Below are 288,358 nucleotides of genomic sequence, written 5' to 3'. Positions count from 1 at the left end.
CCTCCCCCTTGTAAAAACTTCCCCCTGAGGGCTGGGTGGTGGGGCACGAGCTTGCTATCCTTTTAACAGAATGGAAAAATTGTCTGAACCAAAACGGCGGCTAATTGTCACAGCACAAAGGCCTAAGGAATTGACAATGGGTAGTCTGAGATAGAGGGCAGTCACAGACTTCAGAACATTCTTTGGTCGAACTCAGGGGAGCCAGATGATCCCGCAAGCACAAGCCTCACCAACCACAAAGCTGCCCACTTCCATGCACCTTGAAGACCTAAGGCACCCCCTGCTACTCAACGATTTATGTTCCTCACGCGCCTCCTCTCCTCATGTGCCCAAAGGTTATTCTATGGTTGTATTCCCTCTCGGATTGCACAGGTCAGATCTTGAATTGCTGATATTACCGCTGCTTTACCTCTACCTCTCCACACCCTCCTTCGCGTGCTGCTTTTGGGTTGGTATATACATCCCGCTCATCGTTACTTTTGACAAAGACCACGGTTTTACTGGCCCCCAGGCCTCTTGACCTCCTAGTGGGCCTAGGGGCCGTGGGCGAAAGACAGCGAGCTCAGAAGTCTCTAGGCTGATCTGAATTAACCTCTGCTCCACAGCTCCCCAACTCTGCAGCTTTCACCGCAGGCTTTCACAGCCTTCACGGCTTCACTGTCCATTAAGGGTCATGTTCCCTAGGTGAGTGTAAAAGTTATCAAATAGCATCCTTGCGGCCAGAGAAGGGTGGTAAGCACGGCTTTCTGGAATGTAAGGTTCTAATTCCTCTTTAAAGAAGGGATCTATTGCATAGGTGGGTGTCATTCAGTTGGTTCCTCTGATAAGTAAAAAGCTCTCTAATGTAGCAGCTTCAGGTTTCCTGGGGCTGGCAAAGACACTTCATGTTATATACACTGTTATAGGGGAGGAAGAAAATTAGGTTACAGACACGTGAGGTGTATGGTTACTTTTTTATTCTAAAGAGAAGGGTAGTGTGGGAGCGTCAGATAACCCATTTATCACATAATACAACATTCAAAGTCCTCTGAATGGACTCTCAAACAGTTCACTATAATTTATTTCTGGCTATGCACAATATTGTGAACAAATCCAAAAGAAAATAGGTCAAGTGCTGGATAGCTGAGGCCTGATCTCACAGACAAAGTAGCAGAGACTCCAGCACAGAAAATGTTCAAGGTGCTTATTTAGCATAGTGAGGAAACGATCATAAGAAGCGGCTTGATGAGGCCCTAGGAATATGTCAAAAAATACAATAGGACATGTTGTGAGCCCAGAAACAAAATGTAAGAGAGAACCGAGGAAGTTCTTATTTCTGGCTTTTATAAATTGTACCATGTGCCACATCTGGATCAGAACGTCAGGTAACTTGCTCTGTAGTACCAACATGACTTTGCCATGTGAATGTAGCAGGCCTTTGAAAACGAGAATTGATTCAAAGATTCTGACAATGACTGATGTTTGACCTGTGTCTAAACATTTTTGGCCCTGGACAAGCGCCCCCAAATTAAAAAAAGGATTTGTCCTGGGCCAGCATACATTGAGCTCACTCATCTGGTCAAGCACCCGGAAGTCCTTCGGGCATGTGCAGTATTCAGCAATGGAGCACATCATTCACCTTTTGGTGGTGAAGAAGCCAGGTTTAGTTTAATCCATAATGAAAAGAGATATGCCAGTGAAGATCTTGTCCACACATACAATATGTTTTTGGCCCTTTGATCTTTGTTATCTGAACAAAATGGGCATCAAACCCATCCTTTCCTCTTCTACTGTGGCTGATTCAGACTATTCAGGCTACAGAATATATTCTTATTCTCAACCAGTTGAGTTGGTTCATCCTCGTTTATTGATATCCTCGGTGTCAGGTATCCTTTTGCCAAGAGTTTGTTTTCAAAGGGGCATTTGAACAGAACATGATGTCAATGCAATGTTATCTTGTCAATTTGTTTTTGCTCAGGTATAAGGAGAAAGATTTTACTATAGTATTCCGCTTCAAGCCGTTAAATAATTTGGTGTCTTACAGACGGTATAAGATAGAGGGAGCCCATCGTCTTGGTGAGTCTCTCCTTCTGGCAGGTTTGATGATGAAGGTGGATCTCACTGTACCTATCAGTCACTGTACTCATTTATGTTTCGAGAAGCTAGGCACCAGAAGAAATCAAAGGCTTAGCTTACTGTATCATTGGGAACCTTTGGCAGTCAGTCAACCTGCTACAGTGCTGTCACTTTGTTCACAGTAGAAATCCCACAGACATTTAGAGTGGGCATCTGTCATGCATTTTTCATGCAAGGTCTCCTTCAGTGATAGGTGGGTTTATTTATTTAAATCAATTATTTAAATCAATATATCCAACATACAAAACATTTAACAAAGAATATATACTTATCTATTATTGTAATGTAGTATGTCTTCTGTCAATGTTTTTGAAGGGGCATAGTTTCTCTAGATCCCTCATTCAGAAGACCTCAAGCTTATTTTCAGGCTTGCCAATTTGTATTTGTACATTTGTGCAATAAAGTATTTCCTTCGTTTCTCTTGATTTGGCAGAATAGGGGGATCTGACTCTGGCCGGATAAAATAACAAGATTTCTCCTTTTGTGTTATACAGAGGAATGGAATGTCCACAATAATTTATTGTTTCTTAGTTCATTTTGTAATTATGCTCTCAACCGGGTCACGTGAAGCATGCTTGCTTCAGCTTGGATGTTGTAATCCACCGCTTGGCCATTGTACCATCCGAAGCCTTTGGGCATAGAGATTCAGAAAGGGCTGCACACTTCCTATTTCATTCTCATTGAAACCTCTTCATGCTGCACCTGACCATCTACATCCAACAAAAGTGACACTTGGAATTAATCGGCGATGATGCAGGCTTGAAAAGAGGTCAGGTGGAACTCTGTGTTTCGTTAGAGGAGACTCGAGGACCTGTAAGTGAAGATTGCAGTCCTGTATGCTTGTTCCATGTGGGCTGCTCGAGCTCGTGCCAATTCCTAGGAGCGTCCCAGTGTGAGGATATCTTTCATCAGCATGTTGGGTTGCTGGAGAATGCGTTCTCGGAGTTTCGTCGAGGAGCACCCTTGTATGAACTGTGCTCGGACTTCATCCATCTTCGTCGGGCAGGGTGCAGGTGCTGGCTAGGTCTTTTAACCTGGTATAGAAGACATTGACAGACTCATCCGTGGTTTGGCGGGTTTGGCGCAATAGGAACCTTTCGTAGTCACCGTTGGTGTATGGTTCAAAATCCGCTGTAATTGCACCTTTTAGAGTTTCATATGTGCGTGGCCGTGCTTCCGTGACCGATTTAAATACTCTGTGGATGTCTGCACCCCCAATGTGGAGAAGGAGGGGTCTGCGCCGTTCCGGTTTTATTTCTAGGGCTTTGAAATACGTCTCCAGGTGTTCTATCCAGAATCTCCATCTTGCGGCTTGGGTGGGGGGGGGCACCTGTGATGGTGAAAGGCTCTAACGGTGGTACACCTGCCATGGCGGCCAGCGTTTGGGGTTGTGAGGCAATAAATGTTCCTGTAATGAAAGGGCCTGCTGTCTTCGCCTCTCTGATGGGTCAGGTAGGTTGTTGTGCCTTGCTGCAGCCTTTTTTTTTTTTTCAAGGAGTCTGTGTGTCCTCAGGGAGGGTGAGGCGCCCCTTGGTGCTCTTTCCCTTTGAGCCTGTGTTGCTGAGCCCTTCTTGTATCGTGCAGTCTTTGTGGGTGGGGTGGGGCACTTTCCTGTTAATTGCTGCCTTTGTGTTGGGCAGCGCGTTCGTTTTTGGGGCCTCCGAGAGGGGCGGGGCACCACCTCCGGTGTGTGCCGGCTCTGCGCTGGTTAGCACGCTTGCTTGGAGGCCTACAAAAGGGGCGGTGTGTCCTCCTGGCATGTGCGGCCCTTTTGCCAGGCAGCGCGTGTCTCTGGAGGACCTCCGGGAGGAGGGGGCACTCTCACGGGGCTTGCAGCCATCGCACCGAGCAGCGCTTGTTCCGGGTGAAACGGTCGGGTACCTGAAGTGTGGCAGCGCGCCGGCTGCTCCGCTCCAGAGACGCGTGCCTGGAGAGGCTGAATCTCCACGGATGCGTCTCCCTCTGCGTCGCATCGGACCTGGGGTGCTGTCCCGAACCGCCTCCGTTGCGGGGTCCGTCGAGTTCCTCTCTCCCCGCAGGTAGGTGAGGCTTCGTGTGGTGGTTTAGCCATTTTTTTTTTTCGCTCGAGGGATGGGGGGGGGGGTCGTTGGTGGTGATGCTACCGCTGGTGGTAGGCCCACCTTGTCGCCAATTGTTGTGTCGCGTGTCAGCACCAATGAACACGCGGAGATCAATGTGATTAGGCTAATACTCTTCATTTCGATCTCACATCCTATCTAAAGCTCACGCCCTTTTTCCCTCTATTTATCCCCTCCTCCTTGTCCTGGTGCAGTCCATTCTACCCGGAGGGTAGGGGTAACATTGTACTCACCACTTCCGTCTTCGCGTGGTGGTGTCGTCCAGCACCGGTGACGACACTAATGATCAGGGAAACGAATAACGAATTGGATCTAGGTTTTCCATCTTCAATCAGATCGAAAATGCCATGACGCCTGTAAAATCATAGGCCCATATTTATACTTTTTGACGCACAACTGCGCCAACGCAGTTGTGCGTCAAAAATGTTAACGCCGGCTAACGCCATTCCAAAGCACCATGCGGGCGCCTTATTTATTGAATGACGTTAGCCAGCGCTGCGGACTGGTGTGCGTCAAAAAAAATGACTCACACCAGGCAGCGCCGGCGTAGGGGAAAATGGAGCTTGGGCGTCAAAAAATGGGGCAAGTCAGGTCTGAGGCAAAATTTTGGCCTCAACTGGATTTGCGCCATTTTTTTTGATGCCCAACCCCCATTGAAATGACTCCTGTCTTAGCAAAGACAGGAGTCACGCCCCTTTGCCCAATGGCCATGCCCAGGGGACTTATGGGGGTTATTCTAACTTTGGAGGAGTGTTAATCCGTCCCAAAAGTGACGGTAAAGTGACGGATATACCACCAGCCGTATTACGAGTTCCATAGGATATAATGGACTCGTAATACGGCTGGTGGTAAATCCGTCACTTTTCCGTCACTTTTGGGACGGATTAACACCTCCTCCAAAGTTAGAATAACCCCCTATGTCCCCTGGGCATGGTCATTGGGCATAGTGGCATGTAGGGGGGCACAAATCAGGCCCCCCTATGCCACAAAAAAAATACAAAAAAAAATACTTACCTGAACTTACCTTAACTTCCCTGGGATGGGTCCCTCCATCCTTGGGTGTCCTCCTGGGGTGGGCAAGGGTGGCAGGGGGTGTCCCTGGGGGCATGGGAGGGCACCTCTGGGCTCCTTCTGAGCCCACAGGTCCCTTAACGCCTGCCCTGACCCAGGCGTTAAAAAACGGCACCCATCAGGCTGGGCGCCGTTTTTTAAGGCCTGCCCCCTCCTGTGCGTCAAAATTACATCACAGTATAAATATGGGGCACAGGCCTTAAAGTCATTTTTTGGAAGGGAACGCCTACCTTGCATATAATTAACGCAAGGCTGGTTCCCCCTTCTAAAAAATGACGCACATGGTGGAACTTTGACGCCCGCGGTGTCGGACGTCAAAGTATAAATATGGGGCAGTGTTTGCGCCGAATGTGCGTCCAAAATTTTGGCGCACATTCGGCGCAAACAGAGTATAAATATGCCCCATATTTTGAATTGCATGCCTTATCATATTTTTGAAAAAAGGAAGACGACGGTTTTGTAGTTGTATCTTTTCATTGCTCCAACGCAAGACATTCCTACACTTGAAAAGTCTTGCAGAATGCTGCTACGTGTATCTTGGATTTGCTTTCTCCTGACAATATAGAAGATCATGCTCTATTCCCATAGCTATTTTTTGTGCCTAAAGTGAGCCAATTTTATAAACGCATTCGAAAATTGACTCGAAAAACCTCGGAGCTAATGACTTGTGATGAGAAATCTTCCATCTAACCAGTAAACGCTCGAGCGCTTGCTTCTTTCAGATGTGAATATTTGTATGCAGCCTCAATTACTATTTCGGCGACACAATGCAGATTCCATAGTGTAGGCTTTCCCCTTTTCAGAGTGTCAGTTCTGACTCCTATGTAGAATTGAAGACTTTCGGATCCCCTGCACCCGGAGGAGATAAAAGCACAGCCTGAAAGAGCTCGGCAGAAAAGATGCTCCCATCATGTCATTCATTCCGCCATACAGGAAGGAGAGCCGCTTAAGATTTATGACCTTTTGCTACGGTTATAAAGCTTGGTAGCTGTTTCATTGTATTTTGTTAATCCTATTTAGCACTCCTTTCCTTCCCTACCTGTTCTGTTTCCTCGTCTGTCTACTGCACTTCATACTGCACAGGTATGAAATTTCGTCGGCGGGACTTGCATTATTCATCTTCACTGCCTTAAGGCATTTTCTTTTGCTTCTCATGGATTTAACATTGGAGGAATAGTCTGAGCTGTGACAATGACAGGGTCAGAGGGAGAACATTTCACTGGAATTTTACACACTCGACGATACCTTTGTTAAATAGACTATTGCAGTGCTTCAAGGATCACCACGGAGGTGCAGCGTTCATATGTAGGACGAACGCTGCGGAAAGCCTTTTGGTTGAGCAATGTGTTATTTTTGTAAACCCTGTACGAAAAATACAAAAACGTACACAGTTTTTTTGGAGAATGTAATGGGTAAAGGATTCGGCACGCCACCTCAGAATGATGCCCTATAATTGGCAGTGTGGTGAGCAAATGCCTGCCAAGCCAAGCAGTGCATGGGAAGCGACCATTTCACGACTCAATTCTGTGTACTTGGACGACAGAGAAGAGGGTCTGCGGGTTTCCTTTTCACATCTGCAGTGCGTGCATTAACTGTAACACCCTCGGCGTGAGTTCACATGCTGCTGACATGCTGCTCACAAACACCAAGAGGGAATTACTGCCTCGTATTTCCCAGCTCCACATTGTATAGCCTAAGCAATAAGGCCCATATTTATACCTTTTTAGCGCCCCATTTGAGTAATTTTTTGACGCAAAAGCGGCGCACACTTACAAAATACAATTGTATTTTGCAAGTTTGCGCCACATTTACGTAAAAAGCAGCGCAAATAGGGTTCTAAAAAAGTATAAATATAGTCCTAAATCGGACATTATTAGGGGCATATTCACAAGCTCCTTGTGCCACCTGAGCGTCACTTTTTTGCTTCACTATATGTACAAGAGGGTGCTAAGCCACTTTTTGTGGATTAACACGGCCATGTAAATATGCCCCCCTGAAGCAGTTTTCTACAGCAAAGGGGTGTGAAATGGTTGTTGCTGTGGGTGTACTCACATAACACCCATTGCTTTTTGGCACTGCCCCAGATTTACAAGGATTTGTAAACCTGAAGCAGCGCAAACAACTAATGCCACCCCTAGGGTGGTGTTAGCATGGCGCAATGAGGAGAGATACTTTCATTTCTCCTTGTTTTTGCTTTTTCTATGTGCGGCACACATAGAACTAACTAATCACCATTAGTGATTGTTTATGTGCAGGTAGGGACATAGGGACATAGGCCCCCAAAAGGCATAATCCTGAACTGGTAGTGCCCATCTGGGGTGGAAAATGCTGACCTCTCCTTTGCCCCATCAGTTAGGGCAATCTGCCAGTACCCGGACGTTAAATCAAACGTGCTGAGAAACTTGGCAGTTCCCAACCGATTAATGAGCTCATCAGCTCTGGGGATGAGGTGCTTGTGAGTCTTCGTGGGGGTGTTGACTCCACAGTAGTCTACACAGAACCTGGGTTCTGGGTGGCACCGGGGGCAGCAACCTTTCGAACCAAGGCCACTGGGCTGGCCCAAGGACTGCTGGAGAAGTCAATAAACCCTAACGCTAAAATCTTGGAAACTTCATCCTTGGTGCTATCCCTGACCTTGTCACTCTACTTGTAAATCTTGTGTTTTACGGGTGAAATCTCCCCAGTGTCCCCATCATGTGTACACAGATCAGTGAGCCCTGGGATCAAGGAGAGCAAGGAGGCAAACTGCCCCAACAACTGGCGACAGTCCCTCGGTTGCTCTGGGGTCAGTGTGGGGGAGAGGTTCATACCCTCCACAGATCCATATTTCTCCTGGGCAGACAGGAGGTCAGCAGGAGGCTCCCTCTCCTCCTACACCCCATCATCTGTCACCAAGAGCATTGTTAAAACAGAACTCTCAAAGTGAGGTTGGAGGAATGTTCACATGCAGGTCCCTTAAAGGGTTACTAGGAGTCCTCAAGTTCACCATGTAGGTGACATCACTCTTGTTCTCCACCACCTCAAAAGTCCCAGACTACTTATCTTGGAGAGCACAAAGCTCTACGGGGGCCATCAACCACATTTTCTAGCATTCTGGTCATACCAGCTTTTCATGACTTCCTGGCTTGCTTCTAGGTTTTCCTGAGCGAGCTTCCTGAAGCGGGCTGTCTGGTTTCCAAAGGCTAGCATGTAACTAAACACATTCTGGAGGGGCTTACTGGAGGTCTTCTCCAAGCCCTGCCTTCACCATACCCAGAGGTCCCCTCACAGCATTGCCATTGTCTTTTCTGTGCTACCTCCCTGTAGGCAAACAGAAGGCATGGCAAGATCACGTACCACTTACGCCTCATGGGTCCTGACAGACCCATATTCATGCCCTTCTTGATTCAGTTGAATCTCTCAACCAAACCATTTCCTTGGGGGGTGATAAGGTGATGAGCTTGTAGGTCACCCCACAGAAACTTCATGTAAGTTGATATGAAGTTGGTACCCCTATCAGATATCACCTTCCTGGGGAACTCCATGCGGGTAAAAATCCCCATTAATGGTCAGCCCAACACAGGGGCTGTCATTGATCTCAGAGGGATGGCTTCTGTGTACCAGGTGGCATGGTCCACCAAGACCAGGATAAACCTGTTGCCCATGGCTGTTTTGGGATCTAGAGGACCCACAATGTCAATGCCCACCTGTTCAAAGGATGTGCTGACCACGGGGAAGGGTCGAAGGGGAGCCTTGCATTTCTCCCCACTCTTGCCACTTGCTTGACATGTTTGGCCAGACCTGCAATATGCATCAGAGTGCCGCACATTTAGGGCCAGTAAAAGTGGGTGACAATCCTTTGAAAAGTTTTGTCCTGCCCCAAATGTCCTGCCAAAGGCCCATCATGAGCCAAACCCAGTAGGAAGGCTATGAAGCACTGGGGTACCACCAGCACACAGGCGCACAAGCTGCCCCAGGCTCAGCAATCTTAGGCTTACTTTACAGAAGGCCATCCTCCCAATGGATACAGTGTAATTCAGACTCCTCACCAGATGCGTGGTCTGCAGCCTGTGCCCACAGACCTTCCAGAGTAGGGCATGTCCTCTGTGCCTCACAGAATTTTTCTCTGGTGGAACCCCCTTCCTGCTACCAATAGGTCAGCTTGTGCACCTTCCCCAGTTCAGCCACTTGTTCCCCTTGTAGGCTCGGGGGCATCACCCTCAGGTTCAGCTTCTTCCCATGCCATTGGAACTTCTGGGGCATGTGTCCCATGCCCCTTGCCCTTCCTCTTTTTGGCAGGCACCTGGGCCACTATTTCAGGCTCCAGGGCCTCGGGGTCACCCTGATGGGCTACCATTGACTGGGTGATCACACATTCCCAATCAGGCAGACCCAACATCTCCAAGTTTGACCGGCATTCCACCTCACTCCAAGGAGAATCATCCAGGTCATTGCCTAGCAGACAACCAACATGCATGGTTGGACCCACAGCTACTCTCAAGAAACCTGAGACCCCCCACTCAAAGGGAACCAGTGCCACTTTGCACAGGAACTCTGAGTTGTCTACTGCAACTACTTGGTGAAGTACATGGGGAACTACGTGCTCTTCAGGCATCAGGTGACACCTCACTGTAGTCAGACTGGCTCCTGTGTCTCTCAGAGCCTCCACCCTCTGTCCATTGATGGTCACCCACTGCCTGTACTTCTTAGTGTTCTCAGGCACAAGGGTCCTCTGGACCATCTTAGTGTCCCCTAGTGAGACAAGGGTCATTTCAGTTGGCTCCTACTCTTCTCTTGGAACCAACTCCTCTCCAAGCGCTACATTGGACAAACCATGTGACTGAGCACCAGTGGGTGCCTGTGTCCACTTGGGACATTTGGGGTCCGTTCTCATCTGACCACATGCATAACACTTGCAGAGACCCTTCTTGCAGGTTTCCCTGTAGAGACCCATGGTTTCTTCTCACTGGGGGGCTAGAAATCCTTACCCTGGTAAATAGGTTTGGGCCCTTTACATAACTCTACCTGTTTACCCTTACCCCTCTTCTTCTGATGGGGACCCTGCAGATCCTTCAAGGAGTCTCTCCCTTACCTCTTTTGGACCCTTGTGCTCTCCCACCGGTCCGCTTCCTGAGAAAGCTTCCTGGGGTCAGTCATCTTGCTGCCAAAAAGATGCTAGTGCAGCTCCGGAAAACAAAGACTATACAAGTGCTCCCATGCAATCAAGTTGTACAGCCCCTCATAAGTTGTCACCTTACTGCCCATCACCCAACCATCCAGTGGCCTGCAGAAAGAATCTATACATTCCAACCAAGTTTGGAATTCCTTGTTCTTGTATGATCTAAACTTCTCTTTGAACTGCTCAGGAGTAAGACCATATCTGGTGAGTAGGGTGACCTTCATGATAGAGTAAGTGAGTCCCTGAGGATCCCCTAAGAATGTCTCAAAGTGCTTCCACAGACCCGTCCCCAATGTGCTTGAGGGACCGTGTTCTTGTGGAGAGCTGACTCATACCCCTTAAACCATACATAGATGTCATCCTCCCTCTTGTACTCCTTTACTAAGTACTTTGGAATGTGTGCCCTCCTTTAAGGCTGCACTGAGGTACTCCTGCCACCATTACTGCAGGATTGGCTCCTTTGGTCCAGCTCCCTAAAACTTAACTCAAGAACCAAAAGTTAATTTTTCTCCTCTATGGCCAATCCTCGCTCTCCCATCTACATTTTAAGTTTCTCTAATTCCAATTGGTGCACCCTCTCTGCTTGTCTGTACTGCAACTCCTCAGGGGTCAGCCCTTTGGAAGAAACACTACTCCCTGCCCTGGAGACCCTCCCCTAGGCAGAACAGGTTTACCCAGCACAGTATCACAAATACTCTGCACCTCCTCACCCCATCCTCCTCCTCTGTATACCCACAGCCTCTTTTAGCTGCCATCCAGGCCCTCAGTGCGGTTTGCACCTTCTCCTTCCTAGCAGAGTTCTTGATTGAGCGGGTAAGGTCTTTGCAAAATTGATTAAGTTGAGCCACTGTATATCCCTCCAGTTTCTCAAACTCAAACACTTTTATAGCCACAGCTGGTGCATCCCCAGATTGAGACATGCTTGTGGGTGAAGTTCAATAAAGATGTAAGAGTTCCAAAAAGGCAGAGAGATCCCCAAAAAAACAAAAAATGAAGCAGAAAAAAAACAAAAAGAGAAAAAACAAAAACATGTAGTATGTGGTCAAGTTATGGTCTGCACTGAAAATAGTAGTGTACACTTAATCATTGTATGTCAATCACAATTACAAGTTCTAATCCTCACCGCTGATCACCAATGTTGGAAATGGTTTCTCTGGTTGGCAGCCAGTTTTCTCTCAGTCCAAGCTGGGACCCTCACTCTAGTCAGGGTAAGGTAGATACACACCTAAGATAAACTCTGCTCAGCCCCTTGGTAGCTTGGCAAAGCAGTAAGGATTCTCTCAGAGGGCATGTGTAAAGTATTTGTACCAACACACACAGTAATACAGTGAAAACGCAACAAAATGAACACCACACCAGTTTAGAAAAATAGCCAAAATGTATCTAAATCAAACAAAAACCAAAACAACAAAAATCCAACATACACAAGTAAAGTTATGAATTTATTTTAAAATTAAAAAGTGTCTTACCGCATAGAAAACAATGGATGTGTTGATGATACACAAAGTACCTGGTTTGTGTCAAAAATTGAGCTGCACTGGAGAGTATGCATCGGAAGAGTCAGTGCATCAATTCCTTACTCACAAGTGAGGCAGTGTGTTGTTTCTTCTTCGGTCAGGTAGGCGATGCATTGTTTTTCCTCCTGCAAGAAAGCAATGTGTTGATTTCCACATGGTCACCTCAGATCTGGCCAGGTTCACTTTGATTTTGACACCAAGTGATGCTGCATGTGAAATCCGGCTGCTTAGTGATGAGGAACTGCGCTGTGTAAAGGTGCATCAGTTTTAGTAGTCAAAGTGGTTGTTGGATTGTTTCTCCAGCCACGATGCAAGTGATGAGTCAATTTCCCAGCTGTGAGGCAGGTGGTGCGTCGATTTCTCAGCAGTGATGCAGGTGGTTCATTGTTTTTACAGCCGCATTGCAGGTGGTGTGTAAATATTTTCCCCGTCGGCTCCTCTGCATGGATTTCAGCCCAGGTTCCACCAGCTTCATCAATCAAGGGACCAGGGACTGGAGTGGGCACCACTTGGCAGGGTAGGAGTCTCAGCAGAGAGTCCAGGTGCTGGCAGAGAAAGTCTTTGGTGGCCTTGAGACTTCAAAACAGGAAGCAAGCTTAGCCCAAGCCCTTGGAGACACTTCAGAAGTAGCAGGATACCACAAAGTCCAGTCTTTGTCTTCTTTCAGGCAGAAGCAGCAACTGTAGGCCAGTCACAGGCAAAGGGGAAGTACTCCTCCTCCAACTCTTCACCTCCTCTCCTTGGAAAAAGTTCCTCTTCCTTACTGAAGTAATCTATACATCTGGGGTTTTGAGTCCACTACTGATACTCTTTTATGCCTTTGAAGTAGGCAAACTTCAAAGGAAAGTCTCTGCTGTTCACAAGATCCTGCCTTGCCCATGCCTGCCTCCGACACACACCAGGGGTTGAAGACTCCCCCCGAAACACTCCAGGGGTTGAAGACTGCATTGTGTGAGGACAGGCACAACCCTTTCAGGTGTAAGTGTCAGCTCCTCCCTCCCCACTGTAGGCCAGGAGACTCATCAGGATATGCAGAATATGCAGGCTACACCCTAGCTTCCCTTGTGTCACTATCTAGAGGGAATTCACAACAGCCCAACTGTCAGTCCGACAAAGACGTGGAGTAAACAAGCAGGCAGAGGCACAGAATGGTTAAGCAAGGAAATTCCCACTGTTGATATTTTCAAACTGATAATCAATCAACCAATTTTACCAAAAGATGTATTTTTAAATTGTGATTTCAGAGACCCCAAACTCCATATCTCTATCTCTATATCTCTATCTACTCCCAATGGGAAACTGCATTTAAAAGATATTTAAAGGCAGCCCCTAAGTTAACCTATGATAGGTCTTGCAACAGTGAAAACCGTATTTGGCAGTATTTCACTGTCACAGCATATAAAAAACATTAGTACATGTCCTACCTTTAACATACACTGCACCATGCCCATGGAGCTACCTAGGGGTGCCTTACATGTACATAAAGGGAAGGTTTGGGCCTGGCAAGTGGGTACACTTTCTTGGTAAAATTGGCAGATTAAAACTACACACACAGACGCTGAAGTGGCAGGTCTGAGCCATCTTTAGAGGGCTGGCTACTCGTGGGTGGCACAATCAGTGCTGCAGATCCACTAGTAGCATTTGATTTATAGGCCGTGGGCACCTCTGGTGCACTTTACTAGGGACTTACTAGTAAATCAAATATGCCAGTCAGGTATAACCCAATTATACATACAGTTTACACAGAGAGCACTTCACTTTAGCACTGGTCAGCAGTGGTAAAGAGCACAGAGTACCAAAACCAGCAAAAACAAAGTCCAGCACACAGTCAAGAACACAGTAAGCAGAGGCAAAAAGACAGGAGAAACCACACCAATGATGCCAAGTCTAACAAGGATTATTATTATGATTATTATTATTATTATTATTATTATTATTATTATTATTATTATTATTATTATTATTATTATTATTATTATTATTATCATCATTATTATTATTATTATATTATTATTGTTGTTATTATTCATTATCGATATGCTTGATCTTGGGACAATGAGGCATCACCAACATTAAAAGGACATTATAAATATTAACAGTATCGTTAAGCAATTCATTAATCTGACATAATCAAAAAATATATTGAACGTCATTGTTCCTTATCCAAAGGATGCTTAGTAAAGCAAATAATGCCTTCAGAAAGAGTTTTCACCTTGCAGTTTGAATTCTTTTATCCTTCCTAGTGTAGAAGATAATGATAGAAACCTAGACATTGACTGTCACATCAACCCAGTTTCAAACAGACAATTAATTATACACTCTATTACATTTCTTCTTAACTCTCTAATCATCATCCATGTAAAATGCTTTTCCGTAAAAATATCAATTAAAAGCATGATTAACAATCTTATAGATTCTCACTTAAACGTTAGCATGGCATATGAGCCATTGTGAACATAGTATGCTCTGTATCACTAAATTGTTTATAGCCAAAAGCAATATTAAAGTGTTTACTGATAGGGCAGAACCGGACTCAATCAACCTTGGCTATGTGCACCATGTATCTATTATTCATAACTACTATTCTGTCTATATCGACAGTTCTGTTCTTTCATAACAATGTCCAGAAATTTACCCAGGCTGTTACATAGTTTCACGCTTTCACATTTTCTCTAAAATATTATTAATTCTTGTAATTGGCATATCAGTAGTTCTCTTTGAACAGGGAGTAACAGTTTCATTTATCAAGGCCAAACCACGTGCAAAATTCAATCAAGTTGGAAAGTGTCAGCGTGTTAAACCTGTGAAAACGACAAATAACCATCCCCGAACTCTATATTCCTAAGCTAAAATTGTCCTTCTTTCAGTTTATAAAAGCAGGAACATAAACTAGCCGTAGTTTTAACATCCCTCTTCTTATATTAATAGGTTTAATATCCTGCAAGTCATTGCCTAATTTGAGCCGGTGGTTGCCGGTGGGGGCACCAGCACTTATAATTGAGTGCCGGCACTTATTTTTTTTTGCATCAGGCAGTTACTGCGAGCAAATGGCACATAGGGGAAAGACTGAGGAAGCAAAAGATGGAAATGCATTGGAAAGGAAAAAAGCAAAACACTGTGTGAGGGGGCAGGGTGAGGCTGTAAATAGATTAAAGAGGCCTGATATGCCTTTAGGATTACGCTTCCTCAGTATTGTGTGCTTGCACATTTAAATGCAGCTGCCACATGTTTCAGAGGAGAGCTTTGGACACCAGCACATTTTTTATTCATAAATTAACCACTGCTTCAAGGAGCTGGTGAATTTCCTTTTCTGTAATTATCTTTGTCACTTTTCTGTGCTGACTCCTTAACTAGGCATTTTATTACTTTTTCTATGGAATACTGGGCTTTCTGTTGGATACAACTAGCTAGAGACTCCTCACCTTTTGACTATCCCAGGTGCATGACTGAATCCGTAAAGTTTTTTCCAATAGACGCCAGTTCCTTTTTTCTGTTCCATCATTGCATTCTGGACAGATAAAAAGGGAATCATAACTTTGACAGTTTCTCTGTCCTTATTCACATTTAGTTGCAGGTCTGATCGAAATGTCTCGCTCAAGGTGATCCAGATTCAAACCATTAAGATACTCTGAGGGTCAAATGGTGCCCAGGTTCAGACCATGATGTTGACAAGTATGGATCTTGTCAGAAAATCAATATGAAAAATTAAGTTGCAGAATGTTGCATCTTCGGCGAAGAACACCTTCTTGTCTTGCTTCAAAATCTTCACGCGTAGAGCAGAAAAGTAAGCCTTTGACTTCATCTCATCCAGAATCAGATGTTGAACAACCACAACAAGAAGATAGCCTGGCACCAAAGCCAACCGACTCAGTGCGTGTGGCTCAGATGAGCCAGATGCCAGCCTCCGCTCCTGTTCTGCCTGTTGAGCCATTACCAATGTCCTAGACACAAAGTCAAAACACTGAATTCTTAATTCTGTGAACAGATTCACCAGTCTTTCTGAAGGCTATGTTTAGGAGGTTTAATAGGACCATTATACCTGCTAGTGCGCCTAATGTCCCCATAGGTTCTCTGAACTATAACATAGAAGTAATGCCAAACCTTTTTTAACCAACACCTTTGACTCTACCCAATGCCAGGACAAATCCTCTCCCGCCATCAGCATCTGCAGGATTAGTGCTGAGGATAACATTTCCCCCTCTCTTGGCACTCATTCCAACTCCATGGGTGCCAAAATCAAATGTCTTTCTAGCACTGTAATCAAAAAATCAGGACGCTCCACCAACTCCACTTCCATTGAGGGTAGCAGACACACAACCTGTCTCCTCCACTTCTACCTTTCTCGCTACCTCCTTTAAAGCTTCTAATAGAAAGGTTTCACAATAGGTTCCATTGAGCTAGGAGGCACAGAGGCTTTTAGAGGAAGAACGATTTGCCATGAGCGAGACTAATCCTCAAGGTGATAAAATATGATGTTGATAATGAGCAGTCAAACCTAGATCTACAAGATAAGAGGCTAAGAGATGCAACTGTCCTGCACACCTCTCTAGAATGGGAACTCCTTTCCCTCAGGCATTCCTCCTGAAAAAGTTACATTCTACCATAGAGTGGTGAGTTCAGCTGCATGCTTCTTGCACCAACAACAGAAATGAAACTTAACATCCTAACAGAGGTCCTTCATTCCACTGCTCATATATCTGAGCCACTCACTGTGCCTGTTATGGCTGTCTAGGAGAAACCAACCACCTCTACAGCAGTCTGTAGCTCAGATGCAGGAAGAGATAAGTTAGCACCAGGAGATCCTACCTTTCTATCAGCCCATCCATCTTGTGAACGGTTAGAGGTTCAGGCCTCCTACACATCAAAAATGATCCCAGGATCAGTCCTGTCTATACAAGCAGATAAGGAATAAAAAAGGTGGAGCAATTTGCAAAGAAAATCTTCTCATGAAGCAGCATGGCATTAAAATCTCTCAATGCCAAATGCTTCCTAGAAAGATCTATTCATACTTTATTAGACACCGCACAAGTGGTCACTCCTAATCTCTGAGAAGAATTTAGAGGACATTTTTCAGAGTTTGTTACAAACAGATAATCTGCAGCCATGCAAATCATCCAATCAGGTCTGGATAAAGCTGATTCAGTAGCCAGAGCTATGGATTCATTGGTCTCCCTACATCAACATGCTTGGCTCAGGAAGTATGGATTCTCCCACAATGCCCATTCTACTTTACCGGACCTTCCCTTTGATGCCCCCCCCACACTTTTGGTGCTAAGGCTGGCTCTGCTCTTAAAAGATTAAAAACAGTAACACAACATCTAGATTCTTAAGACTTCAAACTTAACTGAAAGGTTACAGACAATTCAGAAAATGTCAGGGCTTTAGCCATGGATTCTACTTTTGACACAGCAATACAATCTGCAACAACAACAGTCTAATCCATTCCACATGCAGCAAAGTTGGTGAAGTCATGGAATAAAGTAAACTCTTACTCTCCCTCCTCCTCTTCAACCTCGATCCCAGCACAACTGGGACGCAGCCCTAGTTCCATAATACCAGGACATACTCTCCCAGTGGAAGGATGAGTGTCTTCCTTTTTACAAACCTAAACGTCCATCACTTCAGACTTTCGGGTTTTACAAATTGCAGGGTACTCCCTACCCATCCAAAAATCAATGACCTCCTGGACTTCCCCACTTGGAGTCCCTCCAGCAAAACCATTTGAAAATGTTTCAGCAAAAAGGTGATCCCTCCTGCTCAAGGACGCAGTGAAATTGGTTCCAGTGCTGGAGAAGAGGCAGGGATGGCACTACAGATATTTCCTAATCCCTAAAAAGGTTAGTGGTCTACATCTGATCCTAGAACTCCGGATTTTAAACTGGTTCCACAAAAAGGAAAAATTTAAACTTCTGTCCCTAGCTCAGGTTCTGCTTGAGCTGAGCACGAAAGATTGGATTATGTTTTTAGTCAGCATGATGCCTGTTTCCACATCCCTATCCTGCTGTCACACAGGAAGTATGTCCATTTTATGGTTGGATTCGACCACTGTGAACTCATAGTCTTAATGTTTGGGCTCACTTCTGCAAAGTGCGTCTTCGCAAAAGTAATGGCAGTGGTAACAGTTTACCTCAGAAAGATAGGAATTTCTGTAATCCTTACATAGACAACTGGTTACTCACAGCCACTACTACTGAATTGGTGTCTTACTACTTATCGGAAACAACCCAGTTGTTGTACAATCTTGGCTTTTTGATCAACAAGCCAAAGTCTTATCTGGTGCCCTCTCAGGGCATACGGTTTATAGGGGCAGTAGTGGATATCACTCTGAAACAAGCCTGCAGTCCTTCTCAGAGGATGCAAGCCATTCAGGCTTGAATTGTGATGTTTCTGAATGGAGTGAGCATTCCACTCTTAAAGGTTTTAAGCTTGCTAGACTCGTGCATTCTGTTTGTCACACATGTATGCTGGAACAAGGGATCTCCAGTGCTGACTTCTCAGTCAGTGGTTCCCACACCATGGAGATTTGCATGCATGTCTCAGAATCTCAAAGGACCCTACAGTGGATCTACGATGGTGGACTGTGAGCTGCATTCTCTCTCAAGGAAGACTCTTTCACCCTCCTCCACCTGTGGCTACAGTTATCACTGATGCCTCTGTCCTAGTTTGGGAGATCGTCCCAAGGATCTGGAGATCAATGTTCTCTGGTCTCTAAAGAATGTATATTACAGATCAATCTGTTGAAATTATCAGTGAAACATCTGGCTCTCAAGGCATTCCTTCCCTTCATGATTTAGCTGTCCAGATCTTAATGAGCAACACAACTGCATTGTGGCACTTCAATACCATGGAGGAGTGGGATAGTTTCTTCTCTGCAGAGATGCTCTATAATTCTGCTCCTGGGCCCGGGACAATCAGATATATGTGGTAACAAATCACCTGTTCGGAGTGCTCAATGCACAAGTGGACAGTTTCAGCCAGTGTCATCTGGCTGACCACAAGTGGTGCCTTCACCCTGAGGAGGTTCAGGACATCTTTCAACTATGGGGAAACCCTCACCTGGAAATATTTGGCACGCACAAGAATGCTCACTGCCTGAAATTGTGTGCCCTCCAGTTTCTGATGTGAGGAGAATTGGGAGATGTGTTTTAGCTCAAGTAGACTGCTCCATTCCTGTAAGCTTTTTCTCCTACTCCCTTAATTCCTCTAGTGCTGAGGAAGATTCACCTATTCTAGGTTCAAGTAATTCTAATAGCCCAGGACTGGCCGAGAAGGGTGTGCTATGCAGACCTTGTTCACCTATCCCTGTGGAAGGGCTAGACCTCCTATCTCAGTCACAAAGGCAGGTTCTACACCCTAACTTCCCGAACCTCCACCTACATGCCTGGAGGTTGATCAGGGCAACCTAAATCCATTCTCTATCCACCCAGAAGTGGTGAATATCATCTCTCCTCTAGAATCCCTTCCCCCAAAATGATTTCCTCCAGCAGATGGCCTATATTTGTCAAATTGTGTGCTAAGAAATCCCTAGATCCATTCAAGACCCAATTATTGATATCTTCAGCTTTGCTAACTATTTAGCTCAACAGAGCTGCTCCATTGCCACAAGTAAATGTTAATTTTCAGTTTTGATGTTTTTTTTTACATTTACCTGCTCAGCCATCTCTGTTACACCCCCCATTGTTTTGTGATACCTAAAGGGTCTTAAAAATAGATACCCTCCTACTCTCTTTATCATGTCTCAAAAGTATCTTAATTTAGTTCTTATTTTCTCATTGTGTTTTCTATTTGAACCCCTTCATAGTTGTCCTTTAGGATTATTGTCCATCCAGACGATTTTCCTGATTGCCACCATATCACCAACAAGTTTTAGTGAAGAACTAGAGGCTCCAAATGTAAAACCGTCCTTCATGACTTTCTTTCCAGATACGATGTTGTGGTAGATGAAGGCTTCTTTCCTTCCTTGTGGTTACTCCCTTCCACTTTGGTCAGCTCATAACTCTTTCCACCTTCTATCCTCCTCCTCACCCTACAATAGAGGAATAAAGACTATCTGACTTGACCCCGAAATAACGGTCAGCTTCCCAAATTGACAGAACCTGTGAGATCAGACCTGATGCCCAACTATTTGCAGTGTACAGTGGAAAATTAAAGGAAAGTCTATTGACAAATGAACACTATCCAGATGGATCTTTTGGTGCATCACAATATGCTACTCAGTTGCACAGAAAGACAAGCCTGAATGTATTCGAGCTAATTCTACAAGAGTCACATCCTCTACTTCCTCCCCAGATAAAGGTGTTCCTTTAGCAGGTGTATGCCAAGAAGTCACTTGGTCCTCCATTCACACGTTTGCAAAGCAGTACTGTTTGGATTCTATAATCACTTCTTCTGCTCAGTTTTTCAGGACAGCTTTGTTCATTAAGCCATTCTCCCACCTCCAGTGTGGTACCTTTTGGGGAAGTTATTCACCAGGTGAGATATGTGCAGGTAGATGTATCCATCACAAGAAGTTGGTATTTACCTTCAGTAATGCTTTTTCTAGTGAATGCAATATTGTGGGAAAACAGGGCTGATTGCAGAGGCCCCCTAACTTTTTGCCCCCATTTTCCACTTTATGCTGGTGTTTTCCTGACTCTGATGGTGCCCTGGGTACTGCTAACCAGTCCCAGGGCCTGTGCTCTGTGTAAAATGGATATGCAAATTAGGCTAATTATAATTGGCTAAGTTAACCTACCTATAAGTCCCTAGTATATGGTAGGGCATGTAGGTTTAGGGACCACAGCATAGGTGGTGCACACCTAGTTGCACTGCTGAGGTGCCCAGTGTCATTTTAAAAGCAAGCCTGCCTTGCTGGCTGCTTTTAAATTAAAGTTATATGCAAATTCGACTTTGGAATTAAAGGTACTTCCAAAGTCTTAAACTACCTTATTTTTACATATAAGTCACCCCTAAGGTGTGCCCTATGTGCCCCTAGGGCTGGGTGCCATGTAACTATAAGCAGGGACTTTATAAAAATAGATTTATAAGCCCTGGTGAGGTAAAAACAGCCAAATTCGTTTTTCCCTCATTGAAGTAAATGGCCTTCATAGGCTAGAATGGGCAGACTTTATTTTAAATTTTAAAGTCTCCTTAAATGTTACATACCAAGAATTTGGTATCAAATTGATTGTTGTAATAAATCCCACAACTTCCAGTTGTTGGATTTAATATAACTTGTCCAGGTAAAAAGTTTAGACTTTACCTAAAAAGTTGCCAATTTCAGCTCTGCATTGTTTTTGCTGCTGTGCTCTGATTGGCCAGCCTGCAGCAGCTTCTGCCAGGCTACCTTGATGAGGTGTGAAGTGGCCTGACTTCACACAAAGGAATGTGCTTGGGGGAGAGAATCTCCCCTCAGCAGATGGTGAGGCAGGAAGGGGGAGGGCTGCCAAACTGGTCTTCAAAGGCAGAGAAGGACATTTGCAGCACCCAGCAACACCCCCACATCCTGCAACCCCAGACAATTAGGTGCCCCCTTGATTAGATTAGGAGAGGGCAGGAGAGGGGTGTGTTTATGATTTTTAGCCACACCAGTGGGTGGGCTCAGCCAGATGTAACCTCCAAAAATCAGATTCATCCATGTTGGATTTTTAGAGACTGTTGCCTTCTGGGATGGATTTTTGCCACACTTCCCAGGAAGTGGTCATCACAGGGGGACGACCCTGTCCCTGATTGGAGAACCAGGGCCCCCCTGCTTTTCACCCAGGAGCAAGGATAAAACTGGCAGACCTGCACCCACGCCTCAGATCCCCTCCAGAATTCAACAAGAAAGGAACTAAAGAAGAAGAAGGACTGCCCTGCTGGACCCCTGGCCTGCACCTGGACCCTGCACTCAGAAGGACTGCACCAGCTGCACACTTGGGCTTCACCACAAGAAGGACTTTGCCTGGCTTCAACTGGTTCAAGGAGGGACTCCCTGTTTGCTACAGGTGAAAAATTGCTAACCAGAGTCCCCTGCACCAACTCCTGAAGAAAGCGACCAGCTGACCACTGTCCAGTGGCCAAAAAGGAGTTTGCGCCAGGTGCATTCTGGGAGTAGAAGTCCGCACCCCCCAAGGACCATCACAGAACTTCTGGACCCTTGGGGTGAGCTGTGGACGCCAAAAGAACCTTTAAAGAACATCTGGGTGAAGCCCCAGAAGTTTGGAAAAGATTTGAGAATTTTTGGAAAAAAGCTCCAGAGAGGGACCGACCCGCCGCGGAAATTCTAGCCGGCTTGCCTCAACCGCGACCCGGCCTGACTTCGTGGTTCGTCCCGGTAAAGAAAAACATCCAAAAAAGAGACTAAGTCCGAACGTAAAAAGTTGACCAGGACCTCCCAGCCATCGTATCCGAGAAGGGCTCCATGGACGTCGGATCAAGATCCAGGTTTACCCCGGTCGAAGGATTTTCATCTCGAAAAAATGACTAAGTCCGAAGGTAAAAGTCTCCACCGAGGAAACCCACATCGCGTATCCGGACAAGGGCTCCAGGAGGTCGGATTCAACTGGCAGGTTCGTCCCGGTGAAGAAAAACTTCAAAATAAAGACTAAGTCAGAAGGTAACTTTTTAACCGAGGCCTCCCGCGACCTGTAGCCGAGCAGGGCTCCATCGCGGTCGGCCTGAAAGTTTGACTTTGCCCCGGTAGAGCCAAATGCAGATGACCCGATTGGCGCTTTTTGTTTCTAAGCGCTAGAAAAGTAATAATTCTTTAAAAATTCATATCTCCGGTTCCCCTGAACCGATTTTAATCGTTTTTGTGTCATTTTAAAGATAAAAATATAAACTATTTTTATAAATTGGTTTTGGATTTTTAAACTGTTTCCTGTGTTTTATTTAATTACTGTTTCGTGATATTTGAATGCTTTACACTTTGTCTCCTAAGTTAAGCCTTGACGCTCGTTGCCAAGCTACCAAGGGTTGAGCTGGGATTAATTTACTGAGACCTAACTGTACCTATGTGGAGGTTAGTGGCTTGTTGCTAGGTGTAGGTACCTACCTGCCCTACCAATAACCCATTTTCCAACATAATTGGTGGCAGTGGTGGGATCCTGTACTTGTGTTCAATATCACGTTACAGTTTTAGGTAAAACAAATTAAAAATCCTTTAAATTGTCCTAGTGCAAAAATTGTTTGTCATTTTTAATTTGGATTAATTTCAATTATTGAATTTTTGTAATTTTTCTAAATTCTTGTTTCCAATTTTTGCAAAAAGTTTTTGTTGACACAAAACTAGGGAACCATGGAGCTTGATCTGGCTAGCCTACCCACACTGACAGTAGTCCAGCTTAGGGGGTTGTGTATTGAAAGAGGGTTGCCTGCAACCACTGATCTCAGGAAGCAAATCCTGATCACATCCCTGACAGCATGGGCTGAGGCCCAAGAGGTAGAGTCAGAAGAAGCTCCAGAGGAGGGAGAAAGAAGGGAGGATGCAAGCTCTAACCACTCAGGGGAGGGAAGGCATCTGACCCTAAGTGAGGACGAGGAAGAACGGTCCTCAGTAAATACAGTCACTAGGGGCAGATCCAAAGCTAGTGGTGGGAAGGGGGTCCTTTCAGGAGGAGAGAACCCATCCATCAGAGAAAGAGAGCTGGAGGCCCAGCTAGCATACATAGCTTTGGAAGCAGAGAAGCTGGCCCTAGAAAAGAAAAAGTGGGCATACAAAGAGAAAAGAGATGGAAGCAGCAATAAAGAAGCTGAGGTGTCCATGGGTGGGGGAGTTTGCCCCAGATTACCCAAGGGGGTAGTTCCTGCTTATGTAGAGGGGGATGACATAGATAAGTGGCTAGGGGCCTTTGAGAGGGCACTCCAAATGAGAAGGGTTAGGCCTCAATACTGGGGTTTCCTTTTGTGGGAGTTGGTCCCCAACTCAGGGAGGGATAGGCTTCTGACCTTAAGGGGGGAGGAGGCAGATTCATACCCTAGTATGAAGAGGTGCTTAGCCAAGAAGTTTGGTCTGACCCCAGAGCAATATAGAATGAAGTTCAGGGACACCCAGAAGGTCAGTACCCAGTCTTGGGTTGACTTTGTGGACATTTCACTAAAGGCACTAGAGGGCTGGATTATTGGTAACAAAGTAGATAGTTATGAGGGGTTATACAATCTGATCATGAGAGAGCACATCTTGACCAATTGTACCCAAGAAAGGTTACGCCAGCATCTAGTGGACTCTAAGCAGACCAACCCTAGAGAGCTAGGGGAGGCAGCTGATGAGTGGTTGAGAACCAGGGTGGTTGTCAAGTCCCAGGGGGGAGACTCCAAGAAGGGGGGGACAGGTCCCCAAAAACCTAAGGAGGGAGGTGGTAAGCCCACCACAGAGACTCCCTCTGTACCCCAGAACCCTAAGAAGGAGGAGAGTAAATCCCACTCTGACCAGCAGAGACAGTTAGACCCAGGGTTAAAAAAGCTCTTGGACAGTAGGGCTTGCTTTGACTGTCAGCAGACAGGTCACTTCAGAGGAGATACAGCCTGTCCAAAGAAGGTGGTTAGCACTGGGCTGTCCAGTGTAGCCATAGAGGAGGATTCCTCAGATGATGAAGTACTCCTAGCATTGAGCTGGGAGACAGGACCAGATGGTAAGCTGGTGATCCCTAAGGGTGGGAGTAGGCACTTCCACCACATTCAAGTGAATGGGATCCCTACCACTGGCCTGAGAGACACCTGTGCCAGTCACACTATAGTGAGTGACCGGTTAGTGACCCCAGACATGTATGTCCCAGGAAAGACAAAGAAAGTCAGGATAGCCACAGGGGAGGTCACCTCCAAACCTGTAGCCATAGTGCCCCTAGAGAGGGAGGGTATCCTTGACTGGATTAGGGTGGTAGTCAGTGCTGACCTTCCCCTAGATTGTATCCTGGGAAATGACCTCCCAGAGGTGAGTCTGGTCACAGATGGGGTGGTCGCCCAGGGCGCCCCCCCCACCCAAAGTCCTGGGGAGTCAGTCCCTACAGTTAGGAGACAGGGGTCCCCAAGAAAAGGAAAGAAGAAAAGGAAGGGTAGGCCACTCTTAAAGAGAGTTCCAGGGAGCCAAAGGCCTTCTGCCCCAGTAGGGGGGGAGCCCAGAGTTGGCACTGGTGAGGCCTCCCCTGACCCCAAGGAAGTCCTGAGTAGTCAGGCAGCTGTCCAGATGCAGGGTGTTGCCCCTGCACTGACAGAAGGGAGAGTGGAAGGAGGGTGTCTGCCACAGGAAGTGGTAGCCCCCCACTCTAGACAGCAAGAGGGGTGCCAGGACCTCACAATTGCCCCTAAAGCAGCTCAGCCACCTGTTAGTGGAGAGCTTAGGGTGTGGTTCTGGGTACTGACAGCTGTCAGTAGCCTCTGCTGGGTGCTAGCCTTCCTGGCAGCACTGTACTTGACCTGGGAGGCAGACCCCAGGGCCAATAGCAAAGTAGGCCCCCTGACCCTATTGGTCATGGTGGGGTTGCTCAAGTGTTGGGTGACCTCTTTGGGTAAGCTAGGTGTTGCCCTAGCAAAGTTAGGAGTAGGGGAGGTGGGCACCTCACTACCCAAGTAGGCAGAGAGAGAGGAGGAAGACCCCCCTAGAGGGAAGTTTCAGTTTGAATTGGGTCCTTTTACTGTTGGGATGGCTTCACTACCCAGAGGGAGTGACCCTGACAGGAGGATGTAAGGCAGAGTTGGCCCTGCAAAGGGACAGCCAGTTTTCTTCACTGTCTTCCTCGCCTAACAAGCCAGGAAGACTCTCCCAGGGTTGGTCTGAGTCTCCTGGGCGTGTGGGCTGGGGGGGGGGGTTGTGTGGGAAAACAGGGCTGATTGCAGAGGCCCCCTAACTTTTTGCCCCCATTTTCCACTTTATGCTGGTGTTTTCCTGACTCTGATGGTGCCCTGGGTACTGCTAACCAGTCCCAGGGCCTGTGCTCTGTGTAAAATGGATATGCAAATTAGGCTAATTATAATTGGCTAAGTTAACCTACCTATAAGTCCCTAGTATATGGTAGGGCATGTAGGTTTAGGGACCACAGCATAGGTGGTGCACACCTAGGTGCACTGCTGAGGTGCCCAGTGTCATTTTAAAAGCAAGCCTGCCTTGCTGGCTGCTTTTAAATTAAAGTTATATGCAAATTCGACTTTGGAATTAAAGGTACTTCCAAAGTCTTAAACTACCTTATTTTACATATAAGTCACCCCTAAGGTGTGCCCTATGTGCCCCTAGGGCTGGGTGCCATGTAACTATAAGCAGGGACTTTATAAAAATAGATTTATAAGCCCTGGTGAGGTAAAAACAGCCAAATTCGTTTTTCCCTCATTGAAGTAAATGGCCTTCATAGGCTAGAATGGGCAGACTTTATTTTAAATTTTAAAGTCTCCTTAAATGTTACATACCAAGAATTTGGTATCAAATTGATTGTTGTAATAAATCCCACAACTTCCAGTTGTTGGATTTAATATAACTTGTCCAGGTAAAAAGTTTAGACTTTACCTAAAAAGTTGCCAATTTCAGCTCTGCATTGTTTTTGCTGCTGTGCTCTGATTGGCCAGCCTGCAGCAGCTTCTGCCAGGCTACCTTGATGAGGTGTGAAGTGGCCTGACTTCACACAAAGGAATGTGCTTGGGGGAGAGAATCTCCCCTCAGCAGATGGTGAGGCAGGAAGGGGGAGGGCTGCCAAACTGGTCTTCAAAGGCAGAGAAGGACATTTGCAGCACCCAGCAACACCCCCACATCCTGCAACCCCAGACAATTAGGTGCCCCCTTGATTAGATTAGGAGAGGGCAGGAGAGGGGAGTGTTTATGATTTTTAGCCACACCAGTGGGTGGGCTCAGCCAGATGTAACCTCCAAAAATCAGATTCATCCATGTTGGATTTTTAGAGACTGTTGCCTTCTGGGATGGATTTTTGCCACACTTCCCAGGAAGTGGTCATCACAGGGGGACGACCCTGTCCCTGATTGGAGAACCAGGGCCCCCCTGCTTTTCACCCAGGAGCAAGGATAAAACTGGCAGACCTGCACCCACGCCTCAGATCCCCTCCAGAATTCAACAAGAAAGGAACTAAAGAAGAAGAAGGACTGCCCTGCTTGACCGCTGGCCTGCACCTGGACCCTGCACTCAGAAGGACTGCACCAGCTGCACACTTGGGCTTCACCACAAGAAGGACTTTGCCTGGCTTCAACTGGTTCAAGGAGGGACTCCCTGTTTGCTACGGGTGAAAAATTGCTAACCAGAGTCCCCTGCACCAACTCCTGAAGAAAGCGACCAGCTGACCACTGTCCAGTGGCCAAAAAGGAGTTTGCGCCAGGTGCATTCTGGGAGTTGAAGTCCGCACCCCCCAAGGACCATCACAGAACTTCTGGACCCTTGGGGTGAGCTGTGGACCCCAAAAGAACCTTAAAAGAACATCTGGGTGAAGCCCCAGAAGTTTGGAAACGATTTGAGAATTTTTGGAAAAAAGCTCCAGAGAGGGACCGACCCGCCGCGGAAATTCTAGCCGGCTTGCCTCAACCGCGACCCGGCCTGACTTCGTGGTTCGTCCCGGTAAAGAAAAACATCCAAAAAAGAGACTAAGTCCGAACGTAAAAAGTTGACCGGGACCTCCCAGCCATCGTATCCGAGAAGGGCTCCATGGACGTCGGATCAAGATCCAGGTTTACCCCGGTCGAAGGATTTTCATCTCGAAAAAACGACTAAGTCCGAAGGTAAAAGTCTCCACCGAGGAAACCCACATCGTGTATCCGGACAAGGGCTCCAGGAGGTCGGATTCAACTGGCAGGTTCGTCCCGGTGGAGAAAAACTTCAAAATAAAGACTAAGTCAGAAGGTAACTTTTTAACCGAGGCCTCCCGCGACCTGTAGCCGAGCAGGGCTCCATCGCGGTCGGCCTGAAAGTTTGACTTTGCCCCGGTCGAGGTGCAACCAGATGACCCGATTGGCGCTTTTTGTTTCTAAGCGCTAGAAAAGTAATAATTCTTTAAAAATTCATATCTCCGGTTCCCCGGAACCGATTTTAATCGTTTTTGTGTCATTTTAAAGATAAAAATATAAACTATTTTCATAAATTGGTTTTGGATTTTTAAACTGTTTCCTGTGTTTTATTTAATTACTGTTTTGTGATATTTGAATGCTTTACACTTTGTCTCCTAAGTTAAGCCTTGACGCTCGTTGCCAAGCTACCAAGGGTTGAGCTGGGATTAATTTACTGAGACCTAACTGTACCTATGTGGAGGTTAGTGGCTTGTTGCTAGGTGTAGGTACCTACCTGCCCTACCAATAACCCATTTTCCAACAAATATCTACCTGCAGATTGCTCACCAGTTCATCATTCTCTCCATTACGTGGATTTGCTGTGCTGAGAATTCTCTTTCTTTCTGTGCTTATACATATTAAAAATGGGCCTAACCAGTTCTTCTAGTTAATAATTTCTTGATTCTAAAGCTTTTTTTTTTCTCAATCAGTATCTCACAACGTTACAACAGATTTTCGGATTATAGGTCTTCTTCAGGACTTCCACAGACTTATAACTTAGTGCCATGTCCAATTTTTTTAGGCCCCTGCAACTGCATTTGATCTCTGAGTGAAGGAGAGCATGGCTACAAAATGGACATAGAGATGATGCAGGGCCATGAGATAGATAAGGCTAACATAAGGATGTGTCCAAAGAAACCAAAGAAGAGGAGAGAGAAACAGAAAGCTAAATATGTGTAAGAGTTTGTAAATGAATCAATTTAATCTGAAGAAAAAATGTGTACATCATGACATTATGATTTGTTGATAATCCCGATACAATGGTCAGAATTGAATATGTGTAGTTTTGTCTGTTTTATGTGCACAACAACTCCAGTTGTACGACATGCATGTGCTTGTGCATCTTGATTCTCCATTTGCAGAACATGTGTGTGCTAAACTAAATAATGAGGTGGGAAGAAAAGGGAAAGCTTTTGCAATGGGAGTGTTTAAGATGGAGACAAGCAATGAAATGGATAGGCAATGAGCGGCACAGTGAAGAAAGGATGGTGGATGAATTGCAAACTTGTGACCAGTCCAACAAAGCAAAGGAACAGATTCAAAGTATGCTGGTAGATGTCCAAAGGGATGTATCACAGGGCTGATTCACCTCCCTTTCTCTCCACCTCCCACTTCCCCCTTCTCCACCATCTTTTCGTGTACAGATGGGCATATTGTAAACAGGAATATTTTAGGAATGTGAATTGGATTCCATTTTTGGTATTGCTAACCTTCTCACAGGGTATGACAATTTAGGGATGCATGTCTTTTTCGAGGAATGAGATTACCATGGACAGAGGATAAGATGAGATAATGTCTCTCCCCTTCTCAGAATGGGTGTGTTTCTTCAAGTTGGGGACATGCGGAACTACGAGGATTGCCTTAATCAGGGTTTAAAGGAATGGTGTTTAACTGTGCAAATAAATTGCAGATTTATTGAGGAGTTAAATAAAATGTTGTGCCCCCCCTTACTCTATAGCATTTGGCACAGGCCAATACAATTTGCTAATGAAGGAAGTTGGACTCCAGTCCGGCAGGGTCAGCAAACTGTTCTCCATGGTCACTATATTGAATCTGCAATGTGACCTCTTCTCACTAAAACCTATCCATGGTCACAGCATTATCCTTCTTAAACAAGCAGTGTCTGATGATCTTACAGAAGAGAATTCGATAAGGGACAAACCACGAAGGAAAACACACTCATGGCCATCAAACACATTTTCTGGTGATTTAACCCCTTTCAGTGCCTGAGGACAGTTGTTCTCAGGCTTGCCCCTTGTCAGACCTGACAGCCTTAGGGTGGTCACCCCTAACTTTCTGCCTGCCTCCCTCCACTTTTTGGATACTGGTTTTGCTGGTTTTTAGACTCTGCACACTTTACCAATGCTAACCAGTGCTAAAGTGCATATGCTCTCTCCCTTTAAACATGATGACATTGGATCATACCCAACTGGATTATTTAATTTACTGATAAGTCCCAAGTAAAGTGCACTATAAGTGCCCAGGGCCTATAGATTAAATGCTACCAGTGGGCCTGCAGCAATGATTGTGCCACCCACTTAAGTAGCCCCTTAACCATGCCTCAGGCCTGCAGTTGCAAGATCTTTCTGTGCAGTTTCACTGCCAATTCGACTTGGCATTTAAAAGTACCTGCCAAGCCTAAAACTCACCTTTTTCTACATATAAGTCACCCCTAAGGTAGGCCCTAGGTAACCCATAGGGTCAGGGTAAGTCACACACGATCCAAATTATCCTGTGCCCACCCTCTGGTAGCTTGGCACGAGCAGTCAGGCTTAACTTAGAAGGCCATGTGTAAAGCATGTGTGCAATAAATCATACAATAACATAATATAGCAGCACAGAAATACACCACACAGTGTTTAGAAAAATATATCATATTTATCTGGGTATTTTCAGGTCAAAACGATCAAAGATGCAATATGAATTTGTAAAGATATCACTAAAAAGTGATATGAAGGGGCATATTTATACTCTGTTTGCACCGGAATTGCATCGGTTTTTTTTACGCAAATCCGACGCAAAGCTAACTCCATATTTATACTTTGGCGTTAGACCCGTCTAGCGCCAAAGATCTTGGAGTTTGCGTCATTTTTTAGCGTGGACACCTACCTTGCGTTAATGATATGCAAGGTAGGCGTTCCCGTCTAAAAAATGACTCCAAGGCATGTGTGCCTTATTTAAACTCCCGTGCAAAAATGACGCACGGGAGTGGGCGGGTCAAAAAAAATGACGTCCAGCCGCTTTTGCGTAATTTTTTAATGCCTGGTCAGGGCAGGCGTTAAGGGACCTGTGGGCTCGGAAGGAGCCCAGAGGTGCCCTCCCATGCCCCCAGGGACACCCCCTGCCACCCTTGCCCACCCCAGGAGAATGCCCAAGGATGGAGGGACCCATCCCAGGGAACTTAAGGTAAGTTCAGGTAAGTATTTTTATTTTATTTTTTTGTGGCATAGGGGGGCCTGATTTGTGCCCCCCTACATGCCACTATGCCCAATGACCATGCCCAGGGGACATAAGTCCCCTGGGCATGGCCATTGGGCAAGGGGGCATGACTCCTATCTGTGCTAAGACAGGAGTCATTTCAATGGGGGTTGGGAGTAAATAAAAATGGCGCAAATCGGGTTGAGGCCAATATTTTGCCTCAGACCTGACTTGCCCCATTTTTTGACGCCCAAGCTCCATTTTCCCCTACGCCGGCGCAGCCTGGTTTGGGTCATTTTTTTTACGCACACCAGTCAGCTGCGCCGGCTAACGTCATTCCATAAATAAGGCGCCCGCATGGCGCTTTGGAATGGCGTTAGCCGGCGTTATAATTTTTTGACGCACAACTGCGTTGGCGCAGTTGTGCGTCAAAAAGTATAAATATGGCCCGAAATGTCTTAAGTCTTTAAAAAGTAAGCAAAGTCTCTTTCAAGCACAAAGTACCTGGTTTGGAGTGGAAAATCTCCACAGAGGGCCGCAGAAGAGGAGATGTGTGGAAAAATGTTGTGTGCGTCGGCTACGCCCCTTCACACACGGACTTGCGTCGTTATTTTTTCACGCAGGGAGACGTGCGTCGTTCTACGGGAGGAAAAATGGTGTGTGCGTCGCTTGTGCCCCTTCACACGCGGACTTGCGTTGTTATTTTTCACTCGATGAAGACGTGAGTCATTTTCCGGCACGCAGAACATCTCCTTCTATGGATCACGGGATTACCAGATGTCCCAGGGTCGGTGCATGGATTCCTCGGCTTCGTCTCCGGGGCATCTGAAAACCCCGCAACCCGAAAAGGATCCACGACCGAGTGCCGGAAATCGACGCACAGCTGTCCCTGTGTGGAAAATAAACAACGCATCGCCATGTGCGGCCTGAGAAATCGATGCAGACCTCCCTGTTTTCCATGCATCTCCTCCTCTGCGGTTCTTTGCGGAGATTTTGAACGTAAACCAGGTACTTTGTGCTTGCAAGAGACATGTATTGCTTTTAAGAGACTAAACACACTTTATATAATTTTTAAAGTGATATTACAAAATATACTAATGCATTTAATCATTTTGACCTGCATTTATCCAGATAAATATTATAGATTTTTCTAAACACTGTGTGGTGTATTTTTGTGGTGCTATACGGTGTTATTGCATGATTTATTGCACAAATACTTTACACATTGCCTTCTAAGTTAAGCCTGACTGCTCAGTGCCAAGCTACCAGATGGTAGGCACAGGATAATTTGAATTGTGTGTGACTTACCCTGACTGGAGTGAGGGTCCTTGCTTGGACAGGGGATAACCTGACTGCCAACCAAATACCCCATTTCTAACACCCCTTTATTGATAAAATGTGATTTATTTGTATATCTTCCTGCATTTGAAATATACGTGCCCAAAAAAGCATGCTGATACTCTAGGTACAATTGCATAAGCATATTCCCTGAACAGAATATATTGAAATGGAACGTTTTCTATTAAGAAATAAGAAAAGTTATTTGTTTTACAAAGTACACAACAAGAAAAAAGCCATGACTTGTAGCTATAAGAAAAAAACACAAGGAAATTGGGAAACACCAATTGCACAATAGGCTCAGTGGCATTTTACAAACCTCACTGTTCAGGTAAAAAAAAAACGCCTTGCATTGCCTGAGGGCAGGCAATTGGTTGATGACTTTCACTGAAATAATGTATGTATCTTTTTAATCTCCTTCAGCATTTGCAATGGACATCCCCTAAAAGGAGGTTGATATTCAGTGTGCAATTTTAGAAGCAAATTGCTGTACCGATTATATTGAAATAACAAAATGAAACCTTTTGCTCTTAAATACAATGTTCTATGCTTTATAGATTAAGCAAAAAACACAATTAGAAGATGTAATAAAGAATGTGTTGGCAGGTCCACCGGGATTGTGCTGCAGGGGAAATCCAAATTATGTGGCAGGAATGGGTAAAATATGCAGCAGGCAAAATAAAATTAGGCAATGTAATGCCGCACATCTTTTGATTGTATTAAGTCATCGCTTTTTCAATTTTACACTTATAAACACTGTCTGGGCACCTCATTAGTTCCAATTCAGCACTGAAATACAGCGATAAGCTACAGAAACGTTTGCAGGACCACAGAACCTTTGCAAAGGACCATCCACTGTGCGAAAACACGTCACTGTGTTTTTAGTAACAATTGATTGGTGTGCGCTAAAAACTATTTTTGGGGTAAAACTTGCAGATTGCTCAGCAGATATGAATTATGTTGCAGACTTGGCAAACCAATAATTATGTGCAAAATGCTGCAGCTGTAAAATCACAGAGTTCGTGTGGCCCTGGGTATAAGAAAATGTGAAAGACCACTTAGCCCTTAGAGTCAGTGGCATTTTACAAACTTCGTCGTTAAGATCATGTTCCACATTGCTGCTTTGTAGAGTTTGGTGTACAGAATCCATGCTCTGGTGAGAGATAGCAATCTCTTTTCAGGAATGGCAATCTTTCTGACACCTTACCCTTGAGAGTCTCATCCTTTCCTTAGAGACAGCAGACTCACATACGGTCTACTTTGTGGATTTGGGATGCATGCATTGAATTTGGGCTGAAACTTTCGTACCTTCTCAAGTAAGTTGGTGAGTTTCTTTTAATCACAACATAAAAATGTTTATTCAGACAATTAAATGCTCACAAAAACAAGCAGTTGCATACAAAACAGCAGTTATAATCATAGGTTATCCAGCTTGAAATCATTGTGTGAATTTAATACATTTTAGAAAGTGATTGAGGGGCAACATTGATGTTTGCTGGAACCAATCAATCCTGCTGATGGTGAATAAAAGGGAGACAGACCAGTGATTGGTTCTCTGAATGAGAGCTTTCCTGTTTTGAGCCTAGATCTGCTATTCAGGGTCCTGTCATATAACTCGAGGGTTTGCCATCTCCTCTGAACAGAGGAGGAGAAAAAGAAAGTGAATGAGAGCATGGAGGGTAAAATTAACACAGACGATGTAGATAAGGGATATAGAGAAGGCTGAAGTATTGGTCTGACAAAGACATTTGAATAGAGTTATTGTAAATGGAAGACGAGGAACAAGAGAATGTGAGAGATGGAGAAAGACGGCATATGTTCGTTTAATTCGAAATATTATTTAGGGTGTCATGAGCTGATTGTCACTTAGTTAAAGGAACTGAATAAGGATTTTGTTTTCTTTTATGGATGTTTTTTTTTATTTTTATTTTATCAAATGTGTTGTTGTTTCTTATGTGCACATTGATGCTGTAGTTGCCGGGCTTGCACATATTATGATAAATACCATTGAAAGGAGAAGAAGGAAATGTATTGTAATGGAACACTTTGAGCGAGGTCGACAAGAAGCAAAACAGGGAGGACAATGAGAGTGCAAGCATAAATAAGATGTGTGAATTAGTAACCTCTGAATAATCGGAAAAGGAAATAAACTGTTTAACTCACTGGCATATATCAGAAGAAATAGGATAAGACTGTTTCATGTCACATATCTGCCTCTTCCTCCATCCCATATATTTCATTTTATAGAACAACGTTTTATAAAAGGGGATATTGGTAGAGCATAGTTTTCCATTTCTATTTTATTAACACAAATTTTATGGCAAGACCAGAGGCTCTTATTATGCTTATCGATCTTGCTTTATTTTAAATAGCAGCAGTCAAGAAAACTACATTTCCCATGGGGCTAGAGGAACAGACAGCCAATGGGAAAAGAAAACGTATCGGCATGACCACCAATAATAACACCGAACATACTATAAACACTATACTTGACTGCGACCAGCCCTCTTTCTTGCTGCTCGCAGTCAAGATAAGTGTTCTAAGTTCTTTCGTATTTATTATATGTGCGCGTTTCTCATTACAATTACTATTTAGCCTTTGCATTTATTATCTGTTGTACGCCGCTTTACTCGTGCACGGCCGTGTTTTTTCCTTCACATTCATCTTAGCGCTCCCCACGTATTTTCCCCCTTTCCCCGGCCTTCTGAGGATGTGCAAATGTTCCAAAGGCCGTTTTTATCGGCGCAGCGCTTCACCGTGGCTCCGTCTCTCACCTCAGACGGACGCGCTCGGTGAAAACAACAGCTTCTATGCTCTACAACCGGGTCGCTCCAGCTTCTGCTCTATCTCTTCGAGCTCAGCATATTCAACCCGCCTCTTCGCACCGGTAACGCTCCCGAGGGCGTGTTCTCCCCGTTTCTGTCTCCACTGGCTATTTTTAACCCTTTTCCTCCCAAATTACATTCAACATGACTGATAATTCCAATAACGATGACGATGTCTTTAACCAAGACCTTGACAATTTTATTAATGATTCAGTGGCAAAAGCCATTAATAATTCAATGGGAAAAATTACAAAAAACCTTCAATCCTCCATACAGGATATGGTTTCCAAAACCTTACTGGCCCATTCGGCGGGGGAATGCTGAAAAATAAAAATAAAGGATCTGCCTGCCCAAAAAGCCCTCAATACAGTCACTCCTGATGGCGCTAGCTCGACTGGTGAAACTTCTTCACCCCATATTGAGGACAAGTCTCCTCCAAGGCCTCCTTCTAAGGAGGGCAAATCCAAACTTAAATGTTCAGAAAAGACCAAACATGTTTTAGCTGCGCCACAAAAGATTATTGTATCTCACATCTCTGACATAGACGATGACATTGGTGACTTAGATGATCAGATGATGACACAGATATATGGGGCTCCCAATCTCAATCCTCCCCTCCCCCCAAGAAAACAAAATTCGATTTGACTACTAACCCATTTACAGCCAAACAAATTCTGGACCCAGACGGCAATCCCATGTTTAACCCTTCTTTCCTCCACCACCCCAACTCTACCGATTGGTTACCCTCCTCTCACGTAGCCGACTATATCTCCTCCAGACTAAGACTTCCTCTAGACAAACCCACAAGGGCCAAACTAAGATCTGAATGTCCCAGACCTTCCCTTTCTTTTAATATTACCTCTACCCCCTCTATCGACCAATCCCTTCTTACCTTTTTCTCTAAATTCGGTAAAGTCCCCCACAAGGGCATCGATAAAGCCTGGTGCAACTGCCAGGACAAACTTTTAGATCTGGTGGGTCCGTTGGCCACAATTTTTGATATGGCTGAATCAGCCAAAACAGAAAATATAGACATCGATCCTTCGGAACTGTCTTTGTGGATCCGAAGAGCCTTTTGCCTCCTCGGCAACGCCAATTCAGCCATCATACATGAGAGACGGAAAGGTCTCCCACTTAAATTAGATCCTAAATTGGCCAATCTAGCTTTCATCGACCCCGGCATAAAGGCAGACTGACTCCTCTTTGGGGATTCATTCATAAAAGACTTAGGGAAATTTGTCTCCACTTTCACCTTTATAGACAAGGTACAACAATCAATTAAAAAAGTGTTCCACCAACGGGTTTTTGGAAAGGCCGGTACAGGCAGGAGCCGCTTTACCGCCGTTCCTTCCGATCACAAGGATCTAGAGGCTCCTACAATTCCAACTACGACTCACAATCCTACAAACCTCAGTTCTACCTTCAGCGTGGCAGAGGCACCCATGGTCGTGAACAACGTGGCTCCAGATTCAGTTACCAACAAGGTAAGCCCCAATTATTGTCTTCCTCCTGTAGGGGGCCGTCTTCGCCATTTCATAAAAAAATTGAAAAGTATTACTTCGGATCCATGGGTACTCAACACAGTTCAAGGTTACACCATAGAACTTTATTCAGTTCCACATCAACGATCCCTTCCTCACCCCCTCTTTTTCTCTTCAGAAATGGCGTCCCTAATCTCAACAGAAATCCAGTCACTTCTTCTCAAACAAGCCATACAGATTTCCCATCCGGATCCTTCCGGTTTTCTCAGTACCTCTTTTTAGTCCAAAAGAAGAACAAAAAACCAAGACCAGTCATCAACTTAAGAAATTTCAATTGCTTTGTCGTATACAGACATTTAAAAATGGAAACCATTATTTACTTAAGAGATATTCTTCTCCCTCACAATTACATGGTTCGTTTGAACCTTCAAGACGCATACTTATCCGTACCCATACACATATCTCACAGAAAATTCCTCCAATTCCAATGGCAAGGACAAACATACCATTTTTCCTCCCTTCCGTTCGGCCTTTCTTCAGCACCCTGGTGCTTCACAAAGAAAATGAAACCGGTTACGGCTCACCTCAGGTCCCTGGGAGTCAGATTGCTCATTTACCTAGACGATATCCTGCTAATGCACCAGGACTGTCGCTCCCTTCAACACCACCTCCAAATTACCTGTTCTCTCTTATCCCAATTGGGTTTTCATATCAACAAAGAAAAATGTGTCTCTACTCCGTCAAAAAGGATAGAATTTTTAGGATTCATAATCAATTCTTCGACAGCTATCCTTCAGCTTCCGCAACAAAAGGTAAGATCCACGAAATCAGAGATTCTGAAACTGCTTCGGAGCTCTCAAATCTCTCTCAGATCCCTAGCCAGAGTTGTGGGTCTCCTCGCCTCCTCAATTCAAGCCATCTTTCCCGGCCCACTTCATTATCGGGCCCTTCAAAGATTAAAAATCCGACACCTCAGAAGAGGACTTTCCTACTCAGAGACCAACAATCTCGACCAAGAGTCCCGTTTAGAACTCCAATGGTGGATAGACCATTTAGATGCCTGGAACGACAAGACTATCTTTCCGTCAGCCCCAGATCTTGTGTTAGAATCAGATGCAAGTCTGACGGGCTGGGGCGTCCGATGTGGCGCAATCTCGACTGGAGGTTTCTGGTCTTCAGAGGAGTCCAAATTGCATATCAATTATTTAGAGATGCTTGCGAGCTCCTTTGCAATCAAAAGTCTCTCAAAAAACAGAGTCCAGTGTACCATCCTCCTCCACATGGACAATGTGTCAGCTGTCCGCTACATAAACCATTTAGGGGGCACCAGATCAAAACTCCTAGCAGATCTGGCAAAAAGCCTTTGGGAATATTGCCTTCACAACAAAATTTCCCTGTTGGCAGAATATCTTCCCGGTTCCCTCAACGATGTCGCAGACTGGCATTCTCGTTATCTCAGAGATTCCAGCGATTGGAAACTTCACCCCTCAGTCTTCCAAACTCTCTTTCACAAATGGGGTCCCTTCAAAATAGACCTATTTGCGTCTGGCCTAAGTACCCAACTCCATCTATTTTTCAGTTGGCGCCCGGATCCTTCGGCTCTGGCTTCCGACGATTTCCTTCAAGACTTGTCATCCACACTCAATTACGCCTTTCCTCCATTCCTAATGATTACCAGAGTACTCGCCCAAATCAGGCGCCAAAAAGCTTCTTTAATTCTGATATTTCCATTTTGGCAATCTCAAGTGTGATTCCCCCACCTCCTCGAATTAACTATCGACTCTCCAGTTCTCCTTCCAATTTTATCTTCCCTTCTTTGGAATCTTATCGGCTCTCCTCATCCTCTCATCCTCAACAGTACTCTCACTCTATTGGCCTGGAAGGTTTCAGGCATCCCCAACCTCCCATCCCAATTTCAACAGAAGCTTCAGACTTCATTAATAATGCCTGGGCTCCCGGCACAAGAAAGGCATACAATTCCGCATTGTCTCTTTGGTGAAGCTGGTGTATGGGAAGGGATATCGATCCCTTTTCAACCGATTTAAATTACATTATAAATTTCCTTGCTGCTCAGGCCAGTACAGGTAAGTCTTACAGGACAATCAACCTTTATAGGTCAGCTATTTCCCTACAGCACGCCCACATTAACGGAAAACCGATCGGGGAACACCCTTTGATCTGCCGCCTTCTTAAGGGAGTAAAGATTTCTTTCCCACTGTTACCCAAATATTCTAAACTATGGGATGTCAATGTTGTCTTAAACTTATTTATTTCCTGGCAGGACAATACAGACCTTTCTCTAAAAATGCTTTCAGCCAAACTAACAATGTTACTATGTTTAGTCTCTATTAAACGTCTATCAGATGTCAAAGCACTAGATATTTCATCTTGCCAATTTTCCCCTACAGGTGTTTTGCTTACTATTAACAGACATACCAAAACAAATATACGTTCAGTGTTTTACCCTTATTTTCCTAATCAACCCAGATTATGTGTAGGACAATGTCTCAAAGTCTACAAAGACCGCACAGCCAACCTCAGAACGTCCTCATCCCAACTCCTCCTTTCTTTCCGCAAACCCCATAAACCTGTATCATCTGCTACTCTAGCCAGATGGGTACGCTGGGTCATGACCTTAGCAGGTATAGACACGTCAGTGTTTGGTGCTCACTCTTCCAGAGGTGCCCTGGCTTCCAAAGCATTTTGGGTAGGTTCCAGACTCAAGGACATTCTGAGATCGGCTGACTGGTCTAATGATTATGTTTTCAGAACTTTTTATTGTAAACCAATTCATACAGCAACCTCAATAATAATTAACATGCTTTAAAAAAGCATAATAAGAGCCTCCGGTCTTGCCATAAAATGTAGATTTTCCTAGTAATTTATGACCGAAAGTCTTAATTTTATTAAAGACACAGAGGCGAGTATTATCCCACCTCAGATTCTCTAATCTTTGTCGATTCTTCTTCCCTCCTACAGCAACAACCAACCAATCTCAGAACTCTTCCTGATCACCGGATGATGACTCCAACATCGTCAAGTTTGAACACCCATCTGCCTAATGTTCATCACAAGCTGCACTCATCTGCCTGGGTTTTCCCGCTCCTCAACTCATGGATGAACTTTTGCCAAGAACTTTGTTCTCTAATTTTGGTGGTTGCCATTTTCGTTTCTATTATTCCGTTATTTTCTCACACAGACTAGCCTCCTCGCATCAAGAAAGAGGGCTGGTTGCAGTCAAGTATAGTGTTTATAGTATGTTCGGGGTTATTATTGGTGGTCATGCCGATACGTTTTCTTTTACCATTGGATGTCTGTTCCTCTAGCCTCATGGGAAATGTAGTTTTCTTGACTGCTGCTATTTAAAATAAAGCAAGATCGAGAAGCATAATACTCGCCTCCATGTCTTTAATAAAATTAAGACTTTCTGTCATAAATTACTTGGAAAATCTACATTTTCCCAGATACGCATGACTTTTTTGGCTTACGGTATCTTTTCAGACAAAAAGGAATTAACATACAGCCCCTCTGAGATTGGGGCTGCTTGGAAGAAGGAATATCGGAAGTCTAAATTGTTCCCTTAATCAGAATCAAAAGGAATTATCTTCTAATGTTGAGCACACAGGTTGCAGATTTATTAAGTTTTATAAAGCATTCCATGCTGCCTTTCAGTTACTTCACAGTGCATTACTGAGGAGAATACAATTTACTGATTAGAGGAGTCTGGAGTCCAAACAGACAGAGCCAGTGAACCATTCCCATCTAGCATTATATTAAATCTGCAAGATTCCCCTTTCTCAACCTAAGACATTCATGGCCTTGAAGAGACGATCACACTGAGAGTCTCTGTTAATTGTTTATTTTTGGAAGAAGAAGATATCTTCCATGACAAAAGGCGCACATAGAATAACTGACCACGACACATGGAACACCATGACATCATAAACACATGATGCCATGGAGTTCCATGTGACTTCCATGAATATTACCAAGCAACAGCCCAACAATTCTCCCCTCCCTAAAACAAGACAATACATCGAACAAACAAAACAATGCATTGTACATTAAATAATGAAATTGACAACATAAACAATTTCTATGCTAAATGAAAAATTCATCCAAAAAACCCAATTACAACTCCTTATAAGAAATACTAAGGTCACACACTAAAGGATAAAACTAAACACATACATATTTACAACATGACTATGGGCCTCATTATGACATTGGCGGAAAATCCTGCTTACCGCCACGCTGACTGCCGCCAACCTACCGCCGCTGCAGCGGACATCCGCTCACCATATTCTGACACACATACACCAATCCGTCACTATTCAGCCACAGACACAAGTCCGCCACACCAAAGGTCAGTGATAAACTGGCGATATCAAAACCCACACTGTTACGCCAACAGAACTACGCCCATCAAATTATGACCCACGAATCACCAAGCGGACATTCAACGGTGGTAAACCATTAGCGGTATACACTGCTGCGTTCAAAATACACACACACACATACAAAACAACATCACATTGGACAATTCAAATGACACACACCTGACACACATACACACACCACACCCACACCACTATAAAACACACACCCGCATTACTTATAACCCCTCATGAATACAAATCATTGCCAACAGACTGACATCACAACTACAGACAAGACCAGACCCACACACCACCATCACCTATACACCACCCATGCACCTGACATCACACACCTCAACACATCATCCTACACACCCTCACCCACAGTACTCACACAACACCCATGGCACCACAAAGACACCCCCGATTCTCAGCGGAGGACCTAAGGGTCATTGTGGAGGAAATCATCCGGGTAGAGCCACAGCTATTTGGAGCACAGGTGCAGTACATATCCATTACTAGGAAGATGGAGCTATGGTGGAGGATCGTGGACAGGGTCAACGCCGTGGGACAGCACCCAAGAACGAGGGATGACATCAGGAAGAGGTGGAACGACCTACGGGGGAAGGTACGTTCTATTGCAGCAAGACACCAACTCGCTGTACAGAGGACTGGTGGTGGACCCCCACCTACTCCCCCCCAAACTAACAACATGGGAGGAGCAAGTCTTGGCAATCATTCATCCTGAGGGCCTGGCCGGCGTAGCAGGAGGACTGGACTCTGGAAATTCAACCCTGTACTACTACTACCCCCTACCTGCATGCCAACACGTACCCCCACCCTCACCCTCACTCCCAACACTCCACCACTTCCCACACACCCCACCATCACATCTCACTCATCCCAATGCCAAGCCCTGCATGCTCTACCAATGCATGGACACCACTCACAGACCTGCATGGACACCTATCACTAAAACATGCACACTAGAGAGAACTAATCATCGCTCCATACACCAAAGTACACAAGTGAAAGCTGGCAGGGCGAATACAACCAAAGAGGGTAGCCCACCGAGGCACAATATGTCACACACAGAAACAATAACACTTCATTTACATCCCCACAGGTACCCCAGTCAATGTAACTGGAGAAAAGGTGCCAACAATATCCAGTCCTCCCAAGGAAGAGGCCCACAGTGATGACAGCAACTCTGGATGCCTGGATCTGGATGACCAACCTGGCCCAACAGGGACATCTGTACAGTCTGTAACCCAGTCACACACCACCACAGAGCCTCCCCCCTCAGGAAACACCACCACAGCACCCACCCAGCGTACCCATACCTCTGTCCCCAGGACACGTCAGTCAGCAGTGTGTCCACTACTACAGGGACCCCACTGCACAACTCACCCACAAGCCAATCAGGGACCTGGGGTCAGTGGCAGTGGGCACACGGTTCAGGGGGCAGAGGCATAGGACAACAGGGACACTGGGGGGACTGCTGTGTTCCAGGGGGAGGACATGCCGAGGGAACCGACTCTCCAGGAGGCACTCACCGAGATCCTGGGAGCATTCCAACATTCCCAGGATACGTTGGGCCAGATCCTGGCCAACGTGCAGGAGAACAGGCGGCTGCAGGAGGGATAGTACCAGGGGATCAGGGAGGACTTGCAGGCCATTAACACCACCCTGTCTCCATTCCAGAGGTGCTGGCAGACATGGCCAACATTATGAAAGAGGCAGCCTCACGACAGCGGGCCACTGCCACTAGCCAGACTTCTGAACTGCCTTCCACCTCCGCTGCCACTAGTGGACAGGAGGCCCGCCACAGGAGTCACAGGCCACCAGCACCTTTCCCCCTGCAGAGGGAATACCACCCCAAAAACGTTCCCTGCGATCAAGGCAGAAGCCAGAGACTATTGCCAAGACCCAACAGGAAATGAGCCTCTCCTGATTGTCACCCTTGTGTACCACTCAGTCACCCTGTCCACCTTGAACTGCCATTGCTCCCCTTCCTATGTCCCTATGGACAATGCACCTGTGCACCAAATAGACTGGTACCATTCCCTGGACCTTCCTCCATCATCAACCCAGCCCAATGCACTTGCCCCTCTACTCCTTAGCACCTAAATAAACACCCTTGAAAAAAATACGTATCAGTATGGAGTATGTCAAATGATTTAAGTATATATTTGTTTAACCAGGTTCAAATATTGCATTTCAAATGTACAGTAATGTTCACATTGGAAGACCTGTAGTTGGCTGCAGTGATCACACCAGGAGCGATAGTGGGGCAACAAACATCTGCAAAATGAGTTACCAAACGATACAGGGAGTGGGCATAGAAGTGGGAAAAACAGCATGAAAAGTGACAAAGATAAGAAAGAAAATGTCAATGAAAGATGAAATAACACTGTCCTACCTGTATGTCATTGGAGGTATTGTCTGATCACTGCAGTTCTTTTGTCCTCATCTTTACCTTCTACTTCCTCATCCTCACTATCCACAGGATCCACTGCTGCCACACGGCCATCTCCAGCCTCCTCTTGCAGAAAAGGCACATGGTGTCGCAAGGCAAGGTTGTGCAACATACAGCATGCCACGATGATCTGGAAGACCATCTTGGATGAGAAGCACAGGGATCTACCTGTTAGTAGGAGGCACCGAAAACTGGCCTTCAGGAGGCCAAAGGTATGTTCTATTATCCTTCTTGTATGCCCATGTGCCTCACTGAAACGTTTTTCTGCCCTTGCCCTGGAATTCCTCACAGGGGTCAGTAGCCATGATAGGTTGGGGTAACCTGAGTCACCTGCAAATATGGAGGGGCAATATTTAGCCACACACCATCCCATATGGCCTATACCATACCCATAGCCCAACATCTACTGGGTTGGAACCAGGGCTCACCTATTAGCCACACCCTGTGCTTCTGTTGTTGGGACACCACATTTGGGATGCTGCTATTCCTCAGGATAAATGCACCATTCACAGATCCAGGATACTTAGCATTGACATGGGAGATGTACTGGTCCTCCGGGCACACGATCTGGACATTCATGGAATGATTACTTTCGATTTCGGAATACCTGTTAATTTTGCTGGGGGGTACAAATGCAATATATGTTCCATCAACTGCCCCAATTATGTTGGGAATATGTCCCATTGCATAGAAGTCTGCCTTCACTGTGGCCAAATCCTCCACCTGGGGGAATACAATGTAGCCGCACATGTGTTTTATCAGGGCAGACAACACTCTGATCAGCACTACTGAGAACATTGGCTGTGACATTCCTGCTGCCAAGCCCACTGCCACTTGGAAATAACCAGTTGCCAGGAAATGGAGCACTGATGGAAATTGCACAAGAGGGGGTATCCCATTGGGGTGATGGATATTAGATATGAGGTCAGGCTCCAGTTGGGCACACAGCTCCATGATTGTGGCCCTGTCAAGTCTGTAGGTGAGGATAATGTGCCTGTCCTTCATTGCTGCCAAGTCCACCAGGTGTCTGTACATGGGGGTATGTCTCCACCTCCTATTTATCCGCAGCGGTTGCAGTCTAAGGGAAAAAAGAATGAGGAGCCGGTCACAAACTGAACATTGTAGCCACAACAGTACAATACATGATGTTTATTTGAAATGTATGAGTGGCATTTGTCCTGTGTGTCCAATTGTGAACTGTGACGTAGTTATAATCCAAGGCCTGCCCCACCCTGAAATGGCATCTGCCTGTCCTGTGTGGAGGAACAGGTGGAAGTGACGTAATTCCACTGACGTTGTGCACCGTTGTGGGAGGCGCTTGGGAACCGCTGTGAAACTCCTCATTGGAATATAGTGGCCCCTATGGTGATACAGTGGCCAATGGTGATGTACGCCGGCGGTGACTGTATGTGCTGCCGTGGACGTCACCGCCATTTTCTATCTGTTCTCTCACTTGCTACCTGACCTTCAACAGGAGAGGACCTACACTACATGTGCTGCTGTGACCTGTGTCTGGACCTACCATGTCACATGTGACTGGGGAAAGGACCCCTACCTTCACCTCGGAGGAGTTGTAGCGACTGATGGATGGGTTCCTACCCCAGTACGGACTGCTGTATGGGCCTCCAGACCAACAGGAGAGTGCACTATGAGCATGATGCATGGGGCATGGATGCACTGCAGTGGTGTGTGAAGGCCTTGTGTAGGGGGGTGGTGGATGTCCCATTGGCGGCGTACAGCTTGTGTGCTGGGCCCTGTGTGTGCAAATGGCGATGTGAAGGGGTATGGTGGGCCATGAGTGTAACAGGCAGGACGGTCTGACTAATAGCTTTCCCTGTGTGTATTTCTCTGCAGGTCAGCACTCATCAAAAGAAGGGTGTATGGCGTGCCATTGCCAAGGATATGCGGACCCTGGGGGTGTATGGCAGGCGGAGCACCCACTGTCAGAAACAGGGGGAGGACCTGAGATGCTGGGCATGGATGATGGCTGAGGCCCAGATGGGGATAGCCTCCCAACAAGGAAGGGGTGCCCGTCAAACCCTGTCCCCCCGATGGCCCACATAGTGGCGGTGGCCTATCCTGAGCTGGATGGGTGCTGGAGGGCATCACAGCAGCCACAAGGGGGTGGGTACAGTGCCCATCATTACCACTGGGGGGTGGTATCCTGGTGGTGAATGTGTGTCTGTGGGTGTCCCTAGGCCAGGCCTGATATTGCAGAGTAGGTCCCATGTTGGACAGGGTTCTGATGTGATATTCCTCCTATCTACCTTGTAGGCATCCTCTACTGGGCAATGCTGTGTGGGTCCCAGGTATGCTGCAATTGGCGGTGTGTGTCCCTCCCCATACCCTGGTGGCTAGCATTGATACTGGTAGTGAATTGCTTAGTGCGTAGGCCTGTTCCCTCTGTGTGAGGGTGGTATGTACGCCAACGGTGGTGTTGGTGCAGCCATTGACCAGGTATATCCTTTGTCTCTTCCCCCCTTTTTGTTTTGGCATCCTTTCCTGATGTGCATTAGCATCATCTGGTGAAGGAGCACAGGCACTGGCGACGGCGGGAGCTGCATTCCACAGGACTCAGGAGGCAGAGTCCACCGACGGTGAGGGCACCAGTGGGATGGAGGGCGAGGGGAGCCCCACGACAGAGACTGGAGGGGACAATTCTCACACAGATACCTCCTCTGATGGAAGCTCCCTGGTGGTGGTGGACACTTCTTTGACCACCACAGCTACAGGTACAGCCCCCACCCTGTACCAGCACTGCCCTCCCAGCAGCCCCTCATTGAGTTGCCCGTGCTCGCTCACCCAGGAGGGTGGGCATCTCCTTTGCCCCAGGCACTTCAGGACCTGCCCCAGTGAGCCCTGCTGCCCTGAGTGAGGAGGCTATGGACCTTCTGAGATCCATCTCTGTTGGGCAGTCAACCATTGTGAATGCCATCCTGGGGCTGGCAGCACAGATGCAACAGACTAATGCATTTCTGGAGGGCATTCACACTGGCCTGGCGGCCCAACAAAGATCAATCCAGGCTCTTGCCTCCCCTCTTATGGTAGCCATTGTCCCTGTTCCCACCCTCCCCCCTCCAACTTCCTCTTCCCAATTCAATTCCCCTTAACCCCAACCTATCCCAAGCACACAGGTAGACAAGCATGCACACAGGACAACACACAAGAGTGGCACTGGCAAACACAGGCACCAAACATCATCCCACAGGCACTCACACAAACACCATCCAGATGCAGACATACCAACATCCACAATTTCCACTGTGTCCCCCTCCACCTCCTCCTCCACCTCCCTCCCAGTTGCATCTACACTCATACATGCATGCACTACATCCTCACCCACTACCACCATCACCACTACACCTAGCAGAACACAGACCTCACTGGCAGACACTTCCACAACAGCCATGCACAGGTCCCCTGTGTCCTCTCCTACTGTGTCTGTCCCACCTCCCAAGGTACACAAACGTAAGCACTCAGACAACCAACAGCCATCCACCTCACAACAGCATCTAGCCCATGCACCTGCACCCAAACACAGCAGACAGACACCTCTTACAACCACTCCCTCTTCCTCCACTCCCAAACCTTTTCCTTCTTACCACCCCAGTATCCCTAAGAAGCTTTTCCTCTCCACCATTGACCTCTTCCCTACCCCTCCCCCTGTCCTTCACATCTGGCCAGGGTGGCAAAAACCCAGGCAAGCACCTCAGACACCCAGTCCACGGGCCCAGTAGTATCCACACCCACTCATGGTGGTAAAGAATCCAGGGCACCAAGCAGGCTCAAGGAAGGGGTGCCATCCCCAAGTGCTGCCCAGCAGGGCAAGGATCCTGCCCAAAGTGCTGCAAAGAAGAGCAAGATGCAATCCTCAGCTGCTGCCAGGAAGGGCAAGGAGCCTGCCCCAAGAGCTGCAAAGAAGTGCAAGGAGCAATCTCTAGCTGCTGCCAGGAAGGGCAAGGGGCCTGCACCAGCAGGCAGGAAGGACAAGGGGCCTTGTGCTCGGACTCAGTCAGAGCCCCCACCATCAACCATGGTTGTGCAGGCATCTGAGGCTGCAGGGGATTGGCAGGAGCTTCCCCCCACAACCGCCACCAGCAGCAGCTCCACCACCACCAGCAGCAGTGGGCAGCTGTCTGAGGCTGCAGGGGATGGGCAGGAACTCCCCCCCACAACCACCACCAGCAGCATCACCACCACCAGCAGCAGTGGGCAGCAGTACGAGGCTGCAGGGGATGGGCAGGAGCTTCCCCCTGCAACTGCCACCAGCAGCAACACCACTTCCACCACTGAGCAGCCGTCACCACCAGCGGATGGTCTGTAGACCTGCCTCCATGGGCTGTTGTGCGGGCTGCCCCCTGCAAATCCTGTGGGTATGACACCCAGCTGAGAGACTGTGACCTTGCACTTCCCAGGATCAGAAGCACAGCGCATGTTGCCCCCTCCAGAACCAGTGGTTCTGACACCCACTTACCCCATCCTCACCCGGCTCTGAAACACAGGGCACAATTGTCAACACCAATGCCGTGCCATTGCCAAGGATATGCGGACCCTGGGGGTGTATGGCAGGCGGAGCACCCACTGTCGGAAACAGTGGGAGGACCTGAGATGCTGGGCATGGAAGATGGCTGAGGGCCAGATGGGGATAGCCTCCCAACAAGGAAGGGGTGCCCGTCAAACCCTGTCCCCCCGATGGCCCACATAGTGGCGGTGGCCTATCCTGAGCTGGATGGGTGCTGGAGGGCATCACAGCAGCCACAAGGGGGTGGGTACAGTGCCCATCATTACCACTGGGGGGTGGTATCCGGGTGGTGAATGTGTGTCTGTGGGTGTCCCTAGGCCATGCCTGATATTGCAGAGTAGGTCCCATGTTGGACAGGGTTCTGATGTGATATTCCTCCTATCTACCTTGTAGGCATCCTCTACTGGGCAATGCAGTGTGGGTCCCAGGTATGCTGCAATTGGCGGTGTGTGTCCCTCCCCATACCCTGGTGGCTAGCATTGATACTGGTAGTGAATTGCTTAGTGCGTAGGCCTGTTCCCTCTGTGTGAGGGTGGTATGTACGCCAACGGTGGTGTTGGTGCAGCCATTGACCAGGTATATCCTTTGTCTCTTCCGCCCTTTTTGTTTTGGCATCCTTTCCTGATGTGCATTAGCATCATCTGGTGGAGGAGCACAGGCACTGGCGATGGCGGGAGCTGCATTCCACAGGACCCAGGAGGCAGAGTCCACCGACGGTGAGGGCACCAGTGGGATGGAGGGCGAGGGGAGCCCCACGACAGAGACTGGAGGGGACAATTCTCACACAGATACCTCCTCTGATGGAAGCTCCCTGGTGGTGGTGGACACTTCTGTGACCACCACAGCTACAGGTACAGCCCCCACCCTGTACCAGCACTGCCCTCCCAGCAGCCCCTCATTGAGTTGCCCGTGCTCGCTCACCCAGGAGGGTGGGCATCTCCTTTGCCCCAGGCACTTCAGGACCTGCCCCAGTGAGCCCTGCTGCCCTGAGTGAGGAGGCTATGCACCTTCTGAGATCCATCTCTGTTGGGCAGTCAACCATTGTGAATGCCATCCTGGGGCTGGCAGCACAGATGCAACAGACTAATGCATTTCTGGAGGGCATTCACACTGGCCTGGCGGCCCAACAAATATCAATCCAGGCTCTTGCCTCCCCTCTGATGGTAGCCATTGTCCCTGTTCCCACCCTCCCCCCTCCAACTTCCTCTTCCCAATTCAATTCCCCTCAACCCCAACCTATCCCAAGCACACAGGTAGACAAGCATGCACACAGGACAACACACAAGAGTGGCACTGGCAAACACAGGCACCAAACATCATCCAACAGGCACTCACACAAACACCATCCAGATGCAGACATACCAACATCCACAATTTCCACTGTGTCCCCCTCCACCTCCTCCTCCACCTCCCTCCCAGTTGCATCTACACTCATACATGCATGCACTACATCCTCATCCACTACCACCATCACCACTACACCTAGCAGAACACAGACCTCACTGGCAGACACCTCCACAACAGCCATGCACAGGTCCCCTGTGTCCTCTCCTACTGTGTCTGTCCCACCTCCCAAGGTACACAAACGTAAGCACTCAGACAACCAACACCCATCCACCTCACAACAGCATCTAGCCCATGCACCTGCACCCAAACACAGCAGACAGACACCTCTTACAACCACTCCCTCTTCCTCCACTCCCAAACCTTTTCCCTCTTCCCACCCCAGTATCCCTAAGAAGCTTTTCCTGTCCACCATTGACCTCTTCCCTACCTCTCCCCCTGTCCTTCACATCTGGCCAGGGTGGCAAAAACCCAGGCAAGCACCTCAGCCACCCAGTCCACGGGCCCAGTAGTATCCACACCCACTCATGGTGGTAAAGGATCCAGGGCACCAAGCAGGCTCAAGGAAGGGGTGCCATCCCCAAGTGCTGCCCAGCAGGGCAAGGAGCCTGCCCAAAGTGCTGCAAAGAAGAGCAAGATGCAATCCTCAGCTGCTGTCAGGAAGGGCAAGGAGCCTGCCCCAAGAGCTGCAAAGAAGTGCAAGGAGCAATCTCTAGCTGCTGCCAGGAAGGGCAAGGGGCCTGCACCAGCAGGAAGGAAGGACAAGGGGCCTTGTGCTCGGACTCAGTCAGAGCCCTCACCATAAACCATGGTTGTGCAGGCATCTGAGGCTGCAGGGGATTGGCAGGAGCTTCCCCCCACAACCGCCACCAGCAGCAGCTCCACCACCACCAGCAGCAGTGGGCAGCTGTCTGAGGCTGCAGGGGATGGGCAGGAACTCCTCCCCACAACCACCACCAGCAGCATCACCACCACCAGCAGCAGTGGGCAGCAGTACGAGGCTGCAGGGGATGGGCAGGAGCTTCCCCCTGCAACTGCCACCAGCAGCAACACCACTTCCACCACTGAGCAGCCGTCACCACCAGCGGATGGTCTGTAGACCTGCCTCCATGGGCTGTTGTGCGGGCTGCCCCCTGCAAATCCTGTGGGTATGACACCCAGCTGAGAGACTGTGACCTTGCACTTCCCAGGATCAGAAGCACAGCGCATGTTGCCCCCTCCAGAACCAGTGGGTCTGGCACCCACTTACCCCATCCTCACCCGGCTCTGAAACACAGGGCACAATTGTCAACACCAGGGCAGTGCGCGCTCTATGGGCGACTACAATGCAAAAACCCAGCACTCTCAAAACAACGTAATTTATGCATTGTGCTGATATGTTGTTGTTTAACCTTTTGCATTGCAGAGTTCAATACTGAAGACTTATTTTTAATGTGCTTACAAATGCTGCTCATTTGCAAAGTATTACTGCAGGCTTTCAGAGTGTGTTAGGGTGTGGTCCCTTTCCAGGGCCTTCTAGAGACTTTCCCTGCAAATGCCTGGGTGTGGTTGTGGGCTGGGCCAAGACTCTATAAAAAGGAGCCAGCCCAGCTCCAAGTGCTCACTATTCAGAGTTCCCGGTGCAGAGCAGCAGCTATTTCCTGAGCTCCTGTCCCGGTGGCCTATTTGATCTTCCAGACATCTGACTTTCATTCTTCATTTGGAGATCCTTGTTCTGGGTGGTAAGACGGTGGTTGGGCTGGCCTCCTGACGCCGTTATCGAGAACTCTCATGTTTTTGGGCCTAATTCTTTTATAATTTGACAGAGTACTTTGCACGTGTGAAATATGCGCTTGAGTGTTTGTGACATTTGCAGGGTGACTTGCGAATCGGCAAGACGCGCGATTCGTTTTATGGTGTTTTAACTTTGTTGTTCATTGCGTGCTACCATTTCTTGAAATTTACATGGTGGCTTAAGAATCGGCAAAAGACGCGTGATTCGTTTCATTGTACTTTGATCTTGTTATTCATTGTGAGCTGTTATTTCTTGGCATTTACATGGTGGTTTACGAATCCGCAAGACGCGCGATTCGTTTAATGATGATTTGACTTTGATATTCATTGCGTACTAACATTTCTTGGCATTTTACATGGTGACACTCGAATTGGCAAGACGCACGATTCTCTCCTTGAGTTTAATTCATGTTGTTTATTGTATGCAACTATTCTAAGATATTTATCATGTAATAATCAAGTTGACAGGTTATGTGATTTGTTTTCCTGAATCCATATTGTGTTATTCATGGTGCACAATCCTTGTATGGTGTTTACTATATATATATATATATATATATATATATGTATATATATATATATATATATATATATATATAAATCTACAATATGCGCAATTTGTGTTGAAACTTTTTAAGAGTACACAGAAGATCAGAGTTTCTAGATGCAATATTGTATGGTCCTAGTATGCATTCTCAAAAAAGGATTTATATGACTGGTTTAAAATTTAGTCAGAATGTTTTTTCTGATTCTCATGTAAAGGAAAGTACTTGAATAAGAAAGTTTTCATTTAATCCATCTTGATTCCTTTACAGGTATCCGGCCATCTTGAAACTTAGTCATTTTAAACTTAATTCTTAGATTGTTCATGTTTTCAGAATGACTATGCTTAGAATCATAGTCTAGTATTGATTTCAGGAGATATAATTTTCATATTGTGTGTTCTAACCTTTTTCTTACTACAGGTCTCATTCCCAGCTGTTTCCCTTCCTAATCCCCTCTTCCCCTCTTGAACTCTCTTAGCCTCTGTGATTTATCTATCAGAGTCTTGGAGCTGTTCAGTGGTGGACGTGTTGGGAACGTGCGCAGACCCCGAGGATCTGGTGACTCTGACAACAATGCTCCCTCTAGAAACAGTGGGTATGACACCTACTCACTCCATCCTCCCCAGAATCTGAAGCACAGGGCACGATGCCCACTCCAGAGCCAGTGGGCAACCCACCCAGTTGAGAGACTGTGGCCTTGCACTCCTCAGGACCAAGAGCACAGGGCATGTTGCCCCCTCCAGAGCCAGTCAGCAAGTCACCCACTTGAGACACTGTGGCCTTGCACTCCCTAGGACCAAGCACAGGGCATGTTCCCCCCTGCAGAACCACTGGATTTGTTCCATCTGCTGGCTGAGGTGCCCCTTGTTCCCCATCCCCCTGAGGTGCCTGCCTATTTTCCAACTGATGCCCCTGCAGTATTCTCTCCGTGTTGGTGCAGGAGACAGGTGGGGCCTTGGACTTTGTCATGTGGCCCTGTGGCCCACTCACATTGAGGACTGGGCAGTGTCCCTTGAACTGTACATATGTATATACTTTTAGATTGAATGTTCGTATTTTTACTGTACTTATTATATTACACTCACTTTCATCTATTCATGTTGTCCCTGCACTATAACTGAGGGGTATGGGGTAGATATGTTTTTTTACTGCATCTGATTGTGTGAATGGTGTTGGGGGTGGGGGGTGTGTTGTGCGTGTGTGTCACTCTCTTTTTCCTCCCCCCCTTGTGTGCTAGGTGGCTGTACTCATTGTGGTTGTCTTCGCCGTCGTTGGTGTTCGTGGTGGAGCAGGAAGTAAAATATAATGGGAAAGATTTCACAAATTTGCTGAGAATCCTTGAACTTTAATAAGCCTTTTCAAACCAACACAGAATTCTTTACTCTCATCCAATCATCCACCGGCAACCTTCCACCTAACACCACTAAGCTTCCGCTTGCCACATTATTAGAATTGTTTTCTGCCACTTGCCAAATTTCTTTTAGATAACACCCTTCATGAAATAATTTAATCATCCAAAAAATATATAACTCAGTTGAGGCTATTCTTCCTCTCATGAGTTCAAAAGGACTTTTGCCTGTAGCCACATGTGTGATGTGGTTTGATAAGACCAAATAAGTTCTTTGATAGCTCCGTCCACAGACATATTATTTCTGTCCGTGTCTTGAATGCAATCCACTAGCACATGATTAAATCGTTCCACTATCCTATTGCTTTGTGGATGATAAAGAGGTGTTCTAATATGTTTGATACCACATTTGCCCCAAAATTAAAGCATTTCCGCTGAAACAAATTGTACCCCATTGTCGGTTAATATCTGTTCCGGGAACCCTTTACAGATGAAAATCCTGTTCAAACAATCAATTGCACTTTGAGTAGTTGGAAATCTTACAGTTTCTACCTCAACCGATCTCGACAAATGATCAATGATCACTATAAAATATCTCATGTTAGGTGGTAATATATTGTATGGACCAAGAAAATCAAGACCAATTTTTTGCCAATCTCTAGCTGGTGATGGCACAAACGATTCTGTGACACCCTCAGTGACCAACACTTTATCCTTCCTACTGCATCTTGTGCAACTCTTGACATAATCATCAATTTTTTTGTCCATTCTAGACCACCAAAAATCGGATCTCAACTTTCTTTTGGTAATAGTGGCACCCAAATGACCAGAATGAGCCTTAACATTTAAATCTCTCCTGAAACACTCTGGAGGAATAAGCTTATTACCTCTAACTAATTTATCTCCTTCAATGGATAACTCATCGGATACTTTACAAAATGATTGCAACTCTGATGACAAATTCTTCTCTTTGGGCCAACCAGACTTAACAAAATACATGATTTCACATAGTTTGTCTTTTTGTACTGAATCAATCCATTCCTTTTCATCCAAAAACATGTCACTCTCTGCAATACAAGCCACAAAACATTCTTCAATCTCTGTTTCCCATTCTTGTTCTTCATTACCTTCAATGGGCAATCTAGATTAACAATCTGCTCTACAGTTTTTCCCACCAGGAATGTACTCAACTGAGAAATTGAATTCCAAAGGCTTAGCTGACAATCTTGCAATATGAGCCGTTGAACGTTTTATCTTCTTTTCTGATAAAATTTCCACAAGAGGTCAATGATCAGTTTTCAAAACAAAATGTCTACCCCATAGATATTGTTTAAACTTTTCTACACTCCACACGAAAGCTAAAAGTTATTTCTCAATCACAGAATATTTACATTCAACCTGTCATAAAGTTCTTGAAGCAAACCCAATAGTGCTCTCACTTCCTATATCCGACAGTTGTGATAACACAGCACGTAAACCATACCCGCATGCATCCACTGTCACAAAGGTGCTCTTCCGCTCTGAGAAGGACTGTAAAGCTGGAGCTTTGACAATTTCTCATTTAATTTGTTCAAACATCTTATTCCACTCTTCTGACCATAAAAATGTTTTTTTTATATTTTATTTAGTTGTGAAACATTCAGTATTCTTTGCAAAGTCTTTTTAAATTTTGCCATAGAACACACAAACCAAGAAAGTACAATAATTGATCTCTAGTTTTTGGAGCGGAAGCTTCAAAAATGTTATTTACCAAACCTGGTTTCAGTTTAATACCCTGTTTTGATAAATGTGCTCCAACGCCTTCAAACATATTACCTCTCTTGAGCCTCCCCTACCAATGCTAAACCAGTCTGTGCCAGACACTTCAAACATCCATGCGGGCAACCCTGCCCCAAGCCCTAAGTACAAGTTTCACAAACATGTTGAGCAAATTTGAAAAGACCCAGTGAATGCATTGTTTTCCCACAGCAAAGACATACAAGGCCTACACTCACCTATTCAACCTCATCTTCCACCCTCAGTTGATTCACCACTGTAAGAAGCCTGTGATAGTCATTGCATGCAAAAAACCCTCAGCATCTAAGAGACAAGTTGCCATCTGCTGGGAGGAATGGGTGAAAAAGGGTCTGGCAGCGAGTGACAAGAGGCAACTTAGAGCAATAGGCATTTTGGAAGTGGGCACCAGCTCCATTGCAGGGGTCATCTTGGTCCCCAATTCTCCATTAGTCAGCATGTTTAACTTCAAGGGGCATCAGTTCAAGTTGTCGCTGACTCCAAGGGCCCCAGCAGCTCGCTCAACAAAGCGAAACTACCCAAAGAAATGAAAACCCTAGTTGTTACAGTTGAGATTCATCTACCCACAACCTATGCCCTAGTCTGCTCTACTCCAGACAACCGGGGGGATGTTGAATATCTTCTAGTAAAATCTCCTTGATTCATGGCCACGTCATCAACCTATAAGCCAGTGGAGCATAATCAGCTAGGAAATAGAACTTCCTCCTTTGAAAGATCAGCTCCCCGGCTTTTGAATCTCCCCCGACTTCAAGCCATGTACCTGGCAGCTTCAGGCTCCAAGACTCTAACAGTGTGCAAACACTAATAACCCACTCCTGATTTTGACGAGCCTAGCCCCGCCCAAACACAAGCCAAATGCTGGGACAAAAAGATGGCTCAAGTAACACATGGGAAGTTCTGTTCCATTCATTCCAAGCATTGCAAACACCTTAACATATTACACAATATGTATTCGTACACGTGAACAAATTAATTTAAAATACGTACAGTAGAAATAAGTTGCTCAGATCTTAATATTGTATCCAAATTAGTAACATTTCCTGAATCCAAACATCACAAAAATCCAAATAACATACAGTAAACCAAAATCACAACAATCCTAATAATGTCCTCCTAATAATAAAGTTTCAAGTTCTGTAGTCCAAATTCCAAGCAGGTATGATTATGGTAACTCTGGATGTGGTGGCACTGTACACCAGTATACAACACAAATATGGGATGAAAGCGATTGAGCATATTTTGAATAAAAGATCAGCAAGCCTGTTAGAACACACGCGGATGATATTGAGTATGATTGACTTTATACTTAATAACAACTTTTTCCTATTCAAAAGTGATTGGTACAAACAGAAACAGGGTGTGGCAATGGGCTCAAAATGTTCCCCCTCATACGCAAACTTGTTTATGGGGTGGTTTGAGGAAATCTGGATTTGGGGCCCGGGTGCAGCGAGGTGGCACACTCTTATTCTTTATTGGGGGCGATACATCGATGACTGTTTTATGCTATGGGCAGGAGATGAACTAACATTGGAAGAATTTTGCAAGTATCTCAATGAGAATGATGTGAACATTAAATTCACACACAAATTTAGTGAGACTCACTTAGAATTTCTTGATGTGGAACTGTTTGTTGAGGATAACAAAATAGAGAGTAGACTATATCGCAAGCCGACCTCTTGTAACACTATATTGCACGCTACCAGTGCTCATCCGCAGCATCAGATAGAGGCTACACCACTAGGAGAAATGATTAGAGCAAGGAGAAACTGCAGCAAGAACAGTGACTTTTATGAGGTGATTGATGACATGGGACAGAGTTTCTTAGCTAGGGGCTACCCAGAGACAATTGTACGAAAATCTCAACGGAAAGTGTGGAATATACCTCGTACACAGACATTAGGCTCAGGTGCACGTAAATATGATATAGGTAAAAAAAACTGTGACCATAAGATTAGGATCGTTCTAGATTATACGGACAAGTCTCAGAAACTAATAAAGATCATGAGTAAACATTGGTCTATACTAACTCTGGATGAATTACTAAAGAAGTATATTGGTAATAGACCAGAGGTTTTATTCAGAAGGGGTAATACCCTTAATAATATTCTAAGTCCTAGCTATCCATTGGATAAAACCAAATCTGACTGGCTCAGTAAGCGCAATTTGTTTTTTTTTAAATGTGGATCCTGTGCAGTATGTAAATGGGCGTGGCAGCCTAAGAAGGAATTCTATGATATGAGTGGCAACAAAGTGCTCATAAAATCGCACATAGATTGCAATACTAAGTTTGTGATATATATGCTTGTTTGTAAATGCGAAAAAATATACGTAGGCAGAACAATACGCCCGTTAAAAGTAAGAATCTCAGAACATTGGATGGCAATTAGTCAAGAAGATGAACGTTATCCCATAGCTTCTCATATGAGGAATTGTAGTGCACAGGGTGTTCACAAGGCATTTTCATTTTTTTTTTTGATTATTGTGAAATGAATTCATGGGGTGGTAATAGAGAATTAACTCTAAGGAGAAGGGAATCCAATTGGATTTTGAGATTAGGAGCTGTTGAGCCAGGTCTCAGTACAGACTATGAGATGGAGTATTTCTTGGGAGATAAGTAGTCAGTGTAAAGATTAGGTATTTGGGGACAGGAAATTGATTTGAGTGAGGGGTGTCTTTGATATCGTAGTAAGGAGGGAGTAATAGATATTGAAGATCTACATGGACTAAGTTTACAATATATAGGTGGGCAATTTTACATAGTTTGATTCATAGATGTATGATAGAGCTCAGTATAATAGGTATGGGTATACTTAGAGTCAGGGATGAGTTTACCAATTTGGATAGATTGGCAATGACTATGGTCATAATTTTTGATTATTTAGCAGAGAGGGCTTTTATCTATTGCTCCTTCACTAGTATATACTACAGAGCGATATACGCGAAACATGGAAGATGGGATCTTCCATGTTTGCACCTATCGAAGATATTTGCTAGTGCACTTAATTTGCTCATAGTAAGAATTGTGGCCGGGGCTCCTGGTAAAGATGGCAATGTGGAGCCTCGGCGGGTATAACAGCAACAGACAAATACAGTCCACTTTCTATCTTTATGGGCTTGAGAATACGGACGCGAGTGTGTTTAGTCCGTTTTTTATTTTGTTTGATAGAGAGACGCTTAAATATGTTACAGCCGCAGAGCTTCGGCTTTAATAATCAAGAGCGTACTCGCTCCGTATATGCGACCGGGATCAGCTGGTGAGTTAGGATTTAGATATTGGATTTCTAATACTTAGTTTCTAGCAATACGTTGGAGTTTGAGGATTTTGATAATACATAGAGAATGGTTAACTTGGTATTTCTGTATGTTTATTATAGGAGACATTGATTACGAAAATTTACCCTAAACAAGTTAAAGGAACGGATTAGTGGTGAGTCAAATGGCAGAGATACTGGTGCACAATACTCTGAATTAAGATATTGGGGAATTTGACATTTGAATATTTATTTCTATTTCAGTTGAGTCTATTGAAAGGCCTTGGAAGTATAGGGAGACACAATAATAATATAGACAACGTGATCCATTTTGGAAGGTATAGTGTATCTTACCTATTCTATTTCACATTTAGGTCATTTATGGAGAATGCTTATGGTTGTTAGGGAAGTATCACAGGTGTGGTGATATGTTTCTGAATGTGCATGCTTACAGACACAGCATTAAATAATTACACATTAGTTTTTGTTTTATTCACTTTGATCACTAATAAGGTGTATTGTATGAACGTTGTTATTACTTAATTATCATTAAGAAATATGGTTTGGTTTGGTTCCCATTGTACATAAGGGTAATATAGAATATATTAATATGATTAATATCAGGAATGTAATTTTTAAGTTGCATATTAAAGTAGCATTTATGGTAATATTATTTTAGGGGGTCCTGAGGAAATCCAGGGGCATTGTTGACGGACAAATTAATAAGTGGCAACTTTTGGATGGACTGGATCATTTCTGGACTCTTAGAATAAGTTCGGATCTTCATTTGGAACTTTAAGCTGATATGATCATTTTGGAATTTGGACTACAGAACTTGAAACTTTATTATTAGGAGGACATTATTAGGATTGCTGTGATTTTGGTTTACTGTATGTTATTTGGATTTTTGTGATGTTTGGATTCAGGAAATGTTGCTAATTTGGATACAATATTAAGATCTGAGCAACTTATTTCTACTGTACGTATTTTAATTTAATTTGTTCACGTGTGCGAATACATATTGTGAAATATTTGGTAACAATTTGTTATCGTGTTGGGGGATTTGGAGGGTGTAACCCCAGTATTTTGCACCGTGCATTACATGACAAATATAAGTTATTTGGTATGAGGGTAGGAGCGCCTTTCACTCATTAACCACCCCCCACTAAGATATCACCTTAACATATTATTCAAATGAATTAGACCTGCAGGTCAATCTTTCCATTAATCTGGCAATTTACGTTATCTATCCAGATCACCAAGCCCCGGTGAGGCAGCCAGCTCAGTGGCACTTGAACCCAATGAGCAAGGACCTCAAGCTGGACAAACAATCCGACTTTCACTCACCACGGTTCTCATCGGGCATAACAACCAACTCAGTGCTGAACAGAGAGAACCTCTGCCATCTAACCTGCCGTCTAACTGGCTGTCCAACCAGCCAGTTAACTTACCCCCGCAAGGCTTCTCACCTATATAAAAAACTGATATTAGGCCCAACTCTCTGGCCTCCTTGAAGCTTCAATCTCCAAGAGTCATCAGTACACCTACCAGCAGGAATTTAGTCATGAAGACCGGTATTGCCTCTAAAAGCCCCTGCAAGCTAACTTTTACTCCAAATTATAAATCGCGGGGCAATTTGATATCATCAACAGAGGCACAACACTTCGGATGGCTCAAGTCAATGGATATACACTCAGTCATGGAGGAGTCAACTGCTATTATTTGGGCAAGCCTGCTGCTGTCTGAGCAGGTGTGGGCAGAAAAATACGCTTACACCCAGTGGAGTATTGAGATGACTCACCATGAGGCTGAGGCTTATCTGCTATTTTTAACTCATTTTATTTCTGACCATGGATATCTCCCCATGACCCAGTCGAGACACGGGGGCAAGCAAGAAACATCTGCTCATTCCAACAAGCAAACCCAGCCTACGCCAGTTCTTAAAAAGGCCCAGAGCCACACAACGTGGACTCCAGTTCGCTCTGACTTTTACTCAAATAGCCAAACACAACATGCCTCTTCTGAATGGGCATAGTTACCTGGTGTTCTGCAATTAAACATCAATAGGCTTAAGAATCCTTGATAAAATGGATCCACCACCAATGATAAAGCTGATGATGCAGATCAACCAGGATTACTCAACCATAGTAAACCAGCAGTTAAAACACATATAGTAGGCCGACCTGCTAGGGGTCTCACCATCTATGTCTCAGTGGAAATAAACATTTACACTGAACTGATCTTTATTGACCACCCAAATCTGCAAGCTGTTAAACTGTCTGGTTGTTCCCCAGCCAGCCCACAACTTCTGCTGACCACTAAGGTCTATATTCATCCTGTGTCTGCCAAGAAGCAAGAACTAGCTTTCACCTCTGTCCAAACATCTTTAAACCCTACTCCACTTATCTGGATGACAGGTGCTTTTAACATGAATCTGCTGCAGTTAGTAACACACAACCACATTTTGGAAATTGAAGATTAGATCTGGCATGTTCCCTTGTTTCAGCTGTTTACATTGAGGAAGGATAGTTGGGGTCAAGCCTTAGTCAATGAGGTCAAGCATCTTGGTCTGAGATCCTTAAAAGGTCACATCCATCTCAATATTCCAGCGCAACCTTCATTCCATTCGGCAACAGCAAACTCTATTGTTGATTACATATTTGTGTCCCTTGTCTTGTTTCCTAAGGTCAACCTCTATGAAATAGGGACTAGCCTGGAAAGCGACCACCAATCGTAGCAGTTTTTGCTAAACCTGCTCTGACCAATTTACCATCAGGTGCAGTAAACCAGTGGTACAGTTTCTACAACAAACTACAGGAGGCCGCACTGGTCAATACGAACCATTGCACACATTGAGGCTAATGATAGGAGCAAGTAGGAGCTCCAATATTGGGCCAAGCCACTATGCTCCTTGTACAACTATGTCTTTCTTAAGCAATTTGTTCCTGACAGCTGGCGGTAGTCAATTGTACCCAATTTACAAAACTGGTTTGAAATCGGTAATATTGTCTGATTGCTCTCCTAGATGGGGAGGCAAAATATTTAGTCAAGCTTCTGCTGGTCAACCTAACAGCATGGGCTGAGGCTAGCACATTGATTCCATTGAATCAGACAGGGTTCATCAAGAACACAGGCACTATAACTAACATTTTAATGCTCACTCCGTTAGGAGACAGTGCCAAACATTGATCTATGAATTTACATTTGTGTTTTGTGAACTTCTGTTCCGTGTTTGACACAGTCAAGTGGAACATCTTGTGGGTCAAACTACTAAATTTGGGAGTTTCACCAATACACCTCAGCTGCAATCAACTACTATATAGTAACATATGGAGTAGGCTTAGGTTGGGTTAAGGTGTATCAGTTTCAAGGAAAATCATCATGTGCAATGGCCTCAAACAAGGATGCATCTTAGCATTGTTCTAAACTGTCTGAGTTTAGAGCCTCTCATATGTTGTACACCGATGACGTCCTCCTGATCAGTCACACAAAGGTTGGCCTGCAACACCTTATCAGTGCAACAGCCACATATGCAGCTAAGAATGGGGTCAAAGTCAATCTCAGTAAAACTAAGACCATGCCGGTCAACTCAAGAAGACCTTCGCCATCCACATTTTACCTGTACGGCCAAGTCTTGGAACATGTGACATAATACAAGTACTTAGGTGTAATCTTTGATTCAAGCAACGCTTTTAACACGCAGTGCAGCTCAATACAAAGGAAAAACAACTCCTTTTCATCTGACTTCTGCTCCTTAAGGAACTCCCTACAAGGCTGGTCACTTCAGCCACTTATACAAGTTATAGGTGCCAAACATGTTCCTTCTGTTGCAAATGGTGCAAATGCTCTCAAAGAGAGACCGGCTAAAACTATAGATAATGCCATAATTGGCACTAATTGGTGGATGTTCAACCTCTCACATCATGCCTCTCCATCTCAAACATGTTTGGCCTTCAGAGGTAGGAAGCAAATAGCCTTAGAGCATTCTTAAAACATTGTTACAAGCTGAAAAATGAGCTGAGATCCACACAGTTGCATCATGTGGAATGCACTCTCTGACCCAAGAAACACTTGGGCACAAGACTATCTAAATTGAGTGTTAACATTGTGCCAGGCTCAGGCTCTTTGTTATTTAACTCTTACCCAGACTACTTTTACTAGAGCTATAAATTCAACAATGAAAAATCTCTCCGCTCTTGACAACAAGGCACAATTGCCAAAAAGGTCACATGTCTGGATGGTCATAGGCTCTTATGGTCTTTTAAAGCCTCAACTGGACCGTGCGGAATTGTTTGGTTTGAGGGCTAAACTCAGTCTGTTGAACTAACTAACGGTTAAGCTGCTTCCTCAGACTTTGCAACCTTCTAACATGGGGAAGAGGAGAGGGCTGTTGAAGCAGCACTGTAAGGGTCAGATCCCGCACATGCAGGAAGGCAATTGTAGCCTGTTTACAAGGAAAGGATTTAATGCTCTGAGAAAAATACCTGAAATGTATGGCACTTGCTGAATCAGAATTGACTGTGCTGGCCTAACAGAGTATTGATGCATAATGATTGTTCACTGTTGCTGCATCACACCCACAATATGGTTGAGGGATATTTACGTGAAGTGATTCAGGTTCTTTTTTCTTTCATACTTTTTCATGTGCTTTTGCCCTCTTTGAGGCTTATTTTACGATCTGCCGTCCATTAGTCCCTGGCTCACCCCTTCCTCATGTGTTCTAATGCATGCACACTGTACTTTCTTCCAGTGGTATGCCCTTGTTTCCACTCTTATTGCAACATGTGCTTTTCACTTAGCACGTTACTCATGACTGAGCATTGAGTCAGAAATGACACTAATCAATCTGCATTGCTTTTAAATGAGGACACAATGTTGGTCTCATGAGCTTAACTTGAGATTGAATGCTTTTTAAACGTGTTTTTATTGTAACCGTTGTGTTTTTAATCTGTAAATTTTAATTATCTGAACAAGAAAGATTCATTCATTTATTCATTCTTTTGTGATTTGTAACTGGGGAAAGGTCCACTTTGTGGAATGTTGAATACTTGCTTCTAATTTAGGGTATTTGCTTGGAAGTCTAAAAGCCCAACATCACTTTTTCACACAGGTAAGTAAAAATTTGTTTCTTTAAAAAATAAATATGAATTTAGATAAACAAATGACCACACAACACACAATTACATTTGTGTCTTATCCACATAAAAACCATTGGCAGAATATTATGCATTCTAATATTTGAATTTTAGCTACCTGTTTTCAATTTGGGTTCCTTTATATAATGAAAACTGACTATTGATGCCTTTCACACAAGGTATTTGATGAAGTTGCATGCTTCGGTTTCCTAATGTTATCATTTCTTTAATAAACCATTGGAGTTCAAGGTAGCAGGGCTATGGGTGGAGGCGAAAGAGGCTGAATTGATATTTTTCTGTAACTGGAACCATCTTTCCTGCTTTTGAAAGAAAGTAATTAATTCGCTCATTGAGGGCTCCATCTTTTTAAACTTTAGACTCTTCAGTTCAGGATAATGTAACAACTTTACAACTTTTTCCCATTTCCAATGAAGGACGTGTGTTGTACTTTAAGGTACAAGATGATAAAAACACAACAACACAGATTGCTAAAGTGACAAATTGCAGAAGTGTAGAGAGACAGTATGTTGAAAAGGAGACGGAGCGAGTGAGTCAACAACACAGATGAATGAGGGGAGGGATAGAGAAGGGTAAAAAAGCGTATGACAATGAAACTTAATGAGGCTTACACTAAATGGAAGAAGAGAGCCAGAGCAAAAAATCAAGCCATAAGGAAAGAAGGGATATATCAATATAATGTGAAAGACTATGTTATATTATGAAGTGACACTCTTGTAGTTAAATAAGTTAAATTAGAGTTATTTTATTTCAGGAATGATAATTTTTCTTTAATAAAATAGATTGCTGTCTCCTGTGTGCACTTTCAGCACTTTCAAGATCTACTTGAAGACCGTATAAATAGTACAACTAAATAACAGGTGAGGAAGAAACGAAAAAGGAATCACAATTGAAGACTGTGAGCACGAGAGACAGCAGGGGAAACTTAGGGGAAAATTAGAGCCAAGGTGTTCAAAGGAAGATGACTGAATGAATAACTTTTGACCAGTCCAAAATGTTCAAAACATGCAGACAGATGTCTGAAGAAATAAACAGGATATGGCTGTTTCAGCCCGAATCCTCCCTGCCTCTCCCATCACCACCACCATCTTATCATTTACATTTACAGAAGGGCATAGACTAAAAAAGAACATTTTTAAAATGTGAGTGTCAATTTCTATTTTTATGATTCTAATTTTCTCATAGGACTGTGGGCTTTTAGAGATGTGGTGCATTGTTGAAGGGAGGGAATTAACAGGCATGGAGGATACGATGAGATAATGTCCATCTCTCTCTCTGAATGGAAGGGACCTCTTTGAGGAGAGTACACTCAGAGTCCGCATAATGGCATTAATCAGAATTTAAAGGAATTGTACCTAACTGGGCAAAGACATTATAGATTTATTGCAAAGTTATATAAACAACTGTGTGCCACCTTTTGGCTACTTCAGAGCGTTTGGCACAGACAGATACAATTTGCTAATGAGATTGGATTCGAGTATGACAGGTCTTGTGTTGATGTTGCTTAAGGTTGTGAGTTAGAGCTGTGATCAGACATTTGCCACATAGAGTTGAAGGAGGTTGTACACTCTCACTCTGCAGTGTTTTGGTATGGAACAAATGTATATTCAAATGCAACCTTGTGTCTTTATAATGTGGCGACGAGATTAGTGAGGAAATATCACAAGGACCTATGTGTTACTACAGAGGAATCTACTTGATTCACTTAGAAGAATTTTTAGAATATTTCGTATTCAACTGAGATTACATATTATTGGAATTAAGTGATCAGGCAATTGGTGAGGCCTAACTCAAGCTGCTTAAGTTTGCATGTTTCAGTTTACTAAGCCTTTGTAAATATGTGGCTTTCTGCAAGGTTGGACTTTTACCTGCACTACAGAAGGAATACTACAGTGAGATCTACATTTATTTTATAGCACATATATTGGTTTTGACTTTGTCAACATGAGTGTGCAAAATTTCTCTTTATCCTCTCCTCAAGCATATTGGCCTGGAGAGGGTAATCCATGTAATCCTACATTCCTACAATTGTTGAAGAGGGGAAGATGTCAGCTGAGCAGAAAAAGAGGACATTTTTACATTCTGTGGGTTCAGAAGACTTAAAAGCATAGCAGCACATGGATAAGGATATTGGAGGATTTAGTGATTTGAATGTCTTTTACAAAACGATTAGTTATTTTGACCATTATTTTACCCCAAATGTATGCATGTGCATCATAAGATATACGTGTTTCCAAGAGAAGCAAAAACTTAATGGATGAATTGATGAATATGTGGCAGCCCTTAAAAGTTATCTTTAGATTGCAAATTTTGGAATTTACAGGTGAATTAATAAGGGACCAAGGGCCACATGTACGTAGGTTCTGATTTGCGACTCAACACCATTTGCTATTCGCAAGGGGGTTGCAAATACCCACCTCATGAATATTCATGAGGTAGGTCGCAATTTGCGACCCCCTTGGGAATGGCGGCCCTCACAGGGATGGTGGCCTGCTGGAGACAGCAGACCATCATATCTTTGACTGCTTCTCAATAAAGCAGTTTTTTTTTGTAATGCAGCCCATTTTCCTTAAAGGAAAACGAGATGCATTACAAAAACAGAAAATGAAACGTTTTTGTTTAATTTTTACTGAGCAGGCAGTGGTCCGTAGGACCACTGTCTGCTCTGAAAAAATGTTTCCAGTGACATTCACAACGGGGAAGAGGTCCCATGGGGACCCCTTCCCTTTTGCAAATGGGTTAGCACCCATTTGAAATGGGTGCAACTGCGATTGTTTTGCGACCACGTTCGCGGTCACAAAACAATCCTACATTGCACTGCGAGTCGCAATTAGGAAGGGAACACCCCTTCCTAATTGCGAGTCGCAAACCCATTTTCTGATTCGGTAACCAGATTACTGAATCTCAAACCTTGGTTGGTGCATCGTGATGTGCTTTTTGCATGTCGCAAACAGTCAAATTCGCTGTTTGCGAGGTGCAAAAAGCTACCTACATGTGGCCCCAAGTTGGCTTGCATGTTAGAGACCGTACTATACAAGAATGATTGTGGATACATGGTGATGCAGAGTTGAAGGACATTGTGGCCATAGTCAGGAAAGCGAGACTGTCAAGTAGGAGTGTAAAAGCAGTTAATACATTTGTTCTTGATAAAATTGAAGAAATGGTTGGAAGATTGAAGCGTAAAGTGAATTCAAAGAGTCCCAGTGCCCTGGGAGACAATTTGAAGTCTACTGGATAGAATAGAGATTGAATGAGGTGATATCACTGGGATAGCATTTTGCATTTGGCTTCTCGTAAAATGTGTGCTGCGTTATGACAGAAATGCTCCACATGTGATATTGTGGGCCATTTTTCAAAAGTTGGCAAGAAAAAGAAAAACTTGAAAGTGAAGTGTGTGGATGGTGCCAAGTCAAGTGAGTAGGAGTCTATGGGGGTCATTCCGAGTTTCGCCCGCCAAACTTCCCCCGTCGAAAGACCGCTCCGCGGTCAAAAGACCGCCGGTGCCATTTCAACTTTCCCGCTGGGCCGGCGGGCGACCGCCAAAAGAGCGCCCGCTGGCCCAGTGGGAAAGGCCCTGCAACATGGAAGCCGGCTCCAAATGGAGCCGGCGGTGTTGCAGGTGTGCGACAGGTGCAGTTGCACCCATCGCGATTTTCACTGTCTGCAAAGCAGACAGTGAAAATCCTGCTGGGGGCCTGTTAGGGGGGCCCTGCACTGCCCATGTCAGTGGCATGGGCAGTGCAGGGGCCCCCAGGGGCCCCACGACACCCGTTCCTGCCATCCTGTTTCTGGCGGTGAAAACCGCCAGAAACAGGCTGGCGGGAAGGGGGTCGGAATCCCCATGGCGGACCTGCAAGCAGCACCGCCATGGAGGATTCTCCCAGCCGGGGGAAATCCGGCGGGAAACCGCCGGACCCGGCTGGGCGACCGCGGCTTTACAGCCGCGGTCGGAATAGCAAAGGAAGCACCGCCAGCCTGTTGGCGGTGCTTCCGTGGTCGTCCGCCAGGGTCAGAATGACCCCCTATGTCTATAGGGCCTGCACAAATCAATGAGAATTAGGGCTTGGGGTCTTTTGTGATAAATGTTTATGGCCAAACATTATGGAATGAACAATTTGTAATATGTCTCTAGGAGGTGTTAGTATGCAAATTTATGAAGACTCAGATCCTCCTTATACAATCATAAATGAAAATATTTGGGACAAAAATGTGTGAACAGATTAAGCCCCAGGTTATACAAACCTGATAATAATCTGCAGGGATACTCAGACACAAGAATTGATTTATTGGGGTTTAGAACTGAAGTATATAGTTTAGTTTCAAAATCCGCATGACTGTAGGAAAGTTATATGTGGCAAAGAAAAGACCGTCAGTGTTGGTGTGGCATGATTAAGGAAATTTGCATATAACTTTGAAACCTAACAGGCTGGAAACAGTCATGATAATTGATGAGAGAGAACGTCTTGCAAAAGGTATATTAGAGACATTTCCCTGTTTGTTCAGTGACAGGATTCATAATTTGAAAGATTTTAAATGAAATATCATAATTAAACCTAATGCGTGCTCCAAGATACATACAGTAAAAAATATTTGTATATTGCTTACAGGTGAGGTAGAGAAGGAGTTGGAGAAATTGGTAGAACCAGGGATCATAGAAACAGTGAAACATCTGAAGGGATTTCTCCCATTGTAATAGCAGGATACACCAATGGCAAAATTATATTGTGTGTAGACTTATGTCATTTGAATAATAATTAACTTATTGATATGTTTTTGTTGCCCAAACTCTCACAAATACTAGGTTTAGTCAAAAATGCCAAGTGTTTTTCAACAATTAATCTATCAACCGCATATCTTCAGATTTCCTTGCATGATGATAGTAAGAAGCTCACACCATTTATTACCCTTCTAGGTTGTTTCCAATACATGAGAATGCCATTTTGATTGGCTTGGACAGCTGACATTTTTCAGTGGTTGATGCACAATTTATTTGGTAAAATGTCCCATGTGAAATGTTTCCAGGAACACATATTCATTTACAGCGAGGATAATAATGAACTTAATGAGGTGTTGGAAACAAAACCTGAGTGTATTACTGTTAAAGGGTTAACAGTGGAGTATTCCAAAACTGAATATATAGTAGAGTCAGTATCTTATCTAGGTCATGTTCTGCGTGTGGAAAGAATTACCCCTAAGCCTACCCTGGTTGAAGCAATCTGGATACGGAAACAAGTACGGATAACATGAGGTCTGTGATTAGCTGAATACTACGCACAGTAAGTAAAATATTGCTTGTAAAGCATTTAATATTCACCAGTTATTAAAAAGCAAGTGTGAATGAGTTTGGAGTAGTGACTGCCAAAAAGAGTTTGAGGAGACAAAAGAAGTGATTACTAATGCTTCCACGTTGAAAGGTTTTGATCTTAACTTGTTAAGCATAGTATTGACTGGTGCAAGTTGTAAAGGTCTTGATGCAGTATTGTCGCAGGAAATGACAAAGAAAAGATAATTGCATATGCATCTAGACCATTATCCCATCAAAAGAAAGATATCCAATGATAGATAAAGAGACCCTTGCTCACGTGTGGGTGTTGGAGTACTACAAATCATTTGTGTGGGTGGAACATTGTATGCTAAGGAGTGATCATAAGCAGTTGTTCAAATTACTTACAACTAAGGAGATGTATGATGCCTCTTCATGCATTACTTATATGCTTATGAGCTTGCAGGTTTATGTACAAACTTGTTTATGTTCCAGGAAGGAGGAATATAATTGCTGATTTTCTCTCAAGAATGCCTTTGTCAACAATGGAGGATGTGACTGATGAATAGGCAGATTGGCATGAAGTTTTAGTTCATGTTCAAGGGATTCAGGCTGTTGATTGAAGAGTGTGGATGGAAAAGTATGAAAAGGGCAGTGTCTTACAGAAGGTTTATGCTACATAATGGCGTGGGTGGCCTTTGAAAAGTTGACTCAATTTGGAGTTGAGAAGTTTTTAAGTTTTTGGGAGGTCAGGAATGAGTTAACATAAAGTAAAAGAAGACTCAAGGGAAGGAACGGAATTATTCCTCCCATTTCCTCGAGACAAATTATTTTCAAACAATGTCATGAAGGCCATGGTTGCATAGTGAAAATGAAGCAGGTGGTAAAGAGATGGTAATGGTGACCAGGCAAAGAGGTTTGTGTTGAAAAAATAGTTAGAACTTGTGTAAGCTGTGACAATGCTGATAAAACACTGAAAAACATGAGACATAAAATATATGATACAATAGATCCCAGGAAACTAATGGAAACAGTGGCAGTTGACATAATGGCTTCCATTGGTATGGAACATAAATTTGTGATTGCACTGATTAATGCATTTTCAGGAAGGCCAGTTGTTAAGGTGGTGAACAGAGTAAATATGTATATTCTTTTTGATTTTTTGAACAAAGGGGCATATTTACTTAAAGTGGCACAGCCTCAAAGCCCACTCTATTCCAAAACCTCTCAAGAACAGAAAAAGCCTTTGCCAGGGGCTCAATTTAACTATCACACGGCCTCCCCGCAGTGGAAGGAACCACCGCCAGGCTGGAGATCATAGAAAAAAGTTGAGTGACCATTGGACATCAAGGCTTCCTTACCCCCAAATCTTGCCTTTAGGATCTTACTCTCAAACAGTCTAAATATACCTCTTTAATCACCACTCTCTCCTACCAGGGGGGCCTAAGAACTCTCTTATTTCTTCCTAGAGCCTCCTACCATCAAATCTGTTTTTGAGGAATGAAAAAAAGCATTAAGTCAATCTACATGTGTCAGGGGTGGCCAGGACATCCATCGCCTACAGATTTCTCTACTAGCCAGTACAACAGTATTGAACAAGAGGTTTCTCCTACTGCTTCCATCTCTACTCCTCAATTCAAATTCCTGTGGTTGGCCAACAATTATCAAGGACAGGGATACTGAGATTTCTTGCCCTAATATTCCTGAAATAGTCATACATACTTCTTCCCAAAAAACATAGATGCCCAGACACTTTAAAAACATATGGACATCTGTTGCCCTTTCTGCACTACATTTGGGACATTTTACTACCTCTCCTTTTTTAGTTTAGAAAGCTTATCAGGTGAAATTTAAGCTCTATTTATGGAGAAGCAGTGTTTTTTACTTAATGGAGCAGGTTTTACTACTTCAAACAAAATGGGCAGTGATGTTCCCTACCATCTCCCTTGATATGAGATCTCCCCAAAGATCTGTTGGCAGATTAAAGTCTCCATTCAATCCTTCTATGATTCCCCAATACCAGACCGCTAGCTTTTTTGGAGTGGATGAACACACAGGTAGACTATCTTCCAAAACATTTACTGAACCCAAGTGCCCCTTTACTCTCTGTGACCATTCATTTATCTGCAGATACTTCAGCCTGGACAGGGACCCTGCATGGTACCTCTTGTGATCCTAAAAGATTCAGTGAGATTCCCATTTACTAATACTCTTGCCAAAAAGGCCTTATAAATCTGATCAATGGCCCTGAAAAATTTATCTCCCAGATCACAACGTCTCAGAACCACTTTCAAATAATTCCAATTGACTCAGTAGAAAGCTTTCATTGCTTCTACTGTAATAACCACCAAAGGGGTTTCAAAAGATGTAGCCAAATCTATTGCCCCAATCAAATAAAAGTAAATTCATGTAAAAATCTTCTCCTAGAAAAACCTTTCTGATCAGGATGTATCAGGCTATTCATTACCCCAATTAATCTATCCGCTAATATTTTTACAAATAATTTATAATCACTGTTCAGTAATGATATGGGTCTATATGATGCACATATTGACGGATTTTTATCTGCTTTTAAGATAAATATAATAGTGTAGGCATTATTACAGGGGGAAGCAACATTGATTGGTATATTTATTTTGGTATTTGTTTTGATTTTATATAATTTTCATAGTATTTAATTTATGTTTATTCAGTAGGTTATAAAGGTCAAGGGGAGGAGAGACTTTTTGTAATGACTTTGGCTATTGATTTAAATAAACTTCGTCATTATTCAGCAATTGCTGGGAGTGCCTTCATTGCTACTATTCAATTTGTGACATTTATATATGGGTCCTGCGCCCATAATGGTGCACCAGCTCCGGTAGGCCAGCACCAGAATAACAGCAGGAGCAGTTTGAATATATATATATATATATATATATAATTATCAATCACAAAACAAACCGGAGCACTCTCAGGATTACGTGGTTACATTTACAAATGAGAACAGCTTCTGGCCTTTTGAAATTGACTAAATGAAAGGAAATGGCTTACCTTCACTCGATATTTAACATTGATAAAGACATTTTTTGCTGAAACACAATTGCTGAATAAACAAAGAGCATGTAATCCAGAGAGTGCTCTGGTTTGTTTTGTGATGTGTAAGTGAGAGAAACCCTCACTATTTGGAGGCACCCATCCATGTATCCGACACAGCCAGGTGGAACTGTGTTGGAATATGAGTAAAACATCTATACTTATCTATAGATACATACCTTCTCACTATTCTGGTTACTGTCCATTTTCTTGCATTTATATTATGGTAACACAGGATTAGTAACTTAATGTTATCTGAGATGAATGTGTTGTTCCATAGGTAAGTCAACACAACACTGGTGTTTCAACTAAAGGTCTGACACAACAAACTAGCTGCTGAATTATCAACTAAACTTTGTAAGAATGGGTACTTAAAGAAAATAATTGGCAACAAAAGGAAGAGGGCATGGAATAACACTAGAGGATCACTGTTAAACTTTTACCAAATCACTAACAAATTGGATAACATGCGTGACCTTCTTCACTCCATAATCTAATGATATTAAGAAGATCATGAATGAGAAATGGTACTTTCTGAACACAGGTCAAATGAACACACCAAAACCATTATATGCATTTAAAAGATCTATGAATCTAAGGGACCAGTTGGTACCTACACGACCATGAAAATCTACACTCAACCAACCGTGCACGCTAATATGGGGACTTCCAAAGGTTAAGGGACATTAACCTTGTGGAGATTGTAACATTTGCAACCTGACAGAAGTGACAAAAGAGATTGAGTTGGGTGTATTCCACAAATAGGAAATACGTGAGCACATGAATTGTAACATGAACAACAGTGTTTATTCAACTCAATGTCTGTGTAAACGATTCTATATAGGTATGACAACAAAATCATTGAAAAGAAGGATTAATGAACATCGTCGCACAAACATGTCAACGAATTTCAACAAAACTCAGCAATCATATCTCCAAACAAACACTCTAAACGACATGTAGTGGATCGTTTTAGAAAAATTACAAGATGCACCTAATATTCATCACAGACTCTTGCTCCGAGGACAATGTTAGGTTTTCGATACTCCATACAGATATCTGTGGTCTGAACGATGAAATACCTTGGATGACTCTTGCAAAGAATTGATCTTTGTAAGTAAACATCAGTGGGTACCTCAGAGCAGCTTTTCTATGCATCGTGGCAGACCAGAGAGGGGTAATTCACCTCACATGCACAACTCTCTGAGAAGTATGCAATAGTGAATTCAACCTCGCTTAACTATAGACATACCTTGGCCAAAAATCTCCTGTCCTTATGGACAGCCTATAATCTTGTGACCTTAGGTGACAGCCTGTAATATCAACCCCTGTCCCGGATTGTGAAATACTGTAGATTGTTTGGTGTCCCAAGTGAAATAAATTAGTTTCTTATTGAGGGATCAAAAAATGCTATCTACTCCTCCTGTTTCTCATGGTCAAAAATTGTTCTGAGGATATTTTTCCTGTGTCTGTGTTTTGCTACTTTTGTAAACACAAAAAGTGTCCCTTTTGCTTCTCTTTTTTTGATACCCTCATGATGGTGCCTACTGGTTTACTTGGCCATGTGGCATTCGTAATCCTGTATACCATGCCAGGGGGCTTGCTGGCACTTCAGTAGGAATGAAAGCTTTTATTGAGAACTAAGGTAAATGTTACCCACCCAGCTTTTGTTTTCATAATTACAATGTGCACATACAAACTGTCATGAGGCTACATTTTACATGTTTTGCTACATTTGCAATACAAAGCATCTTTTTTCTCCTTGTTTGATACTCTCAATAATGCGTCAGCCAGCACCACTGTGCAAGAGCTTATTTGGCCATCTGAAGCCCTCACCATGTTAGACAATGAAGATAATGTCTCCCATATTAAAAAATGGATACCAACATTTATGGCTAGAAATAGAGGAAGTGCCTCAGCTGGCATGGTCTGGAATAGGCTAAAACTGGGCAGAAGGGGGAGACCCTTTGTTTTAGCCTTAATCAGCAAAGTGCTCCCAGTTTCTGAGAGATAAATGCAGTGATCTTTCCGCTGTAGAGACCCAAGTGATTATGGCTTCTACTGAAGGGGTGAACTTCAAGAGATTTTGCATACAATATCTGTAATTAAATCGCTGATCAAAGCCATAATGGCCAGTAAGGCTGCTAAAAAAACTGGCTTATAAAAAGAGTGCTTCAAGTACAGTGAAAGAGTAGGTTGATTGCAGGAACTTCGGACTAGACAAAAACAATCTGTAGCTAATTAGAGATAAGCACAGACAGTTTAGTTCACACCTCTGAGGTAATTCTTGTAGTATTCAAGGAATTCTACGGAGTTATATTTGGCTGAAGGGGGGACGGACGAGCAGGGCACTTTTCTATCTTTGGATTCCAATGTGGGCAATTAAGTTAATCCAGATGACCAGGTTTCTCTAAATGCCCATTTTTCCCTCTGTAAACAGCCTTGCCACCTCACTTGCAATACTACATTACCTACAACTCGTCACTCCACCACGCACTGCGTTCTCAGAAATAATGTAATTAGAAATATCATAGGTGTTGTTATGAATGCTATAATTTCACATAGTTTAACTCAGAATATGCAAAGGCTATAACTAGTGCATGGAGAAAGTGAAAGTTATAGTTGATGTAGTGTGGCAAGTAAGGTGGCGATTGTGTGTGGACATGCGCAAGTCATAGTAAATTGAATTTCTAATGTTTGTATGGTTTAAGTTGGGTTTACATAGAAACATTAGATAAGTTTTTCCTAGCTATGACATCCTTAGCCTTTGTATTTTTCAAATTATTTAAATGTTTTTTATTTTTTAATAAAATTGTGTTTTAAATTGTAGTGTTGTTTCAATCACTTCAGTGGAGTATCGTACAGTATAGTGGTGGACAGAGCTGTACAGTCTACTGTCATATGTTGTAGTGTTGTAAAGCAGAGTGGAGTGGTGTAGCATGCAGTGGGTTAAAGTGTTCTACAGTGGAGTGGCATGTCATGGAGTGGAGTATCATAGAGTGTATTGGCACAGTGTGTCATACAGTGGAGTGGAGTCTCAGAGTGTATTGGTCTGGTGTATCGTGTAGTGAAATGGAGTGTCATAGAGTTGAGTGGTGTGTTGTACAGTGGAGTGGTGTATTGTACAGGGGAGTGGTGTGTAGAAGAGTACAGCTGAGTGTCGTACAGTGGAGTGTCGTTGACTGCAGTCGTGGAGTCGAGTATTGTGGAGTGTCAGCGAGTAAAGTGTTGTACAATGACATACAGGACTGGAGTAAAGTGTCATAGACTATAGTGGTGGAGAGTCTCAAACAGTGTAGTCTCATACAGTGGAGTATCGTAAAGTGGCTTGTCATACAGGGGACTGTGGTATAGTGTTGTACAGTAAAGGAGTATGTTGTAGAGTGGAGTGCCGTGTCATAAGGTGGAGTAGTGTGTCTAAGGAGGAGTGAAGTAGTGTGTTCTACAGTGTCATACTGTGTGGTACAGTGGCATAAACTGGATGGGCACAGAGTGGAGTAGAGTGGAATCAAGTGTAGTAGAGTCTTGTAGAGTAGAGTTGCATAGAGTACAGTAGGGTGTCATACAGTGAAGCAGCATACAGTTGATTGTTGTACAGTGGCATGGAGTGAGGTACGGTGTCACACAGTAGAATAGACTGCAATGGAGTTGAGTGGAGTGGTATTATGTAGTGTTAAGTAAAGTATAAAGGAGTGGATTTGCATGTCAAGCAGTAGAGGTGCATGGAATAGACTGAAATAGTGTACCATAGAGTTGAGTAAATTGTGATAAGTTGGAGTGGCGGCTCATACAGTAAAGTTGAGTGCTGTATCATAGAGTTCTGGAAAGTCTTGTAGAGTGGAGTAGAGTGTGATACCATGAAACGTACTGGCACAGAGTACCACACAGAGTTGTACAGTTGAGTGTACAAGGATAGAGTGTAGTAGAGTGTTGTTAAGTGGCATAGTTTGTAGTAGAGTTTTGTAGAGTGAAGGTACAGAGAATGGAAGAAAGTGTCATGAAGTTGAGCAGCATAAACTATAGTGTCAAACACATAGAGTGGGGTAATGTATCGTACAGTGGAGTAGAATGGAGTGGCATTGAGTGGAGTAAGGTAGGATAGATCGGAGTAAAGTTTAATAGAGGGGAGATTTATGTTATAGGGTATAGTGGTGTGAAGTGGAGTGTCTTGGCGTATCATACAGTGGAGTAAAGTGTCAAAGAGTGAAGTGCTGTATCGCACAGTGGAGTGGACTGGCATGTCATAGAATGTTGGAATGTGCTGTTGAGTGGAATAGAGTTGAGGGTCAGAGTTGATTAGAGTGATATACAGTGAGTGTCATGGAATACTGTAGAGGATTGTACAGTGTGGTAGAGTGGGGTGGCATAGAGTCTTGTAGAGTTGAGTGGTAAAAAGTAGCATAGAGTACAGTAATCTAGATTGAAGTTGTGGAAGTAATTACAGTAGAGTGGAGTAATGTATCATAAAGTGCAGTAAAGTGGGGTGGAATACTATTGAGGGAGCTGTGTAGAGTGTAGTATAGCGTCACAGAGTGGCATAAAGGTATCTATAGAGTGGTGTGCACTCAGGTAGTCTGGAGTACATTGTTGTACAGTGGAGTGAAGTGCTATAGATGGGCTATTGTTTTGTTGAGTGGAGGGGTGTAGAGTGTCACTGAGTGGAGTATGGTGTCTTAGTAGAGTGGAGTGGCATGGATAGCACAGAGTGAAGAGGCTTAGATTGGAGTGGCATAGAGTTCAGTGCCATATAGTGGAGTGACATGTAGCTACAGGGAGGGGTGTACAGTGAAGTGTTAAGCAAATCCTGGGAATCAAGTTGGACTGTGTATCTGGTCAACTTAAAAGTCGGTGTATAGTGGCCCAGTCCTATACGTATACCATATACTATCAGGAAATATTGACATGCTTCCTAGCTAGCTCACAGTGCCCCATCTAAACCCGTGAGCATACCAGGGTACCAGATGGAATCTGAAACCTGAACATGACTTCTCAGATTCCCAGGGAAATCATGGAGGCAGATCTACCCTTTCGTTGTAACTCTGCCGTCCCAAAAAGAGGCAAAAGAAAGATGTAAAAATATATTTTCAAGCATTTATTGCAACAATCATGTTTTAGCATAAAAACATGAGCTGCAATTATTAGCCAAATGAGGCAAAGCATGGTAACCAGCATTATGAAAATGGTGAAAAAGATAAACAGTTGAACCATGGTAATGTTTCTGTGTTTGTTCACCACCATCTGTTACAACCTACACTATCGAGAGCATAGTGTGAGTACTCTCTGCCAGATCAATTGGGATGGGCTAACTCCATACCTGGGTAAAATGTACTGGGGAGCTAGGAAGCCATTCTGTTGTAGTAAAGGCTATTGTCCCTTGCTTGGAGGAAGTCAGAGTCAACAAGGCTGTATCTCTGCCACAGCACACCGTGTTCCAGGATAATCCTAGCACAAGTGCTCCTCTGTTGAATGTAGCACATACAATCACCATTTGTATTGCACTGTGTCAGAGGTGCACAGTCGACGCAATGATAGTCTGCAATCGAGGAGTTGTCTCCACGGACAATCATAATACAGAGAACATCGAGTGCTGTGTGCCTAGTTGTGGACGGAGTGTACAGATGGAATAGCAGCAACACTTTCAAGAAACATGCTGCATGCATAGTGAGTTCTCAGTACATTATTGCATGAGCGAAATGCTGAATAAAAAGGTCACCATCAAAAAGAAAGGCTAAGTTAAAATGTCCAATCTAAAATGGATGCTCTATGCGGGCCCTGTCATGCTTTACCACATAACCACTTGGGGAGTTGTACAGCATTGGAAAGTGTCATAGAGTGGAGTACAGTGGAGTGGCATAGAGTGGAGTAGACTGTTGGAGAGTGGAGTTGTGCACAGTACAGTGTTGTATAGTGTGGTTGAGTGTAGTACATAGTATGTTGTAGAATCGAGCGGCACTGAACAAGGTGGAGCAGCCTGCATTGGAGTAGTGGAGCACAATGTAGTGGTCTGTTATAGAGTAGAGTGGAGTAAAGTCAGGTGAAGTGGCATAGTGGGAGTTGTGTAGTATGTCTTCGAGAGTAGTGGAATATTATAGAGTGGCATAGAGTTGAGTTGTGTGTCATACAGTGACATAGAGTGGAGTGTTATAAAGTGGGCTTGTATAGAGTAGAGTGTTGTCGAGTGGAGCTGCCGAGAGTGAAGAGAAATACAGTGCAGTTGAGGGGCTGTAGCAAGGAGTGGAGTAGCAGAGCAGAGTGGTGTAAATTGTAGTGGTATGGCATAGAGTGCTGTACAGTGGAGTAGAGTGTGGTAGAATGTGGCAGAGTGAAACAGAGTGGATTATAGTATTTTACAGTGACATAGACTAGAGTACAGCGCAGTAGCATGAAGTGGAGCAGAGTTTGATAAAGTGGAGGGAGTGCAGTAGAGGGTTGTAGATCAGAGTAGACTGAAGTGGCATAGACTGGAGTGGTATATAGGCCCTCATTATGACATTGGTGGTAAATCCCACTTACTGCCACGCTGACTGCCGCCAACATAATGCTGCAGCAGCAGATATCCTTTTACCATATTATGACACACACACACCAATCCATCACTGTTCAGCCACAGACACAAATCCGCCACACCAAAAGTCAGTGATAAACTGGCAGTATCAAAACCCGCAATGTTAAGCCAACAGAACTACGCCCACCACATTATGACCCACAAATCACCACAGTGGACATTCAGTGGTGGTAAACCATTGGCAGTACATTCCGCCGCGCTCAAAATACACACACTCAAACAAAAGAGCACCACATTGGACAAACCAAACGACACACACCTGATACCCATACAAACCACACCCACATACCCACACCACTATAAACAACACACCCACATTACCCACAACCCTTTACGACTACAATTGCCACTAGCTGTTGGAGCACAGGTGCAGCAGATATCCTTTGCAAGGAAGATGGAGCTATGGTGGAGGATTGTGGACAGGGTCAATGCTGTGGGACAGCACCTAAGAACTAGGGATGACATCAGGAAGAGGTGGAATGACCTACAGGGGAAAGTATGTTCCATTGGAGCAAGACACCAACTCGCTGTACAGATGACTGGCAGTCGAACCCCACCTCCTCCCCCACAACTAACAGCATGGGAGGATCAGGTCTTGGCAATCATGCATCCTGAGGGTCTGGCTGAAATGGAAGGAGGACTGGACTCTGGTAAGTCAACTCTTTACTACTATCACCCCCCTACCTGCATGCCATCACAAACCCCCACTCTCACCCTCACCCTCACTCACATCACTCCAACACGTCCCACACCCCCACCATCACATCTAACTCATCCCAATGCCAAGCCCTGCATGCCATACCAGTGCATGGACACCACACACAGCTCTGCATGGACATCTATCACTAAAGCATGCACACTAGAGAGAATCAGCTAGCCCATCCCATACCAACTTATACAAGTGGAAGCTGCCAGTGCATATACAACCAAAGAGGGCAAGCCACCAATGCACAATATGTCACCCTCAGAAAAATTAACACATCATTGACATCCCCACAGATATCCTAGCCAATGTCACCAGAGAGGAGGTGCCAGCAATATCAAGTCCCACCGTGAAGAGGCCCACAGTGATGACAGCAACTCTGGTAGTTGGATCTGGATGACCAACCTGGCCTATCAGGGACTTCTGGACAGTCAGTTACCCAAATCCGGTCACAGACAACCACAGAGCCTCCCCCATCTCGAAACACCACTACAGCACCCACCCAGTGTACCCACCCCTCTGTCCCCAGGACACATCAATCAGCAGTGTGTCCACCTCAACAGGGACCCCAGGGCACACCTCATACCCATGACAATCAGGGACCTGGGGTCAGTGCAGTGGGCACACGGTTCAGGGGACAGAGGCACAGGACAACAGGGAAACTGGGAGGAGTGCTATGCTCCAGGGGGAAGACAGGCCCAGGGAACCGACTCTCCAGGAGGCACTTGCAGAGATCTTGGGAGCATACCAACATTTCCAGGACACGATGGGCCAGATCCTGGAAAATGTGCAGGAGAATAGGTGGCTGCAGGAGGGACAGTACCAGGGGATCAGAGAGGACTTACAGGCCTCAACACCACCCTCTTCTCCATAGCAGGGGTGCTGGCAGACATGGCATATATAATGAGGGAGGCAGTCTCACAACAGCAGCCCCCTGCCACTAGCCAGACATCTGAACTGCCTTCCATCTCTGCTGCTGCTAGTGGACAGGAGGTCCCGCCACAGGAGTCACAGGCCACCATCACACCTCCTCCTGCAGAGGGAGAACCAACCTGCAAACGTTCCCTGTGATCCAGGCAGAAGTCAGAGACTATTGCCAAGACCCCGCCAGGAAATGAGACTCCTGAATGTCAACCTTGTGTCCCACTCTTTCACCCTGTCCACCTTTAACTGCCATTGCTCCCCTTTCTATGTCCCCATGGACAATGCAACTGCGCTACAGACTGGAACTGTACCCTGGAATTTCCTCCATCATAACCCTGCCCCATACTGGCATGCCAGTGACAAAGATTTACAAAATAATGGCAATAGAACGTGAAGTAACACTGTCTTACATGTGTGTCATTGGAAGTACTGTCTGATGACTGCTGTTCTGTTGTCCTCTTCCTCATCCGCTGCCTCCTCATCCTCACTGTCTACAGGGTCCACTGTGGCAACACGGCCATCTCCAGCCCCATCCTCCTGCAGAAAAGGCACATGGCGTCTCAGGGCAAGGTTGTGCAACATGCAGCATGCCACTATTATCTGGCAGACCTTCTTGGATGAGTAGCACAGGGATCCACCTGATAGATGGAGGCACCTAAACCTGGCCTTCAGGAGGCCAAAAGATCTTTCTATGATCCTTCTGGTTCGCCCATGTGCCTCATTATAACATTCTTCTGTCCTTGTACTGGCATTCCACACAGGGGTCAGTAGCCATGATAGGTTGGGTAAACAGAGTCACCTGCAAATATTGAGGGACAACATTTAGACACACATTATCCCATATTGCCCACACCATACCCATTCACCAACATATACTGGGTGGGGACCACGGCTCACCTATTAGCCACACCCTGTGCCTCTGTAGTTGGGCCTTCACATTTGGGATGCTGCTATTCCTCAGGACAAAGGCATCATTCACCGACCAGTGACACTTAGCATTGACATGGAAGATGTACTGGTCCACCAAGCACACCATATGTATACTCATAGAGTGGAAAATCTCCTGATTTCTGTACACCTGTTCATTTTGATGGGGGTGACAAAAGCAATATGTGTTCCATCAATCGCACCAATTATGTTGGGGATACGTCCCATTGCATAGAAGTCAGCCTTCACTGTGACCAAATCTTCCACCTGGGGAAATACAATGTAGCTGCACATGTGTTTTATCAGGGCAGACAACACTGTGGTCAGCACTATTGAGAACATTGGCTGTGACATTCCTGCTGCCAAGCCCACTGTCACTTGGAAAGTACCAGTTGCCAGGACATGGAGCACTGATAAAACTTGCACAAAAGGGGGATCCCAGTGGGGTGACAGACATCAGATATCAGGTCAGGCTACAATTGGGCTCCCAGCTCTGTGATTGTGGCCCTGTCCAGTCTATAGGTGAGGATAATGTTCCTGTCCTTCAGTGTAGCCAAGTCCAGCAGGGGTCTGTACACAGGGGTATGTCTCCATCTCCCATTCATCCGCAGTGGTAGCAATCGAAGGGACAAAAGATTGAGGAGCCGGTCAGAAACTGAACAATGGGTCAACAACAGTACGATGCAAGCTGACAAATTGTAATGGGTCAGTGAGAATTGTCCTGTAGGTCCAATTTTAAACAGTGATGCAGTTATATAGCAGGGCCAGCCCCCCCGAAATGGCGTCTGTCTGTTCTGTTCGGAGGGACAGGTAGAAGTGAGGGAATTCTGTTGATGTTGTGCGCCGTTGTGGGAGATGGTCGAGAACCGCTGTGCAACTCCTCATTAGTTAACATTGGGCCCTATCGGGTACTGTGGCCAGTGGTGATCTACGCCGGCGTTGACGGTAGCACTGCTGCGGACGTAACCGCCATTTTCTATATGATTCCTCACATGCTACTTGACCTTCAACAGGAGAGGACCTACACTGCACGTGCTGCTGTGACCTCTGTCTAGAACCTACCATGGCTCGTGTGACTGGTAAAAGGGCCCCTGCCTTCACTTCGGCGGAGTTGGAGAAACTGGTGGATTGGGTCCTACCCCAGTACGGACTGCTGTATGGGCCTCCATACTGACAGGTGTGTACACTGTGGGAACAATGCATGTGGCATGAATGCATGGAGTGGTGTGGGAAGGCCTTGTGTGGGGGGGTGGGTAGATGTCCCCTGGGTGGCATACAGGTTGTGTGCTGGGCCATGTGTGTGTAAACGTGTAGTGCTTTCCTCTTATCTAGTTTTTAAGCACTAACATAACACAACAGAAATGCACTTCTGAGGTCAAAGAAGACTTTTATTGTTGTTAATTCTTCCCCAACCCCAATTTTTATGTATGACGAATTAGTAGCTTTCAAGTCCGCGTTAATCAAACAAAATATATCAGTTTGCAATATACACAGCAGGTTATATTTATAAGATATTGAATGCAAAGCAAAACAAATACTTCACCGTGTGGGAACTATCTACAGCTTCATCTTTCTAAGGTCTGCAAGCTGATGACCCCTGTCAGCCGCGAGAAAGAGATTCATCTACCCACACGGGATTGCTGGCAGCTGGCGCCAAGCTCCAGCACGAGGTCCGGCAGATTCGAATCTGACTCTCTGCAGCCTGTTACATTCGTTACAAAGGTGTGCCCCCTCCTCTCAGACCTGGGAAACTGAGCAAGCCTTTTGGAGACTGGCCAGGTCTCCAAGACTACTCCTGTTCCCAAGCTCAAGCAGAGAGAACAACACCATGTACCCTCTCTTATCATGTCTAGTCTACTGTGAGAAAAACATCTTGGTTCTCTGGTGCAAAAACACAGCTTGGAAAAATACAGCTTGGATTCTCAACTGCAATGTCTAACTCCATGTTAAAGGCAATAGGCAGCTAACCTAAATATCAAATGCAATGTCATGTTAAAGGCAATAGGCAGCTAACCTAAATATCAAATGCAATGTCTAGTGTCATGTCAAAGCCAATAAGCATCTAAGCTGAATACAAAATGCAATGTCTTATATCATGTCAAAGCCCATAGGCAGCTGAGCTGAATACAAAATGCAATGTATAATATCATGTCAAAGCCAATAGGCAGCTGAGCTGAATATAAAATGCAATGTATAATATCATGTCAAAGCCAATAGGCAGCGGAGCTGAATACAAAGTGTAATGTATAATATCATGTCAAAGCCAATAGGCAGTTAAGCTGAATACAAAATGTAATATATCATATCATGTCAAAGCCAATAGGCAGCGGAGCTGAATACAAAATGTAATATATGATATCATGTCAAAGCCAATAGGCAGAATATCTAATAGCATGTCAAAGTCAATAGGCAGCTAAACTGAATACATCATGTCAAAGCCAATAGGAATGCAATGTCAAAGCCAATAGGCGGCTAGACTGGATACAGCATGTCAAAGCCAATAGGCAGAATACAGAATGCAATGACTAATGCAATGTCAAAGCCCATAGGCGGCTAAACTGAATACAGAAAGCAATGGCTAATGCCATGTCAAAGCCCATAGGCGGCTAAACTGAACAAAACATACCATGTGCTACTGGTGAACATTGAGAAACTAATATGCGCAGTGGTGAAACACAAAGTCATTGGTCAAAACAAACTCCATCAAATGGCAGTACATTCCGCCCTTTGACCAATGAATTTTTGTTTCACATATCTCCTGTTTCAAACAAAAACAAAAAAAAACATCAGCACAAAAAAAACATTATCAGCAAGTCACATTTAAATGATCAAAGCAATCCCTGTAAAGCAATAGAAGTGGATTAACACATTGATTTCATAACCTTTCACATCAGATACATCTACATAGAAAAGACTGGGCAATTTTTATACTCTGAATGAGTCTCTAATTCAACAGTGTTAGCAATTTGATGTGGCATGAGTTCTACTCATGTAAAGGGGCACGGTCCACCTGAAAGGTTTGCTGGAAGATAAGCAAAAGTCAGAGTTCCATACGAGAGGGAAAAAAAAAAAAAAACACAGCTTAGTTCCAGTGGAAGAATGCAATCAAACAAGTTGAACTTGAACTGAAGGCGCAGTTTGCGCAAAATGGATCCATGGTGCTGGCACTTTACTCAGCCAGGTTCAGGTTGGGGATTCGGTCCCTTCCCCGACCCCACACGCACACACCGGAAGGGGGACCACACAGCACACTCGGGAACAGTGGCGAAACGTGGTAGGATCTGCAAAAGAAACAAGTATGACTTTTCTTGCAAATAACATTTTTCATTTAAACTGCACCCTTCCTCTTTCTTTCCCTGTTTTATAATCAGCAGGACGTTTTTGGGGCCCTTTGTTATATTTTCTGCAGGTTCTGGAGGATCACTTAGGGCTTCAGCCCACACATCAGCACTGAGGTTTTTATCTGCTGCACCACAGCTTCCCTTTTCTTGCACTGTCAGAAGGGCTGGGGCAGACTCCTTCTTTACCAAACCTCCATTCACTGCACTTTTGCCAATTTGGGCCATTCTGTCTCCAATTTGTTTGAATTAATCAGATTCTTTTCTAGGTATCAGCATAATTTCGATTTTTCCTTGGTAATCTGCAGCAATCACTCTCCCTAAAACCTGATCAATTTGCCATTTCTGTTCTGGTAACTTTCCTCTCCCCAACTGCTCTGTGACTGCTTGCATGACAGATTGCTTTTGTGTGTGCTGCACAGTTTTTATCAAATCTAGGGGAATGTGCATCTCTCTCATCTCTGCCCACCTGTAAGTGGCTTTTTCTCTCAGCTGTTCACATTTCTGGGGCACCCACTTAGCCATCCCCACTAAGGCAGAATTCTGGGTGAACACTTCTCTCTCTGAATTTTTCTCATTAACATCTGCAAGGTAATTGAACCAGTTAGGTGCTAAAACATTAGCAATGGACCAAAAATCAGCGTAAAAATGACACATCTCACGTAGCTCTTGCTTTAAAATCTGACACACATTATACAACTCTGTTCCTTCTACTGTGTCAGAAAACAACATTTCAGTCAATGAATCATTAGTAAAACAAACATGCTTTTTATCTTCAGTGGACACGAATTCAAATGGTGCACACAATTTCACCGGTAATTCTTTTACCTGTGGTACTCTAGCCCTGTCTTGCAAGTACCAGATCCAGTGTATGATCCTAGCTGGGGCACTATTTTCTTTCCTTGTTCTTGATTTAAATGTACATAAGCATTTCCTTCTTGCACTGCGCAGAAACCTAAAGTCTGCATTATTTCATTTGCCAAATCACAAGCGCGCAACTGCATATAATTTTTCACAGTGACCATATACAAACGTGCTAGGATTTCACTCAAATGAGGGCTATTCTTTTTCCAAAAATCAAACAAGCTAATGAAACTCGGGGTGTCTTGCTCTAAAATCCTTCGTTTTACTTGTGCATTTTGCAACGGTAACTCGTAAATCACATTCTGGTCTCTCTCGTCCGTGTTATCAGTTAAGGAATGCATTTTGTCTGCCAAAAACCCTGGCTCACACGAAAACTCAAAGCAGCTCGGAGCTGTCTTAACCCCCTCATTACTGGAATGGGACAAGAAAGATTCTTCATTTTTATAACTTTCAGCATTATTTTGAATTATTGTATCCTGGCTAATTTGCTCACGTAAATTCCTATTTTCATGTTCCAACTTCCTACATTTCTCCTTCATTTCTCTGTAAGCAGATAAAGGTATCCAGACCTTTCTGTCATCATTACTTCCAAAAGACACTTTTTCTACATATGTACAACAGGAATTATTTCTCAAAACACCATCAGGCATTTTAGCTACACATGCATTTTCTTCTGTAATTCCCCAAACAGAAAACAATTCACAGTTTTTCGTAGCACCATCAGGCAGTTTACCAATACATGCATTCCCAGACATGGTCTGCCGTGCTACTGTGATTCTCCAAAAAAAACAATTTCTGTAATTCTCCAAACAACAAAAACAATTACACTTTTAAAGTATGCACTTAGAAATCTACCAACTCGTCAACACCCTCTTAATCACCTCTTAATGACCGACCCCACTTCTCGTACCAATTGTAGTGCTTTCCTCTTATCTAGTTTTTAAGCACTAACATAACACAACAGAAATGCACTTCTGAGGTCAAAGAAGACTTTTATTGTTGTTAATTCTTCCCCAACCCCAATTTTTATGTATAACGAATTAGTAGCTTTCAAGTCCGCGTTAATCAAACAAAATATATCGGTTTGAAATATACACAGCAGGTTATATTTATAAGATATTGAATGCAAAGCAAAACAAATACTTCACCGTGTGGGAACTATCTACAGCTTCATCTTTCTAAGGTCTGCAAGCTGATGACCCCTGTCAGCCGCGAGAAAGAGATTCATCTACCCACACGGGATTGCTGGCAGCTGGCGCCAAGCTCCAGCACGAGGTCCGGCAGATTCGAATCTGACTCTCTGCAGCCTGTTACATTCGTTACAAAGGTGTGCCCCCTCCTCTCAGACCTAAGAAACTGAGCAAGCCTTTTGGAGACTGGCCAGGTCTCCAAGACTACTCCTGTTCCCAAGCTCAAGCAGAGAGAACAACACCATGTACCCTCTCTTATCATGTCTAGTCTACTGTGAGAAAAACATCTTGGTTCTCTGGTGCAAAAACACAGCTTGGAAAAATACAGCTTGGATTCTCAACTGCAATGTCTAACTCCACGTTAAAGGCAATAGGCAGCTAACCTAAATATCAAATGCAATGTCATGTTAAAGGCAATAGGCAGCTAACCTAAATATCAAATGCAATGTCTAGTGTCATGTCAAAGCCAATAAGCATCTAAGCTGAATACAAAATGCAATGTCTTATATCATTTCAAAGCCCATAGGCAGCTGAGCTGAATACAAAATGCAATGTATAATATCATGTCAAAGCCAATAGGCAGCTGAGCTGAATATAAAATGCAATGTATAATATCATGTCAAAGCCAATAGGCAGCGGAGCTGAATACAAAGTGTAATGTATAATATCATGTCAAAGCCAATAGGCAGTTAAGCTGAATACAAAATGTAATATATGATATCATGTCAAAGCCAATAGGCAGCGGAGCTGAATACAAAATGTAATATATGATATCATGTCAAAGCCAATAGGCAGAATATCTAATAGCATGTCAAAGTCAATAGGCAGCTAAACTGAATACATCATGTCAAAGCCAATAGGAATGCAATGTCAAAGCCAATAGGCGGCTAGACTGGATACAGCATGTCAAAGCCAATAGGCAGAATACAGAATGTAATGACTAATGCAATGTCAAAGCCCATAGGCGGCTAAACTGAATACAGAAATCAATGGCTAATGCCATGTCAAAGCCCATAGGCGGCTAAACTGAACAAAACATACCATGTGCTACTGGTGAACATTGAGCAACTAATATGCGCAGTGGTGAAACACAAAGTCATTGGTCAAAACAAACTCCATCAAATGGCAGTACAAAACGGTGATGTGAAGGGGTATGGTGGGCCATAAGTGTAACAGACAGGACTGTTTGACTAATTCCATTTTCCTGTGTGTATTTCCTCTGCAGGTCAGCGCCCATCAAAAGAAGGGTATATGGCGTGCCATTGCCAAGGACGTGAAGACCCTGGGGGTCTACGGCAGGCGGAGCACCCACTGTCAGAAATGGTGGGAGGACCTGAGAAGCTGGGCACAGAAGACAGCAGAGGCCCTCCCAATGAGGAAGGGGTGCCCGTCGAACCCTGAGCCTCCTGATGGCCCACATACTGGCGGTGGCCTATCCTAAGCTGTATGGGTGCCTGAGTGCATCACAGCAGCCACAAGGGGTGAGTACAGTACCCATCATTACAACCTACGCATAGTCGGGTGCTATCCAGGTGGAGGATGTGGATCAGTGGGTGCCCCTAGGCCAGGCCGGGCATTGCATCATAGGTCCCTTGGTGGCAAGGGTCCAGAAGGGATAATCCTGATACCTAGCTCGTAGGCATCTACTACTGGTCAAGGCTGCGTGTATCCCATTCTGGATTTGCCAGTGTGTGCCCCTCCCCATGCCTTGGTTGCTACCAATATCACTGGTAGGGCAATGTATAGGGCATAGGCCTGTACCCTGTGTGTGAGTGTGCTGTGTATGCCAACGGTAGTGTTGGTGCAGACATTGTCCAGGTGTATCCTTTGTCTATTCCTCCCCCTTTTTGATATGTCACCCTGTCCTTATGTGCATTAGCATCATCTAGTGGAGGAGCAGAGGCACCGGTGATGGAGAGAGCTGCATCCCACATGATTCAGGAGGCAGAGTCCACTGATGGTGAGGGCACCAGTGGGACGGAGGGCAAGGGGAGCACCACAGCGGAGACTGGCGGGGACAGTTCGGACACAGATACCTTCCCCGATGAAAGCTCCCTGGTGGTGGCGGACACCTCTGTGACTATCCCAGCTACAGGGACAGCCACCACCCCCTGTACCAGCACCACCCTCCAAGCAGCCTCTCATCGAGTTGCCTGTGCCCGCTCACCCAGGAGGGTGGGCATCTCCTTCGCCCCAGGCACCTCAGGCCCTGCCCCAGTGAACCCTGCTGCCCTGAGTGAGGAGGGTATTGACCTCCTGAGATCCATCTCGGTAGGGCAGTCAACCATTGTGAATGCTATCCAGGGGCTGGCAGCCCAAATGCAACCGACTAATGCATTCCTGGAGGGCATTCACACTGGCTTGGTCGCTTAACAGGGATCAATCCAGGCTCTGGACTCCTCTCTAATGGCAGCCATTGTCCCTGTTTCCACCCTACCCCCTCCAACCTCCTCTTCCCAATCCCATTTCCCCTCAACCCCAACCTATCCCAAGCACACAGGCAGACAAGCATGCACACAAGACAACACACAAGAGTTGCACAGGCAAACACAAGCAATACACATCACAAGCACAGGGCATGTTGCCCTCTTCAGAGCATGTGGGCAAGTCACCCACTTGAAAGACTGAGGCCTTGTACTGCCCAGGATCATGCACAGGGCATGTTGCCCTCTACAGAGCATGTAGGCAAGTCATCCACTTGAGAGACTGTGACACTCAGCCCACCCTCTTCAACGTCTACATGAGCCCCCTCGCAGCCATCGCACGCCAACACAACCTCAACATCATCTCCTACGCCGACGACACCCAGCTGATCCTCTCCCTCACCAACGACCCAGCCACCGCCAGAACCAACCTGCACGAAGGGATGAAAGACGTAGCCGAGTGGATGATGAAACTGAACTCAGACAAGACGGAAGTCCTCATCCTTGGATCATCACCCTCTGCCTGGGACGACTCCTGGTGGCCCCCTGCCCTGGGCAGCGCACCCAAACCAACGAACCACGCACGCAACCTGGGCTTCATCCTGGACTCCTCCCTCTCGATGATCAGACAAGTCAACGCCGTCTCATCATCATGCTTCAACATCCTACACATGCTCCGAAAGATCTTCCGATGGATCCCCACCGAAACCAGGAAGACGGTCACCCAGGCACTCGTCACCAGCCGACTGGACTACGGTAACACCCTCTACACCGGAACCACGGCCAAACTACAGAAAAGACTCCAACGCATCCAGAACGCCTCCACACGCCTAATCCTTGACATCCCCCGTCACAGCCACATCTCCGGACACCTGAGAGACTAGCACTGGCTCCCCGTCAGCAAGAGAATCACGTTCCGTCTCCTCACCCACGCACACAAGGCCCTCCACGACCTGGGCCCCAGGTACCTCAACAACCGCCTGACCTTCTACACTCCAACCCGCCAGCTACGATCGACCAGCCATGCCCTCGCCGCCATGCCACGCATTAGAAAAGCAACCATGGGAGGAAGATCCTTTTCCTACCTGGCAGCAAAGACTTGGAACTCCCTCCCCATCCACCTCCGCCTGACCCAAGACCACCTCTCCTTCAGGAAGCAACTCAAGACCTGGCTGTTCGAGCAGTAGCGGTCCCCCCTCCACCAGCGCCTTGAGACCCTCCGGGTGAGTAGCGCGCTATACAAATTTCTTGATTGATTGATACAAATTTCTTGATTGATTGCACTCTCCAGGATCAAGCACAGGGCATGTTGCCCTCTCCGGAGCATGTGTGCAAGTCACCCACTTGAGAGACTGTAGACTTGCACTCCCCAGGACCAAGCACAGGGCATGTTGTCCTCTCCGGAGCATGTGGGCAAGCCACCCACTTGAGATACTGTGGCCTTGCACTCCCCAGGACCAAGCACAGGGCATGTTGCCCCTCCAGAACCAGTGGTCTTGTTTCATCTCCCAGCTGAGGAGCCCCCCATCCCCCTGAGGTGCCTGCCTTTTTACCAACTGATACCCCTGCAGTGTACTCTCCGTGTTGATGCAAGTAACGAGTGGGGCATTGGACTTTGACCTGTGCCATGTGGCCCATGCAAACTGAGGACTGGGCAGTGTCTCTTGAGCTGTACAATTGTAATTATCTGTTACATTGGCTAAACTTTATGTATACTGTGTTGTTCTTATTACACTCACTTTAGTGAATTTATTGTGTTGTTGCATTATTCATCCGAGTTACTGGGTAAAATGTTTTAGTAATGCAGCTGATCATGTGTATGGTGTTGTGGGGGGGTGTTGTGCGTGTGTGTGTCACTCTCTTTTTCCTCCCCCCTCTCTTGTGGGCTAGACAGCTGTTCTCACCGTCGTCATCATCGCCGTCGTTGGTGTTCGTGGTGGAGCAGCATTTAGAAGACATGCAGCTCAGGCTTCATGGTGGCGTGATTGTTCCCTGTGTCTCCTATGGTGAGTCCTTTCACTTCTATGCAGTGTTTCTGCCATGCTTTTGATGTCGTTGGTACCGCCCCAGAAAAGGTGGTTGCTTCCTGTGTCTTATTTTGGTGGGTGGAACTTTGACTTCCGCCTGGCTGTAGGCAGCTACTGCTGTGGTGGCTGTTGTTTCCGCCCTGGCGGTCGGTGTGGTAAGTAGCTGTCTATCTGAGATGTATCCGCCATTATCATAATTTGGCGGTAAGCCTGTTGGCGGTATTACCGCCACTTTTACACCAACTGCCAGGGTTGTAATGAGGGCCATAGTGTTGTACTATATGGTATCATGGAATAGAGTGTCATGGCATAGAGTGTTTTGGCGTAGAGTGAAGTGGATTAGAGTGGAATAGCATGGAGCGGCATACAATGGAATAGTGTATAATGGTTTGGCGTACTGTAGAGCAGAGTACGGTGTACTTGCATAAAGTGGAATGGAGTGGAGTGGCATGGAGTTGTACCCAACTGAATAGCGCAGCATGGAGTGGTGTGGCGTAGAGTAGAGGTAATCTGGTGGATGCATGTTAGAAATGGGGTCTCTGGTTGGCAGTCAGTTTGTACTCTGTCCAAGCAGGGACCTTCATTCTAGTCAGGGCAATGGAGATACACACTTAAGATAACCTCTGCTCACCTCCTTGGTGGCTTGGCTTTGCCTTTGAGATCAGGCCTATCTCAATGGCAAAGTGTAAAGTATTTGCACCAACATACACAGTAATGCAGTGAAAAAACTACAAAATGGACACCACACCATTTTAGAAAAATAGCCAATATTTATCTAAATCAAACAAAAACCAAAACAACAAAAATCCAACATACACAAGTTAAGATTTGAATTTTTAAAGTAAAAAGAGTCTTACTCAATAGAAAAAAAAGGAAACATTGTTGTTACACAAAGTACCTGTTTGCGTCAAAAATAAAGCAGCACGGACAAGCATGCATCAAAAAAGTCAGTTTGCTCACTCGCAAGTGAGGCCGTGCATTGTTTTCTAGACGGAGCACCTGGGTGCTGCACAGGTTTGCGTTGATTTTGACGCCAAGCAATGATGATTCAGAAATATGACCGCAAGGTAATGGAAATGCTGCTCCAGCCAGGATGCAGATGATGTGTTGAACCTAGCCGCGATGCAGGTGGTGTGTCAATTTCAACCTCAAGGTGGGTGGTGCATTGTTTTTGCAGCTGTGTTGCAGGTAGTGCATCAAAATGTTCTCCACATGGCTTCCTGTGTGTGGATTTCAGTCCTTGTTCTACCAGTTTCACCTTTCAAGGGCCCAGGGACTGGATAGGGTACCACTTGGCAGGGCAGGAGTCTCAACAGAGAGTCCAGGTGCTGGCAGAGGAAGTCTTTTATGGCCCTGAGACTTCAAAACAGGAGGCAAGCTCAATCCAAGCCCTTGGAGATTCTTCACAAGCAGAAATATACCAGAAAGTCCAGTCTTTGTCCTCTCTCAGGCAGAAGCAACTGCAGGCCAACTGAACAAAGCACAGTCACAGGAAAAGGGGAAGTATCCCTCCTCCAGCTCTTGAGCTCTTCTCCTTGGCAGAGGTTCCTCTTGGATCCAGAAGTAATCTGAAAATATAGATTTTTGGGTCTACTGCTTATTCCCCTTTTTGCCTTTGAAGAAGGCAAACTTCAAAGGAAAGCCTCTGTTGTTCCCAAGATCCTGCCTTGCCCAAACCTGGCTCGAGGGCATTGGACACTGCAATGTGTGAGGGCAAGCACAGCCCATTCAGGTGTAAGTGACCATTTCTCCCTCTACTCTAGCCCAGATGGTCCATCAGGATATGCAGGCTACACCCCAGCTCCCCTTGTGTCACTGTGTAAAGGGGATTCACAAACAGCCCCACTGTCAGTCTGACCCAGACAGGGAATACACAAGCATGCAGAGTCACAGAATGGTTAAAGCAAGAAAATGCTCACTTTCTAAGAGCGGCATTTTCAAACTGTCAATTTAAAACCGACTTTACCAACAGATGTATTTTTAAATTGTGAGTTCAGAGACACCAAACTACACATTTCCATCTGCTCCCAAAGGGAAAGTGCACGTAAAAGTTATTTAAAGGCAGCCCCCATGTTAACCTATGAGAGAGATAGGACTTGCAACAGTGAAAATATGGCAGTATTTCGCTGTTAGGACATGTAAAACACATCAGTACATGTCCCACCGTCAACATACACCACACTCTGCCCATGGGGCTACCTAGAGCCTACCTTAGGGTGCCCTACATGTATAAAAAGGGAAGGTTTGGGCCTGGCAAGTGGGTACACTTGCCAGGTTGAATTGGCAGGTTAAAACTGCACACACAGACACTGCAGTGGCAGGTATGAGCCATGTTTACAGGGCTACTTATGAGGGTGGCACAGCCTTGCCTAACAGTTCAGCTGGACTGTTCCCATGGGGAACAGGGTCCAGACTGATTTGCATATGGCTAGGTGCAAACTGGGGTGGTATAGTGAGCAAAATTATTGATGGATTAAATCCAGATCTGAGACTAGGGGTGAATGTTTGATTGATTCGGCATTCCGTCCATCATTTGTGTTTGTTTGCTTTTGTCACCATAGGTGCACTGGGTATGGCTACACATGGGTCCCGGGCTCACTATGCCACTGGATTCAAGCTAGCCTGGCTGATGAAGGTGACACCCTGAAACCGGTTCCTGGATGCTTGTTTCTGGTCCAGGGAGGACCAGGCCTGGCAGCTCGGGTTGCACTCTTCCCATGGGGAACAGGCGTAAGACTGATTTGCATATAGCTGGGTCCAATCTGGGGTGGCATGGTGAGCAAAATAATTGATGGATTAAACCCAGATATGTGACTGGGGTGAATGTTTGATTGATTCAGGATTCCGTCCATCAGTTGTGTTTGTTTGCAGATCCACTAGTAACATTTGATTTACAGGTCCTGGCACCTCTAGTGCCCTTTACTACAGACTTACTAGTAAGTCAAATGTGCCAATCATGGAAAAGCCAATTACACATACATTTTGCACAGGGTGCACTCACTTTAGCACTGGTCAGCAGTGGTAAAGTTCCCAGAGTACCAAAAACAGCAAACACAGAGTCCACACACAGTCAAAACATGAGAAGCAGAGGCAAAAAAGACAGGGGAGACCATGCCAAAGATGCCAGGTGTAACAGTGCGTGATCCAAATTTAGCAACATCCAAATAACCATGCTGTTACTGACACTGTCTTACATGGCTGTGTATTAATTGTTAGTAGCAATCATCTCCATGTTGCCCGTGAATAGTGAGTACTGGGTGGAGCGCTGCAATTTGGAATCATCAAAGATGGAAGGTATAGGAAACTCTTGCACCAACATCAGTACTGTAATTGTAAGTTGTATTAGTATAGCACTTAATACCCCTGATGAGGCATCAAAGTGCTTTTTGACGAGTAGCACACTTCTCCAGAACCCAAAAAGGATTAGTAGTGGATTAGTATAGTGAGCATATAAGTAAAAAGACATGTAAAGCACAAAAAAGGGAGGCCTAATATACTAAAGAGCATGCGAAGAGTAGAGTTTGGAGCTGCTTCCTAAATTGTTGTAATTCAAATTATGCTCTGAGCTTAAAGGGCAAAGAGTTCCACAGTTTGCAGGTGGCAAATAAAATTCTGGCACCCCAGCAGGCTTTGTTAAATGTGGAGATGACCATCATTTTGGCTGCAGTCTAACACAACGTGTGCTTGGGGGTATACGGTTGTAATGCTTTTTTAAAGAAATCAGGGCTGATGTGAATAGTCTTGTGTGCCAAGCACGGAGCCTTAAAGTTCATCTAGAAGCCAGTGAAGGTCAGTGATGCTTTGAGAGACCAAATCAAATGTAGAGATTTTTTATAAGTAAGTGGGCTGCATCACTCTGGAGAGTCTGAGCTTGCTTAACAGACATTTTTCAATTCCTGAATGAAAGGAAAAATCCTTCTTAGGATTCTTAGCCCGAAGAAGCAGGACAATGAGACCTGATTTATTTGATCACAGAATGATACTTTTTCATCAAAAGGGACACCTATGTTTTTAGACTTATTCACTGGAAAGGTGGGCGGTCCATATTTTATAGCCACCATAAAACAGTCCTAAAGAATGTGTCCTTCCTGAATAAAAGTTCCTCGGTCTTATCTGATTTCAATTTGAGGCAATTATCATTCCTCCAGGTGACACTCTGTGCCATGTAGTTGTTGAACTGTTTCGCCACCCCTTCAATATCACACAGGACTGAGACTGCAATCTGTGGAAAGGGAATGTTTCTTGAGTAGGAGAAGAACTGCTGCCTAATTCCAGGTTGCAGGAAAATGCCATAAGACCAAGATTACTTACTTAGCAAATCTAATAGATGAACTTCTACTGTCCCAGACAGGGACACCTGATTTTGTGACCTCAATCAAACTGGCAACTTTATCACTGGTGAAGTGGGAGAAGGCTGAAACAATATTGGGTATATTGTTCGGCCTATCACTTCTGGTCATAGTGGTTTTGCCATTCAAACTGGAGGTTAATTAATTAAAAGCTAAATTAACCTTTGACTGAAAAAATGTTATTACATTAGGATTGGTTAGCTTCTTTGGTCCTAATAGTATTGAAACTGGAAAGCTATTTTACTGTCTTAAATAACTCTTTAGAAGAGCTTTTGAAAGAGTTAATTTTGTCCATAAAATATCAATATTTTTCCATTATTACCATAGACTTATATTTGCAAATTAGTAATTTTTATTTATGCTTTTCAACTGGGCAGTAATTTAGTCTCCATGTTTGTTTTGGACATCTACATTTTTGTTTAAATGCTTTTAGTTCTTTGAATACCAAAGGGTAGAAGGTGTCTTTCTATGGGTTTTAGCCATCTTTACAGGGGTTAGCTGAGAGAATGCAGAGTCAGTCCAGTTTGTGAAATTAGTAGTGACTGTATCAATGTCATTTTCAAGTATTGGTTGGGAAATCAAAAGAGAGGTCTCCAATTTAGTGTTGTGAGTTTTTTATTCAAGGAGCAGAATCTAGTTAACGTGGACCCGATAGGGCTTTGACTGATATTGGTAGGGATATTGAGTGTGAGAATCAGTGCTTTGTGGTCAGGCCAAATAAGGGGCAGGATCTTCTCAATATTTATTTCACTATTGAGGGTGTGATTAAAGTTGCTCCATTATTTATTTGAGTGAGTTAAGGCTAAACAAGCTGTCAACTATGTTTTCCATGTCTTTTATATTCTGAGAACTCTAACTGAAAATTGAAGTCCCCAAGAATTGTAAAGTTAGGGCGGTCCATACACCATTCAGTGAACTTGATTCATGTTTGAGTAAATTTTGATGTAGGCCCGGGAAAGGGGGTGCAATAGATTGGAACACCATTAAAGGTGACCACATTGTTCATTTTAAAATTGAACATAAGGGTTTCACAATCAAGATGAATGATGGGCTGAAATAATCCTTTAAGATGGTCCTTATTAATTATAGCGAGCCCATAACTGCATTTAGCTAGACGGTCCAATCTGGAAATGTTGTGGCCTTCAGGAATGGCAATTCGTAAATCAAGGTCTGACGTGGGATTAACTTATGTTTCTGTAACGAAGAAACTATCCTGACTGTAACATTCTTCAAATTCTGAAAATTTGTATTTGTTTTTAATAGGAGACCGCATATCAAGGAGAACACATTAAAGGGAGTTTGCCAATGGTGTGGATTTTGGGGTTAGTAGTGGAGAATGCTGTAAACCTCAGTTTGGAAAGACATGTTTGTTGAACATGTAAAATGATATGTTTTACATTTAAGACCCTCCATATCAAGAGCTGGTATTAAAGGTTCACAGTGATAGATCCCACCTTGTTTGCTGAGTTCAAGTAGCTCTCCTTTGTGTAGTCTTGGATGGGGAAACTGCAAGGGTCCTAGCGCAAGGTGCCAGCAGCACACCCACTGTGCATCTGCTGCATGCTCCGCTTATATGAGCCCAAACGTGGGAAAGAGGAGGAGGGTTGCCGACTCTGCCCAACCACTAAAGCGCTCACTGGAAAAATGGATTCTTAGTGGTGGTGCAGATAAGAAGATAAATGGCAGCCCCTCCTACTGCAAATGCGCTATTAAATGTTCAGCGCAGCACAGCACTTAAAATGAATAGTTTTAAAATGTGAATTCCATGCCCACCAAAATTGCTAATGTTTCAAGCCCCAATAAATCTGCAATTTCAAGTATTTCTAAAAAATATCAGGGGATGCACAAACCGCTGCACTCGAATACCTGACTGCTCCTGGAGTTCATCCCCCAGGATTCTACTGACCAAGGGGGGGGCATCTCTGTTGTAATGCGCTATAAGCACTTAAAGCACCCCACAGCACAGAACCTATGTGGGATACGCATTGGTATGTAGCCGGGCAAAGATGGTGTCAGGAGTAGGCCTGTCTGCATCCATCCATGGATGATAGCGGCTCAGATGGGCTGTACCTCTTTGTTACTGATCACAGGATATGCTAGTGAGTATCCTCCCCTCCTCCCCCTTGTTTGTGTTAAAGCTGACTTTGACTGCTACTAAACCATCCCTACCTTGTGCATTGTGTAAACTGCAGGGTCCTTTATTGTGTCTCTCCCACTTCCAGTGACAGCCTTGGCTGTATGAGAGTTTTCCTTAGATTTAGTCTTTCTTCAAGGTATAGACTCCACACCAGCTTTAAGGATGGGGAGGAGAAAGCTGTGGTGGGCTAAGGATTTTGTTGGGCTCCAGATGGAACCTCTAAGCATGACCCTGGACTCCTTTCTGGCCAGAGCAGTAGGGGTGGTTTAAGAAATTGACTAGGTGGAGAAAAGGCTTTTTCTTGAGCTCAGTGAATGGCAAGGTTCCTCTGGCATATGCCCTCAGTTAATCTGGAATCTTGGGTCCCCATCTCCATGGAAGGTTCAGTGACAAATACCGGTCTGGCTTCTCAGGATCAGGATAGTTCCTTGCCAGGGGCTGAGCTAAATGATTCCATTAATCTGCCATCAAGTGAAGAAAGACTCCTGCCAAAAAGGAAGCTTCAATCTAAAAGTTGTTGTTATATTAAGAACAAGGGCGTACAAACCCTGGCAGTGCTAAAAGTAATGATGGCCCAGCTAAGTCTTCTCATGCAGACTTCTCATTTCTTAATAATAATGGGCCAAATATTATTCTGGATAACCTCTTGGAGCAATTCAAGGAACTGATTGAGATGTGTTTAACCCCTCTGAAAGAAAAGTTGACTTTCCTGGAGTCTATGGTCTCTAAGCTGGTAGGTCGACAAGAATTTGAGTCTGGCTAAGTGAGCATAATTTCTACTAATGATCAGCCCAGAGAGGTGAATAATCTCCTGGGAATAAGGCTAGCTATTATATCCCACCCATCAAACCCAGCAGACTCTGCTAATTTATCTAGGTCTAATTCTCCTGCACCCGAGAGGGCAATTCTATAATGTTGCAATATGTTAACGACAGAGTGTTAAAAATGCATGCATGCATTGTGCCACTTTGTAACCCCTGCCTCTACATTATGCCTGCACCAGGCATAATGTATGCAAAGGGGGCATTCCCTTGTGAGGGGGCCGAAACAATGGCACAAAGAAATCTAAGAGATTTCTATCCATCATTTCTTTGCCACTTTTAACGCCATTGTTACTGGCATCCTTATTGTGGTTTCCCCTACCTTTTTGCCCTCTGACCTATTGTTTTCTGAGTTCAGAGTTCATTTTGCTGGCTTTTAGGGTTCTGGGCACGTTACCACTGCTGACCAGTGATAAAGTGCAGGCACTCTGTACTGTCAACCATGGTAACATTGGCTTATCCACAATTGTCATATTTAATTTACTTATAAGTTCCTAGTAAAGTGCATTGTAGGTGCCTAGGGACTATAAATTAAATACTACTAGTGGACCTGGAACACTGATTGTGCCAACCACTACAGTAGCTTTGCAAACATATATTGGCCTTGCAACTCCAGAGCCTGTGTGTGCAGTTTTAAAATGTAAACTGCCATTTTGACCTTGCAAGTGTACCTACTTTCCGGGCCCAAACCTACCTTTTTATTACATATAAGACACCCCTAAGGTAGGCCCTAGGCAGCCCCAAGAGTGGGGTACAGCATCTTTAAAAAGTTGGACATGCATTTTTAAGTTTAATATGTCCAGGTGTTGAAAAACTGTTACATTTCTTTTCATTACTGCAAAGACTATCTCCCAATAGGTTAAAATTGTGGTTACTGTGAAGCATCCTTTAAGAGTAACTTCCAATTGGGAAAAAGATAGGAATATGGAGTTTGGTGTCTCTGGACTCACAATTTAAATTCACAACTTAAGGGGAAGCCAGATTTTAAATTGTAAGTCTGAAAATACAACTTTTGGAATGTTGGCATTTTCTTACTTCAGACATTCTGTGCCTCTACCTGCCTCTTACTACACATCTGGGGTAGACGACAGCTCGACTTTGTACATTCCCTCTAGACATTCACACACAAAGGGAATTTGGGTGTGACATTTACATTGTGATGGCCTATCACCTGGCTGATGGGTCTTCCTGGGCTCAGTGGAAGGGAGGAGCTGACACCTACACCTGATTCGGGCTTTGACTCTCCTCACACCGAGGGCTGCATACACCTCTGTAGAGTGTCTGGAGCCTGGGAAGGAAACTTGTGATCTTTAAAGGCCTCTTTTGAAGTCTCTCCCACTTCAAATCACATTTTAGTATAAGTACTGGACCCCAAAAACCTCCAAACCAGTTCACATTTGGGTCCTGAGGAGATTCTGGCAAGAAGAGAAGCTGTGCTGCAAGAAGGGCCTTCCACCTTGCTACTTGCATGGCTGTGTTGGCTTGCTGCCTGCCAGGAGGGACTACTACTCTGCCATTTGCTTTATTGTGTTGGCCTGCTGTCTGCTGATTGTTGTGCTGCCAGTAGGTTCTTCCACTCTTCAACTTGCTCTGCTGTGTTAGCCTGTTGCCTGCTAATTCTGGTAGTGAGGGAGAATTGAAACTACCCTCTACACCATTTTTTTTTCTACCTAAGAACTCCAAGCTTTACAAAGAGTCCAGCGTCTGCTGTTTGACTTTCAAATGCAATACCACCTACAATGACCTGCTCTTTGCACGTAATCACCCGGTCCGTGTGTGGACCCCAGTGTTGCAGTAACATCCAAGGATACATATAATATTATATATATATATATATATATATATATATATATATATATATATATATATATAGATATATATGTATAGATATATAGATATATATTTAGAGCCAGTAGGTAGCTATAGTTAAGATCATGTTTCCATATATTAAAAAAAGCGTTTTTTGACTTGCTTATAACTTTGGCGCCGTTTGACAAATCTTCACAAAAATTTCCCAAGATAGTGTGCAGGTAATCCTTGTTATGACTAGAAAGTTTCAATGTGATCCATCAAGCCGGGACTGAGTAAAAAGGTGGGCAAAGAAGTTCCATTTCTCATGTTTATTTCCCATAGATTCTTCAAACATGCATGCTGCCCGAGCCACTGGACAGCATTATACCAAATTTGGTAGAAAGGTATCTTTCAATTTGCAGAAGGCCCTTTTTGTTCTTTGGTGTAAATCCATTCAGTAGTTTATGAGAAATTAAGGAAAATATAAATTTTTATATCTTGGGTCACGAATAATTCCCATATTCTTGAAAATTCATGAATATTTGCTAATGCGCACGCAAATAGAAGTGCTGCAATTGGCTGGCTACAACCTGAAAATAAAGTTTCAGCCACCATTTTAAGGTGCCAGGACACGGGCCCTGGAACTGAAAAACAAAATGAAAAGTAGCATAAGGGGTCAGGGTGGAGGTACCCTGACGCCAGGGGTGTGATATAGGGGTGTTTGATGGTCAAATTATGGCCCTCATTCCAACCCTGGCGGTCATAGACCGCCAGGGTGGCTGTCCACGGAAGCACCGCCAACAGGCTGGCGGTGCTTCATGTGGTATTCCGACCGCGGCTGTAAAGCCGTGGTCGCCCAGCCGGGTCCGGCGGTTTTCCGCCGGATTAGCCCCGGCTAGGAGAATCCTCCATGACGGCGCTGCAAGCAGCGCCGCCATGGGGATTCCTACCCCCTTCCCGTCAGCCTGTTTCTGGCGGTTTTCACCGCCAGAAACAGGATGGCGGGAACGGGTGTCCTGGGGCACCTGGGGGCCCCTGCACTGCCCATGCCGCTGGCATGGGCAGTGCAGGGGCCCCCTAACAGGGCCCCAGCATGATTTTCACTGTCTGCATAGCAAACAGTGAAAATCGCAATGGGTGCAACTGTACCCGTCGCACCCCTGCAACACCGCCGGCTCATTCGGAGCCGGCTTCTGTGTTGCAGGGCCTTTCCCGCTGGGCCGGCGGGCGCTCTCTTGGCGGGCGCCCGCCGGCCCAGCGGGAAAGTCTGAATGGCCCCCGCGGTCTATTGACCGCGAAGCGGTCATTTGGCGGCGTAAGTTTGGCGGGCGGCGACCGCCGCCCGCCAAACTTAGAATGACCCCCTATGTGTTTAAAAAAGATTTTTCTTCACTGTGCATGATATTCAGGAATATTCAGGAATAAAAATTAAAAATAAAAAAAAAACATTCACAGACTCATTTATTCAGTAATTCATTCACTCATGCATGCACGCTGGGACTCATGCCCCCCCCCCACACACACACACCCACTCAGACACCAGGCACCCATTTACAGACACACATATCTACTTTCAGACACACTCAGACAGTCATGCACCCACTCACAGATCTACTGACAGAGACAGGTCCTGTGGTTGGGTGGTAATAAGGGCCACACTTAGACAGGTTATACAGGCCATGCCCTGTGGCCAACCCCTGCCGTGCATGGCCAAAGGCAGTGCACAGCAGTGGATGGTTTAACGTATAGTAATTAAAAAATTACTTTAAGTTATAAAACCATAGACATTCACTAAAAAAACACAAAGGTTACAGGGGCATTATAGTTATGTTCAGAATTCCTTCGTACAAAACCATAGAAATTCAGTAGTTAGAGTTATTTCAAGTAACTATAACTCGCGCCCTAAGATAACTATAACTCGCTCCTCCACCATGCACAGCTACTTACTCCGCATATTATAGCATTGATGACCCGTTGAATGGCATTTTGATATTATCACTGCAACATTTGCAATAAAATTATTGATGAGAAAACCGTGATTTTTTGTGAATATATATATATATATATATATATATATATATATATATGGGGGTTGGCGGTCCTCAGGGCAGTGGATATAAAAAAAAAATTGAAGCCAAGGGAAGGTAGTGGTTCCCCGGTCGCAGTGCGCTGAGGGCCCCTCCGCATACATGAAAATGGAGGCTCTGAGGAGGTGGTGATCCCTGGAGTTGTGGAGGGGCCAGGAGGTCCCCTAACACAAAATTAATAATGCACCGAGGGCCTATAAAGAAGAAGCGTGGGAGCCCGTGCTTTTTTTAAAACAAATTATCGCGAAACTGCGAATTTCATGTACTTGCGGCAAAAAAATAATTAAACACTTGTTTTTGGGCTCTGTGGTAGTCCCTTTGGGACCCCCCACACCAGTGTTAAGGGGTCAGGATATCTCTACACTGGCCCCTTTTCATTTTTTTAACTTTATTTCTGGGACTCGGCTGAAGCCAAGTCCTTCCTTCTTTTTCTTTTCTTTTCTTTTCACCCTTTCATCCTTTCATCCCCTTCTCTCATCTCTTCTTTCATTAAAAACCCCCCTTCTCGTCCGAACCCTACCAAACAAAAGCAGTCATCATCTCACCTTTGCTTTTCAATATCTACATTAAATCTTTACCAGAACTGATCAATGATTTCCATCTCACATGCTACAACTATGCAGATGACACACAAATACTACTTAAATTAGAATGCCCCAAAAACATTGAAAACTCACAAATCTTCAGTTGCCTCAGAGCCGTTGATCAGTGGATGATCTTGAGCCATCTCAAACTAAATACCTCCAAAACAGAAATACTCATATGTGGTGACTGGAAAAGTTATGACCCTCTGTGCATCTGTCCTGACGATCTCGGACCACCTCCTAAATTATTCAAGGAAGTTAAAAACCTAGGAATCACCATGGATTCCAAGTTAACTATGAATGCCCAAGCGGACAAATTAGCATGAACAAGCTTCATCACCTTGAAGACTTTACGACCATCTTCCCCCACCTTGGATTTCCACACAAGGTGCACGCTACTATCTCGCTTGTACTATCCAAACTGGATTATGCCAATGGCCTCTACCATGGATCATCTCTATCTGTTATGAAAAAACTACAACGTATCCAGATTTCCACAGCCAGGCTACTATTACATGTAAAGCCGCAAGCTCACATCTCCCCTGCCTTGAGAGCACTACACTGGTTACTCGTTGCCAGAAGATGCACTTTCAAGCTCCTTTGTATCACCCACAAAGCTATACATGGAACAGGACCGCTTTTTATCAGAAACAAAATAACCAAATACATCCAACAAAGAAACCTCCACTCAAGATTGGCACCCCGCCTCTCATCTTATGAAACTTATCTACCCATCGTCATATGTCATGTCTCTATCAAACTATCCTCCATTCTCACTCTGACTCATCCCAAATCCTTTCTACTACCTTCATCTCCTAAATAACTCTGCCTAAGCTCTTCCCTCCACTTCCACATCTAACTCACCAAACCTCACTCTACTACCATGACCTCCCACACAACCCTACTAAATTCTCCTGCATTTATCTCACCCTGCTACTATGCTCTCCCTAACCCTTCCACATAGTCTTCCCTCCTCCATCCCCCTTTACTCACCCCAAGCCTTTGGGTTGAGTAAATTAAGGATATACTCCCAATTTACACTTCTGGATTTCCTTCCTCCTCCACCCCTCCATTACTCCAGTCAATCTAACTAACAAACTCTCATATCCATGGCTCAAATTAACTCATAATAATACTAAAACTGTACTCATTATTTCCCGATACTAATCCATCACTAATTCTTGTTGGGTTCCAGAGTAGAGTGCTACTCACCGAAAAGCGCTTCAACGCCTCATCAGGGGTAGTAAGCGCTATATAAATACGATTACAATACAATACAATACAATACAATGTTGTCTTCCTCTTATTTTCTTATTTGTTTTTGAAGATTGCAAGTTTAATACTGAATTAAATGCTTATACTTCTTATGCGCTTCCTCTGAATCATACAGAGCAAATACGAATACATTTGTGCCCTTGGGTTTATTTTACTTTATTTTATTTAATGTTGGAATATTTCTCATTTTCTTTTTTCTTTTGTTAAACTTTCTCTTTTAGATAATTACAAAACTGATGTATCAGTGAAGGTCTGTTACATATGATATGAAAATGACAGGAGTAACATGGTCATGTTTGATCAACCATGACTTATAAATTAACCCATAGGGTGACCTGGATGAGCTGGTCTCGACCTCGGCCATGGTCACCTTGTGCCGAGGAGGAGACCAGCCCGTGCTGTACCACGGAGGAGCGCTAGCGTTTTCCCCTTTGGCCTCCCACCCAAACACCCATCAGGGATGGAAGGGGAATCACTTCCCCTTCCATCCTCGACCTCCCCCCTGGAAATCTGTTGACGTCAGCGCGCTCAGCACCGATGTCATCAAATAGTGGCGGGGACGCGCTGGAAGCCATTTGCTTCCAGCGCGTGGAGAGAGAAGACACACAAAAGGTGAGTCCTTCTATTTAAGGTTTTTTTTGGGGGGGGAAACAGACACAGAGGAAAAGGAAAGAGTTTTTCCTTTCCCCCTGTCCCTGTTTTCAATGGATTTCCTGTTCGACGATCGCGGGCGAGGGTTTCACTAAATACCAGGGATTATATTTATGATAATGTTATAGGGCAGAAACCCCTTAGGCAAGAATCGCTGCCCTGGGGGCAATATTTTTTTATATGTTTTGCCCCCCCCCCCCCCGGGGCTAGATCCGCCATGGTTTTGGCAGATCTCTCTCCCGGGGGGGGGGGGGGTGTCAAAACCCACTAACCCCAAGGCATTCTGTTGTGTGTGTGTTTCTGTGTTTTTTTGTGTCTTGGAGGGCACCCCTTGGCCAGCAGTTGCCCCCCAAAAGGGGCGCATTAGTGATGGCCATTTCTGCCCCCCTTAGGGGCAGAATGGCCTATTTTCTTTTAGGCCTATCTGGCCACAAGGGGGGGAGAAGCCACCAAGATGCCAGGGATTTTTTTCCTTTGTTTTTTTGTGTTGGTGGCCCACCTCTTATAGCAAGGGTCACCCCCCAGAGGAAGTACTGAACTGTTGGCAATTTCTGCCCCCCTTGGGAGCATATCGGTCTATCTTTTTAGGCCCATCTGCCCCCAAAGGGGACAGAATCCAATTAGGCACCAGGGATCTTGTGTTTGTGTGTGTGTGTGTGTGTGTTTGGTGTGGAGGGCACAGAACTGATGGCCATTTCTACCCCCCCTTGGGGACAGATCAGCCTATGTTTTGTAGGCCCATTTGCCCCAAGGGGGACAGAGTCCACTTAGGCACCAGGGAAAATTTCTAAATGCTTGGTGGTGGGGTGTTTGTCAACTGGTGAAGGTTTTGCATTTGTGATTATAACAGTTTATTTCTGGCTGGCAGTGTGAATGGTCTTGTGCATGTCATGTATGAAAGGTGTGTGAATGGATTGTAAAGCGGTTGGTGCCTTGTCGCAGCTTTACAGCTCACGAGCTGTGAGCCATTGGTTCCATTTTTGGCCTTTCAGCTATCAACAATACATTTATTTTTTGTGAAATCTCTTGTTAATAACATTTTATCTACTGAACAATCTCTCACCCACATGCCAAATCCAACCAGTATGTGTGGTAAAAATGACAAAACCTGCTCCGCTGTAATCAGGCGTTGCAGCACACTGTGACACTCTAGGTGACTTGGGTGGGACCCCGATGATGAAGCATGCCGCCAACTTGGTTGGTGGGTGACGGGTCTTTTTAACATAATCTTAGTGTGTTTCTTTTCAGAATTTTAGCGTTTGGTACATCACAGAAGTACATGGCCACATCAAAATGATCTATTACAATACTACCAATGTGTTTGGGAGGCACCTACGTTTTTGGTCCTGGGTACGGCCTTCATCTAGGGAAACCTACCAAACCCAGACATTTTCTAAAACTAGACACCCGGAATAGTCCAGGGAGGTGTGGTTTGCGTGGATCCCCCAACATTTTCTTACCCAGACTCCTCTGCAAACCTCAATATTTCCTTAAAAGAGCATATTTCCCTCACTTTTCTTTGTAGGATCACTGCTGTGGCACAAACTTCCTACCACCCAGCATTCCCCTCAGACTTCTAAGTAAAATGATAGCTCACTTGTGTGGGTCCCCTAAGCAGCGTCAGCCTAAAGATGTATAAAAGAAAACCGCAGTAAACCATTGGCGGTACACACCGCTGCGCTCAAAATACACACACACTTACAAAACTCCACCACATTGGACAATTCAAACTACACACACCTGACACACATACACACACCACACCCACACATCCACACCACTATAAAACACATACCCACATTACCCACAACCCTTTCAACAAAACAAACTTTAGCTAACAGAGAGAAAGAGAGACAAGCCAGGAACACCCACTCAATCTGAGCCACAGAACACTATACACCATCCACGCACCTCACAGCACACATCACAACACGTCCCCCCACACATCCTCACACATACCACTCACACCACATCCATGGCACCCCTAAGACACCCCAGGTTTTCAGAGGAGGAGCTAATGGTTATAGTGGCGGAAATCATTTGGGTAGAGCCACAGCTATTCGGATCACAGGTGCAGCAGACGTCCATTGCAAGGAAGACGGAGCTATGGCAGGGAGTCGTGGATAGGGTCAACGCCGTGGGACAGCACCCCAGAACAAGGGATGACATCAGGAAGAGGTGGAATGACCTACGGGGGAAGGTGTGTTCCATGGTTATAAGACACCAGGTAGCCGTACAGAGGTTTGGTGGTGGACCCCAATCTCCTCCCCCACAACTAACAACATGGGAGGAGCAAGTCTTGGTAATAATGCATCCTGAGGGCCTCGAAGGAGTAGCAGGAGGACTGGACTCTGGTAAGTCAAATCTTTACTACTATATCCCCCACCCTGCCTGCATGCCATCACAAACTCCTACCCCTACCCTCACCCCCATCACTCCACCACTTCACATATACCCCACTATCACACCCCACTCATCCCAATACCAAGCCCTGCATGCACCACCTATGCATGGACACCCATCACAGACCTGCATGGACCCCCATCACTAAAGCATGCCCATTTGGGAGAATCATCTAGCCCACAAGATTACCATGCACACAAGGTAAAGCTGACAGGACAATCACAACCAAACAGGGAAACACACCCATGCACAAGATGGCACAAACAGATACAATAAGCCTGCATTTATATCCCCACAGGACCCCCACTCAGTGTCACCGGAGAGGAGGTGCCACCAACATCCAGTTCCCCCATAGAAGAGGCCCACAGTGATGACAGCAGCTCTGCATGCCTGAATCACGATGACTAACTTGGCCGATCAGGGACCTCTGGACAGTCAGGTACCCCTGCCACTGTCCCATACCACCACAGACCCTCCCCTTTAAGGAAACACCAGCACAGCACCCACCAGCGGGCCCATACTACTGTCCCCAGGACACGGCAATCAGCAGTCCACCACTACAGGGACCCCAGGCAAACCCAAGACAATCAGGGACCTGGGGTCAGAGGCAGTGGGCACACGGTTCAGGGAACAGAGGCACAGGACAACAGGGAAGCTGTAAGGACTGCTGTGTGACAGGGGGAGGACATGCCCAGGGAACCCACTCTCCACGAGGCACTTGCAGGGATCATGGGAGCATACCACCATTCCCAGGAGACGATGGGCCAGATATTGGCCAAGTGGCAGGAGACCCAGCAGCTGCAAGAGGGACAGTACCTGGGGATCAGGGAGTACCTCAAACACATCCACACCATCCTGGTCACCATTGCAGGGGTGCTGGCTGACATGGCCAAAACCATGAGGGAGTCAGTGGAACACCAATGGGCCCCTGACACTAGCCACACTGAAGAACAGCCCTCCACCACCGCTAGTGGACAGGAGGCCCCGCCACTGGAACAGCAGGCCACCAGCACCCCACCCCCTGCAAAAGGAGAACCACCCCGCAAACGGTCCCAGCGATCCAGGCAGAAGCCAGAGAACATTGCCAAGACCCCCATCAGGAAATAAGACTCTCCTGATTGTCACCCTTGTGTCCCACTCTGTCACCCTGCTCACCTTCAACTGCCATTGCTCCCCTTCCTATGCCCCATTGGACAATGCACCTGTGATACAAAGAGACTGGACTCTAACTGGACATTCTTCCACCATCACCCAAGTCCATTGCACATCCCCCTCAACCTCTTAGCACTTAAATAAACACCCTTGGAAAAAATACAAGTCTGGAGTATGTCAATTGATTGAAATATGTATTAGTTCAACAATCTGTAAACATTGCAATTCATATGTACAGTTATACATACATTGGTATGCCCTATAGTGGGCAGCAGTAAACACACAAGGAGCCAGAGTGGGGAACAGAGATCTGAAAATAGAGATGTCAAAGGGTACAGTAAGTGGCCATAGACATAGGGAAATCATGCTGCCATGTCCAATGTCCAACACAAAACTGCAATGTAAATTGAAGTTACAGTGTCTTACCTATGTGTCACTGGAAGTACTGCTGTGTGGGAGAATGCCTGTTGTCTACATCTTCATCCTCTGCCTCCTCTTCCCCACTGTCCACAGGCTCCACCACTGCCACAAGACCATCTCCAGGCTCATCCTCCTGCAGAAAAGGCACCTGGTGTCTCAAGGTCAGGTTGTGCAACATGCAACGATGATCTGGCACAACTTCTTGAGTGAGTAGTACAGGGATCCACCAGTCAGATGGAGGCACCTGATCCTGGCCTTCAGGAGGCGAAGGTTCTTTCAATTATCCTCCTTGTTCACCCATGTGCCTCATTGTAACGTTCCTCTGCCTTTGTCCTGGCATTGTCACTGGGTCAGTAGCCTTGAGAGGTTGGGGTAACCAGAGTCACCTGCAAATATCGAGGGACACCTATTAGCCACACTCAGCATACCTGTATGTCACTGGAAGTACTGATTGATGAGCTCAGTCCTAGAGTCAGCTGCACCTTCCTCCTCTGCCTCCTCATCACTTGCCATATCAGCATTTCCAGTCACTGGTCCAGCTGCCTTATAATCATCAGCTAGAAATGCTATCTGATGTCTCAGGGTTAGATTGTGGAGCATGCAGCAGGCAACGATTCTCTGGCATACTTTTTGGGGTGAGTAGTGGTAGGAACATCCAGATAGGTCCAAGCACCTGAATCTTGCCTTAAGGAGGACAAAGATACGTTCGATAATCCTTCTTGTTCGCCCATGTTCCTCATTGTAACGTTCTTATGCCCTTGTCCTGGCATTCCTCACAGGGGTCAGTATCCATGATAGGTTGGGGTAACCTGAGTCACCTGCAAATATTGAGGGACAACATTTAGCCACACACTATCCTATATGGCCCACACCATACCCATACACCAATATCTACTGGGTGGGAACCAGGGCTCACCAATTAGTCACACCCGGTGCCTCTAGAGTTGATCCATCACATATGGGATGCTGTTATTCCTCAAGATAAAGGCGTCATGCACAGAGCCAGGATACTTGACATTCACATCGGAGATTTACTGGTCTGCCAAACACACCATCTGCACATTCAGAGAGTGATAGCTTTTTCTATTCCTGAACACTTGTTCATTTCTCTGGGGGGGGACAAATGCTAAATGGGTACCATCAGTGGCACCAATGATGTTGGGGATATGTCCCAGGGCATGAAAGTCAGCCTTCACTGTGGCCAAATCCTCCACCTGGGGGAATACGATGTAGCTGCACATGTGTTTCAGCAGGGCAAGCAACACTCTGGTCAACCTGTTGGAGAACATTGGCTGAGACATCCCTGATGCCATGGCCACTGTTGTTTGGAAGGAACCACTTGCCAGGAAATGGAGCCCTGACAGGACCTGCACTAGAGGGGAGATACCTGTGGGCTGGCGGATAGCTGAAATCAGGTCTGGCTACAATTGGGCACACAATTCTTGGATTGTGGCCCTATCAAGTCTGTAGGTTAGGATAAGGTGTCTGTCCTCCATTGTCGCCAGGTCCACTAGGGGTCTATACACTGGAGGATGTCTCCAAATCATATTCATCCACAGCAGTTGAAGTCTAGGGAGGAAAACGGTGAGCTGAGGGTCATATTCACACATCTATTGAAATAATGATGCATATCTTCATTTACAGAAACAGTATGTGAATCCGAGAGTCAGTTGATGTGCCAGTGTCTGCTGTGATGCAGTTAGGTGCCATGGCCTGTGCCCCCCTAAGAAGGTGGCTGCCTGACCTGTGAGGAGGGACAAGTGGAAATGAGGTCATTCCACTGGCATTGTGCGCTGTTGCGGTCGGCGGTTGATGACTGCCGCACAACTTCGCATTGGTTAACATTAAGCCCTGTGGGTTCCAGTAGCCAATGGTGATGTACGCCGGCAGTGACAGTACGCACCGCCGCAGAAGTGACCACCATTTTCTATTGGTTCACTCACTTGCTACCTGACCTTCAACAGGAGAGGACCTACACTGCAAGTGCTGCTGTGACCTGTGTGAGGAAGTGACAATGGCTCATGTGTCTGGGGAAAGGGGCCCTGCCTTCACTTCGGAGGAGTTGGAGAGACTGGTGGATGGGGTCCTACCCTGGTACACTTTACTCTATGGTCCTCCAGACAAACAGGTGAGTACACTGTGAGTATGATGAGTGGGCCATGAATGTATGGAGTGCTGTGTGTGTAAGCCACATGTATGGGGGGACTGAGGTGTTTTGGGCAGAGTGCTGCATGTATGGTGGTCAATGTATGTGCGTAAGGGGATGGGAGGGATATGGTGGGCCATGAGTATGACAGTCCGGACGGTATGACTAATCCCTTTTCTGCTGTATTTTTCCTGCAGGTCAGCGCCCATCACAAAAAGGGTGTTTGGCGTGCCATCACCAAGGAGGTGTGGACCCTGGGGGTCTTTGACAGGCGGAGCACCCACTGCCGCAAACGGTGGGAGGACCTGCGTTGCCGGGCAAGGAAGACGGCAGAGGCCCAGCTGGGGCTGGCCTCCAAACGAGGAAGGGGTGCCCGTCGTACCCTGACCTCCCTGATTTTCCGCATCATGGCCATGGCCTATCCGGAGTTGGATGGGAGCTTGAGGGCATCACAGCCACCACAAGGGGGTGAGTGCAAATTCGGAATCATGACTTTGCGTGCGTTAAGGTTTTACCTGGGTGGGGATGTGGACTGTGGGTGGCCCTAGGCCAGGGCGAACATGGCAGGGTAGGTCCCTTTTTGGGCAGGCTCTGAAGCACTCCAACACCTGTGGTGTTAGTGGGCATCTCCTACTGGTCAGGGCCCTGTTTGTTTCAGGTGTGCAGCTGATGGCGTTATGCTATGTACCCCATGGGCTGGTGACTATATTTGTAACTGGTAGTGCATGGCCTAGTGCATAGGGCTGCTCCCTGTGTTTTGTGTACACCGACGGTAGTGTTGTTGCTTGCATTGACCAAGTGCATCCTCTGTCTCTCCCCCTTTTTGTTTTGTCACCTTGTCCTTGTGTGCACTAGCATCATCTGATGGAGGAGCAGAGGCACCGGCGATGGAGGGAGCTGCATCCCACTGGGGCCTGGAGGCCTATTCCGCTGAGGGTGAGGGCACCAGTGGGACAGAGGGTGAGGGGAGCACCACCACGGAGACAGGAGGGGACACTATAGACAGTGACTCCTCCTCCGATGGAAGCTCCCTGGTGGTGGCGGACACCTCTGTTCCCAACCCAACAACATGTACAGCCGCCACCCCCCTACCAGCACTGCCCTCCCAGCAGCCCCTCACTGTGTTTCCCGTGCCCGCTCACCCAGGAGGGTGGGCATTTCCTTCGCCCCAGGCCCCTCAGGCCCTGCCCCAGTCATCCCTGCTGCCCTCAGTGAGGAGGCTATTGACCTCCTGAGATCCCTCACTGTTGGGCAGTCAACTATACTGAATGCCATTCAGAGTGTCGAGAGGTATTTGCAACAAACAAATGCATACCTGGAGGGCATTCACTCTGGTGTGGTGGCCCAACAGAGAGCATTTCAGGCTCTGGCCTCTGTACTGATGGGAGCCATTGTACCTGTATCCAGCCTCCCCCTCCACCTTCCTCTACCCATTCCCAATTCCCTTAACCCTAGCCTATCCCAAGCACACCTTCAGACCAGCATTCACCCAAATCAACACACAGAAGTGGCTCAGGCAAACACAAGCACCACACTTCATCTCTCAAGCACCGTCCCTACGAAGACAGACCACTGCCTCCACTGTGTCCCCCTCCTCCTCCTTGTCCACCTCCCTCCCAGTTGCGTCTCCACTCACACCTGCATGCACTATATCCTCATCCACTACCTCCATCACCAACATGCCCATCACTACACACCCCTCAGCAAGTGTGCCACCAACCCCTGCCAAGGCCAAGAACATTCAGCCACCTGGCAAGGTGAAGAAGGGGGCAGCATCCATCAAGGGGAAGGAGCCACAACCACCCAGCAAGGCCACCTCAAAGACTCCAGATGCCAGACCCAAGGTTACACCACCATCTGCCAATGGCCGGAAGGGGCACAAAACACCAACCAAGGCACATCAGCTGTCCGAGCCTGCAGGTGAAGGCCTGGTGGCTACCAGCACAACCACCAGCACCGCCACCTAACCACAGCGGGCAGCACCACCACCTGCACCACCACAAGTACCGCCGCAAGCATCACCGCAAGCTCCGCCACCTGCACTACCACCTGCACCACCAGAAGCACCACTACTGTCAGCAGCAGCAGCCCCAGTGGGCAGCTGTCCGAGGCTGAAAGAGAAGGGCTAGAGCCTCCCCCCACCACTGGCAGCACCATCACATGCACCGTGGCCAGCACCACCAACCGCACTGCTGCAAGCACTGCCACCTGCACCGCTGCCAGTAGCACCACTGCCAGCAGTAGCAGCCCATTGGGCAGCCATCTGAGGCTGCAGGGGAATGGCTGGAGCCTCCCCTCACCACTGGCAGCACCGGCACCTGCACTGTGGCGAGCACCGCCACCTGCACCACCGCAAGTACCGCCACCTGCACTGCTGACAGTAGCGTCACTGCCAGCAGCAGCAGCCCCAGTGGGCAGCCGTCTCAGGCTGCAGGTGAAGGGCTGAAGCCTCCCCCCATCACTGGCAGCACCACCACCAGAACTGGCACTCCCAACACTGTGCAGCCATAGCCGCTGGTGGATAGACTGTAGCCCTCCCTCCATGGACTATCATGCATCCTGGTCACTGCAAATCTCGTGACTCTGAAACCCAGGTGAGGGACTGTGACCTGGCATCCCCCATGTGCTGCATCACTGGGCACCAAGCCCCCTCCAGAACCAGTGGAGAAAGGCATCCATTACCCTATCCTTGGCAGGATGAAACACACTGGGCATCAAGCCCCCTCCAGAAGCAGTGGAGAAAGGCATCCACTCACCCTATCCTTGGCAGGTTGAAGCACACTGGGCACCAACTCCCCTCCAGAACCAGTGCAAAAGGCATCCACTCACCCTATCTTGGCAGGATGAAGCACACTGGGCACAAAGCCCCCTACAGAACCAGTGGAGAAAGGCATCCATTCACCCTATCCTTGGCAGGATGAAGCACACGGGGCAAAAAGCCCCTTCCAGAACCAGTGGAACATGTCACCCACTTGAGAGACTGTGGCTTTGCACTCCCCAGGACCAAGCAGTGGGCAAACCACCCATTTGGGAGACTTGAGAGACTGTGGCTTTGCACTCCCCAGGACCAAGCAGTGGGCAAACCACCCACTTGAGAGACTTGAGAGACTGTGGCTTTGCACTCCCCAGGACCAAGCAGTGGGCATGGAGCCCCCTCCAGGAGCAGTGGCGTAGTACCATCTTCCTGCTGAGGTGCCCCACCTTCCCCTTCCCCCTGAGGTGCCTGTGTGTTTTCGACCTAATGTCCCTGCAGTGTTCTCTCTGTTTTGAGGCAGGAGTCAAGTGTGGGCTTGGCCTATGTGTTTTGGGCCACAGACTATTTTTGTGTGGACATTGTCCCTCATTTTGTATATATTATGTATATTGTACATACTGTTTATTTATTTATGAACGTATTACTCTAAATGTCGAATATTACACTCATTTGACTCCATTCCTTTTGTCCTTGCGTTATTCCAGAGGGTTACGGGGTGTATATGTAATGTTGTTGCATGTATTTGTGTGTATGGTGTTGGGGATGAGAGTGGGGGTGTTGTGTGCTGCGTGTGTGTGTCACTCTCTTTTTCCTCCCCCCTACCCTGTGTACTAGGTGCAGTACTCACTGTGGTTGTTGTCGCCGGCGTTGGTACTCCTGGTATGTGAGAAGATACACCAGCATGGTAAGACCTGTAGTTCGGGCTCCATGGTGTCCTGGTTCTTCCTTGAGTGTCGAGATGTGAGTGGTTTCCCTTCAAAGTACTGTTTGAGCGGGTTGTAATGGGGTGGGGGTACATTGTCTTCCGCCTGTCTGTTGGCGGTTACCACCACGGTGTTTGTTGCTACCGCTGTGGCAGTCAGAGTGCTAAAGTAGCAGTATGTGTTGGCAGTTTCTGCTGTGGTCATGATTCCATTTTTGTTACTGCCGGCCTGTTGGTGGTATTACCGCCGCTTTAACACCAACCACCAGGGTTGTAATGAGGGTCTAAGTGTTATTGCTCCTTGCCTATTTTAAAAAATTTTCCTTCCAAATGTGGGACAGTGTGTAAAAATGGCCTGTGTTTGAGAAATGCCCTGTAATTCACATGCTAGTATGTGGACCCTGGAATTCAGAGATGTGCAAATAACCACTGCTTTTCAACACCTCATCGAGTGTCCAATACGGAAATACAAAGGTTTCCTTGATATCTATTTTTGACTCTTTATTTTTTACCAAATAAATTGCTGTATACCCGGTATACAATGGAAACCCATTGCAAGGTGCACCTCATTTATTGGCTGTGGGTACCTAAGGTTCTTGATGAACCTAGAAGCCCTATCTATTCCCGCAACCACAAGAGTCCAGCAGATGTAAAGGTATGCTGCTTTTGAAAATCTGAAATGGCAGGGAAAAGTTACATACTAAAGCGTGGAGAGAAATGCCAGTTTTTTTGTCTCAATTTCAACATCTTTGTATTTCAGCTGTTATTTTCTGTTGGAAAACCTTATAGGATCTTCACAAATGACCCCTTGCTAAAACCTGAATTTTTTCTACTTTTCAGAAATGTTTAGCTGTCCGGGATCCAGCACTGGTTTCACACCCATTTCTATAATGAACTGAAAGGAGACTAAAACCACAGAAAATAGTAAAAATAGTGTTTACATTTCTAATCATGCATATACCTGATTCAAAAGAATGTGGGAGATTATTGTTAGTGTGCCTGGTCCTTAGTAAGTACATTTACAAGGGGACGCGTATAGGTTGATGAACCTTTTGATTCGCTAACAGCAGTCACACTAATGATTAATACGTAATTCAATAAACATTAGTCATCAATATCAATAAATCAGAAACATAACACCCCATGACCCTCCGATCATAAATAACCACAACTCACTATACGTTTTAGTAGTTTTATTCCCTATTAGTTACAATACTAATTCATGAAAATTAATTCAACTTAATTCACATCAGCAAATCCATATTAATACATAGTAAAAACATAGTCTAATCAAAACTTGCATCAGAGTACATCCTAAAGCAGTAACATAGGTCAATAATTGAATCAGGAATGAATAAGTCAGCATGAATAGCAGAGTTCAGCAAAACAGTTTGTCAGTCATTTGTCTCTTTGTTTGTCAATGTCATAAGGTAGGAACCTCACCTAATCCAGATTAGCAGAGCATGTGGGACTTCATGTGGAAACAGCTTAGAACATGAATTTGGAAAACATCTAGCTAAGAGAAAAACTATTAAACAGTCCAGTTGGTACCTAGAAAGAAAAGGCGCAAAAGTTAATTCAGTCACTTTGTCATATCTACATATCCTCGTTATGGATCAGCAACAAGTCAGTCTTCATCCTCAGATTATCAATCGATCAGCATTACAACAGGCTCTCAAGAGCTTGAGCCCAATGACAGAATTTTGTATCACCTTGGCACCTCTCTCTATCCGTCTCATCTGAAGTCGCATCTCATCTCAAGTTTTTCCCCCTTTGTCACATCAAAGTCACCCAGATTATCCCCCAATTCCTAATTGGTCAATTAATCACCAGTTATGACTATGTCCAAGTGTATATTTACTCCAAATCTATAAATGTTAATATTATACAGTTCTCAGATTGCTGATTGGTTCACTTTGCGATGTCCTCATCATTCAGCTTGTCAGGTATCGAAAATGTTGCATCTTCTTCTCCAGTCAGTGTCTCTATTGTTCGAGTCCTGGGAAAGTACGCTCTAAGGGGCATATTTATACTCCGTTTGCGCCGAATTAGCGTCGTTTTATTCGACGCAAATTCGGCGCAAAACTAACGCCATATTTATACTTTGGCGTTAGACGCGTCTAGCGCCAAAGTATGGGCAAATAGCGTCATTTTTTTGCGTGAGCGCCTTCCTTGCGTTAATGAGATGCAAGGAAGGCGTTCCCGTCTAAAAAAATGACGGCGACGCAAATGCGTCGTATTTATACTCCCGGGCAAAAATCACGCCCGGGAGTGGTCGGGTCAAAAAACCCCGCATTTGCGCCACTTTTTAACGCCTGGGTCAGGGTAGGCGTTAAGGGGCCTGTGGGCTCAAAATGAGCCCACAGGTGCCCTCCCATGCCCCCAGGGACCCCGCCTGCCACCCTTGCCCACCCCAGGAGGACACCCAAGGATGGAGGGACCCATCCCAGGGACATTCAGGTAAGTTCAGGTAAGTATAAAACATTTTTTTTTTTTTTTTTTGGGTGACATAGGGGGGCCTTATTTGTGCCCCCCTACATGCCACTATGCCCAATGACCATGCCCAGGGGACATAAGTCCCCTGGGCATGGCCATTGGGCAAGGGGGCATGACTCCTGTCTTTACTAAGACAGGAGTCATGTAAATGGCGTCTGGGCGTCGTTAAAAATGGCGCAAATCGGGTTAAGACGATTTTTTAGCGTCAACCTGACTTGCGCCATTTTAAGACGCCCTAACACCATTTTTCCCAACGCCGGCTCTGCCTGGTGTACGTGGTTTTTTTCCACGCACACCAGGCAGCGACGGTCTGCTTGCGCCGGCTAACGCCATTCAATAAATACGGCGCCCGCACGGTGCTTCAGAATGGCGTTAGCCGGGGCAAAAATTTTTGACGCTAAACTGCGTTAGAGCAGTTTAGCGTCAAAAAGTATAAATACGGGCCTAGCCTAAGCGCTTTACACAGTAGTTGATACATTCTGGTTTCCATCATCTCATGTCTGCCGGTTCATGAGAAGGTTTCAGCTAGACAATTTTTATTAAACAATAAGCAGTTCATGGTTAGTCTGATTTGTCAGCATCTTTCATTGAGCGTTAATATTCAGCTTCTGCACGAGGCCTGGAAAAACTAGGCCACGACTTTGGCTAAGTTAAGCTCTGTAAAACACAAGTTATATCTCTCAATATGACATACTACTACGTTATTTCCATATGTTTTTCTATATTTTATATATGCTATTTATTTTATTAGTATATTCGTGAATCTTGGTGTTGCTCTCAGAGGGCACATTTTCAAACGTTAATCATTTTCTACATTTGTCATTATTAAAAATACATAAACATTCATTAATAATTTCTAATTAATACATTTTGTGTTAACGGTATATATGTGTTTTTTCTATGTCTGTTAAGTTTGTTTTATACATTTATGGTGGATTAGGCACAATTTATTCAGACTACGCCATGACGCATAGCCAAATAAATATTTTCATATAAGGATGCAGAGATGCTGTGTGCAGCCTTTTCGTTTGGTGTGACACACTGAAAGATTTTCTTGTTATTTATAAATGGGATCTACACCTGTTTTGCCTGCACCAGCCCCGTTTGGTGGATGAAGCAGGAAGAAAGTGGAACTGTCAGATATATATATATATATATGTATATATATATATATATATATATATATATATATATATATATATATACTGGCAGTCACCAGTAATTACTTATAGTTAGGACATACTTTCCATAAGAAGAGTGTCATTTTTTTTGCCAATAACTTTGGTGAATCTTCAGAAAGCTTCCAGAACGTATACTTCAGTCGGTTCAGCTGCTGTGTTAAAGGTTTTGGGGTGATTTGTCAAGCGGTGGACGAGAAAAAGGGGGGTCCCAAAGCACATTTTCCCCGTGCTTTTTGCCATAGGAATTTTGAACATGATTACAGTCTGAACCTCTGGTCGAATTACATCAAGTTTTGCAGAAAGCTAGCTCTTGGCCCAGAAAGCGTGCTTTTTGTGATTTGGTGTAAATCCGTTCAGTAGTTTTTTCATGGCCATCGCCATGCACATTTTTCTGAACAATAATTTTACTACAAATCTTACAGTGATATCATCAATGATGTCACAGAATATGTCATAAGAGATGTAATAGCTGGGGTAATTAGCAGTGCATGGTGATGATGCGAGGTGTAGTTACCTTAGGCCACAATTTCTTGAAATAACTCTAACCGTCGAATTTCTATGGTTTTGTGTGAGTAAATTTAGAAGCTAACAATAAAGTCCCTGTAACCTTTGGTTTTTAGTTGAGGTGAGGTGTTTTTTTTTATTCCATTTCCTAACTATAACGTCCCTGTAACCTTTTTTCAGTGAATTTAAATTTTATTTAAGGTAAAGTAATTTTCATTACTATATGTCACGGGGCCTGTCTTTCTAGCTGTGAGAATAGGTGTGAGAGAGTGTTTCAGGGTGTGAGAGTGGGTGTTAGAGTAGGTGTGAGAGATTATATGTGGGTGTGAGAGTGTCTCTCACAATGACAGTGGGTGTAATCGTGTCAGTGGGTGTGTGACTAGGTGTGTAAGAGTCTGAGTTGGTCTGTGAGTGGGTGCATGAGTGTCGGTGTGTCTGTGAGTGAGTATGTGAGTCTCTGTATGGGTCTGTGAGTGGCTGCTTGAGTCTGTGAGTGAGTGCATGAGTCTCTAAGTGGGTCTGTGAGTGTGTGAGTAAGTCTTTGAATGGGTCTGTGAGTGGGTGCTTGAGTCTCTGAGTGGGTCTCTGAGTTGGTGCCTGAGTATCTAAGTGGGCCTATGAGTGCGTGTGTGAGTGTTTGGGTGGGACTGTGAGTGAGTGCATGAGTCTCTGAGTGGGTCTAGGAGTGATTGTGTGAACCTCAGTGGGTCTGTAAGTGGTGGTATGAATGTCTCAGAGGCTCTTTGAGTGGGTGTATGAATGTCTGAGTGGATATGTGAGTGGGAGCATGAGTGTCTAAGTGAGTCTGTGAGTGGGTGTGTGATTGTCTGAGTGGGTCTGTGAGTGGGTGCATGAGTCTCTCAGTGGGTCTATGAGTGGGTGCATGAGTGTCTGAGTGAGTGACTGAGTGCATCTGTGAGTGGGTGTGAGTGGGTGTGTGAGTGGGTGTATGAGAGACTGATTGGGTCTGTGTCTGGGTGTGTTAATAGCTCTGTGAGTGACTCAGCCACAAGGGAACCACACCTGTCCTTTTATCAAACAAGAGTCCACAGCTTTGCAAAAAATATCTACTCAAGTGGAGTTCTTTCTGCCTAGTTAGGTAAATGTACAGTTTGTATTCTAAACCACAGCTGTGTAATGGAGCACAAGGAAATGTCACCAGTGACCTTATGTGCATTTGGGCAACATGATTGCTCCTGTTGCCTCTTTCGATAGAATTATGTGATAACATGAGTCCTCCAACAGAAAGGCCAGCAAGACTACAGAGACGCAAAAATCCACCAAACCTGGGCCCTTTCTCTTATCTATATGTAGTAAGTGCTTCTTTGTTTTGTGTAGATGTGCTCATATTCCTAAGTATGAAGAACGCACCACCAAAATCAGCATGAAACATATGGGGGCCTTTAATAAGCCATCCATCATCCTTGTAAAATGCAGGAAGAATCCATAGCATACTACTAAGGTGGATAGTGCGTGGACAAGCGGGCACAGCTCCCAGGTGACTGTCACATTTGCAAACTCATAGCAATTTAAAGGGAGAACCATGGACTCTAAGGGAGGAGACCACATGTCCCCTAGCTGTGCCAATTTTGGCCTCAGGCACTCCTGGGGCCTGACCATAAATAAATGGAAGAGTAGGGCCATGCGGCCCCACTCCCTGGGCCAACTTCATACCTCAGAATCCCTATACCCAGGCTCCAGCCATGTCTCCTGGGTGAACCCCAAGGAGCCCAGTGTGCAATAGGACCACGGGGAGACTCAAGGCCGCCTTAGTCCAAGCCAGCTCCATGCCTCCTGTGGAACTGTCATTGCTCTTGAACATAGTGAGATGCTACACATGCAGTTCTCTATGTGGAAGAGCAATCGTATCATCCTTTCCCTGCCTGCATCTCTGCAGGCAGAGAAAAGGAGGAAACCTCTGCTTCCAGCGGGCAAGAGCATTTTGAGAGCTCTTGGCTGCAGTAAGCAGAGTATTTGCCATGACTAGGAGGTAGCTATCAAAGGGCCATTATTGGATCCCTTGTAAGAGGCTGGCTCTCTACATAGTGTACGAGAAAGACATGCACTGTGCAACCCACTTTAGTATCCAGAAAAAAAGCAGACACCTAGGGGCATGTTTATACTCTGTTTGCACTGAATTAGCGTCATTTTTTTTTTTACTCTAATTCGGTGCAAAACTAACTCCACATTTATACTTTGGTGCTAGACCCGAAATAAAGTCATTTTTTGGACGTGGAGAACTACCTTGCCTCAATGAGATGCAAGGTAGGCGTTCCCGTGCAAAAAATTACTCTATGGCCTTAACGCCATATTTAGGGGCATATTTCTACTCTGGGGTATATTTCTACTCTGTTTGCACCAAATTAGTGCCATTTTTTTACTCTAATTCAGTGCAAAACTAACTCCATATTTATACTTTGGTGCTGGACACGTGTAGCACCAAGGCCCTGATTCATAAAATTTTTGTGCCACATTCCCATCACTTTTTTGATGCACAAGTGGTGCAAACATACAAAATATTGGCCCTTATTTATACTTTTTGGTGCAAAACTGCACTAACTCAGTTTTGCACCAAAAAGTTTAGCACAGGCTTGCACCATTTCTGTGCACCAGCCGGGCACCACATTTATGGAATGGTACAAGCCGGTGCAAAGGGTAGGCTAGAGTAAAAAAAAAAAAAAGGCTTTAATCGTGTGGGGCTGACGGTATAAAAGAAGGGGGTTTGGCACCAAAAAATGACATTGGGCAGGTTAGAGTAAAAATAAATGACTCTAACCGTGATTAGCATCATTTTATGTTGCTAAACCTACCATGCCACATGACTCCTGCCTTTTAAAAGGCAGGAGTCATGCCCACCACCCCAATGGCCAGCACAGAGGACAAGGGTCCCCTGGGCATGGCCATTGCACCCTGTGCCATGTATGGGGGCACATTTCAGGGCCCCTAATCTCACTTTCAAAAATAAAATACAATCTTTCCTGTACTTACCTGGGATGGGGTCCCCCATTCTCCGCAGTCCCTCTGGTGTGGGTGGGGGTGCCCCTGGGGAGGGCACCTGTGGACTTATTCCATGATGTTCCACCATAGAAATAAGCCCACAGGTCCCCAACGCCTGCCCTATCCAGGCTTTAAAAAATGAAGCAAAGCAAGCTTTGCACCATTTTTTGACCCCTCCTCCTTCCCCTGCACCATTTTTGCACTGGAGTATAAATATGGCGTTAAGGCCATAGAGTCATTTTTTGCACCGGAACGCCTACCTTGCATCTCATTAAGGCAAGGTAGGTTTCCACTTCAAAAAAATGACTTTAACTCCATAAATGTGGCGCTAGATGGGTCAAGTACTGTTGTATAGCCATTTTAGTTATAGCTCCATGCACATTAGTTTAACACACTACGCTGCTGTGCACTTTAACCTAGATATTTATGCTATTCGGCTTGGCATTGTTGTTTTTACAATAACCAGTTTTACGGTCTTGTTCTATTTTATCTATCTAACTGTTTTTGCTTAGTACAGCACTGTGTTCTCAAACAAGACATTCTTGATCACTCTGTGCTTTATTCAAGACTGCAGTTTGGTACATTGCCAGTGAACGTTGTAGAAGTTTAGTCTCCAATACTCGTAGAAAATACACATCCTGATGTAGGAACATTTTCTTAGAACATCAGCTGTGTTATTATAAAAACACTTCCTAGTCCCATTACACGTTAAGAGGGAGATTCCAGCCAGGGAACCACGACTGTATGCTGATTGCTGAATGCTTAGCTACAGATGGTAACGCAGACCACAGGCCTTTGCTCAGGTATGAGGTTGATGTCTTCCCGGGGGAACCTGAGAGGCACAATTAGAGCTTAACATGCTGTGCTCAGATTTTTACTTAGAAATAGTCTATCAATCCTAGTGACAATATGATAGCGTTATTCTTATGCTTCACACTCCTCGTCACCATTTTAATACAGTCATGTTGTGTCGTCCTGGTTATTGCAGTTCATGCTTTTCTATCTAAGATGCAGTTGTTTTACTAAACCAATTATTGAAACATATATTGCTTTTGTTTGTCATTTATATATGACCATTGTGAATAAGAGAACGGATGCGACCTGGGTGACCACGACTTCGCTGAGAAGCCTAATATTACAGGCGCTCGGCTGCCTAATCATCTCTATCCTCTGGTAGAGATGAGGAACTGCTAGTTAGCCGGAGCAAAACCCGGATTTAGAGCGACAGGTGTCACCCACAGTGGGTCAGACTGAGTCTCCCACACCGTGGACGATCTTGCTGCTCAAAATCCAGTAGTCTCATTAGAATAATGAGAGCCTATGCTTCCGCACCAAAGTATAAATATGGAGGTAGTTTTGCACCATATTAGAGTAAAACAAAATATGCTAATCCAGTGCAAACAGAGTATAAACATGCCCATTAGCGTAAAAAAAATACGCTAATCTGGTTTGAGTCATTTATTTTTACTCTAACCTGCCTAACCTCATTTTATTTTACGCTAGCCTACTCTTTGCATCAGCTTGCACCATTCCATAAATATGGTGCCCAGCTGGTGCTAAAAAAAAGGTGCAAGCCGGTGCAAAACTTTTTGGTGCAAAACTGCGTTAGAGCAGTTTTGCACCAAAAAGTATAAATAAGGCCCCTAATTCTCTATTTTCGTGGTAGTGTGGGCGAGCAGTTAGGCTTATCTGGGAGATGTGGTAAGCATTTGTTGTACTCGCAGTATCAATAAATGTGGGCAAACACTCACAAGAATAACTTGAGACCAATTTACAAAAAAACTTCAGATTTTTATAAAGCTTTTAAGACCAATATCATCAATATTTGGTAAGTACTTCCTTTGTTATGATTTTTCAAAATATAGAAAATCTGTTTTTGTGCGTAACTAACCAACATAGGAATGAATGGGAACATCTTTACAACTGCATATAAAATCAGGCAAGGCTCTCACAAGTGTTGCCTTCTACTTTTATGTCAAGATCAACGACATGTCCTGTGGGCCAGTTGGAGATGTGCGGGCAGTTCCTGGTTCAAGCAGGAGCAGCGGCTGAAAGCTTTGGAGCTGGTGCACAATGGTGAAGTGGACCACTTGGAAACACATTGCACAGATGGACTTAAAGGTAAGTCTATTGGGTCCCCTTGGAGGGTAGAAGTTGCATTGGATTAGGGAGCGCTAGAGCACAGCTGAATTGGCATTAATGGGGCCAGGGATGCCGTGTGCAGAGCAGAAAAGTCAGTGAAGAGTTGTGCGCCAGGGAGTCCTTGGAGCCAGGAGCAGGTCAATTGGAGGGTAGATTGCAGGTCAGCAGGGCCACTCTGGGGGGTGATTCCTGGGTGTCCTGAAATCCGACAACTGGTGCATGCTTCTTGACTTTTGAGAGTCTGGAGTGGTCCTTCCTTCCTGTCCAATGTTGGGGGTCCAGGACCCCATGCAATGCTATGCCTCATGCCATGAAAGTCACAGAGCCACCAAACGTGGCACACTAGTTGATTATGTTGTGTGGATTTTGGTTAGGCTGCCCAGTCCATTTCATTAGTCAGTGGCCGGTCAGTGAAGCTGACTTCACTGGTTTCTTGCTTGCAAGTTGCAGGAGAGTAATACCTTCACTCTGAGGGAGATTTTCAATAATCTTCAGGAGGATGGAGGTGGTCTGGGTTGTGTAGAGCCCTTCAAATTTGCAGGTGACACCTCAGCTTCAATTGTTGAGTCCTGCGAGCAGCAGGCAGGATTTGGCTCCTTTTTCTATGTGTGTTAGGCCATCTATTCTCATACCTCTGATCTTGTTTGTTCCTGGTCTTCTTGTTTCCATCAAATATGATCTGTAGGTCGAGGAATTCCCAATTAATACTGCATTTAGGCTCTCATTACAACCCTGGCAGTCGGTGATAAAGTGGCGGTAATACAGTCAACAGGCTGGCGGTAACACCTGCCAAATTTTGACCATGGCGCTGAGAACTCAGATATACAGCCACTTTACCACAGCAACCGCCAGGGTGGATACCACAGCCACCACAGCGGTAGCCACCTAAAGCCAGGTGGAAGTCAATGTTCCACCTACCATATTAAGACACATCAATCCGCCACCTTTTCCGGGGCGGTACCAACGACATCAAAAGCCTGGCAGAAACACATCACAGAAGGCAAAGGACTCACCGTTGGAGACACAGGGACCAACCACGCCACCATGGAGCCTGAACTTCAAATATTCCCTATGATATTCTATGTCCTGCTCCACCATGAACACCAATGCCAGCGAAGACGATGCCGGTGAGTACAACCGCCTAGCACATAAGGGAGGGGGGGGGGAACGAGAGTGACACACATAAGCAACACACACACACCCATTCCCAACACCATACACACAATCAGCTGCAGTAATAAAAATATTTACCCTGTACCCCTGAGGAATAATGCAAGGACTACAGGAATGTGAGAAAGTGACTGTAATAATAACAACACAGTAGAAATACGAAAAGTCAATCGCATGGTATATACATATGTACCGTTCAAGGGAAGCTGCCCATTCCTCATTGTCCATGGGCCACAGGCCCCACTTGTCACCTGCACCAACACGGAGAGAACACTGCAGGGACATCAGTTGGAAAATATGCAGGCACCTCCCTTGGTCCTAGGGAGTGAAAGGCCCCAGTCTCTCAAGTAGGTGACTTGCCCACATGCTCTGGAGGGGGCAATATGCCCTGTGCTTGGTCCTGGGCAGTGCAAAGCCACAGTCTCTCAGGTGGGTGTCTTACCCATTGGTTCTGTAGGGGGTATTGTACCCTTTGCTCTTGATCCTTGGGAGGCTGGGGTTGGTGGGTGTCTTACCCACTGGATTTGCAGGGGGCAGGCAACACAGCAGCCCAGGGAGGCAGGACTACATACCGTTCGCTGGTGGTGATGGCTGCTCAGTGGTGGTACTGCTGCTGGTGGTGGTGGGGGGAGGGCTCCAGCACATCCCCTGCAGCCTTGAACGGCTAGCCCACTACTCGTAATGGTGGTGCTGCTGCTGTTGGTGGTGGTGGGGCGAGGCTCCAGCCCATCCCCTGCAGCCTCGGATGGCTGCATAACCATTGTTGGTGGTGGGGGCTCTGTCTGAGTCCCTGCGCCAGGCCCCTTGTCGGTCCTGCCTGCTGGTGCAGGCCCCTTGCCCTTCCTGGCAGCTCTTGGGCAGGCTCCTTGCCCTTCCGGGCAGCAGCTGTGGCAGGCTCCTTGCCCTTTCTGGGCAGCAGGTGGGACAGACTCCTTGCCCTTCCGGGCAGCAGCTGGGGCACGCTCCTTGCCCTTCCGGCAGCAGCGTGGGCAGGCACACTTTCTTTGAGGCTGGGTGGTGCCCTGGATCCTTTCCACCACAAATGGGTGTGGAGACTACTGGGCCCGTGAAGTGGGTGGCTGAGGTGCTAGCCTGGGTTTTTGCCACCCTGGCCAGACGTGAAAGATGGGGGTGGAGGGGTACGGAAGAGGTCAATGGTGTAGAGGAAAAGTTTCTTAGGGAAATGGGGGCAGGAAGAGGGAGATGGTTTGGGAGTGGAGGAAGAGGGAGTGGTTGTGGGAGGTGTCTGCTGTGTTTGGGTGCAGGTGCATGGACTGGATGCTGTTGTGAGGTGGATGGTTGTTGGGTGGAGGAGTGCTTGCGTTGGAGTCCTTTAGGAGGGGGGACAGACACAGTGGGAGAGGACACAGGGGACATGTGTATTGCTGTTGTAGAGGTGTCTGCAAGTGAAGTGTGTGTTCTGCTAGGTGTGGTGGTGATGCTGGTGGTGGCTGAGGATATAGTACATGCAGGTGTGAGTGTAGACGCAACTGGGAGGGAGGTGGAGGAGGAGGAGGAGAGGGACGCAGTGGAGGCAGTGGATGTTGATATGTCTACATCTGGATGGTGTTTCTGTGAGTGCCTGTGGGATGATGTGTGGTGCTTATGTTTGCCTGTGCCACTCTTGTGTGTTGTCCTGTGTGCATGCTTGTTTCCCTGTGTACTTGGGATAGGTTGTGATAGAGGGAAATCGGATTGGGAAGAGGAAGTTGGAGGGGGGACGGTAGAAACAGGGACAATGGATGCCATCAGAGAGTAGGCCAGAGCCTGGATTGATCTCTGTTGGACCGCCAAGCCAGTGTGAATGCCCTCCAGAAATCCATTTGTCTGTTGCATTTGGGCTGCCCGCCCATGGCTGGCATTCACAATGGTTGACTGCCCAAAAGCGATGGTTCTGAGGAGGTCAATAGCCTCCTCACTCAGGGCAGCAGGGCTAACTGGGGCAGGGCCTGAAGTGCCTGGGGTGAAGGAGTTGCTAACCCTCCTAGGTGAGTGGGCATGGGCAACTTGATGAGGGGCTGCTGGGAGGGCGGTGCTGGTATGGGGGTGGCGGATGTACTGTAGTTCGGGTGGACACAGACGTGTCCGCCACATCCAGGAAGGTTCCATCATAGGAGGTATCTGTGTCCGAACTGTCCCCTACAGTCTCTGCCGTGGTGCTCCTCTCGCCATCTTTCCCACTGGTGCCCTCAACGTCAGTGGACTCTGTCTCCTGGGTCCTGTGGGATGCAGCTCCCTCCCTTACTGGTGCCTCTGCTCCTCCACTAGATGATGCTAATGTACGTAAGGACAGGATGACAAAACAAAAAGGGGGGGAGAGACAAAGGATACACTTGGTCAATGGCAGCACCAACACCACGGTTGGCGTATACACCACTGTCACACACACTGAACAGCCTTACGCACTTTGCAATGCACTACCTGTGATAATGCTAGCCACCAAGGCATGGGAGGGGCACATACCATCAAATGCAGCACACCTTGGACCGACACAGCCCTGACCAGTTGTGGTTGCCTACAAACTGGGTAGCAGGATTATCACTTCAGAACCCTTGCCACCATCTGACCTACTCTGGAATGTCAGGCCTGGCCTAGTGGCACCCACTCACACACATCCCCTACCATGCATAAGTAGTGATGATGGGCACTGTACTCACCCCCTTGTGGCTGCTGTGATGCCCTCAGGTGCCCATCCATCTCTGGATAGGCCACTGCTAATATGCGGGCCATCAGGGGGTCAGGGTTCAACGGACACCCCTTCCTTGTTAGGAGGCCATCCCCAACTGGGCCTCTGCCGTCTTCCGTGTCCAGTGTCTCAGGTCCTCCCACCGTTTCTGACAGTGGGTGCTCCGCCTGCCATAGACCCCCAGGCTCCGCACGTCCTTGCCGATGGCATGCCATATACCCTTCTTTTGATGGGTGCTGACCTGCAGATAAATACACACAGAAAATGGTATCAGTCAAACTGTCCTGCCGGTTACACATATGGCCCACCATACCCCTTCAGAACGCCATTTGCACACACAGGGCCCAGCACACAAGCTGCACGCTGCCCAGGGGACATCCACCCAACCCCCCTACACGAAGTCTTCACTAACATCATTCCATGCATTCATGCCACATGCATCATGCTCACAGTGTACTCACCTGTTGGTCTGGAGGCCCATACAGCAGTCCGTACTGGGGTAGGACCCCATCCAACAGTCTCTCCAACTCCGCCGAGGTGAAGGCAGGGGCCCTTTCCCCAGTCACACGAGCCATGGTGGGTTCTAGACACAGGTCACAGCAGCACATGTAGTGTAGGTCCTCTCCTGTTTAGGGTCAGGTAGCAAGTGAGTGATCAGATAGAAAATGGCGGTCACATCCACGGCGGTGCATATCGTCACCGCCGGGGTACATCACCATTGGCCACTGCACCCCATAGAGCCCAATGTTATCCAATGAGGAGTTGCACAGCGGTTCACGACCGTCTCCCGCAACGGTGCAGAACATCAGCAGACTTACCTCACTTCCACCTGTCCCTCCTTACAGGACAGACGAACGCCATTTCGGGGGGGGGGGGCAGACCTTGGATAATAACCGTGTCACAGTTCAAAATAGGACATACAGGACAAATACCACTTACCCGTGACAAATTAACATCATGCATTGTACTGATGTGGCTACAATGTTCAGTTTGTCACCGGCTCCTCTCTCTTTTGTCCCATAGATTGCTACCGCTGCTGATGAATAGGAGATAGAGACATACCCCCATGTACAGACCCTTGGTGGACTTGGCAACAATGAAGGACAGGCACATTATCCTCACCTATAGACTTGACAGGGCGACAATCATGGAGCTGTGTCCCCAACTGGAGCCTGACCTGATATCTGCTATCTGTCACCCTACAGGGATCCCCACTTTTGTGCAAGTCCTATCTGTGCTCCATTTCTTGGCAACTGGTTATTTCTTGGTTATCCCGGCTTGGCAGCAGGGATGTCACAGCCAATGTTCTCAATAGTGCTAACAAGAGTGTTGCATGCCCTGATTAAACACATGTGTAGCTACATTGTTTTCCCCCAGGTTGAAGATTTGGCCACAGTGAAGGCTGACATCTATGCAATGTGACATATCCCCAACATAATTGGGGCAATTGATGGAACACATATTGCATTTGTACCCCCCCCCCAGGCAAAATGATTAGGTGTTCAGAATCGAAGAGTTTTCACTCCATGAATGTGCAGATGGTGTGCTTGGCGGACCAGTACATCTCCCATGTCAATGCTGAGTATCCAGGGTCTGTTCATGATGCCTTTATCCTGAGGAATAGCAGCATCCCAAATGTGATGGCCCAACTACAGAGTCACCAGGTGTGGCTAATAGGTGAGCCCTGGTTCCCACCCAGTAGATGTTGGCATATGGGTATGCTGTTGGCCATATAGGATAGTGTGTGGCTAAATGTTGTCCCTTGATATTTGCAGGTGACTCAGGTTACCTCAACCTATCATGGATACTGACCCATGTGAGGAATGCCAGGACAAGGGCATAAGAACGTTACAATGAGGCACATGAGCAAACAAGAAGGATTATCGAACGTATCTTTGTCCTCTTTAAGGCAAGATTCAGTTGCTTGGACCTATCTGGATGTTCCCACCACTACTCACCCCAAAATGTATGCCAGAGAATCGTTGCCTGCTGCATGCTCCACAATGTATCCCTGAGACATCAGATAGCATTGCTAGCTGATGATCATAAGGCAACTGGACCAGTGACTGGAAATGCTGATATGGCAAGTGATGAGGAGGCAGAGGAGGAAGGTGCAGATGACTCTAGGACTGAGCTCATCAATTAGTACTTACAGTGACATACAGGTATGATGAGTGGGGTTTTCAAATCTTGTATGCCCGCAATCATTGGTGACAATAGTCCTCCTGACTTGGTTCATCAGTGGGGGTGTTATGTGGTCCTATCCCAATGTGTGACATGTGGGAGCTGACTGATAGAATATAAGATGCACAGTAAAAGTATTCCAGTTCTAACAAGTATTTTCACTGTAGTTGCCTACATTCACATCTCAAATTGACAGACCAGTATATAGCTATGTTGGCTGCTTTCTCCTGTGTTCATGTCATTCCTCCCACTGGCTGTGGTATCTTATTCAGTGCCTCTGATACATACCTATGGTTTGAGGCATTTATTTTCATATTGCAGTTGGTATCAGAAATGTTGGTTGAACATGACAGTTGGCAGGTAAAGTGAATAGTGTGAATAGTCTGTGACTGGTGATGTATAGGTTTTATCTTGGGGTCCCTGCTTAGGAGGTATGCTGGAGTGGGCACAACATCAATGACCTGCATATGTGGTATGTGTGGCATTACGCCTTCTTCCCTGATGGTAGTCTCTGTCATGATATTTTTGCAGGTTGAAATACTGGCTACACCCTTGTCTGGGCCAGGATTTATACCTCTTTGACATCTGTTCTGGGACATATCTATTGTACTGTGTCTCCTGCTGAGGATGCCTTCCTCTGCTGTCCATTACATTGCCTACTGGATATAGAGGGCCATTACCAGACCACATTTGTCATACAGGACATTAGTTGATGTTTAATTACTGTCAAATATACAGCAGCTGTGTTCCATTGTGTTTAGTGTGCATATCATGAAACTGTGAGGCAAAACAAAGCTGCATACACTGTCCAACCGGTGGCGAGTGAGGTCATAGTAAATGGAATTACCAGTGTAGGTGCTACAGCAGTTGGTTGCATGGGTCCAGTGTTCATGTGACTTTGAAAAATGGAGTAATGTCACTTAACAGTCAGCAGGGTGTCTCAGTGGCACACAAGGGAGACATACCAGGATAGATTCACTTCCTGGCAGTGGGTTTGGTCTTGGCATCTGCTCCAGCTGGATGTCTGGATGGATGCCCACCTTTGAGGGGGGTTCTTCAGCTGCTGAGGGAGGGGTGTCTGAGGCCTGTGGGTCCCCTGGCGGGCCTCCATTCCACTAGTTGCCACTGATGTAGATGGCTCAGATGTTAGGTTGTCCCTCAGCACCCTTGCAATGGAGTCCATTGTGGCACTGTGGAACTGCCACTGCTGCATGACCTCCTAGTGGTATTCCCTATGCAGTCTTTGGTTTTCCCCCAACATGGTGATAATCTGGCCTATCCTGTTCTGGGATTGTTGGTATATCCCAGGACTTGGGAGATGGTTTCCTGTTCAGTGGGAAACAGCTTCCCTCCCATGCCCCCTGCCCCCAGGTTCCTGTGCCCCTGGCACGGTATGCCGACTCCCAGTGTCTGCAGAACCTTAACTGTCTGGGGTATCATGGGTCAACTCAGGTCCCTGTACTGTGGGGCCCACAACATTTTTAACAGTCCTTGGGGTACCGGTTTGTGGACAAAGGGATGGCTGTGGTGTTGATGGTACACGGTTGGGGAGGATTGATGTGGGCAGGTTGAGGCAGGGACTCGTAGACTGACCAGGTGTCCCAGATGGGCCAGGAATGTCATCCGTGTCCAGAAATCCAGGGGTGTTGTCCTCACTGGGGCCTTCATCTTGAGGAGGGCTAGCAGTCTCTAGTATCCTCCCAATGGTGGCACTGGCAGGCGTGCCTGTGGATTGAGTGAGAGCCAGATTTACATATAGAATGGGGGTTTGGGTATCTGTTTATCAGATGCATACAGTGGCTTAACATGGTTCCCAGCAATGTCAATGGCAGACGCTGGACAGAATACCATGGGTGGTAGTTAGTAGTTGGTTACATGTGTACTATACTCCATGTTGGTTGGTGTCAATCAGGTTTGGCTGACTATAGCTCTGTGGATGTGTTTAGGTACCTACTGATAGTTCACATGACTGATCAGCACTATTACCTAGTGACTAATGAAGCTTGCTAGATGTGGCACGAAATGGCTGGACATTCCAGCACGGTGTGTCCCAGTGGTAGGAGGGAATGTGAGTATGCAAGGTTAAATGCCCTGTCTGTTTATGTTGCGCATGTGCATGGAGTCTGCCATCTTATATTCTCTACTTTGGTAAGTCCATTTCAGGGTTGGAGACCTGGATAAGTGGGCATTTGGATTAGTCACAGAGCTGTAGCTGTGTTTAGCCTTGTTTGCCATTGTGGTGTGCTGTTCTATTGTTGTCATTGCCATATGTTGGTCCTCAGTCATGCCATCTGGTTGGTATAGCTAGTACAATAGTCATACATGCAAGGGATGTCAGGTGATGTGCACATTGCAGGTTTTCACTCAGAGGGGTTAGTGCATTGTGGGAGTCAAAGTGATAGTTTTAGCCAATGCTATCTGTGCCTTTGGCAAGGGCTGTGTGGGCAGTTGGGTTGGGTGGCAGTGTGGTATGCAAGAGGAGGGCAATAGGTATATAGGTGGGCGGTGTAGTGAGATATACAGTGAATTGGGGAATATTTGGGTGGTGAGGAAGAATGGAGGACATGACAATTGTGTGACATGGAAGTTGTGGGTACTTACCACAGTCCAGTACACCAAGTATTCCAGTCAGGTCCTCAGGATGCAGAATGTCCAAGAACTTCTCCTCCTAAGATGTGACCTGTGGGGGAGGTGGCAGGGGCCGACAGCCAGTCTTGTGACCGGCGATCTGGTGTTGTGATGCCATGGAACGTACCTTCCCCTGTAGGTTGTTGCACCTCTTCCTGATGTCTTCCCTTATGCATGGATGGCTGCCTACTGAGTTGACCCTGTCAACTATTCTCTGGCACAACTCCATTTTCCTGGTAATTGAGGTTTGCTGGACCTGTGCTCCAAAGTAGTGGCTCTACCCTGACAATTTCTTCCACCATGACCCTCAATTCATCATTTGTGAATCGTGGGTGCTTTTGTGGGGACATGGTAGTGGTTGTGTTGAGGGGGGTGTTGTGTGTGTAAGGGTGCACTGTTGGGTGATAGAAGGGATTGTGGGTGGTGGGTTGTAAGTGTTGGACACTTGTGGTGTTTGCGTGTGCTAGTTCTGTGTGTATTGTGTTGGTTGTGCAGTTGTGTGGTGTGTGCTGAGTGAGATGTGGATGAGTGCCTACAGTGTATAGGTGATATATTATTGTATTTGCCTGCTTTCGGTATCACTATATGTGGTATTAGTTGCATAGGATTGTGAGGTGTGGGGGTGTGTTATTTACTGCAGATAGTAGGTGTGCCTGGTGTGTGTATGTGTGCCAGGTGTGGGGCATTCAAACTGTCCAATATGGTGTTATGTTCTGACAGGAGTGGGAACTGAGAGTGGTGGACCGCCAATGTTTTTCTGACAAGGAAGAACCGCTGTGGTGATTTGTGGCTCATAATGTGTGTTGGGCTGGCAGTGCTGGTGCTGGAACTGCCTCTTTCCTGCCCGCCTGTGTCCTAGAGGTTTTGGAGTTTTGGCTGAATTTTTACTTTTAATACGGCAGTCAGATTATAACAAACATGGTGGTTTTTCGGCAGCCACCAATGTGGTAGTCTTGTCAAAAGACCGCCAAAGCCATAATGAGGCCCTATGTCTTAAGATTTTGCAAAGACACAGTAGGGATATATTTGCTCATGCACACATATACCCTCACATGCATTCTAGTGCACCCTGCCTTAGGGCTGTGTGGCCTACCAGAGGGGTGACTTACCTATATTGCATGCAGTGTTAGTGGACATGACAGTCTTGGTAATTGCCAAGACAAGTTTTCAACTTTTAAATACACCTTGTTATGAACTTGCAACGGGAGTGTGCATGAGGCTTATGTGGGGCCTCGCAGATGGGCACAACTGATGCTGCAGCTCTGTGTGACCCTCTTCAGTCACCATGACCTACGTACCAGGGGTACAATTTACTAGGGACTTACAAGGGTGGCCAAAGTGCCAAACATTGTACAGTTGTGGGCAATTATATCTATCCCTGAGAACCTGTTTAGCAGGGGACCTGGGCACTTACAGTTTGAAAGCACATAATTTTCCAGTCAAAAGAGACTCTTTCTCCCAAGTCCTTGGGAGAATTTGTACATTTTTCAGTAAAAATGATGGGTGGCCGGTTAGAAGGCAAGAAGGTATACAATTTATTTAGGCTTTAAATTGTAATTGTAAAAGAGCATCCTTTAAGTAACTGTTACTATGAGAAACCACATTGGTTCCTGGAAGATCTAGGTCCACTTTCTCCTCAAGAGTTGGGGAAGAAGGCACACCACTGAGTCAAGACAAGGTTAACCAAAACTACCACTGTTGGGTTAGACCAAAAGAAAGAGGCTAAAAAGCACTTCTCCCGAGGGAAAGATGGGAACTAAAACAAAAACAAAGACTCTTCAGAGTATTTTGAAAAATGGAGAGAGCTCGATTCCTACTTCAATGAGCGTACTGATTCTGCAAGACTACTGCTCTTATGCACCAATCTAAGAAAGCAGCCTGATTGTACTTTTTAAATTGGGGTTGCACTGATCCACAATCCTCTATATTTAAGTACAACATCCCAGACTTAAGGGGGCCTAGTGTCTCCCTCCACCACATAAGCGTCTTTTTATTTCATGCTAATGTGGCCCAATGAGGCCAAAATTGCCACAACATTTTTACAAAGTGGCACAATGCATACATTGCACCACTTTGTAACCCTCTGCACCACATTATGCCCACTCCATGCATCATTTATGCAAGGGGGGCATTCTGAAATAAAGGAGAATGCAAAAATGGCACAGTGGAATCTAGGAGATTCACTGTGTCATTTTGTGTGGCTACTCTTAATGCCTGCACAGAGCAGGCCTTAAAAGGGAGCACACCATTGGTTTCAATGGGTTACTATGTACTGTGCAGGATTAGCACCAAAATTGTGGTACTAATCCTACACAGTACATCAATAGCATCACAAATGTTGATGCTATTGCCCCTACCCTGCACCATGGTGTGCAGCATATTAAATACAGCACACACATGGTGACAGGAGGGCGCTAAGGGGTGCAAGAAAGTGGCACTGTATTGAATGCAGCACAACTTTTCTTAAATCCGGGCCAATGTTTCCAACATGGTGCAAGGCTTTTCCTGAGCCAAATAAAGTGCTGCAGCATCTGCTCTAGCTAAGTAAAAAAAAAAACAGGGTACCTTAAAAATTACATTAGGAAAACTAAACAGAAAAAAGTGGAGTCATCATCCTTTTAACCATTGCATTGCAGCCAACAATAACAAGAGGATATGCCTGCGATTGTCATAGTAGATTTATAGTAGATTTCGGGCTTTAAATAGGGTCAAGAGATAATTGAGCCGATAAAGGTCAGAGAACCCAGTAGATTAAAAATGCCTAAGTACCTGATATGACTTGTGGCTTGCAATTGAGGCTGCATCTCGATTAGAAGTATTAGGTCCGACGAGTTGAATAACAGAGCTTCCCATTTTGTATGGTTGATGGATAAAAGCTTTTATCTCTGGAAAGGTTCTAGAAATATTTTGCTTGTCGGCTTCCAGATATACAATCAGTTCATTATCAAATAGCTTCAACTTTGGCTCATCCTGGAGATGTGCCTTAATTAAAGGGTCTTGCCTGAAAGCTGCAGTCAGAGGCTCGATAAACAGTGCAAACAGAACCAGAGACTTTGGGCTGCCCTGATGAGTTCCCTTGCTAATGGAAAGTGTCTCTGCCGTATGTGCAATAACTGTCAACTTAGCGTGTGCTCTGCCATAAAGATTCTCTAGCAGCTGGACTATCTTAGGGGGAAAGACAAAACGATTCAGTATTGCAAAGAGAAGTCCCCATTTATACTAAAACTAAGGCTTACTCTGGGTCAATCATAATGATAGCTGCTTTGATCTTATTATTTGAGAGAAAGTCAATAGCTTGCACAAACAAATTGGAATTAGACATAATAGTTCTCCCTGGTAAGAAGCTTGATTGGTTGGTATGAATCACTGCTTGAGCTAGCGGTATTATTCTAGAGGTGATAATCTTGACAAGAGGATGTGTGGCTTGGTGGCAGCCAAGATGGCCGCATACTAGGAGAGCTCCGCACAACGCTCAGAACTTAACCCCGACATCCAAACTTGATCTGATAACCATGAGAATTTATACATCTGCAAGCTAAGTAAATGGGGGGCCACGCTGGTCAGCTGAGGAGGAGTAGACCAGAGAGCACGCACAAAGGATGCGCGGATGAGCCGCAGGCCCTCCAGAGGAAGGCTGGGTGGTGACAGCCAGCGTCCGCGGGAGAGGAGTGCTGACTAGCAGCGGGCCGGAGGGAGAGGGAATGCAACGCACCGACAAGTAGGGAGTGGGGGCCTGGGAGGGAGCGCCTCAGCACCCAAACAGTATCGGTGGTGGCCGGTGTGGGGCAGGAGGCCCTCGCTGCCCAGCAAGGTGTCGTCAGCCAGTCGGCAAGGTGTGGCCCGATTGTCCCAAGGGCTGCAGACAAGAGACGGGAGGGTGGCAGTCGACGCTAGGCTAGAGTGGGTGGCTTGGGGCTGAGGTGTGTGCCTGGGAGCGTGCGGCTCAGCTCTGCAGCGGTGCCAACAGCGTCAGGAAAAGAGCGCGTCATTCTCGCGGGCAGAAAAGTTTTAAATGTTGGAAAATAGAAAGTGCCCAGTGTTAAGTGGGGGAGTGGAACCCCCCCACACCTTCGAGACTCAGAAGCACTCCTGTGGCCTGGAGGGTGTCATGGAGGAAGGTCCAGGATAGGCAGAGAGAGGATGGTGGTGGGCCTGGCTACCAGGAAGAGCGGGAGGGGTTGGACAGTGATACCCGGCCAGACCTCAGTCCTGGGGAGTGGAAGCAGCAGAATAGAGGACCTGGGACTAAAGACTGAAAGAACAGAGCAGTAAGGAAACGGTGAGCCCTCGAGCAGAATTGGGAGAGTAGCAGGCCTGGTCCGGTGAGAGGGGACGGTGAGAGAAAGTCAGAGTGAACAGCTGAGGGGACCTGCGTGGGAGAGAAGGTGGTGAAAACATGGTAAAACCAAAGTGCCATCCCAATGCACAGTCACATAAAATGGAAAAATATACGGTAGCGAAGTTACAGGCGGCATGTGAGGGGGATGGGAGCCACCTGGAGATGCAGAACCCTCATTGGGAGCCATCATGGATGCCATCCAAGACCTCAAGAGCTTGCTAGAACAAAAATTGGGTGCTGTTACACTGAATGTAAATCTCCTGTGAGCAGACTTCCGCAAGATGTTTGGTAATGTTAAAACAATGGAAACTCACATCCACCTATTGCAGGCTGCAACAAAAAAGTTGGAGTATCAGGTCCAGTCCCTAACAAAACAACAGGCCCACATGGCAGCCCATTTAGAAGAGCAGAAAGGCAGAGCGAGGAGAAACAATATCTGTGTGGTGGGGGTCCCGGAGGGAGTGGAGGGACCGGCGGTCGACCTCTTCTTGGAGGGCTTGATAACCAATCACCTCTGACCAAAAAGACTTTCCAAATTTCTCTCGATTGAGTGGGCGCATAGGGTGCCGGTGCTGTCCCCAAGGCCGGGGGCCCCACCGAGAACTATCATAGCCCGAGTGGTCAACCACAGAGACAGAGATGCCATTCTGCAAATGGCCCGGTCTCGGGGGGACCTCCAGTAGAAGGGCACCACAGTGAGGTTATTCCCCGACTTCACGTTGCAAGTTCAATGTCAGTGGCGGAGTTTTGATGAGGTTAAGAGGGCCCTGAAAGACAAAGACATTAAATATATGATGCTATTCCTGACAAGTCTATGAGTTGTGATGAAGGGCAGATCCTGGCTCTTCGCCACTCCATCGGAGGCCTTGGACTGGATCAAAGGCTGGTGGAAGGGGGGGGTAGGTGTACCCAGAGAAGCTGGTTGTCGACTGTACCCTCTGGTTGACCAACCAGGGTTGCAGTGGAGCGCTCGCCACAGTACATACCCGATCAGAACACAGTGGAGGAGAGGGAGAATCATTGAGCTGGACAACAGGATGCAGAGTTAGGTCCGGCAGAAAATGAGACACGATAGGCAGGGGCAGAGGGGTGACAGTATGCCTAGGCAGAAATTCTCGAGCCATGATTGACTCCAGGTGGGGGTAAGGAAGACAGGAGGACCGCCTGGGGACAGGTACCCTATTATGGGGAAAAAGAGGTGACTATGTGACAATCTAGTAGTGCTGATGTTTAGATACCAAGATAACACTTTTCAAATGACTGACTGGTGCCACCAGCCAGTCCTTTACAAGTTAGACAGTTCTAGGGTGACAGGCGTTCTGCAAGTTGGGGAGGTGGGCAAGTTTGGGTCCAGAATACAAAGTAGCAGGGTGGTGGGGGGATTTGGGGTGGGTTGTTTGAGACAGTTCGTGTACCTGTAGCATCCTATGGTTTTAGCTCAGCCGCACGACACTTACAAGATAGAGGTAGGTTCAAGGCTCAGAAGGGGGCAATATACAGGAACATGACATGCCACAACAATCAGCCGCAGAGGTCAAGACGATGACCGTGAACGTTAATGGCCTTGGCAATGAAATCACGCGCACTGTAGTCCTACAATACATTCGGCGGCATGCACCAGACATTATACTGATTCAGGAAACTCATTTGAAAGGGAACAGATACAAGGCATTAAATCAAATGGGCTACTCCCTGGTTGCACATGTGGGCTACACTACTAGTTGGAGGGGGTTGGAATAATGGTCAGTGTAAGGATGGCATATACTCCGGGTGACATGCGTGCAGACCCCCCTAGGTAGATACATACTGCAGACAGGCACTTGGGAGGGCCAAACGCTAAACATTTGCTCATTATATGTGCCTCCCGGGTGCAAGGCGACACGTTCCGAGAGTTGGGAGGAGAGCTACTAGGCCTGCCCAGTGGTACTCTGATCCTGGGTGGAGATATGCAGGATATTATGGATGCACAGAGAGACAGGCTGTCGGGCCCAGGGGGGGTGGGGAGGGTGAGAGAGTCCCCTCAGGAGGTTCGTGGACACGATGGGCCTGGTGGACCTATGGAAGGAACACAACCCGGAAGGGAACCAATACACATATATTTCCGCAGCACACAATAGTTTTTCATGGATAGACTACATTTTCACGCTATGTTCCCAGGCTGGACAGTTCGAAGGTGCGACTCATCTAGCAAGAGGGATCTTGGATCACTCCCCAGTGACGGTGGTACTTGGGCGTCCGAGGATGAAGAGGGGGATGCCTCCAAGGCTGGATTCTTGACATTACCTAGATCCGGAATTCAGATTTAAAGTAAGACAGCAAACCACTCTGTATTTCCAAGAAATGATGGGTTGGTGACATCACCAGTCACCCTACGGGAGGCATACAAAACAGTGATCCGGGCCAGGTGCAGGCGCTAGTAGGAGGAAGGAAAAAGGAACAACAGATTATAATGGAGGGTCTGAAAGCAAAGATCAAGACACTCGAGAGGGCAGCCATGCAGAAGGCAGGGCAAGGGTACAGGTGCTCGCAGGTCAGAGGTGGCTCTATGATGTGGGAGAGAAGGCCAGCAAATTAATAGCCTGGCTTGAGAGGAGAGACAGGAGGAGGAATTGGGTTGTGTCAGGCCGAAATGCGGAGGGGCAGGAGTGCTAGACCAGTGGGGACATTGCTGAGGCCTTTGCGCATTACTATCAGAGGCTATATGAGTCCAGGGTTGGGTACTCCAGAGATGAATGTGCGGAACTCCTGGAAGATGTGTCCTTACTGACCCTCTCAATGGAGGACCAACTGAGTTAGAAGAGGAACTGTCGGAGGAGGAGGTTAGTCAGGCCCTCTGAGATTTACAGTCCAGAAAGGCCACCGGGCCCAATAGTATCCCGTTCAAACTATACAAGTGTACAGTTAAATTGGCGGCAAAATATATGCTGTAAATGCTCAGGACAGAAGGGATCCTGCCACAGGATCAGAGATTAGTCACTATTGTAATAATCCCGAAGAAAGGGAAGGACCCCGTGGCCTGCGGCTTGTACAGGCCCATTTCATTGCTAAATGTTGAGGTTAAGGTATTGGCGAAGATCCTGGCCAATAGGCTGCGAAGGGTGATCACAAAATTGATTCACCCGGATCAGTCGGAATTCAGGCCCCCGTGGGGGACTAGGTTCAACCTCCGTCACCTGTATGGGGTCCTGCACATGACCAAGGAAGCAGATCATGAGGAAGCAGTGGTGCTGGCACTGGATGCCAGAATGGCATTCGACAGTATAGAATGGTCATATCTGTTTGCGGCCCTGGACAGGATGGGATTCGGCCCTGGTTTTTGCGAGTCAGTGTGGCTCCTGTGTCAGTCCCCCCTATGATTTTTGCATTGGTGCTGGACTTGGATACGTCAGGATCCACTGGTACGTTGGATAGAAGGGAAGGGGGATGGGAGGAGCAAATCACCTTATACGCCGATGATATCCTGCTCCATGTGACGAGACCGAGAGTGACGTGGACAGGCTGCTCCATATTTTTCAAATATTTGGTAGTTACTCTGGATACCAAATTAATTGGGACAAATCCTTGGTCTACCTGCTTCCATGGGGTGCTCTGGAACTGCCTACATGGTGTCCCCCCCCGTGGAGACAGATAGGTTTCGCTACCTGGGTATCTATGTCACACGTGATGTGCCAGGTTCCTGGAGGAAAACCTGGTGGTGCAACTGAGGCGCCTCCAGGTGAATGTATTGCATTGGAGGGGGCTCTCAGTCTCTCTGATGGGAAGTGCGGTGCTCTTCAAAATGATGGCCCTCCCGCAGCTGCTTTATTGTCTGCAAAATACCCCATAGGAGGTGCCCCCCAGAGTATTTCAAAATATTAATAGCGAATTGAGAAAGCTGCTGTGGGACAGGGGTAGCTCACGTATTTGACTGGTGAAACTCCAGAGGGGAGTGTTTGAGGGAGGCCTGGCAGTCCCGGATATATGTGCATATTATTGGGCAACACAGCTGGGCATGGTCAATGACTGGGTGTTTGCAGCATTGGACGACCCAGCCTTTTGGGTGGGCAGAGAGGCAATGGGATATTGGGGCTTCCAGATGATCCTCTACGGGGGAGATCAGTTGGGTCAACTGCTGTGTCACATGCAGTCAGTGGTTAAAGCCTGGAGGGCAGCCAATAGATTTCTAGGATGGGATGGGAAACTTACAAACGGAACTCTGCTTTGCTGAAGTGTTCTGTTGCGTGAGATGGGGAACCTACAGGGCTTTAGGAAGTGGGAGCTCATCGGAATAGAGTGCCTGGCCGAATCATGGAGAGGAGGAACACTCTTGACCCTTGAGGACCTGGAAGGGGAATATGAGATGAGACAGTCAGAATATTATAGGCTACTGCAACTTGGCCACGCGCTCCATAGATATATAATAGAGGGAGAGCAGCTACAAGAGTCATTCACCCTGGAGGATAGACTACTGACGGAACCATTGACGAGTAGGGCTGTCTCCCGGATATACAAGAAAATTATGAACAATTCCCCTGACCCTCTGAAGATACTGCAAACTGCCTGGGAAATCGACCTAGGAACGCTTGAGGACGAAGACTGGGTGGAGGCGCTACACTGTCTCAGGGAGTTGGCCATAAGGGCCCGCTTCCAATTCATACAGTTGAGGGTCCTCCATAGAGCATACTACTCCAGAACACTATTGTTTAGAATGGTTCACAGTGACTCTGATAGATGTGCCAGGGGATGCAATGAGGTGGGTTCCTTCTTCCACACCCTATGGGGATGCCCAAAAGTTCACGAATATTGGAAAAGGGTGGTCCATCTAATGGGGATGGTAACTGGGCTACACATAACCCTGGATGCGAAATGGTTACTACTGGGCATTACGGGTGATTAAGGGTGGCCCAGACATGTGATGATATGGCTAAAACTGGTGGCTGGAGTGGCTATATGAAATATTGCACGGGTATGGGGAGCGAGGGAACCTCCTAGAATCATAGACTGGTAGAGGGACTTAGGGCCAGATGTAGGTAGGAAAAAAATAGGTAGTCGGAAATTGCAATTCAATGCGAATCGCAATTTCCGACTTGCAAAATGGGATCCAAGAAAAAAGTGCAACACCAATTTGCGACTCGCAAATGATGTCACACCGCATTTTGCGAGTTCGCTTCTAGTGAGGTCACTTCTTGCGACCTCGCTAAAAGCGAGCTCGCAATTTGCGAGTAGGGTGTCGCAAATTGCGACTGGCCCGCAAATTGCCTGCAGGTGCAGCGCAACAGTTTGGAAATTCACTTCCTGGCTCTTGGTTATGACATCAGAACCAAGAAGTCATTAAATACACCTGGGAGGGAGGACCACACCCTTTCCAAACTGCTGTGCAACACCCAGGAGAGAGGACCTGCTGCTACAATGGAGGAAACAGGCAGTGCTGGGAGAAGAAGAAAACTGAAGTTTTCTGACAAAGAACTGGAGGTGCTCACAGAGGAATGCTGCCAGCACCACGACAAACTGTTTGGGAAGGCAGCCCTGAGTGTCCAAGACACAGAAAAAAAGAAGATTTGGCAGCAAATCCAGGACCGAATTAATGCCATAGGGGAGAACCACCGCACCCTGGAGGAAATCAAGAAAAGGTGGTATGACCTGCACTCCAGGACAAAGGAGAGGGTAGCATAGCAGCTCAGAGAAAGGAGGGGCACCGGAGGAGGCCCATCCACCGTCCCACCACCCACAGCCATGGAAGCAATGGTGGAGCAGACCCTGGAGCCTGAGGCTGTACTCGGAATGGGAGAAGTGGACATTTCTGCGCCAGGGACATCCAAAAGTGAGTACCATGAGATATGCATTCACACCTACAAATGCAGTATCCACACTCTCCCAGTACACAGCAGCAGGCACAACCAGACTAGCTCCATTCCAGTCTAGCAACCACTAGAATAGTGCATTATGGGCAATGTAGTACAGTAGTCAGCATATAGGCAAATGTTTATTATGAGGCATAAAACAGATGTGAGAGACTGACAGTGTATTCCCTATGTCCCACAGGCATCCCACAAGACACCCCCAGCAGCAACAACAGGCAGGGAGGAGACAATTGGTCAGAGACAGTGCAGGAGGCTGCAGCAGAAATTCCTGGGCCCAGCAGGACACCACCAGAGTCCTCTCAGGAACAATAACAGGAAATGGGGGAAGCTGATACGACCCCTGGCCCCAGCCCCACAGCAAGTCGCCAAGAGCCAGCAGCACGACAAAGGCGCAGACACAGACGCAGAGTTGTGGCGGTGCCCCAGGATGAGATAGGGGAGGCAGGAATTGCAGGAATAGAGGCATCCCTCCTTAGCGGTCAGCGCCTGCAAAACAGACAATTGAGGTCAATCTCAAGTACATTGCACAGGATGGAAAGCAACATGACCACTGGCCTGGCTGAAGTGAACACGCAGTTCACTAGACTGAATGAAAATGTGGGGGATCTCACCCAGGCCATCCGCCAACTTGTGACGGAACTGGTGGCAGACAGACAGAGCGGAAGGCGCAGGGAGCGCCACACAGTGGCACGCTTCGACCGCATGGCAGCTTCAATTGGGCGTCTTGCAACAAACTGGCTTGTCTAGACGGACAGTGAGTTTACAGGTGGAACTTGGCCACTTTGTGGGGGATGTGGCGTGTGGACTTGGCCGCATCAGCCACGCAGTGGACTTGATGGAAGCTAGGCAGGTGGCAAGGGGCACAGGTGAGACCCCTCAGGACAGTGAGTTGGGGTCCAAAATAAGTAGTGTGTCTGCCAGCGACTCCCGTGTGCTAAGGAGTGCAAGTGCACAGCAGGTGTCAGCTGAGCCACCTGGGATGAGCCATGCTGGGCGCACAAGGAGGAGGGTGTAAGCCATCAGACAGCATGAGTCATGAGGCACATGATGTTAATGTGTTCTCATTACATTTGGACATGTACAGACTTTAACGGACAGCACTTTTCTTTCATCATTTAGTTCACTAATAAAAAAGGTTTTGTTTGTTCCACTACACAACTGGTCTCTGTTTGTCTGACATCAGTGAGTGTGGTGACAGTTGCCACGTACCAGCCAGTGTATTGGGTTGCAATGTGGTCCCGTCTCTGTCTGCCTTGATTTGCCAAGCTTCTATCCCCAGGCTGTTGTTGTGGTAGCTCTTGCTCCTCATCCTCCAAATCTCTGTCTTCAGGGGTGAGATGCAGCCCACGTCTGGTGGCAATGTTGTGTAGGAGTGCACATGCGCCAACGATCTTGAATGCTGTTTCTGGGGCATACTGGAGCGCACCTCCACTTTTGCGGAGGCATCTGAATCTTGTCTTTAACAATCCAAAGGTCCTCTCGATGACAGTTCTTGTCCACCGATGGTGACCTGTATGTATGGCTTCAGGGTGTATTCACCAATACCTAATAGATATCCGTCTCCAAACTCCCCACGTTCTAGGCATTGGTGTATCCCATTGTGCCTGAATATGTATGAGTCATGTGTACTCCCTGGAAATTTGGCTACAATGTCAGTAATGACATTATGGGTGTCGCATTCCACCTGGATGTTTAGTGAGTGGGTACATTTCCTATTGCGGAACACATATTCCAGATTTGCAGGAGGGCAGATTTGTATATGTGTCCCGTCCACACACCCTATTACATGGGGGAAGCTGGCAATTCTGTAGAAGTCCAACTTGGTGCTGTTAATTTCTGCCTCATTCCTGGGCCGGTATATGTATCTGGACAGGTGTGTGAGTATGGCATCTAGGAAACATCGGAAAAATCGTGAGAGTGCACTTTGGGATACCCCACCTGCCACAGCAATCACCCCCTGATAGTTACCCGAGGCCAAGAGGTGCAGTGAGCATAGCACTTGCACATGTGTGGGGATGGCGCTGCCACGCATTGTCTGTCGTTGAAGCCGCGGATTGAGTAGTTCAATTAATTCTAATATTGCTGCACTGCTCAGTCTATATTTGTCATAAATCTCCTCCTCAGTTTGTTGGAAAAGTGTCTGCCTGGTTCAGTATATCCTCTCCTGTCTCTGGCTCCTCCTCATCCTCTGCTGGGCGGCATGGACTCTCCTCCTCCATGCTATCACACACAGTTCAGCCATTTTGAGTAACCCAGATGCCTTCTGGGTTTCCTTTTATACTTTGGTTCTGGTTACCACCTTCTCTGACTTAGTTGTAATTTGGGTGTGCAAAATGGGCTTTTTGCGACTAGTCGCTATTTGCGACTAGCTTTTTCATATGGTTTGCGACTCACAAATTGCGACTTCCTCTTTGCGGGTCGCACAATCAGGTCGCTATTTTTGCTAGTCGGTAATGGCTCGCATCACTATGTGCACTTCGGAAATGGGATTTTTGCATCCCATTTCGGATTTTGCGAAGTCGCAAATTGCGAATCGGGCCATTTGCGACTCGCAAAGCTGTGCTACATCTGGCCCTTAGACTGGTGCCAAAGAGCGGAACAAGTGATCTATAAAAGTAGGGAATGCATGAAGAAATACAGAAACATATGGGCAAAACGCGAGGCATAACGGGATGAATTATCATCTGGGCTCTCAGGAAGGGAGGGATGCCATGAGGGGTTGAATGTTCCACAAAGGACGACTAAATAAGATCAATGATCAAGGTATGTCGGTCGCAGATCAGATGTTATTGTATACCTTGATTGAGCAACCAAGCCTATGTAATCCAATGTATGCTGAGCTGAGTTTTCAATTAAAAGAATTTAAAAAAAACGATAATCTTGACAAGAAGTTTGTAGTCATTATTTTCAAAGGCTAATTAGGCGAAATGAGCCTAGCTGATCAGTTGGCTTACTTTTTTTTTTAAAGCTGATGATCAAAGTCTCAATAAATGTATGAGGCACTGCACATACCTTGAGTATTTAATTAAACAATTTAACCAGGAATGCCGCAATCTGGTCCATGAAGAGTTTTTACATCTCCGCTGGGAGCCCATCACTCCCACAAACCTTCACAGTGGGGGGAGATTTTATAGCTTCTTGAACCTCCAAGAGCGTAATGGGAGAAATAGCTCAATTCTGCTGTTCCCTACCCACTTTTGGAAGATCTCCAGACTCTAGGAACTTGTCAATGATTTATGAAGAAGTAAAGGGTACCAATGTATAGAGGTCAGTGTAATGGTCTGAGAAGACATTTTCTATCTCACTAGGGAGGTCCACCTTCTGGTCCCTGGCCTTGTCATAAATTGATTTATTAGCCTCGTTATTGAGATTTTTGTTCCCAGCAAATTAACTTTCCTCATAATGTATCTGAAGGCTAGTATTCTGATTGAGTATAGTCTGGGAGGCATAGTGGTATTTTAGAGCCTGTCTGATTTTCCTCAAATTGGAACCTGAACTCTGTGAATACTCTGCCAAATGACTCCGAGTAGCTTGATCCAGCTCTAATTGCAATGCCTGAAATTTCTCCTTCCTTGTTCTGAGCATTTGCACTTTAAGAGCAATTGCTTTTCCTCTAATGTATGCCTTACATGCTTTCCAAACTGCAAAGGATGAGGCTGACCCCACATTTCTTTCAAAAGATTTCATGAGATTAGCGAACATAACCGAAAGCCACCCAGTAGCAGTTAACAAGGTTTATTAAAGGTCCATAATAGTCTTTTAACCTACTCAAAATTAAAGTCAAGTTCAACAAAGGGAACTGAATGATTTGAGAAGGGGTTAGAAAGTATTCATGAAGCCTTCCGGCCTAACTGAGAGGAAACTAAAATGAAGCTGATCCTGAAAGCTGAATAAATCTTTTAGAAAAAGAGGTAAACTCGTGAGCTAAAGGATGCAGCACTTACCAGGGATCTATTAGGGCCAGGGCCTTGATCATTGTTGCTAAAAATCTGCCAACACTGGGTTCATTCTGAGCGTTAATCTTTTGAGACAAATCAAGCCTTAAATCCTGCAGAGTGTTGAAATCTCCCCCTATAGCCAGAAGTCTTGGGAACTCAGATAGAACTTGGCACATTTATTTAAGAGACGTTATATCGTCCTCTATAGGACCATAAAAACTAGCTGTACCAATCAGTTGAGTTCCTATTTTCAGATGGACAAATATCCATCTTGCTTTAGGGTCCCCAATGACTTTTGAGACTTCTACCACAAAATGACCAGAGAGCAGAGTAACCACCCCCTTCCAGTCGCATTCGTGGATGTAACACAGGCCTAAGAGATGAAGTTTGGTAGTTTGGGAGGCTCAGCTTGTAGTTCAAAATGGGTCTCTTGGAGAATAATTACCTGTGCTTGTTCTGTGTCTACCCATTGGAGAGTGCATTTAAGATTGACTTGGTTATTGGCACCATTAATATTGCATGAAACTGCCTTAGTAAACTTTCTCTCTTCATTGTCCAAAGTGTGAAATATTAACTTGGGAGATTTACTTTCCTCTATCCTTTGTAGTGCCTTGCTGCCCTGTGACCTGCACAACATGTGTGTGAGTGTCATGACATTCTGAAATCCTCCAGCTTGACAACACTGCCTTGCCCTAATACTTCCACCTGCTTTTTTAGCCCCTCCAAAATCTCCAATACCCATCCTCCCTCTCCTCCTTGCCAAGGAGCCTTTCCTGCCCTAGGCCCCCTATCCGGTGAGCCTACCCTGCCCCTCCTTTCTCCCCTTCTTGAGTGCTTTGACATGGCACTCAACACTCTACTACCGAGGAGATAGGACAGGACATGTGATAACTTGATTTTTCTGTTCATAAGTACTCAAAATATGCACAGAAACAAAACTGAAAACATAAGCAAAATACCAAAAAAACATAGCGAATCTACCATGATATTCTCCTCCTCCATGCCACATGGTACCTTCCAGAATTAGACCAATATGTCTAGCTTTCTTTTCCCTTTTATATAGTTCTCTAAGATACAGTGATGGTAGCAGAGCAGATGGGGCTTCCTTTCCATCCTTGTCTCTTAAAAGAGCACAAGAGGTTCCTGGCGAGATCGACAGATTAAAAAATATGTGCTTTCCCCTTGAAGAAGACCTTGAGCTTGGACTGCTGGATGATGCCAGCTGGAGCGCAACACCGTTTGAAGTCATCTAGTAGAGTCACGAAGTCTGAGCGCTATTGTGCTGCTAAAGTAGACTCCTGAAAAGATGCAAAATGTAACATTATCCGAGGTTGCAAAGGATCTCGGCTTTATTGCACTAGATAAAACTTGCTCCTTAATTCTAAAGTCACCAAAGATCACCAGAATCGTTCTTGGATACTTAGCACTGGCTGGGCGAATAGTTGTAACTCGATGTGCATAAGTAATAGTTAAGTAGGTCCCTTCTGGCACTTTTTCTGATAGAACATGTTTGAAAATAACATCACTTATAACTGACATGACTGATTGACCTGTCTCGCAGTCTTCCAGAATACCTGCTAATTTCAAGTTTGACTGCAGAGACCTATTCTCTATGTCATCTAATTTCAAATGCCGCTCCTCTAGTTCTACCTGGATTCTGCAGTTTATCCCCTCCTAGTCATTGTTTGGAAACTCTCTGCTCCTCCTCAGTCAATTGAGAAGAAAGTTCCTGAACACATGTATTCATCTGACCCAGCTGCTCATTAGTTCTTCTGTTTGCATTCTCCTTTGGACACCTTCATGTCCCCTAGTTCACTTAAGATCTGTTTGAGCGTTGCCTCTAACAGGAAGTCCTGAGGTAATGATGGTGCCTCCATTATGCCGAGATTTGAATTCTGATTGACTTCACTACCAATAGTGGTGCCTATGGAATTGTGAGTCTGGTTTGAGCCAATTGAAGCCAATTCTTTTAAATGCCTGCTGCTTTTTTCTTGGATGAGGTCCCCTCCATTAGGCTGCTTCTGATTATCCTTGGAGCTGGCTGTAGAAAACAGAGAGTAAACATTATCTGTAGGTATCTCTTTATTAATAAGGGCAGACAAATTCTTGGTGATATCATCACCGTCGGTAAAGCATCGCACAACTCCTTTTGGGAGTTTTATGTTAAAAGACTTCTCTTTCTCCCTAGTTACTTAAATGCAGTCACTAGAGATGGGTCCTAGGCCCAAATCTCATCTTTTTATCTCTATTTCCAAAAGCTGAGCTTCTAAAGATAACCCTTTGGTCAACCTAGCCGGAGACACATCCTCCTCTGAGGGGGCTTCTACTTCTGAGACAGAGGATCCTACCTCCTCCTCCTCAGCTTCTTCTCAGTTGTCATGATTTTCTATTGTTGAGGGTCCCCCCTTATCTAATGCACGTATAGTGTCATACTTTGCCACAAGTCTACTAAGACCTCTGGAGACTGGTTCTCAGCATCAGACATGTTGCTTACTAAAGTTGGGACCTTTTTAACTTTTTGGAATAGTTTTGCAAACTTTCAACAACATTTGCGAACTTTTGGAAACTTTTTTCTAAGGCCTAACTATTGTAAAAACTTTTTAACATTATAATCACTTGTTCGGGTGGGTCCCCTTGAAGTGCAGAGGTTGCAAAGGGATAGGGAATCCTAGAGCACAGATGGTTTTCAGATGAATGGGCCAGGAAGGCCAGGTGCAGTGTACGTAAGTCAGTCAAATGTGCGTCAAGGATCCTTTGGAGCCAGGAGAAGGTACCTTTGAGGGTAGATTACAGGTCAGCAGGGCCACTATGGGGGGTGGTTCTAAGGTGTCCTGAATTTCCTCGACTGATGCTTGCTTCTGGTCCCGAGCCAACTTTTATTCTGGGTGTCCGACATTGGGGGTCCAGCACCGCAGGCTATGGCGTGTCTTAGCCACTTCACAGTGCCACCAAACTTGGCCACACTGGCTGGGTTTTTCCTCCGGGTCCATCAGGTGAGGATTGGTCTGGCTGCTGTGTTTGGTTCATTGGTCAGTGGGTGGTCGGTGAACTGGACTTCACTGCTTCTTGCCTGCCGGGAGCAGTTGGCAGTCCTCTGGAGTTTCTCACACTCTGTCTGATGTCCAGTCAACCCCTCAATGGCGATTGTCGAGTCCTGGGTGCAGCAGGCAGGGTTTGGTGACATTTTCTTCTTGCAGCAGGACTTCTGTTGTAGAGCCTTGGGTCTTCTTTGCTGATTGACTTCTAGTGCCCATTGAATCTGACCTGCAGGTCTTGGATTGCCCACTAAATACTGTGGGTGGTAAGGGGAGTACCTGGTAGTGGCCATTGGGTCACCCACACTAGGGTGGCTACACGCACAATGAGAACTCTTCCTGTGGGAAGGGGTCACATCCCTAATCCTGACAGGCTATTTTCCTGCCATCTAAGATGGAGCAAATTTAAATGGAGTGGTCATCTCGCCTGCCACACTCCTCCAATTTTGATGAAGTTTCCTTGCCTGTTTTCCCACTCAAAGTGGGGGAAAAACCATTGGGTGGCCATCTGCTGCTAGCAACAGAGTCAGAGGCCAGATTTCAAAGGCAGTAAAGCCTTTGAAGCTGACCGCTGGGCCTTGGTGCCAGATTTATGTCTGGTGGTGCCTGTTTAGCAGAGGCCAAGGGCACTCACAGTTTGAAACCACATCATTTTCAGGCAAAAAGGGGGGAGCTACCATGTCAAAAGAGGCCCTTTCTGGCACTCACACAATCATTCAGACAAGCACTTATACATTCACTCACCCAACTACACAGAAGTTATGTATGCAGCAGTATCAGAGTCAGTTGCACACACATTACATACCCTATTATCACTGATACAGGCAGTAAACAATTCATGCAGCCACTGACATAAACATTTAGAGACCCATAGAGTTACTAAAATAGCCAGTCATATACAGGCATACTTACTTAATTATCTGGTGGCACACCCATAAAGGGACTGATACACTCACTCAGATATGTAGTCAAGTACTAACACAACCTAGTCATCCATTCAGACAAGAACTCCTTTAAACATGGCTTGGGCCTACTACTGCAGACCCTGTGTGTGCAGTTTTACTGCCTGCTTGACTTGGCATTAAAAACAGCAGTGCCAAGCTTTTAACCTTCCATTAACTACACATAACTTACATCTGAGCTAGGCTTTAGGTACACAATAGGGCAGGAAGCTTTGTGCTTAAAAGGCAAAATATTTTCTTTTGAGTTTAACTGAGTTACATGTGCACTTGCAGACCCCTACACCCAGTTATACATGCAGTCGCTCACCCATACTGCAACTCACATACCTATTTACAAAAACATACAGCCACTCATGTACCTAGTCAGGCAGCCATAGAGGCACTTATACATTTAGTCACATGCCAATACAGCTTCTATTTATCCAGCACTATCAGAGCCAGTTGCACAAACAATTATATATTCCTGTACTCAGCTTTATAGCCAGTAAGTAATATAGTCAGCCACTTACATATACATTTAGAGACCAAAAGAGTTACTAAAAGATACATTCGTATAACAGCATACTTACTTAAACATCTGGTACCACACCCATAGAGGGGCTCATACACTCACTCTGATATGTAGTCAAGTACTGACACAACCTAGTCACCCAACCAGACAAATAGTTCTTATACATGGGCCAGGCGTACTACTGCAGAAAATGTGTGTGCAGTGTTACTGCTAGCTTGACGTGTCATTCAACATCTCTTTGCCAAGTCTTAACCTCTTAGCTGCTGGGCCTTCCCCCCCCCCAGTGCTGAGCCTTTTTTTGGCTATTTGGGGTAGTTCGCGCTTAGGCCTTCATAACTTTTTGTCCACATAAGCTATCCATGCCAAATTTGCGTCCTTTTTTTCCAACATCCTAGGGATTCTAATGGTACCCAGAGTTTGTCGTTTCCCCTGGAGGAGACCAAGAAATTAGCCAAAATACTGTGAAAATTTCGTTTTTTCCAAAAAAATGGGAAAAAAGGGCTGCCGAAGAAGGCTTGTGGTTTTTTCCCTGAAAATGCCATCAACAAAGGGTTTCTGGTGCTGAAATCACCATCTTCCCACCTTTAAGGAACAGGCAGACTTGAATCAGAAAACCATATTTTTCAACACAAATTTGGCATTTTACTGGGACATTCCCCATTTTTACTATTTTTGGTGCTTTCAGCCTCCTTCCAGTTAGTGACAGGAATGGGTGTGAAACCAATGATGGATCCCGGAAAGCTAAACATTTCTGAAAACTATACAAAATTCTGAATTCAGCAAGGGGTCATTTGTGTAGATCCTACAAGGTTTTCCTACAGAAAATAACAGCTGAAATAAAAAAATATTGAAATTGTGCTGAAAACAACAGCCATTTTTCTTTATGTTTTACTCTGTAACTTTTTCCTGCGATGTCATATTTCTGAAAGAAATATACCGTTTGGTCTGCTGCACTCTTCTGGTTGTGGGGATATAAAGGGCTTGTAGGTTCATCAAGAACCCTAGGTACCCAGAGCCAATAAATGAGCTGCACCCTGCAGTTGGTTTTCATTCTATACTGGGTATACAGCAATTCATTTGCTGAAATATGAAGAGTGAAAAATAGGTATCAAGAAAACCTTTGCATTTCCAAAATGGGCTCAAGATAAGGTTTTGAGGAGCAGTGGTTATTTGCACATCTCTGAATTCCATGGTGCCCATACTAGCATGTGAATTGCAGGGCATTTCTCAAATAGACGTCTTTTTTACACACTCTCTTATATTTGGAAGGAAAAAATGTAGAGTGAGATAAGGGGCAATAACACTTGTTTTGCTATTCTATGTTCCCCCAAGTCTCCCGATAAAAATGATACCTCACTTGTGTGGGTAGGCCTAGCGCCCGCGACAGGAAATGCCTCAAAACACAACGTGGACACATCCCATTTTTTTGACAGAAAACAGAGCTGTTTTTTTCAAAGTGCCTACCTGTAGATTTTGGCCTCTAGCTCAGCCGGCACATAGGGAAACCTACCAAACATGTGCATTTTTGAAAACTAGAGACTTAGGGGAATCCAAGATGGGGTGACTTGTGGTGCTCTGACCAGGTTCTGTTACCCAGAATCCTTTGCAAACCTCTAAACGTAGCTAAAAAAACACATTTTCCTCACATTTCAGTGACAAAAAGTTCTGAAATCTGAGAGGAGCCACAAATTTCCTTCCACCCAGCGTTCCCCCAAGTGTCCCGATAAAAATGATACCTCACTTGTGTGGGTAGGCCTAGCGCCCGCGACAGGAAATGCCCCAAAACACAACATGGACACATCCCATTTTTTGACAGAAAACAGAGCTGTTTTTTTCAAAGTGCCTACCTGTAGATTTTGGCCTCTAGCTCAGCCGGCACATAGGGAAACCTACCAAACCTGTGCATTTTTGAAAACTAGAGACTTAGGGGAATCCAAGATGGGGTGACCTGTGGGCCTCTGACCAGGTTCTGTTACCCAGAATCCTTTGCAAACCTCAAAACATGGCTAAAAAAACATATTTTCCTCATATTTCAGTGACAGAAAGTTCTGGAATCTGAGAGGAGCCACAGATTTCCTTCTACCCAGCGTTCCCCCAAGTCTCCCGATAAAAATGATACCTCACTTGTGTGGGTAGGCCTAGCGCCCGCGACAGGAAATACCCTAAAACACAACGTGGACACATCCCATTTTTTGACAGAAAACAGAGCTGTTTTTTGCAAAGTGCCTACCTGTAGATTTTGGCCTCTAGCTCAGTCGGCACCTAGGGAAACCTACCAAACCTGTGCATTTCTGAAAACTAGAGACCTAGGGGAATCCAAGATGAGGTGACTTGTGGGGCTCTGACCGGGTTCTGTTACCCAGAATCCTTTGCAAACCTCAAAATGTGGCTAAAATAACACGTTTTCCTCACATTTCGGTGACAGAAAGTTCTGGAATCTGAGAGGAGCCACAAATTTCCTTCCACCCAGCGTTCCTCCAAGTCTCCCGACAAAAATTATACCTTACCTGTGTGGGTAGGCCTAGTGCCCGCGACAGGAAGTGCCCCAAAACACAACGTGGACACATCACATTTTTTCATAGAAAACAGTGCCTACCTGTGGATTTTGGCTTCTAGCTCAGCCGGCACCTGGGGAAACATAGCAAACCAGTGCATTTTTTAAAACTAGAAACCCAGGGGAATCCAACATGGGGTGACTTGTGGGGCTCTGACCAGGTTATGTTACCCAGAATCCTTTGCAAACATCAAACTTTGGCCAAAAAAACACTTTTTCCTCTCATTTCAGTGACAGAAAGTTCTGGAATCTGAGAGGAGCCACAAATTTCCTTCCACCCAGCATTCCCCCAAGTCTCCCAATAAAAGCGGTACCTCACTTGTGTGTGTAGGCCTGGTGCCCGTGACAGGAATAGATCACACAACGGTCAATGTTGGTCCTTACATGAGGCAGCTGTTGACCCTGGGGTGATCCATTCCTGACGCAGGCACTAGGTGTAGGCACTCAAGTGGGGTAGTGTTTTTATCAGGACAGGTGAGGAGTCACTGGGTGGTAGGAATTTTGTGGATCCCAGCATATTCCTGTAGTTTGTGTGACAGAAATGCAAGAAAAATAGAGTTTTTATTCAACATTTCAGGTTTGCAGGGTATTCTGGGTAAGAAAACTTTGGGGAATCCACACAAGTCACACCTCTGTGGACTCCCCCGAATGTCTAGTTTCCAGAAATGTTTGGGTTTAGTGTGTTTCTCTATATGGACGCCGAACCCAGGACCAAAAACACAGGTGCCTGCCGTACAAAACCAGTTTGTTTTGCCATGGATAATTTTGATGTCTCCACAATACGATTTGGGCAGTGGAATTTGGGACTGAACTAAATTGGGGAGCTCCCAAGAGAGCACTCTCTCTCTTTCTCTTCTTGCCGCCGCATTCACCTGCTCTCTGGGTTGGGCTAACCCACTATTACCCAGTTGCACAAACTGCTTGCGAAGGGACAGCAGGACTGTCCTCATCACCTCCCTCATAATGTACTGGAAGAGGAGTTATTGAATGGGACTCCTCCGACTGAAAAATCACTCCCAGAGTCTGTGCCATTGTCCTATCCCTCAGATGCTGTCTCAGTATCTGATGTCTCAGTCTCTGATCCTATGTCAGAGCTGTCCTCTATAACCCGAGTGCCGGCAGCAGTCATCCATCAAGATGCCATCTCTGCTATTGGCTAACCTGTTGCTCTAAAACACTAGCCTACGTAGACAGTCACAAAATCGATGGTGTGTGTGAGATACGTGCAACAGTAGACACCACCTTACCAGCACTTCTTTCCTCAATCAGCACGTTCTTTCAAGACAATCAAAAAACACCTTGTCACATACCATTCGTCACAGTCTTTTGCACCTCCTGCGCCCAGTCCAACAATCGTTATTGGTGCTCCCACTCCCTCCTCCTCGGATTCCCTCATTACCACCCAGCAAAAGTGCCCTTCATCTCTCCATAGTCGCCCTCCACCCCACACATACATTTAATTGGTATTATAGCGCAGGTAATGGCTGACTTTACTAATGTACTCAGCTATTTACATAAAATACAGATTTGCTCTTTGCAGTAGGCATATAAACCTTCTGCGCTTCTTTATGGCACTAAAACTGCCACTAGACAAGTCTGACCCTTTTGTAGCAGAAACATAGTCACAATACTTACTTGACTTTTTTATTGCTGCCTAAAAGCTTTAGTTGAAAAGCGTCAGTTGAAGTATGTGCATTGCTTTGAAGACGCAAGCTGCAACTGCAAGACAACTGGTGGCAAATCTATATATATATATATATATATATATATATATATATATATATATATATATATATCTCACTTTTATATGTGGGTCTGGTTTTCCGGAAACCACACACATATTGACAAAAGTGATATATATATATATATATATATATATATATATATATCTATCTATATATATATATATATATATATAGATCTATCTCTATATATATATCTATCTATCTACATAGATATATCTATAGATAGATCTATAGATCTATCTATAGATATATCCATGTACATAGATATATCTACATAGATATATCTATCTATATATATAGATCTATATATATATATATATATATATATATATATATATATATATATATATATATATATATGTTTATATGTTTATATATATATATATATATATATATATTTTTAGTTGTTGTATGGTTTCCTTGGGGGCCAAAATGCCCCCCAGGGAAACCCTACAACAACTAAAAAAAATATTGCCCACACAGGGGGTCGCCCCGCCCACGGGCGACCCCCTGTCCATTTATTTTTATTTATTTATTTTTTGGGGAAAAAAAAAATCTCCGGTGGGGGGCGCGATCACGCCCCCGCAGGGGGCACCTACCTTTTAAAAAAAATATATATTCCCCGGGGGGGGGGAAAGGCCCGTTTTCTGAGGGGGCCGACCCCCCCAAGTGAAATCCCTGGCGTCTAGTGGTGTTTCGTGGCCTTCGATTGCAGCTGTGCTACGATCGGGGGCCAGGAAACACTTTCAGAAGGCCTCGTAAGAAAGGGGAGACTCTCCCTTGCTGCTGCTTCCTGCTCCGATGGGGAAATCAACTTTGCTACGTCAGAGTGCCTCGCGGCGCGCTGACATCACAAAGGGGCGGGTGGGGGGTGGGGGGGAGACACGGAAGCTTCCGTGTCTCCCTGGGATATAAAAAAAAAAAAAAAAAAAAACCTCGGGTGCGACGCACCCGAGGATTTATTAACCCCCTCCCTGGTGTTGGCCACTGGTCGTGACCCGCACCAGGGAGGTAGTGCGGGCGTCGGCCAGTGGCGCAGTGAAGGGGTTAAACTCTCCTTTTACTACACATAACTCACCCCTCTACTAGGCTGCAGGTAGACCACAGGGCAGAGTGCTTTGTGCTTAAAAGGAAAAATGTGTCCTTTGAGTTTCACTGAGTTATACGTACACTTGCAGACCCCTATGCACAGCTATAGATCCAGACTCTCATCCATATTGCAGCGCTTATACCTATTTACAAAAATATGGAGCCACTCATGCACCCAGTCAGACAGCGATATAGAGGCACTTCTACATTTAGTCAAATCCCAATACAGTACTCATGTATCCAGCACTATCGGATCCAGTTACACTCAAGGTTAAAAAAAACATTACTCAGTAACACAGCCACGGATCCATAAAGCCAGTTACAAACACACATAGAGACCCATAGAGATACTAAGACAGCTAGTCCTACATCGACAGCCATTTACACAACTAGTGACACACCTGGAGAAGGATCAGCACATTTATTTAGATATGTACTAAAGTACTGACAGTGCTATTCACCCATGTAGACAATGAGCCCTTTAAAGAAGTTTCGAGCCTGCTACAGCACACTCTAGACCTCGTTACTCAAGAACTGATGCATCTTTATCAATGCATCAGATTTTGTACGCCTGCGGCACATTCCCTAATGATGCCATGGATGTGCCGTATTTACAATACATGCTCCATGGGGCAAGTTTTCATGGTTACATCAGAAATTCTGACGCATCTTTTGGCGCTAAAGTGATGCATTGCTGGAGTTATGTTGTAAAACTGAAGCAACTCCAGCAATGTGTCAGAACACAGAGAAGAGTCCTATGTTAAAAACCGTGAGAAATCCTCATACCTGGGCTGAGCAGGCATAAGAATATTGACGCAGTCAAGTCGTAGAGTGACGCAGTGAAAACTTGTAAATTTCACTGTGTAAGTTCAGCATGGCTTTTAACAGGGGAACGCCTACCCTGCATACATTATACATGGCCATTACAATGTGACTCATGCCTCTATAAGCTGATGCATTGGGCTCAATGCTTCAGTTTGTAGATATAGAGCAGTGTAGTGTACTGTTTGCACCACCTCTGCATAACAAAATAGGCAACAGCAGTGAAAACTCCTTGTTAATGAGGCTGTCCGTGTGTGCAAATCTACTGCCATATTGAGTAGGCATTTGAAATCCCTTGCTAGGTCATATACTCTGTTTTCTGTGCACATAAGTGACCTGAAAGGAAAGGAGTAGGTAGACATACAATGGTGCATACACTGACACACTCACATGCACTCTATGCATATAGTACACCCAGGTACACACTGATACATACACCAACGCACTGAAACACAAATTCATGCATTCACTAACCCACCAAGCACAAACTGACATACAAAGTAAGACATGCAGAAATACAGCTATGCATACACTGACACACCCATGGGCACACTGATGGATACAGTGAGACACACACACAGACAAATGCATGTACTAACACACCCAGGTACAGACTTAAGCATATACTGTTACACCCTGACACTCACTTATGCATACACTAACACACCAAGGTACACTCTGAGGCATATAGTGACATTACCATACATACACTTATGCATACACTGGCACACCCAGCCACACATTGTTACACACACTAACATACCCATTCCCAGTCACACACTGACCTGTGCAATAAAACACCTAGGCACACACTGTTATTACACTGACTCACCCAGACATAAACTAATGTATACAGTAATACACCCAGGTAGACACTTATGTGCACACTGACACAGCCAGACACACAGTGACACATACACTGATACACCCAGGCACAGACGTAAGCATGCACTGCGGCACCCAGGTATACTCTGATGCATATAGTTACCCAGCTACAGATACATTAGGAACACACTGATGCACTTAGACACCCAGGTACATACTGATCCATACACTGACACATCCAGGCAAAAGCGATACATATGCTGAGACACTCATGTACAGTATGCTAGATAGAGTAGCACACCCACCCACACACTGATATATACAAATGCCCAACCAAGAAGACGGTATTGAAGACTCTGACATATGCAGGTAAATACATATGCATAAATGAACTCACCAAATGACATACTTATGCTTACACTGACAGACTCAGTCACACACTTCTCCGTACAGTATCATACCCAGACAGTCATTTATGCATACAGTGAGACACCCTAACACACACTGACACATATGCTCCGACATCTAGGAACACAGTGAGGCATACAGTGGTATACCTGGACACACATTGATGCATACTCTGAAGTAGGTAGAGACACAAAGATGTAAGTATGAAAAATAATATAGTTAGAGTGGATATTATGTTGTAATATAACTGTTTATACTATCCATTAAATGCTTTAAAATGTAATATAACAGTATGTAAAGAAAACATAAATGTACTAATTAGTTTTCTCTTTGCAGACATATACTTCCACTTAAAACACGATTATTACTATGTCATCAAAAACTGAAAGAAGAAATAAATAGAAGAAATGATACTATCTCCTCACATCTAAGAAGGGGCAAATGCAGAGAACGCAGTGAAAGAGAAAAGAGCTACTGTAAACCAAAAAGTTTCTTAAAATAGTAGGTGGAAACTGCAAAGTGAGCAAAAGCAAGTGACTAAAATGCAAAGTTTCAAATCAGCTAAAAAGGACAAAAAATGCATAACATTAAGAGGAAAAAAGTCAAACAGTAAAGCAGATACTTTAACCAGAAGACAGTAACGGTTTAAGGAAATAAGAGTTAAAATGTTTCGTAGTAGGGTAATTCAGAATGTCATAAGAACTATGAAGCAGTATAAAAGGAGAAGAGAAGCAATCAAACAAAGGGAATGTGTTTAGGCTGTAGTTCAGAGGTTTCTAACCTTTTGACTTCTGTGAAATCCACTTTATCATTACTGGAACCAAGGGACACCTCCAATTAGTCATTACTAGAAGACGGGACCCTGGCCTAAACATCATCGATCATTTGAACCGCAAAACAATATACAAAAAACACAGAAACAAGCATTTATCAAACACATACAGAAAAATAACACATTTTATTTAATTTGTAAACAACTATAAAAAAAAGAATTTTAATTTGAAGGTTAGAGCTTTTCTAAATTCAATTGAAGACACACATCGTCCAAATTCCTTGACATTTACAGTACGTTTTACAATTTGCAATTGTACATTCAGACACTTTATTTATATACACTTTATTAATCTGTTGATATTACTTAATTTTCTAAGCAGTTGCTGGCCCCCTGGGGAGGCTCTGTGGTCCCCCCAGGGTTCCTGGACCACGGGTTGGGAACTACTGCTGTAATTTATAAGACCTTTGCCTCAAGAGGAAGCTGTTTATTTTGATTCTGAACAGATTAGGAACACTGAAAAAAAACAGTGGTGTCTATGAGGAAAAGAAGCCAAAGGAAAAGACTTGTGAATAGAAGTAACTTTTGCAAAGTTTTCAATGGCAAATGGAAGCATATTTCCAGTACTGAGTCTTATTTTAATGAAGAAAGCTACTTCCAAAAGAACTCATTGGTGCCTGTAGTTAAAACAACTGGAAAGTGTTATGAGAGGAAAGATGCTACTCCTATTCCAAAAGAGGAGATGGTACCTAGGAATGTTGAAGAAGTGATAGCTGAAGAAAGACAGGGAAGGTGTAGAGAGGCACCTGTGTACAAATGAAACTGCAGCAATATTTGCAATGATTGGCAGGAAGCAATTGATATATTAATAACTTTCCTTCATATGTTTACCTGCAAAAATCTGAAAATGAAAATAGGTATGTTATAAAAATTAGATCCATGAAAAGTAAGGAAGCATACAAATTTAGAGGGACATTCACTAACATGTCTTTCAAAGAAAGTGTGCCAAAGTACCTATTTTCAATTCAGAATGTTAGCTTTTCACCACTCTATAATACGAAAGTTAGTTTGGACAATTTACTCTGTCAAAACGATTGCAGCATGTTTAGGTGAAATTAATAGAGCTCTATTCCATGGTAACTAGCAGAGGTAAAAAAAAGTTTGTGAAGATGTTCAGTTTTGTTTCTTCGGTCCTGAAGAGGAGTGTATAGAAAATTATGATTTGGTATTTGCAGGTGTAGAGGAACCGGGCACAGATATAAGTATTTGTTGGCATACTCCCTACAAAAGTCAAACTTGTAATGTTGTTTTGTATTTAAAAAACTGAAGAAGAGAACAGTGGTACATGGCAAGAATTTGCTGCTTATTTATTTGTTGAGTAAAAGTTTGATTTTTCCACATGACAAGTTATATGTAAGTACTGCTATGATAAGTTAGATGATAATAAAATACCAGCCAGAGAAGTACATAACAAGTTAGAATTCGTTTCAAATCCACAAGAACTTAGAGATGTAAATGTTTATGAATCAATCTAGGTTGTATGGACCCAAAAATAGGAAATATTCCTTCAACAAAGGTACAGAAAGGTCTTAAAGGTAGAGCTTTGTACTTGCCATTAGTTTTCAAAAAGAATATTGAAACTGTAGGGGAATAGTAAGATTTGTGGATCACTTGAGACAAGAAGAAATTTATGAGCACTGCAGCATCCACCCTCTCATTCTAACATGGCTATTGGTGAAAGTATTATTCTCTTTCAAATAAAGCAAGCAGAAGAACCCCCCATGAGCGTGTGGCAGAAAAGTTTAGAAGCTCACTGTTCCTCACTGGAAAAGGCAAACAATATGATGACCATGCCATACAGATACCAGCAGCTGAATATCAGTCAACCAGATTTTAATCAGATGATCCTAAATTACACCAGTGTATTCCATACATATTCCATCTTCTGTTTGAGATTGAATTCTCTGGGCTTTCATATGCTATAAACCATAGACTAAAGATAGGAGTATATCTTCAAAACCTTTCTTCAAAGGAGTTTGTTGGCAGAGTTCATGGAAAGGATGAAAAGTTTGAATACACTTTGATTAATTTGATTCATTTTGTGCTGTGTCAACAACAAGTGTTGGTATTGTTGTTGTAGTGAGCTGAAATGTATGTTGAAAAACCAATGTGCACATACTTGGTTCCTGATTTAGATTCTGGCAGAAGGGAAAAATCTGTCACAATTGTGACAGATATCCTGCCTGTAGTATTATGATCCCTTTATAGCTTATGGGGATCGTAATATGGCAGACAGGATATCTGTCCCGTTTGTGACACAGTATTCCATCCACCAGGGTCTAAATCAGATCATTAGTTGTGCTGAGTATGCGTGGGAGGACCTGCTTGATATATTGAGAGAAGTGAGCTCTAACAGTGAGGACATCAAAGTGAAGACAGATGTTGAGCTTTGTTCATTGAATCCTGCTAATGTTTGCAGATATTTTAACTACTGGTTCCAGCTATGATGTCTTGCATCTGCAACAAAACAAATCCTCCCGTTGGCAGAGTTACTGATTTCTTTTGGTGTAAGGAGTACCAAGCAAAAGATGCTCCTCATATTCACATGCTGTTATGGATGAAAGATGCACCAAAATTTGCAACAGACAGTGATGAGTATGTCCTGTCTCTCATAGAACAGTATGTGACATGCTGCATCCCAAAATACAGTATTGAAAAAGGCCTGAGACAACAATTTCTGCACTTACAAACTCATAGATGTGGGAACTACTGTTGTCAAAAATACAGATGCAAAGGTCAATTTTATACAAGTTGTTGTTTTGGAATCCCAGGACCCGTAATTTCACAAGGAAGAGTAAACAGCATTCTATCTGCAGTCAGACATGTATTGGCACAAAAGTAATAAAAAATAAACACATGTAACCTGAGAAGAACAGAGCTCTCGAAAAATAATATTGAATACAATCCACTCATTCTGAAAATGTGGAAAGTGAATGTGGAGATACAGTTTCCTGCAGACAACTCCATCGCTGTTGCTTGTTACATCACTTCAAATCTTACAAAATCAGAGAAGACAAAGATGAAGGAGATGTCGGAGGAGAATTCTGCAGAAAAGAGCTAAGAAATTGTATAGCTTTAGTCTGAAAATGCTATCCCACAGACAGGTAGGGCCCTATGACTACTTGGATCAGTTGAGCTTGGATAGTTTGTTCTCAAAATCAAGGGGAATTGTTTAGGTAAGTCTAGAGTTGAAGTATTTACTGGAAATTCAATATCTAGCTGAATTTGTCTGGAAAGCACATATATTGTTAAACCAAATATGTTGTACATGTACTATCCAAGATGGAGTCCACTCCTAGAAAACATGCACCCTTATGAAGTACTTCAACACTACATGTATAGAAGCAACATAATGGAAAACACAGAAGAAGGGAAGTATCCTGTATTTGGATGTGACAGTTGTATGGTGAAAGATAGCAAATTAAATCTAATTAATCCACAGAAAAATGAGTTGCCAAAGTCCAGACAGAAGAGAGTTTTTTGTTTTTTACTTGCCACTTCTAAAACTGTTCAAGACTTGGTATGCTGAATCATAACTACTTGGAGATTATGACTACTACGAAGATTCATTTAACACAGTAAAAGTCTGTACTCTTTATTCAGTCCTCTCAAACTACTTGCAAATGTTGAAAGATGAGATTGAGCAGGAAGAAACCATTGCTGTTGAGATTGCTACGGAGAGATCCCAAAGCAGCCAATCTTCTGTACCACTGAGTCAAGATCATCTTGGAGAACCAGCTATTAAAGATGAAACAGCCATAGCCATGAATGAGGTGCAGACGCCAATGCAGGAAGCAAGAATCAATGTGTTGATTTTGATCACTTAGTTGCACATATGAACAATGAACAGAAAGAAATGTATGTAGAAATAAAAGAGAAAATAGAGCACATATTTCTGCATGAGAAGTAAGAATGTGAATGCTCTTCATTTAAGCCAATAGTACTATACATCGGTGGTCAAGCTGGGAAAGTGAGAAAGCTTTCTAATTAAACTTCTCACTGTTTGTCTACAGAGGACTAAAGATTAAAACTTTGTATGTGTTGTAACAGCAACAACAGGATTAGCTGCATACAACATCATCTACTTATGCTACCTGTTAAACATGACAATAAACTGGAATACCACGAGTTATCTGATGAAATTTGTCATGCATCAAGAGTATTGAAGAAACTGAAACTTTCATTCATTGATGAAGTAAGCATGGTTTTGAGCTTAATGCATGTCTTTGTACACTGAAGAATACAGCAGATTTTAAAAACAAACTATGTCGTTGTAGTATTTCAGGGCCATCCAAGGTAGAGATTCAAGTAGACACAGCAGGGTAGAGATTTCCTGTTTAATCCATAAAAGAAACTTCATCCACCACTAAGATACAGAGCATCCACTCCACCTCCCAGTTCTTCCTAGACTCTCCACATTCTACATTCCGGAGAGTCTAAGAAAAGAAGGAAACATAGGGAAAGCAGTGGGAGAAACCAACTAAGAAGAAAATATAACTGAAAGAAACACAATACAGATAAAGAAGAACAATCATGTGTTAAACCCAATAGAGAAATAGTATAACACACCACAGTCGTCCTCTTTGGAGGAAAGCATTTAACTGTATTCTGTGACCTACTGCAATTTACCCCCGTAAAAGGACAGACTATTTTCAATGCACTTCTCCAGATAAGTATTTGGATAAAACATTGCAATCAAGCTTCTTGGTTCTCCCCAGGCTAGAAACCACCAAACTGCAAATTACATTAAATGCAGATGACATCATGATTATGGATAATACAAAATCCGGGCTGCAGTGGTCACTAGATCCACTGAATGGATTAAATGAAGTGAATCAATTACTGGTCAATCAGGACAAAACAAAAGTCCTAATTGTTGGAAGATATCAGAGCACGAAGACTGCGACATGTTGCCTAGGTAGGAATGCAATCAGTACTTTGAGGAACTACAACTACTTGGGCGTGTGCTTCAGTGATAATGGTAAGGCTGCAACACATGTTAGAGCAGTGAAAAAGAAAGCTGCAGCCGATTACATATGGAATTGGCCAATTGAACTGCTTGAGCAGTGCTTTGGGTGCTCCCATCTTCAGAGTTATCAAGGTGACACTACTTCCCACATTGCAGTATGGTTACCATGCTTATCCAGGTCCTCTGGAGTCAACTTTGGAATTAATTCATAGCAGCGCATACAAAAAATATTCTATAAACCTGGTTATGCCTATCAGTCAAGACTAATACTAGAACTGGGGTTAGTTACTCAAACTTTAGAAAGCAAATCCTCCCTGCTGAAATTCTACATTAGAACTAGGATGAACCCAAACAAAATCTTGAAAAAACCCTTTTTTCACAGCCTTCTTTCCATAGCTTACTTTGCTCCAGCTTTTAACAACTTTTAGTTAGCGTATCCTACTATGGAAAACAAGCCATTGTAATTATTCATGTTCTATTTGCTAATTGCACTTTCGTGTTTTTGTTGATTGTTTTTAGTCAACCTGAAGGGGACACTGAATTGCTCAATATGTGTCTTGGCTGGACTGGGAGTGTGTTTAGATGATTTTATCAAAGAATGGTTCTTCCTGATGTTGCTGAATGGAAGATATGTGCTGATTAATGGGATCCAGTCCACTAGTAATCCTTGTATTTTTGCGTTGTGTATTTTAAGGGGTATATAGCCTACTAGGTGATGCAGACCCTATCCAGTGTTCTAGGTATGATTGGGTTTTATCTAACGGTAGATTTTAAATTAGGCATTGTTCCTGAACCATGCCTGCTGCACACAGCACTTTCATAATTGATTTCAATCAGAAATTTGCCATTTGTAAGGGTTGTTAGTAACTATACAATAACAATCTGTGAACCTTGAACCTTTAAAGACACTTCTCCATGATGAAACAAGAAGTTCTTTGGGAACTATTGACAATATTATGTAATATTTGGTTAAACTTCAAAAACAAGGAAACAGTGAAGAATATATGCCAAGCTTCTCATGTGGAATATGAAAATATTCTAAAGGACGTTAAGTAGGAGTTCTGACAAATGAGGGAAAATGTGCTTTAGAAAGTGGACTTATCAAGAAACTATTTTCATCTAACAGCACAGCAACACAACTAATGGACAATTTAATTGAAGCAGACAAATCATTAGTCTGTTTAATGCTGACACTACAAGAGTGCTCTAAATTTAACAGACAATTACCGAAACTAGAGAAGGAAGATATTTTGGAAATTACAGCTATTGGTAAAATGGAACATCCGAGAGTAAAGATTCTGCTAAGTGAAAAACTACAAGCAAAATTGGTTTCTTCAGAAAAGTCTGTATTGCGGTCTGTAGGATTAGAAAAGTGGTTATGCATATGCAAAGGCTGGAGTCATTTTGCAGCATAATGTAAATGTTGAGGAAGGGTTCATAAATGGTGCTATGGGTAAAGTTATTGATTCAATACATTTTCCAAATAGGGATGAGGTTAAATAATTGTCCATAAAACTTGATAAAATTCATGGCGTGGAGCAAATTGTCCAATGTATTGCATGTTTTTTGCTTGTAAAGGACTTATATGTCTGGTGGCAGCAGTTCACACTGTCTCTAGCGTATGCTGTAACTATCCATAATTCTTAAGGTTTAAGGGGGTCATTCTGACTCCCGCCGGCCACGGTATCCGCGGGGCCGGCGGGAGCCGCCAGAATACCGCTGCGCGGTCACAAGACCGCCGCGGGTATTCTGGGTTTCCCGCTGGTCTGGCGGGCGACTGCCAGGAGGCCGCCCACCAGCCCAGCGGGAAACACCCTTCCACAAGGATGCCGGCTCCGAATGGAGCCGGCGGAGTGGAAGGGGTGCGACGGGTGCAGTTGCACCCATCGCGATTTTCAGTGTCTGCATGGCAAACACTGAAAATCTTGGTGGGGCCCTGTTACGGGGGCCCCTGCAGTGCCCATGCCATTGGCATGGGCACTGCAGGGGCCCCCAGGGGCCCCACAACACCCCATACCGCCATCCTGTTCCTGGCGGCCGAAACCGCCAGGAACAGGATGGCGGTATGGGGGTCGGAATCCCCATGGTGGCGCAGCAAGCTGCGCCGCCATGGAGGATTCCCCAGGGCAGCGGAAAACCGGCGGTACACTGCCGGTTTTCCGTTTCTGACCGCGGCTCTACTGCCGCGGTCAGAATGCCCTTGGGAGCACCGCTAGCCTGTTGGCGGTGCTCCCGCGGTCCCCGGCCCTGGCGGTCCATGACCGCAAGGGCGGAATGACCGCCTAAGTGTAGATGCAGCTTTAATTAAGCACATCATCTAAAGAAGGTATGTCATATGTAGCATAATCTCAAGATAGAACATTGTCCAGTTTGTTTTTAATTTAATTTGATGATAGGAAAGTTATTACTGATGCAAGCTTTGTAAGAGAAATCACTTAAGAAGTCTATATACTCCTCATTTAGGTCAGTATCCTATTTATGAGAAACAGATAATCTGTCAGAAGCGAAAGCTTACAATAGGATCAAGAAGAAGTTAAGAAGAAAAAAGTGGAACATGAGGGAGATCTTTTAGGTTACCAGTTGAAAAACGGATCACGTGTCAACTGCTATTCAAATGTTGTTCTCAATGTGCTCTTTTATTTATCACAGTTTGTAAATAAAATTAAACAAAAACCATAAAATAGATTGTGTTCTGCACTCTATCATTTCTTTCAATGTTTACTCAGTGATAGATCTGTAGTACATTTTGCTTCAGGAATTCAAGACATTGTAGATAAAAGAAGTGGGCCAGTAATATTTACTCTCAACAGTCAACAAGATGCACAAGAATTTATAATGGATATCATTTGAGTTTTAGAAGAAGAAGAACTATATTAATGAGTTATTTGGAGTGAGTTACAAATGGATCCATGACTGTGAATATTGATCTTTTACAAATGCCACTCAAGTAAATTATGAGCAATTTCTGTGCTTAACAATACCACATAGCAAAACTGTGCCTTTTGACAGATTGATTAAAAATGCAAACCAAAATATGACCTGCTGAAATTGTAGATCAGATGTTATGTTTATGTTGTATCTAGAAAGAACTGGAAAATACATTATATTAATGTTACAATGATTCAGAGCAGATGGATATAATTTGGAAACAAAAATCACAAACTTCAAAGCTGGGCAAATATCAATTTCTGGAAGAACTTTTACTACATTAGCTATTATTTTTCACAAAGGAGTTATTATTACATCTGGATACTACACTGTCTAATTAAAGAGTGACACTCAACTCAATGGACACATTGCAACACAGCAACCTTAGATTGAAATAAAAACTGCTTTTCAAACTACAAAATTGTCACATTTTGTTTCTTTAACCAAAGTTCTACTTACTATATCTGGAAAATGAAATAAATGCATGGGGCTCGTTACCTGGATCATCAGAGTTTTAGACATCGTTCGGTCTACTAGGGGCTGTGTCTTCAAAAACATCTTCAAAATACAATTCTCCTTAATATGTATTCTTATTAGTGCATCAGTTATCATAATAACAGGATTATTTTTAGGACATGTTTGTGTAGATTATTTTAGAAATCATAGGTAAAACAATTGATTAAGTGGTTGTAATTAATTGAATGCATAGTGTCACTTATTTGTAGTGATATACTATGCAGTATTGTTTTTTACTACTATCTATACAATTGTTTCCTCCCACTGTTCAATGACGATTTGTTTGTAGAATAGAACATTTAAATTGTTAAAACAAAACTGTGAACAGAAAAAAAGAGAAATTGAAATGTTTTCCTATGACGTGATATACTGTTGCAGCATAATAATGAGCATTGTTTTGTTTCATGGAATGTTTTTAACGTAAAACTAACATATACATGTTATTTTTATTTTTCATCAGTAGTTGAAGTTATACCTCTTCAGGTCTGACAGCATAATTGTAGTTCCACATGAGTATTTGTTTGTGATACACTTGAGGAGGGTGTTGTCGCACAAAGAGCACTTCACATGTGTTGCTGCTACTTTATTTTTCCCGAAGGGAATGGTGAACAACTGGGGGTTGGTCCTCCAAAATACTATGTTCAACAAAGTGTGGCCACTGATTCTCACTGACACCAGATATCATTTGACTGGCAAATGATGGGGAAAGGACCAAACTCCAATACAGAAAAAAGGAGCAGGTGCTGAATCGACAAGAGGTTTTTTTCTTCATCTTTATGATTGTTTTTTCCCCACTGGTCAAGGATGAGAATGTATATAGTACATACATTATGGTGTATAAGTACAAAAGCTGAGAACAGTAAAAAAGGGAAAAGGAAATGCTTTAGTATACTATGAAATACTATTAGAGCATACTAAATATTTACAGCTTTGTTCATAGTATGACCTTTTGCATTGCAGAAACTAAATGTTTATCAAACAGTTTTGCAAAAGTAATACTAACATATAGTTATGTTCTTTTTCTTTTTAAACAAATCAATGACACCATCCATTGAAGTAAAGTAATTTACCTATTACTTCTTTCTTACTACTTCTACAAACTAACAATGTAACACCCACCAAAGTAGAGTTTCATATTGCCATGGAGACATCCAGACAAACTCTGATAGAGGCTCTCATACTTGCACTCACTCACTGATTCAGCCAATCACACACCCACCTAGTCACTATTATAGGCACTAACATGTTCAGTCACCTATGAATACACCTATTACTACATGGACTCACATACCCTTGTAGATATTCACACTCTCACTTACTTGCTAATACAGGTACTAATACATGCACTCATTAACACACAAAGTAACTCATACAAAAACTCAGTCATGCATACAATGACTAACACACATAGTCATTCTCTCATACAACTATTGATACACCCAATCACTCACCCATACAGCTAGAAAGGCATCCACTTACTCCTCCAAACAGTCACACATACACCACCTTACTTACCTAAACAGCTGCTAACACAGTCAGTGAGTTACTTACACAGCTAGTTTCATACGTATTTGGTATTACATACAGGCACTGACTCAGTCAGTTACTCACAGGTACAGGTGCTCACACAGTGACATACTCACTGTTACACTCCTGCACCTGCTTACTCACCCATATAGATACTCACACACCCATTCACACACTGATACAGACTCTGAGACACCCAGGCACACACGGTTGTATACACTACCACACTTTGGTGCACGCTCATGCATACACTGATACATCTATGCACTCACTCATTCATAGAGTAACATACCCTGTCATACACTGATGTATACACTGACACTTTCAGGGACAAACTTTCTCACCCATACAGCCACTCACATACCCACTCACTCAGCCATATAGCCACTTACACACTCACTGAATCACCCATAGAGCCATTCACACACCCACTCACTCAACCCTACAGCCACTCATAAACCCAGCGACTCATTTACACAGGCAGTCATGCACCCAGTCTATCACTGATTCCTGCACTAATACAGCCACTCAGTCACCCATACAGCCACTCCCAATCCCAGTATCTCATACAGCCATTCACACCTCCAGTCATACACTCATACAGCCACTCACCCAACCATTCGCGCAATCATACAGTGAATGAGAAAGCCACCTAATCACTGATACAGACACTACTACATCTATGACCTCACTTATACAGACACTCACCTGCCCAATGACTCAGTCACACAGCCACTAACATACCCACTCAATCATTCATACAGCCCCTCACACACCCAGTAACAATCTCATACACCAACTCACATCCCCAATCACTCAAGCATACTGTCGTGTAGGCTCTCATTATCCTTATGAGGCTACTTATTTTGGGCAGCAGACTCCCCTGAATTGTGGGGAACTGAGTCCAATCCCACACCACATGACAATTGTTGGCTTAATCCGGGTTTCCAGTTAGCTAGCAGTGCCTCATCTTTGCCCAAGAGCATTGATGATTGTGGCAACCAGGCGCCTGACAGAAATGACTCCAAAGGGAAATCATGGTCGATCAGATCTCATCCTGTTCTCTCAGTTACATTATTCCCACATCTGCAAAGACAAACAGAGGCATAGAATGGTTCAATAAGGATTATTGAATTAGCTACATCTTAGATAAAATGGCATGAATTGTAATAACTTGGATGATAAAAGAAGCAGAATGGTGACAAAACGAGTAAAACACAGAAAATACCCCAGCATACTGTCCCTAGGAGTAAAATATGTGGTTCCTACCTAAGCTATGTTAGAGCACAATGTGATAAGCCCTACTCTGCCCTTCAGATTTCCCCCCTGGGAAGACACCCTCCCCCATACCTGAGCAAGGAAGCCTGTTGTCTAGAAAAACACCATCACCATGTGGGCCAGGGATCCGGTAGTCTAGGCAAGCAGCTGTAGCAAAGGTAATTAGCAATCAGCATGCTTTCGTGGTCATCTGGCTGGTATCTTCCTCAACATTTATGGGACAGAGAAGTATTTTGATAATGAAACAGCTGATGTTCTGAGAAAATGTCACCATCTACGGGTGTATATGTTTCTGTTAATGTTGGAGACACAATGTACCACTTCGCCGGAAACTCTATCTGGCTGCAGCCTTGAGGAAAGCACAAGTGAAAAGAATGTCTTATTAGACATTCAATGCTTTCCTAGGTGAAAGAATAATAAAACAGAACATAAAGAAAAGAGAACATAAAGAAAAGAAAACAGTACCACAAATATGGCGTGTGCTAAAATAATAAAATGAAGCTGAATACAATATAACTTGGCTAAAGAGCACAAGTGACAGGCCTAGTTGCTAAAAACATGACTAAAATGATTATACTACAATACACTCACTCACATAGCCAGTCGTTCACGCATATATCCACTCAATCCATATATCCATATACTCCATATATCCACTCACACACACTCTCACTCATTCACCCACTCACACTACTAGTTACACACTCATACAGCCACTCAGATACCCAGTCAGTCACCCATACAGCCATTCACATACCCAGTCACTCACTTATATAGACACTCACTGACCCAGTCACTCAGTCATACAACTCTAAACATACCCACTGAGTCATCCATATAGACACTTACATGCCCAATATCACACTCATAGAGTCGCTCATGTCCCCAGTCGCTCAACCACACACCCACTCAGCCTGAGTGCCATGTCCCCTAACACTACATGAAATATAGATAAGTCACCCTTTTAGCATACCCTACAGCCCTAAGGCAGGGCGCACTATGTTACATGACCTAAAAATAACATATATATCAAGATAACACAAAGTAAAAAAAAAAAAAAGTCCCCTGCCGACTGGACGTACAGCTATGTCATTTGTTAGTTTCAGTATCATTTAAAATTCCTTGCTTGCTAGTGGTCAGTTATGCCTCTTTGTCTCTCTTTCTGTGTGGGAGCAGGTACCAACTACTGTATAGTTACACTTTGTCCTGTTTATCCAGTCTGTAGGGGACTTTTTTTTAACTTTGTTTTCTGCTCCTGTCCAGGGAAGCTTCCCTTTTTATTTGCAGAGCATTCTTCCTCCGAGGTTAGCTGTAAACAAGGTTATCAATCAGGTTGTTATCTTCATCACATTTGGTCTCTATGGGTTCTCTGCACCTTCTCCCAGCTGCCTGGCTCCCGGCCTTCCATGGCTTGGATTTTCTTTGCCAAGTGTGCCTGCCTGTGTGCTGAGAGCAAGGGTGGAGGATAGCTTGTAATTGCTTATAGCCTAGGCACCCAGCTCTACCAGGGCTCCACAATCCTTAGAGACAGTGCCCACTTTTGCTTCATACTGTGATCTCACTTGCAGCCCCATCACTGCACCGCAGTTTACACACTCCAAGCCCTCATCCGTGCCAGTGCCAGGAATCCCAAACACACTGTCTGCCAGAGTACCTCAGTTCTCACAGTCCATACACTCTGCTGCCCCAGAACTCGGAACTCAGGTGCAGCTTGATCAGTGCACTGCAGTTTACACACTCCGAGCCCTCAGCTGTGCCAGTGCCAGGAACCCCACACACGTTGTCTGCTATATCACCTCAGGTCTTGCAGTCAGTATACTCTGCTGCTCCAGTACTGGAACCTCGCGCACAGCTCCATCGTTGTAACACTGTTCACACACTCCAAGACCTCAGCTGTGCCAGTGCCAGGAACCCCACATATGCTTTCTGCCAGAGCACTTCAGTTTTTGCAGTCAGAACACTCTGCTGCTCCAGTACTGGGACCTCATGTGCAGCTCCATTAGCAAACACATTCCACACACTCCAAGCCCTCAGCTGTGCCAGGAACCCCACACACGCTGTTTGCCAGAGCACCTCAGTTCTCGCAGTCAGTACAATCTGCTGCTCCAGTACTGGGACCTCATGCACAGCTTCATCAGTGCATCGCAGTTCACAGACTTCTAGCCCTCACCCACTCCAGGGCCAGGAACCAAAAACATGCTGGTTGCCAGAGCACCTCAGTTCTTGCAGTCAGTACATTTTGATGCTCCAGTATTGGGATCTCGGGTGCAGCTTCATCAGTGCACACACTCCAAGCCCTCAGCCATGCCAGAGCCAGGAACCCCGTGCACACTGTCTGCCAGAGCACTTCAGTTTTTGCAGTCAGAACACTCTGCTGCTCCAGTACTGGGACCTCATGTGCAGCTCCATCAGTGCACCGCATCTCACACACTCCAAGCCCTCAGCCATGCCAGGGCCAGGAAACCCACACATGATGTCTGCCAGAGCACCTCAGTTCTTGCAGTCAGTACACACTGCTGTTCCAGTGCTGAGACCTCAGACACAGCTCCATCTGTGCACCTCAATTCACACACTCCAAGCCCCTCAGCTGTGCCAGAACCCACACACGCTGTCAGCCAGAGCACCTCAGTGCTTACAGTCAATGTGCACTGCTGTTTCAGTACTAGGACCTCGGGAACAGCTCCATCAGTGTACCTCAATTCACACACTCCAAGCCCCTCAGCTGTGCCAGTGCAAGAACCCCACACACGCTGTCTGCCAGAGCTCCTCAGTTCTTACAATCAGTACACACTGCTTTTCCAGTACTGGTAACTTAGACAAAGCTCCATCAGTGCCGTTCAGTTCTACCCCAGCGAGGTCACTTCCTTTTCTATACTGGGACCTCGCTCACATACAATTCCATTACAGCAGCTCAATTCTAATATTCAGTCCCACTGTCGAGCCAATACTGGACCCAAAAGAGCAAAACACAGCTCAGCCAATGGACCTCAAGTCTAACATCCAACAACACTGCTGATGGGAACCACCACACATCTGCCAGAATCCATCAATTCTAAGATTCAGTGCACATTTCTTCTCAGTACTAAGGCTCACACACACACACCCTTCTGGACTCCTTGCTAATGTGGTTCAGAGGCAATGCACTTCCATACTGGGCCCCACTCACAGCTTCACCAGGGCACCTCCAGGTCAAAACTTGGCAACACTAGTACACCAATTGTAGATTCCACACATAGCTCCTTTAACATATCTCACCTCTGACCTTGTGTGCCCATTACTATTCCACTACTGCAGCCCACATAATACTGTCAGTGCACCTCAACCCTAACCTGCAGCGCACCATTATTCCAATACTAGGAATTACATAGCACTCCGTTCTCATTCTTCATCCGCTGCCTTTCTGTTATTCCAGCACTAGGCCGGGACACAGCTCTGTCTATACCCCCAATCCTGATCTGAAGTGCCCCAATATTGCTGTATTGGGGTTCACATACAACTCTGCTAACACACCTCTTGCTGTTCCATAGTGTCCCCTGCTTTTCCAAACTCTGACTTCTGTTTTAGGAAGTGGGGCCAGCTAATTAAATCTGTTCTTAGATGCCAACTTCATTTGGGAGAGTCTGTTTCACCTATCTCACTCTGTTCCTTCCTTTACCCTGTTAATCTCAATATTTTCATTCCCCCCACTTTTCTCTTTTCAGCTCTTAAAATCCACACTATAACAGTTTTGCTCTCTTTCTTCTCCTCTTCTTCTTTTATTTCCCTCTTTCTCTTGCTACCTCCTCTTTCAAACTCACAAAATCTTGATTATTTCTTTCCTTACTTCATTCCTCTCTTTTTTCTTCAACAGACATTCATTGTTTCACCATTTTTTTCTCTTCTCTTCATTGTTTATTTGTCTTTTTTATTTGCTCTTTCCTTTGACTCGGTATGCGTCCTTTCATTTTTTTAGATCTTTCTTCCTTCCTTTATTTGAAGTTTTTCTAATCTTATCTGTCAATTTGTGTTTTACTATAAATCGCTCTTTTATCCATCTTGATGTGGATGCCACAAGTTACTTGTCGGGACCAAAATTTCAATGTGGTTTTACCATTATGTGTCAAGGGGAAATATGTCAGTACATACCTGCCCTGGTTATTTCGCTGCTTGTTTCCCTCAACATCTCTCTTTTTTACCCTAATGTAAATTTTTCGCTTTCTTTTCACAATTCTTTCATTATTTTTTCCTCTTTATCTTTTGTTCGCAAGCTTCCTTCCCCTTTTTCTTTTGCCTCACATGTTTGTTCTAGTTCTTCTCTTAGTTGTGTTTTCATTTTATCGTTCTTTCTTTTCCTTCTTCCTGTTATTTCTTTGTGACCCCTTCTCTTTCTTCCTTTAGTCTGTTGTATTCCTATTGCTTCTCTTTTTCTGTCCCATCCACTTTCTCTCCTGAGACCTAGTTGACAATGGAGCAGGTGCAATGGCCCGAGGGCCCAGAGACCTGTGGACCTCACTCAACTCTAATTACTGTTGTATTTTCCTATAGAAATTGCAGTCAACCATTTTAGTTCCTTACTCCAGAGTCTATGACAGTGTTACTACGCCACTTGTTCTCTCTATCTTTACTCCCAACTCCCTCTTTCCCATCACCTTCCAATCCATCCCAAATTATACTTTTGTTATGGTGCTTTGAGCATTACGATTTAATGCCAAAAGCTGATTACTGATAAAGGCTTATATGACAATTGTATATGTTTTAATGCTGGGCCACTGGAATTACATAGCAGGAAAAGATGAAATTATGACGTAGGGTTGACCAATTTATGTGGCAAGAAAAGTCCAGTTATGAATTTACAATGCCAATTGCTCTAACACAAGAAAATGCTAGACCTATTGCAATGCAATGGTTGTTGTATATTGCACTTAATTTATTTTTTTGAGTGTGTGTCTTCATTTATTGATACTGTGAGTACATCAAATACTTAGCACGACTCCTAGGTAAGCCTAACTGCATTGAGTTGTCTATTTTTACCTCTTGATCCAAAGGCGGGGTTGCTTGGACTCCCTGCACAGTGCAAATAATTTATGATCACTGTACAGAGAGCCAGCATCCTACAAGTGTGAGTAGCTATCTGTATGATGTCACCAGTGTTGTCACTGGCCAAGTCATGAGTGATATAGTATGTGAGTTCATAAGCAGTGCACTGCGAGGATGTAAGTTAAAGTTAGGTCTGGTAATTATAACTGCTGAATTTCTATAGTTTTGTACGAGTGAAACTGTGCCCTTGCTATAACGTCCCTATAACAGTTTGTTTTTTCAGTGAACTTCACAGGTTATTTTTATTCTTTTTCGTAACTACAATATCTGTGTAACCCTTTTCAGTGAATTTCAAATTCCTTAGTTTTTTTTTTATTCTATGTTTTATTTCCTAACTATAACGTCCCCTTGACCTTTGTTTTTTCAGTGAATATCTATATATATATATATATATATATATATATATATACTGTATATATATGTTAATTCACCCATTATAGTTAGTTATTTCAAGCAACTATAGCTTGTGCCCAATGGTAAATATAACTTGTGCCCTCACCATATACTGCTAATTACCCCAGTTAGTACACAACTCATGGCATCTTTTATAATATCATTGATAAATCACTGTAACATTTGCAGTAACATTATTGATAAGAAAACTGTGCATGGAGAACATGCGTGTTATATTTACCATAGGGCATGAGTAATACTTACTTGAAATAATACTAACTCTTACAGTTGAATTTTTATTATTTTGTATTGTTACAATGTGAGCCTAACCAAATCATCCCAGTAACCTTTGTTTTTTTCAATGAATACAAACTGAAAATGGGTGGTTATGGGGCTGGCTACAGGGCCCAGCGGCCATCCCCACAGCTCATGGCTGTAGGTTGTGCTTGGCATGGGGTTGGATGGTTATAGCCAATTATAGGGGACTAGCTGCAGGCCCTCGACTCCCCTGGGCTGGCCCTATGTATTGAAGGTGGGGGACCTTGTGCCTCCCCCAGAGACTTAAATGGCCCTGGGGACCGCCACCCCCAGGTGGGGTCTCTATCCCTCGAGATGCTCACCCTCAGGAGTTATGAGTTTGCTTTAGTTTGGTAAGAGCTTTGACAAGCAAGGGCAAAGAGAACCTCCACTCCCCCTGGGCGGGAGCAGGAAAACTGTTCGGGAGCATAGTTTTCATCTGTTTCCCTGTCCATTGTGTTGCTCCAGCACACAGTTAGCAGCATTTTTGCTGTTCCATGCATGTGGGTGTAATACCAGCTCCTGCTGTAAGCAGGGAACCACCGGGGGCTAAGGGGGCATAGAGGCTCCCCCCACAGTCCCCAGCACATAAATGTGCTTCTAGCATGTTTATGTAAGAAGACACTTGAGAAACAATCACACTAGCCAGAAGTACCCTTGTTTGGTGTAGATTGAACTCTTTGTAGTCTTGTCATTTTCTCCACACAAGGATTCATGCTATCAGTATGAAGACGCTCGAGGGACAATCTTATGCCAGAATTCCAGATACACAAGGTCACTAGAGACATTACCTCTGGGCTCTTTATGCAGTTGTAGTGTAGAATATGCACTATACATTTTACCCAATAAGGTAGTATTTCCTAATTTGTCAGTAGAAGTACTCCAGTTGGGTAGAAAGGTCAAGATCCACCCTGCCAGTGATGTTCTTTTCACAGAAATAAAACCTCAATGGTAAGCATTTACAAAAATAAACTAATCAGGTGTCCCAGTTGAAACTCTGATTCCCCAAAGTACAAATCATTCTAAATTTTTGCTTTTGGACAAGGCAAACAAGTGTGTCTTGCCTGCAGTTCCACATTGAAAAATTATCTGAAATCCTTGAGGGAGGTGAGTGCATCTTGCTCTTTCAGAGCTCAATATCTTCTGTAGTGATTGTGATGAGTGGGTTTTTTCATGTCATCTTTTGTTGAGAAGTAGAACACGTTGGTCTCCCTTTTAACTGCTATGATAATGAAAATGTGCAAAGCAACCCAGAAGCCCTGTTCGTTTGGCCAAAGGTTCCGCATGGCAAGGGGTTGGATGTCTCTGGGGGTTTGCCCTGGGGCCTTGCCTGAGGCCAGGCCCTGTGGCCACTCCCTGCTGCTCCACGGGGTTGGAACAAGGTTGGATGCCTACAGGGGTGGGGGTACAAGTTACAGTTAGCTTAGGGCACAAGTTATAGTTACTTTAAATAACTCTAACAGTTGAATTTTTATGGTTTTGTCAATGTTAATTCAGAACCTAACTATGACATACCTGTAACCTTTGTTTTTTTCAGTGAATATATATATATTTTTTTTCCCATAAGTAATATATACATTTGCAGACCTAATGAATATCTATATATTTTAAAAAACATAATTATTATATGTAATTGTACAAAGAAATACACATATCTAGATACATACATATAATCAAATTATACATCATTATGTACATAGCGATAAGCTGTACATTAGTTTTTGAGTATGGTGATTCTGTAGGAAAGAGCCAAAACTTGAGCGGTGTTCTGAAAATAAGATAGTTATCCATGGATCTTATGTTTGGGGGAGTAATGAATTCCATATTTTGGCTACTTGAACAGAGAGCGCTGTACCACCTATGTTTTTTCTTCTATTGTGGGATTTTGAGGGGAGGTGCCAATCTGAAGTATAGATCCCTTTGCTGAATGTATTTGGTGATTTTATTCCTGATGAAAAGTTGTCCTTGTAATTCTTAGAAAGGTGATACAAAGCAGCTTAAAGGTTGATCTTTGGGTTGTCAGTAACCAATGTGGGGCACTCAAAGCAGGGGAGATGTGAACGTGTGGCATAACATGTAGGAGTAGTCTGAACTGTTTTTTGTTATTTTTTAGTAGATAAAGAAGATCTGTGGCAGAGGCTATTGGTGCAATTCCTTTTAGATAGTACAAGAGAGATAGTAGTCTGGACCTTGTGTGTAAATTCCAGGTGGGCAAGATGGGTCACAGAGTTTTCATAGTAATGAAGCTTGATCTTCCTAATTTGTCAACTTGGGCATCCATTGATACCTTGGTGTCCATGGTAATTCCAAGGTTTTTTACTTCCTTAGATACTTTGTGAGGTGGTCCAAGATCATCAGGCAAGGTGCAGAGTGAGTCATCATTTTTGCAATCACCACATGTCAGAATTTCAGCTTTGGAAGCATTCAGTTTGTGATTGCTCCATGTCATCCACTGAACAGCTCTGAGGCAACTGAAGATAGTTGAGTTTTCCAATGACTTTGAGGAGTTCCAGTTTATGACGTATTTGTGTGTTATCAGCATGGTTACAGCATGTGAGCTGAAATTCATTGTTCTTTGAAAGGTAATGACTTAATGTAGATGTTGAAAAGAATGGGTGAGATTCTAGAGCCTTGAGGGACCCCTGCTTTTGTGAAGTAAAGTTTGGTTGAGAAAGGGGGAGTATAGATGACACTTGTTCTGTTTTGAAGGTAGGATGTGATCCATTCAAGAGCAGTCCCCTCTATGCCGGCTTTGTAGAGTCTTTGTATTACAATTGGATAGTCATCTGTGCCAAAGGGAGTTGAGAAGTCCAAAAGAAATAGGGCAGAAGCCATTTCAGGTCTACTGTGTTTTTACGTTCATTTCAGATGGTGATGAGGACAGAATCTGTACCTCTTCCTGGGTGGGATCCTGTTTGGTAGTCTGAAAGAATGGAGTTATCTTTAATGAATTGTGACATCTGGGCGAATGCTGCTCTTTCTTTCAGTTTGCCCACGAAAGGCCCATTTGTAATCAGTCTGTAGGTTTTGGGATCATGTGGGTCTAGTTTGTTTTCTTTAATATTGGGCATATGTTTGCCTTTTCTTAGGTCTTCAAGAAAGATTCCGGGACCTAAAGAATTATTGATGATTCTTCTCACTGGTGTGGCAAGCAAGGTAGTTAAAAGAATGTTTTTGAAGATTTGTGGTGGACTAGGGTAAGAAGGGCAGTCAGCTGGCCTGCTTGTTTTAACCAGATCCATAAATTCACTTTGTGATATTTGTTTGAAGGAATTCAGAGTCTGGGTTAGCCTTCTCTACGAGGGGAATTTTGGAAATGGGTTGGTGTTGGTGGTTTTTCAACGTGGTCCAATGTGTCTGCTTTAATGGTGAAATGATTTGCTAGTTTGTCGCTAAATTCTTAAGTAATGGGATGAGTTTCTTCTCTGCATTTAGGTTTACAAAACTGGGTGCCAATTTTATGAAATTCTTTATTTGCACATTTAGCATTTTGAATCCTGTCTGAATAGTTCAGTTTTAAAGTCTCTGTAGTAGAGAGCACATGCGCTGACTTGAAAAGACATGCTGTATCTACTTTATGGGCTCCAGTTCACCCATAGGCTTCCCATTTGCTGGCTCCTTCATCGCTCTCCCATTTTTGCTCCCTATTTGTCCATGGCATACTTTTCCCATACCTTTTCCTGTCTTTACCCCTCCACTATTCCTCATTTTATGCCCAATTTAGGAACTTTTTTTCTTTGTTTCCAAGCGCTCCTCAGTGAGCTCTGGTATTCCAAGTGCTGTTCTGATTTTTCTTTTACCCTGTGCCCATGCTCCTGCATGGCTCCTGCTGGTCCATGGCTGTACCCCCAGTGGCTGCAGCCACCGCTTCCTCCTCCTGTGCTGGGGACCTAGGGGCTCCAGCGCACCCTCTCCAAGAGTTGTGTTTTTTAACTTTTATCCCATGCTGATGACTGGCTCCTGTTGCCTCATGGCTGCCACACAGGGGCTGCAGACACCACTTCGGTCTCCTGTGTAGGAGACCTGTAGCCTCCAGGGCCCCCCGGCTTGATGGTCTGTTTTGCACTATGAAGGAGGTTAGCTGCTGCTTTCTCCCATCATCATAGCACCTCACCACCGCAGGGCTGCTGCCAGCAAGGCCACTGCAGTCACAGGTGTTGCTGCAATACATCCTGAGTTGCTACATGGTGGCACTCATCTTTGGGGACTGTCCCTCAGCAGCCCCTGCAGATTAAAAACTCATGCCCCTTCTGGGCATGATCCTCGGTGAGTACCCTTCAATGTAGTGGGAACAAAGGCCTACTCCCAAAGCACCTCCTGACACTGCCGGAACTTTCTTGCAAACACCCAGTCTTGTCTCTTTCACAGACACACTTTCTGTACCTAATAATGATCGTCCCTCGGGGAGCCAGAACCCTGCACACGAAACTGTTCAAAACAAGAACAATCCTAGTACTTCCTGGATTTACCCCTCCTTTTCCTTCCCCACACTTTATCCTAATATTTTCACAGCAACCACCCAGTATTTTTCCTGCAATTTCCAATTATTGCATTTTACCCCTTTCCCATACTCACCGATTCCTCCTTAACCCCACTCAATGTCTTTCGTTCATTCACCTTTTTCATTGCCTGTTATTTCCCCTTTTGGGTAACCCACTGCCAGAAATATTCAATTACACACATCATTCAAATACCTCCCCTATGTCATTTCGTTGCCCTTCCTCCCATAAATTGGAAGCATCCATCTAAAACCAGAGTGAGGGGGGATCTCTATTCTTCCTTGGAGCATTTACAGGAAGCAAAGGAAGGAGACACGTCACATTTGCACTTGAAACATATTGTGGTGCATTTAGAGACAAAGCTGCTAGCAATGTATACACTAACTCATTCTTTATTCTTTGGTACACAGAGTTCCCTAGAAATATTTCAGTGTTCACATTACCAGAGAAGTACTTTGTGAACAGATGGTGAGCTAATGCTGCTTGGCTTGGTTTTAACATGGGGGTTGGACGGCAGGAGGAGATAGAGGGAGCCATGTTTGCAGTAATACTCAATGATTAACATTTGTTTCAATTTGTAGCTACCATTGAATTGCAAGTGGCAAAAAATGTCTCTCTGCACTTGTTTGGTGAGATTTCTGTAGATAAAAGGACTCAGCAAGTTTTACCAATTTACTGTAATTTTCTATAGCGCTGCACTACCTAAACGGATTTATTGCACTTTACACTTATATACTTTTCAGTTTCTAAAGTGAACTGAATTTTTTTTCAAGTTTCCACATTTAATAGTGGTCCCAAGTTACACAAAAAAAAAAAATCAGTTGATTCCCCATCGCAAAGCTCCTTTGCTGTCTCTGTAATTAGGCACTGTTAGAAATGGGGTCTTTGGTCGGCAGTCAGGTTACCCCCTGTCCAAGTAAGGACCCTCTCTCTAATCAGGGTGAGTCACACACAATCCAAATTATCCTGTGACCATCCTCAGATAGCTTGGCACTGAGCAGTCAGGCTTAACTTAGAATGCAATGTGTAAAGTATTTGTGCAATAAGTCATGCACTAACACAGTAGAAGCAGAACAAAAATACACCACACGGGTTTAGGACAATATAGAATATTTATCTGAGTAGATTACGGTCAAAACTATCAAGATTTGATAAATACAAGTTGGAATATCACTTTTGAAATGATCAATAAAATCTTTAGTTCTTAAAAAATGAGAAGTGTCTCTAGCAAGCACAAAGTACCTGGTTTGCCTCTAAATTATCTGTACAGGACTGCAGAGGAGGTGATGCATGGAAAACTGGGAGGTGTGCGTCGGTTTCTCTGGGTGCACACAGACGGTGCGTCAATGTTTTTCCAAGCAGCAAAGGACTTTGTGTTGATTTCCGGTGCGCAGGCTTAGATCCTATTCAGGTTGCGACGTATTTGGACGTCCCGGGGACGATGTGGAGAAATCCTGGACCTGCAGGATGAAATCACAGGAGCTGCATCGATCTGGTGGGTGATGCAGGGAAATTTCTGTCGCACTGCTGGCGCTATGTCGATTCGTCATGCAGGAAGTCAGACTGCGCCATTCTGTATCGGTGATGCGTTGATCCAGTGGTCCATGCATCGAAGTTCCGGTCGCAACGCTGGCGCTGCATCGATCTCCACTCGGGGAGCAGGGCTGCTTCGTTCTCGTTCGGCGTGCAATGATTTTCTCACCGCAAGGCAGGCTGTGTATCGATTTCAGCAAGCTGTGCATCGATTTCAGCAGGCTGTGTGCCGATTTTTGCCACTCAGGGAGTTCTTTTGTCAGGTGAGTCCTTTGGGCAGCCCGGGAGCTTTTCAGCAAAGCAGTCAGGTGAGTCCTTTAGGCAGCCAGGCAGCTTCTCTTGGTAGTTTGCGGTTCAGAGTTCCTTTCCCAGGAGGTATCTTGTCAAGAAGTGTCTGAGTTGGTAGGGTCAAAGGACCTGTTTAAATACCCAAATGTGCCTTTGAAGTGGGGGAGACTTCAAAGAGTGGCTTAGAAGTGCACAAGGTCCCATTTCAGTTCCATCCTGTCTGCCAGTGTCCCAGTAGCTCCCTGCTCAGGAAGACCCATTCAGTATGCAAATGTGTGCAGGTGTGACTGAACATCCTGTGTTTGGGGTTGTCTGAGTGAAAAGCAAAAGGAAGCTGTCAACTAACCCAACCAGACGTGGATTGTAAGGCACAGAGGATTTAAGTTTAAATGAGGAGAAATGCTCACTTTCTAAAAGTGGCATTTCAAAAATAGTAATATTAAATCAAAATTCACCATTCAGCAGGATGTTGTATTACCATTCTGGCCATACTAAATATGACCTTGTTACTCCTTCCAGATCAGAATCTACCACTCAAACAGTATATGAGGGTAGCACTAATGTTAGCCTACAGAACGAGCAGGCCTCACAGCAGTGTAGAACTAATTTAGGAGTTTTACTCTACCAGGACATATACACTACACATGTACATGTCCTGCCTTTTCCCTACATAGCACCCTGCCCTATGGGTTACCTACGGCCAACTTTAGGGGTGACTTATATGTAGAAAAATGGGAGTTTAAGGCTTGGCAAGTACTTTTAAATGACAAGTCAAATTGACATTGAAACTGCACACACAGGCCTTGCAATGGCAGGCCTAAGACATGGTTAGGGGGCTACTTACATGTGTGGCACAATCAGTGCTGCAAGCCCACTAGTAACATTTAATCTACAGGTCCTGTGCACATGTAGTTCACTTTTACTAGGGACTTATAAGTAAATTAAATAAGTCATTTGGGTATGCACCAATGTCACCATGTTTTAAGGGAGAGAGCATATACACTTTAGCACTGGATAGCAGTGGTAAAGTGCGCAGAGTCCTAAAGCCAGCAAAAACAGTGTCAAAAAGTGGAGGGAGGCAGGCAGCAAAGTTGAGGGTGACCACCCTAAGGCTGTCAGGCACTCTCATTGCTGAGACTGACTGGCCATGCCAATGCTTATTAGTTTTTTTTTTTTTTTAATGTTGCCTTATATATTCTGTTTAGTTTCTGTAGGTGAAGTTTGTCTTGATTACTGTTTGTTTTGAAAGAGGTGTGTTGCAGCTTTCTAATTTGTTGCTTTATCTCTTTTAGTACTGCATTTCTCCAAGGCGCTTGTTTTCTTTTGTCCTCTGTTTGGTTCTTAGTGGTATTAGGATATCAAAAGCTTCTTGTAGCCACCCATAACATTTTTGAATGCCTGAGCTGAGACGCCCTGAGTCCAAAGGTTAAATAGCCCTAGGTCAGGTGACTTTTGGCCAATGGGAACCCAGCACTAAACCTAACCAATCAGAACCCTAGCCTTAAGTCCTAGGACCAATGGGGCCAATGGGAGACCTGGCTCTTTCACTCAATCACAGCCCTAACCCTACTAGCCAATCAAAACCCAAACCCTAAGCCCCAAGTCTAATAGAAATATCTCTAGGAACCAATCAGAATCCAAAGCCAGTCTCTTAAACACACTTTGCTTAGCATCTGAAATGTGTTTTTTATTTTTACATTTAAAAACCACAGGGCTGTTAGATTATGCCTTGGCACGGTACAGGGGAAAACTAGGAAAGAAAATAAACAGTCACAGGTAGAAAAAAACAGCAGTTATAAGGTTTCAAGAATACACAGCACAAGCCTGGGTTCTTACCACCCTATTTGGCTACAAAACGGAGGTGGCTGTCTTGGGGTTCCCTCCACAAACTTTAAAGGTTTGTGCAGGCATGAGAGGAGGTATCAGGTTTGCCTGGGAGATAGAGGACCTATCAGGAAAGCACAGCCTGGTAGGTAGGGGTCAGGGAGCTACTCCTCAAGTCAGAATCTCCTTGGATATAGACAGGCTCAATCCACACTTTGCAGGTCCTCTTCAACCCTGCAGGTAAGGCCCAAATCTAAAGCCACTAAAAATACTGTTTTTCATGCACTAAAACAAATCACTATGGCCCTCATCACAACTTTGTTGGCGGCATATCTGGTTCCCTATTATGACTTTTCCGCTGGGCCAGCAGACAGAAACAAGTGAAATGCGTGAAATGTGTGATGGGGCTGTGCCTGGGGGCCCTTGCCAAGTGCATGGGCAGTGCGTGGCCCCCAGGGGCACCCAGAGTCCCCCTTACTGCCAGCCTCTCCATGCCAGTGTTTACCGCCATAGACAGTCTGGCGGTTGGGGACTCATAATCCCCAGGGCAGCGGTGCTCTTGGAGGGGCCGGCGGTATGGCCGTGGCCAATGCGCCACAGTCATAATACCTGGCGGATCACCGCCAGCCTGTTGTCGGTGTCACCGCCAGCTTACCACTGGCCACCAGGGTCGTAATGAGGCCCTATGTTTCTTGGAAGTGGTTATACTGTATCTTATTTGGGGTCCCATTAGATATTTATAACTGGTATCCTTAACTGGCAATATTTTAAGAATACAACTTTTTCTTTGACTTAAATGGGTAGGGGAGTTCTAGTATGCATACTCGCCACTAACTTGGCCCTCATTAAAATGTCCTTTCTGATGTTCCTCCCTTGTCTCCCCTCAAGTTCAAATGTTCAATCACAAAGTAGTACACTATTATTTCATCTTACAACGCCTAAAATTTAAACGCTGGAGTCCATCACCACTGACCTAATACTATTGAGCTCCCAAACACCCTGTAACAGAGAAGGCTTACATCTGATCCATGTCACCACTACATGGGTGTAACAGGGAATGCACAGAGTGGGATGTTTCTGTGGAGGTAAGAGGGAATATAGTTATGAGGCACCTCTTTTGAAGACATGGGAGTGGGAGGCCGAAGTGGATGCCCTAATTCCCATATATGGCCCTGAAATCCCTCCTAAACACGGAGATCAAGTCTGGGCCACCAGAATGGCTGGTTAGGGAACTATCTGTGTATGGATGCCCACAAGTATCAACCCTCTGGGTGAACCTTTTCTTCATCTACACTGGTTAGTTTCTAGAAAATCCTCAACATTAGATACCATCTGCATGCAGATGACACCTAGATTCACATCAAGAGGGTTCTGGAGACTAATACGAAGTGGTAACCTGCCTGGAAGAGGCCAGGTTTGGGTTGTGAAGGAACCAGCTGTGTCCCAATAACAGATCAGATATCTGCTCATGTGCCCAAGACCCGTTCACCTCTCGTATACTTGTGACCTGACTCGATAGGAAGATTCACAGAGGATTAAAGACGTTCCTCTGCCACTGTACAAAGGGGAGGGGCCAGCTAGTCTGCCCCCTCACAATAAAGTATTATATCTCTCTGTTCCATTGGTCTATCCTGCTCATTTTGCCTGAATATTCCTGACAGACATAGTATACTCCTCTCAGAAGGCACCCGTGGCTCTTCAGCATGGTGTCAAACCACACTATTCAACCACTGAGGCTCTACCATTATCCTTCACACTGAAATTGTTGAATGGAATAATGCCATAGATGCACTGATTTCACAACATCAATATGGTTGTTGGCAGGCATACAACTACCTTGCTCCCAATCCACACAGAGGGCTTTGAGGCAGCTTAGCATTGATGAGCCCTTGGAAATAAACTCTAAGATTGCTTGATAGATAAGGTGATTGGGTTCTTAGGACCAAGAATGAGAAATGGCTCAATGACAAAATGCAGAGGAAAACCTCAATAAAATGACTGCAGAATCAAACCAGAGATCTTATTCCACAGTCTGTTCCACATTCTCTGCACAGGGGGTGGGATTGAGGCACTATAGCAAGTGACTCCAAGCTCATTATTGCTGCTGAAACAGCCCTGCAAAGTATGGTGTCTGTGTATGTTACTTAATGTGAGATAGAGTGGAAGGGTAGAAATTCTTTGATGCACTGCAGTGTCTCCTTTACCGAAGCTCTATACTCATCACAAAGAGTCATTATCCTGCCGGTCTCACTCAAGCTTTAGTGGAAGACCATGCCAAGCTAGCTTTTGGAACAACAATTCAAGTAATTCCACAGACTTTCATTGTTCAAGACAACAACAAACTATTGGGCTCATTACGACCCTGGTGGCCTTCGGTAAGCTGGCAGTAACACCGCCAACAGGCTGGCGGTATTCCAACAGCAAGTATGACCGTGGCGCATTAGCCACGGCCCTATGGCCGGCCCCTCCAACATTCTGCCAGGCTTCCACCTGGCCATCATAATCCCCAACCACATCCTGTTCACAGCAGTGAACCCCGCCATGGAGAGGCTGGTGGTAAGGGGGACTTGGGGTGCCCCTGGGGCCCCTGTACTGCCAATGCACTTGGCATGGGCAGTGCAGGAGCCCCCAGGCACAGCCCTATCACTCATTTCACTGCCCGAATTTCGGGCAGTGACATGCGCGACGGGTGCTGCGGCACCCGCTGCACATCAACATTGCCACCGGCTCTATTATGAGCCGGCTGCAATGTTGATGTGACTTTTCCGCTGGGCCAGCGGACGGAAACACTGTTTCCATCCGCTGGCCCAGCAGAAAAGTCATAATAGGGAACCAGATATACTGGCTGTATACAAGCGCCCGCAGCTTTGGCGGTCTTTTTCAAAGACTGCTGAAGTTATAAGGAGGGCCTATGTCTTGCCACTGGTGTCAGCCAATGCAGCAGTACTACTGAACAACCTAGTACTGGATAACACATTCATCACATTGACAAAACCATTCTAATTTACATCAGTTACTGAGTGTATCAGGCTTTCTAATTGCTGGCAATAACTTCAACTGAAATGTCCTTACTGACATTCATTAAAGGCCTGCATTTTTGGTGTAAAGGATTAGTGTAATAATGGTCTCACCATGTGACTCCTCTAATCTCAAAACTTTTTACCATAATACCAGCAAACTGGTGATTAGGGTGTTCAGAAAAATAATGTAAAACTCTTTTAGTACACTATCCTTCCAGGTACCTTCTTATTGTCATGCAATTTGCTGCATTTCTGACGTCCTCCTGAGCTACTGGTCCTCACATTTTTCATCAATGTAAAGTTGAGTTGATCAAAAAACATTGTTTGAAATAGTTGTCAACCTCTATTTGGGCTTCCAGCTAACTGGTATGTTGTGTCTTTTAATAATTAGAGAAAACCTATGAAATGTCCTTGTCCTTGTGCCCTATTAAACTATAATAGATGCAATGTTGTTATTTTCTTTTCTTCCATTAACAAATTTAACTATTATTCATCCACTTTTGTTTTAACTCCATGTATTTTTGTCTTATTAAATGTTAGACTGTGTTAAGCAGCACCATTCCTGTTTGTATTGAATCCAATGCAAAGTATGAGAAGGTACTTAAGGTTAGTGTAATAATCAAAGTAAAAGGTGACAGGGGATACTAAAAGTTATTTGATGCTTGGAAGCAGTTTTGAAGATCTTTTGTTTTCTATTCTCTATAAAATCTCAACAAAGTTTATCATTTCCTCTCAGATGATAGCCTTGTAAATGCTCTAACCAACTGACCAAGCAAGTCCACCCTTGTTTATTTCTATTAGCTCATTGGTCAATGTAGTAGGATAACTCCTGAATATTTGTGTTTTCATAAGGAACATACAAAATGTTAATTTGGTGTACTGTGTAGAAATGCTTGAGCGGAGTGAGATATGTTAGTCCTGTCATCTTATATGATAACTAACTCAATATTCTCCACCTTACTTATTTTTGTTGTAGAAAACCTACTATAAAGAAAGTTGGGGCTGTAGTAGAGAGGAGAGCTGATTAATGAAATGAAGGTGAAAGAAGTGTACTAAATGTAGGACGCTAGACAAAAAACATTGTCACAGCCAATATAAAAATAATATTTAATTTGATGTTGCACAACTGCACTTTGATAAATGAAACATTTTCCAGAAGTAATTAAAGGACAAATGTATGCACTGATTTTTTGGTTTGCAAAATGATAAGCTTTGTAACCATAAAATCAGGCATTACAATATACCAGATATGCTCTGTGAATCAGAAACATATTTAATACGTACAATAGCACAGACAAGGGGAAGGGAAAGACATGTCTAACTGTGATTTGGAACACAAAATATCACTGGTTTCCATCTTCTAGTGTGTTTGCAACCACCAAACGTTGGGTGGTATCTGACATCCTGTGGGACAACTTCAACTTTCTAAATAGTAGTAGACTGAGATCCAGTAGACCATTGCCTGCTCTCCTCAATGCCATTCCTTCATGTCAATATTCCTTCCCACCCATCCCTTTTTCTGATATCATTGGTCTAGAACTTAGGTTTTCAGTTGGATAATGACCTTACATTTACTGTCCTTCCCTCATCATGCAACTAATTTATCCTTTATTTGTTTCTTTTCGAGGAAGACAGTATACAATTATAGCCCTATTCAAATCCCTATATACATAGTGTTGGATGATTTTCTTTTTCAAGTCCCCACAAAAATAGTGTGTAATAATATGGATGCCCATGTCCTAACAGAGATAGCATGTGATTATAGTTATTATAGGGATGTTCAAGTCCCTGAGCAATAGTGTATGTTGACATTTATATTCTATTCTCTACAGAGGCATCACATGATGATAGTCATGTTCAAGTCCCAATGAAGACCCAGTCTTTACAGAAATAGTAAGGGATCATAGTCATGTTAAGGCTCCTATAGAGTTAGTGTGAGATGATTCTCATTTTCAATTCCCTGCAAATACAGCCTGTCATGATAGACATGCTCTAGTCACAGCATAGGTAGTATGGGATTATACTCATGTTCATGTACCCGAAGAGATAGAATTTCAGTATGGCAGTTCCCCAGAGATAGTGTGAGATTGTAGTCTAGGTCATGTTCTTGCAGAGATAGGGTATCATTAAAGTAATGCTGAGATTCCTAAAAAGATATCATGTGGTTAAAGTCATGTTCAAGTCCAGCAAATATAATGTGTGTGCATAGTATTGCCAAGGTCAGTCCAGAGATACTGTGTGAATATTAGGGTGCTCATCTTTACAAACAGATAGCATGTGACTATTGTCATGTTCTAGTTCCTGTGTAGTGAAAAATGACTGTTATGTCCAAGTCCCCTGTGGAAGTAGTGACTAATTACTGTAATGTTCAAGTCCCCCCGGGAGATAGTGTGTAATGATAGAGATGCCAAGGTCTCCAAAAAGATAGTTTGTGATTTTAGTCATGTTCATGTATTTATATAGATAGTGTTGGATGATTATCATGTTGATCTTCCTTTAGAGATAGTTTGTATTGACAGTCATGTTCAAATCTCTTCAGAGATACAGAAATAGAATCAAGACACTCCTCCGGACAGAAAGAGCCTGATTCACAAACATAAACTTACACTTTTAAGTCTGACTGCTTTTGTGCCAAGTTAACAAAGGGTTAAGCACAGGTTTATCAAGTTACTTTTATGGTTCACCCTGACAAGGATTGTTGTTTATTTCCTGAGTATGGCTCTCACCCCCTCAACTAATAACCCAATTCATTATAGGCCTGATTTAAAATTTTGTGTTGTAAGAAAATCCATCAATTTACAGGAGAAATGGTAATTTACTTGCTGGAGGAATTACCTCTGCTATATGTGTTATTCAAGAGGTAATTTTTGATGAGTGATTTATTGACATACTGAGTAATCTTCGGCCAAATACTTGCAACATTCTCTGCTATTCAATGAATTTCCTATTACCACCAAACTAAATCAGGCACACTATCTAAAGAAAAAGCTGGAGGGAGTGCAACGTCTACAGGAAAACCCACCATACACAATATAGTACTGGGAAAAAAAAAGAATAGTGATTTCTCTGTATTACTCCTATGATGGAGGAAATGGCGCATGTGTATTATTCTCAGTTTTAGTACTTCCTCTAGAAGTTACAGGATTTTCTGTTATGATCAAATTCTAAACTAAATCAAAAGGGACTGATTTAGAGTACAGTTGTAACAATACAGAAGATATGCTAATTACTCTGTTGAAGGATTCTGTGCTGGGTGATTACTTCCATCATGATATCCGTATGACAGAGTTACTTCTACCAGTTGGTACTCCACTGTCCTAGAACCCTTCAACAGAGAACATACTGCTTCCTCAACAAATCGTCATATTTTCTGCTACTACTGATCTCTATATCAGTCTCTGCTTGTGCCTCAGTTTCCTCATCTGTGAACATTAGAGTTTTTAGGAACTGCACGAGAACTAGATGGCTAAGTCATAATAGAAAATCATCCCATTTGTATGGGAAGTATTGAATCTAGATGAGAACTCACTGGTGGCATTTCTGCCATTGTATGGAAACTATTGTGAAACCAATCCAGCTGTACATTTTCCTAATCATTTAACATAACAGCTTTTATAAATCAGAGGTTACTCCTGTGCGCTAAATTAACAGCTGGAGGAAAACAGAAAATTCATCATTTTTTAAAGAAAGTCTGAAGCACAGAGAAATCTGGAGGACAATCTGCAAACCTCCTCGATATTATTTTATTTATGAAGCTAATTATGATGGTATATTCTCCTTCTGATATGGATTGTATGACTATGATACAGAGCAACAAGCATTCTGATACCAAAAGCTGAGACAAACCACAAATATAAAAGTAGGATTATAATATTGTAGCACCTTGAGCATAGAAGAAGGCCATCAACGTCATTGCGTATTGGGATATAAAAAGGATTAAACCAGCACCAAGGAACATTTAAAAGCAAACTTGGCCTTGCATGTTGCTGTTTGTCACAGATTGAAGACTGCATTAGTCATGTCGAAGAAGGGCATATACAGTAGTCAGCAGGTGTATGGCCATGTGAACGGTGTAGCACTTCTGATTAACAGATGTGTGCAACTTTTACAGGTATCTCATTAAGGATGCATGTGGATGCCAGAGTGCTTGCCTCCAATATAGCCACACTCCTGTGAGGCTCCTTGTGCTGGGGCACAAATTCCATCATCATCTGCTTTTCTCGGACCACCCCTAAAGATTGAATCAGAAGACTGAGTAGGTGACATTGGAAGCATTAGGAGGACACCCATCTTTCTTGGTTTGCAAGTTTGCAGGAAGCATATTATGGTGTGGTTTCAGTGGGCCTGTGGTTCAGCCTTGCTAGAGTGTCTGATTGGAGGTGATGTGCTGCAATTGATGAGTTGAGCGGATCGCTGATCCATCCTTGAATCACTTCTGGTTGTGGGAACAGATTACTGTTGACAAACTTGGCTGCTGACTGTCCCTAGGACTCAGAAGTGTCAAGGGTGACCTGTGCGCGACTCTGTGGGCACTGTTGTACTTGGCCCACTCTTCAGGATCAACCCCAAACTTTTTTCTGAATTCACTTTTATTAGCCTCAGGACACTGTGCACTTTACCACAGCTAACCAGTGCTAAAGTGTTTGTGCTCACTCTCTAAAACATTGTAAAATTTACCTAAACCTGAATGGCCTGCAGCACTTATTATGCTGTTGAATTTTGTAGCCCCTTAAACCTTGCCCCAGGCCTGCCATTGTAGACCGAACACACTTTTAAACTCCCAATTTAACTAGAAAAAATAAACCACTTGTCAAGCCTTCAACCCCCCTTCTATTACATATAAGTCACCCCTAATCTAGGCCTTAGGTAGCTCTTAAGGCACACAGAATTACAGTTAAAAGGTTGAACATGTACTTTTACATTTTACAGGCAGATGGTCTTTGTTTATTCCTCCCAGCCAGGCACACAATAAAGGGTTTATGTGTGTCTGGATGGGCCATCGCTGGCAGGATGGGGAAGCGAAGCTGGGTACAACCACATTTATAACTAAATAGTCTCTGCCTTCAAAGAAAGGACTTGCTACCATTGCATTGTTTATGCAGTTAGCATGGACCAAGGGTAGGGGAGGCAGAAAAAGCACGGCACTTTAAAGAAAATTCTCAAGAAACGTCTCCTACTTCAAAGAAGGTATGCATCAGGTATAAATATAGGACTCTCAGACCCACTCTTCAGCTCACTTTCTAGATCTGTCAAAAAAGACTCTAAAAGACCTGTATGCTGCTAAGTCCTGCTGGGTACTTCAGAGTACTGATTTGCTGTACCTGGAAGGGCTGATCTGCTGTCTGTAACCTACCTTGAACCCTCAGAGACCCACCCTACTGCTTGAACCCTGTTCTACTGCTGAACCAAGGACTATCAAAGTGACTCTGAGGGCTAGTTCGTTGATCATAGGCAGAAAAGACTTGAACCATCTTGAACCTGTTCCTGGACTCAGCCTGAGTGAGTCCTAACCCCCCCAATTGGTGCCCCTCTAGTCCTGAACCCTTGTTGGTGGTGTTAAAGGTGTCCACATAGCAAAATCAAAACCTGGGACTTTGCTCTGAGAAACAAGAGAAGACCAAGACCAACCTGCTCATCTATCTGCCCAAGGTGCATTGCCTTCTACCATCTTCTCTGGAGCAGAGAATCCTGTTTGGAAATCCTTTGTAAAAGGGGGATCTGCCTTTGTGAAACTCTTATCTGCTACAGACTCCAGCATCATTCCACTAGACATTTTTTAATTAAAAAAAAAGAATAAAGGCCTAATTTAGATGTTGGCCATAACGGTCCCACAGTCGAGTTTTCAACTGAAAACTCATCCGCCACTGGGATGATCCGCTTGCTGTATTTAGATGTTGACAGTATAATAGCCGAAACCCTACATTCGAACTGCCATTTCTACCAAGAAACACCACCTGCAATGATGGCGGGATAGGGAAAAGTGGCTACTGGCAGGACCCCACCCACCCTTCCTGCCTTGCGGATTTGGATGTGCCTTACCACCAGGCAAAAAGCGGTGGTCTGACCTCCACTCCTGAGTTGGCAGACTGGAAGGGAAAAGGCGTGAAAACTCACCTTTTTTCTGCATTCCACCTCTTCGACTGGGCACAACTTGACAACACCTGCCATCACTGGTAGGTTTATGCTATGTGTTGTGTATATGAGTCTGTATTTATGTGTTTGTGTGTGAGTGTGTATGTGTGTGTGTGTGTGTGTGTGTGTGTGGATTGGCTGGTTGAGGTCGAGGGAGCAGGAGTGGGTGATATGTATGTGTCACTTGCTTGTGAGACTGATGTTGTTGTTTATGTTGTTTTGCCATGTGATACATTCAGGTGAGTGGTGTTGTTTTGTGGGGGACTTTGTTGTGATGTGTGTAGTTGTGGTTGTGTGTGAGTGTGTCTGTGTAGCTGAGTGTGTAGTACCGTTGGATGCTGTGATTGTGTCATGTGTGGATGCAGTGTCAATGGTGTGGGTGAGTTGTGTCATGGATGTATGTTAATGTGTGTTTTTGAGAAGTACAGGTTGTGTTGTGCTGGAATTGAAATAGATGATGAGGTGTATGGGGCATCGTGTGTAGTGTGTAGTGCAGGGGGACATATATGGCTAAGGTACAGAGTGTGTGTGTCACTTACCTCAAATACATAGCCCCTGCCATTATACGAAGTCCATTAGGGCCCGCCATTGTTTCCCTCCATCAGCAATCTATCACCAGTCCACCGCTTTGAGAGCTGTGAAGTTTGAATACGACAGACAGAATAACGTCGACTTGACAGTCTTCTCAGGTCTGCTTCTGACCCAGCTTGGCAGTAACACCATCAAGTTCTAAATCAGGCCCTAAGTCCATACATTGAAATCTTCACTACAACTTTGTCTAGCAGCTACTCAATGACAATGCCTCCTCCTGGGACACTGCTTGAAGCCTTACCTGGATGAGCTTTACCTTCTCTGACAACTTTTTGATTAAATATCTCCTAAGTTTGAAGGTAAGCGCCAACTGGGCCCAATCCACTCTTTGCATTCGACTTGCGCACCATTGCGTTCATCCATAGTTTTCAAATTTAACCGCATCTCACACCACTAGATGTATGCGTTCTGTGCTTTGATCTTTAAGGTACTAGTTTTTTACTATACATTTACAAGTACATAACTCTGGTTCAACTGGTTGTTTTTTTGTCATTTAGCATCAAATAATTTATTAAAATGGGTTATTTGTTTCTAAATCACTATGGGATTTTTTCTTGTGTTTCACTTTAATACTGTTTGAGTGCGGCATAAATTATTTACACATTGCCTCTAGGTTACGCCAGACTACTATTGTGCCAAGCTACCAGAGGGTTAAACACAGGTTAAATGAATTATATTTGTGGTTCACATTGGCAGGGATTGTGACCGTTGCTTGGGGAAGGATAACACCCCACTCAACCACCAACCAAGTTTCTCATAAACATTTTTTCAAATACGATCCAAGGTATCCCAAAATTGCCTTTCATGCTAAGCGCTCTGCAAAACTACGTATCTGAGTGCGAAACGGCTCATCTTAGATTGTGCCTTAGGAAGGCTCAGATGCTAATACAATTTTCCTCACTGTTAGAGCTAACATTCTTGGTGTGGTATTCCCTCAAAGGTTTTGTCTTTACCCCTCCTGTGTGCATGTGCAGAATTAATTTGTGTTGGTTCTGGGACACTTAATTGGTGAAGTCGTATTTTTAAGTTACAGTTCAAAAAATGCCTCATTAGAAAGTTGCAATTTTCTTGTCCCAACAATCTGTGCCTTCTGCCAGTGTCCTGGGTCACATGGCTGTGAATGGCTCTGCTGTTGGGCTTTTTTATTGCTTCTTCATAGTAAGACAAAAAGAGCTTGACTCAGTCACTAAGACTGATGCTCACAACATTCCCAAACTGATGAGCTCATCAACAGGTTAGGAGCTGCTACGTATATGAGTACATTTGACTTGATGTCAGGTTACTGTCAGATTCCCGTAACCGAGGGGGCTGAGGATATGTCTACACTCTCAACCCCAGAGGGCCACTTTCAGTTTTTAGTAATGCCCTCTGGGTTAAACAATTATTCTGCCACTTTCCAGAGGCTGGTCAACAGGTACTAGGCTTTAATGGAGGATTTCAGTGCTGCTGTGTAGATGATATTGCAATCTTCAGCTCCAGTTGGGAAGACCACTAGTTACACCTCCAGGAAGTGCTTCAGGTCCTCGGGAGGCAAGCCTGACTTTCACGGTCAGTAAATGCCTGGTAGGGCAGGGATCTGTCATCTACTTGGACCACCAGTTGCAGCCTGTCAGGCCAAAATTCAGACGTTCTTGCCAGGGGAATCTCCAACAACCCAACCTGAGGTGAGAGCTTTGTTAAGCCTTACCCTTCACAACAGGAGATTGGGCAAGGGGTATGGCACTATTGTTGCCTCAAACACTGAGCTGCTGTTTAAGAAGACACCCACGAAAGTGATCTGGACACAGGTGTGCCAGAACGCATAAAGGAGGCCATATGCACAGCACTCGTACTCAAAGCACCCAACTTCTTCAAAGAATTAATTGTCCACACAGATGCATCTCACCATGGCAAAGAGGCTGTGCTCTTGTAGCTGAATAATGAAAACTAGGACCAAACAGTAGACTTCACCAGTTGGAGATTATAAGGAACACAGGTGGAGTGCAACTGAAAGGGAAGGCTTGGCAGTGGTCTGGACACTAAAAATGTTGAGACCATACTCACCTGGGTCTCAAATTTGGATTGAGACAGGCCAGACACCCGTCAGACAGCTAATGCAGATGACGGTTGGGACTCCCAAACTATTGAAGTTGTCCATCTCCCTACAGGGAATGGACTTTATGATTGAAAGTCACCCTAGAACTGACCACGCCAATGCTAATGATCTTTCCAGATTCTTCTAACTTAGTGATGAAAGCTAACATGAGGGTGGGTAGTTCTCCATGCTTTCAGTTGGGGGGGGCATGTTAGTCCTGCCATTCTTGGCTTGGTATTCCCTCAAACATTTTACCTTTACCCCTATTTTGTGCTGAATCTGTTGGGTAAAAGATTCTCTGCACTTCATCACTTCTAACCAGAGCTAAAGTGTTTGTGCTTTCTCTTTCAAACATGGTACCATTGCCTACACCTAATTGGCAAATTTTATTTGCTTTCCAGTCACTAGTAAATGGAACTACATGCACCCAGGACTTCTAAAGTAAATGCTACTAGTTGGCCTACAGCACGCATTGTGCCACCCATATTGAAATAGCACTGTAAAACCGGTGTCAGGCCTGTCACTGCAGCCTGTGCATGCAGTTCTAAACTGCTATTTCGACCTGGCAAAATAAACCTTTTGCAAGGCATAAACTTTATTTTTTAAAACCTATGAGTCATCCTTAAGGAAGGTTCTAAAGACTCATAGTCCAGGGTGTGTTGTACTTGAAAAGTAGGACATATGCACTACAAATTTCCTGACTGAAAAACTCATAAAGAGGCTTTTCACTATTGTAAGACGCATCTCTTTCCCATTGAGTAACGCTGGGTTACCTTATTATATTTAATAAGTAATAACTTTAGATTGGGAGCAGATAGAAAGATGCTGTTTGCAAATAAATTGTAATTTAAAAACGTCTTTAATAGTTAAGTCAGTTTTTAACTTACAATTCTGCCACTTATAGAAAGTTTGCAATTTCATGTCCGAACATTTGTGCCTTCTTCCAGAGCTCTTCTTCACATGAATGTGAATGGTTTTGAATTTGGGGTTTGCGTATTAATAGTAGACTGTAGCACAGGGGGTAGGGGCTTAGATGTGCACAGAATGGACCATCCTTGCAGGATAACTGGGGAGAATCTGTACCTAGCCCTACACACAACTCAAAGGGCTTTGTCCCCTGAACACACAAAGGAAGCTAACACCAAGGCTGGCCTGCCTTTTGTCAGCCCCAGGCAGGTTGGATGCTTGACAGAGGAAAGGAAAGAACTTTCTGAAACCAGATGTAAGGCTAGGACAGGGAATCCTCCCACACAAATGCTGATACCAGGTATAAATATTTGACCTCCAGAACTATTGAACAGAATACTTCTAGATCTGTGAAAACTACAGAAGGAGAATTGCCCCTCTGCCAGAGGATTGCTCCACTGCTTGAAAGACTGCTTTGCTGTCTGAGAAGTAAGATTGGACTTTCTTGCCTTGATCCCAGGCTACCCAGAGTGACTCCAAGGATCAATTTCCTGACCTTCTGTCTGAGCTAAAGGGACACATCTTTAGAGGCAGCATCCATGCAACTGCCGGCTACAACTAGATGTTCCCAGACCTGTAACATGACCAACCTGAGTCCTGCTGCTGGCCTTTGCTGGAGTGAGTCCTGATCCCCAAGAGGTGACCCCCTGCTTCTGGAGCCTTGGCTGGCATTAGAGAGCACTCCACCTTGCCTAACTAAAGGTACCATCCAATCAAGCGTGAAGCAATGTGAAGCATCGGCACACAGCTGACAGCTTCATAGGAACTGATGCAAAGTAATTCAAAGCCCCTTGAAGCCTAACCCCAAGGATGAGAAATTCATCGGAAGTGGCTGAGAGCAATGTGAAGCCCAACAGAGCACCACAAAGCAGAACTTGTACCTAGCATAGAAGAAGCAATTCCAGCAGGCCAAACTCTGTCCTGTGCTGGGCCTCTGCATCATTGTCTTTGGCCTGAACCTGTTATTTTGTCCTGGTGCAGCATGACCAGATACCCATAGTTGGCATTTTGCACTTTTTGGCACTATTTTTACCTAAAACCTTAAAATTCAATATCTCCTATTCTACTGCTTAGATTTTTGTCATTCTAGTATGATTATATTTACTAAACGTTACTCTATTTTCCTAAATTGGTTTTGATATTTTTTTGGGTTGTGTTTTTCATTTATTTATTATTGTTTGTGAGCTGCATAAATACTATACATGTTACATCTAAGTTAAGTTAAGATGGCTTCTGTGCCAAGCTACCAGAAGTTTAAGGACAGGTTAATTAAGTGACTTTTGTGGTTTATTCTGACAAGGACTTTGGTTGTTGCCTGAGTGGGGCTTCTACCCGCTCAAGCAGTAACCCAGTTTGTTACTCTCGTGATGCAAAAGAGCTTGCTTTCAATTAACACCAAAATTGTGTCTCTGACAGGTAGAAAGAGATTAAAACAGTCCTGGATTGGCAGTGGTGCCTGCCGACTGCAGTGACATCAAACTCCATGTGTGAAGATGACTCATTCTGAGAAACTATTGAACATGGAAACATGATTCAAGGCAAAGAATGAGGACTTGAAGGTCCAGTCCTTGCTGCAACAATCTGTGCTTGATTTGGATCACGGAATCCACCAACACAAGTGATCTTATAATTATTAGGAAGAAACTGCTATTCACCCTGTTCAGGGCAAATCAATTCTCATACCTGTTTGCTATTGAAAAATAGCATCACTACTTGGGACCTGACACTATTCTGTTCCCAACTACAGTGAGGCTGCTCAATTTCAGAAAACAAGATATGGTGCTAAGGTTGGTACGTGGTAAGCAACCATTGATGAGTTAAGGGTTCTCCTTGTTGATTTACTGTGACTTTACAATGACAGAATCATGTTGTGAGTACCAGCCATTAAAGCAAAAACTGCCCAAGGTGGGCATTCACTATGCAATGCTGTATCGAGCACGGCTAAAGATTGCCTACCGCAACAGATCTCAAATACTCACATCTACATAGAATGCCAATGCCTTCTTGAGAGAGATCCTAACAGCTGACCGTGTCAGCTCCTCAGAACCATCCCATACCACAGTATCACGAGTGACAATGAATGATTGCAGATGTTACTGACACTTTAACCTTTTCTCTGTGAATTACCCATGTTGTCCTGCTAAGTTCTCTCCATGTTCTCTTGTAGCATCCTACATCTCAATATTACTGTTCAACAGATTCCAAGATACTTAATGACTAATTTCAACTTGCTAAACCATGACATTGCTAGAGTGTACCTGAGTTTTGGATTTCAATATATTCATGTATGCCTATACCATTTTATTCACTCCTGTGTTTACTCTTACTGTGTATTTGTTTTTGTTTCTTATCCCCATCTTCACCAACTTATGAAACATGATTCATTTTTGTTTGCTTGAGGTGTCGCCATACTGGAGCCTAGTTCTGAACAGTGATCTTATAATGTGAATGCTGTGGGATCCCCCCACCTCCCTCGGTCAATGGTATGTTAATAGTCCATATCCTAGGTCTGTTACTCTCTCCATTTCTGTGCCGGCATGCACTTCCATGTAGGAGGTGTTGTTTTGCAGGCTCTCATGGATTCCTCAGGGGGGTGCCCTGTTCCCTCTTGGGTTGCTGGTTTTGCTGCTCTTAAGGACAAGTATGGATGCTTAAGACTAGGTGGGAGCGTTGAGGGTGGTTATTTTCATTGGCATGTTTGGGTGGCTAGTGCTGATGGGACAGATTGCTTTTTTGTTCTCGTAGGTTATACATAGGCTTTCTTGTTCTAAGTATAAACGTAGAACAACTGATAAAACCTCACCAAAAGGAAAACAGCCCTCATCAATGTAAACATTTAAACACTGATAAACACCTGCACAAGTACAAACTAAAGTCCCATTGAAAGTGAGAAAAGTGAGATTTTATTTATTTCTGAAGGGACCAACACAATGAGACTTTATTATGCAAGATGGCAGCAAGAAAGACTTGGCAGGGATTACTCTGCTTGAGTTTGTTTGTATGTCACTAAACTATTGTTTCTGTTTCCTTATATTTTCTCTAGTTTTGTGTACAGCATTTACTTCTTTCACTGCTTGATGAAATGGCTGGCTCATAGGAATTTTGGTCAAGCTGTACTATCACATTTACCAACACACACACAATGAATGAAAGTCTTTGGTTCCTCAGACCTGCCTTTCTAACAGGTCAGTATTGATTACGGGTCACCTGACAAACACCCCAGGCTTTACACATTCAATGCTAGGTGTAGTGACAGGTATAAATGAACTATGTGCATTTACCATACACATGGGATAGTGGTGAAAACATGACACAAGACATTCTGCATAGGAACCAAGGGGCAGATTTATGACAAATGGAGCTGCACCTGGTGCAGCAGCAATTTTCATGCATCCCTTAGCACCCCCCTAACACCCTCCTAATGTTACCATGTGTGCATCACATTTAAAATACGGAGCACCATGGTGGTAGTTGGGGAACTAGCATGATAATTTTTTACACTAGTTTGGCCCTTTGCAGGACCAGCGACAACAATGTTAACAATAATCCTGCAAAGCACCCAGAGGCCCGTTGAAACCAATGAGAGCCTCCTTTTAACGCCTGCTCTGAGCAGGCATTAAAAATCCCAGAAACAATTACGTAAAGAAATCTTTTATGCCCCCTTGCATACATTATGCCTGGTGCAGGGGTTCCAAAGAGATGCAATGCATTCATTGTTCCACTTTGTAAATATGGCGTGGCGTTTTTGGCTTTCCAATACCTCGTTAAAATAAAAAAGACGCTAATGTGGAGTTGGAATGGCGGTCGGCCCTCTTAAATTTGGGCCTAAATTCATAGCTGCAATGTGTCCAATTGGTATTGATAAGAATGTCAGCTAATTCTGGCATTTTACCCAACTACACTTTACTGCTGGAGTTTCTGAGCCCATAGTTAGAACGTTACTAGCAAAAGTTCAAGTGCAGAATAAAATTTGATGTCTGTTAAAATATCAGGATTGACTTACAGTAAAAAATTTAACAGGGGCATACTTGGCAGCTATGTAGTTATGGGAAGAGTGCAGAAAAGTAGTGGAGAACATGCTTAAAGCCTCAAGTTTCAGGTGACTTAGAATGCACGGTTACACATTAGTGTAATTCGAATATTTAAAGATTTCACAAGGTACTATGCTGATGATGTTGTTGACCACCTGTGCAATGTTCAGTAAGGTGTAGAGGAATGACACCCCCAACTGCATCCAGGAATTTGTTAACTGGCACACTTGAATATATCACTCTTTTTTTGCTAATCCATGAATAGTCCTGTAAATCAAATGAATCCGGACAGAGTGAGTATGGTAGGTTATGAGATGTGAGAGAATGTAATGAGATGTAAGAGAGAGTGCATGTGCAATACATAGACTTTCTATGCTTACAATAATCTAACATAAGTCCATTGGACACACTACCAATTTATAGATACTATGGGGGTCATTCTGACCCTGGCGGTCACCGACCACGGGAGCACCGGCAACAGGCTGGCGGTGCTCCGTCGAGCATTCTGACCGTGGCGGTTCAGCCACGGTCAGAAACGGAAAGTCGGCGGTCTCCCGCCGACTTTCCGCTGCTCGGGAGAATCCTCCATGGCGGCGGAGCGTGCTCCGCCAGGAACAGGATGGCGGTAGGGGGTGCCACGGGGCCCCTGGGGGCCCCTGCAGTGCCCATGCCAATGGCATGGGCACTGCAGGGGCCCCCGTAAGAGGGCCCCACAAAGTATTTCAGTGTCTGCAGTGCAGACACTGAAATACGTGACGGGTGCCACTGCACCCGTCGCACCCCTGCAACTCCGCCGGCTCCATTCGGAGCCGGCATCCTCGTTGCAGGGGCATTTCCGCTGGGCCGGCGGGCGCTCTTTTGGAGAGCGCCCGCCGGCCCAGCGGAAATGTAAGAATGGGCGCCGCGGTCTTTTGACCGCGGTGCGGTCATTTGTCGGCGGGACTTTGGCGGGCGGCCTCCGCCGCCCGCCAAAGTCAGAATCAGGCCCTATATATTCTGCATTACTTCACCTTTAAATTGAATGAGTGCTTTGCAGCAATCGATGCAAAAACCAACTTGTTTGGTAAACACTGGAAAACACAAGTATTGTCAATTTAGGAAGCTGAATAAACACTGATAAGCAATGATTTCAAAATTTTAGTAAAAAACTAAGAAACCACCTGTGAAATCCACAAAAAATAAAAATGGAAAACGTAAAAGTCTATTTATATATTGACTCAGCAGTGAAAGATTTTATGCATATTGCAAAGTCTCATTGCTTATGCAGTTCTCACATTGTTATAACAGCCTCTCTCGGTCACTCCTTGCATCCTCTAATGATCACTTATAGCAACATTGACTGCATCTATGACTACCTTAAACTGCCTCACATGGAATATTAGGGGGCCAATAACCTTTGAGGGCCCTGCCACATCCAAACTTATTGAGCTCACAATCACATTCAGGTGGCGTTCTTACAAGAGAAATGTCTCATGAATATGATTTTCGTACTTTTTGTAGTTATATGGAGTGGTTTTCATGCACTTACACCTATTCCTCATATGGTACAGCTATTCATTTTAAACATCAAGTTTGCTTCAGCCTTCTCCAAGAGGCTAATGACTCCCTGGGTCGTTTTGCAATTATTCAGGCCATTATACATGGGAAACACATCGCATTGATAAATGTCCATGGCCCTGATGTGGATGAACAAGATTTTATATAGCAGATGTTGAACCACTGTTTACAGCTGTCCCTCCAGTCCATCTTATTGGAAGAAGATTTCAACCTAGTTCTAGATCCTGCCCTAGACAAATTACACCTTTTGACCTACTTGCATCCTTCCACCACTGCAACACTATGCTCCATCATATATGATCATAATCTGGTGGACATCAGAAAGAGCCAACACCATAAACTCTTGGAAGGCACATACATCATCAGCCTCAGCCTCATGGTAGAGACTAGAATTATGATTTTTTTCCAGATATATGTGCCTGGACAGCAATAGTGGAAACACCTTCCACATACATTTTCCAACCGTGCCACAGTCTATCTCATGCTCAAGATGCCTGTCCCCAACACTGTGCCTTCACCTGACATTTGTCTACTGTGACTCTGCATGTTCTGCTCTTTCTACGTCATGACTGAGATAGTTAACCAATTCACGCTAAATAAATATTCAATTGATAAGGTAAGCTTGACCTGCAATGCAATTAAAGCAGCTATCCACAGAGTGTGTATTTTGAAATAGCATAGTTTTCGGAGAACCCTCCATGACCACTTGAACAGGGTGGAGATGGAAATACACTCACTAAAGACTGATTACGAACTCACTAAAGATAAAAGCAGCCTAGTAAATATTAAATCAAAAATGACTGAATACACAGAGGTGGTTGTCAGGGCAATTAAACATACAGGGGATCATAGTTTATGAGAGGTTGAGAGGCAGGGTAGGACATGGCAACTCCATTGCAACCATTTGAAGTGTTGCACGATATAGCACAAATTAAAAATAACACTGGTGACATGCATATTAAGCAGACCATGTACAGACAGTCCAGTGATTTATACACTGACTTATACACCTCACAGGAATCCTCACCATCTGCCTTCCTTGGTAGAATTGCCATGATATGGCTGGATGGAGCCATGCATCAATTCCTCAATAACCTCCTGTCTCTTGAGGAGACGAAAAGATTGTCTGTGGGCTGTATACCTACAAAGCATGGGAGGATGGGAGATGGGCTTTCCAGTAATGTTTAGAAGGCATTTGCTGAACTGTTGACCCCCAGGGTCCTACAGCTTTTGAAGAGGCCCATGTACAGGGTACACTCCCCAAGTCATTGTGGGAGATGGTACTCACCTTCCATAAAGTGAGGTGTATTTTTGCATCTTGATTTGAAGGCTATGGTTGTCCTGGTATATGCTACCAAGCCCTTTGATATCATAGAATAGGAACTCCCTTCTTGGTATGTTATCTAGAATGAGGATCCCGACTACTTTCCTGAACTGTGTCAAACTACTTACAGTCCCGATTCCAACCCACAAGGGCACCTATCAAGAGTGACCTGCTTGCATCAATATTTTTTGCACTGGAGTTAGAGTGACTGGCCAGTGTTATTAGGAGACTAGTGACTTTTCCCATCAAAGGGGCTGGAGAAGAAATCATCATTAGTTTCAATGCATTAGCAGTTCAAAATTTAGGAAATTAGGAATAGGGCAATAGGCTATCTGATTTAAAAAGTACAATGCTACTGTGTTTGCCTGTCAAAATAATTCTTTAGAAAGTAACTGTAACACTAATTGATTTTTTCATCTTTATTTCCTACATCTGCTCCCAAGGGCAAGATCATGAGAGCATAGCAAAGGGAAAGAGTACCATGGTGGGTGGAATCACCATTGCTAGCGTCATGGCAGATGGTTCTGCTGGATCGAGGAAATCCTGATTATTATTATTTCCCTAACATTTACCTCTTACCACTAGTAAAATAATTAGGCCTTGTGTATTTTTTATACTGTCCACTTTTTTTTCAACTCCTCTACTTAATGTTTGTTATCCATGCATTATCTTTTCTTTCTATATATCCTGTTTCTATAGTGACTCTCTCCTGTCTGTAGCCTTATTCTGCTCTTTAAGTAAGCTCTCCCTCTCCCCTTTACTATATGTCTTTGTGGTACTTTAAGACTAAGAGAACAGATTTTTGGAATTGTGAAGAAGATTGCAGGTCCAAGTAAAATAATATTCCCCACACACGTTTGTTGAGAAGGCTTTCTTTTCAAAAAGTAACAGTGACCTTGGTCATGGAAGAACCCCCCCAAATGTGTCTTACCATTTATACAGTATGCCAGCAGTATCCATGACAGTGCAACATGGCTGGAAAGTAATGTGGTCCCACTGCATTTGACAACCAAGACCACATGCCTTTCATTGACCATTCTACCCTTCAATGCAGTTAACTCTATCATAGCTCTGTCATCCATTAGGAGGAAAAAAGTTTTTGGTTGACTTGACTACCTGGCTTTTTTAACATGTTGTCAACCAACAAACCTTCCAAAGTGATAGTTTTGATGGAAGATATTGCTAACCAAACTGTAGTGAGGTATTGCTGTAAATATAATAATTATTATTATTATTTAAGCGGCGAGTCTGACATATAAAATGGGTATTTGTTTTTCCTAGCTAAACATACCACCAGTGCCAGAGCCAGTGCCAGCCATAGGGTAGTAGGGACAAAAGAGACCCAATTGGTTGGAGAGTGAGGAGTTCCAGTGGTGGCATAGAGAAGCGGTAAGTCACATTGCTTGTTTATTGGCAAATTAAGCATATTGTATTTGTTAAGCGAGACAGATATACCACCAATCATCATCACCTCACCTCCCTGCCCACGGCATTCCTCCAACCATGTGATGTAACTGCAGCATGGTTGAATTCAGCACTGCAGTGTTGGATGTGCAATGCAAATCTGCTTCTGTTAATGAAGCATTATGAGTTATGAAATGTATTATAAGCTGAACGCAAGGTGTATACCCCATTGCCCAGCCAGTCACCATACTCGTACTTCACCCCATCATTCTATAGCTCTGTCCCAGCCTATCAAAAAATTGAAAATCACATTCTTGGCATGTGCCCCCTTTTTCTGCCCAAGTTATTTATATGCCTGCCATGATATATTTTTACCTGTTAAAATTGTTCCCTTTCGTCAATCGCCAACCACACTGACTGTCTAAACAAAAGTGTAACACATGATGATCAACCACACCCCACTATTTCATAGCTAAACCTGGCTTATTCTATCTAACTGACCTTACAATAGAATAGCTTTACCTACTGCCAAGTGAAGGTATTTGTTGAAAATAATTTGTGGTGGAGGACAGGGCCAGGGTGTAAAGTGTGACTAAGTAAATGATTTGGATTTTGGCAGATGGAATACTCTATTATTAATATTATTATCATTATTATTATTATTATTATTATTATTATTATTATTCATCTACCTTTTCTAAGTTTGGACTCACTTGGCATCAGGGTACAATTGATAAGGCAGTCAAAGACACATGCCGCAAACTGAGGAAAGTAGCAGACCTAGCCCTAGCATGCCTCCATTTCTGTTGCTCATCAAGAATACTAATATTAAATGTGTTGCATATATGCCTTTCTAATTATTGAGAAGTAATTTTTACAAAACAAGTGTCTGTTTGCTTTTACTCTCAAATCCTTCAAATGAAACAATCACTTTTATTCTGGTGCTATTTTAGCTTAATTCCTATCAGTCAGTGCTACTGTTATGTGATGCGATGCATGTGTGGGGAAAACTTGGCCCTGTGACTAATCACATCAAAAATTCCAATAGCCCTAGAGGGCTAAGAATATTCTGCCACAGTGAGACTTCAAACAGGTGCTTGCACTGAGCATTACAATTTGTGTTTTTGATTTTTGTCTTTCTTGATATAGCTTTGTGGAGCTCTGTCGTCTAGATTTAAAAATACAAATTAAGGAGGAGTGAACCCACACAGTTCTAAAAAGTATGATTGTTAAAAGAGGAATCATACTGTATAAATGCCAAATTGGGCGGTGGATCTGCATTCGTCTTGGACTATCCGTCTTGGGTGCCTTACTGAACCAGTCTGGTAAGGTAATCAGGAGTGTTATGGATCTTTTGCCTTTCATGCAGGAGAAGAGAAGGCCTGTGGATTGTAAAACAGTAGATGTTGATATTGTAAAGTAGAGGAGAAGGTTAGCTTAGTGAGGAGTAGACCAAGAGGGATAACAACAGCATAGGCTGCTGCAGTGCAAACTCATGATGACTGATGTGCGATTAACTGAGAAGTGAGAACAACTTTACAACCAGACAAGTAACTGCATTTAACTGTCATACCATTTAGCCAAGTGAGTCTATCATTCGACATGCCGATGTCCAGTTACAGCCCCCCAACTATAACCACTTCATTAGAGGAGTTTGACATTTGAGCCACCACACTATTCAGCATTTCTTAAATCAATGCACCTCTCTCAAGTGAAGTCCACTGGGCTGAGTAGGCCTGTTTGAATTATGTTGGATTCCCTTTGAACTTGAAATAGATAGTTTTCTTCATCTGGCTGTTGAGGTAGTCCCAGCCTGAATCTGTCTGACTCTGAGTCCTGACTCTGTCCAACTCCCAGGTCCTAGTCCTCCTCACTCAAATGAGGCTCAGAGACATAGACCTGTAGTGCACTGCTGTAGATGAACAAGAAAAACAAAACATTTATAGCTTTTTTGTGTAGATTATATTTGTTAACTAAACTGACTGGTCTCTGGAGAACCTGAAAAGAAAGTATAGCAAGGAGTGGACCATGCAAGTAAAATTTAGCTAAGTTTGAAAGAAAGGTCCAACAATCCCTTCAGGCAGAATCACCCATCTGTCCCAAACATTAAAAATCATTGAAATCAAATTTACAAATATAAGTTGAACAACACTCTCTCTGTCTGCTACAACAATCAATCATCATCACCACTCACACTCCCTCAATAATATCACTCATGGGTGCAATAGCAAGTTACTTGTTCCAGTACAAGCATGGTGGCACACAATTGTCTATTGTTGTATCTCTTTTTCCCATGGACAATTGCAGTCTTGTAAATCAATGTTCTTTAGTGGGGCAGCCCAGCTAGGGAATGAAGAAAAGAAGGATAGGGATGAGATGGAGGCAGGTATTGGGGAGGCTTTTTCTATGCAGACTCCAGCCCGGCATATGTGTGAATAAATGGTGGGGGCGGAATAATTCAGACACCACATATATAATGTTCCTCTAGCTATATCCATTTTTTTTGGCAATGCAGTTTGACGATAATGTGAAACCTCTTTGTGGCCTATTGAGTAAGTGAAGTAGAGTTCATACTCACACTCAGGAGGTTCACACAGAAGTTTGTCAGCTAATGTACTTGATTCTGAAAAAACGTTCTCATCCTTCTCTTGTGCTGTTTAAGGAACAGTACAATCTTGAGATATGAAGTGTTGGTTAATTTTAATCATGGTCAATCTCTCCATGTTTTGAGGTGAGACTGACTGACAACTGTGTCTGCTGCACTGAATATACACTCAGCAGACACCCTGGCTATCGGACAAGCCAGCCTCCTGAGCTCTGGTCATTGGTGCAAATTACCATACTAATAGACCAAGGGGTTTTGTTCCCTATAAACCTCCTTTGGGTCATCCAGGTAGTCTTGGACCATCCTCTGAATTGTCATTGGAATTGCCACTTGCTTGACCTCTTTTGCCTTCGCCTCTACACTTGACCCAAGTCCTGCCACTTGAAACCAAGCCACTGCAGAGGTTGGGTCCAACTCTTCTGTTGCTGGTGTTGTTGTTTGTTGTCACTGGTCTTGATGTTGCTGTTGTTGGCTGCTGTGAGACACCAGCCCTGCGACCTCTGAAGGTTGAAGGCTGCATTCCAGAATTTCTGCCCAGACTCTAACTTCCAACCATTCTTCTTCCAGGTCTTTTGTCTGCTCAACAATCCACGTCTTGTACAGTAAAACATTCCCTTCTGAAAAGGAATAAACGTTGCAAGTATATTTTTGTAGAGTGGATCAATTCTTGTGGCACAGATGTACTTTTGGGAGGACACAATTGATCTTTGTAGCCTTGGATTAACAGCTGAAAGGTTAAGACCTCACCCAACGTCTGCCCTTCTGTTTTTACACCGGCAAGCTTTTCCAACACCTTTCTTAACTGGTCCTGTAGCAGATCCAACAATGGGATAGATTGGCTCATTGCACTGTCCTCCTTGCTCATTCTTATGTGAAAACCACAGAAGTAGTATTTGTATCATACATTTGACTACGCTCCTTTTGTCCATCCCCATGGTCATGCATTTCCCAATCACATCCCCTCCTCCTTGAAGGGCATAGTCAGTGATAGGTCTGTACTGTCAGTCAGTCAGTCAGTCAAAGTACTTTATTTCGATAAATAAATATCATAAAAAGGCATAAAAACAGAACAATCAAGAATTACAAGCAATCAACAATTCATATTATCTACAATGTTTAAGAGGAGGGTCAATAAAGTAAAACATCTTAGAAACATCATTTAACGTGAATCATTAATATTCTCCCAAATTCGCAGAAATTACATTTCCTATAAGAAGTTAATTAATCACTCAATTCATTACAATAAAATAATCGGATTGATGGCGAACTTCTTTTTCTTAACCCTAACAGCTCCCACTAAAAAACTAGCAACATGGAACATAATCCTAGGGGTCTGCAATAACTGTAAGAACAAGAGGGCAGGTTTAACCTGTATAAACCCCTCCTCCTTTAAAATTGGGAGCAAAAATGTATTTCTTAAGGCCGCGTAATGATCACAGAATAACATAAAATGCATTGTATTCTGGATCGAAAAATTATCACAATTACACGGCGTTCCTTTTTCCGGAAGAGACCAGGTTTGAAAATGGCCAAGAGTTAGATGGATTAGGTTAAACCGAAAGCGTGTGAGTAGAAACCGGTGCAAGGGTTGATTTACAATAGACAAATATAATTCAGGGCCCACATAAGTACTCAAAATGATACTGGCCCGCACCAATGGTTTCTCATATTCAACTTGTTCTCTTTCTAAACATAACAGATCTTTCATCATGCTTTTAATCAATCCAATATCTTTAACAGTTATTGATTCCGGGGAATAAAAAAGATCCGATCTCCCTAATCTAACAAAACAATTTTTGATATAAACTAGCCACGCTATTTTATTTACTTTATCCAGCTGCAGGCAATCTTTTAAAATGGAATGGTTGAGCGGAATTTCTTGATTCAGCCAAATCTTTAGCCAGGCTAGAATGGGGGCCAGTTTGATCAAGTCTAAAATATAGCCCACACCCAATTCAGTATGGACAATGTGTGTGGGAGTAGACTGGGGAAGAGAGAGAACCGATCTTAGAAATTTATTTTCCATGATCTGTATACTTTCCATAGAGGAATGGCCCCATATCGCACTTCCATACGTTGCTATTGCAAGGCATTTTGCTTCATAAATTTTTAGCAAACTAACAATTGGCCTCGCCCCGCGTTTATTCATAAAACCCCGAAGAGCAGAAGACGACTTTGCAAGGGCAGCATTTCTATTTTTTATCTTGGGGCCTCAAGAGCCTTTCTCATCGAAAGTGATCCCTAAGTATGGAAATATTGCTACTCTACACAGTTCTTGCCTCCCACAAGTAAAAATGTTGGGGAGTTTATTTTTATTACCCTTACCCATGATCATAATCTGGGACTTTTTAACATTAATCTTTAAATCCAGGGAAGTCATAAAAACCTCAAAGGCGTCCAATAATCGTTGAAGACCAACACCAGTACGAGAAAGCAGGACAGCATCGTCCGCGTATAGGAGAACCGGAATACCGAGTTCTCCTATCCGTGGGGTGTCCTGGGTAGCATCTTTTAGTGTGGATTCCAAGGCATTTATATAAATAGTAAAAAGGAGGGGAGCCAGAATGCACCCCTGCCTGACTCCCCTTTCTGAGTTAAAGTGGCTAGTGCATCGCCCCACAGTAGTAACTCTAACAGAAACTGTTAGGTCAGTATGTAAATCTACTAAGAGGTTAACAAGAGCCTTGTCAAGTCCCATGTCAAGTAAGATTTTCCATCATTTAGATCGATTTACAAGATCAAAGGCTGACGAGAGGTCCATGAACCCCAGATACATGGAACCCTCCTTCGCCTTCGTGTATTTCTCTATTAATAAATACAAATTCAGGCCTTGATCTATAGTACTCCTTTTGGGTCTAAAACCATACTGCACATCTGCTAGGACCCCTTTCTCTGTTAACCAATCGTTCAATTTATTTAAGATAACTCGACCTAAAATTTTCACTGAGGAATCAATCAGTGAAATCGGCCTGTAACAAGATGGGTCTTGCCTATTACCCTTTTTAAACACTGGTATAATTATAGATTTCTTCCAAGAAGGCGGGATTTTATCAAATGCAAGATTATTAAAAACCTTGCATAATACCTTAGACCAAAATTTTTGAAAACTTTTAAAAACGTCCCCAGGTACCCCATCTGGGCCCGGGGCTTTGTTTTTTGTGTTTAAGTCTATAGCCCTTTCAACATCTGCGACTGAAAAAATAACTGCAACCTTGTCAGGGGAGATTTCCCCAACTTCATCTGCTAAAATTCCACCAGGAGGACAAATATTAGAGTATATCTGACTAAAGTGTTTTATCCAACCCTCATCTGGAATATTTGCCTCTAAAGGAGTGTTAGTTTCATCAGAAAGAAAGGGCTGATTTATTATTTTCCAGAATAAACCACTGTTTTTTAGGGTATCTGGATCCAAAAGTTGGGCCAAGGCATTATCTTTCAGAGTCCTTTTCCTCTCTAGAATAGTTTTTTTATACACTTTACTAGCATTTATTATTTTTAATCGATCTTTAGGAATAGTTTTTAATGCCTTTATTAATACACCATGTGCTTTAGAGCATTCCTTATCAAACCATCTATTGCCCTCTAGCGCCTTCTGGCTAAATTTAGCCTGGAGACTACGATTAATTATAATAGGTCTGTACTGCTCTAACAGACATTGCAACATACAATAGGTAGAGTTCCAATGTGTTGGCAACTCCTGGACGAGGGCTTTAACCAGTACTCTATTAGCACACTGAACGTTCCTCAACTGGTTCCAGGAATAAAGGAATGGCTGAAATGAGTACAGACTCTTCTATAGGTGGGCAATATGTTACTGACTATGACTTCTTTTTTGGGAAACTCTTACACAACCAGGTTGATGCAAAGTGCCAAACACAGGACCCTGAAATATCCACCATGTGCCATGGCGATGAATATATTACTGCCATTATCTGTGGCAAAAAATCCAATTCTCAGACATCTGGGCTGCAGTCTTTTAAACACCTTGCTAATAAATTCTGCCACGATGTTTGCAGCTGTATGGGGATTTCTCCATGATGAACAGATAGCTGCTCCCTAACATCCACAAAGGAGATCCACCGTGCAGTGATATGCAAGTAATCAGTTGCCTGACAACTGGTCCACAGGTCAGCCATCAGGTGGATAATGTGAACAGTACTCCACAGCAACGCTTGTCAAAACAATTGCAGCACCTTGTGTTGGAGTGCGGGAATAGCAAGTCAGGCAAAAAAGGTCCAGCTTGGAACCTTCTATTTTGGGCAGAAGGCCAACACAAATTCTAAAACTCTCACTCCTTCCACAAAAGAAAAGGGAGGTCCACCACAAACCTTTTAGCTGGTTTTCCGTTGTACAAATGTGCCTTTGGGTGGTTGCATTGGTAGGGCCCCTCCTGCCTAAACATTCCCATATTAGTAGCTTGGACTTTTTTCTTTTGTGGTGCCACTGATGCAGGTGGTAGATGGTAGACTCAATGTGTGCATTGGAGTAGTCACTGTATGCAGAGTTGTGTCCATCTGAGTCTTGTGCCATTTTGCGGTTCCTGATGTGGCTGAAGCTGGTGCACTGCTGGGGATGGAGCTGCTTTGTGTAAAGACATCGCCCTCTTCTTCCTCATCACATCCTACTGTGGTCAGAGCTGATTCCCCTCTCTCCCCGTCACCACCACTAACTGCAGCAATTTTTTAAGGTGCTCCTCCCACCAGATTGCATGATGTTTTTTCATATTGGCTGCTTGGACTCCAGTGCCTTAGTGTGAACTAGACTCACTTTGATGCACATGTGCTTGGCAAATGGAGTATATTGCAATGTTATCCTCCTGCTTGCTAATCATAAAGAAGTCCTAAACTGGGAAAGATAACCTTTTAGTATGCCACTGGTGACACTTCCAATGCCTAAAGAACTGGAGGTACATGGGTTCATTGATGATTGTCCCTCTGCAGTGTATACTTCAACTGCAGTAGTGATTGATGCGGGTATCAGAAGGGACCTTACAAGTATGGAAGGTATCGGTGGTGGCGCGGGATACAGTGCCACATCCCTCTGAGCAGGTTAAATAGGAGGGTTAATGTTGGTGCTTTCTGAGCCAGCTTTCATGACAATGACTGGCTAGTCCTCCTCATCCCCTTTCATAATTATAAGGCTTTCAGGAGCCTTCTTTTTCCCTTTTCTCTCATGGTGGATCTCAGACTCAGCTGGGGTCTAATACATGTCAAGAACATTAGAAGGGGGCTTAGCGAAGATGGTGGAGTACCCTTTATATTTCCTGCTGGAGATTGGGAAGCCAATACTTCGAGAAGAGGTACATGTTGCTCAGCAGGAACAGCAACCTCCTGTTCTGCTCCTGCTTGAAGAAGAACTATTGCTGGTTGTGGCTCCTGTTGTCCACTTTGCTCAGTTTCCTGTGATGAGTGGGTACTAGTTTACAGCTGAGACAACACCAATTCAGACTCACTGCTCATAACTATTAAGAAACAATTATGTCAATTTTTGCAATTATTTAAAAATTGCTTTGAAGGACCTCTGTGGGAAGGAGGCATTACTGCAGTTTTAAATACACCAAGGCATGTTAACACACCACAGTTATCGGATTCCCTGTTTAACACAGAGAGCCTAGTCATTTTAATGTCAAAAGCAGTATAGCCTCCCTCGTACATTTAGACTCAATCCAATGGACATTTCGTTGCCATGCAGTCCTTAATAGCAATTAATATAAATCTTATCAGGATAGTGTTGTTGTATGTGTATTTTTTGATGTTTTAACAATTTAACCCAGTTAAACAATTTAACCCAGTTTCTTTTATTACCAATACATGACAACTTCACTATACAAAATTACAAAACACTCCTCTAAGGACAACAGTGGTAGCATATCAAACAGTTAAGTAGTTTAGAGCCCATAGTATGTGAGTATTATGTCACTAAAACATCACTGAGCCAATCCAAGACTCTGGGTATTTGCTTACTCATTCCTCTTAACATATTATACTTTAAAGAACATATGGATGTCAAGTATCTGGTGTTAATACAAGTTAATGAAATGGAGCATAATATAGATAGAATACTTTGAATTCATTAGTACTCCATCTAATACCTATATTATGTAACTAGATGTCTTTGATTTGACCAGGGAGTTCCAGTTTGCTGGATGTGCCACAGCACTCCACCACATTCCTCTACATCAAAGATAAGTTCCTGTTTTTAAAGGGGGGCAGTTGAACACACATACTATAGTTGAAATGCTTGTGTTTTCTGGATGGTCAGTGCTTTAAGTGGGCAGACACTGTCAGGTGTAATGGCCACAATTTATGTTATTTGAAATTGAGAGGACCTTTACATTTCAACTGAGTTGCAACACTCTTAATTGAACTCTTTTTTTTTTTAAGTTTAAAGGAATTTTTATTGAAACACAAATACCATCTTTAGAAAGATGGGAACAATGATAATAAACAATTGGATTAAATATAGAATTAAACAATTAAATTATTACAAGTGGTCCCTGGTACAACAGCACAGGCTCCTCACGAAATTCTGGATTGGTCTTAGTGGCTTGGTCTGCCACTCAGACATTGCGTTAGAGTCTGTGCAGTTTCTACAACCTGGCTGTGCAACACAGTTGGATTTGAGAAACTTTGTCAGTTTGGGTGGCCTAAGACAGGTGGCCAAACTGACATGCGCAATTAGTGCACTCACTCCTCTCCTCCTCCCCTCCCATGACCCAGCCTCTCTCTTCAGATGCTGGCTTAGCTGAGTGAGCAACTTAAAAATAAAATCAAATAATTGTTTTATTTCTCGGACGCTGGCTCTTAATAGGGTGACGCTTCTCCGCCTTTGTGGAGGAGCCACCACTGAATTAGACCCCCATTGATGGCATTGCAATAGTGTAACAATTTCAATACTTACAAGAGCTAGTAGTCGAACAGACAATAGTCGTAATAGCAATGGGTAACAACATAACCAACAAATTGTCTACATTTAGCTGACAATAACTCGCCCCTGTTAGCATACAGATGAACTAGGAAATCTAACAAGGATTGTCATAGTAATAAATACCCTATGTAGTGGAGACCAAATATCTTTGGGCTGACTAGTAGGGTTAGCATGGAATAATAGCATTCCAAATGTTCATTACAATGAATTATATCTAATAGCCAATCTTTATTCACATACATATGTCTATTTTCTTTTAGCCAGCAGACGAGCTGCATACACTAGATGTCAAACTCCCATAGGGAAAGGAGATGTGTTCCCCAGGGGCGTCATCAGTGGTAAGGGTTGTATTCTCAAGTCCAGCATTGAAGACACATGCTTGAAAATGTCAACCCTGTAAGCATGTATCAAAGTACAATACCAGGCAAGATATACCAAGTCTGCATGGGGATTTTGGAATCTGAAGTAATCAAATTTCTCCTCCAATCCTCTTTTTTTCAGAATCACAGGAGTGGTATATAACTGATGAAAACATCTGAAATGAAGTAGACACAAATTAAAAAGGTTACTCCAGCTTGCACCTAAAAATAAAGGCAACTCTTATCTGATAGAAGAGTTTGAAGATTGTGGGCCACATGTACAAATAATGTTTGCCATTGCAATGGCCTGATTTGCAGAATCAGGACATTTGCAATGTCAAAAATGTTTTTTCAAATGTATAAATGTCCAAACTGCAATCATCAGACTCGCAGTTTGGATGTAGAAATTGCTATTTGGACGGGCGTGTTTAGGGACTCCCTTCCAAATAGCAATTTCCAGTGTTATGTATCAAGCTTTTATGACAGACATGAGTTTGCAAACCCTCAATATTATACCACCATCTCAAAGTTGGTGGTACTGCATTCACAAATTGGATGGGGTCCCAATGGCACCCCTTCCCCTTTGTGAACATTTGAAAACACTTTTTAAGAGCAGTCAGTGGTCCCACGGACCACTACCTGCTCTTCAAAAATGAAAACAAAACATTTAATTTATTATTGTTAAAGCACATCCAATTTTCATTTAAAGAAGACAGATTGCATCCAGCAAAAAAGAACGTTATACAAAGGCAATCACATTCATGGTGGTCTGCTGACCTCAGCGGACCACCATCCCTTTGATGGCAGCCATTACTAATGGGTCGCAAAGTGGAACCTACCTCATTAATATTCATGAGGTATGTCAATTTGCAACCCACTAGAAATCCCAAGTAGAAAACAAAAAGTTTCATTCATAAGGAATAGCGATTTCAAAAATAGAGATTCATAAAATATCGCTAGTGGGAAATCACTATTCCTACCCTTTGTACATCTGACCCTAAGTTCTCATTTCTCCCTTACACAGCCTGCACAGTCCTATAGAGTTTATTGATGATCTGAATATTAGTGGTAGTGGTAGAGAGAAAGGAAAACATTTTGCATGGCTTTGGTTCCTGCAGAAAAGACTAGAAGACTGCCTTACACGTTGCCTGTAGTCTATAATAAAGAAATCGTTTCATGGCCATACCAGTGTATTTACTTTCAATATGAGGGTAGGTGATGAACGTGCTGTCTGTGAACAAGTCAGCAAATATAAACGGGACCCACTGTATAAATCTGTCACAGATCACCTTGTCGGTAGTGAGTGAGTATGAAGGGTAGTGTTGCATAGACTGTTTTGGGGCCAACAGAATGGGGCATTCAGCTGCCTTACAAATTTTGTCCAAAGCCAATTGAATTTATGCTTGCTGAGGAATTGATCCCAGGGCAATTGCCTGATGTGCACTATCCCAGGGCTATCATCAGTGGTACAGGAGCCAAAGTATTGCATTTAATTGTGAAATGGGCCATAAAAGGAGCTGGGAATAATCATCAAAACACAAATTGTGCTTGGGCGCAAATATCATATAATTCAACATGTGGTGCCTCAAGGCCACCCTAGTCATATGACACTGTGAATACTAGGCCCGGACAAATATAATTCCACTTGCGAAGTTGGAGGAATTTGGGTAACTCCACGTTACCCATCTAATGAGGAGTTCCTGTCAAACTCCTCCACAGACGCATGGTGGAATTATATTCCCGTTGGCACACATGAGGCTTAATAAATGAGCGAAAACAAGATTTGCCCCTCACTAGCATGATTCCCAGTCATCGCAGAGCCTTCCAGAGCCTTTTTGTGATGTTGGGAATCACAAGCGTTTGCTTCTGTTGTAGACTTTCTATAGAAGAAGCAGCTAAATAAACTCAAATGTAACTTTTGAATGGATATCTCACTTAAATGGATGCTTTTGGGTGCCTTTCAGTGCAAGAAGCCTTTTTTATTATTTTACTTTTTATTTTCACTAGGAAGGAAGTTCCCCAGAGACTCCAACTTCCTCTTCCTGTCCAGAAGGCTCCTCCTAGAATTTCATCCATCTCCTGGTCACTTTTCATTTGATTAAATGAAAGGATAACTCTCTTTGTCTGCAATTTCTGCTGCAAAAAATCTATTGGATTTTAAGGACTTTTTGTGACATCACAACAAGTAAGTTCAAAAACATTTGGATAAGTGTGTTGTTTGATAGAGGGCATGCACCACTATTATTATTTGTACTTTTATTCAATTTTTTAATTTGATTGTGGTGGTCTAGAGTTGAATGGGGGCTAGTATTTTTTAATTAAATTTTTATCCGATATAAGGAAAAAAGGTTGCACAGTTTAGTAAATTTTCTCCATGTTTGTTAAATTTGAACTATTTACTTAATTTACCATGTTGCCTGGTCTGCCCACTGGCCACCCAGCCAGCAGTAATCATGAAGTCAATGAAACAACTGTTTCTGTGGTATGTGTTGTTTTAAAACATCTATGATTTAGGCCAAAGATCACACTGCATTAAATGATTTTTTTTTTTTGTATTTCACTTTTTTCCTGCAAAGTGTATTTTGGTGACTTAATTTCATGCCTTGCAAGCATGTCTGTTGTTATAAAGATTTTCATAGCTGACTTAATTTTTGTTTTAGGCATTGCTGAATTAATGTTAGTGTTTTCTTCATCGTTAACATGCCTCCTTTGGCTGGCTACTCGTGTCTGTGTGTGTTTGCCTTAGGCCACCATTTTGTATTTGTTCTCGATGCCATATGGCCAGTGGCCATTTTGCATAGTCAGTGTCCATCCATAAGCCTGCATGTGTTCTTGTTGTCCATACCTCCCTGCTTGTTGTTGTTTGACCGTGTGACCAGATACCCTTCTGTTCCGCCAGGCAGTGTACTTTTGCCAATAGCCCTGTTATTGTTCTTGTTCATGCATGTCTCCTTGCTTGTTGTTGCTGTTTGACAAAGCGGCTGGTGGCCATTTTGTGTAGGCAGTGAGTTCTTTTGCCATAGGACTGCAAGTGTTCTTTTCTTTCCATGCCTCCTAGCTTGCTGTTGTTATTTGACCATGTGGCTGGCAGCCATTTTGTGTAGACAGTCAGTGTGCTTTTGCCATAGGCCTGCATGTGTTCTTTTTTGCCCATGCCTTCTTGCTTACTGTTGTCGATTGACTATGTGCCTGGTGACCATTTCGTGCAGCCAGTCAGTGTGCTTTTGCCAGAGGCCTACACATGTTCTTTGTTCTCCATGCCTCCATTTCTACATTTTAGAGAGCCACCTAGTGTATTCATTTTTTTTTCTAGTTTTCAAAGCCATTTTCTAGGGACATTGATAGAAGAGGTAATTTTTGGTTCATATTTTACAAGGTTTCCCTGATATCAGTTTAATGTGCTTGCGGATCATTGTAGTATGAAGAGTGTTTATGATATTATATGCATTTATTTCCATTTTCCCTTGTACCTCCTTGTCTACCAATGGATTTCTCATAGTCCCTAGTGATATCCTCATCATTATTATCTTTCCCTCCACCCCCTGTCTGCTATAGGTCCTCTTATCTTAGGCCACAGACGCACATCAGCGTTCATTTTATAAGGATTATTTCACTTTCTCTGCACCTCTTGCCTGCCACAGGTGCACAACAGCATTTGTATTTAAGTATAATCCCACATTCCCCACACCCTCTGCCTGCCTTAGACGCACACCTTTGATGCACAAAAAAACAAAAACTTCTGTTTTTATCCTGATAGATATATCATGTTATTGTGTGGATTGGAATTGAAACACTATTATTGCTAATTGTTTTGGATAAACTCACTAAATTATATTGTCTGTACTGTAAATATTTGAAACTGCAAAAATGTTTCACAATTGTTTTTTTTTTTTTTGCTTTAGGTGCACCAGAGACATCACCCACAGTACTGCCAGACAGAGGGCTGGCACAAAGTCATGTAACCACAACACGTTAGCCCTCCTCTGCTTCTGCTTGTGCAGCTAAGTGGCAACTGACAGAAAAAAGGTGCTGCCAAAAAAGAGGCCAGTGAGAAGGAGAGAAAGAAGCACATTGCCATCACTGGCTAGCCACCATCCTCCTTTTTCAGTAAATTTTGGCCCAGATTCAAAAGGGCCTAGCTCCTCCTTGCACCACATTACTGTCCTTTTTTATGTTAATGTTACCAAATGATGCCAAAATTGCCGCACCAGATTTGCAAAGTGGTGCAATGCATACATTTCCCCACTTTGTAACCCCTTGTGCCACATTATGCCTGCGTCAGGTATAATGTATGCAAGCGGACGTTCCCCCATTAGGCGTGCTGAAACAATGACACAGAGAAATCGAAAAGATTTCTTTGCAACATTTTTTTCAGCACTTTTAATGCTTGCTCAGAACAGGTGTTAAAAGGGGGCACACCATTGGTGACAATGGCCCCCTATGGACTGTTCAGGGTTAGCGCCAAAATTTTGGCTCTAACCCTGAACAGTACATCTAAAGTGTCAAATATGTTGATGCTATTGCCCCCTGCCCTGCGCCATGGTGCACACTTGGTGGTTATAGGGGGTGCTAAGGAGCGCAAGGCCCATTCATGCAGGCATTCTGTGGGGGGGCACTGATTTCTGTTTCTTGCCCCATTGTTACATCCATTGTGCATGCACTGCTAAGGGCCCTTTGACATCACTATGTGAAGACACTAACGCCCACCATTAATGTATTTTGACGCATCAGTCTCCAGTAGGTTCATTAATGCAGGCACTGTGTGAGGCCTCTAACAACCACCATTCGGTCCATTGACTCATGCAGTGTGAGTCCACTAGTACCCTCTACTGGGTTAATCATTATGCAGGCACTGAGAAAGGCCACTAATGCCCACCATTAGGTCCACTGATGCATGCACTGTGGGAGGCCGCTAACGGGCTTCATTAGGTCCATTAATACAGGCACCATGTGAGGCTACTAACACCCACCATTAGGTCCATTGACGCCTGCACTGTGGGCCAGATGTGTAAACGTACCCTAAAGAATTGTTTAAACAGTTTATTTTAAGAAATCTCATCTTGAGAAATGGTATGTAAGAAAATAGGGATTCCCTAATAGCGATTTCTTAAAGTTCTCAATCGCTATTAGGTAATCGCTATTAGGGAATGCTACTCCATTCATCCCTATGGGCGGCTCATAGGGGCGAATGGTTTTGCATTTCCTAATTTGTGAATTCCTTTTAGGAATCCCCCTTTGATGCAACCCCCCCAAAAAAATTATGCACATGTAAAGACCACACATGCCCCAGGAGCATGCGTGCGCTATATGGCACTTTAAGAAATGTATTTTCAATGCATTCTTTAAAATTGCACATGGTTAGCACCAAGTTGGAGTTGGTGGTAATTAAATTTCCTAAATGCCCAGTTCTCATTTAGGAAATGTATGATACATGTGCATAGGTAATCACAAATAGGTATTCCCTATTTGCAGTTTCCTATTTAGGGAATCACAAATTGTGATTCCCTATTCGGAGTTCCAAATTTAGGGAGTCCCTAAAAATTGTGATTCCCTAAAATTGCACTGTGATGCCTTTCATACATTGTGAAAGGCGATTTTGCATTTGCAAATGGTGGAATCTTGCGATTCGCACCCATTGCAAATGCAAAATGTCTTGATACATCTGGCTCTGTGTGAGGCCACTAAGAACCTCCATTAGGCCCATTAATACAGGCAGTCTGGCATTAAGCGTTCTAAGTGCAGCATCTTTCTTTGCGGTGCATTACAGCAAACGTACGGAAAGTAAGCTATGCCTATTGCTTGTGCTAGGACAGTCTCCTCTAAGTTGTGCTATTCTGCAACTTTAAAACAATAGGTTTCTGAAAAACTATAGAAAGAGAGCATACCGTATTCCTCATTAGCGACGACAAAACTCTCTTATACTGCCAGAATACCAATACCACTGCAAAATAAATGTGCCTGAAGCGGCCTCACATTACCCTTTAGCTTTTGTCTTCTCTAGTAGCACTGCCTCCTTGTCTGCTATTCCTGTAAACCTTTCTATCTAAACTGCTCTAATCTTGGCTACATATTTAACGGGTTCAGCAGAGCTCCATGTTCCCTGCAGAGAGTACAGTACAAGGTGTGCTGCAGACAGAAAAGTGATCGTTAAGTGTTGACAGGTCCAGCCTGATAATCCGTCTCTGCAGAACAGGGCACACAAATACGACACAGCATATCAATTATAGCCTTTCCATGTTATGTTCTTTTCCTACCGTTGTCTCTCTTACTCATTCTCCTTTACTATTTCAGGTCTTTGAGTTTTTCTTTGTCGCCCATTCTTTTGAGCTTCTCATTCTTGTTCTATTTTTCTTTATTTCTTTCTTCTCACCTTTCTTTCTTTTATTATCTACATCTTCCTGTTTTCTTTATTTCTTTCTCTCTCAGTCTCAGTAGTGTACCAAAAGTGCTTTTTTTTTTTACCTTGTATGCATCACCTAAAGCAAAATTTATTCGTTTTGGACGTTTTAATCCATCCATTGTCCTCCAAATTTTGGAATTAAGGATGCCTCGCGCGAACTTTGCTTGTTGCTGGGCTATTTGGAAAAACGTTTAAGAAAAAACATATTTTATTTATAAATGTATGATAAAAAGTCCTTGACATGCTCCAGAATGTCATTAGGTTCAAATTGAAAAAATCACTTATAAGAAATCTATCTAAATCTTTGTGTAACAATAACAACAGTTCGTCAAAAGAAGAAGTTGAGTAATGTTTGAAACCTGTCTGTGAATGCACTGCTAAGGCTGCTGGAAGAAACTAGTCAATGGCCTTTAGTGCCCTTTCCCCATCTGACCTTATCTGGGAGTGCTGTGTCACCTCCAGCATCCCCTCTTCACCTCCTCTCCTTTCCTCTTGAGAATGTTCACCTTTCCTGTCGAACTGGTTCATCTTTCCATATTTTCCAATCATGGACTATCTTTCTTCTTCTAGCACCCTCTTGGAGTGGCTAAATCTAGTGTGAACATTATAAAGACAGTGGTGCTGTACATCTGTGATTGTCGCTTCTGCAAATGAAATAGTAAGTAAGCAACTGCAGAAGCCACAGGATCATCAGAGGAGACTGTGAGATACCCACAGCAGATGTACGGTAACATGGCTGTCTATTACGGAGACAAGTTCAACCTCCAGCCATGGTCAAGTATAGTTCCTGGTGAACCGATTCTGTGGGTGAAGGGGAAAACCACACACATCGTATTGTGGAAGCACATAAAATATAAGGGTCAATCCACTAGACCACCAGCTATAGAAATATGGTGTTTTTGGACATGCAGCACGATGCTAGGAACATAACCGCCATAGCACTCCTTTCTTAGCCTTCGTATGTTCGCCAGTAGACCAATGAAACCTGAATACGAGCTCAGATGAATACACTGAATGCCCAAACATGGTAGATTCAGAAGGAGTCTGAAAGTGTGTACACTTTTCTGAAAGCACAGAATATGATACCATGAATGGTGGATATCATTTATTTAAGAAGAGCTAAAGTGGGCAGTAAAAACGTCCTTGATGGAATACAGGTAAAACAAACACTTACACAACCCCCAAGAATATGTTTCATTCACAATCCCAATTTTTTTCAATATGTTAGACCTGGCATCTTTGGTGTGGTTTCCTCTAAAACTTTTGCACTCTGACCTCCTGTTTTCTGTTTTCTTGACCTAGTGTTTGCTGGCTTTAGGACTCTGGGCACATTAGCATTGCTAACCAGTGCTAAAATGCATGTGCTCTCTGCCTAAAATTGGGTAACATTGCCTTATTCACAATTGGCATTTTTAATTTACCTATATGTCTGTAATAAGGTGCGCTGCATGTGCCCAGGGCCTGTAAATTGATTGCTAGTGGTGGGCCTGTGGCACTGATTGTGCCACCCACTTATGTATCCCCTTAAACATTACTCAGAATCTGCCATCACATTTGTTTTTCACTAGTGCATGGCCTGTCTCTTCCATGGGTCAACATTGGGATTGCCTTGTTGCATTTTATAAGTGTAATTTCCAATTGGGTAGATATAGGACCCCCACGTTTGGTGTCTCTGGAATCACAATTTAAAATCACAAGTTATGGTGAAGCAGGATTTTAATTTGTAATTCTGAAAATGTTAGTTTTAGAATGTTGGCATTTTCTAACCTTAACCATTTCGTGCCTCTGCCTGTCTCTGATTACACATCAGGGGTGTGCGACAGCTGGGCCTTGTGCATTCCCTCTAGACATCTACACACAAAGGGAGATTAGGGGTGCCTGATGGGTCATTAACATCTTGATGGGTCATCCTGGGCAGGATGGGAGGGAGGAGCTGTCACTAGCACCTGAATGGATTGTGCCTGTCCCAACACAAAGAGCTGCATACCCCCCTGTATTGAGTCTGGAGCCAGGGCAGGAAAGGCAGGGTCTTTGTGCACTTCAAAGCCACAACAGGGTAAAATTACTGGACCTCAGACACCACCAAATCAGTACCCTTCTTGACGTGAGGACATTCTGCCAGTAAGAAGGATGGCTGTGCTTCTGAGGGACTGCAACTCTGCTGGACTTACCTGGACTCCTGCTTTGGTGTGTCTACCCTGCTTCCTGCTGCCCTCCTTGCATGGGAGGGAGAAGGAATGGACCTGCATAGCTATAACCCCAGGACCAAAGTGAATCCAAAGGCTTGCTGGCTTGCCTCCTGTTCTGAAGTCTCAGGAACATCAAATACTTCAAACAACCCTGCTGCAGCTTCTGAACTCTGACCTCTGTGAGTCGTGCCCTGTCAAATGGTGCCAATCCAGTCCTAGGCCTTTGGAAGTTGTTTTGTTAGCTCTTTTCTACCAGAATGCACGCATTGTTGTTGTTGCGTGTTCTGATCTGCCACATCCCCTTCGACGCACTGCTTGGCTCCCGCAGGAGACATCACATTGCCGACTGTGTGGCTTGATGATGATGCATCACCTGCATCTAACGGGCTCAGCATCGACATATCTCTGATTGCATAGCTTGGAACCCATGCTTTGTCTACAAAGCCAGGATTGACAACAACATATCAACACTGCTGCTCCTCGCATTGCTCATTGCATCTCTCCTCGATGTCGACGCAACCCCAAATCAAGGTACTTATTTCAGCAGGACAAGATTGGTCCCTGTATCCGACCTGCACTCCATCATAGTCGGCTTGATAAATTTCATTCAGTCTAGCACAATCAGATAGCCCCGGTTAGCGCTTTATTGTTTGAAGCCCTGTAGTTGCAGATATTCTTTAAAAATTCATATCTCGATTCAACTGGATTTTTGTCATTTTGGTCTTGTTTTGTTCATTATATGCAGCTCTATTTTTCTAATCTGGTGTGGAATACCTTTGTGTAGTGTTTTTACTGTTTATCTGTTTTAAGTGTTGTACAAGTACTTTACACATTGCCTCCTAAATTAAGTCTGCCTCATCTGTGGCAAACTACATGAGGGTGAGCATAGGTTAATTTATGGTGTATATCTGACTTACCCTGACTAGGATTGTGGCTCCTGTTTGGACAAGGTGCATACCTCTGCTAACCGGAAACCCAATTTTAACACCATATTTTCAGACTATAAGTACAGACTGGATGATGCTTGGTGCCAATGAAGAGTCAGTCTAGAAACCCTGATGCAATGTCTTCAGCAGTGCCAGTACAACTCTAACACCAACTCCCTAAAGGGCCGGTATGCAAAGACCACTAAGGTTTCATCAAGATGACTCCTTTGCCTGGCGGTGCTCACAGGCTTCTGTAGTAAATGGAAGAAAACTCCATGCATAATGAATGATAGTTACAATAACCAATAGTTTAAGTGTGGGTTGATCAACATGTGAATGGCACTTACAAAATCCAATAGCTAAAGGGTCTAGCCCACTGCCCTTTTCTCCTAGCATTACACACGTGTGCTATGGAGACTCTGACAAAGAGCCAGAACTGCCTCTAACCATACTTAATGATGCCCAATCAAATTCAGAACAAAAGGTGTAGAAGTGTGGGTTCTAGACATCTGGTTAAAAGAGTTTAGATACTACTCAAATACATCTCATCACAAACAAAAATAACCAATGAACTGTTAATGAAAAGAGTACTTAAATAGATATGGTACCCTTGTACTCATTACAAGACGCTTGTAACACTGGTTATGGCTGGTAAATACAGTTAACTACCAAATATGAAATAAAACACATTACAGGTATACTTCATCTTGAGACATCACCCATCTATTTAGCCTGCTGAAGGTAGACAAACATTTCCAGGTGAAAAATAGCTCTCAAATGAGTGAGAACATATTAGAATCGGGTGCTGGAATAGCAATACCATATTCCCATACCCCTAGTAATGGGGGACTCGATCAAGAAACTGATTCCATTATAGTAAATATTTTGCTAGAGATAACATCACCTCAGCTGCCTGAAAATGTTGAGTGAAATTCCATACACAAACTTTGATGGTGCCTGGATCCGTCTCTAAAATCAAGTAAAGCCTCTTAATTTTCAATAGATCAAGAGGAAATAGCTAGATGGCTTCTCACCTTCCCTTTCCTATTTATTTGACCTTTCTTTGTTTTCTAACTTCTTTCTTTCCTGATTATACAGCACCTGGTTGGCAGACAGGCGGAAGAAAAGCAGGTTTATTACACACACGAACTAAATCCCTAACAGAGATCTATTCATGATTCAAGTTAGTGTTCTGATGCTGGAGCCCATTTGGCCTCCTTCCTTTATTGAGTTATCCTTGACTCAGGGTGATCAACCCCTCAAAACACTTTTACACCTAGTTCCTTTAATAGTACATAACTTCTCAGTCTTTGTACAGTTTCACACAAATAAACAGATGAGAGATTGCTTGTAGGGCTGAGTTCTGGCAGCCACCATACTTCATCTTGGCTTCACACTTCTAGTGCTTGGCTTCACACTACTGGTGTGACCTAGTCGGGCCTCCTTCATGTTTGCTTAGTGGCTGCTCCTTTAGTTGAATGTTTCCTAAGAGAGTGCTGGGTGTCTGTTGTTCTAGCAGTTTATGCTACAGAACTGTTGGGCGGTGTAAGTCTGGAAGACTGCAGCCACAGGCTGTCTTGCTCTTTGCAGCAGTTGAGGTAGCAGGTGGCCTCACTAGGAAGATGAGAAGTCTACACCTCAGGTCACACTGTGTCAGATACTTCTTGGAACAATGGCTCTGGTCCGACCACTTTTGACAAACTCAGGGGTAACAAACAGGGCATGCCAGGTTTTCACTATTACAACTTAGAATGACTGAAGTGTCTGCTGTCTGATGAAATTGGGACTAACACATCACTCTATGTAATCCTCCGTTCCTGCAGACCCACAGCACCTGGGTCATGCAGCACCTCGCTCTTCCAGAAAAGTTACTCCTCCTGCTGGGTTGGCATGCTCATTCCCTTTCTCAGCAAGCAGGGTGGCTTCCAGACCCTCACAACAGGTGAACACTTCTTGCAGCAATGGGTAGACATAAGGTAAAGTCCCCATTCTCTGGAAAGCTGACTGTCAAGCAGACGTCAGTTCAGGTTACACAGCATTTCTCTGTGTACTCTTTGCAGCATTATTTTCCTTGGTGAAGGAGAACATAGAACTGGAACAACAATAGAGTAGATTGATTTCACTTTAACAAAATATTTTTTATTGGTATGAGAGTTCCTGGAAAGAGACTTCTCTCCTCTTTCTTCATTTCCTCATAATTTCTTATTTTGTTTTGAAACCATGTAGTTTAGGTAATATATCTCTGGAGTTTTGTAATGTGCAGTAGTTTTAGTCCTACCCTGTGCACTCTGTCTATTTTGACTGGCTTGTGTGCTAACCCTCATAGAAAGCAAAACAGTTACACAACTAAGGGCTCAAAATTGGCTCTCTTCACTTCCCCCTGTAGGCCCTTGATTCAAACGTTCCCTCTGCAAGAGTGATTGTGCAGGTCTTCAAGTGCATCCCTTGATGATGGTGGTAGTTGCTTTCAATTTATATGCCATAGTTTGGAACTCTGATTCATATTGTTCTGTTTTTGCCATCAGATGTACTTTCCTGACCCTAAACAGTCAACATCTGCTCTCAGGGAGATAGGCTTGGAGTTTTGATCATCACTTAGATTCTACAGCCCTACAGTACAAATTGCTTTTCAAATCCTGTCTTATGTCCCTTATAAGTGCAGCCAAATGCTCAAGAGTACCGTTTTTGTGAGATTAAATTGCCTGTACCCCCTTTTTGTAAGTGTTTCCACCTCTGGAGTATTTAGATCTACTTAGTTCACAATGACGTTTATCAAGCCCTTTTGGGCACTCTTCTTTGTAGGCAATCTATCAGTAATCACCCTGTTACAATATAGAACAAATAAATGATTGTGTGGCAGGCAACAAAGCAGTGTCCTGCACGATTCCTCCTTTACATTCTGCCTGCCCTTTTGACACTTCCTTCTTGTCTCTGGCTACTCTCAAAGCACACACAGTGAAGCCCTAACACAGTTGGTAAACAGCCAAGTGGTCATAGCTCTTCCTGAAGGATTCTTGATCCATCTGTTACAATAAAGACTTCCATTCTTGTCTGCCTCTCATAGTCTGTCACGGGGGCTCGCCTTGTAGATCAGTCTCAAGGTGACTCCCACAGGATGGTTTGGGTTTTTGTTGCTCCTTTCATGTCTAATTTTTCTAATCCAGAATAGTCTTTCTCAGTGCAGCTTCTTTACTGGTGAGCACCTCCCAAACTTCCAGTGATACAACTTCCAGCCCAGGAAGTCTTGTCCAGCTCTCAGAAGTTTTGGTATGTTCATCTATCAGCTTTTGAGCTAAGCCTTTGTTCCCTCACACCAAGATTATCCCCTCTCTTCAGTATTGAATACCATCTTAGGGTAAGTTCATAGTCACCACAGAGGACACAACATCAGAGTCTTTTTGGCTTAGATCAAAATATTCTACTGCACATGTGGCTTGATCAAGATAGATGTATTTGTGATATTTTCTACACCTCTGTCAGTGTAGATCACTACTCATCCGTCGCTCCTTGAACCTCATGTAACCATTGTACACCCTTCATGCATGTTAACATATGTTGATCTGTTGGGGGTGAATTCAGAGTTTCATCTATGGAACACACCCCTCTATCTGTTTTTTTCTTCAAAGTGAAACACAAACCTATTCCTACAGGGTGAGAGGCACCTTCTGTGCTTCAGCATGTCATTAAGTTCAGTCCATCTCCCATCTCTGTCTTGTGATCTTTCTCTCCTTGAAGGCTAGACACTGTGTATTTTACCTACTCGAGCTGCATCTTCAATGTGGTTGTCTGTGGTTCATCGCTTGTTGCTCCATAGCTTGGAGTTCTATTGAGCACCCTCCACTAATCCTCTCCATTGAAAGCAGAGGACTTAATGCTATGGTTGTGTTGTTCACTGGAAAACTGAAGGCAGGTACCTAACTTAAACAAGTCAGAATCAGCGTCTTACAGCCACATCAGTGCTGGGAACATCTTTCCTTTGAGCACCCCGTTCCTCAGAACTCTTGTTTTAGAAAAAATGCTGCTTCTGACTTGCAGAGGTTCAGTTCATGTCATAGTTTTAGTTGTCAAACCCTAGCATTCAGTTTATGAGGCTGGTGGTCAGAGAGAAAGCAGGCTTCATGTATGCTCAGTCCACCTGCTAGAGCAGACACTTGGAATAAATAATTCATAAATCTGTGTCATTTAAAATCTCTGATTACTACCAAGTCCTAGGCAATGAACCTTGGAGGTAAGTAAGAAGGGAAGAGCTGCAAATCAAAAACATCCAATATCCTCAGATTCTCAATAGCATTTATTTCTAAGAGTCAATGATGAGAGCTTTAGATTCCATTTGTCTTTTATTAAATCACTAGTTCATCAATATCTTTATTAGCGTATTAATTAAAATTAATACAATTTCAGAACAATGCATATGGCATGTCCCACAAAAATGTAATCCCTATTCTAACCTAGTTTCAGGAAAATAAATCTCAGTAGAACTCCTAAAGATTATTTATCTCGGATGTGAAAGCATACATTTTAGTCAATGTACCTCTTGAGAATTTCAGTAGTTTCTTTTAGTAACGAGTTTAAGCAAAAGAAAGTCACCCTCAGAGTATATGCAAGACATAAGCAAACAAAAATCAGAATCAGAGGCCTCTCAGAGAGTCTCTGGGAAAGGTTGAGCCTGCAAGAGGGTTAGTCTATGTAAGCTCCCAATAGTTCCAATCCGCGCTCTCTGCTCTATCTAAGTCAGGGAGCACTCATATAATTTTCTTCAAATAAACAGGATGTAAACTGTTTGTAGATAATCTTCTGCTCTAGCCAATCATCTTTTGGAGTCTTCATTTGAACAGGACAGCATCTGTTGATTTAACATGTTTTAACAAATAATATTCTACATGCACAATACATTTAAATATTTTCAAATCAGCTATGAAACAGTCAGGCGTCTTCCCTTGGTTGAACGACTATGGGCGAAAGAACAGTTTAGTAGATATGAAATATTTTTCAAATGATATCATTTCCACTCTTACAAATCATTCTAGCAAGCTCTTGTGTATAAAGAAACATTTTTAATATTAATATAACATTGCAATAATACTTTTCATGGGTTAAATGGTCATGAAGCACTCATTTTCTCTCTATTCAGTTACTTGTTAATGTAGGACATTTGATTCATGAAATGTTGTACCTATGGCCAGTAGAGAGGTCAAAATTAATGAGGGAAAAAAACAAATAAAAAGACACTGAAATGTGTCCTTGCTGTTAGCTTCATCCCAGTACATGCTGTTGTGCAGGCATCATGTGCAAAACCTACTTTTAAATGTGGCATTTGGTTAAAGCCTACAAAACCTTTTAGTACAGGTTAAATATTAAAAACAATTTAATCACAGAAACAAAACTCTTGATTGACTGATAGAGTTGCCTGTACCTCAGTGAAATCAAAAGATTTTTAGTCTTGAAAAAACGCATCAATGAACTGTTTGAACTAAAGATTTTGATAAGGTTACTAAAGGAGATAAGAAGAGTACCTAGGACCAAGGCAGCAGAAAAAGAGTAGGGATAACATTTTAGAAGAACACGGAGTAAGTTTAAGGAAAGCTATACAAAGACTGCTGTAAAGAATGCTGCAAGAAACTAACAAGAAGAAAATAATGGAGCAATTTGCAGGCTGAGATAAAGATAATAACTTTGCTGTTACAAACATATTGTTTTATAAGAACTGACTTTAGATAAACATATGTACCTTAACCAGAAATACATGTAAGATTATTGAAGGCATTATGGGGGTCATTCCAACCCTGGCAGTCGGTGATAAAGCAGCGGCCAACCCGCCAACAGGCAGGCGGTAAAAAAAATGGAATTCTGACCCTGGCGGGAACCGCCAACCCAGACCGCCACTTTAACACTCCGACCGCCACGGCGGGACAAACAAACAGCGCGGCGGTCACCGCAAACAGGCAGGCGGCAGCCAATGTACCACCCACCCTATCACAACTCACCAATCCGCCACCTTTTCCGGGGCGGGAACCCCGCCAATAAAAACACGGCGGAAACAGACTACAAACGGGAAAACGCTCAGCTCTATACACTCCACGAGGACGGAGGACAGCATGGAACCCGAATTGAACATCCTACCTGCACTCGTGTACCTGCTCATCTACCACGAGTACGAACTCCATTCTTGTCTGCCTCTCATAGTAGGAGGGGAGGGGGGAGGAGGAAGGGTTACGGGCACACACATATTCAATACACCCACCCCCCAACTATCTACACACCAATGCAGAGCACCAAGTCAAAGTGACACCACCCAAACCCCCCGGAATAATGAAAAGATATCATTAAAGTGAGAAACTAAATTTATGTATAAAATAGGTTCATTGAAGTCATGGTAAAATAGGAAAATGAATTAAAAAATATCAAGTTAAAACATTGCGTAACCGATAAATAGAGGCAATAAGTCCTGCACAGTCACTGAAATTTCAACTGTCCGTGGGCCAAAGTGTAGCAACACATGGGCAAAGCCCACACAGGAGACCTGAGTCAGTTGGAGAGAACACTGCAGGGGCATCAGATGATAAAACTACAGGCACCTCAGGGGGAAGGGAAGGGGGGGCACCACAGCCACATGAGTCCACGACGCCAGATCCACGAAGGGGCCACCATGCCCGCTGTGTCATCCTGGGGAGTGCAAAGCCACAGTCTCTCAAGTCTCTACAGTGGGTGGCTTTCCCACTGCCATATCCTGGGCAGTGCAAAGCCACAGTCTCTCAAGTCTCTACAGTGGGCGGCTTGCCTAATGTTCAATCCTGGGGAGTGCAAAGCCACAGTCTATCAAGTGGATAACAGTCTCCACAGGCAATGGAGGAGGCAGGGTGGCCCGAGTGCAGCGTGAACAGTAGCTCGACACAGAACCGGCACTGTCATTCGACCAGCGGTGCTTGAGACTGCGGGGCCCAGCGGAGCGGTGCTTGAGATGAAGGGCCCAGCGGAGCGGTGCTTGACAGGAAGGGCCCAGCGGAGCGGTGCAGAGACGGCGGTGCCCAGCGGAGCGGTGCTTGAGATGAAGGGCCCAGCGGAGCGGTGCTTGACAGGAAGGGCCCAGCGGAGCAGTGCTTCAGATGGCGGGGCCCGGCGGGGCCCAGCGGAGCGGTGCTTGAGATGAAGGGCCCAGCGGAGCGGTGCTTGAGAGGAAGGGCCCAGCGGAGCGGTGCAGAGACAGCGGTGCCCAGCGGAGCGGTGCTTGAGATGAAGGGCCCAGCGGAGCGGTGCTTGACAGGAAGGGCCCAGCGGAGCGGTGCTTGAGAGGAAGGGCCCAGCGGAGCGGTGCAGAGACGGCGGTGCCCAGCTGAGCGGTGCTTGAGATGAAGGGCCCAGCGGAGCGGTGCTTGACAGGAAGGGCCCAGCGGAGCGGTGCTGGAGACGGCGGGGCCCAGCGGAGCGGTGCTTGAGATGAAGGGCCCAGCGGAGCGGTGCTGGAGAGGAAGGGCCCAGCGGAGCGGTGCAGAGACGGCGGTGCCCAGTGGAGCGGTGCTTGAGATGAAGGGCCCAGCGGAGCGGTGCTTGACAGGAAGGGCCCAGCGGAGCGGTGCTTGAGAGGAAGGGCCCAGCGGAGCAGTGCAGAGACGGCGGGGCCCAGCGGAGCGGTGCTTGAGATGAAGGGCCCAGCGGAGCGGTGCTTGAGACGGCGGGGCCCAGCGGAGCGGTGCTTGAGAAGAAGGGCCCAGCGGAGCGGTGCTTGAGACGGCGGGGCCCAGCGGAGCGGTGCTTGACAGGAAGGGCCCGGCGGAGCGGTGCCTGTCTTGGCGGGGCTCTGTTCAGCGGTGCCTTTCTGCACGGCGGGGCCCTGTTCAGCGGTGCCTTTCTGCACGGCGGGGCCCTGTTCAGCGGTGCCTTTCTGCATGGCGGGGCCCTGTTCAGCGGTGCCTTTCTGGACGGCGGGGCCCTGTTCAGCGGTGCCTTTCTGCACGGCGGGGCCCTGTTCAGCGGTGCCTTTCTGCACGGCGGGGCCCTGTTCAGCGGTGCCTTTCTGGACGGCGGGGCCCTGTTCAGCGGTGCCTTTCTGCACGGCGGGGTCCTCTTCAGCGGTGCCTTTCTGGACGTCGGGGCCCTGTTCACCGGTGCTTGTTCTGTAAGTCAAGGGAGTCAGACCTGGCCAGGACTCCCTGCTCAGTCGCCCTCCGACCGTGCAGTTGCTGGACCCTTCGGTGACGGTGTCCTGGGCCCTTGGGTGTCTTCCCTCACACCCGGGATGGGGCTTGTGGGTCCCTCCTGGTCCGCGCTCCTGCTGGCTGACTTCTCCGCCCTGCTGCCCTTGCCCTCCTTCGATGTGGCTCTCTGGGCCTTGTCTCCCCTGGATGTTGTGGCAGGTGAAGTGGCAGAACTTTGGTCCTTGGGGGCAGCCGTGTCAGTCTTCTCGTGGCGGCCCCTTACTTTATGGGTCCTCTTTCCAGGGGGGGGGCTGGCTCTCCTCTTGCTGCTGACCGATGTATCACTGCTGGCAAAGGGGGGACTCCAAAATCCATGCACTATGGTGACCCTTGAAGCCGGGCTGGTGGTGGCTGAAGCGCTCTTGGGACTCTTAGCAGATAGAGGGGGTGGGTCAGGTGAGGGAAAGAGGTCAAGAGTGGAGAGGTAAACTTTTTGAGGACCAAGGTAAAGGGTAGTTGTAGTGGTTATGGGAGTGGAGGAAGAGGAGGTGGTTGTAGGAGAGTCAGGTGTGCTGTCCTTGGGTGAAGGTGCATGGGCTGGAGGCTGTGGTGAGGTGGTTGGCTGTTGGGTGGGTGGCTGCCTGTGTTTGTGTGTCTTGGAAGAGGGGGTGACAGACACAGTGGGAGAGGACACAGGGGACGTGTAAATGGCAGTGGGGGTGGTGACTGCATGTGTGCGGACTGTACTGGAGGGTGTGCTGGTGATGGAAGTACTGGCTGTTGGTGGTGTACATGCAGGTGTGAGTGGAGACGTCACAGGGAGGGAGGAGGGAGACGAGGAGGAGGGGGACACAGAGGTGGTAGTGGCTGTTGGCATGTCTGCATCTGGGTGTTGCTTGGGTGAATGTTTGTGTGATCTGTGGTGCTTATGTCTGGATGAGCTGCCCTTGGGTGTTGAGGTGTGTGCAGGTTGGTCTGATGGTGTGGATGGGATAGGCTGAGGAACAGGAGACAGAGACAGGGTGGAGGCAGTTAGAAGAGGGAGGCTGGAAACAGGGACAATGGCTGCCATCAGTGCTGAGGCCAGAGAATTGAACGATCGTTGATGGGCAGCCTGACCCGAATGAATGCCCTCCAGGTATGCATTGCTACGATGCACCTCCCTCTCTACCACCTGGATGGCATTCAAAAGGGTAGACTGCCCAACAATGATGGTCTGTAGGAGGTCAATGACCTCCTCACTGAGGGCAGCAGGGGTAACAGGGGCAGGGCCTGAGGTGCCTGGGGCGAAGGAGATGCCCGCCTTCTTGGGCGAGCGGGCACGGAGCAAAGGCTGAGGGGCTGCTGGGAAGGCGGAGCTGGTGCGCTGGGTGGCGGCTGTACCTGTAGAGGCGAGGGGCACGGATGTTGCCGCCACCGCTAGGGAGCTCCCATCCGAGGACGTGTCGGTGTCGCTGGTGTCACCACGGGTCCCCGTTGTGAAGCTCCCCTCGCCCTCCGTATCACTGGTGGCCTCGGTGTCTGTGCCATGGCCCACCGGGGCCTTGTGAGTTGCAGCTCCCTCATGCTCCGCTGCCAATTCTCCTCCGCCTGATGATGCTAATGCACACATGCACAAGGAGATAAAGAAAAAGGGTGGGGGGAGAAATAAAAACAGGGTGAGTGCATGCATTGTCAACAACGTTGGCGGAGAGGACAGACACAGGAGCCTCATGAACTAAGCCGCGCAATCGGGGTACACTACTCAGTAATTGTGACTAGGCCAACAGGTCTAGGGACAACAAACGCGCACATGGGTGATGCAGGACCATGGATAGTTGTACTTGTCACCCTACAGAGGTGGGGGGCGGGGGCACAGGGACATGGCTAAAGGAGAGGACTACACTACAGGAAGCGCCCTGGCCTAATGTCACCCACAGCCCTCCTCCCCCACCCAGGCACCTCCACTGCGCGTAAAGATAGCTGAATGTGCTGGTACTCACCCCCTTGTGTCTGCTGTGATGTCCTCACGTGCCCATCCAAATCGGGGTAGGCCACCTCCAGGATCCGGGACATCAGGGGGGTCAGGGTACGACTGGCACCCCTCCTAGGTTGGGAGGCCATCCCCAGCAGTGACTCAGCGGTCTTCCTGGTCCCGCGGCGGATGTCCTCCCACCTCTTGTGGCAGTGGGTGCCCCGTCTGTTGTGGACCCCCAGGGTCCGGACTTCCTTGGCGATGGCACACCAAATGTCGACTTTCTGATGGGCGCTGACCTATTTGACATGTACAGGGTGGAAAAGTAAATATCATTAATTCCCTGCATGTTAGATGTGATTCCCCCCCCCTCCCCAACCTTGCCATGTGGCACATGCTCTCATCTGTCGTGCCTTGCACTGTTTATTCTCTCCCCACCCCACCATCTTACATCCACCATACAAAACCCAGACATAGCCCATTCAACGTGCACACAGTGTACTTACCTGTTGGTCTGGAGGACCGTAGAGTAGCGCATACTGGGGCAGGACCCCATCCACAAGTTTCTCCAACTCTTCTGTAGTGAAGGCAGGGGCCCTTTCCCCAGTCGCAGCAGCCATTGTCTCTTCCAGACCGAGTTCACAGCAGAACTTGCAGTATAGGTCCTCTCCTGTGGATGATCAGGTCTCGAGTGATTAATCAGATAGAAAATGGCGGTCACGCCCGCGGCGGTGCGTACCGCCGCGGTGCGTCCCGCAACCGCCGGCGCACCTAGTCATTGGCTCGTGAAACCCATAGGGTTCAATGTTAACCAATGCGGCTTTGCGCCGCGGTCTTCGACCGCCTACCGCCGCGGTTTGCCACGCCAGCGCATTGACCTCACATCCCACTGTCACACTTCTCAGGTCAGGCAGCCACCATTTCAAGGGCCCACATGGCTTAATTTCTACTGCGTCACACAGGCCTAGGCCTTGCATTGCCGCTCATACAAGCCATTCAATGCATAGCGATTTGTGCACTGTGCAAGCTGTAGTTACGTACCTGTGGGTTGCTTGACTCTGTACTCCATGTTCTCCTTCCTAGGCACCGTCCGCTGGGACTTGCGAGGAGAAGGAGGAATCCTCCCGTGTACCGACCGCTGGTGGACCTGTCGACAATGGAGGAACGTCATATAATACTTCGATACCGACTTGACCGAGCCACTATACATGAACTATGTGCCCAGCTAGAGCCGGCACTGATGTCCCCCATCCGCCAACCCACAGGAATTCCCCCTCTGGTGCAGGTTCTGTCAGTCCTCCATTTTTTGGCAAGTGGGTCTTTTCAGACAACAGTGGCCATGTCATCAGGGATATCTCAGCCTATGTTTTCTAAGATTTTGTCCAGAGTGTTGTCTGCTCTGACGAAATACATGCGGAGCTACATTGTTTTCCCTGAGGAGGGTGATTTGGCCACTGTGAAGGGTGACTTCTATGCCCTTGGACATATCCCCAACATCATTGGTGCCATTGATGGGACCCATGTGGCCTTAGTACCCCCAAAAGACAATGAGCAGGTGTACAGAAACAGGAAAAATTACCATTCTATGAATGTGCAGGTGGTCTGTTTGGCTGACCAGTACATATCCCATGTAAATGCCAAGTTCCCTGGGTCAGTGCATGACGCGTATGTAATGCGAAATAGCAGCATCCCCTATGTGACGAACAGCTACAGAGACAACGTGTGTGGCTAATAGGTGACTCTGGTTACCCCAACCTGCCGTGGCTACTGACCCCAGTGAGGAATCCCCGGACCAGGGCAGAGGAACGGTACAATGAGGCACATGGGCAATCTAGGAGGATCATAGAAAGGACCTTCGGGGTCCTGAAGGCCAGGTTTAGGTGCCTGCATATGACAGGTGGATCCCTAATGTACTCACCAAAGAAGGTGTGCCAGATCATCGTAGCCTGCTGTATGCTTCACAATCTTGCATTGCGACGTCAGGTGCCTTTCCTGCAGGAGGATGGTCCAGATGGTGGTGTTGTAGCAGCTGCGGAGCCTGTGGAGAGTGAAGAGGAGGACGACGACGGGGACGACACAGACAACAGGGACACAGTTATACAACAGTATTTTCAGTAGCACACAGGTAAGATTCCCCCACGCCATTTTACATTTACTTCAGGCCTCCTGCATCTCTACTTTCTGTGTTTCCCCCCAGTTCCTTTCAACTGAATTGTGACTTTCCCTTCCCTTTTCAGAGCTGTATGACCCACTGCGTGACTTCTGCTTTGTTTGCCCATGGAGTAAAGCACATTGACATTGGTATGTTGTCATCACAATGTAACTGAACATTTTTGAACCGTTATGTGTAATACATTTGTTAAGAATACAAGCAGACTCCTGATTTTTTAAGTGCAATTAGTGATTTATTTAAAGTGCTACATATAGGTCCATGATAGTAAAACGGTGATGGGTGGGGGTGGAGTAATGTCCATGGCAGAGTCCAGTTCTCAGTCGCAAAGGTGCATTGTCCATATGCCTGTGGAAGGATGGAGCAGGGGCAGTTCAAGGTTGGACAGGGTGACGATGTGGGACAGTGGAATGACATCAGGGGGTTTCTTATGCTGGCGGGGGTCTTGGCATCCTACTGTGTCTTCCTTCGAGATCTCAGGTTCCTCTTGTGGGGTGGTTGATCTTCAGCAGGAGGTGGGGTTCTGGTGGCCTGTCGTTGTGTGGGGGCCTCCTGTCCACTAGCGCCGGCGGAGGTGGTAGGCTGTTCCTGGTCCAGGCTGGTGACAGGGGCCCTTTGGGGTGCCACATGGTCCCGCAATGTGGTGACTATTTGGTTGAGGGCCAGGACGATGTTCCTGAGCTCCTCTCTGTACCCCATGTACCGTTCCTCCTGCTGTGCCTGGATCTCCTGGAACCTGGCCAGTACCGTCGCCATCGTCTCCTGGGAATGGTGATATGCTCCCATGATGGTGGTGAGGGCCTCTTGGAGAGTCGGTTCCCTGGGCCTGTCCTCCCCCCCCTGTCGCACTGCAGCCCTCCCAGTTTCCCTGTTTCCCGGGCCTCTGTCCCCTGGACGGTGTGCCCACTACCACTGCCCCCAGGTCCCTGTTGTTGTTGGGGTGTTGGGTCAGCCTGGGTGCCCTGTAGTGGCGGACACACCACTGATTGACCTGTCCTGGAGACAGAGGCATGGGCCCACTGGGTGGGAGCTGTGCTGATTTTCCCAGAGGGGGTTCGGTCTGCTGTGGCCTGTGTCTGTGTGTGGGGAACCGACTGTCCAGAGGTCCCCGATGGTCTGGGCTGGTCATCAGGTTCTAGGTCGACAGAGCTGCTGTCCTCACTGGGGGCCTGTTCTGGGGGTGGGATGGACAACTCTAGACTCTCCTGGCCGGTGTGTTGGCGTTCGGGCCCTGCAGGGGTAAAAGAGTATGGTTATTGCTTCTGTGTGTTCCATGGCATGCGATTTGTGGGTGCCCTTGTCCCCCAGTGCTGGCATTCCCTTGTGGGAGGAGTTGTGAGGGTGGTGTGTGGGGGGGGATGGGTATGTGCAGTGGTCATGCATAGGTGAGGGGTGTCCATGGTTTGTGTTGGCATTCAGGGTTTGGTTTTGGGTTGGGTGGGTTGTGCTGGTGAGACATTGGCAGGGAGGATGTGTGCTGGGGGGTTGGGGGTGAGGGTGGGGATGTGGGTTGGCATGCTGGTGGTTTGGGGGGGGGGGAGTAGTTGAGATGAGACTTACCAGAGTCCATTCCTCCGCCTACTCCAGCGAGGCCCGCAGGATGCAGGATGTTCAAGACCTCTTGCTCCCATGCAGTGAATTCGGGAGGAGTGGGTGGTGGTCCGCCGCCAGTCTTCTGCACAGCGATGTTGTGTCTTGAAACCATCGACCGTACCTTCCCCCGTAGGTCGTTCCAGCGCTTTCGGATGTCTTCCCGGTTTCTGGGATGCTGTCCCACAGCGTTGACCCTGTCAACGTTCCTTTGCCATAGCTCCGCCTTCCTGGCTATTGTGGTGTGTTGCACATGTGTACCGAAGAGCTGGGGCTCTACCCTTATTATTTCCTCCACCATGACCCTGAGTTCTTGGTCCGAAAACCTGGGGTGTCTTTGGGGTGCCATGGGGTGGTGTGGATGAGGTGTGGGGTGGTGTTTGTGGTGATGTGAGTGGTGGTGTGTGGTGATGTGTGCGTAGATGTGGTGTGGTTGATGATGTTGGGTTCCTGTGTGTGTTGGGTTTTTCGATAGCTGTGCTCTCTCTCTCTCTCTCTCGCCTTCTCTCCGAATTTCTAGTAGTGGGGGTTTGTGGGTGATGTGGGTGTGTGTTTTATAGTTGCTTGGATGTGTGGGAGTGGTGCATGTATGTGTATCAGGTGTGTGTATTTCAAAATGTCCAATGTTGCAGTGTTTTGGAGCTGGGTGTGTATTTTGACCGCAGCGGTGTGTACCGCCAATGGAATACCGCGGTTGACTGACCGCCGCGTGGATTCGTGGGTCGTAATGGCATGGGCGTGTTTGTGTTGGCGTGGCGGTGGAGGTTTGGTCATCTCCAGTTTTCCGCTGCCCGCTGAGGAGGCGGCCTTCCGTGGATGTCGGGTTTTCGGCGGTTTGGCAGTTGGAGGTCAGAATGACCGTGGCGGTTTACCGCGGCCGCGGCGGTATGATGGCGGTCTTCTGACCGGCGGTAAGGGCCTTTTACCGCCGAGGTCAGAATGACCCCCTATATTTTTTCTAATAGTTTTGTTGCCAGTTGTCATAATATTCATGATACTTTTTACAGTAGAGACAGAGAAATCTGTACATACAATCACTAATACAACACCTAGACCAAACATCAATGAAAATGAGTTAAATGCTTTTTTCTTAGACTACTTAAAGGAAGATTATTCAACAAATCTTAATTCTAGGTTAGTAGAAGAATACACAAAAGCCATTGATGCAAAGGATTCTTATGGGTGCACACACATGCCCTCTTCAGCTGATGTACAAGTAACTAATTATCATATTTTTCCCTTCTATGCTATATAATTCAATCTAGTGCTTTAGTATATAGACAGAGACACCTTGAATACTATTTCTCAAATCTTGACATGATTCTTTCAAAAGTTGCACTAATGAAGAACATGAATGTATATCCACAAGCTAAGGACATTTAGACAGCTTCATATTATTTTAGACCAGTTCTTCTTGTAAATACTGCCAGAGCTCATGAAAATAACTTAACTTTCTAAATGAACCCATAAGCAAAAACTTACATTTTAATGTTAGGGGAGAGAAATGCGCTACTTGCAATAAATTCATATAAAAAGGAAGTCATCTTGAAGAATTTATGAAACAGAGGAGGCAATGAGTTTAGAAATAAAATGGCATTCCAAAATAAAAATTAAATGAGAACCACAAAGGGAACGGATATGTGTATAAAATAAGAATGCATAGAAAAAGGACACTAGTAGGGAGTTGTAATTGTGACATGTGTTTGAGTTATCAGGGGGAACATGGCAAGATTTGCAGAAAGATGATCCAACTATATCAGAAGTATATTTGCTTGTGGAGAGAATACTTATTTTAGATTGCTAGCTGACTGGGAAGAACCTTTCTACTTAGATTAGCTTTTTCCAAAAATGTTTCATGTACAGAGTTTAGATGATTTAACAATGACATCCACACATAGATATTCGTACAGTGCAAAAAAGAGATCACAATTAGTGGGAGTAGAAATGCGCTACTTGCAATAAATTCATATAAAAAGGAAGTCATCTTGAAGAATTTATGAAACAGAGGAGGCAATGAGTTTAGAAATAAAATGGCATTCCAAAATAAAAATTAAATGAGAACCACAAAGGGAACGGATATGTGTATAAAATAAGAATGCATAGAAAAAGGACACTAGTAGGGAGTTGTAATTGTGACATGTGTTTGAGTTATCAGGGGGAACATGGCAAGATTTGCAGAAAGATGATCCAACTATATCAGAAGTATATTTGCTTGTGGAGAGAATGCTTATTTTAGATTGCTAGCTGACTGGGAAGAACCTTTCTACTTAGATTAGCTTTTTCCAAAAATGTTTCATGTACAGAGTTTAGATGATTTAACAATGACATCCACACATAGATATTCGTACAGTGCAAAAAAGAGATCACAATTAGTGGGAGTAGAAGTAGTAATAAATAACCAAACTTGTTTTAATGTTTGCATTGTTCGACTCAATTATTCCTGATGTCAATAACTGCAGTGTAGCTTCTGTTCAATTTGCAATGCTATAAACAACATTTTAATCATCTCTCTGTTAAGGTGAGTTCCTCGATCTGACTCCAAAGGAACCGGCATACCGTACCTTAGGACCAACTCTCTCAACATTTGTTTGGCTACAGTGAGGCTGTCATTCCTCCTGGTTGGGTAGGCTTCCACACAGCTAGAGAAAATATACATTATAACCAGGACATTTCTCAGCCCATTGCAAAGAGGTGTCTTGATAAAGTCAACTGCATTCTGTTGAAAGGACCTCCGGATCTTCATATATTACTCATTGTTGCTGGCGTTCATTTTCCAACATTAATATGTTGTCACAACTGCTCTGCATAGGCTCTAAAACTGGGGTTAAACCAATTCTGTTTAAATTACATTACCACAGCATCCCTGTCTAAATGTGTAGGTCCATGGAAATGTCTTGTCATTGGGACAACAGTCTATTTGGTAACACTGGTTTTCCATCTACTGATACCCAGATGTCATTCCCATCCTTTCCTTGCTCTGCCCCAACTCAGTTGTTCTGCTTGAGACACCTTTTCCTGAATGGCTTTCAAATCTTCCCAAGTGTCAGCTATTGTCATAAGCATACAATAGACAGTGTCCTCTTGATCTGTGAATGTTCCATTAAATGTACAGGCCAGCATTGCACAATAGCATGCCACTTCGCCTGCATATCAATTGCCGCCACTGAAGTGACCATTGCTGCTCCTGTGCGCCACACCATTAACAACAGCAGTTTCAGTTGGAAGCTATAAAGCTTCCAGCAAATGTCGAACTTGGTTCCTGTTCCTTATAAGGAATCCTGACGAGCCCATGAAACCTCTTTGTAACCATAACTGTCCAAAATCATGGACTACACCAAAGTCATACTGATGCTCTGTAAATATAGTCACTCTCATTTGATCCGTCAAGCTGCAAGATCTAGCAAGAACTATCAATTCTGCAAATTGTGCTGAGGAAACTCCTTGAAGCCACAAAGCTTATATTATTTCTTGAATTGTGCAAATAACGTATGCTGCTCTCATTGAACCTTTGTTTGTTCTGAAATATGAGCCATGTTCAAAGAACACATAATGAAGACTTATCAATGGCTCATCCTTTATATCAGTTCTTGGCTTTGAGCATAAATCTGTGACATCCAATCGTGCTCAAATTGATCTGACACCTCACTCTCAGGTAGAGGCATGAATGTGCTTGGATTTAAAATATGACAACATCTCATGTCAATATTGTCACTGGCAAGAATCTCCAGCTCATATTTTGTTAATCTTGTACTGGTCATATGCTGTGTTTTTGTTCTGGTAAGCAAAATCTCAACCAAATGAGATACCAGAACAGAGAAAGTATGACCCATTAGTATGCGTTCTTATCTCTACAGACTAGAACTGACAGTTGCCACGCCTTTGAGATAACCATGCAATGCGTCAGCTGGCGCATAAAGTGTGGCCAAAAAATAGGCCACTCATGTTCTGATGTCACTGTGCATCTCTGTAAGCAGTGAGAGAGTGCAGCCCTCCCTTTCACTAAGAAACAATGTAAAGTTCTATGAATAATCAGGCATTCCCAGTGCCGGGGCATGACTGAGACTTTCTCTCAGCTCACACATCACCCACACCACATTATGGAATCTCAAAGACACCCCAGGTTTTCGGACGAGGAGCTCAGGGTCATGGTGGAAGAAATCATCTGGGTAGAGCCACAGCTTTTCAGATCACAGGTGCAGCAGACCTCCAGTGCAAGGGAGATGAGCTATGGCGGAGAATTGTCGACAGTGTCAATGCAGTGGGACAGCATCCAAGAACATTGGATGACATCAGGAAGAGGTGGAACGACCTACGGGGGAAGGTGCATTCCGTGGTATCCAGACACCAGGTAGCAGTACAGAGGACTGGCGGTGGACTCCCACCTCCTCCCCCACAACTAAAAACATGGGAGGAGCAAGTCTTGGCGACCATGCATCCTGAGGGCCTCGCAGGAGTAGCAGGAGGACTGGACTCTGGTAAGTCAAATCTTTACTACTAAATCCCCCACCATGCCTGCATGCTATCACAAACTCCTAGCCCAACCCTCACACCCATCACCCCAACACCCCACTGATACACCACTATCACAATCCACATATCCCAAAACCAAGGGCTGCATGTCACACCAATGCATGGACACCCATCACCAAAGCATGTCCAGAAAAGATACTCACCCAGGTCCCAAAATCACTAATCACACAAGGGCAAAGACAATAAGCCAAGCACAGGAGTAGAGGGTAACTCATCCATTGCACAAGATGGCACACACAGATACAATAACTATGCATTTAAACCCCAACAGGACCCATACCCAATGTCACCGGACATGACGTGCTAGACATATCCAGTCCCCCCACAGAAGAGGCCCACAGTGACGACATCAGCTCTGCACGCCTGGATCAAGAGGACCAGCCCAGCCCATCAGGGACCTCTGGACAGTCGGTTCCCCTGAAACAGTCACAAACCACCATTGAACCTCCCCCTCAGGAAACACCAGCACAGCACCCACCCAGGGGGCCCATCCCTCTGTCCAGGACACGTCAATCAGCAGTGTGTCCACCACCACAGGGACCCCAGGCATAGCCACCAACCCAAGACAATCAGGGACCTGGGATCAGTGCCAGTGGGCATACGGCTCAGGGGACAGAGGCACAGGATAACAGGGAAACTGGGAGGACTGCTGTGCAACTGGGAGAGGACAGGCCCAGGGAACACACTCTCCACGAGGCACTCTCCAACATCATGGGAGCATACCATCATTCCCAGGAGACCATGGGCACAGTACTGGCCAAGTTTCAGGAGACCTAGCAGCTGCAGGAGGAACAGTACCTGGGGATCAGGGAGAACTTGAAGTCCATTAATACTACCCTGGTCACCATTGCAGGGGTGCTGACAGACATGGCCAACGCCATGAGGGACACAGTGGCACACCAACGGGCCCCTGATACTAGCCTGAACGATGAACAGCCCTCCACCTCCGCCGGCACTAGTGGACAGGAGGCCCCGCCACAGGAACAACAGGTCACCAGCACCCCACCCCCTACAGAAGAAGAACCAGCCCGCAAACGGTCCCTGAGATCCAGGAACAAGACAGAGAACATTGAGAAGACCCCGCAAGGAAAGAAGACTCTCCTGATTGTCACTCTTCTATCCCACTATGTGACCCTATCCACCTTGAACTGCCATTGCTCCCCTTCCTATGCCCCCTTGGACAATGCACCTGTGAAACCAAAAGACTGGTCTCTACCATGGACATTCCTCCACCATCACCCCAGCCCATTGCACAGCCCCCTCCACTTATTAGCATAGAACTAAACACCCTTGAATCACAAATCAATCTGGAGTCTCTCTGTACTTTCACAAATGTGTAATTGCAACCTCTCAGAAAAATAGCAATGTCAATTTTCATATTCACATACCAAGGTTCGACAATTGCTGGGCATCAGTAAACATAGCAGAAGGCAGAAAGTGGTACCCAGATCTGTGAAATGGAAAGCCAAAGTGAAATATCAGGGTCCATACACAGAGGTAAAGAGGCAGAATCATGCAATGTCCTACAGTAGTATGATATGAGAGGAGCAGTGCCAGTCTCTTACCTCTGTCTCACTGGAAGTATTGCGTGATGATGTTTCGGTTTGTCTATATCTTCTTCTTCTGCCTCCTCTTCTTCACTGTCCACACGCTCCACATCATCCACAAGACCACCATCTGGCCCATCCTCCTGCAGAAAAGGCACCTGGCGTCACAAAGCCAGGTTGTGCAGCAGACAGCAGGCAACAATGATCTGGCACACCTTCTTCGGTGAGTAGTATAGGGAACCACCTGTCAAATGGAGGCACTGGAATCTGGCTTTCAGGAGGCCGAAGGTGCTTTCGATGATCTTCCTAGTTCACCCATGTGCCTCCTTGGAGCGTTCCTGTGCCCTTGTCCTGGGATTCCTCACTGGGGTCAGTAGCCATGACAGGTTGGGGTAACCAGAGTCACCTGCAAATGTCGAGGGGCAACTGTTAGACACACACTAACCCTTAGGGACAGCCCCATACCCTGACACCTATGTCAACTGTATTGGGACCTTGGCCTCAACTATTAGCCACACACAGTGCCTCAGGATTTGCCACTTCAGATAAGGGATGCAGCTATTTCTCAAAACGTAAGCGTCATGCACAGAGCAAGGATACTTGGCCTTGACATGGGAGAAGAACTGGTCTGCCAAACACACCATCTGCACATTCATCAAATGGTAGCTCTTCCGGTTTCTGTACACCTGTTCATTCCTACGGGGGGGACAAATGCCACATGTGTACCATCAATGGCACCAATGATGTTGGGGATATGTCCCAGGGCATAGAAGTCACCTTTCACTGTGGGCAAATCCTCCACTTTACGGAAAACGATGTAGCTGTGCATGTGTTTCAGCAGGGCAGACAACACTCTGGACAACACGTTTGAAAACATTGTCTAGGACATCCCTGATGCCATGGCCACTGTTGTTTGAAAAGACCCACTGGCCAGGAAATGGAGTACAGACAGGACCTGCACTAGAAGGGGTATCCCTGTGGGATGGCAGATAGCTGACATCAGGTCTGGCTCCAACTGGGCACACAGTTCTAGGATTGTCGCACGATCAAGTCTGCATGTGATTATGATGTGTCTCTCTTCCATTCTCAACAGGTCCACCAGGTGTCTGTACACCGGAGGATGCCGCCATCTCATCACCTGCCCCAGCGGACGTGCCCTATGGAGAACAGTGAGCAGAAAGTCGTCCATTACTGAGGTATGACAACGTTATTAATCCGCAATGTGCCATATCTGTCTGTATTCCCAGCCTAGATAGGTGTGGTGCAGTTTTTATCCATCCAATATGGCCCCCTGAAATGGCGGCTGCCTGACCTGTAAGGTGGGACAAGGGGATATGAGGTAACTGCGCTAGCGTTGTACACCGTCGCGGTGGGGGTCGAAGACCGCTGTGCAATTCTGCATTGGTTAACATTGGGCCCTATGGGTCCCAGGAGCCAATGACGATGTATGCCGGCGGTAACGGTACGCACCACCGCGAACGTGACCGCCATTTTCTGTCTGTTTACTCACTTGATAACTGACCTTCAACAGGAGATGACCTACACTGCAAGTGCTGCTGTGACATGTGTCTGGAAGCAGCAATGGCTACAGTGTCTGGGGAAAGGGCCCCTGCCTTCACTTCGGGGGAGTTGGAGAAACTAGTGGATGGGGTCCTCCCCCAGTACATGCAACTGTACGGTCCTCCAGACAAACAGGTGAGTACACTGTGAGCATGCTGCATGGGCAATGCCTGCTTTGAGTGGTGTGGATGGAAGATACATGGGGGGGGCAGGAGCATGCAAGTGCGGATGGTGAGTGTATGTGCGTCAGGGCATGGGTGGGAACGGACGGGTGAGTAATTTCCTTTTCCCCTGTACCAATTCCTCTAGGTCAGCGCCCACCAGAAGAAGGGTATTTGGCGTGCCATCGCCAAGGACGTCCGGACCCTCGGGGTCTACCACAGACGGAGCACCCACTGCGTAAAAGATGGGAGGACCTGCACCACTGGAGCAAGAAGACAGCGGAGGCCCAGCTGAGTATGGCCTCCCAACGTGGAAGGGGTGCCCTTCGCACCATGACCCCCCTGATGTCCCGGATCCTGGCAGTGGCGTATTCGGAGTTGGATGGGTGCTTGAGGGCATCACAGCAGCCACAAGGGGATGATTACACGCTCATTCAGCTGACTCTGCATGCATAACGAGGTGCCTGGGTGGGGGAGTTGGGCAGTGGGTTCCCCTAGGCCAGGGCGAAGTTGGTATGCAAGGTCCCTTGTGAGGCAGGCTATGTGGCACCCCAACCCCACTAGTGGTAATAGCCATCTACACCTAGTCAAGCTCCTGTGACTTCCAGGTGTGCAGCAATTGTGCTTAGGCCTCGTACCCCATGGTCAGGTGAAATTTCTAGGAACTGTTAGTGCATGGCGTAGTGCAGAGGGCTGCTCCATGTGTGTTGTGTCCGCCAACGGTAGTGATGTTGCATGCACTGAACATGTTTTTCTTCTGTCTTCCCCCCCTTTTTGTGGTCTCCCTGTTCTTGTGTGCAATAGCATCATCAGGCGGAGGAGCATTCGCACTGGAGCAGGAGGGAGCTGCAACCCACTTGGCCCTGGAGGGTGAATCAACGGAGTCTGAAACCACCAGTGGGTCGGAGGGAAAGGGGAGCTCCACAACGGGGACAAGAGCATACACTAGTGACAGCGACTCCTCCTCTGATGGGAGCTTCCTTGCGGTGGCGGGCACCTCTGTGCCCACCGCATCAACAGGTACAGCCGCCACCCCCCTACCAGCACCACCCTCCCAGCAGCCCCTCAGCGTGTGTCCCGTGCCCGCTCACCCATGAGGGTGGGCATCTCCTTCGCCCCAGGCACCTCAGGCCCTGCCCCAGTCAGCCCTGCTGCCCTCAGAGAGGAGGCTATTGGCCTCCTGAGATCCCTCACTGTTGGGCAATCAACCATTCTGAATGCCATCCAGGGTGTTGGGAGGCATTTGCAACAAACAAATGCATACCTGGAGGGCATTCATTCTGGGCAGGTGGCCCAACAGAGAGCATTTCAGGCTCTGGCCTCAGCACTGATGGCAGCCATTATCCCTGTGTCCAGCCTCCCCCCTCCAACTTCCTCCACCCAGACCAAATCCCCTGTACCTCAGCCTATCCCAAGCACACCATCAGACCAGCATGCACACACATCAACACACAAGAGTGGCTCAGGCAAACATAAGCACCACACATCCCACAGGCACTCACACAAGCACCATCCCCATGCAGACACAGCAACATCCACTGCCTCCACTGTGTCCCCCTCCTCCACATCCTCCTCCTCCCTCCCTGTCTCGTCTCCACTCACACCTGCATGCACTACATCCTCAGCCACTACTTCCATCACCAACACGCCCATCACCACACACCGCTCACATGCACTCACCACCCCCACTACCATTCACACATCCCCTGTGTCCTCTCATTTTTTATTTTATTTTTTATTTTATGGTCACACAGCAGGACACCAAGTTACACCTTAAATACAAAAATACATATGTGTAATAATTCATACAGGATCCTCTGTAGTCAAATATAGCCATCTATACCGTGAAGAAAGAAAAGTGTATAATTCATCTTTTAACAAGGGCGTTCTCAGTGCCCTGAAGCCATAGGGCCAAAGGTGCCCAAATTTTAGAACCTTTCTTCCTTGATGCAGCACCTTTTAATTCATGTGAGCTGTATTCCAAGTGATATATTTAGGAACCGCGAAAGCCATTGATTATACAGTGGGGGATCTGATTCCCACCAATCAGATGCTACACAGCTGCGTAATACTGACATTGCAACAAACAGAAGGTATCTGCCTCGATTTTTACAAACTGAGTGGTCAACCCCCAGCAGAACCAATTGAGGTGTTAAATAAACAACCTGCTTCATTATTTTCTTCAAAATTTCAGATATCGCAGAGATCAATTTTGACAATTTTACACACTCAAAAAACATATGGCAGAGGTCTGCCTTCGGGCTTCCGCATCGCGGGCAGGTAGTACCAACAGTCTTCCCCCAGCTAGCAATGTTGGCAGGTGTGTATGCTGAGCTTGAGGGCCAGTGGACAATAAAACAGTCTGCACCATTTCTATAGATTCACAGACCTCGAGCTCTTTAGCACCTTCCCGCCCTTCCCAGTTCGTAACAAGTAAAGCCTTTTCATCTCGTACTGAATTTAGAAAAAGTGGATAAAAGTTATTGATACCACAGCTGGTAGGTTGACCGCCAACCTCCATCAGCTTGATCTTGTCAACACAGAGGCCTTGTTTCAAAAAGGTTGATAGAAAATTCCTAATCTGTAGAAATTAAAAAAAATCTCATTTGTCTAAAGCAAATTCTACACTTAGATCTTCAAGTGACTTAAGATAGCCACCAGGAAGGAAAAGATCCCCAACTTTCTGAATACCACGGCTGGCCCATCTCATACAATAGTGATCTTTAAATATTGAAGGAAGCATTGGGGTGTTCCAAAGAGGTGTATAGTAGCAAACTCGCCCTATCCCTATCTTGCGCTTGACCTGTGTCCAAACCTTAAAGGCGGAGATAATCGTTTTGAACTTAACCTTTTTATAATAGCTTGGTTCCAGAATCCGTAAAAAAAACTACATCTGCCTCTTTACCCAAGGTTAAAGTGTAGATTGAAGGGAGGGTATCTTGAATAGATCTATCCATGACATAAAGGGGGTCATTCTGACCCCGGCGGTAATTACCGCCATGGCGGAGGTTGGCGGTAGCACCGCCAACAGGCCGGCGGTGCTCCGCCGGGCATTCTGACCGCGGCGGTACAGCCGCGGGCAGAAGCGGAAAGCCGGCGGTGTACCGCCGACTTTCCGCTGCCCGTCAGAATCCTCCATGGCGGCGGAGCGCGCTCCGCCGCCATGGGGATTCTGACACCCCCTACCGCCATCCTGTTCCTGGCGGTTCTCCCGCCAGGAACAGGATGGCGGTAGGGGGTGCCGCGGGGCCCCTGGGGGCCCCTGCCGTGCCCATGCCAGTGGCATGGGCACGGCAGGGGCCCCCGTAAGAGGGCCCCACAAAGTATTTCAGTGTCTGCCTAGCAGACACTGAAATACGCGACGGGTGCAACTGCACCCGTCGCACCTTCCCACTCCGCCGGCTCAATTCTGAGCCGGCATCCTAGTGGGAAGGTTGATTTGCCCTGGGCTGGCGGGCGGTCTTTTGGCGGCCGCCCGCCAGCCCAGGGCAAATCTCAGAATCACCGCCGCGGTCTTTTGACCGCGGTGCGGTGTTCTGACGGCGGTACCTTGGCGGACGGCCTCCGCCATCCGCCAAGGTCAGAATGACCGCCAAAGTGTCTGTGCATAGTGCAGTACCGCCGCCAGATAGTAAAGTTTAAAGTTAGGGAGAGCCCACCCCCCCTTTCTCTCTTGGAAGCATCATGAGATGAAAGGCCTGGCGCGGTTTCGTGTAGGACCATATAAAACTACTAGTCAATCCTTCCCTTAGTTTAAACCAGTCCTGTCCAATTTCCAATGGTATGGTTCTGAAAAAATAAGGCACCTTAGGTAAAAAGATCATTTTGATCACGTTACACCGTCCCATAAGCAATAAATGTAGATTATTAATACGGTAAAGATCTTTCCTAGTCTTAGTTAAGACCGGGCTAAATTTATTTCTACTAACTCATCAAGATTTGCTGTCAGATTAACACCTAGATACTGAACCTGAGTCTTTATACGCTCATCCTTGAAAACTACCCATTCATTCACTAATATTTGACATTTACTTTTGTTCAATAGATAGCCAGACATTTTCCCGAACTGCACGGCTTCCTGCTCTATTTCAGATATAGCTGTCATGGGATCGGTGGTAACCACAGCAATATCGTCTGCATATGCTAGAATCTTTGTGCTGCCCCCTCTCAGTAACACTGGACTAATCTGGTTATTGTTAATCAATTTCTTTATCAAAGGATCGATATATAGAGCAAACAACAATGGTGAACATGGACAGCCTTTCCGTGTACCTCTCTGAATAATGATTGGAGCTGATTTTAGCCCAGCAATTTGCAGCATAGCAACTGGCTTATGATAGAGCTGCTGGAACGCCTTAACAAACCCAGGGCCAATATTATTCCTACGCAATACTGTCCATAAAATGGGCCAATGAACCCGGTCAAACACTTTTTCTGCATCAAGCAGTATAACTGCCATTGGAAGCTTGCTCACAGCCCTAGCATTGAGTAATGTAATGACCCGTCTTATGTGATCCGACGTGCTTTTCCCTGGAATAAAGCCGTGCTGCCACAGAGATACTGAACTAGAAATCACTGAACTTAATCGACTGGCCAACATTTTAGCATAAATTTTGGCATTGCTATTAATCAAAGAAATCGGGTGATATGAACCGGGGAGGCGTGGTTCCTTATCCTTTTTAAAAAAAAACTATGATCTTAGCCTCCTCCCAGGAGGTTGGTTGGGGGGGACCCTGTCTGTATCTCAATAAATAAGCTAAACAGCTCCTTGCGTAGCTCCAGGAAAAAAAACATATAAAACTCCAATAGAATTCGATCTCCCCCAGTCACCTTACCACTTGCCAAAGCACGGGTTGCTATGTCTAGTTCTTTCAGTGTCAAAGGAGTTTCCAATACCTCCTTATCTTCCTCCTGTAATTGACCTAATGCCTCATTGTCCATAATACAAAACCCTTCCTCCGCTTGTGATTGCCCTTCGTGCCTGTATAATTTTTGATAAAATCATCTGAATACTTCTATAATCTCTGGACCACTATGAACCAACTGCCCCTCCTCATTTTCTAGGCTGCTAATATTACCATAAACCTGCTTCTGTCTTATTTTTAAGGCTAGCTGTTGCCCAACTTTCCCGCTATATTCATAGCATTCCAGCCGATGTACCAGAAACTTTGCAGCCACCCTTTGCATAAAAATCTTAATGGCCTGCGCCTTAATAACAATTAATTCACACAAGATGTCAGAGGTCTCTGCTTTACACCGGATCGCCTCCGCTAGTTGTTGCTCGACTATCGTCAACTTTTTCTGTATTGATTTTAATTGATCCGTTCGTGTTTTCCCTTTCCTTACTGCATACCTCAATGTTTCTCCTCTAACAGCTGATTTAAACGTATCACATACTACATGGCGGGGGACCGAGCCCCGATTTATCTCAAAGAATTCCGGGATTCACTCTTTAATTTTTTGTACATAAGCTGGGTCCACTAGTAGTGCCCTATCAAACGTCCAGGACCTAACTTGAGGCCCCTCTTTCCCGACCTCTATCGCCAAGACAAGTGGGTTATGATCTGATATGATTCTGGGGTACCTATCAACCCATATTTCCTTTTGCGGGGATGCTGATTTAAAAAAATTATCCAGCCTGACTAACTTCTTATGTGGGGAGGAGAAGAAGGCAAAACCTGGATCTTGCGGCCAGCACCTCTGCCAAGCATCAATCAGACCATGATCAACAACTAATGTCTGAAGTGCCATGAAAACTTTGTATTTTCTACCATGATGTGACGTTTGTTCCTGGATGGGGTTTTTGTTATCCAGATGTATGTTCAGGTCTTCACATATTATGACCGAGGTTGCCCATGATGTAAGTTCCAAATTAAGTGACTCAAAGATTTGCGGATTGTCTACATTCGATCCATAGATGGAGCATATAGTGAACTTTAACCCTCTAGCAGAACATTCCAACAAAGCCAGCCTGCCTGATTTGTCTGCATATTGCTTGTGTGTAACCAGAGACCTAACTCGCGTTAGTATGGCCACCCCTCTAGTAGTGGTATTATGACGTGTATATGCCACTAATTTCCATCCATAAAATTCCATCAAATGCTTCTGTGTGCCTGCAATGTGTGTTTCCTGCATACAGATAATATCCTTCCAGGACTTAAAAACTTCCCCTGCCAGCTGCCGCTTTTTACCATTGTTGAGTCCACAGAAATTTACTGTGGCTTTACGTAATTCACTTTCCTGCCCCATATTTATGCATTTCATCCCTCCTGGCTTCCCTGGGCCAACCAATCAATTTTCGTGATTCCACATTCAAAATGCCCTGCAGCTGATTACCAGCATTACCAATCTTCCTGCTGTGTGTCCTGTTGCCCCCTCAACCCCCTCTACCACCCACCACCCCCAAAAACCCCAATCCCCTCGTCTTAAGACCAACCCACCCTTCCCTGATCCATCCCCCCACCTATACCCCTACAAATGGAATCACCAGGCCACAAAGCCTGTAAGATGGAAGTCGTCCACCTCATCCGCCCACCTGTGCAAAATCACTCACCCAAATTTACTCCTAGCATCACGGCCACTCCCACCACCCCCCTGCCGCATCTATATTGAAGGAAAGAGCAATACCCAAGTCAACTACCAAACCAGCACTGCAGGTTAGAGGAAGAAAGAAAAAAAAAAAAAGAAAAAAAACACAATCGGAAGGTATTACACCCGACAACCGTCTACTTAACCGTGTCCCCAGCCTCATAGCACCAATTTTTTAAGTTTTACTATTTTTCAGTTGCTGTGCATATTCCCCTGCTTTGATTTCTGATATAAAAACTTGCGTAGTTGATTTGTAAATGACTTTCAAACGTGCGGTGCTCAACAAGTAAGTCTCTGCCCACACCTCCTGAAATAGTGCAATCAACTGCCTGAGGCACCACCGTCTCTCTAGCGTGGCGGGAGCAAAATCTGGTCTAGTAAAAAAAGATACCCCCTCCACAGTTATCTTTGAATTGGGGCGAGTCTTTGCAAACACTGCCTCCCGCAGTAGAAAGTTGCCAAAATAGACAATATTGGCCCTTGGATAGCTCTGTTCTTTACTGGCGTCCAATGTTTGTTTCTTTCTCATCAGCGGAAATCGAAGTGCTCTCTGGATCTCTGTTTCCCAGTTCCACTCGAGAAGATCTGGTAAATCTTTCTAAAGAGTGATATTATATAGGCTCTGGTATCCTGCTCCTCGAGGCCCTCGACGATGCCCAAAATCCGCAGATTCTTCTGCCGCTGACGATTTTCTACGTCCTCAAGATTCCATTGGATGTCCAAGATCTGTTGCCCCTGTGTCACTTTCTGCGCGGCTGCCGCTTTAAATTCTGTCTCCAGCTCCTCAGTGCGAGTCTCCATTGAGGCAATGCGTGTGCCAATGTCCTGGCAAGATTTAACCACCTTTTTGATAGATAGTTGAAGTTGCATATTTGCCAGTTTCGCCTTCCTGCTTTCCTTCTGAGCCTGCTCTTGATTGTGCACCATAGTATGGTAGATAAGCTCCAGAGAAGGGGTCTCAGCTGGACCTTCCACAACAAGGCCTATTGAAATGTTGTTGGCCCTATCTGCCTTCGGAAAAACCTGCTGGGTAGCGGTATAATCCCACTGCATCTCACAAACTTCATCTTGAGCATTGGGTGGCTCCCCCCTAAAACTTGTCCCCAACTTGCCCCTAGAGCTGGGCTGCTCCAAAGATTTCCTTCTGCATGTCAAATGATTTGATGCCCAGATGCTAGCTGAGGAGTGACATTCTATGTCAGAGTCAGTTAGTGGAATTTCTTCATCTGAATCTGAGTCCTTAGATTGATCGGACAATGACAAAAAAGTTTCTACTGTATCTAACAGACCATGATCACTTTTGACCCCTGTAGACTTCTCCTCCTTCCCCCTCAGACCTAGGCTCGGATTCATAGCCTCAGATATTGCCAGGGATTTAACCATGTCCTCAGTTTCTTGTGAGCCAATGTGCACAGTTAAACTGCGGGGATCAATATTAGTTTCTCTCTGATTCACTTCATTAGACCCCACTTTTAGCCTTTGCGCATGAGTCACTTCACCCCCAGGGCGAAGGGGAGCCCCCCACATTTCCACTGTTTTGTGAACCGGTACCTGCTATCTCTGGGCTGGCTGCTCCTCTGGCCCCGGCACTAGACACAAAAATGCCAGATACCGCAGATACCTGTTCTCCATCAGCTCCCATAACGCAGGATTATGTGTCGAGAGCTTCCCTCTGTGGAGGCGTCTGTTTAGATTTCATCACGTTGAAAAACATTGATGGGACTGAGGCAGTATTCCTCGCTGCTTTCTCCGTTCCAAGCATACCTTGCAGGCCTCCTCTTCCTCTAGTGCTGGTTTGCTCCTTTAGGGAGGGCACTGGTTGTTTTTTTCTCTTCTCCCCCCCAATGTTGTCCAGGTTGGGCCTCCCTCCCGAGGTCCGGGGCTTCTTAGAGGCCTCCGGTGCCATTAGGAACCCCCAGGCGCCGAGGGCCGCACCCCAAAAATGTCCAGAGGTGCCCACAAACACGAGGCAGGGGAGTGGACGCCCCTGGAGTGCTCGTGCGGCTCCAAGCCGGGCGTGGTGCCGCGTTCTGCTAGTGGCACAGTCTGCCGAGGGCCGTCGATCCTGCCACACACCGCCCCCAGAACGCGGCTCTCCAGCAGAAGCTGTCTGTGGCCAGAGCACGCGGCATGCGTGGCGGGGATGGTAGAGCCGCCGTGGCCGTTGCACTCACACAGGCTGGGCCGAAAGGCCGAGGTGAATCAGCTGGAACAGCTGGCCGCCATCTTGGACTCCTGTCTCCCCTGTGTCCTCTCCCAGTGTGTCTGTGAGCCCTCCTCCCAAAGTACACAAACGCAGGCACACACCCACCCAACAGCCATCCACCTCACAAAAGCCTCCAGCCCATGCACCTTCACCCAAATTCAGCAGACGTACACCTCCTACAACCACTACTTCTACCTCCACTCCCAAACCCCCTCCATATTCCCGTCCCAGTGTGTCTAAAAAACTTTTCCTGGCAAACTTTGACCTCTTCCTTTCACCTCCCCCCAATCCTTCCCCTAGGGCCAGGCTTTCCAGGTCCCAGCCCAGCACCTCAGCCACCAAATCACCAGGCACAGTGGTGCCAGCAACTGAGGGGTAATCGAGTGCACCACCCATCAGGGCTGCCAGTGTGCCAAGTAGTGAGGGCAAAGACATTCCGCCACCTGCAAAGGTGAAAAAGGTGCCCACATCCTTGAGGGAGAAGCCAAAACTACCAGCCACCAAGGGCTCAGCAAAAATAAAAGGTGATAGTGGCAAGACAACTGCGGCGCCATCAAAGGTGAAGAAGGGCCAAAAGCAGAAGAGCAGGCCAGGAGAGGGCATGGTGGCACCAACTGAGGGACCAGTGTCACAACTTCTGTCCACGACCACACCAACCTGTACGGCGGCGAACACCGCTAGCTGCCCCGCCACCAGCACTGCCACCTGCACCACCACCGGTACGTCTACAGCCTCAGCGACAGTCCCCAGCCTCTTCCCCAGACGGCAGCCATCCGAGGCTGCAGGAGACGTCCTGCTGTGTCCCTCAACAGGTGCTGACCTATGCACCGCCGCCACAGACACCACCGCAGGCACCACCGCCACAGACACCGCCGCAAGCACCGCCACCGGCCCACGACGTACTCGGACAGTGGCACCACTGCTGACATGTCTACCATCCCCAGTGGTCAGTCGTCTGAGGCTGGAGGAGAGTTCCTGGACCCTGGGCAGCTTCCATGAGGCATGACTTCCATCACTGTTTGCACCTGCAGGTGGAAGGCAAAGCCGCAGCAGTGTGGGGTATGTCTCTGCCTCCATGGCGTATCATGCTACCTGTACTCGCCAATCTTGTGGCACACACACCAAGGTGAGGGAACTGTACCGGCCTCACTGCACGTGGAGCACTCTGGGCACAAAGCCCCCTCCAGAACCAGTGGAGGGATACATCCACTACCTCAGTCCTTTGCAGGATGAAGCACTCTGGGCACAAAGCCCCCTCCAGAACCAGTGGAGAGATACATCCACTACCTCAGTCCTTGGCAGGATGAAGCACTCTGGGCACAAGGCCCCCTACAGAACTAGTGCAGAATCACATCCACTACCTCAGTCCTTGGCAGGATGAAGCACTCTCGGCACAAAGCCCCCATCCAGAACCAGTGGAGAGATACATCCACTACCTCAGTCCTTGGCAGGATGAAGCACTCTGGGCACAAAGCCCCCTCCAGAACCAGTGGAAAAAGGCATCCACTTGAGAGACTGTGGCTTTGCACTCCCCAGGATGGAGCAGTGGGCAAACCACCCACTTGAGAGACTTGAGACACTGTGGCTTTGCACTCCCCAGGATAAAGCAGTGGGCAAACCACCCACTGTAAAGACTTGAGAGACTGTGGCTTTGTACTCCCCAGGATGGAGCTGCGGGCAAACCACCCACTGGAAAGACTTGAGAGACTGTGGCTTTGCACTCCCCAGGATACAGCAGTGGGCAAATCACCCACTGTAAAGACTTGAGAGACTGTGGCTTTGCACTCCCCAGGATGGAGCAGTGGGCAAACCACCCACTTTAAAGACTTGAGAGACTGTGGCTTTGCAGTCCCCAGGATACAGCAGTGGGCAAATCACCCACTGGAAAGGCTTGAGAGACTGTGGCTTCACACTCCCCAGGATGGAGCAGTGGACAAACCACCCACTGTAAAGACTTGAGAGACTGTGGCTTTGCACTCACCAGGATACAGCAATGGACATGGAGCCCATTGAACAGAATTGAGAGACTGTGGCTTTGCACTCCCCAGGATACAGCAATGGGCATGGAGCCCCCTCGTGCAGCAGTGGCGTTGTGCGTTCATCTGGCTGAGGTGGCCCCCTCTCCCTCCCTCTGAGGTGCCTGTATATTTTCGAACGTATGCCCCAGCAGTGTTCTCTCTGTTTCCAGTCAGGTATCTAGTGTGGGCTTCACCCATGCATTTTGGGCCCAGTGGTCCATGGACAATGATTGGTACACTATCCGGACCTGTAAAGTTGGTGTACATATTAGTATATACTGATTTTTTATATTTGACTATCAACTTTTTCATGATTACACTGGTTACAATCCATTCCTTTTGTCTTTGCGTTCTTCCAGGGGTGAGGGGGTGTACATGTAACGTTGCTGCATTTATTCGTGTGTATGTTGCTGTGGGTGAGGGTGGGGGTGTTGCATGTGTGTTTCACTCCCCCCGTGTTGTAGGTGCAGTACTCACCGTGGTCGTCGCTGCCGCCATTCGTACTCCTGGTAGATGAGAAGATACACCAACATGGGCAGGACGTGTAGTTCGGGCTCCATGGCGTCCTGGTTCCTCGTTGGGTGTCGAGATGTGAGTGTTTTCCCTTCTGTGTACTGTTTTCACTGTGCTTTTGATCGCGTTGGTTCTGCCCGGAAAAGGTGGCGGATAGGCATCTTGAAATACAGTGGGCGGTACTTTGTCTTCCACCTGTCTGCTGGCGGTGACCGCCGCAGTGTTTGTTTCTTCTGCTGTGGTGGATGGAGTGTTAAAGTGGCTGTCTATGTTGGCGGTTTCCGCCATGGCTGTGATTCCAATTTTTTTTCCTCCGGCCTGTTGGCGGTATTACTGCCGTTTTAACACCGACCACCAGGGTTGCAATGAGGGCCTAAGACTGTAAACAAAATTGTTTGCATTCATATGTAGTATATTGTTTTCTGTTTTTGTTTCCTTTAATTATTAGTCACGGATCATTAACGCAGCTCTCCATAACACATCTAAAAGTGTTTTCAATTTATATTTTCTGTTTGATGTATGTATAGATAAAGGCTAAAAATATTCGCTTTAAGTGACTTTGCTAAATTTTACACCTACTGGGACATCAAAATACCAGTGGTGCTGGTAGACCCGGTCCATCACTGGCTTACCTGCTCCAGATATTGCTGCCACTTTCTTCTCAGTGACATAGCAGGTCCGGGTTTCTGTGTAGCTGTTCTCAAACACTCCTTCACAGCCATGTACATTCTGGCGATGACATGATGGTACCTTATTTTCTCTCTACTTACAAACACTCAACCAAAACCTCAAACTTCACTCTTCCTGCACTGGTGGAACCAGTTTCGTAAAGCCAAGTGTCCTGCAATATGTTATGCAGGTCACATTCACATTCCTTTGGTATGAAGATGTTATTTAAATTCCTTATGCACAGAAAATAAACTTTCTTTGTACCAGCACCATTTTTGTACTTGACTTAGTTCTGCATATTTATTTATTAATTTCGGAAGCAAATGTTTCCCAGCTTCTCACCTGAAATGTGCATTCAATAAAAAAAGACACTGAGACATTATACCTGGCTCATTTAGTTCGTTCATGGCATTGCACAAACCTAATAAAAATAGTGAGGGGGACCTACAAGCATAAACAAATCGCAATGATGTCATAGGAAGTTACATCACAGTAAATAATGTTGTGCAGGTATAACATTCCTCAGTTGTAATGTAAGATGCACCTAAATTACTAAAACACATCAATAAAACCAACATGCATATAAAAAGAGCATAATTTGTATTTACTCTTTATAAATACAATGTATGTCTTCCACATTTCTTTTAGTATGTAACTGAGCTCAGAAATGTTGAAATGGCCACTGTTTAACCCCTTCGCTGACAGGCCTTTTCCCCTCCTGTGCCGAGCCTTTTTTTTGGCTATCAAGGCAGTTCACGCTTAGGCCCTCATAACTTTTTGTTCACATAAGCTACCCATGCCAAATTTGCGTCCTTTTTCTCCAACATCCTAGGGATTCTAGAGGTACCCAGACTTTGGGGGTTTCCCTGAGGGAGACCAAGAATTTAGTCAAAATACAGCAAAAATTTCATTTTTTTAAAAACAATGGAAAAAAGGGCTGCAGATGAAGGCTCGTCCCATCTTCCCAGCTTTCAGGAACAGGCCGACTTGAATTAGAAAAACCCATTTTTCAGCACAATTTTGACATTTTACTGGGACATACCTAATTTTTACTATTTTTTTGTGCTTTCAGCCTCGTTCCTGCAAGTAACAGAAATGGGTGAGAAACCAATGCTGGATCCCAGAAAGCTAAACATTTTTGAAAAGTAGACAAAATTCTGAATTCAGCAAGGGGTCATTTGTGTAGATCCTACAAGTGTTCCTACAGAAAATAACAGCTGAAATAAAAAGATGTTGAAATTGGGGTGAAAAAAACAGCCATTTTTCTCCACGTTTTACGCTGTAACATTTTCCTGCGATGTCAGATTTTTGAAAGCAATATATCTTTACGTCAGCTGGACTCTTCTGGTTGCAGGGATATATAGGGCTTGTAGGTTCACCAAGGACCCTAGGTACCCAGAGCCAATAAATGAGCTGCATCTTACAATAGGTTTTCATTCTATATCGGGCATACAGCAATTCATTTGCTGAAATATAAAAAGTGAAAAATAGGTATCAAGAAAACCTTTGTATTTCCAAAATGGCCACAAGACAAGGTGTTCAGAAGCAGTGGTTATTTGCACATCTCTGAATTTCGGGGTGCCCATACTAGCATGTGAATTACAGGGCATTTCTCAAATAGCCGTCTTTGTGGGTGGCCTACTGCCCGCGAAAGGAAATGTCCCAAAATTATCAAATACAAAACTACCTGTTTTTGCGGGGGGCACCTGCGTTTTTGGTCCTGGGCTGAGCAGCCTTCTAGGGAAAGCTACCAAACCCAGACATTTCTGAAAACTAGACACCCGAGGGAGTCCAGTGAGGTTTGACTTTTGTAGATCTCCCAATGTTTTCTTACCCAGAATCCTCAGCAAACCTCAAATTTAGCTAAAAAATCAAATTCTCCCTACATTTCTGTGTGTGATCACTGCACTGGGACAAATTTCATACCACCCAATTTTCCCCTCAGTCTCCCGGTAAAAATGATACCTTATTTGTGTAGGTGGGCCAAGTGCTTGTGAAAAGGAAGAGCCAAAAACATGTCAATATTGAGGGGGAACCAAAGAGGGTCCAAAAGGGTAGTTTGCAAAAAAAACATTTTTAGGCTGACAAGTGCAGCAGAATTTTTATCAGTATAGATGAGACAATGCCGAGTGGTAGGAATTTTGTGGATTCCTGCAGATTCCAGAAGGTCCCATCACAAAAATGTGAGAAAAAAGGTGTGATTTCCAGCAAAGTTGGGGGTTTGCAGGGCATTTTGGGTACAAAAATGGTGCGGGGTGCATGTGAAACACAACACCCTGGAATCACCCAGATGCTTAGTTTTCAGATGTGTCTAGGTCTTGTGGATTTCTCTACATGGCAGCGTCCCAAAGTCCATAAAGTGCAGCCCTCACCATTCCAAGTGGGACGATTTTGAGAGTTAGCCAAACTCTCATGGCCCACATGTAAAACCAAAACCCAAAATAATCAAATGTCTTCTTGCTTGCTGTGAGATAAGATGTTTAGAGTGCGGGGGAGAGCTGAAAGACTGTTACCCCCTTCAGTTGGGGTGGGGGCATAACCAGGCACATACTGGTTGGTAGCCACCACCCCAATATATATATATATATATATATATATATATATATATATATATATATATATATATATTACCCTGGCATCTAGTAGACTTTCTGCCCCCCCGGGTGCGGATCAAGGGTAATTGATCCATCTGCCCACCGGTGGGCAGAACAACTTTGCCCCATTTCTTTGGGGTAGGGGTATGGCCATACCCTCACCCTCTTCTTTTGGAAAAAAAACTTCTCTGGTGGGCTTTCTGCCCCCCCCTTGGGGGCAGATGGGCCTTCCAAAAATAGGCCCATCTGCCCCTAAGGGGGGCAGATATGGCCAACAGTAATGTGCCCCCATGGGGAGCGACCCTTACCCAAGGGGCTGCCCCCTAAAGAAAACACACGCAAACACGCACACCAATCCCTGGTGCCAAAGTGGTTTCTGACCTCCTTGGGGGCAGATTGGCCTAACAAAAATCGGCCAATCTGCCACCAAGGGGGGCAGAAATAGTCTAAATACAATTTGCCCCCAAGGGGAGCAACCCTTGCCTAAGGGGTCGTTCCCTACCTCTAAAAAAACCACACAAAAAAAACAATTTTTTTATCCCTGGCACCTAGAGGTTTCTGACCCCCCGGGGCAGATCGGCCGAATAACAATAGGCCGATCTGCCCCCAGGGGAGGCATAAATGGCCTAAAATAAATGTGCCCCCCCCCGGAGCGACCCTTCCCTAAGGGGTCACTCCCCTTGCGTGAAATTGGCGCAAAAAAAAAGATCCCCGGTGCCTAATGGTTTCTGCCCCCTTGGAGGCAGATTGGCCTAACAAAAATCGTCCGATCTGCCCCTAAGAGGTGCAGAAATGGTCTAAATACAATTTGCCCCCAGGGGAGCAACCCTTGCTAAAAAAGAAATATCCCTTGTGCCTAGAGGTCTCTGCCCCCCCCCCCCCGGGGGCAGATCGGCCGTATAACAATAGGCTGATCTGCCCCCAGGGGGGTCAGAAATGGAGAAAAAAAATCCCCCCCCGGGGAGCAACCCTTGCCTAAGCAGTCGCTCCTCTTGCGTGAAATTGGCGCAAACAAAAATCCTCGGTGCCTAGTGGTTTCAGGCCCCCTTGAAGGCAGATTGACCTAACAAAAATCTGCCGATCTGCCCCTTATGAGGGCAAAAAAGTTCTAAATACAATTTGCCCCCCAGTGGAGTGACCCTTGCCTAAGGGGTCGCTCCCCTTCTGTGAATTTGCTGTAAAACTAGTGGTTTCTGCCCCCCTTGGGGGCAGACTGGCCTCATAAAAATAGGTGGATCTGCCCCCAAGGAGAGCAGAAAAGGCCTAAATATAATTTGCCCCCTAGGGAGCGACCCTTGCCTAAGGGGTCGCTCCCAAACTCTACCAAAACAAAAAAAACTGGAAAAAAAATAAATGATCCCTGGCGCCTAGTGCATTCTGTCCCCCCCGGGTCAGATCAGCCTAACAACAATAGGCCGATCTGCCTCCAGTGGGGGCAGAAAAGGCCTTGCAAAATATTGTCACCCTGGGGAGCAACCTTTGCCTAAGGGGTCGCTCCACTTGTGCAAGTTTCATTTTTAGAAAATATCCCTGGTGTCTAGTGGGCATTTCAAAAGCCGGATCGCTTTACAATCTGGCTTTTGAAACGCTCTGAGAGACTTCAAAAGGAAGGAAATTCCTTTCCTTCCCTTTAAAGCCTCTCAGGCCCCATCACATGATCAGTTGCATTTCTCCTCCGATCGCGATGATGTCATCAGACGTCACTGGGGTGGTCAAGTGGGGGTTGGGGTGGAAGGGGAAGGGCTTCCCCTTCCATCCCTGCCTTAGGGGGTGGGAGGGAAGCCCACAGAGGGAGCGAGCTCAGTGTCAAGGACGTAATGGTTACGTCTTCGACACATGAGCACTGTGCTGGTGGACCTAACCATTACGTCCACCGCACAGAATGTTAAGGAGTAAACAAAATGTGCATAACAGTGTATTTTTAGGTCTAGCGTGCAAGCGCTCTGACCTGCTGTGATCTATCGGTGGGCTTTTAGCCCGCCCACTTCACACCCTTCACTTTCACTCGTCGTGGGCTAGTCTTTCAAAAGTCCTTTGTTATCATTGGTAAATGGTTTATGTTTGTCCCTCTTTGGGGTGGTTTGGTTACCGCCTTGGATACTGAGGCCCTCATTATGACATTGGCGGTAAATCCCACTTACCCCCATGCTGACTTCCGCCAAGATAACCCCTCCGTAGCGGATATCCGCTTACCATATTATGACACACACATACCAATCCGTCACTATACAGCCACAGACACAAGTCCGCCACACCAAAGGTTAGTGATAAAAACTGGTGGTATCAAAACCCACACCGCTATGCCAACAGAACTACACCCACAACATTATGACCCACGAATCACCACGGCGGATATTCAACCGCGGTAAACCATTGGCGGTACATACTGCCAAACTCAAAATAAACACAAACAAAACAACACCACATTTGACAATTCAAACTACACACACCTGACATTCATACACACACCACACCCACCACTATACAACACACACCTACACTACCCACAACCCTTTACGAATACAAACAAATGCCAACAGAGAGACACAGCAAGATCACACACACAACCAGATCCACATACCACCATCACCTATACACGACCCACGCACCTCACAACACACACCCCAACAAATCACCCAACACACTCTCACACACCACTCACACTACACCCATGGCACCACAACAACACCCCATATTCGCTAAGGAGGAGCTAAGGGTCATGGTGGAGGAAATCATCCGGGTAGAGCCACAGTTATTTGGAACACAGGTGCAGAAGATATCCATTGCTAGGAAGATGGAGCTACGGCAGAGGATCGTGAACTGGGTCAACGCCGTGGGACAGTACCCAAGAACCAGAGATGACATCAGGAAGAGGTGGAATGACCTACGGGAGAAGGTGCGTTCCATTGCAGCAAGACACTAACTAGCTGTACAGAGGACTGGTGGTGGACCCCCACATCCTCCCCACAACTAACAACATGGGAGGGGCAAGTCTTGGAAATCATGCATCTTGAGGGCCTGGCAGGAGTAGGAGGAGGACTGGACTCTGGTAAGTCAGGTCTATACTACTATCACCCCCTACCTGCATGCCATCACATACCCCCACCCCCACCGTCACTTCCATCAGTCCACCACCTCCAAACACCCCACCATCATAACTCACTCATCCCAATGACAAGACTGCATGCTCTACAAATGCATGGACACCACTCACAGACCTGCATGGACACCGATCACCAAAGCATGGACTCTTGAGGGAAAGAGCTAGCCCACCAAATTACAACTCACACAAGGCAAACCTGCCAGGGCAATAACAACAATAGAGGGCAACCCACCCATGCACAATATGTCACACACAGAAACAATAACACTGCATTTACATCCCCACAGGTATCCCAGCCAATGTCACTGGAGAAGAGGTGCTAGCAACATCCAGTCCCTCCACAGAAGAGGCCCACAGTGATGACAGTGACTCTGCTCGCCTGGATCTGGATGACCAACCTGGCCCATCAGGGGCCTCCGGACAGTTGGTTGCCCAGGCACATCTCACACCACCACAGAGCCTCCCCCCTCAGGAAACACCACCACAGCACCCACCCAGCAGGACCATACCTCTGTCCCCAGGACACGTCAATCAGCAGTTTGTCCACCACTACAGGGACCCCACGGCACCCCACAAACCCAAAACAATCAGGGACCTGGGGTGAGTAGCAGAGGGCACATGGTTCAGGGGACTTAGAGGAGTACAGTGCGCCAGGGGGAAGACAGGCCCAGGGACCGACACTCCAGGAGGCACTCACCGCGATCCTGGGAGCATACCAACATTCCCAGGATATGCTAGACCAGATCATGGACAAGTTTCAGGAGAACATGCAGCTGCAGGAGAGACAATACCTGTGGATCAGGGAGGATTTGAAATCCATTAACACCACCCTGGTCTCCATTGCAGGGGTGCTGACAGACATGGACAACATAATGAGGGAGGCAATTTCACAGAAGCGGGCCCCTGCCACAAGCTAGACTACTGAACAGCCCTCCACCTCCGCTACCGCTAGTGGACATTAGGCCCCACCACTGGACCAACAGGCCTCCAGCTCCCCTCCCCCTGCAGAAGGTAAACCACCCAACAAGCGTTCCCTGTGATCCAGGCAGAAGCCAGAGACTATTCCCAAGACCCCTGTCAGGAAATGAGACTCTCCTGATTGTCACCTTGTGTCCCACTTTGTCACCCTGTCCACCTTGAACTGCCATTGCTACCCTTCCTATGCCCCCTTGGACAATGCACCTGTGCTACCAATAGACTGGACTTTACCCTGGACTTCCCTCCATACTCCACCCAGCCCTTTTCACTTCTCTCTTTTCTTCATAGCACTTAAATAAACACATTTTGAAAAAATACAGGTATGGAGTATGTCAAATGATTTAAGTAAGTATTTGTGTAACAAGGTTTAAACATTGCAATTCAACTGTACAGTAATGTATACATAGGAAAGACATGTAGTTGTCTGCAGTGAACACACCAGGAGAGATAGTGGGGCACCAATATCTGAAAAACGAGTTGCTAAAGGGTACAGTGAGTGGGCATAGAAGTGGGAATTCACAGCCTGCAGTGACAAAGAAAATCTAAATAATGATAATGAAATGTGAAGTAACACCGTCCTACCTGTGTGCCATTGGACGTACTGTCTGATCACTGCAGTTCTGTTGTCCTCATCTTCATCCTCTGCCTCCTCATACTCTCTGTCCACAGGGTCCACTGCTGCCACACGGCCATCTCCAGCCTCCTCCTCCTGCAGAAAAGGCACATGGCGTCTCAAAGCAAGGTTTTGCAACATACAGCATGCCACGATGATCTGGCAGACCTTCTTAGGTGAGTAGCACAGAGATCCACCTGTTAGATGAAAGCACCGAAACCTCACCTTCAGGAGGCCAAATGTATGTTAAATGTTCCTTCTTGTTCGCCCATGTGCCTCATTGTAACGTTCCTCTGCCCTTGTCCTGGGATTCCTCACAGGGGTCAGTAGCCATGAGAGGTTGGGATAACCAGAGTCACCTGCAAATATCAAGGGACAACTGTTAGCCACACACTAATCCTTATGGCCCACATCATACCCATACACCAACATCCACAGGGAGGGAACCAAGGCTCACCTATTAGCCACGCCCTGTGCCTCTGGAGTTGGGCCACCACATTTGGGATGCTGCTATTCCTCAGGGTAAAAGCATCATGCACCACCCAGAATACTTAGCATCAACATAGGAAATGTACTGGTCCGTCAAATACATCATCTGCACATTTATCGAGTGAAAACTTTTTTGATTTCTGAAGACCTGTTCATTTTGCCGGGGGGGACAAATGCTATATGTGTTCCATCAATAGCCCCAATAATGTTGGGGATATGTTCCATTGCATAGAAGTCAGCCTTCACTGTGGTCAAATCCTCCACCTGGGGGAAAACAATGTAGCTGCACACGTGTTTTATCAGGGCAGACAACACTCTTGTTAACACCAAGGGTGGGGAACAGCAAGAAAGGGATGAGGGCAGGTGACTCAGACGAGGGGAGTCCAACAGATGTTGTGCCCCATCCCTTGGGTTTGAGTTTACTGTATGCCCATTCCTTCCCTTAAAAGGTTTCAAAATCACTGTGGAGAACTCACCCAAATCACCAGTCTCTGGTGTTAGTGTACTTAGTTAGCCGACGACGACTCCAACACCACCACACACAACATCCACGCATGGATCTCCGACTGCGCCAATACCCTCGCCCTTCTTAAGATGCCCCACAACAGAAGCACAGCCAAGAAAGCAAACTGGTTCACCCGACACTCAAAGAATCAAAACAGGTCTGCAGACGTCTGGAGAGGAAGTAGCGCACAGACAAGACCCATGCAAGTCACGAAAACTTAAACAACGCTGTCAAACATCAACACCAGCTCATTAGGACCACCAAGAAACTCACCCTGCAATAACGCATCTCTAAAAATGCCCACAACAGCAAGGAACTTTATTCAGTCATCAAAGAGTTCACAAACCCCAACCCCAACTCCAACTCCACCAACATCCCCCTGTCGCAAGAACTCTGTGAAAACCTCGCCAACTACTTCCATTGCAAGATCGCAGACATTTACGACAGCTTCACCACCCAGGGCCCCCCTCAACTCTCACCACCAGCCCGTTGACCGAAGCGTTACCACCCCCCAACCTCCTCTGCTGGAACATCATCACTGACACAGAGACCCGTGACATCATGGCAACCATTCACCCAGGAGCTCCCACCGACCCCTGCCCTCACCACATCTTCAACAGAGCCAACAACATCATTGCACCCAAACTCCAGCATACCATCAACCGCTCTTTCAAATCTGTCACCTTCCCTGAGAGTTGGAAACACGATGAGACCAAACCTCTACTGAAGAAACCCACTGCTGACCCGACAGACCTAAAGAACTACCGGCCCATCTCCCTGCTCCCCTTTCCCGCCAAAGTCATTGGGAAGGAAGTCAACAAACAACTCACTGCTTTCCTGGAAGCCAACAACATTCTGTACCCCTCTCAGTCAGGATTCAGAAGCAACCATAGCACCGAGACTGCCCTGCTCCCCACCACAGGCGACATCCGCACCATCCTTGACTGAGGCAACACTGTCGTCCTCATCCTCCTGTATCTGTCTGCCACCTTTGACACAGTCTCTCACGACACACTACACACCCGCCTCCACTACGCTGGCATCCGAGACTCAGCAGTCCAGTGGCTCTCCTCGTTCCTCACTGGCAGAACACGGAGGGTCCGACTCCCCCCTTTTCTCTCGGAAGCCACCAAGATCAACTGTGGCACCCCCCAAGGATCCTCACTGAGTCCCACCCTCTTCAACCTCTACATGACCCCACTATCTGCCATCGTCAGAAGCCACACACTCAACATCATCTTCTATGCCGACGACACCAAACTGATAGTCTCCCTCACCAACAACCCGTCCACAGACAAAAACAATTTTCACAAAGGAATGAAAGCAGTTGCCGCCTGGATGAAAGATAGCTGCCTTAAACTGAACTCAAACAAAACAGATGCCCTCATCCTCGGTTCCACACCCTTCACCTGGAACGGGTCCTGGTGGCCCTCCACACTTGGAAACGCCCCCACCGACCACGCCCACAAGTTGGCGTCATCTTATACTGATTGCTCTCAATGTACTGATAGGTGAGCCCTGTCTCATCGGGCAGCTTCCACACGCTGCACATGCTACAAAAGATCTACAAATGGATCCCCACCACAACCAGGACAGTCACCCAGGCCATTGTCAGCAGCTGACTCAATTATGGCAATGCTCTCTATGCCGGAACCGCCGCCAAGACCCAGAGAAGACTACAACGCATCCAAAACGCCTCTGCCCGGCTCATCAAGAGTGCCTCACGACACAGCCACATCTCTTCCCTCCACAGTCACCATCCCGAAAACCACAGCCAGAGGAAGATCCTTCTCCCACATTCCTGCCAAGACCTGGAACACCCTCCCCATCCACCTCAGGCAATCCCGCACCCTATCTCAGTTCAAGAAGGACCTCAAGACCTGGGTCTTTGACTGATCCTCCATCCCCCACCTCCTTCCCCCAGCACCTTGAGACCCTCACGGGTGATTAGCTGCACTATACAAATCCCCTGATTGATTGATTGAACTCTAAAAGGATAATCCACATTTGGTGTGCTTATCTCTGAACAAAACTCACCATTCATTATGGCAAACCCACAACAGGTAGCAATTTCAGTCAACATGCGACTACCCCTTACTGCACATTTATTGGCACATGGCCTAATGGCGCAGGGGGGTCCACTTACATTTGTTGTTGAGGCTCATCCAGCCAATAGAACAGACATTTTTTATTCTTGGGTCACATTTCCACCAGCTGATGGTAACACAATTACATTTCATCACGATACACCTGCAAACGTACCTGCACAACACAGAGCAGAGCATATGCATTTCTAGAGATACCTCTATCTTATCAAGAACATAATAATTGGCTTGATGGTGCCCTACCCCCTACACTTGTACATGTTAGGTTAGGTCCTCTAAGTAATGATGGTTCTACGTGGCCTTTGTTGGCCACATATACGACTCACCCTGCTGCAGCAAACCTAACAGTAGCTGAAGTCTGTCGCTTATGTGCTCAGCTTACGGCAATATACAGACGATTAGTACAGTTTGTAATGCAGATTTTAAACACAAACCCAGCACATGCTGCTCTGGCACAACCACATGTGGTAATGCCAGGCATCAATCCTGCGACTGTACGTTCGGTCATGGGTAAAGTACCCACCAAACGAGAAGAGTTTCCATTTTGGTTAGCTCAAAAAATAAACGCACTGGAAGCAGTATTTCCCCATATGGGCCCTCAGGATAAGCATGTAATATTAACTACGTGCTTTCCATTTGGGATGGCTCCCACAGTGGATAACTGCAATAAATTGGGGCACGGTATTTGCCACGCTCTATACTACCGCACATAGTACACCAACACTTGCCAATTTACCAGTGTTAAAACAAATTCAAGATGAATACAGGGCTGCCCCCACCCTGGATTTGGGAATGCAACAAATGGGCAATTTTGCCACTGTATCCTCAATTATATTAAGTAACCTTAAAGGGAAAGCAGTTGCACCTAGCAGTGCGCATGCGACTCTGGGACATTCCTCCACAGGATCATGAACGTGAGCTGCCAAAGTTTATCTTGGAGACCTAATCTAGTATTGGTCGAGATAGTCTGGGGGCCAGACCCGCAAAACCACAGTTTCAGGGTAAACCTAATAAAGATTCTACCAAGCAAGGTCCTGAGTGTTCTAAGAAACTCTGGGATAAAAAACAACAAACACCTAATAAAAGAAAGGGGAGAATCTCTGCATATGGAGACCCCACAGAATAGATACAATCTCAGAAATAGAAATAATATTTAAATGCCTGACAGATGTCAATATACTGATATATGCCAATCTCTTTCCTTGCAGGACACAGTGGAAAAACGCAGTGAGAGAGGTGGGCAGTCAGAGCGAAGAACTGAGTACGTGAAACTGAGACAGGAATCAAAAGGCTCTACAGAAGTTTCTGTCAAAAAAGAAGAGAAACTTCCTCAACAAAAACCCCAATTTAAAAAGAAAAAAGTGGCAGCAGTTGCAGTGTGACATCCCACTCAAGAAGAGGGCTCTATTGAAGAACAAGAAGTGGGCATTCGCACTATTAGACAGCGCGGCAGAGGTCACAATAGTTCACAGGAATCTTCAAGAGAATCTGGAGGTGAAAGCAACAGATCACTTCTTACAAGTTAAAACTGTGGACATGTGTGTCTCCATGCCTGATAGGATGTGCAAAGTAATGTTACAGTCAGAAGGAGATATTAAACACACAATCAACGCAATATTTTGGGACCGTATCGTAAACATATACGATATTCTACAAAACAACACTGGATATTTCCAAAGGTTTCTTCTGCCAAAATAGAGCACCTGAGAGTAAAGACCTAACAAGTTTCAGTGCACTAGGCTCCCAGAAAAAACTCTGGCCCTCATTCTGACCTTGGCGGTCTTTTCGCAAGACCGCCGAGTTACCGCCGCGGTGAAGACCGCCGACCGCGGCGGTATGCCGCTGTGCGCATTCTGACCGCTGGGAGCGTTCCGCCGGAAAACCGCCAGCAGCCACACTGGCGGTCGGCGGGAAAGTGGAGACTGGTCAACCTCCACCACCACGCCAGCAGAACACCGCCCACAGAATTATGACCCACATTTCTGTGTGGCGGTCTTCTGTTGGCGGTCTTCTGTTGGCGGTCACCTCCCCATGGCTCCCGTCGCCTCCCGGAGGACCAACGCACAAGGTAAGTTGACCGTCCGTGAGGGGAGGGGGTGGGGGGGTGTTGTGTGATGTGGGCGTGCATGGGGGTGTGCGTGTGAGTGTGTAGAGGGGGTGTGTGAGTGCATGTATGCGGGCGGGGGGTGCTGCTGTGTCTATGGGTAATGTGTGCTGTTCGGCAGGTGCGCATGTCTGCATGTATGTGTGCGGGTATGTGTCCCCGTTGTGTATGTGTGTGTAGGGGGTGTGTATATGTGCATGTTGGGGGTGTGTGCATGTCGGGGTGCATGTATGTGCATGTCGGGGTGGGGGTGGGGAGGGGGTTCGTACCACCTCTGGGGGGTGGCAGGGGGGTGGAGGGTGTGGGGGGAGGACTCGGGTGGGTAGTGGGGGGTGGGGGAGACCCCTATCAGTGCCAGGGAAGGAATTCCCTGGCCCCGATAGTGCTTACCGCCATGGTTCGCACGGCGGTTCCCGCCCGCAAGAAACCGCGGCGGTAGGCAGGGTCATAATACCCTTGGCGGTCTTGGGACGACCGCCGGGCCGGAGTGCGCAAACTCCAGCCCCGCGGTCATGACCGCCGTGGCGGTCAGAGTGGAGAAGTGGCGGTCGGTCGCGGCGGGGACCGCCGCGGTCAGAATGCCATTTTTAATACCGCCGGTCTGTTCGCGGTCCGACCGCCGTCTCTCCGCCGACCGCCAGGGTCAGAATGAGGGCCTCTGTCGCTTACCCGAGAGGTACAAGAACAGTCCAGGACTGTTTGCAGCTCGTGTGACTTCAATATTGCACAACATTGACCCTGAAGCATTGTCCTATGTAGATTATATTTTTCTCATGATGATGATTTCCTGCAACATCTAAGATGGGTAGCCCGCATTGTTGTGGAGTTTGGCGAATTCGTCTATAAAGTCAATTTAAAATTTAAAGTTAATTTAAAAAAAACAAAAATAGCCTTCCTTAGGGTCCTGTTTCTGGGATGCAAATCATCAAGTGAAGGAAAGAGCCTAGCGCCACAATTCTTAGAAAAAATGCACATAGTTAGAACCTCCAAATACAATAAAAAAAATCCAATCACTATTGAGTTTCCAAAATTTTGGCAGAACTTACATTCCAGATTCCGCATCACGTATAAAACCATTATATGACTTAACACGTCTTGACTTTTCTAGTAAATTTTGGACAGTAAACAGATGCATTCTCAGAGCTTTTGCAAACGAATATGCTTGCAGCACAACACTTACACACAAGTGACAATAAAAAACACCTGGTCAGCAGAGTAATTGCTGGTGCCATTTGTTTCACCTATGTAACTTTCAATGAGGGTGAGACAGTACCAATTGCATACAAATCACATTTGTATTCAGTAGCAGAACAACGCTTTGCTCCCACTGAAAAAATTCTCACTGCTGGTCAGATGGCTGGCATTAAAGAAAGACCACTAGCCCAGGGGAAACACATTATTGTCGTATCTCCAATTCCAGCCCAATTCCAGCCCTTGAGGCTGTTACCAAAGCCACTGTTCCAAACTCTAAAGCATTACATCCACGTTGGATTCAATGGGCAATGTCTTTGACAGCCACTGATCTCGACTACATTTTTGACCCAAAATTACAAACTCAGGAATTTTTGCAATACAAGCTAGAATATCTAGTTCCAGCAAATACACTGCCTATTGGTCAATATCAAAGAGTCATGTACACCGATGGCTTGGCACAACTTGCAATTGGCACAAAGCATCAATACTCCCCTACTTCCGCAGTCATAAGTGGCTACATGGAGATACATTCAAGCAGACCTAGGGTGATTGCACAGCACAACTAGCAGAACTAAAGGCTCTGTTGATGGCACTGGAACAGATCCTGCGCGGCTAACACTGATTGTCTGTGATTTGTACTATTGTGTCAAGTCCTTCAATGAATACCTGCATTACTGGCACCAGAATGGGTTAAAAGATTCTAAAGGCAACACAATCAAACATAGGGGGTCATTCCGACCCTGGCGGTCCATGACCGCCAGGGCCGGGGACCACGGAAGAACCGCCAACAGGTTGGCGGTGCTTCCAGGGCCATTCTGACCGCGGCGGTAAAGCCGCGGTCAGAAAAGGGGAACCGGCGGTTTCCCGCCGGTTTTCCCCTGGCCCAGGGAATCCTCCATGGCGGCGCTGCTTGCAGCGCCGCCATGGGGATTCCGACCCCCTTCCCGCCACCCTGTGGATGGCGGGAACGGGTGTCGTGGGGCCCCTGGGGGACCCTGCAATGCCCATGCCACTGGCATGGGCAGTGCAGGGGCCCCCTAATAGGGCCCCATAAAGATTTTCACTGTCTGCTTAGCAGACAGTGAAAATCGCGACGGGTGCCACTGCACCCGTTGCACCCCTGCAACTCCGCAGGCTCCATTCGGAGCCGGCTTCCTTGTTGCAGGGTCTTTCCCGCTGGGCCGGCGGGCGCCCTTTTGGCGGTCGCCCGCCGGCCCAGCGGGAAAGTCGGAATGACCCTCGTGGTCTTTTGACCGCGGAGCGGTCTTCCGACGGGGTTACTTTGGCGGGCGGCCTCCGCCGCCTGCCAAAGTCGGAATGACCCCCATTGACTTCTGTGGGGGTAAGTAGCGGATCTGAAGGAAACGCTACCAAACGTCCATGTTGTACATACACTTGGACACCAGCGCATTGGAATACACTTTGCTGGAAATACACTGGCTGATGAAGCAGCCAAATCAGCAGTAGTTACGGCTTCTATTGCTGCAGTAACTCATTCTCGAATTAAACTGGACGATGACATGTGCGCTGCTGTGAAAGGCCCGGCTGAAGGTACGCCCTATCCAAAACCATATTCCTACCAAATGGAAGGCTTCCTTGACTCATAAGTAAAAATACCAGGCATGGGAGTTTGAGTAATTCCCAATAAAGACATAAGACCAGAGTTGATTGAAGCAGCGCATGAGGGGGTTGCATCTGCCAATGCTGGTATGGCGGCTACAATATCATTATTGCAAGCACGTTATTGGTGGCCAGGTCTACACAAACAGACCAAGCAGTCCTTTGTTGTGACATCTCCCAACAAACTAAGGGTTCCACCATCAAACCCCCACCACAGATACCCCTCCTAATTTCCAACAAACCTTTACAAAGTGTGTACTTGGACCATTGTGGTCCCCTAACACCAGACAGTGAAAACAAATACATCTTACTCACTGTTGACTCTTGCTCCAGATTTCTATGGGTGTGGCCACAACGCTCGGCTGACGCTCAGACTGTTATTAAAGATTTGCAAGTCTTTAACGGCACATATGCATTTGCGGCTTTCCACTCGGACCAGGGTCCTGCTTTTGCCTCAAGGGCATTCAGTGATGCCATGGCTTAGTTAGGGGTCCAACTCCTTTACCCGTCTGCATTTCATCCTGAAGGAAATAGTGTTGTGGAGCGGCAAAACCATGATTTAAAGTCTTAGGTAAGGGTCGTAGTTGGCTTAATCACTTGTATGGAGTCCAGAGGGCACCGAACAATCTGCCTAGAAGGTCCCTGGGGGGGTCGTACATCAGACGAGTGCCTGTTTGGAACTCAAATGTATGTTCCAGATCTTGATGGTCCTGGCTCGGAGTTGGCAGAAACACCTTTTGACATAAATGAACGTGTTACTGTCTTACAGGAAATACAACAGTTCTGTGATGACAACGCTTCTGCCAGGGCTGCCTTTGTTGGAGTTAAGGATGTACCAATAACATCTACCGGCTAGATTCCAGAGGTTGGGGATCTAGTACATGAAAAAGTTGATGTGAAAAAGGAGTTTGGTCCTTCTTATCGTGCACCACTTTCAGTCCTGGGAATAATCTGTACCAGAAGTGTCATCACACCACTGTTGCCTGGTGCTAAAGAAAACCGCTTTGTATCTATTGATAATGTCAAGTTTCACCTTGTGGCCGATCCTACACAGCAAACGAAGAGGAGCAGCCATTAGTTCCTGAATCTCTCTCACTACTGGCCAAGATGTCTCTCTATAATTTTTGGCCAGCAATGCTGACACTTCTCCGAGCTTGGGGTGAGTGGAAAAAGATCTTGCATTAGTTCCACTAACATCTGTTACATCAAACGATATAGAGATTACTGATCGATTTGACACAACTTCTACACAGACAGATGGCGTCATTTACTGTGAAGAACCGCGGGAGACCCCTACCAATTCTCTTCCTTCAAATATGGCTCCAGCTTTTGCACAAATTGCTTTTGGATACTTTGCCAGCATCAACAACACTTTCTTGGACTCATTGCCTCTTCTACATCTGAACTGCTAAAAACATGTAAGCTGATAAACTGGCTTTAAACAAATTACTTTATTCTCCCATGTAATTATCTGTGGATTTCTTTGACTATATTAGCTTTCCTTCTTTGGATTGGCTTTGTCATTGCCTTCTTTCTATTAATACATCTTTATTATCTTCCTGAAAGATCTAACAGTTGAACGGGTGGATGAGCTCCTAAAACCCAATTTTTCTTCTCTCAAGGTCCGCAGAGACTTGTCTTTCATGAACATTTCTGCTTTACCAATTCCTGATGGGATTGTTTAGGATAAAGTCACATTTGATATATACAGCTCCACAGAGGTCATTCAAATACCATATGTGTTTAAACTTCCTATGAACAATGTAATAATATCCGGAGTTGTTTCTGATGACTGGGACGTGAAAACAGTTGATTCTATGATGACTGAATTGCAGTATTATACTGTATTTGAAAGTGAGGACGTTTATCAATCTAAAGAGAATTATGGTGGCATGTTTTGCTATAATTATTATGGACACCATTTAATTCACAGAGCAAGTGCCCCAAATACTATTTTTAATTACACACAATTGGAACATTTTCCAGCTCCACCACAAGAGAGTTCTAAAACGAATTCTGAGAAATATGTATATTTCTCTGGGCACAATGTTAAAAATGCTGAGTCATATTATTTCAAATTGCCATTAATGGAAAATGTACACATATGATTGACAGATATGAAATTCATTTATTCGGATTCCTTTGTTTCCCGGTTGCTTATAGAAGGGTATGAATATTGGCTGAAGTCGATTGACTTAAAAAATGTGTGTGGGGAACAAAAAATTGGCAAATAAGGGGTAAGGAAACTTTATTTAGAGCATGCCTGATACCTGTTCAAATGATATTTTTGAATGAAACTGTTCAACAGACAAGTTGTTTAGGCTTAGCAAAGATTGAGGAACTGAATGCACCCAGTATTCCTGACTGTTAGACCTGGGGTCTTTGGTTGGCAGTCAAGTTACTCCTGGTTAAGCAAGGACCCTCACTCTAGCCAGGGTAAGAGAGAATCACCCTCAGCTAACCCCTGCTTACCCCCTTGATAGCTTGGCACAAACAGTAGATTTAACTTCAGAGTGCTAGGTGTAAAGTATTAGTACCAACACATACAGTAACTTAAAGATACACTATAAAATGACACAACACAGGTTTAGAAAAATAGGAAATATTTATCTAAACAAGACAAGACCAAAACAACAAAAATCCACAATACCAAGTCAAGTTAACAATTAAAAAGCAAAAAGAGTTTTAAACACACACTAACACTGTTAGCATGAAAATGTACCTTGGGTGGGTCAAAAATAACCCCGCATGGGCAAGTGTGCGTCAAAAAGGGCTTGCGATGTGTTGATTTCACTCACGAGCGAGACCTTGCATTGTTTCTCCTTTTGTCAGGTCAGGGCGCGTCATTTCTTCTCTCTGCAGGAGAGTGACGCCTCTATCTGGTCAGCACTCTCAGGTCCAGGCAGGCTTTGCATTGTTTTTACATGCCCAGCGGTGTTTGTGTCAGAAATCCAGCCGCTCCATGATCTGAAAACCACGCAGCCCGGGTTGCAATCTCAGCAGCCTCTGTCAGCGATGCTGCATGTTGTTTCTCCAGCTCCGTGCGTTGATTCTTCAGTCACATTGCAGGCGAGCATAAATTTTCAGCAGCGAAGCCGGCGTCGCATGGATTTTTCAACCGCAGATCGGAGTTGCGTCGGTTTTCTCCCCGCATGGCGTTCCGTGCGTGGATTTCTTCCTCTTAGGCTGCCAGTTTCTCCTTTCATGGTCCCAGGAACTGGATGGGCACCACAGGGCAGAGTAGGAGTCTCAAAAGAGACTCCAGGTGCTGGCAGAGAGAAGTCTTTGCTGTCCCTGAGATTTCAAACAGCAGGAAGCAAGCTCTAAATTAATCCCTTGGAGATCTTCACAAGATGGAAGGCACACAAAGTCCAGTCTTTGCCCTCTTACTCTGGCAGATGCAGCAATTGCATGATAGCTCCACAAGCACAGTCACAGGCAGGGAAGCTCTTCTTCCTCATCTCTTCAGCTCTTCTCTAAGCAGAGGTTCCTCTTCGTTTCTAGAAGTGTTCTAAAGTCTGTGGTTTTGGGTGCCCTTTTTATACCCAATTTCTCCTTTGAAGTAGGCCTACTTCAAAGCAAAGTCTCTCTTGAATGTGAAATCCTGCCTTGCCCAGGCCAGGCCCCAGACACTCACCAGGGGGTTGGAGACTGCATTGTGTGAGGGCAGGCACAGCCCTTTCAGGTGTGAGTGACGACTCCTCCCTCCTAGTACAGATGGCTAATCAGGACATGCAGACTACACCCCAGCTCCCTTTGTGTCACTGTCTAGTGTAAGGTGCAACCAGCCCAACTGTCAAACTGACCCAGACAGGGAATCCACAAACAGGCAGAATAACAGAAATGGTATAAGTAAGAAAATGCTCACTTTCTAAAAGTGGCATTTTCAAACACACAATCTTAAAATCAACTTTACTAAATGATGTATTTTTAAATTGTGAGCTCAGAGACCCCAAACTCCACATGTCCATCCGCTCCCAAAGGGAATCTACACTTTAATCAGATTTAAAGGTAGCCCCCATGTTAACCTATGAGAGGGACAGGCCTTGCAAAAGTGAAAAACGAATTTAGCAATATTTCACTGTCAGGACATATAAAACACATTACTACAGCCCTCATTACAACCCTGGCGGTAAAAGCTGCCTGCTGCCAGGCTGACCGCCGCCAACCTATCGTGACCGCGGAGGTATACTGCCATGGGTATTATGACCTACACAGAGTAATCCCCACCTTTACTGCCACCCGTACAGGTCCGCCAGCCCAAAGATCAGTGATAAACTGGCGGTACCAAAACCCACACTGTTACGACAACAGGAAAACGCCCACAGTATCAGGACCCACAAAATCCCCGCAGCAGTCTTTCAACCGCGGTAAACCACTGGCGGTACAGAGCATCGTGCTCAAAATACACACACACTAACAAAACTACACCACATTGGACAATTCAAACTACACACACCTGACACACATACACACACCACACCCACACACTCAGACCTCTATAAAACACACATCCACATTACCCACAACCCTTTCAATGAAAAAACAGATTTAGACCAGAGATAGAGACAAGCCAGGAGCACCCACTCAATCTGAGCCACAGAACACCATCACCCATACACGATCCACGCACCTCACAGCACACACCCAAACACATCACCCCAAACATCATCCCACACATACCCACACATATCACTCACACCACATCCATAGCACCCCAAAGACACCCTAGGTTTTCAGAGGAGGAGCTAAGGGTCATGGTGGAGGAAATCATCCGGGTAGAGCCACAGCTATTCGGATCATAGGTGCAGCAGACGTCCATTGCGAGGAAGATGGAGCCATGGCGGAGAGTCGTGGACAGGGTCAACGCCGTGGGTAGCACCCCAGAACAAGGGATGACATCAGGAAGAGGTGAAATAACCTATGGGGGAAGATTTGTTCCCTGGTTGCAAGACACCAGGTAGCAGTACAGAGGACTGGCGGTGGACCCCCACCTCCTCCCACACAACTACCAACATGGGAGGAGCAAGTCTTCACGATCATGCATCCTGAGGGCCTCACAGGAGTAGCAGAAGGACTGGACTCTGGTAAGTCAAATCTTTACTACTATATCCCCCACCCTACCTGCATGCCATTACAAACTCCTACCCCTAAGCTGACCTCCATCACTCCACCACCTCAAATATACCCCACTATCACAACCCACCCATCCCAATACCAAGCCCTGCATGCCACACCAATGCGTAGACCCCATCACAGACCTGCGTGGACACCCATCACCACAGCATGCCCATTAGAGAATCACCTAGCCCACAAAAACACCATGCACACAAGGCAAAGCTGACAGGGCAATCACAACCATACAGGGAAACACACCCATGAACAAGGTGGCACACACAGATACAATAACACTGCATTTGCATCCCCGCAGGACCCCTACTCAACGTCACCGGAGAGGAGGTGCTACCAACATCCAGTCCCCCCACAGAAGAGGCACACAGTGATGACAGCAGCTCTGCACGCCTGGATCACGATGACCAACCTTGCCCATCAGGGACCTCTAGACAGTCGGTTACCCTGCCACAGTCCCATACCAACACAGAGCCTCCCCCTTCAGGAAAACACCAGCACAGCACCCACCCAGCGGGCCCATGCCACTGTCCCCAGGACACGTTAATCAGCAGTGTGTCCACCACTACAGGGACCCCAGGCAACCACACAAACCCAAGAAAATCAGGGACCTGGGGTCAGTGGGCACACAGTTCATGGGACAGAGGCACAGGATAAACAGGGAAGCTGGGAGGACTGCTTTGTGACAGGGGGAGGACAGGCCCAGGGAACCCACTCTCCACAAGGCACTTGCAGGGATCCTGGGAGCATACCACCATTCCCAGGAGACCATGGGCCAGATACTGGCCAAGTTGCAGGAGACCCATCGGCTGCAGGAGGGAGAGTACCTGGGGATCAGGGAGGACCTCAAACACATCCACACCATCCTGGTCATCATTGCAGGGGTGCTGTCTAAAATGGCCAACACCATGAGGGAGGCAGTGGCACACCAGTGGGCCCCTGACACTAGCCACACTGCATTTGCTCCCCTTCCTATGCCCCATTGGACAATGCACCTGTCATACCAAGAGACTGGACTCTAACTGGACATTCCTCCACCATCACCCCAGCCCATTGCACATCACCCTCTACTTATTAACACTTAAATAAATACCCTTGGAACAAATACAAATCTAGAGTCTGTCAATTGATTGAAGTATATATTAGTACAACATTCTGAAAACTTTGCAATTCATGTGTACAGGAATTTATACATTGGTATGACCTGTAGCGGGCAGCAGAAAAACATTCCAGGAGCCAGAGGGGGGCGCAGAGATCTGAAAATAGAGATTCCAAAGGGTACAGTCAGTGGCCATAGACATAGGGAAATCATGCTGCCATGTACAATGTCCAACCGAAAACTGAAAAGTAAAGTGAAGTTACAGTGTCTTACCTGTGTGTCACTGGAAGTACTGCTGTATGATATTGCTTCTGTTGTCCACATCAGTAGGAGGCTGGCCTGGCTTCTAGTAGGTACCTTGTGGTACTTACACCTTGTGCCAGGTCCAGTTATCCATTATTAGTAGATTAGTAGTGTTCTAGCAGCTTAGGCTGATAGAGGTAGCTATAGCAGAGCACCTTAGGCTGATCTAGGAGACATGCAAAGCTCCTACTATACCACTTATATCACATAGCACTATATCATAAGAAACACAATACTCAGAGTTACTAAATACTAAAAATAAAGATACTTTATTGTAGTGACAATATGCCAAAAGTATCTCAGACGATATACTCCCTTAGGAGGTAAGTAAGATACACAAAATATACACACAGACCAAAATCAGGTAAGTAAATAATTAGCAAAGTTGTGCAAATACTGTAGGACACAATAGAATGCAATAGGAGACAATAGGCCTAGGGGCAACACAAACCATATACTCCAAAAGTGGAATGCGAACCACAAATGGACCCCAGGCCTAGTGTAGTGTGTAGAGGGTCTCTGGGAGTGTAAGAAAACACTAAGGGTGTCCAAGATACCCCACCCCAAGACCCTGAAAAGTAGGAGTAAAGTAACCCTACTACCCCTGAAAGACAGTAAAGTCGAGATAGGGGATTCTTCAAAGACAACAACTGACTGCACCTGAGGACCTGTAAAGGAAGGGGACCAAGCCCAAGAGTCATGCAAGTGTCCAGTGGGGGCAGGAGCCCACTAAATCCCGGATGAAGGTGCAAAAGGGCTGCCTCGGGGTGGAAGAAGCTGAAGATTCTGCAACAACAGAAGGCGCCAGGGACTTCTCCTTTGGTCAGAAGATGTCCCATGGCGTGCTGAAGGATGCAGAGTTGTTTCCACACAGAAAGACTGCAAACAAGCCTTGCTAGCTGCAAGAATTGCGGTTGAAGGTTTTGGGTGCTGCCAGGGTCCAGGAAGGACCAGGAGGTCACCCCTTGGAGGATGAGACAGACATCTGAACAGGTGTTCAGAAGATCTGAGCATGGCGGTCATCTCAGCACAACAAAAGAGGGTCCCACGAAGTCGGAGTCCAACTCAGCGAGTTGGGCAATGCAGGACGGAGTGCTGGGGACCTGGGCTAGGGTGTGCACAAAGGAAGTCTTGCAAAACCACACAGAAGCCCTAGCAGCTGCAGTTCACGCAGTACACAGGATTACTGTCTGGCGTGGGGAGGCAAGGATTTACCTCCACCAAATTTGGACAGAAGGGCCACTGGACTGTAGGGGACACTTGGATCCAGCTCCTGTGTTCCAGGGACCATGCTTGTCAAGATGAGAGGGGACCCAGAGGACCGGGGATGCAGAAGTTTGGTGCATGCGTTAGCAGGGGGAAGATTCCGTCGACCCACAGGAGATTTCTTCTTGGCTTCCAGTGCAGGGTAAAGGCAGACAGCCCTCAGAGCATGCACCACCAGGAAACAGACAGGAAAGCCGGCAGGTTGAGGCGCTACAATTTTGCTGGTAGTCTTCTTGCTACTTTGTTGTGGTTTTGCAGGCGTCCTGGAGCAGTCAGCGTCGATCCTTGGCAGAAGTCGAAGAGAGAAGTGCAGAAGAACTCTGGTGAGCTCTTGCATTCGTTATCTAATGAGAACCCCACAGGAGAGACCCTAAATAGCCCTCAGAGGTTGGCTACAGAGATAGGTAAGCACCTATCAGGAGGGGTCTCTGATGTCACATGCTGGTACTGGCCACTCAGAGGTCTCCATTGTGCCCTAACACCTCTGCATTCAAGATGGCAGAGGTGTGGGACACACTGGAGGAGCTCTGGGCACCTCCCCTGGGGAGGTGCTGGTCAGGGGAGTGGTCATTCCCCTTTCCTTTGTCCAGTTTCACACCAGAGTAGGGCTGGGGGGATCCCTGAACCGGTGTAGACTGGCTTATGCAAGGAGGGCACCATCTGTGCCCTTCAAAGCATTTCCAGAGGCCAGGTGAGGCTACTCCTCTCAGGCCCTTTACACCTATTTCCAAAGGGAGAGGGTGTAACACCTTCTCTCAGAGGAAATCCTTTGTTCTGCCTTCCTGAGACTGGGCTGCCCAGGCCCCAGGGGGGCAGAAACCTGTCTGAGGGTTGGCAGCAGCGGTATCTGCAGAGAAAATCCCAGAGAGTTAGTTTGGAAGTACCCAGGCTCTATGCTGGAGCCCCAGGGATGCATGGAATTGTCCCCCCAATACCAGAATGGTATTGGGGTGACAATTCCATGATCCTAGGCATGTTACATGTCCATGTTCGGAGTTACCATTGTGACGCTACATATAGGTATTGACCTATATGTATTGCAGGCGTGTAATGGTGTCCCCGTACTCACAAAGTCCAGGGAAATTGCCCTGAAAAATGTGGGGACACCTTGGCTAGTGCCAGGATGCCCTCTCACTAAGTAACTTTGCACCTAACCTTCACTAAGTGAGGGTTAGATATATTGGTGACTTATAAGTTACTTAAGTGCAGTGAAAATGGCTGTGAAATAACATGAACGTTATTTCACTCAGGCTGCAGTGGCAGTCCTGTGTAAGAATTGTCTGAGCTCCCTATGGCTGGCAAAAGAAATGCTGCAGCCCATAGGGATCTCCTGGAACCCCAATACCCTGGGTACCTAGGTACCATATATTTGGGAATTATAAGGGTGTTCCAGTGTGCCAATCAGAATTGGTAAAATTAGTCACTAGCCTGCAGTGACAATTTTAAAAGCAGAGAGAGCATAAACACTGAGGTTCTGGTTAGCAGAGCCTCAGTGATACAGTTAGGCACCACACAGGGAACACATACAGGGCACACTTTATGAGCACTGGGGTCCTGGCTAGCAGGATCCCAGTGACACAGGCAAAACAAACATACATATAAGTAAAAAATGGGGGTAACATGCCAGGCAAGATGGTACTTTCCTACAACATCTTCTTCCTCTCCCTCCTCTTGCTCACTGTCCACAGGCTCCACCGCTGCCACAAGACCATCTCCAGGCTCATCCTCCTGCAGAAAAGGCATCTGGCACTCAAGGCCAGGTTGTGCAACATGCAACATGCAACGATGATGTGGCACACCTTCGTGGGCGAGTAGTACAGGAATCCATCCACCTGTCAGATGGAGGCACCGGAACCTGGCCTTCAGGAGGACAAAGGTTATCTCAATAATCCTTCTTGTTCAACCATGTGCATCATTGTAACGTTCCTCTTCCCTTGTCCTGGCATTCCTCATTGGGGTCAGAAGCCATGAGAGGTTGGGGTAACCAGAGTCACCTGCAAACATCGAGGGACAATTGTTAGACACACACTAACCCTTAGGGACAACCCCATACCCAGACACCAACATTTACTGGGTGGGGACCTTGGGCTCACCTATTAGCCACACCCGGTGCCTCTGGAGTTGAGCCATCACATTTGGGATGCTGCTATTCCTCAAGATAAAGGCATCATGCACAGAGCCAGGATACTTGCCTTTTACATGGGAGATGTACTGGTCAGCCAAACATACCATTTGCACATTCATAGAGTGATAGCTTTTTCTATTCCTGAACACCTGTTCATTTCTCCGGTGGGGGGGACAGATGCTACATGTGTACCATCAATGGCACCAATGATGTTGGGTATATGTCCCAGGGCATAAAAGTTAGCTTTCACTGTTGCCAAATCCTCCACCTGTGGGAATATGATGTTGCTGCACATGTGTTTCAGCAGGGCAGACAACAATCTGGCCAACACGTTTGAGAGCATTGGCAGTGACAACCCTGATGCCATGGCCACTGTTGTTTGGAAGGAACCACTTGCCAGGAAATGGAGCCCTGACAGGACCTGCACTAGAGGGGGATACCTGTGGGGTGACGGAAAGCTGACATCAGGTCTGGCTCCGATTGGGCACACAGTTCTTGGATTGTGGCCAGATCAAGTCTGTATGTTAGGATAATGTGTCTGCCCTCCCTTGTCGCAAGGTCCACCAGGAGTCTGTACACTGGAGGATGTCTCTATCTCATATTCATCCTCAGCGGTTGAAGCCTAAGGAGGAAAACGGTGAGCAGAGGGTCATATTCACACATCTATTGCAATAATGATGCATCTCTTCATTTACAGAGCCAGTATGTGAATCTGACAGTCCGTTGATGTGCCAATGTCTGCTGTGATGCAGTTAGGTGCCATCGCCTGTGCCCCCCTGAAGTGGCAGCTGCCTGACCTGTGAGGACAGACAAGTGGAAATAAGGTAAATCTGCTGGCATTGTGCGCCGTACCGGTAGGCGGTCGGTGACCGCCACGCAACTTATCATTGGTTATCATTCGGCCCTATGGGTTCCAGGAACCAATGGCGATGTACGCCGGTGGTGACAGTACGCACCACCGGGAACGTGACCGCCATTTTCTATCTTTTCACTCACTTGCTCCCTGATCTTCAACAGGAGAGGTACTACACTGTAAGTGCTGGTGTGACCTGTGTTTGGAAGCGACAATGGCTCATGTGTCTGGGGAAAGGGCCCCTGCCTTCACTGGGGAGGAGTTGGAGAGATTTGTGGATGGGGTCCTTCCCCCATACACTTTACTCTATGGCCCTCCAGACAAACAGGTGAGTACACAGTGAGCATGCTGCGTGGGCCATGAATGTATGGAGTGCTGTGTGTGTAAGCCACATGTAGGGGGGGCTGAGGTGTCCTGGGCAAAGTGCTGCATGTATGGTGGTCAATGTATGAGCGTTAGTGGATGGGAGGTATATGGTGGGCCATGAGTGTGACGGTCCAGATGGTATGACTAATCCCTTTTCTGCTGTATTTTTCCTGGAGGTCAGCACCCATTAGAAAAAGGGTATCTGGTGTGCCATCACCAAGGAGGTGCGGACCCTAGGGGTCTTTGACAGGTGGAGCACCCACTGCCACAAACAGTGGGAGGACCTGCACCGCTGGGCAAGGAAGATGGCGGAGGCCCAGCTGGAGCTGGCCTCCCAACGAGGAAGGGGTGCCCGTCGTACCCTGACCCCTCTGATGTTCCGCATCCTGGTGGTGGCCTTTCGGGAGTTGGATGGGCGCTTGAGGGCATCACAGCAGCCACAAGGGGGTGAGTAAATATTCATATTCATGATTTGGTGCGAGTTAAGGTTTTACCTGGGTGGGGGATGTGGACTGTGGGTGCCCCTAAGCCAGGGCGAACATGGCAGGGTAGGTCCCTTGTTGGGCAGGCTCTGAAGCACTCCAAAGGGGTCTTTGACAGGTGGAGCACCCACTGCCGCAAATGGTGGGAGGACCTGCACCGCTGGGCAAGGAAGAAGGCGAAAGCCCAGCTGGAGCTGGCCTTCCAATGAGGAAGGGGTGCCCGTTGTACCCTGACCCCCCTGATGTTCCGCATCCTGGCGGTGGCCTATCAGGAGTTGGATGGGCGCTTGAGGGCATCACAGCAGCCACAAGGGGGTGAGTACAAATTCATATTCATGATTTGGTGCGAGTTAAGGTTTTACCTGGGTGGGGGATGTGGACTGTGGGTGCCCCTAAGCCAGGGCGAACATGGCAGGGTAGGTCCCTTGTCTGGCAGGCTCTGAAGCACTCCAAACCCAATGGTGTTAGTGGGCATCTACTACTGGGTAGGGTCCTGTGGGTTTAATGTGTGCAGCTGATGGTGTTATGCCATGTCCCCCATGGGCTGGTGACTAGCATTTTAACTGGTAGTATATGGCCTAGTGCATAGGACAGCTCCCTGTGTGTTGTGTTCACCAATGGTAGTGGTGTTGCTGGCATTGACCAAGTGTAGTCTCTGTCTTTCCCACCCCCCTTTTTGTTTTGTCACCCTGTCCTTGTGTGCATTAGCATCATCTCTCGGAGGAGCAGAGGCATCGGTGACGGAGGGAGCTGCATCCCACTGGGCCTGGAGGCCGAATCCACTGACGGTGATGGCACCAGTGGGACTGAGGTTAAGGGTAGCACCACGAAGGAAACAGGAGGGGACACTACAGACAGCGACTCCTCCTTCGATGGAACCTCCCTGGTGGTGGCAGACACCTCCGTGCCCCCCACATCTACAGGTACAGCTGCCACCCCCGTACCAGCACTGCCCACCCAGCAGCCCCTCAACGTGTTTCCCGTGCCCGCTCACCCAGGAGGATGGGCATCTCCTTCGCTCCAGGCACTTCAGGCCCTGCCCCAGTCAGCCCTGCTGCCCTCAGTGAGGAGGCTATTGACCTCCTGAGATCCCTCACTGTTGGGCAGTCAACCATTCTGAATGCTATATACCTGGAGGGCATTCACTCTGGTGTGGCAGCCCAACAGAGAGCATTTCATGCTCTGGCCTCCGCACAGATGGCAGCCATTGTCTCTGCCTCTAGCCTCCCCCTCCAACTTCCTCTACCCAGTCCCAATCTCCTCAACCCCAGCCTATCTCAAGCACACCTTCAGACCAGCATTCACCCAAATCAACACACAAAAGTGGCTCAGGCAAACCCAAGCACCACACTTCATCTCACAGGCACTCACACAGGTGCCATCCCCATTCAGACACATCAACATCCACTGCCTCCACTGTGTCCGACTCCTCCACCTCCCTCCCAGTAGCGTCTCCACTCACACCTGCATGCACTACATCCTCATCCACTACCTCCATCACCAGCACGCCCATCACTACACACCCCTCACTGGCAGTCACTACCACCACATCCATGCACACGTCCCCTGTGTCCTCTCCCACTGTGTCTGTGACCCCTCCTCCCAAAGTACACAAACGCAAGCACACACACACCCAACAGCCATCCAGCTCACAACGGCATCCAGCCCATGCAAATGCACTCAAACACAGCAGACGGACACCTCCTACAACCACTCCCTCTTCCTCCACTCCCAAGCCTTCACCCTCTTCCCACCCCAATGTCCCTAAGAATCTTTTCCTAGCCAACATTGACCTGTTCCCTACCATTGCCCCTCGTCCTTCCCCTGGGTCCAGGGTGACAGAAACCCAGCCCAGTACCTCAGCCACCAAGTCCACATCTGCTGTGGTTCCTGGAGCCGTCAGGGGCTCGAAGGGGGCACCCGTCAGGCCAACCAGTGTGCCACCAATCCCTGCCAAGGCAAAGAACATTCCGCCACCTGGCAAGGTGAAGAAGGGGACAGCATCCAGTAAGGAAAAGGAGCCACAACCACCCAGCAAGGCCAACTCAAAGACCCCAGCTGCCAGATCCAAGTTGACACCACCATCTGCCAAGGTGAGGAAGGGGCACAAAACACCAGCCAAAGCACTTCAGCCGTCCGAACCTGCGGGTGAACGCCTGGTGGCTACCAGCACCGCCACCTGCACCGCGGCCAGCACCGCCACCTGCACCTCCGCAAGCACAGCTGCAAACACTGCCACCTGCACCGCTGCAAGCACCACTATTGTCAGCAGCAGCAGCCCCAGTGGCCACCACCACTTCCCCCCATCACTAGCAGCACCAGCACCTCCACCCTGGCCAGCACAGCCACCTGCACTGCTGCAAGCACTGCCACCTGCACCGATGACAGTAGCACCACTGGCAGCAGCAGCAGCCCCAGTGGGCAGCCGTCTGAGGCTGCAGGAGAAGGGCTGGAGCCTCCCCCCACTACTGGCAGCACCCCCACCACCACCAGCACTACCACCACTGTACAGCCAAAGCCGCTGACAGATGGACTGTTGCCCTGCCTCCATGGACTATTGTGCATCCTGACCACTGCAAATCTCATGGCTCTGACACCCAGGTGAAGGACTGTGACCTGGCACCCCCCAATTGCGGCATCACTGGGCACAAAGCCCCCTCCAGAACCAGTGGAGAAAGGCATCCACTCACCCTATCCTTGGCAGGATGAAGCACACTGGGCACAAAGCCCCCTCCAGAACCAGTGGAGAAAGCCATCCATTCACCCTATCCTTGGCAGGATGAAGCACACTGGGCACAAAGCCCCCTCCAGAACCAGTGGCGAAAGGCATCCACTCACCCTATCCTTGGCAGGGTGAAGCACACTGGGCACAAGGCCCCCTCCAGAACCAGTGGAAGAAGCCATCCACTTGAGAGACTGTGGCCTTGCACTCCACAGGACCAAGCAGTGGGAAAACCATCCACTTGAGAGACTGGCTTTGCACTCCCCAGGACGAAGCAGTGGGCAACCCACCCACTTGAAGGACTGTGGCTTTGCACTCCCCAGGACCAGGCAGTGGACAACCCACCCACTTGAGGGACTGTGGCTTTGCACTACCCAGGACCAGGCAGTGGGCAACCCACCCACTTGAGGGACTGTGGCTTTGCACTCCCCAGGACCAGGCAGTAGACATCCCACCCACTAGAGAGACTGTGGCTTTGCACTCCCCAGGACCAGGCAGTGGCATTGTACCATCTTTCGGCTGAGGTGTCCCCCTTCCCCCGTCCCCCGTCCCCCTGAGGTGCCTGTGTGTTTTCGACCTCATGCCCCTGCAGTGTTCTCTCCGTTTTGAGGCAGAAGTCAAATGTGGGCTTGGCCTATGTGTTATGGCCCAGTGG

The sequence above is a fragment of the Pleurodeles waltl genome, chromosome 7 (genome assembly GCF_031143425.1).
Source record: "Pleurodeles waltl isolate 20211129_DDA chromosome 7, aPleWal1.hap1.20221129, whole genome shotgun sequence".
Lineage (NCBI taxonomy): Eukaryota > Metazoa > Chordata > Amphibia > Caudata > Salamandridae > Pleurodeles > Pleurodeles waltl.
This window is presented reverse-complemented; position numbering follows the sequence as displayed.